This window comes from Molossus molossus, unplaced genomic scaffold (assembly GCF_014108415.1).
Source record: "Molossus molossus isolate mMolMol1 unplaced genomic scaffold, mMolMol1.p scaffold_m16_p_4, whole genome shotgun sequence".
Taxonomy (NCBI): Eukaryota; Metazoa; Chordata; class Mammalia; order Chiroptera; family Molossidae; genus Molossus; species Molossus molossus.
The window spans coordinates 19,555,892-19,844,249 of NW_023425377.1; the positions used below are offsets into that span (position 1 = coordinate 19,555,892).

General features: G+C 47.6%; 1 protein-coding gene across 1 annotated transcript; it reads right to left on the reverse strand.

Moving 5' to 3' along the window:
• Positions 1 to 7,133: 7,133 nt before the first annotated feature.
• On the reverse strand, positions 7,134 to 201,709 carry GALNT10 (polypeptide N-acetylgalactosaminyltransferase 10). The gene is made up of 12 exons (XM_036240790.1): positions 201,485 to 201,709; positions 116,573 to 116,675; positions 113,462 to 113,600; positions 92,209 to 92,375; positions 46,338 to 46,523; positions 42,676 to 42,859; positions 37,380 to 37,497; positions 18,243 to 18,350; positions 12,770 to 12,991; positions 10,908 to 11,024; positions 9,677 to 9,826; positions 7,134 to 9,195 (listed from the first exon to the last, which is right to left on the reverse strand). Exons 1-12 carry the CDS (start codon positions 201,590 to 201,592, stop codon positions 9,037 to 9,039), a joined length of 1,761 nt encoding a protein of 586 aa, XP_036096683.1. The 5' UTR covers positions 201,593 to 201,709; the 3' UTR covers positions 7,134 to 9,036.
• Between the last annotated feature and the right edge of the window lie 86,649 nt (positions 201,710 to 288,358).

Below are 288,358 nucleotides of genomic sequence, written 5' to 3' on the forward strand. Positions count from 1 at the left end.
ACAGAATGGGAGGAAATGTTTGCAAATCATATCTGATAAGGGACTTATATTCAGAATATATAATGAACTGTTATAATTCAATAATAAAAATAAGCCAACTAAAAAACAGGCAAAGGGCTTGATGGACATTTCCCCAAAGAAGATACACAAACGGCCAATATGCACACGAGAAGATACTCAACATCACTAATCATTAGGGAAATGTTAAATCAAAACCACAATGAGATATTACTTCATACCTGCGAGGACAGCTATATTTAATAAGATAGAGAATAGCAAGTATGGGTGAGGATGTGTAGAAAAAAATGAAACCTGCATAGCACTGGTAGGAATGCAAACATGGCAGTATCAGTCTTTGGAAAACAGTTTAGCAGTTCCTCAGAATGTGAAACATAGAGTTGCCATATGACCTAGCAATTCTACTCTTAGGTGTCTACCCAAGAGAAATGAAAACATACATCCACACAAAAACTTGTATATGAATGCTCATAGTAGCAGCATTATTCAAAATAGCTAAAAGGTTGTTATAACCCAAATGCCCATCAGCTGATGAGTGGATAAGCACAATGTGGTATATTTAGACAATGGAATGGTATTCTGCAATAGAAGGGAATGAAGTACGGATACATGCAACAATATGGATGAATCTTGAAAATACTTAGGCTAAGTGAAAACCAGACACAAAGACCACATATTGTGATTCCATTTATGTGAAATGTCCAGAAAAGGCAAATCCATAGAGAACAGATTAGCAGTTACCAGTGGCTGAGGGACTGGGTGGGGGGCAGGTTGGGGTAGGGAGTGACTGCTTATGGGTAGTGTTTCTTTTGGTGGCAACAAGAATGTTCTGGAATTAGGAGTAGCGATGGTTGTACAACCTTGTGAATATACTAAGAACACTATACACTTTACTTTTTTTTTTTTTTATCCTCACCCGAGGACATTTTTTTTCCATTCTTTGTTCAGGTAGAGTGGGAGGGAGAGAGAGGAACAGAGAGAGAGGAGAGAAACATCGATGTGAAGGGACACATCGAGTGGCTGCCACCCGCACGACCAACCAGGGCCGGGGACGAACTGCAACCGAGGTACGTGCCCTTAGCGGGAACCGAACCCGGGTCTCTCCGGACCGCAGGCCGACGCTCTAACCGCTGAGCCAAACCGGCCAGGGCGAACACTATACACTTTAAATGAGTGAATTATATCTCAATAAAGGAAGTATGTATATCATTAACTTTTAATATTTGATATAAAGAAAAATCATTAGATTTGCTAAAAGGGATGAATCTTTAGCCTCCACTGGATGTTCTCAAGCCGGTTTTTTGATGAGTGAAGTAAAATAAAGTTACGATATAGTAGAAAAGGCAGGAAATATGTCATCAAAGATTATGTCCAAAAATGCAGCTGTAATTGGAAATGTTATACCATTTCTTATTCCTTAGGAATAGATGTGCCCTATCGACAGAATAACTTTGTTGTTTGACTCTTGTAATTTAGACATTAGTCACATTTTCAGAAACCAGTTATGTATGGAAGTAGGGGCATGTGTAAACTCTGTCATGGGAAGGCAAAAATCAAATCAAATAAAATCCCTTAGCTCTCTCCACTTCTTTAATGCCAGATCACCAACCAAACTTCTAAGTCATACTTCAACTGATACTAGGATACTGCACATAATTATTTGGGTCACTGGACAATTCTACTGCCCATGAAAAAATGAACAACTTTTCATTTATACATCAGTCTTTTGTGAGTTTGGTTAGGAAAAGTCACTCCTGGAAAGATGTTTGATTTTGGCCTGAAGTAAATAGGTAGCTAATGGTAACACAAATAATAAGGATTGTTAATAATTTTTGCAAAACTAAAATTCCAGAGGTAGGTGGTTGGTTCATCAGAAGCTAAACAATTTCTGAGGTCCAAACCAGTTCTGCCAAGAGCTGGGGATAAGATGGCAAACAGTATAGAAAGAGCCCTGCCCTCCAGAAGTTAAGTGGAGAAGACATTGAATAAACAAACGAATGAATAAAATAACAAAAGATTTTCATTATCCACTGATTTTGTATCTGTGACTGTGCCTACTCACTAAAATGTGTTTGTAACCTCGAAGTGAATGCTGGTGCCACCTTGGAGGTCACATAGACACGAGCATGTGCAGAGTGGCAAAACATTCAAGTCACCTAACACACGTGTTCCCAGTGGAGATCGGTTCAGCTCTCACGCTGTAAACAAGTGTCCTTTCTGTGGTCTATTTGGTGCCACGTTTTTCCTATTTTTGTACCTTCTGTTGGTGATTTTGGTTTAAAACACCCCTCAAGCATGGTGCCGAGGTGCTGTCTAGTGTTTGCAGGCACCAAGATGTGCCTTACAGAGAGCATTTACGGGTTATGTAAGTTTCATCGAATCATTAGTTATAGGGTTGTTGGCCCCGAGTTCAATGTTAATGAATTAATGATCTATAGTAAATATAGAGCAATGGTGGGGGAGCTGGGCTCTCAGCTCCAGCAAAGGCAGACCCGCCGTCCCCTTCTCCCCATCCCCAGGCAGGAGCTGGCAGATCAGACGCTACTTCAATTCAGACGAGATCGGGCGCGTTCAGGGTGGTATGGTCGTAGACTGCTACTTCAATTCAAAGTAGCTCCTGAATAAAAGCTGTAAAGTTGCTAAGAAACCTGCTTTTTCTAAGGATTCACGAGTGGTCTTTTGTTTCTCTAGCATAGCGAGTGTTAGTGTGTGAGTGCACCCAGGGCCATCACCCGCTAGCCCTGAATCAAGTCCCACTCGAGGGTAAGAACGGTAGGCTGCCCTGGGCACCATCATGGAGCCCAGGTATTGCCAAGCCAGGCAGTCCAGGCCTTGAGGGTGAACAAAGGAGGCAGCTGCCTGGGGCCAGAGGTTGGCAGAGCTGTGAGCAGCTGCAGGAAGGACGCTTTGGATACTGAATCCTGGACCCGCTTCAGCAAAAACCCAGAAGCCTTTTGGGGTGGAAGACACCAGCAGAAACAGAAGTGGGTCCCACTTCCATCTCGTTGCTGAGCTTGGAAAATCCTTAAGCAAGGCCAGGGCCATTGCAAAATACTAGATGCAAGATTTATAGAACTGAGTCCAGGCTGGCCATTATCTAATTTGTTCCCCTTCTCTATTGTCATATGGAGAATCGGAGGCCTAGGGACAGGAGAGGACATTCTCAGGGGCGCATAGAAAATAACCAATGCGGGAGCGCTAACAGGTCTGTGGGCTGTGAGGAGGGGGGGAAAAGGACTAAAGTGTAACGAAACTACTCAAACTGCATTCGTCCATCAAATACTGTTTGGGCTCTTACTAGGGACCTCAAAGTCCCCATTTCAAAGAGAGAAAAAGAGAATTCAAAATTTTGAGCAAATTGCCAAGTTCTCTAAATCTGCTTCTGAATAAGTGTGTCAGGCCCAGAGCTCCTACTCTGTGCAGCCGAGCATTGTTACCTGGCTTCTACTCTCACCTGTGGGTGTGGGAGGATGAGAGATGTCATCTTTCTCTGCCCCCGCCTGCTCCCGGAGGATGGAGCTTTCCTTCCAGCAGTCGGTGACTTTGAGGAGGCACCAAGGGCCAGCTGCCCCTGGATTCCTTTCTCTCTGTAGGCCCTGGGTGCCTACTATGTACCCAGCTCCTTGAGCAAGTCACCCCTGACCCTAGCATCAGCCAAGGGCGCATCTGATGCTCCCATGTCACCCAATTTAAAACCCTCTAATGGTTCCTACTGCTTTTAAGTTAAAGACCAGCGACTCCTTAACATGGCCCGGCAGGGTCTAGTTTCTGCCTACTTCCTGCTTCTTGTCTCTGCTCTCTCTCCAACTCTGCTCCAGCCTCACTGACTTCATATCCGTCCTCTCCCTTCACAGCTTCTTTCTTTGCACATGCTGCCCCCCAACACCTGCAATGTTCTTCCCTCTCCTTTTTTTTTTCTTTTCCAAGTAGGAATTTAAGCTTTTGAAAGAAACTATTAAAGTTTTTAGAAGAAAATTATCTTGTTTATGGGAGGTAAAAGACTCAAAAAAAAAAAATCGAAGTAGCTTAAAGGACCAGGAGAGAGTAACAGGAAACTTAAAATTGTTCTGTGATTACTTTTTAACCTAAATCTTCTTGACTGAAACTTTGTGACCAAAGACAGCTTGACTACCAGGCTCCTTAGATGGATTATTCCTATGGGAAAGTGTCAAATCATGCTGCTAGATGAAATCTCTGGGTATGGGACACCCTTCCATTCTTTTGTTCAGGTAGAGTGGGAGGGAGAGAGAGGAACAGAGAGAGAGAGAGAAACATCGATGCGAAAGGAACACATCAAGTGGCTGCCACCCGCACAACCGACCAGGGCCGGGGACAAACTGCAACCGAAGCACGCGCCCCCAGCGGGAACCGAACCCGGGTCTCTCAGGACCACAGGCTGACACTCCAACCGCTGAGCCAAACCGGCCAGGGCTCCAAAAAAAAAAATTGAAGCTACAAAGGGAAACAGCGACTCTCTCAAAGATTAAACCTGCCACAGTGGCCAGTGAACACTCCCCCTTTCTGTTCATCAGCCTTCTCCAAGCTGTGGTCCACAGCGCCCTCTGGCGGGCTCTGCGTGACAGCACAGCGGGCAGCTTCTGCTCACGGTCTCCTGCAGCCCCACACCAAGATGCAACCACAGGAATGTAGGAGGAGCTGGAATCATCATCCAAAAACTCATTTTTACTGAGGAAAACTGAGGCCAGAAAGGGGGCAGGATTCACACAAGATCTCACTGAGCCTGTTGCAGAGCAGGGCCAGCCAGTGTTCTTTCCACTACATAGCATTACACAAATGGAATACTCAAAAGCATCAGTTTTGGTGAGCTGAGACTTGTGGCTGATGGGCGAGCATCAGAAATGAGGCAAGCTTATTTCACATCGTCACTGTCCTCCTGAAATCCTGCACTACTGGGTGTAGTCTGTAAGACCCTTTGTGGGCCACCCTGCCTAACTCTCTGAGTTCACCTCTTGTGCCTCCAACATGGGAATGCCTTCCTGCCTCAGGACCTTTGCACCGGCTGTTCCCTTTGCCTAGAGCTCTCTCCCTCCTCTTGCTTCTTGGCTCACATTCCCTCATGTCTTCCAGCATTTGCAGAGAGGCATTCCCCAACCATCCTACCTAATGTTGAGCAAATTGCCAAGTTCTCTAAGTGTATTTCTGAATAAGTATGCTACCCCAGTCTCGAAAATATCTTGTTTTATATCCTTTATAGTCCTATTCACATCTGAAATCATCTTGGTTAGTTGTTTTAGGCCTTACTCAGCAGAGGGCCTGGTACTGAGTAGGTGTCCAATGAGCGTGTGGGGAATGCCGGGATGGAGAATGGCGCATGACCCGGAATAAACGAGAGACGACGTTACAGAAAGAAAGGAGGTTTACTCAATCACAGTCACAATTGTACATGTAAGTCAGTTCTTCACAAAGGCTCACTTTTCCAGGCAGGAGAAGAGAGGCCAACGGTCTTGAGTTTTCTCTTTGGAACCCCAGTCTGACTTCTCAAACAGTCCCTGCCTCTAATGCCCTTGGGACCCCCGTCTTCAAGCCCAGACAGAACAGGAGCCTGACGCCACTGTCTGGCATGGCTGAGTCAAGCCACTGGGGGAGCGAATGGGAACAGGACCTTGTCACTTGGAATGTAGGTCCAATACCCACCCCAGAGGTGGCCGTGGGCCTTGGCTCAAGATCAAGTTTGAACTAAAATATCACTTGGATTTTCACAGAGTATCAGTTGAAAGCAGAGAAGAGTTCCAGAACCACGCCCCTTGCCCCTCTCCCACACTTAGAAATCATTCAATATTAAAATCAGAAAACATTAAAATGCACGGTCTCCCAGGAATGGTAAGAGATCACCGATCTGTTCGAACTAGGGGCAGTCAGCAAGGGCTCGAGATTTCATCAGGCCCGTGGAGTGCGCGGCCCTCTATGAGGCTCCGGAGACAACAAACGGGACGCGGAGCCATGCTCAAGGATGCCACCGCTTTCTTAGGGAGAAAAGGAAATTCAACAGGTAGGAGGTTTGAAAAGTAAATACATGTGGACTTCGGGGATCCGTATGCTCTGTCTTCAACTGCGCTCTCCCCTGGACCTAATGTCACTCCCCTCCCCCCGCTCCACAGCAGATTTCTTCCTGAAGGGGAGAATCACAGTTTCCGGTGTTTCAGAGTTGAACCGGGCTCAGGCTGGAGGCCCAAGGTGCACTGGTGTTCACACGGCCACCCCCAAAGCCCTTGTACGCCGGCCCAGATGCTCTTTGGACTCCGAAATGTTTCTGGAGTCCCGTTTGGAAGGGCTGCTGGCGGGCCACATGGTCATACTTTCTAGCCACTCGTGTTCCGTGACCTCATGCTCAGAATACAGGCTTCAGAGGACAGGGCCCAGTCCCACCACTTTCTTGGCTGAGAGCCCCTCCAGAGGCTCCCGGCTGTTTTCTCTGGGCATCAGCTGGGGGCGTGAGCGGGGATCTGAAATCCTTAAGACAGCGAGTTTAAAAAGAGAATGAGGCCAAAACAATGAGTGGCCAGTATTTGCCACCAGCCAGCTGGTCAGCTCGGCAGTGAGCTTGTCTCCTGCCATCCCTGTCACGCACTTTTGTCACCTGCCAGCGATGTGGGCTCAGCGATGACAAAGGCCAGAATGCTCAGACACCCTGCCCATCCCTGGCCGAGAGTGCAAAAGCAGACCCAAAGGACGGGAGAGAGGCGGGCTGAGGGCTGCTCCTGCTCTCCACACGAGGCCTGGTCGTGCCCAGAACGCTGTCATCCACTTGGAGTGCGACCATTTGGAGATCCAGCCCGTGCTCTGCACTCTGTCTGGGGCTCGGATGGGGGCTGCAGGCATGGCCTCAAACAGGGCCCCTCCCAGGGGCTGTGGAGGCTCTTCTCGGCCACAAACTGCACAAGCTGTCCAGCTGCCCTTTTGATCTGGAGTGTCACTCACATTAACTGGGACAACTTCTGGCCCCTGCCCGGGGGCACGTCCATCTCCGATCCTGTTCTAGGCCCAACATCTCCTGCTTGAAATTAGACATTAAGAAACACACACTCATCCAACAGAAACGGCACCCCCACACACACAAAAAACAACCCCCCCCAACCCTGCCCCTTTATGTTTGTCTAGCAAGGCACTAGGAAATGGTTCAAGTTTAGGGATCTGCTGTACATTTGCATTTTTTTTTCTTTTAAAAAGGCACAGTTTTTATTTTAATGATGCTGCATTGCTCTTGGATGATGAATCCTAACTCCACTCTCCAAATTACAACACTCATTATCCTAGATTCTGGAAGGGGCCTCATCTTTACTCCTTCCCACCGAGAGCCACTTCTAAAGACAGCCGCTGGGGCCCCACAAGCGAGCGCCAGCACGGGCAGCCTCTGCCGCGGAGAGTGGCCAGAGCAGGGCTGCGCGGGGCGAGGAGTGATACTCTGCCAGCCGCACGCTTCACCGGGGTGGTCGTGACCGGGAATGTTTATCCCCCTCCCCCCGATCACAGAAGGCCTTGAGATCAGCCAGCATCTCAAAGGCAGATCTGTGGCTCTGTTCCCAGATTTATGTCTCAGTTATTTAATTGGCAAATGATAAAATCGAGAGACCCAACTCTAATTGGAATACCGATTTCAAGTGTTTCTGGGCTAGCTGATGGAAGCCATAGGCTGTAGAATGCGATTTCCATTTCTGAATCAGTGGGAGGCAGGCTGGTTACAGAAATGCTTCCTATTAGTTGGGGAGCCCTGGGGGAGTCTGACATGTAATTAACAAAGTAAAAGGTAAACAGGAAGGACTGGCATGGAGCTGGGTGTGCATCTGTCCCGGGAACACGGGGTTCTCTTCTCCACTGGCTCCCCTGACGCAGACGGGAGGCTGCAGGGCTTCAGGTCTGCGGAGGACCCTGTCCTAACAAGGCCTCTGGAAGGGAGATGGACAGCCCCGCCTCCCCCAGCACCACCAACCCGGGTTTCACTGACTGTCCTAGGCTGAGGGCTGCCTCCACTGTACTGTGGCTGGCTGGCTCCTTTAACCACAACATGCTAGAACCCACACTGGATGCCAGAGTCCTGCGCAGCATTCTAGTCTGGGATCAAATGACAGAGTTCTTTAAAGATTCTCCAGTTCAGTGTGAGAACTAGAACGGTGATGAGGTCAGAGACTAGGCCTCTTGGCTGTGGTCTGCCCTGAAGGCCTCCAGACTTTGTGAGGTGAGCACCCGCACTCTGTTCCCCTCCTGAGGCGAGTGGCTGCGAGAGGGAGAGGGGAGGGAGGGAAGAGGAGAGACATGGAGGCCAGGGCCAGGGACCTTCGGCCGAGCGTGGAGTTTGGAGATCTTACTAGGCCTCTTCCACGCGCCCTCGGCCGTCTGAATCAGTCTGGAAAAGCAGCGGCTGGGCTGCCCTGGTGCCGGGAGGGCGCCAAGGGGGGCATTTCAGGTAACCAGAGAGCAACGGCTGCAGAGGAGCGTCTGAGGGTCCGGCGGCTGACCCCAGGCCTGGCAGCTGGCCAGGGCTCAGGACTGAGCACTCCGAGGGCCCAGGTATGGCCTGCGGCTGCATGACCTGGGCTGTGACCGAGAACAGACCCCACGACAGGCAAGCTCTCGAAGGCTGACCCCAGCGGCCCGAGGCACGCCCTCTTCTGCTGCAGACGGGGGCAGCGTGCTCACAGCTGCCCAACAGGCACTTCGCCTCTTCCGAAAGGACTGTCACAGACGAGCCTCAGTTAGCCCAGGGCTGCCCTGGCAGAGTGCTCGAGGGAACATAGTGACAGAGTGGAGAAGGTTCAAGCAGGCTTTGCTTCTCGTGGGACCACGTATGGGGTCTGCTCTCCACACTGCCTGCACCGCTCAGAGCCTCCAGGACCAGGCAGATGCCTGGCCCCAGTTCACGAGCCCGCTTTGCCCTGGACTGACTGGCCAGCACCTTTGCGTCACGGTGTCCGCGGAAGCCCTGCCCCCTCCCCCTCCGGAGAGGAGGCTGCGGTGAGTGGCAGGGACAGCCCCACCAGCCTGCCGCGGAGACGCGTGAGCTCAGTTTCTATTGAATTTTTCCAGGACTGTTGAGTTGGTGTGTTCAAACAGCCACTGCTGGGTGGGAGAGGAGGGGTTGCAGGTGTTCATGAAGATCCTGTGGTCACTCTCACTGCAATCCATGCAACTGCCGCTGACGGGGTGGTACAGGGTCCGGTCCTGCAAAACACAGAGGTCATCAGCCAGGCAGCGCTGGGGACACAGGCAAACAGCAGCAGCAGAACAGCAAGGAGGCAGGAGGCAGCGACTGGCCGGGGCTCCCAGACCTGTGTGCTTGCCTCCTGAGCACACAGTGAGACCCTGCCATGTGCCTGAGATTGCCCACGGGAATGTGGGTATAAACTGAAGCATGCCCGTCCTGGGCCCTAATCACTGCCCGTCTGCAGTCAGATTCATTGGTCCTCAGTGTGTGTGTGTGTGTGTGTGTGTGTGTGTGTGTGTGTGTTGAATGGGCTCAGCTGCCAACATTTCAGATTCTAGAGATGCCACATAAAACTCTGGATCTCTGGCTTCTCTCGTTGTCTGGGAAGTCGGGCAGGAGTGAGCGCGTTGTGCTGGGGGGAGAGAGGTGCTACATCGCTTTCTTTCTTGCTTTTTACACCGAGCAGGTCGCCCTGTTCCCCCACCCAGGCTGCCTTACCTTCCGGTACTTCCACAGCTGGTTGCCCTTCATGCTGTGGCAGTCGTACAGGGTGACCGGGCTGGTGTGGGAGACGGCGTCAAAGCAGAACTTCTTGGTGTGCTGGGGGTCTCCGGGCCGGATGTCTTCTCTCCAGGTGAAGGTGAATACCTGGACGCACAGGGGCATCATGATGAAACGGCAGAGCCAGGGGACTTTCTTTCTTTTATAATTATGGAAAAACTTACATAGAGAGGCCCAGAAAAAGGGTACACTGGCCACTTCTGTTCCCATCACCTTGTGGTGACCCTTGTTACAACTTGACCCTCACCCCCCACCGTATTTTGAAACAAATTCCCCAAATCGTAGCCTTGGAGAATTCAGAAGAGTTAGTCAAGGAGCGCCACTAGCTAAGGAGAACTGTTACCGGGAAAGGATGGGGAGGGCATGGGGGGGGGCTGGGCGCTGTGGCGGTGCCTGCTGTTCTCAGCGCGGGTCCTCTGACTTCGGCGTCTGCGCAGGACCCGCCTATCGGCTTGCATTAGGGGACACCCAGAAGGCCAGCAGACCCGCAGGAAGGAGACCTAACAACACCCTGAGCCAGAGTCAGAGGGTGCGCTTGGAGCACAGACGCACACGACGCTAGCTGCGGCTTCCCGAGCGGGCCGCTTGCCCGGAGGCTGGCTTGCACTCCCTTCTTCTGAGAACACCCCTCGGGAGTGATCCCTGGGGGACCCAATCCCGTCTCTCTTCTCCTTCTCCGCAGGGGAGGCTGGCCATGGCCCAGGCTGCAGAAGTGAGCTTGTGGCCGGATCGCACCGTCACTGGCCTCACTGGCCGGGGAAGCCAGCACCGAGAGCCCAGGCTTTTCCAGGCCTCTCGAGGTCATGAGCCTTCTCCCCGGGGCTGGAAGCCTCCCTGCTGGTGTGGCAGCTGCCACCACACGGGGAGCCGACAGGGAAACAGAACTGGGACCCTGGAGAGACCCCGATGACATCATCTAGACTTTCCAGTGACCGGAGCCAGCCACTCCCTCTGTCAGCGAAGGCCATTCTCACTGTGTTTGTACCAGCAGCCCCACTGCTGGCTTAATCACAGTGTGAAGGACTCCTCTTTCCGAGGAGTTCAGGAAGCTTTCATGACTTGTCCCCTGGGCTGACTCCTGTCACTCAGCACTGACCGCGGCCCGTCCCTCCCAGTCCTGAGCACGTGAGCACAGAGAGCCGGCTGCCAGTCCCGGGAAAGGCCTCACCTGCATGTTGTTCCAGGCGGCCTCCCCACGGCCCCGGACGCAGCTCTCCAGCCTCAGCAGGGAGCCCAGGGCCCCGTGCTTGGTGTCCGCACACAGTCCTGTGCCCACACTGCGAATCTGGACGAGGAGGAAAGGAGTAACCAGTGAGGCACCTCCAGATGCCCCCCGGGCCCCTGCGGGGCTGGAGCAGGGACGGGAAGCAGAGACCTGGCATGGGCTGAGCTCTGAGCTGTCCTGGTGAAGCCTGCCCGGGGCTGGGCAGTGCCTGGAGCCCCTCAGTAAAGCAATATTCAGCCCACAGAGAGGAACTCCTCTAATCCCTGCTAGTCTTTTTTATTTTTTTTTAATCCTCACCTGAGGATATTTTTCGATATTTTATTCAGATAGAGTGGGAGAGAGACAGAGAGAGAGAAACATCGACGTGAAAGGGACACATCAAGTGGTTGCCACCCACACGACCCAACCAGGGCCGGGGACAAACTGCAACCTAAGTTACGTGCCCTTAGTGGGAACCGAACCCGGGTCTCTCCAGACCACAGGCCAACGCTCTAACCGCTGAGCCAAACCGGCCAGGGCCCTGCTTGCTAGTCTTTTTTTAAAATATGTTTTTATTGATTTTTTTTAGAGAGAGGAAGGGAGAGATAGAAACATTGATGTGAGAGAGTAACATCGATTGGCTGCCTCCTGTACGCCTCTTATCGGGGATGGAGCCTGCAACCGGGGCGTGTGTCCTGACCCAGAATCAGCCGGGCCCTCTCAGTCCACGGGATGCCGCTCAGTCCGCTGAGCCACACCGCGGGCGCCCCTGCTGTCTTAGAGCAGGTGGTCTCAGGGCAGGGTGGGCCTGGAGCTGGGGCGTGGGAAAGGAGGACTCCCCAGCCCCTCTCAGAGAATCTGCTCTCCCCCCAAGCCCCACTACGTCCACGTACAAATGAGAGGGTCCTCTGAGCGCTCCCCCTGCTAAGACTGCCTGCCTCCTGCAGCTGGGCTGGCTTCATGGCCACCGCCCAGGACCCCACTCAGAGGGGCCTGTGCTGGACTAAAGCTCTGTGTCTCTGCCTTAACACCTGCAGTACTGTATCTTTGAACCTGGGAGTGAAATCTGATGGGACCAAGGAGCAGACTGAGCAGAGGTGACACGTGCTCTGTGAGTGTCCACGTTCCTTTCTGCTGCGTCTGTTCATCTGTAAGGGAAGCACAATCAGCTTAGTTCATTTGGTGCGGTGTGTTTCCACCGTTTCGGTAAGATATACACGTGTGCACAAGGTTGAAATACACATGGTGAAATCTCACCAACTCCGCACATGCGTTAAATCCTACTACGTGCATTTAAAACCTAAAACCAGTCCTGCCGGTGTGGCTCAGTAGTTGAGTGTCCACCCATGTACCAAGAGGTTGCCAGTTCCATTCCCGGTCAGGACACATGCCCAGGTTGTGGGCCGGATCCCCAGTGGGGGGCACGCAGGAGGCGCCAATCGATGGTCTCTCTCATCCACGTTTCTATCTCTCACTTCCTCTCTCTCTGAAATCAATAAAGGAAAAGAAAATAAAAAAAACAAACACCTCCCCCCAAACCAGCAGTGCATAATATAAAGATGAATGGTAAAATTTATGCTAATCATTTAAAGTTTTAATTTTTCTCTACTTAGATCATTAAACAGAAACAAACAAACAAACAAACAAAAACCCCCTCAAAACAACAAGAATAAAAACAACAAGACTAGAGAGAAACTGGGAAAAACAAGAAAGAGTTTTCATTTTATGCTTTTATCGGCACTTTTCCCTGTCTTGAGAATAGGGGTCCACGTCTGCATTTTGCACCGGGCCCCAATAATGTAGGTGGTCCTACCCTCCAGACTCACCTCCCCCCAGGCTGCGGCGGGGGGCTCCACAGGCGGGTAGAACTTGGGCAGGTCCCAGGCGATCTCGGTCATGAACCACTTGAAACTCTTGCAGCCGAGGGAGCTGCGGAGCTTCTTCTGCGCGGCCACGTCGCCCGCGGAGAGGTGGCGGTACTCGGGCCTGCGCTGGTAGATGTGCTCCGCGTACTCGTCCATCCACACTTCGGCCACGCGCTTCAGGTTCTGCAGGGGCGACAGGCAGGTGCAAGGGTCAGGCACTCCGGGGGGCTGAGGCCTGGGTGTAGGGTGCAAAGGGCTCTGGAGGTTGAGGTCAAGGACCCTAGCTCCACCATCTTTGTAAGCCCTCTATGTCTATTAGTTATGTGTTTCTGTTTTGTTTTTAAAGAGAGAGAGGAAGGGAGAGAGAGAAAAGCATTGAAATGAGAGAGAAACATCGATTGGTTGCCTCCCATACGCACGTCCCTACTAGGGATTGAACTTGCAACCCAGGCATGAGCCCTGACCCGGAATCGAACCTGCCACCTTCTGGTGCACAGGATGACACTCCAATCAGCTGAGCCATGCCCGCCAGGGCTATTTATGTTTTAAGGACTCTACAGCGTATGACTGAGGAACAGGCTGCTGCTGTTTTGCCTGCCCATTTCCATGCCCTCTTTTTCTCTAGTGACAGGCTTCCACTCGTTTTCCTTCCGGGACCCACCTTTGCCGCACTGTTACCTCCTGTGGCACAGGACTCAGCCTGGCTAATGGGAATACAGACTGCCCTGGACACAGGGATTGGTCAGCAGTGAGCACGTGACCTAAGCCAAGCCAATCAGAACCAGCAGGCATTGACTAGCCCAGGAATTTTGCTGGAACCTGAAAAAGAACTGCTGTGTTTCTGTTTGGATTGCTCTCATGGGTACAGTGCCAACCAGAGCAGCTGGGCTGTATGGGAAGCCTGTCTACGGCTGATGTCAACCCAGAATGAAACAGAGCTGAGGGCTGGAGCGAGGAACACACTCCTCTTTTAGTACCTGAATCCAGCCATGCCTGAAGCCTGAACCACCTCAGGACTTTCCATTTACACCAGTCAGTCAGCTCCCTTTCTGCTTAAGCCAATTTAAGTTGGGTTTCTTTCATTTTCTTTTTTTTTAATCCTCACCCGAGGACATTTTTCCTTTTTTTTTTTTTTGTACAGATAGAGTGGGAGGGAGAGAGAGGAAGAGAGGGAAACATCGATGTGAAGGGACACATCGAGTGGCTGCCACCCGCACGACCAACCAGGGCCGGGGACAAACTGCAACCGAGGTACATGCCCTTAGCGGGAACCGAACCCGGGTCTCTCTGGACCGCAGGCGGACGCTCTAACCGCTGAGCCAAACCGGCCAGGGCGGTTTCTTTCATTTTCAACTAAAAGTGCCGACCAAGTTGCATGGTAAAAACAAATGATATTTTGCAACCAAAAGGTAGAATTCCATCAGCAGCTGGAATTTGAAATAACTTTTTAAGGTGGGACAGTTGCTGCTACTTTTATTTTGAAGGATAATCCATATAAAATGTAACCACGTTGTTGGTGAGTAGAAGCGGCAGGTGAGGAAATCCCTGCTTGCGAGCAGATGCAGGAGAGCAAACTGTGTGACTGAGATGAACGTTCCTGTCCCATCTGCAGTGGAGACACCACCTGCTGGCGCTGCGAGGGCACCGCTCAGGGTTTAGGGGGAGTCCCTGCTCAAAAAAGATCACCCTGTAACCCCTGGCTGTGGCCAGCAATCCCCCCATCCTCCACACACACACATTTAGGTCTCCAGGCTTTATCTCCATCATAAAAAAATTTTTTTTCCCTACTGCGATCCAAATGTTCTTCTGAAGGCTAAAAGGGAGTCAGCACTTAGGCTGTTATCAGTCATTCACACCTCAGTGTAAATGACTGCCCTAGAAGCAGACGTAAGGCAGGGAGGGGAGGGTCGGTTGGTCGGCAAATGTTTTCTGTAAAGGGCCAGATAATAAATATTTTAGGCTTTGCAAACCATATGATCTCAACTCTGATGATGTAGCTATAAAGCAGCCCTAGACACGATGTAAACCAATGCGTGTGGCTGCGTGCCAATAAAACTTTATGGACATTGAAATTTCATTTTCATGTTTCGCAAAATAATCTTCTTTTGATCCCCCCCCCACCAACTATTTTAAAATATAAAAACCATTCTTAGCTCACGGGCTCCAGGAAAACAGTTTGGCCTGAGTGAGGAGGAAGGAAACCAACAGGAGGGAGGCCCTGGTACCAAAGACAAAACTCACCAACTCCTCGATTGTGTGGCTCTGAGTTTGGAACTAAGAAACTAAGGACTTCTCTCGCCACTGCCTCCCTCCTGAGTGCTGAAGAGGTCAGCAGTCACCCAGAAAGAGAGGTCCCCAGCAGGCCCCTGCAGGCAAAGTCCGGGTTTAATTGCAAGCTGTGCCCAGAGGAAGCCGGAGGCCAAGAGCTGGAGCTCTCCTTGCTGCGGGCTGCCCGCTCCCCAGGTCCTGTGGCCCATTGTCCAGTTTGCTCCAGCCACAGGCAAGGGCGGCCACTCTGACCAAGGAAAGGTGCCGAGATTCACCAGTGTCATTCTCAAAGGATCAAATCCCACATATTTTAATTTTAGTTGATATTTAAATTACTATTTTTTTTTTTTTGCCAGAGGGAAAGGAAGGTTGGGGGGTAGATGAAGGTGAGCAAAGGGGTAGAAAAGGGGGACGGAAAGGGACTTTGCTTGGGGCGATGGACACACAATGCAGTGAGCAGATGATATTTTGTTCAGTTATACACTTGAAACCTGTACGGTTTTGTGAACCAATATCACTCCAAGAAATTAAAAAAAAAAAAAAAAGGAAAATAAAATAAATAAATTGCTATTTCAATGAACACTGCATTTTCCAGACTCAGTGTAATAAGTCATGTCTTCCAGATCTTGAACTTTTGTACAGGTGACTGGACTAATGTAAAGGACTTTATTTCTGTTACATCTATTTCTATTACAATCATGAAGGGACCCTAGGACTCCAGTGGGCTGCACGGTCCTCTTATTCCTCCTCCTAACGCCTTCCTAGTTCTGGGCCCCAGTCTGCGCTTCTTGTGCCTGGATGACAGAGATTTGCCCGATTCTTGGAGTAAGCCTCCAGTTTGGTTTCGCCAAGTTTGAATGGGTTTCTGTCACTGCCTTCCCTGAGACCCCTTTCCCAGAGAGAGAGAGGATTCTAGCACATCAGTGAACCAGTGAAGGCTGGCTGCTTGCTCTGGAGGCCGCACGCCGGTGGTCAGCCCTCCTCCCGCAGTGCGACTCACTGCTGTCTGGCTGCCTGTCCTCCCGGGTTTGGCACAAGTTCAGCACGACGCTGGCTGCCCTCTGTACCGGGCCCTCTCAGGGCTTTGAGACAACCTCTCCTCAAATCTATCAAAATGATGTTCCCGGAGAGAATGCTCTAGAAGGAACTGGTTGTTCATACACGGAGCAAACATTTAGAAGCTGATCTGCAACCAGACGAGGGTAGTTAGACACTGAGATCGGACGTCAGGGGACCAGCCAGCTCTGTGGTGCTGCACATTTCCATGGGCGCCACTCTAATGGTTAACGGGTTTCAGGGCACAGGAAGCTGATTCAGGACAAACAGAAGTTCAGATGTATAAACACGGAATTCAGATAAGACATCGAAATAAACTTCCCGTCTTGCTAATGTTGATGCTGACCTGAATATTGGTATTAACACCAGCAGTGACTATTTAAGGGACAAATGCTCTGTCCCAGGCACCGGTCAGACCTAAAGTGGGTTTGAGTTCTGGCTCTGGGTACTTAATGTCCCTATGTTTCACTTTCCTCATGTCTAAAATGGGGATTAAAAACAAGTGAGATTTAAGTCGGATAAGTACGAAGGATGCTTCGAGAGATGCCCACCTCACAGAAGTTTTTGTGTTACTATAGTTAGCTGTTACCCCTGAATCCATCTGGGTTCCATAAACAGGAAGGGGTAGTGCCTCTTTACAAGGCGGATCTTATAAATGACAGCTCTGGACAGGGAGAGGATGTTTGGGAACAGTTCAGGGGTCATAGGTCTGCCCATGGTCCCACCGTCCTTAAGAGCTGGAAGAGTCGGTCTTGGCTTACTGAAGATGTTGTGCTGTTTTCCTGCCTGACACCTTCTCTGAGATTGCAAATGGTATTTCAGATGAATCATGATTCTTGCTTCTCCTGCTGAACCTAGAACCCGTCCCCAGTTGGATGGAGCTGTCCAAAGAGCAAAAGGCTGGGCCGCTGTTGTTGCAACCTTCGACCACTAGAGGGCACTGTCGACCCTCCTTTCCCTCAAGGCCGGCCGCATAGCCTGGTAGCAAGCCGCCTCAAAAGACAGCTTCCCATCCTCGGATGGAGCCGGGGAGACCGCTGCCTCTTAGAACCTCGAAGTCTTCTTGTAAATTGCAGGGCAGAGGCTCTTCCAGGACCCAGGGCTGCAATCCGGCACGTCGTCGGCTGATGCCAAACAGTCTTACAGGATGGAGGCACTGTTGGGGTGGTGGGGGAGGGGAGGGGTGTCTCCACAAGCAAAGCTGAGCAGGTGACCTTTCAAGCGTCCCCAAGCCTCCCTGCGACCCTCTTTACCCTCTGGGGACACGCCCTTCTCTTCCATTTTCTTTTGTGGTCACCTTGATTTTCTTTTTCTCAAGACACTTCATATTTTAGGATTTACTATTAAAGTTTAGTGAGAGATCATTCATACCCGCCTCCCCCCCAAAACACCAAACCTCTGGTTAACAGATTTCCATTTGTAGCCAGTGGCCAATTTAGTTCAAGCCATGATCAATATAAACCATCTGAAGGCCTGAAATAGTCTGACACACAGAATTTTTGGCAATAAAAGTGGGGAGTGAGGAAAACAGAAAGACACTGACATTTACTAAGGGCCCCTGTGCCAGAAACTTTTAAGTGTCGTGTGTCAGGATTTCCCAAACACACCACTCAGCCTGCATTAATATTTATCTACTGAAAGTTTCTTTCCATCTCCCCGGGGCAAACTTAGCTTTATCCTAAGTAATGAGGTCTGTGAAATCGCAAGTTTGCTGCACTAATACATGTTAATTTCGAATCCACATTAATTTAAACACACGTGAATAAAAATGTTCTTATGTCTACCACCTCAAGTCATCTTGCCCGCCACGTGCTGGGACACTGCCATCTCCTTCATTCTCCTGGCAATGCTAAAAGTTGGGAAAAAATTAGCTTCCTTTAAACAAAGGCAGAAACACAGGCTCAGAGGCGTTAAACAACCTTCTCAAGGTCACACAGGTAATAAGTTCTTTTACGTTAAGTGCTTTTACACTGGGTTGCACTTGGAGAGTGGTGGGGGGCACACCTAGGGATCACCTGGCCTGGGGTGCCGGGTGCTCAGAGGGTCTCTGCTCTGCTAACGAGCCTAGGCCAACCCTCCCCCAACCCTTCCAGGGAAGCCGCCAGCTTACCCGGGCCAGGCTGACTCCAGCGGGGACTTTGTAGGGCACATACTTCCTGTAGATATGGCCCACCCTGGAGCAGGGGATGTCCTCCATGCGGCCCCCACACATCCACACCTGCAGAGTGAGACGGAGAGAGATGATATTTCTGCCTCCAGTCCATCGTCCCCTCCTTCACGCATTCATGGGAAGCATCAGCTTGGATCGTCGACTAAAGCCCGGTTCCCAGAACTGGAGACGGAGAGAACACAGCACCGTGTGCCTACTCATTGCCAGACACGACGTACGTGCTTCAGCTTCGTCAGAACACCTGTATCGTAGGTGGTGACAGCTCCATTTCACAGATGAAGAAACCGAGGCTCAGAGAAGCTTAGAGGCTTCTCTAAAGCCACAGGGTGAGTAAGTGGTGGAGCCAGAATTCACACTCAGCTTTAGCTGACTCCAGGGTCTGCACTCCAAACAACGGGATGAGGTGTGCTGCCGAGACGGGTTCCAAGGTGGCACGGGGGCTGAGTGGGAAAGACTGGGTGATCGCTCAGCGAGGTCTGCCGCAGGTATGAGAAGGGACAGGGTAGCACACAGACTGTCTATTTACTGACTGTGGCATTAGATTCTGGAGGCCACTGCCCTGTCCCTGCAGCCCGGTACGCTCGGGATCGATGCAGTGAGGGGCCCGCTGTTCCTCCTTGTGTCTCCCTCTCTACTTGGCATCACAGAGCTGCTGAGTTTGACTGCACGTCAGTCTGACAGCAATTTGAAAATTCTTAATAAGTACAATCAACACTGACTCACACCCACTGAGGGGCCCAGCTTAAACAGACCCTCCTCGGCAGTCCTGGGTTCAAATCCTACCTCCGCCACTTAGCAGCTTTGTGACTGTGATGGAGGTACCCACTCCTCTGAGACTCAGTGTTCTCATCTGACAGGATTAAATGGGGGGGACACAGTGCATGTAAAGTGTTCACCACAAGACCTGGCACAGACACAGCCGTGTTATACGCCATAATTCATTCATACATTTGACTAATATTTATGGAGTATCTGCTACATGCCAAACCCTGTGCTGGGCACACGCAGCGGTGAACAAGCCAGCCGGGCTCCTGCTTTCACAGGGGGAGTGTGGTACAGGCTCGAAGATGGCCCTTCCAATGAGCCCCGCCTCCTCGTGTTTGCACCCTATGCAGTTCCCTTCCAAATGGGTTCCTTCCACATGAGGACTGAACTGTGTGACCAATAGGATACTGCAGAGGTGATAAGGCTTCCACCTTACCCCTGGGGTCACTTGCTTTAGGGGCACTCAAGTGACCCTGTGGAGAGGTCCAGGTGGTGAGATGAGGCCTCCTGCTGCCAGTGCCAACTGCCAGCCGCAGGGATGAGCCGTCTCAGAAGCTGATCCCAGCCCCGTCAAGCCTGCGGTGCTGGCTGACGGACCCAGGCAGGACTGTCCAGCCAAGCCACTCCCTAGGCCCTGCCCCACACCAGCTTCCAGTGATAACTCTTTATTACTGTTTTCAGATGCTATGCTTTGGGCATAATTTCTTCCCTGTGGCAGTAGGTAACTAACACAGGGAGACTGTTCCAGATGGTGATGTGTGCTGTAAGGAAGCCGAAGTGAGGTCCCTGGACAGACTCATTGTATGGATGCTACACCTCCCACACCTGCCAGGGAAAGCCTCATCCAGCAGGGAACATCTGAGGCAAGCCTGACATGATGAGAAGGTAAACACAACATAAAGATCTGAGTGGTGAGAGAACAGGTGGTGAGAAGAGCAAGTGCAAAGGCCCTGAGGTCGGGCCAGGCTTGGCATACTCACTGAACAAAGCAACCAGAGGCCGGGAGCAGAGGAAGAAGTGATGGGAAGGAAGGTCAGAGAGGTGAGTGGGGACAATCGTAAGGGTCTGAAAAGGCAGAATAAGGTGTCTGCACTGAAAGTCTTCAGTGAGGGAGACAACATAATCCGTTTCTATCTCACAAAGATGACTGCCTATGGTGCTGAATGGCCAGCAGGTGCCAGCTTGGGGGAGGGAAGGCCTGGGAGGCTCCTGCAGGTATGAGCAGCTGTGGCTTTGGTTTGTGGTTCATGGTTTTGGTTGTGGTTTGGGGGCTGTGGCGATGGTGGGACATAGTTAAATTCGGGACATTATTATTATTCTGTTACCAAAAGTCTTCATGTGTAGAATGGAGTGGGAGTGGGTACATCCCCAATGCCGATTCTGCGCAAAGGAGCCTTCGTCAGCTTGACCTGCTCAGTGAGATACTGGAGATTTGTTGAACGTCTTGATTAACTCAGGGGCTCTAGAAAGGCCCCTCTTCTTTCCGCCTCACGCACCTGAGGGCTCTCAGTCCCCTGACCCCGCCAGCTCTGCGCTCCAGCCACCCCCAGCTGCACTCTGTCGGGGCTCCGCAAGGGGATGTGTATGCACGGGGCTGCAATTAGTGGAAGTGCTGCCTGGAGAAAGGCAATTATATTCTGATCTAAGGGGAGAAAAAAAATCGAGCAAGTCAATAGAACAGAACATTGGTCTTGAGATAATGGGCTCCTGATGGTAGACTAATGTCAAGGCCAAGCCAAGAAGTTTATTTTCAAAGCAGGAGATATTGATCAGGCGCCAGGATCCCATAACAATAACTCTTCTTTTTATACAAAGTGATTGATGTCGAGGTGATGCTTTTGTCTGGAGGATATTGCCCAGGACGCTGCTGGGCTGCCCCTGCCTTTCGGGAGGTGGAGTGTGCTGGGCAGGTGGGGGACACCTTACTCCGCTCTATTTTTGAACGTCTCCTGGGCAGTTGGCTAGGCTGGCGTCCAGCTCTCTCAACTCCGTATTAAACTCGCATTAGCTAACGAGGCTGTGTCTCCAGCTCTGCCTGGCAAGGAACCTTCCTTAATGCAGACAGATGATCAACTTCCAAATCCTTTTCTGTGCTGTGACCTCGGCTGTCTTTGGCCCTGACCACACTGGCCACCAACCTGAAGGTTCCTTAGGGACCAAGGTGACCTTGATCTGCTGAGAGGAATGTCCAGAGCCCAGAGGAGTCCTGGCTTTGGAGGATGGGTTTAGTCCACGGCTCCCCGGCCCTGGCCCTGCTTCACTGACGGCTGGCTCGGAAACGAACTGCCTTACAGGCACAGGACACCTGTTCAGCTAGAGCTGTTGCAAACTCCCGAGTCCTCTGGGAGCAGCGGCGCAGCCTGGGAAGGGCGCAGTGCGAGGCATGCCCAACCCTTCAGGACTCCCTCTGCTACCCAGAACGCCTCTACACAGCAGTCAACAGCCCACGGTGTTCGCCGGTTATACGGCAGGGTCCTAGAGGGGGTTCTCCTTCCAAGGATAAAAGCTGGAGGCAAAATAGAGTGTGGTGACTCGCCCTGGGCTGGGGAGCTGGTCAGAGCTGGTTCTGGATGCCAGGTCCTGTGGTCTGCTCAGGGCCCAGGTCACCTACCTGTGTACCTGTAGGGCCCTCCCCCTTCCTTCACAACCGAGGCAGCAGCCATTCAAGACCCACAAAACCACGGCACGGGGGTGATGGGCACAAACCACTCCCAGTCCCAACGCCACCCCGGGCAGCTGTGCGACCTCACTGAAGGCATTCACCTGAGAGCCACCCTCTCCTCACCTGGCGTTTGCCCTTTGGCCCAATTTCCCCAGTGGAGAAACTGAGGCTCAGAGAGAGGAAGTGGTTTTTCTGAGTTGGTGGCAGAACCTGCAACCGACCAGGAGAATGCCAGGGCCGGGGGGCGGGGGGGGCTCAGTCATAGGGCACCACTGGGGGCCAGGTGCCCAGAGTGTTCTCCTCTGCCCAGGTAACACACCGGCACGAGTCCAGCTGGTGGCCGAGCAGGGGGTTGGCAGTGCCGGCTGGGACCTGTCGCATGTGGACGGTGACAAATACAGGCAGCTGTCAGCTTTCTTGCCTGCCTCCCCGTCCAGCCCCGTCCCAGCCCCCACGCCACCCCTGCCTGCCGGGCCTTGTCCCCGGAAGGCGTGTCCACAGCCTGCAGCTCGGTGCTGGGCCCCTCGTCCACAAGCCTCGCTGGAAGCACCAAGCCCCTGGACGAGCACAAGTCTCCCTGTAGAAGCTTGCTCCATTCCTTTTCATTGCTGCTTTGATTTATTTTATTAGCAAGCTTCTTTTGTGTGATGACAGGCTTCATTACAGTGTCTATAAAAGACAATTACTTGCTCTTATCTCCTAAACCGGGGAGGAACGAGACGCGTGGCGATGCGCGCCAGGGAGGCACAAGGGGACGAGAGAGCGGGCGGAAGGGCCGGTCCAGAGGGGGCAACCGCGAGCGGGCGGGGGAGGGGAGACACCGCTCTCCCTCAGGGGACCGGCTGCCTGGCCACCAGTCAGGAGCTGGACAGCATCCCACTGGGAGAAGACAGCCATCAGCTCCGTCTGCTGTTGGCATCTTGGCTGAGGACCCCAATGGAGTTCAAACCCTACTCAGTTGCACTTTGGGGAAATGTGATAATCGCCACTGATTATTCTGCATTATCTGTGTGCCCAGGAGGAACATAGGGTAGCTGTTATGAGCTCCGTTCCTGAGTTAGGACTGAGGTCTAATCCAAGCTCCTAGGCAAGTGTAGTGAGTCTGAAAGTTTCGGTTTCCTCATCTGCAAAACAGGATGAATTGTTGTGCCCACCTCGCAGGGCAGTGGAGGCTGGAAGGAGGTGATTCTAAAGCACAGAGAGCTGGGCAATCTGGTGTTACCGGGACACGGCCGTGCACGCTCGCCACGCAGAAAAGGAGGGGCGCCAGACCCACGTCTCCCAGAAACTCCTGTTATTTCGAATATATTAGTTTGTTCTGAACAACAAGATACTGTTTCCAGAAGACTTAACAGGGGACAGGACTCACTCCTGCTAGTTTGTGCTGTTTGTAATGGTTACTGAGTGCTGTTGGTAAAAAGAGTAGGAAAAAACAATTTTACTGTATTAGCCCTGGCCGGTTTGGCTCAGCGGTAGAGCACTGGCCTGTGGACCAATGAGTCCTGGGTTCGATTCCAGTCAAGGGCACGTACCTCAGTTGTGGTTCATCCCCGTAACTGGTTGGGGTCATGCGGGAGGCAACCAGTCCACGTGTCCCTCTCATTTCGATGTTTTTCTCTCTCCCTTTCTCTCCATCTCTCTCTACCTGAAGAGAAATAGAAAAATACCCTCAGGCAAGGGTTAAAAACAACAAAAAAACCCCAATTTTACTATATTTAAAAACCATTTGAATTTACTTCTAAATTAATATATTCTTTTATATAATATGGTTTTAAGCACATGTGTATCTAAATTAATAAATTAAATATTTGACTATTTCAATAATATCCTTAGGTGTTCAGTCAACTTGACCAAAAAATGGGGGGAGTGTGCCTTATACTAGGGTTTTTTTAAAAAAAAAATCAACAAATTCAGTCCAGTTGTGGGATCCTTTAGGTTTCGACTTGTATTTGGAAACACAGTGCACCCAGCCACCCAGGGGGGAGCTACCATCACACCATTGCAGGTGAGGAGACCAAGGCCCGCAAGGGCCTGAGCTCACACACGGCAGAGCCCAGGGGGAATCAGGGTTGGGTTCCCAGAACCGGGCCGGTCTGAGGCCTCTGGGAGACTGCACCTTCCCGGTTTAATCTTCCTAAAGCCTGGTCCTGACCCTATGGCGGTCTTCCACTCGCGGGGCCTGCAGAACAAAGGGCTCACCCTCAGCTTGCAGTCAAGGTTGTCTGTCACCTGTTCTGGTCACCACCTGCCCTCTCCACACCCCTGGGCTCCACGTGTGGTTGCTGCTGGGAACCAGCTGCAGTCACTCACGCGGGCATGTGCTTGTCTTTCCATGAACAACGCAGCCCATTCACTTACTCACTCACACACTCACACTCACACACATGCTCACACACTCAACACATGTGCACTCACACTCAACACACACTCACACACACACACACACGCTCACACACTCAACACACGCACACTCACACTCAACACACACTCATACATTCATACACTCACACACTCACTCACACACACACTCACACATGGCCTAGTCCTTGGTCGGCCTTGCTCTAAAACTCTGCTGGAAGAAATGAAATGGAAACTGGCTGCCAAGTGTGGACCCGATGACTCCATGACACAGAGCCTAGAAAGCTGGGTGAAGGTGCTGGGACCTGCTGGCCAACCTACTGACCCACCTCCCCATTTTATTGGCCCTTCCACACACAAACCTAAGCGTCCTCTCTGTACAGGACCCCGCCTATTCATAACAGCCACAACTTTCAACCTTGGGTGAGCATCAGAATCACCGGGAGAATTTGTTCAAATGAAACCACTGACCCCTCCCCTGGAGAGTCTGACCCAGCAGGTCTGTGGGGGCCTGAGAATGTGCATTTCCAACACGTTCCCAGGTGCTGCTGGTCCTGCTGATCTGCGGCTGCACCTCAACGACCAGTGCACAGTCCTCTCAACACAGGTGCCTGAGTTTGGGGTTATCGGTGCCCTTTGCAGATGAGGAGGTGGAGGTTCAGCAGGGGGCAGGTGAGCTGTCCACGGTCTCCCTGAGAGCTCGTTCCAGGGCTGGACCTGGTGCCAAGGCCTGTTGGCCTCTGTCTTGCCATCCTCAAATTCTTTCCACTCCTGCCTCCCTGCAACCGCAGCCCGATCACATCAACCACTGACCTCGACAGCGACCACTCAGTGATCTTTTATGTGTCAAGCACTGAGCTGAGGCTTTAACACAGTTCGACCAATATGCTCACACTCACACTATGAAGTAAGGGCTATTCTGTGCCCATTTTGCAGATGAAGAAATTAAGTCCAGAGAGTTAGGTCACTGTCCCAAGGTCACAGAGCAACTAGCTGATGAACCTGCGCAATCACCCAGGTGATTTGATTATGAAGCCCAGGTACCTGACCCTGTGATGTTCTAGCTAACACGAGGGCTGATCAGAACAGCTGCCACTTACTAAATGCCTCCGCTGTGCCTGGCTCCAGACCACATACATGTTTTACCCTGTTTCGTTCTTACAGCAACCCCCTGAAGAAGTAATTATTGTCATTTTTAGTGATGAAGGCCAGGCAGGACGAGACAGGTGCAGTTAGGGAGTGATGCGGCACGGGCGACCCTCGGGCCTTTAAGCCATCTTCCTGGAGGCACAGTGGGAGGGCAGACTCCCACAGGGACACTCATGGACTGTCAGACGGCTTGATGAGCCCGAGCAGAATGCCTTCCCTGTTCCCGGCAGATGGCTCTTGGAAAGTCTGGGCACACGTGGCTGGGGGGAAAACGCTGCGCGCAGCGGAGACCCTCGGACGGCCCAGCGAAGGAGGTACACCAGGTCCCGGCAGCGGTGCTGCAGCTGGGCTGGAGGAGAAGTGAACAGGAGGGGAAGGCCTGTCCATGCAAGTGTGTGGATGATGGCCCGGGACGCTCTCCGCCCCTCCGGCTGGCCTGTGGAAATCATTTCCTCCTCACGTGTGGCCACTCAGCCCCTCGGGCCGGCCCCGACTCTGGGCCCTACTTGTAGCAATGGCCTCTCTAGGCTGGGCCCACCTTCCCTCCGCTCCTCCCACCAGGGGAAGCCCTGGGCTCAGAGTCAGGACAGCTGGGACTTAGCTCCGGCTCTGCCCCCTGCTAGCTAAGGGACCCTGGCCTGGCCACCTAACCACTCGGGGCATCAGCTCTCAGTGTCACCTTTGACCAGATTCTGACGTGCATTTCCCCTCTTTCATGCACCTGATTTTCACTTCATCCTCCTGAGGATGCTGTGAGTTTTATAGAAAAAAAAATCTGAGTATTTTTTATTTATTTATTTTTTAATTCTTACCTGAGGATCTTTTTCTATTTATCTCCAGACAGAGTGGGAGGGAGAGAGAGGGAGAGAAAGAGAAACATCGACGTGACAGGGATACATCGACTGACTGCCTCCCGCACGACCCTACCCCGACCGGGGCGGGGGGCAAACTGCAACCGCGATACATGCCCTTGACTGGAACCGAACCCAAGACTTATTGGGCCACGGGCCAATGCTCTACCGCTGAGCCAGACCAGCCAGGGCAAGCATCTCTGTTCTCAACCTGCCCAGGGTGGGAGTGGTAAGGCCTGTATGCAAACAGTGCAAACCCCACTCACTCGCACGAGGCCTGTGAAGCTACTCAGAGCTGATGGGTTTCCCTCCGGGGGAACATGGCTCTCCCACGTCCCCGCATGTGGCTTTTCTCCCGAGCCTGCCCAGGGGACCCTCAGACCATCTCCATGTCTCCAGGGTGCTGGCCCACACCTCTGCCTCCCAGGGCGGACCCTGCAGAGATGCACGCAGGGGCTCAGCCTCTCCCTGGACTCCCTTCTCCCCAGGCCTGCCTTGCGGGGAATCTTAGCCCTGAACTTGCCCATGGTCCCAAGGATTGGAATATATATACACGGAGAGGGGATGGGCCCAGAGAGCTGAAACACCTACATTTTTTCCCTTCTTAGTTAAAAAAAAATGTAATTTTTAAAAATTATAGAAGTGATATGTACTTATGAATGCATTCAACGTTACAGAAACTGATATGCCACACATCACAGCATAGCGTGGCCTACCTTAAACGTGCTCAGAACACTGGCATTAGCCTATAGCTGGGCAGAATCACCTAAGGCGGTGAACGCCCTGTGGAGGGTCCTTGTGAGCGTGTGTGTGGCTGGCGGGAGCCGTGCTCGCCGCTGCCCAGCCCCACGGGAGAGTCTCGGACAGCCGGCCGCCAGCCCGAGGACAGACCGCATTCTAGCATCTGCAGAGCCTCTCTCCTGAAGCTTACTGCTTCGCACCATCCTGAAGTACACGTTGAACCAGCGTCATGGTCTGTACAATATTCCATCGCTGGGATGTGCTCCCCCTTCTTTATCCCCCAAGGACGTCCATTTGGGTCATCTGCAGTCTTCCCCTATTGTAAGCAGCACTTCCATACACAGCTTCCGCCCACGTCTTTGCTCTTCTGTGCGCTGTCTCTTAGATAAACGCCTGGGCACGGAATTTTGGGTCAAAGAATGTGCTTGCTGTGAAATGTTACAGATTTTGCCTGACTGCTATCAACAAAAGAGATCTTCACTTATACCACCCCAAAGCCCACATCTTTCTTTTCTTTTTAATCTTCACCTGAGGATATTTTTCCATTTATCTTCCAACAGAGTGGGAGGGAGGAAGAGAGAGAGAGAAACATCGATGTGAGAGACACATCAGTTGGCTGCCTCCTGCATGACCCCAACCAGGGCCGGGGACCAAACCGCAACCGAGGTATGTACCCTTGACTGGAACGAACCTGCGACTCTTTGGTCCCCGGGCCGATGCTCTAACCACTGAGCCAAACTGGCCAGGGTGAGCCCAGATCTTTCTTACACCAGCTTGGCCATGTTGTCCTGTGGACACTTCTCTTCTGGATCTCAGAGCTGAAGATACCCTAACCTGGCCTCCTGGGGACACTGTGCTGTCCCCTTTCTGCCCCCTGCCGCCGCCACCTCTAACCCACTCTACTCTCACCCCTGTGCAAGTCAAAGGGCTTTCCCCAGAGGCCTTATTTAAGCCTGTCTTGTGGGGTAGGAAGGAAAAATATATCAGCACCATGTGGGATGTGAGGGCCTGAGAGGTAAAGCGATCGTGCCCAGGTGGAGGGAGAGCAGAGCAGAGAAGCCGGTGCCTTTCCTACACACGCCGCCTTTACCCAAAGAGGGCGCTGTAAGTCTGGGAAGGGCAGGGTGAAAGTAGTTTTATCAGATAGGAGTTAAAGCCACTAACAGTTATTTAAAACTCCTATTATGGGCAAGACATTGGGTACAGAGATGGGGCAGACCCACTTCCTGCCTCCTGGGAGCTCAGAGCCCAGTGGGGAAGCCAGGCCCATCCTTGGGTCATGTCAGCACGAGGCACTTGAAGCCACGCTGGGAGTGGCGTTGGGCGGCCCCTGATCGCCCGGGGAGCTCGGGCACGGCTGGGAGGAGGCCGTCCACATGAGCTGAGCCTGGAGGCTGGGTGAGGGTTGGCCAGACTAAGGAAAGGCATTTCAGGAAGAGCGAGCAGTGTGTGCTCCGAAGACGGGCCTGGGGCTTGTGAGCAGTTCTGCTTGGCTGGGGGAGGTGGACATCTATGTTCGCCTCGCCTCACATCCATCCCCATCTTCCTGGTTCAAGGATGGACATGTGACTGTAGCTGACCAATGAGAACATTGCTCAGGGATAGGAAAAACCGGCAGGCCAATGAGACACAATTTGGGGACTTGTGCAGCAACAGTGGGAGAGGGAAACTCCCTCTCCATGGGGCTGCTGAGAGTTTCCACAGAGAGAAAGCCTGCTGGGGCAGGCGGCCAACACCTGAGCGCCGGGCCAGGGGCTGAGAGACAGAGACCGAGTGAGACGAGCTGGTCCCTGGACCCAGCCCGGCCTGGAGTTCTACCACGGAATTCCAGCTGTGGGGGCCAATCAATCTGATTTTTTGCTTAAATCAGATTGACTAGGATTTTTCCCTGTAATCAAGAGTCCAGACTAACAATAGGATATGCGGACAAGGGGGAAGATGGAGAATTAAGCAGGGGCCAGGCTCATGGACTTAGGTGTAGGCCAGGCTATAGAATTAAAATTTATCTAACCACCATGCAGAACTGTGGTAGTGTGTGCCTTTTGGAAAGAAAAATCTCTGCTGGCTGAGAGAGAGAGAGAGAGAGAATGAGAAAGAGGGGAAAAAAAGGATCAGTGACTCATCTAGAAATTTAAAGCCTTTAGCGCATTTTTTTCTGGGGTTTTCCCATCAGGATAGATGGTCTAGTCTAGAATTGGAGCCAAATTATTAATCCATTGGTGCTGATGGCACGTATCAATTTATCTTAATTTCTGAAAATACACTCAGTATTTCAGACCAGACTGTTTTCACCAAGAAGGAGAGGGATCCTAGCAGACATAAATCACTGGGAATTTGGCCCTTCGCAAATGCCCCGCTCTGGCTGAAACAGGAGGCGTCGGCAGCGATGAATGAGCTCCCCTGACCCTCAGCGCCGTGGCAGGCTGTCCACGGGGGCTCGGAGACGATGCGCTGGCAGACGGGCTGTTCCGGGCTCCGGGAACTCACGCTCTCAAAGCCGGGAGAGAGAAAGCCGAAGGAGGAAAGTCCCTTCCGGACGGGGAGCCTCCCATTACACCGTCTTCTTTCCCCTTGGGGCTGAAGGACACAACTGGATCCCGTGAAGCAGAAGCCAGCCCCCTCCCCCTCCCAGATGAGAGACTCCCAAAATGGTTCCATTACCGAGTCTTTTGTAAATAAACTGTGTGGAGAAAAATGCCATTTGTAGTGCTGCAATCGCCTGATGAGCATCATTAGATGGGCCTTTAAAAAATATCCAGAATGAAATCATTTTGGGTTTAGGAATTCCTTTGGGCAAATCTTTCTCCCTAGTCTCCAAAGTGAGTTTCTGAAGGAGGACTTCTTGTCCAAGGAGGCTGGTTCTCGCCAGCGCCAACTTGCTCTGAGTATTCAACCAACAAATATTTACTAAGAGTTTTCTCTGGGTCAGACAGTCCTTCTGGTCACTGGGATACAGCAGTAAGTGAAACACACAAAGGTCCCTACCCTGATGAAGTTCACATTCTGGTGAGAACTCAGAACACCGATGTGCCCATTTCTGGGAACAAACTTGGCAGCAAACTTCATAAATCAATTTGTTTAAGTGACAATCGAGGAACTGTGAAGTTACAACTCCTCTGATTCCTTGTGTGTGATCTCACTGTACCCATAAGGATGCATCATTTGGAAAACTAGATTGCATGGGCTAGGGATACTAAACACGACACCACTCTCCAGACCTGCACCCACGGCAGACATCACTAATCAATCACCACTCTTTTTCTGAGAAGCTCGGATGCAGTCTCAGAATACATGTTAACACATGACTGGGGCAGCCCCCAGCAAAGGATCAGTTACCTGGGAGAGAAAACCTATTTGCTCTTTCTGCCTTAGACAGCTATTAATTCACTGAGGGGCTGCAGAAACTCCAGTAAATTAAGAATAACACTAGGAGGAGGCAGAAACTGAGAAGATAAAGTGAGAGACTGCGGTCAATTTCTCAGGCTGGTTGTTCTCTCAAGTGCCCTTCCCTCAGGTCCCATGAAACATGGCAGGTCAGAGCCTGGGCTTTGCAGTCAGGCAGTCCTGGCCCTGCTACTTCTAACCGTACGGGGCCTTGGCTGGAGCCCCACCGGCCTCCCTGTGCCATGGGTGTAATAATGATACCACCCTACTAGGGCTGGTGTGAGGATCAAATATGCCAACACGTGGGAAGGGCTGGCACAGGGTCCTGCTGGCTGTGACCAGGGCCAAAACCCAGCTGTGGCACACCAGAGTGGACGCACAGCTGTTTATAGCCAGTACCTGCTCCCACTTGCTGGTGCTTGTGTCATTGGTTGTTAAATATTTTGAATATCGGGGAGACTGAAAATGGCGGCAGAGTGAATGGAGCTACACAGACCGTCTCCCAGGACCAAACTGGAATTACAACAAAAATAAAGACAAATCGTCAGGAAAAGGCAAATGAAAAGCAGCTTGGAGGACCACATAACCAGGGACACTGACTCAATCCTGGTAGGCTTGCGAAGCCGCAAGAGGGAGCCGGGAGCTGCGGCCGCCTAGGCTGGGACTGCGCCCTCGGCTGGGAGCTGTGCCCTCGGCTAGGTGCTGCGGCCTTGGCTGGGAGCTGCTGCAGCCTCGGCCGGGAGCTACGGCCTTAGCTGTGAGTGGCGCCCTCAGGTTAAGTCCCAAGCGGCTCCACAGCACACAGCTGGGACAGAGGCTAAATTAGCAGCAGCCACTCAACTTGGGCTCCAGCAGAGGGAGGGCAGGCTGGACTGGAACTGTGTGGGGACACTCGGGATTTGGAGGGTGCTCAGAACTTTTGCTGAGTTGCAGCCACACAGGACTATGGTCATTTTACTCCTTCCCAGGGTCTTGGGGAGAGGCTGCGGCCCCTCCCTTGGAGACTCAACCCCACCCGGTGGCCATTGAAATGCTATTTGAGGCCCATTATCAACCAGCATCTGCCCCACCCTTGGGAAATCCTCTTACACTGAGCACCTGAGGAAGTTTTTCATTAAACTCAAAAACCAAGGTTCTTCAGGTGACCGCTACTAATAGCCTCCAGGCAAAAATGCTAGAGGACAAGTACCATTCCCTGGGCTAGCAACTCTAACCAGGAAAGTAAGACTTGACAGTGGTGTTTAATGTGGGTCCTCCCTGCGTCATCTAAACCCAGGAGAGGGAGCCACAAACAGCAGAACACCAACAACCACAGGGAAAATTTGGCAGGCTCCAAAGCCCACTGTGATAGCCAAAATGGTGAAACACAGAAATAAAAGCCAAATGAAAGAACAAGAGACCTCTACCGAAGATGAGATAAATGAGGTGCAGTTAAGGAAGTTCACAGAACTAGAATTCAGAGCCATGATCTTAAGGAAGCTCAACAGCATGTGTAAGGACATGAGCACCATGAGTAAAGACATCAAAATGTTGGAAATCAACCAGTTGGAAATTAAAAACCACCAAGAAGAAATGAAGAATGACATATCAGAAATAAAAAACACATTGGAAAGTCTAAATAGCAGAGTAGAGGAAGCTGAGGACCGGATCAGTGAATTAGAAGATAGGGTAGGAAAAAAATCAACCAATCAGAAAACCAAAAGAAAAAAATAATTAAAAAACAGGAAGACAGCTTAAGAGAACTGTGGGACAACTCTAAACGTAATAACATTCGCATCATAGGAGTCCCCGAAGAAGAAAATGAGCAAGGGTTAGAGAATATATTTGAAGAAATAGTGACAGAAAACTTCCCTAATTTGGTGAAGAAAGAAGACATTCAAGTTCAAGCAGCACAGAGAGCCCCAAGTAAGAAGAACCCAAACAGGCCCACACCAAGACACATAGTAATCAAACTGCCAAAAATTAAAGACAAAGAGAGAATCCTAAAAACAGCAAGAGAAAAGCAACAGGTTACCTACAAAGGAAACCCCATAAGGCTTTCAGCTGACTTCTCAACAGAAACACTACAGGCCAGAAGGGAATGGCATGAGGTAATCAAGGATCTGAATCCAAGACTACTCTTACCCAGCAAGGCTATCATTCAAAATAGAAGGTCAAATAAAGAACTTCCCAGACAAAAAATGCTAAGGGAATACATTAGCACCAAACCAACACTGCAAGAAATGTTAAAAGGACTGCTGTAATTAGCAGGAAAAATAGGAAGAAAAATATAACCACACTAAACAAAAATGGCAATAAATAAGTACATATCAATAATCACCTTAAATGTAAATGGATTGAATGCTCCCATAAAAAGACACAGAGTAGCTGATTGGATAAGAAAGCATGACTCATCTATATGTTGTTTACAAGAGACCCACCTCACAACAAAAGACTCACATAGGTTGAAAGTGAAGGGATGGAAAAAAATCTTCCAAGCAAACGGAAAGGAAAAAAAAAGCGGGGGTAGCAATACTCATAGCTGATAAAATAGATTTCAAAATGAAGGCCATAACTAAAGACAAAGAAGGCCACTACATAATATTGAAAGGATCTATCCAACAGGAAGATATAACCCTGATAAACACATATGCACCCAATATAGGAGCACCAAAATATATTAAAAATCTTCTGGAGGACTTCAAAGGAGAAATCAATAGCAATACAATCATAGCAGGGGACTTCAACACCTTGCTGACATCACTGGATAGATCCTCTAGACAAAAAATTAGCAAGGAAACAGAGACTCTAAATGAAGCACTAGACCAAATGGAGTTAATAGATATCTACAGAGAATTACACTCCAAAACTACAGAATTCACATTCTTCTCAAGTGCACATGGAACATTCTCAAAGATAGACCACATGTTAGGACACAAACTAAGTCTCTACAAGTTCAAGAAGACTGAAATCATATCAAGCATCTTCTCAGATCACAATGGCATGAAACTAGAAATCAATTGCAACAAGAACATGTAAAGACATTTGAACACATGGAAGCTAAATAGCATGTTATTAAACAATGAATGGATTACCGAGGAGATCAAGAAAGAAATTTAAAACTTCCTGGAAACCAATGAAAATGAAGACACAACAACACAAAATCTATGGGATGCAGCGAAAGCAGTCCTGAGAGGGAAGTTCAAAGCACTACAGGCCTACCTCAAAAAACAAGAAAAATCTCTAATAGACTATCTAACCTCACAACTTAAAGAAATAGAGAGCAAACAAACAAAAAACAAACAAAAAAAACCTAGAGCAAGTAGAAGGAAGGAAATAGTAAAGATCAGAGCAAAAATAAACGACATAGAGTCTAAAAAAACAATTCAAAGGATCAATGAAACAAAGAGCTGGTTTTTAAAAAAGATAAACAAGATTGATGGACCCTTAGCTAGACTCACCAAGAAACAAAGAGAGAGAACCCAAATACACAAAATCAGAAATGAAAGAGGAGAAGTAACAACTAACACCACAGAAATACTACCATGAACAATTATATGGCAACAAATTCGACAATCTAAGCAAAATGGACAAATTTCTCGAAACACATAGTCTACCAAAACTGGACCAGGAAGAGATAGAAAATGGAACAGACCAATAACAACAGAAGAAATTGAAGATGTAATCAAGACTCTCCCAGCAAACAGAAGCCCAGGCCCGGATGGCTTCACGGGGGAGTTTTACCGAACATTCAAAGAACACCCATTCTCCTTAAACTATTTCAAAAAATTCAAGAAGAAGGAAGACTTCCAAATTCGTTTTATGAGGCCAGCATAATTCTAATTCCAAAACCAGAAAAAGACACTACAAAGAAAGAAAACTACAGGCCATTATTCCTGATGAACATAGATGCCAAAATCCTAAACAAAATACTAGCAAATCGGATCCAGCAATACACCAAAAAAATTATCCACCATGACCAAGTGGGATTCATCCCAGGGATGCAAAGCTGGTACAATATTTGCAAATCAATAAATGTGATACACTACAGAAATAAAATGAAGAATAAGAACCACATGATCATATCAATAGATGCCAAAAAAGCATTCAACAAAATCCAGCATCCACTTCTGATAAAAATGCTCAGCAATGTGGAAATAGAGGGATTATATCTCGACATAATAAAGGCCATATATGGAAGACCTACAGCCAATATCATACTCAATGGGCAAAACTAAAAGCATTTCCCTTAAGAATAGGAACAAGGCAAGGATGCCCACTTTTGCCACTCTTATTTAACATAGTACTGGAAGAAAACTACAGGCCAATATCCCTGATGAACATAAATGCCAAAATCCTGAACAAAACACTAGCAAAGTATTTGTGAGCAATGAGACAGAAAGAAAAAATAAAAGGGATCCAAATTGGAAAGGAGGAAGTGAAACTGTCATTATTTGCAGATGACATGATACTATATGTAGAAAACCCAAAGACTCCATAAAAAATTTACTAGATTTAATAAATGAATTTGGAAAAGTAGCAGGATACAAAATTAACGTCAAGAAATCGATGGCATTCTTATACACCAATGATGAACTCACAGAAAGAGAAACTAAGAAAACAATTCCATTTACCACTGCGGCAAAAAAATTAAGATACCTAGGAATAAACTTAACCAAAGAAATAAAGGACCTATTTGCAGAAAACTACAGGTCATTGAAAAAAGAAATAGAGGAAGATATAAAAAAGTGGAAGCACAAACCCTGTTCATGGACTGGAAGAATTAACATCATTAAATTGTCCATACTACCCAAAGCAATCTATAGATTCAATGCAATCCCCATCAAAATGCCAACGGCATACTTCACAGAATTAGAACAAATACTTCAAAAGTTCATATGGAACCAAAAAAGACCTCGAATAGCCACAGCAATCTTGAAAAAGAAGAACAAATTTGGCGGGATCACATTACCAGATTTCAGGTTATACTACAAAGCCACCGTAATCAAAACAGCCTGGTACTGGCACAAGAACAGGCATATAGACCAGTGGAACAGAACAGAGAACCCAGAAATGGACCCAAGGCAATATGCTCAATTAATATTTGACGAAGGTGGCAAGAGCATACAGTGGAGTAAGGACAGCCTCTTTAATAAATGGTGTTGGGAAAGTTGGACACTACATGCAAAAAAATGAAACTAGACCATCAACTTACACCCTACACAAGAATAAACTCAAAATGGATAAAAGACTTAAATGTGACTCATGAATCCATAAAAATCCTAGAGGAAACTGTAGGCAACAAAATTTCAGACATCAAACGCAGCAGAATTTTCACTGGTACATCACCTAAGGCAATAGAAACAAAGGAGAAAATGAACACATGGGACTACATCAAACTCAAAAGCTTCTGCACAGTGAAAGATACAATCATCAAAACGGAAAGGCTACCCACCGTATGGGAGAGCATAATTGCCAATGATATATCAGATAAGGGGTTAATTTCCAATATATATAGAGTGCTCATACAACTCAACCAAAGGAAGACAAAGAACCCAATTAAAAAATGGGCAGGGAACTAAATAGACACCTCTCCAAACAGGACATACAAATGGCTAAGAGACATATGAAGAAATGCTCAACATCACTAATCATCAGAGAGATGCAAATTAAAACAACAATGAGGTATCACCTCACACCTGTCAGAATGGCCACCATCAACAAATCATCAAACAACAAGTGTTGGCGAGGGTGTGGAGAAAAGGGGACTCTAGTACACTGCTGGTGGGAATGCAGACTGGTGCAGCCACTGTGGAAAACACTATGGTGTGACCTCAAAAAATTAAAAATTGAACTTCCATTTGACCCAGTGATCCCACTTCTAGGAATATACCCCAAGAAGCCTGAAACACCAATCACAAAGAATATACGTATCCCCATATTTGTAGCAGCACTATTTACAATAGCTAAGATCTGGAAACAGTCCAAGTGTCCATCAGTAGACGAATGGATAAAAAAGCAGTGGTACATATACACAATGGAGCTATGCAGCTGTAAGAAAGAAAGATCTCTTACTTTTGCGACTACATGGAGGGACCTGGAAAGTATTATCCTAAGCGAAACAAGCCAAACAGAGAAAGACAAGTATCATATGATCTCACTCATTTGTGGAATATAATGAACATAACAGTCTGAGGAATGGGGTAGTCCCAGAGACGTGGAAGTGGGGTACAGACTGACAATCCCCAGAAGAGGTGGTGGTGGGGGAGAGATAAACCACAGAACTTATATGCATGTATGCATGAGCAATGGACATGGACAACAGAGCTGAGGACAGGGCAGGGAGGGAGGGGGAGAGGGGAATCAGTGGGGGAAAAGGAGAAACATCTGTAACAAAAATAAATTAAGTAATTAAAAAAATATTTTGAGTATCACCCCTGTTTATTACTTTGCTTTATTGAGGGGGCTGGTCCCCTTTTGGGAGAGAACTGCAGAACTCTGGAGGTGAAACAAACATAATGTTTCAATGGACTTCTCAGTTGTTCTCTTGCTAATGAAGAGTTTATGTTCCCCAGTTCCGCCCACCTCAGCCGGGGCTGTACAGACCGAGAGTGATGACGAAGGTAATGAAAACAATCTTTGAAGATATTTGTTGAGAAGCATCTAACAAGCATGGGCTCATTTAGTCCTCTCGACAACCCTGTGAGGATTAAAGTATCACTAAACCCTGGATCATCACACCCTTGGCCAGGCTCACACAGCTGGCAGGACGTGGTGGCGCTGGGACCTCACCTGGGCAACCTGACGGCAGCACCGAGCTTAACCGCTGTGTGTGACAATGGTCCTTTGCATAAGTTGGTGCTTGACTCAGAGCTGTATACTCACAGGGCTTGGCCCAGGCCAGTGCCACGGCCATCCCTCGGGAGCTGGGGACACGCCTCACTAGGGGTTTTGGGGATGTGAGAAGCAAGTCCTGGCTGACCACAGGGGCACAGGACCGGCTAACCTTCCCCTCAGACGGACATGTTGTTCACCTGAGATCAACACAGAGCCCCACAAATAAAGGGAGAACGTGACCCCTTCACCTTGGGAGCTCTGAGGCCTCCAGCCCTCGGGACCCAGAGAGACACTAGGCAGGCAGCCTGCCAGGACGGGTGCCAGGGAGAAGGGGCTTCCGGGGTGGCTCACCTTGAATGAGATTTCATACTGCTCCCCTCCCCAGATCTCCAGGCCTGGGTCGTACCCGCCCAGCACCCAGAACCACTTCCGATCCACGGCGAACAGCCCGCCGGCCATCACTGGAGACCTGTCAGGGAAGAAGAGTGTGGTGTAAAGGCGTGGCCCCCACACTGCTGTCCTCGGACAGTGCTCCTCGCTGTCCCTGAGCAGAGCCACCTGTCGAGCCGGTGAATCCAAGGCCCTCCCGAGCCGGGGCCCGGGCTTTTTTCTTCCTTGCCTACACTTCCCTTCATAAATGCTACACTTTAACCAAGTGGAACCAAAGTTCCTTTACCTGCTTAACACCAAAGAATACTTGTGAAATGAAATCACAGTACTTTCTCCCCTGGGCATTGCACTGCATCATCTCTCTCCAGCCCTCCCACTGGCTGAGTGGTCTGCATCAGGTCTTTCCAAGCCTGTCTAGGCTGTGGAATGACTTAGAGATGAAAAAGCACACAGCTCCCTGGGTCCTACCCCAGACTGCAAAACACCCTGGGGGATGGAGCCTAGGAACCCGTGTTTTCAGACACTCGTTCGAGGACTGTCGGCACAGACACTTGTCTGCTGGCGGCTCACAGAAGCCAGTCTGATCTCTCAGTGACGCGGGCTACGACGCGCCCCACTCGCTCGTTCTGTCTTCGGCTGCTCGCCGAGTGCCAGCTGGGAAGCAGAGGCTGGAGGCACCTGGAGGTAAACCAGCTGGACGGGGACGAGGGGTGCCAGTGTGGCGGACAGCTACCTCCGGACAGAAGATCCAGAGGACAGGTGGGTGCAATAAGGGCCTCTGGAAGGTGCAGACAGCACTACAGGACCACGAAAGGAGGGGGTGTCTGCCTCCAGGTTTTGGAGTAAACGGGGGAGGCTGGGGCAAGAGTCAAGGAAGGATGCTCAGAGGAGTGGCATTTGAGGTGGGTTTGGATAAGTGGGAACTTGGGGGAGGGGAAGGCCCTCAGGAGAAAACAGGAGAAAAAAACACAGATGATAAATTTTGGGGGGCCACGGGGAGCAGTAAGTCAGTATGGCATCGTGCCAAGCCCATGGGGTAACCTGCAGAGACCTGCCCCAGTCTCCATGGTGCCTCACCTGGGCCAGCAACGGCAGGGGGTCACCAGTTTGCCGTGTAAACTCTCTCAGCGCGGCCTTGTCTGGCTCCACTGGAGAACCCCCTTCAAACTGAAAACGCATCCCAGCAGCAACCGCCACGGCCCTCTCGGCCTCGGGGACTGCAAGGGTCCAGGGAGCGAACCGGTTTAAAAAGAACTCGGTTAACCCACACACATCCAAGCTCCCCATAGCAGACGGGCCCTGACAGCACAGGAGGGGTTCCTTTCAAAGGGGGTCCCCTTGACTCTGTACTGAGGGCTTGACTATCCCAGGTGTTGCGCTGGATTAACTGATCAGTACAATGACGTCACTCCTCACGGCGACCACGTGAGGTAGGCCTCATCATTACGATCCCATTTCACACACGTAGAAATCAGGATACAGACAGGCAGCTTGCTCAAGGCCTCACCGCCACTGAGCAGGACTGGAAGCTGTGATCTGCCACACCCCGTGCCACGCACGGCCACAGCGTGCTGCCTCCTGTCAGGGGGGAGCAGTCGAGAGGCAGGTGAGGAGTGAAAAGGACAGGGAGTCAGAAATGGGAAAACCCTCACGGCAAGCTCAGCTCTCCGTAACCAGCGTGGGCCCTTCGGTGAAGGACGGACCCGCTGGGTCCTGCGTGGCCGGCTACGGCAGCCACGGCCACATGTGGTGGCTGAGCGCTTGAAATGTGGCTGGTCTGGGCTGAGGTGTGCTGGACGTGTAGGACACAGCGGATTTCTCAGAAAAGGACATAAAAGATCTCGTTAACGATTTCAAAGTGTTGGTTACATGCTAAAATGAGAACCCTTTAGGCATACAAAATATATGAACAAAATAAATTCTACCTGCTTCTCTTTACCATTTTTATGTGGCTACTAGGAAATTTAAAAGCACATAGGCAGAGCCCGGCCGGGGTGGCTCAGTGGTTGAGCGTCGACCCATGCACCAAGAGGTCACCTGTTTGATTCCCAGTCAGGGCACATGCCCAGGTTGTGGGCCCACTTCCCAGTGGGGGGCGTGCAGGAGGCGGCCAATTGATGTTCTCTCTCATCGATGTTTCTATCTCTCTCCCTCTCCCTCTCTCTCTAAAATCAATAAAGAAAAATAAATTAAAAAAAAAAAAAGCACACAGGCAGCTTGCATTGTATTTCTGCTGGGCGGCGCTCACCGCCTCTGGCTACTTCCCGTCTACACCGCGCCCCTCTGGCGACACTTCCTGGCTCACCTTGCTACTGCATTTCTGAAAATATCCAGGACTAGAAGAAAATAAGGTGTCAATGGTATCAACTCTCCTGTGTCTTCTGAAGGTTGTGGGGTTTGGGTTTTCTGGCTGGAGCCTTAAATACACTGCATGGAGGGGCAGAGTGTTACAGGCCCCGTGTGTCATGAGAAATCAAACCCAAGACTCTGCACATGAAAATCAGCCCAGGTGGAAGCTGGGGCAGGGGCTGAGGAGCTGCTGAATTAGGAGCCACCTCACAACTGGCAGGCTATGGGCCTTAAGGCGTTTGGGACGCTTGCGGCTTTGGCTCCGGAAGGCCTCTCCTGCGGCCCGGTCCACGTTCTGCAATAACGACGATTCTGAGTGTCTAGTGGGCGCCTCTCACTTCACCAGCGTTATCGCCAGCTGTCACGAAGCCCTGCTACTAGCCCCCTTTTCAGATGGAGGAATCTGAACTTCAGAAACGCTACATACTTCGCTCAAGGGCACACAGGGAGTGGGCGAGCTGCGAACCATGCCAGGCAGCCCGGAGTTTTCCAACAGCATCACACCGCGTGTGCCTACGGACTGCCTGTCGTGCACCGTGAGGAGGTGTGCAGAAAAGGACCAGGATTTCTCCTGCGGCCTCTGCCCTGGCTCTGTCCAGGTGTGACACAGGAGACTTCTGGAGGCATCGGAGGATAAAGAGGAGGAACCCTTCCCCAGGAAACCTCCAGGCCAGTGCGCTTGACCTTGGCCACACCTCAGGATCACCTGGTGGCGTCAAATGTCCAGATCTCACTCCCAGACCCTGATGCAGTGGGTCTGGGAGGGCCTAAGTGGGTTTTTTGTTTTGTTTTTTAGTCCCTTCCCCACGTGGTGCCAGTGGACACCAGGGTTGACAGCCACTGCGCTGGGGCTGGGCCACCCTTCAGCAGCCAGGCGAGGGGACTGAGGCCCCGGAGGAAACTGGCTGGGCCTCTGCTGTGCCGCAGGCCCTGCAGGCACCTCTCCGCATCCTGCAAGGAGGACGGAGGGGCCGAGACCCAGCCTTAGGCACCTTTCAAATCTTAGGATCTAGGAATCGGCTCACGGCAAAGGGTCGAACCGTGAAGGGGGTTTTGGTTACCTTGGAAACTCCATTTCCCGGGGCAGCCCACTCTGACCTCAGCCTCTGCGATGTGTCATCTTGGGCAAGTGTCATTTACTCTCTGCCTTGGACTAGGAAGGGCTCTCATACTAGTGTCTGACCATGTTGAGGACACAGGGGGTCAGGAGGACAAAAGCCTGACCCCCTAGAGAGGCGCAGGGGCTCTGCTCATGCCCTCCCCCCCGGCTCATGCTGCTCCGTCACCCCAGCCACCTTCCACCGCCTCAGGGAGGCCCACCTCTGCCCACCCCTGACCCTTCGCGGGGCCCACCGCATTAGGGGCTCCCTCCAGGACCCCCGGGTGCGCGCCGTGCCCAGGAAGACGGCTGCGCTGCCAACAGCCCCTTTCTCAGGTGGGGACGGCGGGGCACAGAGAAGCCGGTGTCCACTGTGGGGTGTGGCACAGAATAATGCTGCCCCCGAGAAGTCAACGCCCTATTCCTGGCACCTGTTACCCTACACAGCAAAGGGACTTTCCAAATGTGATTAAGGTCTTGAGATGGGAGGTTATCCTGGGGCCCGATGGGATCACAGGGTCCTTATGAGTGAAAGCAGGAGGCAGTCAGAGGAGATGTGATGCCGGAAGAAGAGAGGGAGAGAGATGGGGGAGGGGCTGAGAAGGGCGAGACACAGAGATAGGGATGGGGAAGGAGAGATGTGGGGAGAGGGGGAAGGGCTGTGGGGACATGGGAGGGGAAATTGGGGGACTGGAAGCTGCTATGATGCCTGCTGACTCTGAAGGTGAAAGAGGGGCCCTGAGCTGAAGAGTGGGAGCAGCCTGCGGAGCGGAAAACGCGCCCTCCTCCGGAGTGTCCGCAGGCAAGGCAGCCTGGCCGACACTGACTTTAGCCCAGAAGGGCTCACTTCAGATTTCTGACCTCCGGCACCTTCAGAGAATTGACTTGTGGGTTTTTGGAAGCCAGTAAGTTTGCGGTAACTTATTACTGCAGCAGTTGGGAAACGAACCCAGCAGGGGAGCCTGGACTTTGGCCTCGTAGCCAAAGATCTCCACGTCTCCGGCAGGAGAGCCAGAGTGGCCCACATGGCAGCTGCAGAGCCCACGGTGTGAGAAAAGACCCTTCCCAGAGCGTGGGCACCAGAGAGGGCCTGGGCTCTGTTTCTGGCTCAGCCACTCACTCACTGTGTACCCCGGGGGGCCTCAGCCTCCACCTCCGTAAGGGGCTGGAGTCCATGGCCTATGGGTTCCTTCTCGCTTTCACATTCTTGGATGCTATGAGTCCAGTCCACTCCCCCCAACTTCCACCGTGGACAAGCTGTTGTTTCCCTAACACGTCCAAAGGGCGTAACAGAATGATGGGACACCTGGCTCCGGGGCAAACAGACCTGCGAGTGTATCCAGCCTTTGTCACCTCCTGGCTGTGTGACCCAGGCAAGTTGCTAGACTGCCTGCAACCTTGATGTCCACATCAGAAAACGTGCATAATTTAAATAACAGTCGAGAGAGTTAAAGATGATCAGGCTGTAACGTGCTCAGCATGCAGTTATCGGCACTTAGAAAGTGTTCAATGAGTGGTGGCGATAATGACGATGATGATTACACCTGGTGCCGGGCCTGAGGGAGGGACCACGAGCAACTCTGCTCAGCCCCGCGGGCAACGTTGGCAACTGCGTAGAGGTGGGCAGGGAAGAGAGGACCAGCTTGGTGGTCCATGAGCTGAGGCTCTGTGACAAGCTGGGATGGGCTGTGCTTCTGGTTGGGGACATCTGCCCCGGACCCTCTGCCTGGACTGTTGGGGAGGTGGTAGTTGTGTGTGTTGGGGGATCACTGGGTCAGCCACTGAGACCAGCTGGTCGCTCATACTTACTCAAATGGGTCACTGGGGTCAGCCTTCTGCAGTTCTGGAGGGATCGGGATCCGCTTATAATACATCTCCCAGTCAAAGGCGCCCCGCATGGCATCCCCTGCCTGGGTCTCGTACCGGAAGTCGTCGTGGTCAATCACGTCGATCATCGGGCACACGATGGTCTTGCGGTTCCGAGCAATGCGGTCTGAAGGAGCCAAAAGATGCCCGTTAGGGAGGCAGGCTGGGGGAGCAGCTAAGTGCATGACCCTGTTCTGCAGCTTATTTGCATTTTTAATGTGTTCCCTGGGTGATTTCTCTGAACACTTGAGCTTGAGAATCCTGGAGAGATAGGGAGGGTGCAGGCTTGAAGCAAGACGAACCAGGGCTCCCATCCCAGTCCTGAAGCCTAGGACAGGGCCGTGGGCCAGCTACACAACTAACGCCTCCAAGCCCCAGCATTCGCCTCCGGGGGTGCCTGTGAGCTGTTGGGGCAGATGATCTGCCACAAGGGACGAGTGGACTGTGCTGGGGTGCCAGGTGGCTCTGGGCAAGGAGTCAAGTTCAAGACTTGGAATGGGGAGCCTGGTAGGGTCAGAGCAGGTCGGCAGCTGCCACGTGGGGCGTGTTTACTCCTCCCCAACCCAGACCCAGTGAACTGGAATCTCTGAGGGTGGAGGCACATCAGCCTTGTGACAGGCTCCCTGCAGATTCTTCTTAAAAAAAAATTTCTTTTTTCTTTACTGATTTTAGAAAGAGAGAGGGGAAGGGAGCGGGAGAGACAGAAACATCGATGAGAGAGAACATCGAATGGCTGCCTACTGCATGCCCCCCACTGGGGATTTGGTCTACAACCTGGGCATGTGTCCTCACCGGGAATTGAACCAGCAACCTCTTGGTGCATGGGTGACGCTCAACCACTCAGCCACACCGGCTGGGCCCCCTGGGAATTCTTAACGAAGCAGAACCTTCTCCAGGGAAAGAGGTAGAGAAGGGCCTTCCCTCCTAATTGTTGATGGCCTTTCAGGGGCTCTCACTTCCAGGGAGGGTTTGGGCTGAGGGCAGAGTGATCTCCTGGGTGCCAGCTGACCGCGAGAGGTACGGGGTCAAGGGCTGCACCAGGGAGGCTGTGCTCACCTGGGGACAGAATGCCCAGGTTCGAATCCTGGTTCTGTCACCTAGTAGCAGCACAACCTTGGGAAAGGTTATCTGATGCCTCCTTTCAATCTCTGCTTCCTTGCCAACAAAATGAAGGAAGACAGCACCTATCTCATGGGGTCTCTGAAGACTGAGTGGGACAATGGGGCCACGACACTGGGGCCACGCTGCCTAGCGGGCGATCAGCACTCCCGACACTGTCTTCGACCAGCGTTGCTGTAAGGAGCCCAGAAGCAGGCGCTGGAAGGCTGAGCATCTCCCTCATTCTCTGTGCCCATCAGTTTTCTCATTTGCAAGATGTGGATCGATAATGATGCCTTGTCTGCCTGTTCTATCACGTAACCATCAAATTCAAATGGGGATGTGGCCTAAAAAGCTAGGAGACTAGCAGAGCCATGATGATGATGATGATGATGATGATGATGATGATGGAGGAAATGATGATCAACAGTGGTTTTCCTCTGGTGTGCTGAATCCTCACTCAGAGATGCTTGCTCTCCGAAGAAGGCAGAATGAGCTGTGCACAGAGGTGTTAATGGTTTCAGACACAAAAGCCATAATGTGCTCTGTCTGCTGATCATATTAGCAGGGCAGACTTTTAAATCTACACCACTGGTTCACATTTCTATTGCAAAAAGAAAAAAAGAGAGAGAGAGAGAGAGAGAGAGAGAGAGAGAGAGAGAGAGGGGAATGCTTCTTCCATGTCTGTCTGCAGATTATGAAAATTACCCTCATATATTTCCATAGAAACAGAGTTAAGGGCTATTTAGACGACCGGCTCGGCTTCCTGCCCCACCACTCCATTCTCTTTATGAGTCACCGAATGACCCAACAAATGGTTGTTCCTTCAGGACTATCAATTGGGCGATTTATGGTGAGTCTTTTTTACTTTTTGTTCTCTTTCAGTAATGAGAGGCAGATGCAGCCCTCGTGGTTTAATTAAATCAACAGTTTACCAGCAAATCTGGGTTATATCCTTTTCCTGACCCAGTGGGGTCCTGGACCCTTGGAGTCAGAAGCACCTAATCTGACACTGAAGTTCCATGCTGATCTGTGTGAGAACACACCTTGCTGGGCTGGCCCATTTAACTGTGGATTTTACTTTCCGTCCTCACCTCTGAATAGTGGCCTAAGCAGCGCTCCTCAAAGTGTGGATCTTGGACCAGCAGCACTGGCATCACAGGGGAGCTGGTTAGAAATGCAGCTTCCGCCCTGGCTGGTTTGGCTCAGCGGTTAGAGCATCAGCCCGCAGACCGGAGAGTCCCGGGTTCGGTTCCCACTAGGGGCATGTACCTCGGTTGTAGTTTGTCCCCAGCCCCAGTTGGGGTTGTGTGGGTGGCGACCCCTTGATGTGTCTCTCTCACACTGATGTTTCTCTCTCTCTTTCTTCCTCTCTCTCTCCCTCCCACTCTAGCAGAAGATAAATACAAAAATGTCCTCAGGTGAGGATTGAAAAAAGAAAAAATGCAGCTTCTCAGGCCTCACCCTGTACCTTCTGAACTGGAAACTTGGAGGTGGGGCCCAGCACTCTGTGTTTTAACAAGTCTTCCAGGTGATTCTGATGCATGCTCAAGTTTGCCCTGAACCTCAGTCCTCTTTGCTCCCTAAGCTGTCTGTTATGGGGGGCATACCCATCCACTTCTGAGGGGTTCACCTCTCTCTCTGGTTGATAACTCTTCCCCAGTCGGCCTCCATCGCCATCCCTGGCCTGACGCCCCATCTCAAAGGCAGCCCAGCTCCCTGCCTTTATCAAAGCTGAACTCCTCAGGGTTCAGGCATGGTTCTCCAATCAGCCATGAGACGCCAGCAACCCTGTGTCTCCCTCTGTCCGCAAGGCTACGGTGGACAGCGCCCGGATCACACTGCCCTCCATCTATGGCCCATCCCTGACAGTTGTCAAAAACCCGCCAAAGAAAAAATCAATTTAGGGAGGCAATGTGGAATCATGAAAAACAGACTCTGGAGCCAGACAGATGGTGACTTTGACACTTGCAGCCCAAGGGAATAAGTGAGTCATTCAGTATCTCTGAACTTCAGTTTTTCTACTATAAAATGGGGACACTTTCGGCCTGGCATAGTTTTGTGAGACTTCGAGATAATGCTTGCAACCTTCCTGGCTCATAGCAGCAGTGCAGTGAATGGTAACCGTTCCAAGTTGATAGGGCGATGTCCCTTCACAGTCTGCCTCTTAGCGGGAGACAGCCTTGGCTTGCGTTCTAAGAACACCTGAAGTAATCTGGGGAGTGGTCATGTCACTAGCGATGCATGTGCTGCGTGACTCTGGGCAAGTCACTTCCCCTCTGAGTCTCAGCCTCCTCTGTGAGATGAAGGGGCAGGACTGAATGGGTTCCTAAGGTCTCTTTGAGCGGTCCTGAACTTCTGAACCCCTTGGCCCCTGGCACGGTGCTGGGCGCATCTCAAACAGGCGAGGGAACCTTTGTGGATGACCCCACGCAGAAGGCTGGGCCCGTGGCGGCTGGGCGGGTGGCATTCCAGGTCGCCTGCCTTGTCTTGGGAGGGTCTCTTACCGAGCAAGGGGGGGAGCCAATTGACGTTGGCTTCACAGTGTGAGTCCAAGAATGTGATGACATCCCCGATTGCTGCCGAGGCCCCCAGCATCCGGGTCCTTATCAGCCCTTCCCGTTTCTTTGTTCGGAGAATCCTCACGCTGGGGAAGTGGGCCATGTAGTCTTCAAGTGGCTTCTTCAGGTGCTCTGTGAGGGAGACAGAAGAGGACAGAGGGATGCCGGGTAAGAGCTGCTTAGTGATCGTTCTTGTGACCTCTCCCTTGCAGGCGGCACTGCACTTGACCGTTTAGACACAGCGTTCTTGTGCGCTGCCTCATTGCACCTTTCAGAGAGGGCCAAGGAGGCAGGGATCACTGCCTGCATCTACAAATGGGGACACTGAGGCTCAAAGAGGCCCAGTGACAGCGCCAGACCTGGAACACAGAGATCTTCTGTGAGCAGCTGTGGTTTATGCCTGGAAAAGGCCCAGTCCCTCATTTTCTGGTAACAATATTCTGACTTTTCTTTGGGAAACTCCCCCTCTCCTCAGCCCATCGGAGCTGGCTGGGGCTGGCTCCATCTCCTGGTTCCAAGGCGGAGGAGCATGCAGCTTGGGCCTGACCCATCAGGGCACCCCAGGCCCTTGGCCTCAGTCATTGGTCCAGGGGATGGCCATGTGACCGGATTTGTCCAAATAATGAATCCTGAGGGTTTTTCAGAACTACTGATAAAACAGGGCCCCTTCTTTTTGCTAGAGTTAGTTATGTTGTTGGCCATAAGTCTGGAGCTGCTGGGGACATCTTTGGCAAAACGAGGTGGTAAGAGGTGGTGGGGGGATCTGCTGGGCCTGAAGCTAATGTGTAAAAAGAGAGGCAAGAAAAGGAGAGACATTATGCTGATGACATTTTGATTCCTCAGTGCCCTGTGCCTGACGCAGATAGATTTCTCCATGTTCTTTTGCACGTGAGAACACATTCCTTTTTATGCCTATTCTAATGTCAGCTGTATTTCCTTCCCACGTGTGAAAAAATTGTTTTGAATAAATCTGAAAAATAGTTTCTTTCTACTAAATGTTGGTGTTTCTTAATTTCAGGGTTTGGGCCCTTTATGAAAACTGCAGTGTAACTACAAAAAAAAAACACAACAAAACTCTATAGTTTATATCATATATGTATATATTTTTTAACATTTTTTCTCCTATTTATCTTCAGATAGTGTGAGGGGGAGAACGAGAGAGAAACACTGATGTGAGAGAGACACATCAATTAATTGCCTCCCCTACCATCCTGACCAGGGCCAGGGATTGAACCACAACTGAAGTATGTGCCCTTGACCGGAATGGAACCTGAGACTCTTTGGTCCTTGGGCCGATGCTCTAATCGCTGAGCAAAACCGGCCAGGACAGTTTACATCACATTTAATGATGTATGCTTTCTCATCACTTCTATTCAGTATTGTACTAGAATTCCTGGCTAGTGCAATTGGTAAGACAAAGAAATAAGGCACAAAGATTGGAAAGAAAAAGGTAGTAATGTCTTTAACCAGAGATGACATGATTGTTTACATAGGAAATCCTAAGAAATCTACAAAGAAAGTAGAACAGGTAAACTTAACATGGTTTCAGGATATAGGTCAACATTTTCAAATCAATCATATTTCTATTTACTAGCAAATAAAAAACAATTGTAAAATGCAATTAAAAATGGTAAAAATACCATTTACAATTTTAAAAAAAGAAGTACAAATTGTAAAATACAAAACATTGTTGAAAGGAATTAAAAACCAAAATAAATGGACAGATAGTTCATGTTCTTAGATTGGATGACTTAATATAGTTAAGATGGTAATAATACCCCCCATATTGATCTACAGATTCAACAGGATTCAAATCACAGCTGATTTCTTTGCAGAAATTGACAATTGACAGTCAATCCTAAAATTTATGATAGTGCAAGGGATGAAGGGATCCAGAATAGCTAAAACAATAATTTGATTATTTATACATGAATGTTTATAGCAACACTATTCACAATATCTAGGTGGTGGAAATAACCCAAGTTTCCAATGCCTTATGAATATATCAACACATATAGAGTATATGCATACAATGGACTAATACTCAGCCATAAAATAAAATAAAGAACTGATACATGCTACATCATGGGTGAATCTCAAAAACATTATACTAAGTAAAAGAAGCCGGACACAAAAGGTTACCTATTGTATGATTCCATTTGTATGAAATTCCAGAATAGGTAATCCATAGAGATGGAAAGCAGATTAGTGATTACCAGGGGCTGGGGTCAGGGGAACTGGGAGTGACCTCTTAATGGGTATGGGATTTCCTTTTGGGATAAACAATATTTTGAAACTAGATAGAGGCGATGGTTGCACAACACTGTGAGTGCATTAAGTACCAATTGATTGTATATGTAAACATGGTTAATTTTATATGAATTTTACCTCAATTAAAAAAAACGGATAAAGGATATAAATAGGTACTTTTCCAAAGAAGATATACAATGGCCCATAAGCATGTGAGAAGATGCTTACTATCAGTCATCGGGGAAATACGAATCGAAGCCACAATGAAATACCGTACTACTTTACATCCCCTAGAGCTGATGTACTCAGAAAGTCAGATAATAACAACAGTTAACAAGGATGTGCAGAAATAAGCATCTTCACGTACTGTTGGTGGGAATGCAAAATGGTGCAGCCACTTTGGCAAACAGCCTGGCAGCTCCTCAAGCAGTTAAACACAGTTGTAACCCAGCAATTCCACTCCAAGGTGTACACCCAAGAGAAATGAAAACGTATGTCCACACAAAAACCTGTACACTCATGTTCATAGCAGCAATCTTTACAATAGCCCCAAACTGAAAACCATCCAAATGTCCATCAAATGATGAGTGGAAAACAAAATGTGGAATAGTGTACCATAGAACACTGTTCAGCAATAAAAAAAAAAAGGAGCAGGCTATTGCAACACTACGGACAGGCCTTAAAAATATTATGCTAGGTTAAAAAAGTCAGACACATAAGCCTAGATATTATATGATTTTATTTATGCAAAATTTCTAGAAAGGTAAAAACCACAGAGACAGAAAGAAAGTTGTGGTTGCCTAAAGCTGGGTTGGGAGTGGGGACTGATTGCAAACAGGCACTAGAGAACTTTTTGGAGTGATGGAAATATTCTAAAAATAAATTACGGTGATAGTTTCACAACTGTATAAATTCACTTTAAAACACATTGAACTACAGACTTAAAAGGGTGATTTTTATGGTATGTAAATTATATCTCCATAAGGCTGTTACATTCTAAAAAAAAAATCAATTGTATTTTTATATACTGGCAAAACACAATAGGAAAGTACAACAAAAATAGCATTTGTAACAGTCTTATATATAAAGACCCAAATAAGTGGAGAGATAAATAATATTTATAGATTGGCAGACTTTATATTAAGAGCCAGTTCTGAGCCCAGAAATAAACCCATACATTTAAGGTCAATTAATATTTGACAAAGGAGGCAAAAACATACAATGGGGTAAAGATAGTCCATTCAATAAATGGTGTTGGGAAAATTGGAAAGATACACACACAAAAATGAAACTAGACCACCTTCTTATACCACACACAAGAATAAACTCAAAATGGGTTATGAACTCAAATATTATACTTGAGACCATAAAAAACCTAGAAGAAAACACACGCAGTAAAATCTCGAACTTTTCTCGTAGCAGTATTTTTTCTGATATACTGACTCAGGCAAGGGAAACAAAAGAAAAAGAAACAAAAATAAACACCAAAAGGTTGTGGGTTTGATTCCTAGTCAGGGCACATACCCAGGCTGCAGGTTTGATCCCTTGTCGGGGTCAAACCGATCGATGTTTCTCTCACACATCAATGTTTTTTTTCTCTCTCTCAAATAAATAAACATATCCTTGGGTGAGGATTAAAAATAAAAAAAGGAGGGAGCATGAGGGACCTTTCTGGGGTGAGGCAATTTCTATATCTTGACTGGGGTGCTGCTTTCCCAACTGTATACATTTGTTAAACCTCATGGAATTGTATACTTAAGATATCTGTACATTTTCCCCACTGTTTATAACTTTTAGCTCAATTACAAAAAATACTGGTCAGGACCCTCACTGTGTTAGCTGGGGAGCTGGAGTGCAGTGGCAGGGTCACTGGCTGGGCGGGGGGACTGGGCTGTGCTCCCTGCCCGTCTCTGTTTGCTCCGGGTCTCAGCGCATTTCTGAAACCAGAGTTTGGACCACAAGGTCTTCAATGGCCCCGAGCCCAGGCCTTGCAGAGCTCTTGCCAGCCCCTGGGGTGATCACCTTCCCTAAACAGAGCCCAAATCCTGCTCTGAATTCGCTCCATTGGGGCTAGACTGGAAGGGCCCTCCTAAAGCAGGGGTATGTCCAAATCACCCGGAGAGCTGACTAAACGAAGCTGCTGGGGCTTCACCCCAGGTGATGGTACTCTGGTAGACCAAGGGGAGCACCCGGCAGCTTTAGTTTCACTTGACCACAGTCAGGGGACTGCAATGCACAGCCAGGCCTGGAACCCACTGGGGTATTTCAGTTTCTTCATTTTATAGACAGAAAGCTGAAGTCCAAAAGGAAGGGACCACCTACAGCACAGTGAACAGAAGAGCTGTGTTTCATGCCAGGATCCCAGGCTCCAGAAACTACTAAAGCTTTTATTTTTATAACCCTGTAAAGAAATTGCCCTGCACGATTTTGCTTAGTGGTTGGAGCATTGGACTGTGGACCAAGAAGTCACAGGTTCGATTCAAAGGGCACATACCTCAGTTGCAGTTCGGTCCCCAGCCCTAATCGGGTTGTGTGGGAGGCAACCAATTGATGTGTTTCTCTCACATCGATGTTTCTCTCTCTCTCTCTCTTCCTCCCTCCCACTCAGTCTCAAGATAAATGGAAAAGAATATCCTCAGATGAGGCTTAAAAACAAAGAAATGAATCACTTTCACTGGTAAGGAAGGTTATGATTGGCAAAGCAGCTGACAGATTTTATCTTCCTTGGTTCATAAAATTATACTCTTCATTTGACGGATGAGAAAACTGATGCTCAGAGAAGCCAAGATACTTGTCCGAAGTGATACAGCCAGGAAGTTGCTGGGCTCCTGCAGAATCATAATGCTTTCCCCTTCCAGTCATGGTTTCCAACGCCGGCAACCATGCACTACTGCATGATTTCTGCCTCATCTACCTACCCTACTACGATTCACGCAGACTTTTAAAATCAACTCACCTTTTTTAAATTAAAATTTTTTATTTAATTAAATTTATTTTAAAAAAGAACGTTAAACACCATAAATGGAAAACTGATACCACATGTGACAAAGAGCTAATAAAAAAAAATCCAAACACATGGAAATCAAACAATGTTACTAGACTTTCAGCCACATCCTTCTGCCTCCCCATGAATGGGAGCTTAAGGTCTGCTCTGTCAAGGAGGGAGAGCCCTCTCCACCTGAGGTCAGGGGAATCCAAACAAAACATTCTGTGCACAGGGGTCCCTGTTACCTCACGCGAAGTCTCCGGGCCACCTGAGGTCATCTTCTGCATCGGCACACTTAGGGAACCACAGCCCATCTCTTGAGGTAAGTCTGCAGGAACTTCTGTGAGTCTGCAGGAACTTCTGTGAGATGGAGTGTGTTTCATGTGGGGTTGCCTAGCATCTTGTAGGTGGGAGTGATGGGAAGATAAACAGAAGACACACACACACAGCGAGGCTGGAAAGTGACACCCCCGCTCGCCTTCTTACTCGCTCGCAAAGATTAATAAGGCTTCTCCCGCCTTTCCCCACTTATCCTCGGAACAGTGACTCTCTAGAAAACAGAAATCATTTTTCCCTAATTGAGGGACTAAATCTTTCCAAAAGAGACTTTCTTGGGCATTGAGACAAGACAGAAAAAGGCATGACCACAATCCAGACAGGCTGCTGTTCGTGTAGGAACACCACTTGAAAAAAAAAGAAAAAGCCCTAGTCATTGTGACAAGTGCTTCTTCTTGGCTGGGTTCAACTGGTAGGTCATTAACTCAAGGATGAGATAATCTCCTATACTACACACCACTACTTCCATCAGAATTAGAAATATCATCCGGCCCAGCTCTAATCATCGAGAGCCCACTCGGGCAGAGTCCCCTCGCTGAATCACCCTGAGCGCAGACGGCGGCATCATTATGATCAAGCAATTAAAGGCTTTGACAGCTTGTGGTAAAGTCGGAGCCATTATTTAAGGACAGTTATGCTCCCCCTGTTCTTACCAGAAAGTGCACTTGCACAGAATTAGGATTGTTGCCTTGTTTTGCCACTTGGGTGAGGACATTCCATAAAGCCACAGAATTTGGGAGCTGCAAGGGACTTCAGATGAAGATGATGATGGTTATGACCATGACAAGGACCGTGCTCACACGCAGAGCACCATGCTTCATTTACATCGTCTCTGACACCTACAGAAGGGGTATTATGGTCCCATTTTACTTTATTTATTTTTTATTAAATCCTCACCTGAGGATATTTTTCGATTTATCTTTAGATAGAGTGGGAGGGAGAGAGATACTGACTGGTTGCCTGCACGACACTGACCAGGGTCGGGGAGGAACCACAACCGAGGTACGTGCCCTTGGCTGGAATTGAACTCGAGACTCTTCAGTCCATGGGCCGATGCTCTAACTGATGAGCCAAACTGGCCAGGGCTCCTTTTTTTTTCTTTTAAACTCCTCAACCGAGGACATTTTTGCATTTATCTTCAGATAGAGTGGGAGGGAGAGAGGGAGGAAGAGAGAGAGAGGAACATCGATGTGAGAGAGACACATCGAGTGGCTGCCACCCACACGACCCCAACCGGGGCTGGGGCCGAACCGCAACTGAGGTACATGCCCTTAGCGGGAACTGAACCCGGGTGTCTGGTCCGCTGGCTGACGCTCTAACCGCTGAGCCAAACCGGCTAGGACAGGGCTCCCATTTTATAGAAGAAGATGCCATGAGGCTTTAGAGTGGGGAATGAATCCTGCCCAAAGAACACAGTTTATAAACGACGAAGCCAAGGTGTAAAACCCAACCTGCTTGGCTGCAGAGGGGCAGGCTCCCCCTAGAGCACCAAAGTCTGTCTCTTCAGTCAGTCCTTCCATCCCACCCAGAGGGGCCGGGAGGGCCAGGGAAGGTAACTCACATGCAGTGAGTCGGTGACACCGTTGTCCGCTCTGGGAACCCCTGCCATCTTCATGAACACAACGGCAGGGACAAAACAGCCTTCATCAAAGCGCCTATACTCATGGGTCTATAACGGGGACCTACAGCTGTGTTAAGGTCCTGAGGCTACATCTTGGGGCTCCGCACAGGAGCGCCAGGGCTGAGAACAGATGTCTGCCCCGAAGCAGCAGGGAGGCAGATGCCCTAATGTCAAGTAAGTACATTCCTATTCCAAGGGCTGCTCTGCTTGTAAAAACACGACAGATTGCTTTGCCCTTACTGCCCCCTCTACTTTAATGATGAGCCAGAGCCAGGTGACAAGGGCGGGCTGGTTGTGAGGGTGAGCCCCCATCACGACCCCTACAGGCTTTCCGTAGGGTTAGAGCACTACTCAGAGCTCACGGGCAGGTTCTGGGGGCCCCACCCTCCCGGGGACCCCACCCACCCGGGGGCCCCACCCACCCTCCTCAGCACTGTTCTCTGCCCGACTTCACCCGCCAGCACCTGCCTCTGCCCGGGGCTCTCTGTGCCCACGAGGTGACCTTCAATCAAGCACTGTGGTGTTGCTGGATAATCACCCCAGTGCCCTTGCCCTCTGGTGGGCTAACCCCTGATACATGCTCAGGGCTGGTGGGACCACGTGAGGTTGCTGCCGTGGTGTCTGTCTGTCAGGGCACCCCTCTCTGGCTGCCTGTCTGTCAGGGCACCCCCCCTCCCGGCGGCCTGTCTGTCAGGGCACCCACCCTCCTGGCTGCCTGTCTGTCAGGGCACCCCCCTCCCGGCTGCCTGTCTGTCACGGGCACCCCCCCTCCCGGCAGCCTGTCATTTAGGGCACCCCCCTCCCGGCAGCCTGTCATTCAGGGCAACCCCCTCCCGGCTGCCTGTCATTCAGGGCACCCCCCTCCCGGCCACCTGTCATTCAGGGCACCCCCCTCCCGGCCGCCTGTCTGTCAGGGCACCTCCCTCCTGGCCGCCTGTCTGTCAGGGCAACCCCCTCCCGGCTGTCTGTCAGTCAGGGCACCCCCCCTCCCAGCTGCCTGTCTTTCAGGGCACCCCCCCCTCCCGGCTGCCTGTCTGTCAGGGCACCCCCCCTCCCGGCTGCCTGTCTGTCAGGGCACCCCCCCTCCCGGCTGCCTGTCTTTCAGGGCACCCCCCCTCCCGGCTGCCTGTCTGTCAGGGCACCCCCCCACCGGCTGCCTGTCTGTCAGGGCACCCCCCTCCCGGCTGCCTGTCTGTCAGGGCACCCCCCTTCCGGCTGCCTGTCTGTCAGGGCACCCCCCCTCCCGGCTGCCTGTCTGCAGGGCACCCCCCCACCGGCTGCCTGTCTGTCAGGGCACCCCCCCACCGGCTGCCTGTCTGTCAGGGCACACCCCTCCCGGCTGCCTGTCTGTCAGGGCACCCCCCTTCGGCTGCCTGTCTGCAGGGCACCCCCCCTCCCGGCTGCCTGTCTGGCAGGGCACCCCCCCTCCGGCTGCCTGTCTATCAGGGCACCCCCCCTCCCGGCTGCCTGTCTGTCAGGGCACCCCCCCTCCCGGCTGCCTGTCTGTCAGGGCACCCCCCTTCCGGCTGCCTGTCTGTCAGGGCACTCCCCCTCCCGGCTGCCTGTCTGTCAGGGCACACCCCTCCCGGCTGCCTGTCTGTCAGGGCAACCCCCCCCACCCCGGCTGCCTGTCTATCAGGGCACCCCCCCTCCCGGCGGCCTGTCTGTCAGGGCACCCACCCTCCCGGCTGCCTGTCTGTCAGGGCACCCCCCTCCCGGCTGCCTGTCTGTCACGGGCACACCCCCTCCCGGCAGCCTGTCATTTAGGGCACCCCCCTCCCGGCAGCCTGTCATTCAGGGCAACCCCCTCCCGGCTGCCTGTCATTCAGGGCACCCCCCTCCCGGCCGCCTGTCATTCAGGGCACCCCCCTCCCGGCCGCCTGTCTGTCAGGGCACCCCCCTCCCGGCCGCCTGTCTGTCAGGGCAACCCCCTCCCGGCTGTCTGTCAGTCAGGGCACCCCCCCTCCCGGCTGCCTGTCTTTCAGGGCACCCCCCCTCCCGGCTGCCTGTCTGTCAGGGCACCCCCCCTCCCGGCTGCCTGTCTGTCAGGGCACCCCCCCTCCCGGCTGCCTGTCTGCAGGGCACCCCCCCACCGGCTGCCTGTCTGTCAGGGCACCCCCCTCCCGGCTGCCTGTCTTTCAGGGCACCCCCCCTCCCGGCTGCCTGTCTGTCAGGGCACCCCCCCTCCCGGCTGCCTGTCTGTCAGGGCACCCCCCCTCCCGGCTGCCTGTCTGCAGGGCACCCCCCCCCCGGCTGCCTGTCTGTCAGGGCACCCCCCCTCCCGGCGGCCTGTCTGTCAGGGCACACCCCTCCCGGCTGCCTGTCTGTCAGGGCACACCCCTCCCGGCTGCCTGTCTGCAGGGCACCCCCCCTCCCGGCTGCCTGTCTGTCAGGGCACCCCCCCTCCGGCTGCCTGTCTGTCAGGGCACCCCCCCTCCGGCTGCCTGTCTGTCAGGGCACCCCCCTCCGGCTGCCTGTCTGTCAGGGCACCCCCCTCCCGGCTGCCTGTCTGTCAGGGCACCCCCCTTCGGCTGCCTGTCTGTCAGGGGCACCCCCCCTCCCGGCTGCCTGTCTGTCAGGGCACCCCCCCTCCCGGCTGCCTGTCTGTCAGGGCACCCCCCTTCGGCTGCCTGTCTGTCAGGGCACCCCCCTTCGGCTGCCTGTCTGTCAGGGCACCCCCCCTCCCGGCTGCCTGTCTGTCAGGGCACCCCCCCTCCCGGCTGCCTGTCTGTCAGGGCACCCCCCTTCGGCTGCCTGTCTGTCAGGGCACCCCCCCTCCCGGCTGCCTGTCTGTCAGGGCACCCCCCCTCCCGGCTGCCTGTCTGTCAGGGCACCCCCCTTCGGCTGCCTGTCTGTCAGGGCACCCCCCTCCGGCTGCCTGTCTGTCAGGGCACCCCCCTCCCGGCTGCCTGTCTGTCAGGGCACCCCCCTTCGGCTGCCTGTCTGTCAGGGCACCCCCCTTCGGCTGCCTGTCTGTCAGGGCACCCCCCTTCGGCTGCCTGTCTGTCAGGGCACCCCCCTTCGGCTGCCTGTCTGTCAGGGCACCCCCCCTCCCGGCTGCCTGTCTGTCAGGGCACCCTCCTGGCTGCCCCTTCTTCCTGTTCTCATGTCCACACTTTCACTGGTGTTTCCCCAAATCTCCCTCCAGAATAACTACTTGCACTCAAATCCTGTCTCAGGATCTGCTTTAGGAAACCCAAACTAAGACAAATTCCAAGCAGTAGGTATGACTTCGAGGATTTGCAGGCTGTCTCATTTCATAATTTCTCTCAGTAACACTGTTCTTTGTTTTAAATACTCACCTAAGCATTTTCCTATTTATCATCAGATAGAGTGGGAGGGAAGAGAGGTGGGGGAGAGGGGGAGAGTGAGAGAGAGAGAAACATCCATGTGAGAGAGACACATCAAGTGGTTGCCTCTTGCACGACCTGACCATCGGAATTGAACCCGTGACTCATTGGTCTACGGGCTGACGCTCTAACCGCTGAACCAAACCGCCCAGGGCACCAACACTGTTCTTTGGTGTCCCGTTTCCATAAACAATGGTGGTCGCATGTTCAGTGTCCACCCACACCAGGCACCGACCCGAGGACTTGACACACAGTTACTCATCCAGTCTTCACAAACACTCCACGGGGCAGCTCATGATTAGTGTCCCTGTTTTACTGATGAACAAACAGGGCCCAGAGAGGTTCAGTAACCTCCCCAGGTCCACACAGTTAATAAGTGGCAGGTCTTAGATTTAAACCCAGTCAGTCTGACTCTGCAGTCTGTAGTTCTCTTTGCTAAACTTTTTTAAAAATTAAGAATTATTTCATGCCCGGCTGGTGTGGCTCAGTGGTTGAGCGTTGACCCATGCACCAAGAGGTCACTAGTTCAATTCCTGGTCAGGGCACATGCCCAGGTTGTGGGCCAAATCTCATGGGGGGCATGCAGGAGGTGGCCAATCAATGTTCCTCTCTCTCTTTCCCTCTCCTTTCCTTTCTCTCTAAAATCAATAAAGAAAAAAGAAATTTAAAAATTAAGAATTATTACAAACATATTTTTAAAAGTAGGATAGAAATAATGAGCCCCACATGGACCCATTACTCAACTTTGGAAGCTGTTAACTGCTAGTCACTCCTGTTTTATCCCCACCCCTGCCCGCTGGGTGACACTGGAGCGATGGAGCCTGTGCCCCCAGCCACTGTGCTGGTAGAGGACAGCCAGGGTAGGGTGAGGCGTTCGGATGCTACATTCCCCTGGACTAGCATTGTCCTCCTCCCCAGAACATTCCTGGTGAGTCACCTCGATGTGGGACAGAGTATCTTAGGAAATACTTGTTGATCATCTCAGTAGACCCCGACAGTCACCAGAAGAAAGATGGGGCAAGGGCCATCAATTCTGGTGTTACCAGAGAGGAAACTGAGGCCCGAGGAGAGAAGGCCTTGCCCACATCTCTCAGCTGGTGAGGTCTATGTGAGGACCAGGACTCGGACCCCGTGCCTTCCCGGTCCTCCTTGTATATTCCACCTGAACACACACACACACACACACGCACACACATGACCAGGACTCGGACCCCGTGCCTCCCCGGTCCTCCTTGTATATTCCACCTGAACACACACACACACACACACACACGACCAGGACTCAGACCCCGTGCCTTCCCAGTCCTCCTTGTATATTCCACCTGAACACACACACACACACACACACACGACCAGGACTCAGACCCCGTGCCTTCCCGGTCCTCCTTGTATATTCCACCTGAACACACACACACACACACACACACGACCAGGACTCGGACCCCGTGCCTCCCCGGTCCTCCTTGTATATTCCACCTGAACACACACACACGCACACACACGACCAGGACTCAGACCCCGTGCCTTCCCGGTCCTCCTTGTATATTCCACCTGAACACACACACACACACACACACACGACCAGGACTCAGACCCCGTGCCTTCCCGGTCCTCCTTGTATATTCCACCTGAACACACACACACACACACACACACACGACCAGGACTCGGACCCCGTGCCTCCCCGGCCCTCCTTGTATATTCCACCTGAACACACACACACACACACACACACGACCAGGACTCGGACCCCGTGCCTCCCCGGTCCTCCTTGATTATTCCACCTGAACACACACACGCACAGCACAGAGGTTTCCCCAGGCAGGGACTGAGATGCAGCCTCTCCCTCCTGTCCGGTCTGAGGGCACTTAGGACTCCGAGGACGGTCCTACCTTGCAGGACGTGGCATTCCAAGGAGCTGTAGAGTTGACTCGTGTCCCCTAAAAGGTGTGTTGCAGTCCTAACCCCTAGGACCTGTGAGTGTGATTTTATTTGAAATAGGGTCTATGCAGATGTAATCAGCTTAGGATGAGGTCATACTGGTTTAGGGTGGGACCGAATGCGATGACTGGTGTCCTTAAAAGGAGAGGGAAATTTGGACACACAGGAGAATGCCACATGACGATAGAGGCAGAGATTGGGGGGATGTGTTTACAAGCCAAGAAACGCCAAGGATTGCTGGTAACACCAAAACTAGGGAGCGGCCAGGAAGGCTCCCCCCTAGAGCCTTCAGAGAGAGCACGGCCCAGCCAACGCCTTGATTGCTGACCTCAAGCCTCCAGAACCGCGCATCAACTTTTGCCGTTTCAGGCCACCTAATTTAAGTGCTTAATGGCAGCCCGAGGGCACTGAGACAGAGGGGGAGGGGCTCACCCACTGGCACTGTAACAGCCACACAGCAAGAACGGGCCCTGGTCCAGGCCACTGCTGTCCCTGTCTGGACCACTGTCGTCTACGGCCAACTGCAGCAGCTATGACTGCTGTCCCTGCGTCCACTCTGTTCCTCTTTGGCCTCGTCTGCACAGAGCAGTTCAGGTGGTCTCTAAAGAAGTAAACTGCAGCTTATCATCGCCCACTAACTTGCTTAAAATGCTTCCATGGCTTTCCATGGTTCTTAGGAAGTCCAGAGTCCTTGCAGGAATGATAGGCATGGTTGGTCTCTACCCCCTCCAGCCTCACCCTTCCCTTCCGTATGACCCCCCCCCCCCGCCATCTTCTTTCAGGGGCAAAGGCCCATGGCTCCTCTGTCACTGCTGGTCCCTCTGCCTGCATTTCCGAGATCCCAAGCCCCCCACAACCCCCCCTCCCCGGTTAACTCCTGCTCATCCCTCAGATCTTGGCTCAAACTTCAACTCATCACTAAAGCCTTTCCTGACCTCCCAGAGCACAGCAGTGTCCAGGGTAGATCGTCACAGAGCCCTGGAACTTGTCCTTCACGTCACTCAGCTCAGGCCCCCTTCCGTATTCATGGCATTGCTGCCTGTCTCCCTCCAGCGCTGAGCTCCAGGAGGGTGAGTCCTGGGAGCACTCTGCTGGCCAGCGCGTCCCCTGTGTCTACCGCAGAGCCAGAGGCGCCCAGGGGACCCTGCCAAATCCACATGCCTTCCTCCTCCATCGTTTCATTCGAGTTGACTTCCTGTGAGGGAAGCAGGTCATGGTTCATTATCCTCACTTCAGGAAGAAGGAAGTCAAGTTCACAAGACGTTCTGGTCCAAGGCTTCACAGCCAGAAAGTTAAGTGCTGAGGATAGGACTCAAGTTCAGTTTGGTTTGTTCGGAAATCTTTGCTGTACTGCTGTGTGCAATCAAATTAACTTCCAAGTACAACACCGGAGTTTCAAGCTCTGCTGCCGCTGAACCTGGCGGAGACCTGCTCGGGAAGCGCAGAAACAAAGGAGCCCTGCATGTCCCACGCTCTGGCAGGACCCCGGATGTGGGAGAGGGCCCATGGACAGGCCGGCGAGCGAGGAGGAGGACAAGGGGAGCAGGAGGAAGTCACAAAGCGGACAAATCAGCATCGTCCCAGTGTCAGTGTTGGTGCAGCGGCCCCCAGGATGCCGTTAATAACGCAGAGGCTGCGGCGGGAGAGGCTGCCCTCTGCACCCTCGGGTCGGCTCTGGGAGCTGCAGATGTTCTGGGTCTTGTCATGTCTCAGCTCTGCTGGGCTTCTGGCTATTAAAGTGTCATAGCTCATCTGTTTCCAGACTGATTTATTTACTTGCCAGTCTTGGGCAGTGTATTCTAAAGCACTGCCAATCCATTTGCAGGAGGGAGGGCACATAGCAGTCAAAGTGTCACCCAGTGTCGCCCCGGCCGCTGTGGCTCAGTTGTTGAGCATTGTCCCATGCACCAGAAGGTTGCTGGTTCGATTCCCGGTCAGGGCACATACTTAGGTTTCGGGTCCGATCCCCAGTTGGGGTGCATGCAGGAGGCACCCGATCGATGTTTCTCTCTCTCTCTCTCTCCCTTCTTCCCTCTCTAAAATCAATAAAAGATATTTTTTAAAAAGTGACACACACACACATCACCCTGTGTCCTGCTTTGATACCCAGGTGTTTCCAGCCCAAAGAACATTGTGACAGTGAAGTGGACCCTCACCCTTATTATCACTGCCATTGTCAGGGTTTCTGTCCAGTGCTTACTGTGTGCCTGGGCCCTGTGTTAAATGCTGTTATTTCTCCACATTGTCTCATTTCATTACCATGACAACTCTATTAGGGGAAACTGAGGCACGGAAAAGTTCTGTGCTAACTTGTGTTCAGACAGCTGGAAGGTGACAGCCAGGAATCATAGCAGGTGTTTTTGATCCCCAAACTGGTAATATTAACCATGAAACTACGCCATCCCTCCATGCCCTGGTCTCTCCATGCTGCCTGCTGGGCGTCGATTTGTAGTCTCACAATCTCAACCTATTCCCCACCCCCTGGGATGTCCAGGGCGGGCTTTCACTTGCTTGAAAAAACTGACAGATAGGTAAATATAAAGAGCAGGGAACTTAGAGAGTGAGGTCGGGAAGGAAGCTATGATCGCACCCAGATGGTGTGGCAGGTGACGCGCACCGGCATCGAAGCGTCATTTACTGCTGGGAAAAGGAAAACACACCAGCCCTCAGGAGCGACACACTTCTTCTGGCCCTGAGTCCCAGGAAGGAACTGCAGAGAGTGGCAGAGCTGAGGGGCCTCAGAGTTCAGCTAGACGACCACTGTCCTTCTTTGACATGGGTTCTCTCTATAAGACAGTCTAAGGAGTCACAGATACTTTTGAGGTGTGGTTTTGAAAAACCAGCCATTTCTTTCCCCCTTCCCAATTCTCCTTCCTCCTCTCCACCCTCCTCTTGATAGCAGCTTTATTGAGATAACATTCACAGACCATACCACCTACCCATTTAAAGCAAACAATTCAATGTCAGCCAGCCACTTCCCGCACGGCTGAAAGTAGGGGACCAACCGCACCTTAGCGAAGGCGTTTCTGCTGGGGAGACCCAGCCCAGGTGAATCAAGACAGCCGTGCTCCTGCTGTGTGTCAGGAACGATGCTGGCACAGTCCTTCCTGTTGCTCTAACACGGTGGTTTTCAAAGTGTGGTCCCCAGGCTAGTGGCACCAGCATCATCTGGGACCTTGCTAGAAATGCCAGTTCTTAGGCCTCACCCCAGACCTACCGCATCAGATGGGTGAGGCCTCTGAGCTGGACTTTACCGAGCTCTCCAACTGATTGTGGTACGAGCTCACAGACAGAACACTGATCTGATTTAGTGTGGAAGGGAGCTCAGAGGAATAACCCTAGGCCGCAGTGACCATACCAGAATCTCTAAACGATTAGAAATAGAAACTCACATTTTCTGCTAGAATAGTAGAAAAACTGAAGTTCTTCAAGGATTCCAAGCTGATTTGCTGGCCCCCAGCGAACCCATGAAGGGGATGGGTGCCGGCTTGGTGCCCTCCCCCTCCTGACTCACAGTGGTCCCCACCTGGCCTGGCCTTCACCTCCCTCCCAGCGCTCCTCTCTCGGTCACGGGAGAAGAGACCGGCAGACGACCGCACCGCCCGATGGGCTCACAGCAAGAGCTCTCAAACCTGCGCCGAACATCCCCGGGAACTGGTTTGCACACATGCCCCGAATCTCAGCTCTACACACTGGGGAGCAGCGGCTTCCAAATCTTTCAGCTGTGACCCATGAAAAGGAATACCTTTTACGTCCTGACCTGGCCCACCCATATATGACAGAAATGTAAGGTGCGATGTGCTCAGATGCGTTTTCTGTTCCATCCTCTTGTATTTCACGTTTGTTAAAAAGCCTGTCATGACCCCAGAAACTGATCTCATAACTCTCTAATGGGCCTACTACAATCAGAAAAATCCTGGCCGAGGTATGGTCTGGAACTTACAGGGTTAAAAAATGCTCCACTTGATCCAGAGGTCCTGAGGATGGCTCTCCTTCCGCCCTACCCCATTGTTGCGACTGCTGTTATTATCAGTCTGAGGATGCACACAAACGGACCCAGGCCCGGTTCTGTAAGCAGGACCGTGGCTGCGTGGTGGACCTCGGCCATCAGTTCTAGAACTCCTGTGTGTTGCTGTGAGACCTCTGGGATACCACAGGGGTGGAGAAAGTCATTACTCCCAATGGCCAGCCCTTCGGCCAGAATCCAGAAAGCATATTTCAGGCGTCTCCTCTCACCATGAGCTGCCAGGGAAATGTGTGTGCCGGGGCTTCTGCACCCATGGGCCGACGTCTCAGCACCCGGAAAACATCGAGGGCACTGAGCCCAAGTTCGAAGGCCAGCAGAGCTCCGTCATCCCTGATTCGGGGTTTCCACCCCATCCTACTCGATGTCTCTTTATGTAACAGTTATTTGGTATGACTCCCTTTACTATTCTAAAATCGAATTTGTAAACAATAAAATCTGATTAATACCCAAATTGAAAAAAATTCTATATAATGCCCCAACTGTGATACAAAGGAGAAATGATAGAATAACACGTGTCAATATGTAAATGCTTGGGTGACCCACAAAGACGGAAAAGTAGCCCGAGGCACGTACCTACACGTCATACACTGGAGTACATGTCAGTCCAACTCACAGACTGGTACAGGCATGTGGATTGGCAACTCAGGTACCATGAGCAGAGTGCTGTTGATGCAATTTCCCAGGGCAGTGGGCTGGTGGCGTTCCAAGCCCAACAAGTACAATCCTCCCGGTGCACCTGCATTCCTGGAGAGGGCCGCAGACTCACGCAGGAAAGACCGTGCTGTCTGCCAGCTGTTCTGAGTGGTGTTTGGCAACGGGGGAGATGAGAAAGGAGGAGCCTGGGTGAAATGCTCACGGGCATGCTCCAGTAACAAAATACTTTTCTGGAGAGAACCGCAGGGAGGAGGAGCGGAGATCCAGTAAGGCTGGGCACGGTGCTGTTGCCTGGTGGCCAGGGAGAGCAGGAATGTCCAGAGAGAGCTGTCAGGGGGTTGCTATGGAGCATGTGATGTGAAACCCTCCTTGGCCTCTTCCATCAGGTGTTCAGTAAAGTGTGAAGTCCTCCCTGATACTTGGGCACACGTAGATCCTTGCAAGGGGCTCTCTAAGGGTGAGCCCTGGGGCAGAAGCCAGGGAGGCAGCTGACTCCGGCGTACCCCCGCTGGGTGCCAGGCACTGTCCGAGGCTCTTTGCTGACTCCACCCCACACACAACCTTCGCCACCCCCAAGGGGGTTAACCCTACTTTACAGAGGCAGAAACAGACTCAGCAGGGTCCATCACCGCCCATGGCTACACAGCCAGTGGTGTTTCTCCAGAATTCCAGCCCATGTCTGTCTCTTTTCATCACCTCTTACAATCAGCGGCCTCAGATTAACATGTGAAGTTTATTTCTCTGGCACTTTTCTGGGAACGAATGGGAACTGGCCTCCAGACTAAAGACAAATTGCACACCTTCCGCAAACATTTGCTTTGCAGCCACAAGCCCCTCTGTTCTCTGGCATCGCGTTATAAATGACCCCTCTCCTCGGAGAGCAGGTATTGGCCTGAACGTGCCTTGGGTGATTTTGAGAATGAGTTACACTCCTTCCGCAGGCGATCACATCCACCAGCCAGCTCCCAGAATAGAAAGCACTTCATCACACAAATTAACTCCTCTCCCTTATTTCGCAGAAGATGAGTAATCTATTTAAAAATATGCTATTATCTAAACAGGCGGTCTTATCTGCACTTTTAATTTCAACTAAATGTCCGGACTCTCTTTTCAGCGGGTGGGCAGGACCATAAATCTGTTTAATAATCAGACGACAAATAAAAACACCCCAGAAACCAACAGTCTTGAGTTAATTATAGCTGTCCCTGCTTTCTGAACGCGACGCCCCACGAATCAGCTACAAGTAGGAGACGCCCTGGCCCCTTGGACGGTCCACTCCATTTTTTCCCCCAGTTGGAGCCCATCCAGGGGAGCAGATTCGTGGGCAATTCCAGTTGTGGGCTCCGTGCAGCTGCTCTTAAATCATGTCAGGTTGTCAGGTGTTCGAGAGTAACATGTGTTTCATTTAGGAGGCCGGCTTCCATGAAGGTGTTGTTAAAAAAGAAAAAAAAGTCTTCTGCTTCAGCAACAATGTCAACCTGTCAGTTTCATATTTGTTAAAGGGCAAAGGTATTCTCCTGGGGGAGATTCTCCTGCTCCGTGGACAGGAGCAGAAAGCTGGACATATGTCAGCTTTCCTTACCAACCCCTTTGACTACTGCCTACCCCGCCCCAACCCACCTTGACTCTCCGGACAGCCCTGCCTTGGGTCCTGCAGACTTCTCACCTGGGCCTCCTCCCTCCCTGCTTCCTCACTGGTTAGTGCCAGGGCAGGAACTGCGGGATCTCTGCCTATTTGCAGAAACTTCCACATCAGGAATTAATGTGGGTACACAGACAGGTCTTCTGGCCTCTGATCCCTCACCTCATCCTCTCCACACTGCTGCCACAGCACAGGTCTACTGATGTCATGTGGTGACGTGTCAAGCCTCTCAGCAATGTCAAACCCACCTCCCATCTCAGCCTTCACCCGATCCTCTCTCTGCAGACACCAACTGACTGCTTTTCCTGCCTTTGCTCCTCTACTCTGCAAGTCCTCGGCTCAGAGCATCCTCCTCCGCTTCTCTGGCCCAGAGACTAATTCTTCCATCCAGGCTCAGCTCAAGGTGCTCCCGAGTCGCCCTCTGCACGACCGGTGTTCTCCTCAGATGCCCGCTAAGTGTGGCACAGGCTCCGACCACAGCTCTCGTTGCATTCCCTGCACGTTCTAGTTCGGGACGAGTGTCTGTGCACCCGGTGGCAAGCTTCCTGAGGGCAGGACTGACGGATTCACTCCCATCTCTCACAGTGTCTGGTATGTGGCAGATGCTCACAGATGTCTGGCGAACGATCCTGACTGGATAAAGTTTGCTTGTCATTTGCTGCTTGTATTTTTGATTTTGAAATCATGTTTTCGTTTTATTAATTAAAGTTTTTTTACAGATATCCCTCCTTTTGCCCCCACTTACAACCTCCATCCCACTCCCATTCCACCCCTACCCCAACGGACAACAGTGCTTTTATTTTTTAAAGTCTATATACACAATGTTCTTTCAAAGGACTCAGTGTGTCACCCCAGGGAAGATGTCAAGTATATTGGGGTGGGGGGGGCTGTCATCCAAGTATTTACTTGTGAGTCTCTAAACACAGGGGGCAGCATTGGGAAGGAAGCAAAAGTCACCTTCACAGAGGGATATCTATCAATGAACTGGCCACTCATGAAATTTTCACTCACACATCACTCCCCACTTAACAGAAGGTGTATCTCTATCACATACACGTCTGTTTGTGAAATGGCTGTGTTTCAGATGTGACTATCCTGCAATATCACACAGACTGATTATAAGTTGCTGCAGAGGAAGGAGCAAGTGCAAAGGCCCTGAGGCAGATGGGGCAGGACCTAACACAGTTACTGTTGTTTTGGTTAGATGTTAAAATCATTTCTTGTAGGTGGACACTTGCACAAAATCTTGCTTGGACATGCTTCAAAGACTCAGGTACCTTGCAGAGAAAGAAACCATACTGATATAGGTGGACTCCATTTTTAGATCTAAAGTGTTCTAGATATTTCCTATTTTTTCTTTCTATAATGGAAAAGTCTTTACTATTTTTTATAATTCTCAATGTGATGCATTTGTTAAAACTTTTTTTTAACCACCATGGACGAATGTAACATCTGAATGGAAACAGCCACTCTGGTCTCATCCACCAGCAGTGGCTACTGTTAGTTGGGTGCATTTCTTGTCCAACATTCCAACTGATTCCAAGTTTCTGGGCTTAATTATTTCTTCTGAAATCTGCTTTTCCCCGTCTAACAATATGTCACAGCCATCTTTCTGTATCAGTACATGTAGATCTCGCATGTGCTTTTCTTCACGATCTCACTCAATCTTCCAATTAACCCAGCTGAGGGAAGTAGTCCCATCTTGCCCAGAGTCAGTAACTGGCAGACCAGAAGAGCAGGCTCTGACTCTGCAGTGCACACCCTGTCCCTGACACCGTGCTGTCTGCTATCAGAAGCAGAACCAGAAGACAAGTGCGCAGTAAGTTATAGTTCAGCTCAACGTAAGGAAGGAACTTCCTAATGATAAGAGCTGCCCAGCAAAGACATGGGATATCTCATAAGACAGTGAGTTGTCAATCACTGGAAGAGTTCAATTAGAGGCTGAACTTAATACGCAAACCACACAGAAAGACTCAAACATTGGAGAAATGGTTAGACTACGTGGCCTTGAAGGGCCCCGTCTAGCCCTGAGATTGTGTGATTCTACGGCTCCAAGATGATCTGCCTGTCTGTGCAACCAGCCCTGAGCATGGTGAAAATGCAGCTCTGAGGACCTAATTCATTAGCCCCAGAGCTCCTTCTGAGATGTATTTAATAATGAGCACACAGAAAATGTGTGTTTTTTTTCCCATAAGCTCTAGGGTATTTTATCTACCCCTGTCATTTCTCCCAGCCCCAGCTGTAAGCATCTTTTACTTTTCAACATTGTGTTTGTTTTATTTGTCAAGGGCCAGAAAACTTGAAATGCTGCCTGCGAGGGAACTCCACACGGTGGGTATGTGTGAGGCACCGTGGGCTGGGAGTTTTGTGCATCAAACCCAGAGCAGTGTGGGGCAGATTTTTCCAAGCCTCTGGTTGCACATGGATCATTTGATGCCCATGTAGTCAGATTAGTAAACTCATGCTCAAACACACACACACACGCACGCACACACATGCACACCCCTCTGCTGCCCACTGTCAGGACACCCTGTGAGAACAGAAGGAGCTGCTCATAGCTGGGGCATCATAAGCTTAAAACCAAACAAAAGCCCTGGCTCAGGCCTGCTGTGATGAGGGGGTCTCAGGCCTGGAGAGGCATCTTGTTCCCATGCAGGAGCCCAGATGGCTGAGTTGTGGAGCCATAAGCTACTGGCATCACCCAGAGATCAGGTGGCACTCTGAGGCCGGCCGGCAATGTCCCCTAGCTCCTCAGTACCTTATCTATTCAGGTCTGTCATTGGCGACCCCGTTCCTGTGAATTACCACTGCCTCCCTCTGAGGGGAGGGACATTTAAAAATTTCCCAAGTAATACATGCTTCTTTTGGAAATTCTTGAAAGTCAGACATGTAAAAGTAAATAAGTTATCACCAATTAACCCACTTTATGGTCTGTTGGGGCTTTCATGTCCCTTTAGTAGACAACTATCATGGTCCTGAAGGTCATCCTTCCATATTCCTCATGGCACAGCTCAGCACAGAATAACACTGAACCGACCCTCCACCATCTGCCAGGTATGGCGTCAGCTGGTTAGAAACCAAGATAACCAAGTGCAGGTTCCAGGTCAACTGAGGAAGGTATTTCTGCTAGAAGAACAACATGAGAGCTGACACGTAGTAAGAGTGATTCTGTACCAAACATGGTGCTAAGCATCCTATAAGTATCATCTCATTCAGTGTCCACAACGATCCTATAAGGTGAGACTATCATCTCCATTCTAGAGAGGAGAAAACAGGCTGGGAGAGTTGCAGGATCTTATATACGGTATTGCTAGTAAGTAGCAGAGCAGGGACTTGAATCCAGGTTGCTTTGTGCTCCTAACCACTACGCTTTCCTTTAACAGGGGAAGTATATGCAAATATCAGCAGCATACTTTGGAGACAGGACCAAGGAGAGTAGAGGTCTCTCAAGGAGAGTTTCAATAGCTTGGGGTGATACACAAAAGGAAGGCTTTTAAAGAGCAGGCCAGGACTTACCTCTGGGTAGGAAAAATACAGAACTTGTATCTTTTTAAAAGGGGAGTAAATACTTAAAAAATAAAATAAAAGGAAAAGGAATAAACAGAGCCCTGGTAGGATCTGGGTGAGAGTCACGGAATGGGGCGGGGCAGGGGGACTCCGCTCCTTTCCCTCCAGGCTGCTCCTGGCCTCCAGGGCCACCTGTGTTTTAGGAGGCAAATCTGGTCACCATGAAAACCACAGCACTGGACATGAATTTCCTGGGGCCAGAGGCAGGGCTGCTCCACTGACCTCCTAACTCTCTCCTAGGGGCAAACACTCTTACCCAGCTGGTCTGAGTATAGAGGCTTATCTAACCTGGATGGCCTGGAATTTCAGGGGCAGACGCCTCTGCGGACAGCGGTGGTTCGGAAGGCGTGTTTCCCGTGCCTTTTAACACATCAGTGGTATAGGAAGGAGGAGACAACCCTTCAAAACGCAGCCCTGCTCTGCTCCAAAGTGTGCCCCAATTAAGATGATTACTGGTTTCCTTACAACACAAATACTAATGGCCTGTCACACTCTGGCATATTTTTCTTGGTAACCTTCAACTCCGAATGATTAATAGGGCTCCTGTGGCAAGGCTCATACACACGCAGGCGGAAAACGGGAAAAACCCAACGCTGACGACGGCACATCTAGTGAGGCGGAGGTTTGTGCAAACACATTCTGAAGGACTGTGAATGGGAGCGCACGCCGCCATCAACGGGGCAGAATGTCCTGGGGACACTCTGAGGCCTTAAGGTTACATAGCTCTGTGACCCCACCAAAGTCACCTTCCCCCTCTGGGCCTTAGTTTCTTTTTTTCTTGCTAAATGGGGATAATAATCCCTTTCCTGCTTAAGGGTGTTTGAAGATGCAAAGAAGGGGAACACCACGATAATTGTCCGTGGTAAAAATGAGTGGGGAGTAGGGGCAGCGGATATGGCTCAGTGGTTGAGCGTTGGCCCATGCACCAAGAGGTCACCAGTTTGATTCCCGGTCAGGGCACATGCCCAGGTTGGGGGCCTGATCCCCAGGGGGGGCCATGCAGGAGGCAGCCAATCGATATCCTCTCTCATCGATGTTTCCATCTCTCTCTTCCTCTCCCTTCCTCTCTCTCTAAAATCAATAAAGAAAAGTAAAAAACAAAACAAAAACAAAACGAAAGGGGGGCAGAGACAGGAAAGAAAGTGCAGCACAGCGGTAGGGGAAAGGCTCCACAATCAGGCAGGCTTAGGTCGGATGTCTTGCTTTCCTACGGACCAGCTCTGCCAGGTTACTTGAACTTCTCTGAGCCTCGGTTTCCTCATCTGAAAGATGGGTGCTGGGATGAAGTGAGATGGCGAGTGCAGAGTGCTCAGCAAGCCCGTGCGTGAGGCCGACTGAGCATCAGAACTGCGAGCGGTGGTTATTGTTATTATTGTATTATTGCTACAGCATGCCAGGAACAATGACATCAGTCTTGAGGTCCCCAGGAAAAGCCCGCCTTCCCAATTTATATTTTCTCAAGACACTTCACCCAAACAGAACATTTCAAATTCCATTTTTCCTACTTAATCAAGGCCAGAGAGGGCCCCTGACTGTCCTAGACAGAACCCCTTCCCAGTGTTTCGCGAGCATCATCCAGTGTTTCGCGAGCATCATTTAGGGAGAAACAGGGTAAAGACAGTTTTCCATTTGGCCTCTTTAGAAATATGAACTGCTAGGTAGAGGTACCAACACTTCACTGATGCTAATTTTGGTTGAATAGTCAGTAATTAATGAGGATGTAGTCAAAGGAGGCTCCCCCAACCACTCTGCCCCCCCCATTTATCTCATATAAAGTGCTGGGCAAAAAGGGTCTCGATGCATTCTCCTCCAACCCAATTGTTACCCCTAAACCCTAAATTTTGGAATGGGCCTCATGTAAGTCTCCACCTCAGCTCACTGGAGGAGCAGACCCTACGGGATGCTTAAAGGAAACCCGCAATGGAAGCAAAGAGGGGAACACATGTTCTTTAGACCATGCAGCTGAGGGCTGTATGAAATAGGCCAGACAGAAACTCGCAAACCCAATGGGGGTCACATGGGAATGTGGGCCCAGAGATATCAGGAGAACCAGAGTACCAGGTTTTTACGAGAATTCTCTCAACTTCAAATATTGGCAATTCAATCAGATTTTAAAAATCGGTTTGAGGGCCAAATAAGCAGATCTAGGGGCTATATCCAGTACGTTGAAAGGAACATAAACTCTTCAAAGCCAGAAGTTTATGACCTAGAGCAAAGGGGGAGTCATTTACCAAACGGAGTTCGTGAAGACCAAAGGAGTTTAACGGATCAGAAAAAAGATGGCAATAAAAACCCATGTGTAATTCCACTGCCCCACTATTAACACTGTGCTCCATACCCTTCCAAGCATTTGAAAAATATATATGTGGCTACAGATGTTTTGCTCGGTGTTTATATTTAGTAGGATTGGGCCCAGATGCGCACACCAGTGCACAGCCTTTGTGTTCCTGCATTGACCCCTCCGCTGCGGTCGCCTGTACACTGCGGTCCTCAGGCAGCTCTCCGAACACTGCGCCCTCTTTGCCAAGATGCGCTCCTCTGGCAGCTTTTCGGGGCCAGACTGAGCCAATGTTGCTCGAATGTAAGTAATGAACAGTCCCCTTGAAAGGAAGAAGTTACTGTGGCCTCTGCCATACGCACCCCGGGGGTTTATCTGAGAAATACACACCAAGGCAACCCAGGACGCTTCCGACTTCTGAGGGGGAATTTTTCAAGGCAAAGAGAAATCTTCTGGGTAGAGAAAACAGCTTTTTTTTAAAGATTAAAAATCAAAAGATAAATTAAAAAATGCCTGGCTAACTCTTGGATCTTGGACCCACTTGAGAAAAACGGGTCTAAGGCACAATGGCAGGTGCCCGGGAACCCAGGTGCACCCAAGTTCAGCCTCTGAAGTTCCTTCCCACAGGCCGGGGCACAGAAACCACGGGGGGCACGGTCCAGCCATGCGCCCTGCAGCCGTGGAGCTGAACCCGGCTCCTCTTCCCACCTCCGGGGAGAAGCAGCCTTTGAATTATTTTCTACACCAGGCTCTTGGGTAAGATTTCTTTGGAACAAAGTTTTCACTATTGAAAAAAAAGAAAAACGTTGGAAAATCACAAATGGAGGCCATTTTCCTCATTTTACAGATGGTGAAACTGTAGTCAGAGAGGGGAGGGCTTGCTGGGAGGCCAGTGACTCCCTCCCTCAGACCCACACCTCGGACCCCTCCCTCTTCCTCCACCCCTCATCTGAGCCCTGCCTGGAAACAGTCCCGGGGTCTGGGTGCGGGTGCTGGGTGCAGAGTCAGTCCACGAACGGCCGATGTCCGAAGTTCAGGTATCGGGGGAAAAGATACACAGCAGGTGTTTTATAATGTTCTCGGAATGAATCAAGGGGCTTCGGAATCCCAGGACGGCCTGGGTGTCCTTGTACACGGCGCTTAGCCTCTCTGAGTCCCACTTTCTTCTCTGAGAAGGTGATGATATCTTCCTTTCAGGGTTGTTGTGAAGTTAGTGCAGTCCTGTAAGTAAAATACCTGGCATAAAGTAAGTGTTCAATAAATGGTACCTTCTGAATTACACAGTGGATGAGGAGAAGGAGCTGGAAAATAAATGCGTTGTAACTCAAGGGAAAACCATTCTATTTAGGCGTGGGACCTCGATGAGCCTCAGCTGCCTCATCTATAACATGCAGCTGTGAGATGACCTACCCCTTGGGGTTGCTGTGAGGGTCAGGCAAGTTCCCCAAAGTGGGAACGCGGAACTCGCCAGTGGTAAACAAATGCTGCTGGCCAGGCAGAGCCCTGCTGGACTGTGGGTGACAGAAATATGGAAGCATCTCACCCAAAGGCTGTCGAGGACAGGTGTGTGCACAGTGAACCAAAGGTACAATGGTCTTTCTTATTTCTGTTTACCATGTCGCATAGTTTTTGAAAATTTTTTTTCTTTATTAATTTTTTAGGGGGAGAGGAAGGGAGAGAGAGAGAGATATAGAAACATTGATGAGAGAGAACATAGTCTGGCCGCCTCCTGCATGCCCCCACTGGGGATCAGGCCCACAACCTGGGCATGTGCCCTGACCGAGAATCGAACTGGTGACCTCTTGGTGCGTGGGTTGACACTCGACCACTGAGCCACACCGGCTGGGCATAGTTTTTCTGATTACAAAAATATTACACTGTAGAGAATTTGGAAAACACATAAAAGCACATAGAAAACCATAAATCTCCTATGACCGCATCATCTAGAAATAGCCACAGGTACTGGGTCGGGTTCAATGTTGTTCAGGTCACAGGTGAGGCACAGGTGAGGCACAGGTGAGTGTACGTGAGGCAGCGCGTGGGAGTGGTCCCAGTCCAACTCCAGTCCCACCTCCCACCACATGGGTGACCCCAAGGAACACACCTCACTTCTCTAAGTCTCAGTTTCGTCCGAAAACCGGGGACAATATTAACATTACCTTCTTCATAGAAGAGTTGTGAGGATTAAGTTAAGATAATGCATGTTAAATGCTCAGCATGGTGTTTATCACATTATAAGGACTCAATACACACAGCTACTGTTACAATTCTTCTTCTTCTTACTATACATACATACAACTCACACCATTTTTATCTACAAGATGGATCATTTTGGTAACAACAATATCATCAAATTTTCTCCTACAACATAGTCCCAGTGTGGTCCCAGGGCAAGCAGGGTCAGTGCTCCTTGGGAACTTGCTAGCAATGCAGATTCTCTGTCAGACCTTGACCTAGTGGATCAGAGACTCCACGGGTGGGGCCCAAGCCCTCCTGGTGATTCTCATGTACACTCGACTCGGAGAACCACTGGCTTCCATGGCTTCACAGCATCGTCTCCCACGATGGTAGATGTCTCCTCTTTCTGACATTCAGGCCATCGGTGTGCTGGAGGCTTGGACCGGCTCAGGAGAGGCCACTGTAGCCTCTCTCCTCAAGTCCATGTTACACTGGGAGCTACAAGCCACCCATGGAGGGAGTTTTAACACCTCAGGGGCCCCCTCACCCAGCTCGCTGTTGGCGTCACAGCACGCTACCGGCTATGTCCCTGGTTTTCGCTATTATAAACAACACCACAGCAAATATCCACGCACGTACCTCTACTTGTTCATCTTTGTTTCCTTAGAACAATCTCTAGAGGTGGAATTGCTAGATGGAAGGATATTTTTAAAGAGTTTTGATAATGCTCGACTTACACTCCCACCAGTAGAGTGGGGATATGTTTATTTCCCTGCATGGCTGACAGTGCAATTTTGAGCTGTGGACTGTGGGCCCAGGACCCTGCACCAGCCCCAGCCCCAGCCATGCTGAAGAACAGGGTAAACGCTGACATGTTATAGCAAGTGCCACCTCCCAGGCCCTCTACCCCACCCCCAGCTCCATGGGGACTGAATGTCAGCAGCTGCTCCACAGGGTCCACTGGCCCTCTTGAGCCACGCTGTCCCCCAGCATTTTCTGTGCCACCCCACATGGTAGCCACTAGTTACGTGAGGCTATTGAACACATGACACGTATCTGGGGCGCCCAAGGCACTATATTTGTGATTGTATTGCATTTTAATTCATTTAGGTTTAAATAGTCACACGTGGGTAGTGCTACTGCATTAGCCAGCACAGCTCTAGGGATTCAGGAGGGACTGTGATTTATGGTGCTTCTATAATTGACAATCATGGTGATCAGAGACCCTGCATTTTCTGCATCAGCTTGGATTTCAAATATTCTGTTCCCCCTGACCCATACACAATGACATACTATAATTTTTTAAATTTCTAGAAATTCTGATATTGCAGAATTTAAACTACATTCTCTCAGACTGTATTTCCTACCTGAAATCATTTGTCAGATTATGTTCCCCCAGGGACTAGGAAATATTAAGCTCCCAGCTCAGTAGAGAAGCACGGAGGTCAGTCACTCAAGGGGTACTGTCTCCCCAAAACCACTACTATCAATCTATCTCTGATAAACCACACTGCCTCTGTGCTTTTGCCTAGGCTGTCCCCTTCGCCCAGGGAACGTCCTTTATTAGGCAATGACCCTCCTCTAGAAGGTCCTAGATTATTCATTTGAATAACTTTAATACTGGATTCCTTATTCCAAAGCTGATCTGAAGGAGCAAAAGAAGGGGGAAAGGCTCTTAGGGACAGACACAATGGAGGTGGCAAGACGTAAAAAAAAAATCTAAGAATAATGCAATAAAAAAGAGGATTGAGAAAAATAAGTATAAAAGGCAAACCTGGGCTGAAGCAGAGCCAATAGGTCAATCTGTGCACGGGCAATACTTTTCCAGACCCAGTAGTTCTGGAGAGCAGTGCCAGACTGAATGGCTGATATTCACCAGGAGAACTATTATGCATCGTATTCTAACTCGAAGCTCTGGGGAAGAGGTGAGGAAAGCCATCCCAGAATTCTAGGACTCAAAGCTTGATGGGATTTCAGAAGTCATCCATGCTTTACAGATGCAGACACTGGAGCCCACAGAGATGATGTAATTTGCTCAAGGACACAGAGCTATTTCCTGGCAGGGCTGAAAGCAAAGCTGGCCGACTTGTTCTCATCTCAGTACCTGGACGAAGTTACTCGAACTTTCTACTCCACAGTACCATTGAATTGACGAGGCATTTATGGAGGAAAAGAGAATGTACCTTCCCCGGGCCCCTTCAGGAAGATATTTTCTCTTGTCACTGAAGATAAACACTGGGAAAGGATCCCTCTCTATTTCGAGACAGGTGTCAAAAGGAAGAAGAAAACAAGGGTTGGCATTTATATCTTTATGACAAACATGGTGAGACTAGCATGACGTGGGGGTGAGATAACATTTGAAAGGATATTCTCTAATTGGGGTGATTAATATCCAAGTCAGTATTGCACACAGACAATGGGATCAAAGGCTGTAAGGAAAATGAGATCCCCCAAACACACGGCTGTCCATCATGATGCAAATGACAGAAGAGGAATGAACGACTGCAGATACACAAATGATCTCTATGCTCCGTGCATCACCAGACATTTATTTTGGGGCCTGGGCCGTGGAGGAAGAATAATAGGATTGATCTAAGGCAGTTATAAACCACCACCGAAAGATAAATATACATCTCCTCGCTCTACGCAGGAGCAGGTATTCAGAACAAGGTGGTTCACACAGACAGACAGCTCTTTAAATGACACCTTGCAATTACATTACAGCCTTCCAGCAGATAATAAACCTTCAATGTCTTGAATAATTTAAAATTTTCCAGCGGCATGAAGGTTGAAGGCAAAGAAAATCACACTCTGCTTTAGAGGGAGAAAAAAAAAATCCTCAGCAAATCAGCTGTGGGAGTTCTGGCAGAAAAATACCCACTTTTTCATTCATTGTTCTGATAAGTGGATATTTCATCCCAGCCCAACCTACCCCTGATTTTCAAAGCTAAAGAGCCAACAGTAAATAGATCTATGAGAAATAACTGAGGAAAATAAAAGGCATTAAATCCTCACACATTATTCCTACCATCACAGAGGAGGTCATACATAGTAGTATATTACTCTGGAGCCAAATAAACTTGAGTTTGGATCCTGACTCTGCCACTCGCTTGCTGTGTGAATTGGATCTGACTAATTCTGTTTCATCATCTGTAAAATCAAGACAGTAATGTCCATCTCATAGGGTTCAGTGAGATTGATGTATAGTTCCTGGCATATACTACGTGTTAATAAATAGTGGCATTTATTATCGTTTTCATAAATTATTAATAAAGATAGTTTAAGTTTTGGGGTCTTCAAGGTATAGCTCAAAGGGGGTAGAAGAAGAAACAAAGAAAAGGGGACTGAGAAACAGAGAGTTTCATATCAAGGAAAGTTATAAGCTAGGGTGGTGCTTTTGGTGTGGTTAAGCTTCGGTTACGCTGAGCCAGCCACTGTTCTAAACTCTCTCCAAGCAGTTTCTCATGTACTCTGCACAGCTCTTGAAGGCAGTAGCTAAATTTTCCCCACGGAGGCAAGGAGAGGTCACGTACTAGTTCAGTGTCACTCACTGTCTGAATCTAAAGCTAGGGTCTTTGGGAGCCAAGGCTTCAAAGCCCAGACAACTTAAGGTTTAAGTCTCGCATTTAGGTTTAAAAAACAGTAATTTGTATATGCATAATTTTATGCTGTTGTAAAAATGGCAGGATCTACAGAGGAATTGGTGATCATAAAGTTTGGTTCCTAGTACTGCCAAGGTGGGCCCTTGTAATTAAGTTGGCTGTAGACATTGGCCAACATCCAAAGAAACTGTCAAGAGAGAAAATGCCTTTGTTAGATGACTAAAAATGTTGCTGCATCCTGTTGCATAGTTTGTGTCTGTGATTCGCTACAATGTCACAATGGAGTGGATATTTGTTGGCACTAGGTGGGGCATGTATTCAAGGATGAGCTTTGGCCCGATAAATCAGCCAAGATTTTTTTTTTTTAAAAAAGAGGCCCGGCTGGTGTGGCTCAGTGGTTAAGTGTCAACCCATGCACAAGAGGTCGCCAGTTCGATTCCCGGTCAGGGCACATGCCCAGCAGGTGGTGGGCCCAATCCCCAGTGGGGGGCACGCAGGAGGTGGCCAATCGATGTTTTCTCTCATCGATATTTCTATCTCTCCCTCTCTGAAATCAAGAGAGAGAGAGAGAGAGAAAGAGAAAGAAAGAGGACATAACTACCTGCTGCTGCAGCCTTGCCGTTCGAGCATATACCCACCCACTGGGGACAGCCTGGGTGGAGGATATGTCTGTGTACCTGACTTCTGGAGGGGCCTGACAGCTTGAGGGACTGTGACTGGCCGGGGGCACAGGTGCTCCCAGGGCTTTGTCATCAACCAGTCATATGACTAAAGTGCCTGATGGGTCTCCCCATTTCCCATCTCTAAAATGTGCAGGCTGGGTGAAGATTCTTGAAAACAGTGCAGAAATCCCCTGATCTCTGAAGCCGTGCTGCCCGGGAACACAAGGCTTCCTGCCATCAGTGGAAAGCCCTGATTTCGTCCAGATTTAAAAATAGACTTTGCGTGTGGGTAACTTGCAAATGCCTGAACCTGAGCTTTTTTGGCATGTGGAGAGCTTGCTCAGGGATGGGATCCGTGGGAGTGTGGAAGAAATATTTAAAAATAAAAGTTGAAATGTGACTAGAACTGGAGTGTCGGTTCTTGAACTTACTCTACTGCATTTTTAAAAATTTTTTATTTTTTTATCCTCACCTGAGGACATTTTTTTGATATTTTGTTCAGATAGAGTGGGAGGGAGAGAGAGAGAGAGAAACATCAACGTGAAAGGGACACATCGAGTGGCTGCCACCCACACGACCCAACCAGGGCCGGGGACAAACTGCAACCGAGGTACGTGCCCTTAGCGGGAACCGAACCCGGGTCTCTCTGGACCACGGGCCGACGCTCTAACCGCTGAGCCAAACTGGCCAGGGCTCTACCGCGTTTTTTAGAAATTTATTTTGCAGTGGAAGGAACTCGGGGGTGGAGGATACAAACAGGGTCCTCCAAAACCTAGAGGGAGTCATGGGAAGATCAGGGCGGAGAGAGACCCCGCTGATGGACGTGGCCAACGTCAGGAAACGCTCTCCTGTGCTGTCCGTTTGATGGTGACACAGGCAAGAGGGGCTGCGATCAGAGCTGCCGATCCGCCTCGTGGGGGACTTGCAGTGAATGTAAGCAGGGGAGTACGCTGCGCTGGACGAACCAACACCCAGGGTGCCTTGATAGAAGCTTCTCTATTTCCGAAGCCATGAAAGTGGTTAGAAGTGGGCTCATATGGAGGACGCAGTTGGGGGCAACAATGTTCACAGGTGAATTCTAAATGTCCCCAGACAGGCCAGAAGTCTGTGTGCTGAGGAGCAAGGCTTTGAATTAGGTACCCCCAGACTGGAGGAGATATTGGTCTACCCCAGACTAGATGGGATCAGTAAAAGCAAAGGCAGGGAGCTGCTGACTGAAGAACAGGCAGGGACCCAAGTACATTCTCACATCAAAAAAAAAATTTTTTTTTATTGGATATTTCATGAGAAATTTATTCCATGCCAGGTGAATTTAGAGTTATGGGCTTGGTTAGGGCCTCAAACAGGTGATTATGGTAATTTAGAGAGAAAGTACCAGGCCATTTCTGTCACAAGGACATTCTGGCTTGAAAATAATAGCGCCTCCTCATATTTATAGTGCTGAATCCGTTCCAAAGTGCTCTCTCATCTATTATCTCATTTGATCCTTACAACCGGACAGAGATGTAGGTTGTGGCTCAGCGGCGGGGCTCTGACCGAGAGCTTCCCCCTCTCTGGCCTTCAGCTTCCCCATGGGGCGCCCAGGAGCACGTGTATCAGATTCCCAGGGAACAGGTCATCGTGTGGATCCCCGGGCTCCACGCTGACCGAAAACCTGGACTGTTGCTGAAACAGGGCCTGGGAGCCTGCATGTTAAACATACTTTCCAGGTGGTTCTTACGCACAGCAAATCTGAGAACCCCTGTTGTAGTATTTTCTAACTCCTCAGCTCTGAGATCTCATCACACAGAACACACACACTCAGCAACTAAACAAAGTCCTGAAAAAGGACACGATGCTGATGAGCAAGGGGAGAACAGTGCGGTGGTTCGGTGCATGTGATCATCCAGATAACAACACCCTCTCAAGGATATAATTAGAGCCCTCAAAATCGGAATATGACTGTTTAATAATTTAAGTGAGAGCATCAGGATTAATGAACAGCAGTTGAAATTAAACGTGGGACCATAAATCCACACAGGCCTGTTACAGTGCGGCTAGCATTTATGACAAGGCCTCCTGGAAACGGGTCAGGCTGAGGCGGAGGGCTTCTTACCTCGTGGGCTCCCACAGGGGCCTGTGCTTTTGCACTCAGGTAACGCAGAGCGTATACGTTTAAAGAAATCACCATCCGACTATATTACAAAACACAGATTTGTGACGCGCGACTTGCTGATCCTATAGGTCGCTGTTTGCCAAGTCTGCACATCACGTCAACACTATCAGAATAATCCGAGATGCCTGTCAAGAAGGCAGATTACTGGGGCCTGCCCCGACCACGGAATCAGAATGTCTGTGGGTGAGCCCTGGCCTGCAGTTTAGCAAGCCCCTCAGGAGATGTTGATATGGGTAAGAGTTCAGAACCACTGCATGAACCCAACTGGAACTGGAGACTGTGGGGGACACGCACCGGGTGTGGGCTGTCTGCCTTTCAGGTCTCTTCCTCCTTGGCCACCACACTGGGGGGTCCTTCTCAGGGTTCTTTCCTTCTGTGGAAATCAGCACCCTCTACTATGTCCCATTGCACTTCTTAGCTTACTGATTTCATGTAATCCCCATAACAAGACTTCGAGGTAGATGGTAGCTCATTGTTATTACTGCTGACTGCAACATCATCCCGTGTTGGAATTAGTAGTAATACCAACTGCCACCATCACAGCATCATTAACGAGGACCGTTTACTGAACTTGGACCGTGTGCCGGAGTGACGCAAACCCAACCCCAACTAGTTTACACAAGAGGGAAGGTACTGGCTCACGGGATGGGGAGACGGGTGGAACTGTCCTGAAGTACATCTGGATTTAGGTCAGGCTCGGAGGGCACCACTGGTCACCCCCTGGATGGATGACCATGGCCATGAGGATGAGATACCACTGGCCAGACGGCTGGAGCCACCCTCATGGCTGGGTGGTATCACTGAGCGGCTGTTCCCCCAGGATCACAAGGAACGGGTGACAGGCGAGGAGCCGTTCACCGAACTGACTACATCCCATTTTTCCTCAGCCAGAAAAGGGGAAGGAGACAGTTTGTGTCTTCTACAAAGAATATTTAGAGTGACCTCTGTTTAGGAGGAGGGTCTATTTATAGGCCGTTTTCATCCACTCGTGAGTTAAAGTGTTGCTTCTGTCATATGGTGGCAGGGACCCATGTTCTCTGGGACAGGTCAGAGCTGGTTTTTCCTCCCGCCTGGTTGAAACAATTCTGAGGGCTGTTGTGGAGGTTCTCGGAGGGTAGTTGTTAGTCTGTGTTTTCCATTAACAGAGCCTGGAGTGCAGTTATTTAGAATATTCTAGACCATATATTTTGACAGCATACAGAACCCCTCCCTCCCCCCCAGGAAACAACTAACAGGTTCTGAGAAGACTGGGCAGAAAAAACAGCCTTATAAGTCCACCTGTTTCACCCTCACTGCAGATTATTAGCAATGCCCAATAAGCCCCATTCATTACCAGGCACAGGAGCAGAGGACAAACAGTAGATGGGGGGAGACACTGGTTATCTGAGGTCCCTGGGTGATCATAAATAACGTGGGCATCTCTGAAGAGTTCTGCATTTATAAGGCAAACAAAATTAAATTATTTTTTTTTATTATTCTGGGAAGAATGAGTATTTTGTTTTCTCAGGAGAAGGAAATGAGTATACACAAGAACCTCAAAGGTTGGAAAGGGCAGTGTGTATCTGTTAATACTTGATAGGAACCAATGTCCCTACATCACACAAGAGGAAGGAGGTTACTACGGTCTTCACACGTGTCTGTTTCTTTGTTCTATATGGTGCCAAAATGACATTTTCATGAGATTTTTCTATTTGAGATAGTCAAGTAGGAAAATGAAAAGAGAAGAGAGAAATTCAACTTTCAGTGCCCATGAACACCATATCATCTGAATGCTACCATTTCCTCCTTTTGATTTCTGGAATCAGTAAGTGATGTAGAAATGTGTGGACTGGGCCTCCTTGATCTTCAGCTCTGTCAAGCATTGCCTATTTTGGCTAGGAAAACTGGTCACATTTGAAGCCTCCGCTGTTTACAGATCTGAAGGTGTCTCTGGATGCAAATCAAACCAAGACTGGCTCTGAAATTTGGTTGCCTGATAAAGACGTGACTGAATCCAGGGGCGGGAAGTTCTGAGAGATCTGGGAGGAATCCCTGAAGTTTCTCTGTGCAACGGGTCCATTTGGCAGCTGCCCGTGGGCTGGGGGCTGGGCAGCAGGTTAGAGGTCATGCCTACTTCTGGGGCAATGTGCTGCATCAACCTTCTAGAAGCTAGTTTTGAGAGGATCTGGCTAAGATTTACAGGAAATGAAATGCAGAACACACCTGGATGTGTAGCAAGGGTCAGGGCTGAGCGTTTTGTATCTTTACCTAAAAGTTTTGTTGTTTTGACCTAAAAGTTGTTTTATTTAGGTAGTGGGGTATAGGTATGAGGTACCCTTCTTGTATTTTTGTTTGGTTTGAACTTTCTACTAAATGTGAATTTTTCTTTTAGGTGAATGTCGGCTACAAGAGGCTTCTCATAAAATTAGATATATGTTTAAAGTGCTTACAACAGTGTCTGGCACCTGTAAGTGCTATATAGGCGTTAGGTGGCATTATTATTATCGCTGCTATTTCTATTCCCCTCATGATGCAGAGAGAATCAGCCGCTCAGCTCCCCACTTATCGAGCTAAATGTGAATGACGGGAAAGGGCCTTGGTTGGTCTGTACTTTTACTTCAGCCTCAAATCTCATCTCCCTCCAGACCCCGAGTAAAGAACAATTCACATCAGACCTTAGCTGGCCGAAAGGCCCAGGAGCTTTCGACGACGACAGGAGGGGACAGCTCTGTGACCCTCGCCCTGGGGGCCTTATTCCAAGGGTCCCTCAAAACCTGCACCACTGGGTTTTTGCTCCCTCCCATTATGTTATTAAGGAAATAATAACACAGTCGAAAAGGTTAGACTGTAATCTTCACAAGAAAAACAGGAGAATATCAGCAATTTGGCACAGTTTTGCTAAGCCAAGGTTTTAGAATGTAGAGGGCTCACCTGCCTCAGTAGAAGCATCACCTTTCTGAAAATAGAATGCAGCTATTTTCCACTACAGAAACGATTCTTTCCCAAATTTCAGGGCTTTTGGTGCTTCAGTTGCAATCTGAGCGATTTGATTTTTTTTTTTTTTTTGCTATCCTAGTAAATCATTTATACAGTGCATGATTCATAAAATCCTGAGTTTTTTGTTTTTTTTTTTTTAAAGAAATGCACAAAATATCCTATAAACATATTGACTCCTGCATCCTGTGTTCCTGCCAGATATCCACCAAAGGGTTTATAGATTTCCCTCATTATGAACTAATTGATATTCTGTAACAGTCTAAATCTTCTTAGCAGTTCTCTCCTTTGGAGTCTGAGAGGGAAGAAAGAGGATGTCACAGATATTAAAGGAGAAGGGACTCAAGAGGCCTGTGAATTTTCTTGGTGGGAAGACAGCCTAGGGACTGGTCCTGAAGATGTGGGATTCTTTTCTTTAATCCTCACCAGAGGGTATTTTTTCATTGATTTTTAGAGAGAATGAAAGGGAGGGAGGGAGTGGGGTGGGGTGGGGGAAGTAAAACATCAATGTGAAAGAGATACATTGATTGGTTGCTTCCTGCACATGTCCTGACCAGGGCCGGGGATGGAACCTGCAACCCTTTGGTCCGCAGGCTGACACTCTAATCACTGAGCCATCCCAGGGCAAGATGTGGGATTCTTAAAATTACAGAACCCATGGTGGGCAGCTCAATTCCTCCTATCAAATGGCATTACTAACCAGAGGAGACTAATGACAGAGAGGCAGTTTAGGCTACCTACCATCAACCTCTCTGAGCCTCAGTTTTGTCCTCAGTAAGATGGACCAGCTTCCCCCGCCCTCATATTTTCGTAGAGGGAACAATATTTCACTTCCGGGGTGGCCAGGGGGAGGGGATGCCCTGCAGGAGAAGTATGAACTGTCATTCTACTTACACAGCCTTTTTTTACCCTTTCCTGCCCATGATGCGCTCATTGTGTAGGCTCTGCCCTGCCAGGGGGGCCCACAGACCCTCAGCTGTACCGTCTCCCTGGGTCCGTTTATTCAGGATGGAAGCAGTGGGAAAAAAAATCCACATTGTGTTCTCTGGATCAGCCTAACAATACAGCTAATATTCTGGGTCATCTGACTCCTATTTCTATTTTACAACTGACTCAGAGGGCGCAAAACATGATAATCACTGTAAATGACAAGGGAAAATGATTGTGCAAAGGTAAATGACACCAGGGCATAAAGTTACATATGACTGGACGTCTACGCACAAAAGTGCAATGTAAGGGGCTGAATGTAGATTCGCATTATGAAATATTATCTATTAAACAGATGAGTTAGCTCTCTGCCTATTGACCCAAGAGATATCTGTGATACATTGGCAGGAAAAAATAAAAGAGTAATGTGTGCAGTATGATCCCATTAAAAGGGGAAAACACCATGTAAAAATTAGCAGTTAAAGTTCTAGAATCAGAATGCATGGTTTTAAATCAGGGCTCTGCCTCTGTGAGCCAAGTACACATTGGCCACTTAGTAAACTTCTCTGTACCTCAGTTTTCTCATCTGTAAATTGGGATGAAGAGAGTATTACCTTTTTGAAGAAGAAAAAAGAGGTCTGAGATCATGGAGTCGGTGGTTTTCACACGGGAATGATAGAACTCGCCATCAGGTGGCGCCAGTGAACGAGTGAGTGCATTAGCATGCAGAAAATGCCTAGTAAGTATTAGTTCTGGTTACATGCTGTTACATGTTAGCATTATGATGCAGATGGTCTAGAATGATACATACCAACCTGTTAACATCAGTCACCTCAGCTGGGTTGAAATGAGAGGGAATTGGGAGGGTATAAAAGAAAAATGGAAATAAAAAGACATTGGGAACCAAAGAAGATATACACAAGGCAGATAAGAATATGAAAAAATGTTCAACAGCAAATGTCATTAGGGAATTGCAAATGAAAACAATGATAAGCTACCACTATACACCTATTAGAATGGCAAAAACCCAAAATACTGACACCACCAAATGCTGGCGAGGTTGTGGAGCAACAAGAACTCTTGTTCGTTGCTGATGAGAATGCAAAATGGTACAGTCACTTTGGGAGACAGTGTGACAGTGTCTTACACAACTAAACATACTCTTATCCAGCAATTGTACTTCTTGGTATTTATCTAAGTGACCTGAAGACTTATGTCCACGCATAAACCTGTACACAGATATATACAGCAGCTTTATTCATAACTGCCAAAACTTGGAAGCAACCAAGATGTTCTTCAGTAGAAAAGTGGATAGGTAAGCTGTGGTACCATCTAGACCAGCGGTTCTCAACCTGTGGGTCACGACCCCTTTGGGGGTCGAATGACCCTTTCACAGGGGTCACCTAAGACCATTGGAAAACACATATTTCCAATGGTCTTAGGAACCGAGACACCGCTCCTCTATCCGTGTGCAGGTGGGTCCGCCCACATGCAGATACGCCCACATACAACATGAGGAACTGTATTAAAGGGTCGTGGCATCAGGAAGGTTGAGAACCACAGATCTAGACCATGGAATATGATTCAGTGCTAAAAAGAAATGAACTACAAGTCATAAAAGAACACGAGGGAACCTTCAATGAATATTCCTAAGTGAAAGAAGCCAATCTGAAAAGGCTGCATACTGTATAATGCCAATTATATTAGGCATTCTGGAAAAGACAATACTATGGAGACAGTAAAAAGGTGTATGGTTGCCAGGGGTTATGAGGGAGGGAGGGTGGGAGGGATGAATAAGCAGAGCACAGAGGATTTTTAAGGTAGTGAAACTATTTTGTATGATACTATAATGGTGGCTATATGTCAGTATACATTTGTCCAAACCCATAGAATGTACAACACTAAGAGTAAATCCTAATATAAACTATGGATTTTTTGTCAACATAGGTTCATCGGTTGTAACAAATGTACTGCTCCAGCGCATGGGGGGAGGGCAGTGTGGGAGAGGCTACGTGTGGGCGAGTGTGGAGGGGTGAAACTGCTCTCAAAAACAGTCTATAAAACAAACAAACCCACCCTGGGGAGGGGACGGGGCTAAATGTTAACAGTAATTGCTCAGGTGATGAGATTCTAAGCTTTCTGCCGTCCCTCTGCCTGAAACATTCTTCCCCTTCCCCCTCCCGCACCCCAAGGAGTAGTATCTACTTATCCCTTAGGATTGAGTTGAGCTGGAATTTTCTCTGGGAAGTCTCCCTGACCCTCTCTGTGCTCCGCAGCACCTGGTCCTCCACCAAGTGGCACGTATACCATGCTCTTAGGATTGCCCCTTACCACGCCTGTCTGCCCTGCTGGGCGTGAGCCTTGGAAGGGAAGTCTATTTTATTCCTGCTGCTCCCGCTGCACCTAGTACAGTGTCCAGCAGAGCCATTTCATGAGTTTTGTTGAATACATGGATATGACTTAAATCAGGACAAATGTGGAGAAAAATAAGGAACCTTAAGTTGAAAGAACCCAAGCAATACAATAAGTCTGGGGAATGGCCACCCAATAGTCGTGGTGCTATAGAAACAAACTAAGGCTGGGACAGCTATGACAAGGACTGAGGAATGGATGCTTATGGAGCAGGGTCAAGAGTGGTATGTTGAAATGCAAATCGGGTAAGGACGGAGAGAGGTCTGTGAGTCGTCCCACGACTGGCATGGTGTGACCATGTGGGTCAGAGTTACTAAGCCCATTATGGACAGAGGACCTCTGACCCTCATGCATTGGTGAGGGTCTCTACCACGTGAGCCAATGGGCCCTGCCCTGTCCATCCTCCTTCTAGCATCACTCACCCCACTGCCAACACTCTATCAAGAGCTCTGCAGGTACTTGCTTAAGAAGTTATTTTAGCCCAGCCGGTATGGCTCAGTGGTTGAGCGTCAACCCGCGAACTAATAGGTCACCAGTTCGAATCCTAGTAGGGCACATACCCGGGTTGTGCTCAGTGCGGGGTGTGCGGGAGGTGGCCAATCGATGCTCTCTCTCATCAATGTTTCTATCTCTCTCTAAAAAATCAATAAAACATGTTTTTTTTTTTAAAGAAGTTCTTTTAGGGAGCCCATCCCTAGGTACCTTCTTGTCTGTTTATGTGTTGACAGAAAGTTGAGATGGGGAAACTACTATCAGTGAGCGCGTACCAAAGCCTTTCACTTCTGTGTCCCATCACTACAGGCAGCCTGCACTGCGTCCGAAGACAACAACCCTTCCCAGACGACATATCCCGTTTCTCTAGAAAACCAATACTGTTAGAGAGTGGGGAGGGGACGGAGAAGAGGAATAGAAAGAAAGAAATGAACAAAAACCTTTCTTGTGTTTTCTAATGAAAATCTCCCCTCCGGGCAGTGCAACCCGGAGGCCGGTCTGCCGCCCTACACCCTCACCTCTCTCTCCCAAGTCCAGAAACATCCCACATCCCCCTAATCCTCAAGCAAAGCTCACACAATCGCAGGGCTTCTGGAGACCCCTGGGTCTGCAGTGCCCGATTTGTAGGCACGGCCAGGATCCCTCCGGTGTCAAGAGCCTGCACTCCGGTCCCCAGCGCTGCCTGCAGAGCTCTGGATCGGATTTCAAGAATTCAGCTGCTCCAATTTTGTCTCCTACCCAAGGTCTCGACCCTTAGCTGAATTTCAATGAGTTGCCCCGAGGATCCTGGAGGAGACTCATTTCAGAGGAAAATGCCTTCTGCAAGGCAGCGCCAACCCAGCCTGTAGTTAGTGTCTATGGTTTTCAACTCAGAACTGCCCCTGCTCATGTGGTTCAGAGAAATGTCTTTTGCGGTGGCCCGTATCTGCCGTGCTTGAGACAAGCCTCTCCATAACTCTGAAATTGTTTCTCCCAAATCTCATTTTTAAGACAATCACTGCTGAGTAAGTTCTCTCCCAAAGCTGCCTTGAGAATTGCTTCTTCAAACAAGAATAATGATTGCTTTTCTGAAAAACGGCAGGTCGCACACTGCCGGCTGGTGAGAAGGATGGAGGGGCGGGAGGCCAGAGTCCTCTGGGTTCTGCGCATGAGTCATCAAGAAAACGGGGTGACATGCAGGGATGGTCTTCATGGTCATCTGTGAAATGGGACGGTGTCTGGTCTCCTCTCTCTCATCGGGGTGTGGGGATGGCACCACGCTGGATTCATATTTTTGCTCTCTGGGGAAATAGATGCACTTGCAGAACGTCACTCTTGTAAAATTTACCTAGTCTTTCTCAAGATTGGCACTTTTTTTTTTTATGGGGGCGGGGGGAGGTGTCCATGTTATTTTTATCCTGAGTATAACATTAAGGAAACTGGGAGATTAGAGGTGCGAACCATCATAGCCCAGGACTGGCTGTACTTGATAATGAGCTATTGTCTAGCAGGAAGTTTGCTCTTTAATACAATGAAAAAGTAATTTATTGAGAAATGTCCTTGGGGACAGAAAGGACTAATGCATTTCTGCAGATGTTCCACGGAATCCGCCGAGGCGAGGAGGGACGAGACTGTTCTAGGAGCCTGGAAACGGCAGCCTCGTCCCCTCTGCGACCGGCTGGCTGTGTGCTCTGAGCTAAGCCTGCCCACTGCTCGGGCCTTGGGTCTCCCACTTGTAAAACGAACAGGCTGAGTGACAGCGGTGATCTCCACACATTTTTAAGCAGTGGCCCTCCTCATAGTGAACGATTTTTCAGAAATCAAATGCAGACCAAGCCAGGAGAGGCACCTGAGCCCCACCTGCTCCCGTGAGGTTCTCCATACCCCTCACAGGGTTCCCCAAGGCATTCCTGGGCCCTCAACTGCTCTGAGGCCCAGGGTGATAGCTAGTAGCTTAGATGATCTCGAAATTCTTTTGTCATCAAACAAGGAGAAATGCTGGTTTCCAATCTAGCTGATGCTTGGTTTCTTCTACCTCTGCAGGGCTAACACCTTGGGCTGCTCAGAGAGGGACCTGTCAAGTATTGTGGGTCCATCCCCAGGACAGCGGATGCTTCAAAAAACAGGTGACAGGGACCTGCGCCAGTAACACAAAGATGTGGCCAGCAGCAGTCGCAGAAGAAATGGCTGTGTCTTCCACAGCCACGTCTATCTCACTGGCTGAAGACGGCCCTGTTGCTAGGATGGTTTTCTGTGTGTGTGGATGTAGCTGCCATACAGTTCCTCCCTCCCTCCTTCCCTCCTTATTCATTCATTCATTCATTCATTCATTCATTCATTCATTCACTAATTCACAAACATTTATGAATCGCCTGCTTCTAGACCAGAAATGGTCTAGTGAGGAAGACTGACACGAACAGGTCGACAACCAGCCACGCAATCACACGTGGAGAACAGCGACTAGTGTAGTGACGGGGGACCTAACTGAAGATGGTGTGAGAGGAGGCAGCCGTGGGAAGAGCTGGGCAGAGGATGTCCAGGTGGAGAGCAGCACGGGAGTCCCCGGGCAGGAGGGAGCTTGGCGTGCTCTAGTGCAGAGAGCCCTGCCCGGTCTGGTGCACAGAGAGCGACAGTCAGTGAGTGCAACCCTCGCTGCTGTGACCCTCAAGAACGACCCTGGCGGTGAGCCTGCCCGGGGCAGGCAGCCCATACTGAGAGAAGGCTTGGTGCTCGCCCCAAGGTGCAGAGGCTGCTTATGCTGCAGCACAGGACACGGAACCATGTCATCACACAAGCAATGCGCTCACCTGTCCGACTGCGAGTCCCTGGCCTGTGGTTTTGGGGAGCCCAAACTGGGAGAAGGCTGGGGTTGGGAGAGGAGACTGGGAAAGGGAAGCAGAAGAGAGGGAGAAAGAGGCAGTGGTGGAGGTCACTCACAACCTGTATTCCCAATGACTATGTACAGACGTGAAAATTGAACAGTGAGGAAGGCAGACAGGAAAAAAATGGATTCATTTGGAACATGGTGTTGGAGAGAGCTTTACGGCAGCCTGGCCCACCAGAAAGATGAACAAGTGGATCCCAGAGTAAATTAAGCCTGAATCATCACTGGAGGTAGAAATGAGGAAACTGAAGCTGTCCTACTTTGGGCACGTCAGGAGAAGGCAGGGTGCTCTGGAAAAGACAATAATGCTGGGAAAAACAGAAGGTGGCTGGGAAGGGGAAGGACCACATACGAGCCAGATTTACTCCATAAAGGAAGCCACGGGAAAGAGCCTGCAGGAGCTGAGTAGAGCTGTTGAAGACAGGACATGGTGGACATCACTCATTCACAGGATCACCAGGAGTCGGAGCCAATTCAAAGGCACTTAATAACAAGAGCAGGGGTCCTGGGCTTTGAGTCCACAGGCCTGGGTGTTCACTCACTGTCTGTGTGTCTCTGGGCAAGTCACTTAACCCCAGCTCCTCACCACAGACCCAAGGATCCCAAGGTTTCCCTCAGAGGTTGTTGTCAAGAATAATCAGGATAGCCCAGCCGGTGTGGCTCAGTGGTTGAGCACTGACCCATGCATTAAGAGGTCACGGTTCTATTCCCGGTCAGGGTACATGCCCAGATTGTGGGCCCAATCCCCAGTGGGGAGCATGCAGGAGGGGGCCCATCGATGTTCTCTCTCATTGATGTTTCTATCTCTCTCTCTTTCTCCCTTCCTCTCTCTCTAAAATCAATAAAGAATAAACGGGATAATGTACGGGCCTGGCGCATTGAAATGCTTTCTGAATGGTGAATGGGCAGGAGACAGTTTAGGTAGGAGGTGAGACAAGGGGACATTTGTTTAGTATTTTATAATTTGAAGAGCCCTTTCACCCACAGAAAGGGGAAGACTGTACCTGCACCTCCATGTCTGCACATTTATCCCCGACTCCCCCTCTCAGAACCAGTCATAGATGATATCAATAATGATACCAAGCTTCAGTGTTTACTTCTAGTGTTCACTATGTGCACGGTGCCATCCTAAACACTTTACATACAGTAACTTTACATATCATTCACTTTCTAGCCATAGCCACCTTGGGGTAAGTACTGTTGTGGTCCCACTTTACAGATGAGGGAATTCAAGCACAGAGGTCAGGTGACTGGGTCAACGTCACAGATCTTGGTAAATGACAGGGCAGGATCACAGATGTAACTGTTGCTAGGACGGCCCTGTTGCTAGGATGGTTTTCTGTGTGTGTGGATGTAGCTGCCATACAGTTCCTCCCTCCTTCCCCTCCTTATCCATTCATTCATTCACTAATTCACAAACATTTATGAATCGCCTACTTCTAGACCAGAAATGGTCTAGTGACCACCAGACTCTCTGCTAAAGAATGGGGCTATGGAGACCAGGAGCCACACCCCTGGCTTCAGTGGGCTCACGGACCTCGTTTCAGGGACACAGATAAATCTCATATTAGGTGCTGGACGTTCTGAAACCATGGTGGCCAAGTATTAGGGAACAGAGAGAGAGCTCTGATCATTCATTCATCAAGCATATATGTTTGATGAGTGAACGAGACCAATGTGGTAGCCCCCGCTCTTAGAAGGTACAGTCTAGCAGGGGTGACATGCAACCAGGCAATGTTTAACACACACAATGTTTACACGTTATACTTATTTGTAATTTAATTTTGCCTGCGATAAATGCTAAGAAGGAAAAGTAAAGGGTCCCATGAGAATGAGCGTAGGCCAAGAGTTAGAAAGACTTTTAGAGGTGGTAGGAACTGAGTGTAAGGTGTGTGTGTGGCCTCTGTACTAAAGGCATGTAATTAAGAGTGCAGGATTACAAATGGGTTGGCCGGGAGGTCAGCCTCGATTATTCTGGAGTGCACTTAGGCTCCCCCCTTCACTATTTCTTAGAGCCTCCACAAGAAGGTGAGCAGAGGAAAATATTTCTCCTGATTTTGCAACGAAGACCTTTGATACAAAGAATAAGCTCGAGGCTACTGGCTGCAGGGCAGTGTGGTCTAATGGTTAAGACCACATTCTTGGGGCCAGACAGACATGGTCTGATCACCACATTACCACTTAAGAACTGCATGACCAAGGGTAAGTCCCTTAACCTCTGAGCCTCAGTTTTCTCATCTGTTAAATGGTGTGGCATATACTGTGGGGGTTCATTTAACACCTTCTCTAATTCACTTCTCTCTTTCCTTCCTCTACTAAAGAGGCCCCAAAGTAAACACTCCCCTGGCCCACCCTTGCAGACAGGGGTGGCCAGATGTTAGGGTTGTGGTCAAAAGTCTTTCCTGAATAAGAAGGCAAAGTCTTGTAAGGAGGAAGCTTGGTTCTCTTTGCCCTTCCTCCTCCTTCCTGAGGTACAGCAGCTATTTTGTGACCATGAGGATGAGGAAGCAGAAAGACAGAAGACTGGTTGGTTCTTTGACGATAGCCTTAAGCGTCTGTACCAATCCTGAATCTTATCGTAAAATGAATGATTGAATAAATAAATAAAGAAACCCCTTACTTATTTGAGCTAATGTTTATCAAGTTTTCTGTTGTTTTCAATTTGATACATTTCTCCAGTGATATCAATGGGATAAAAATAGAACCTACATCATGGGTTGCTGTGAGGACTAAATAAGATAATGTGTGTACGGTGCCAGGTTCACAGCCTGGCTCACAGCAAGCATCTGTGGGTGGTGCCCATATATTGGTGCTGCTGAAGAAGGGAAAACCTGTCACCCCTGTGACAAGTAAGTCACAGGATGAACACAGGGGGCAGGAACTGGGTGGGATGGGCCCTACCTCGATCACTGAAGTCATCAACCAGCACAATCTCGGCGATCAGCTCCGGGGGTGAGCGGTTCAGCACGCTGTGGACGGTGCGGAGGAGGGAGGACCAGCCCTCATTGTGGAAAGGGATGATGATGCTGGTGTTGGGGAGCGTCTCCAGGTAGCGTTTGCTGTTGCAGCTAGAGGGAGACACAGGGGACAGGGAGAGGACAGGTTCAGCTCTCATCTTGTCAAGAGAACTCAGGCACATGGTTTGGCTAACTGCAAATCCCACTTCCTCTCCAGCCTTCAGGGAACAAGTGAAAGTCAGAGACTCTGTCACTTCAGAACCATCTTGTACTTGGCATCCTGAAGTCCTGCCTCCAATCCCTGCACACAGTACAGGGATAAGTATACAAGACCCAAAACGATGACAGCCAGTGCTGATGGAGCAGCGCTGGGGTTCTGTGCTGCACATGGATGAACTTGTTTTAGTCTTAGAGTAGAATTGCTGGATCATAAAGTAACTCCATGATTACTCTTAAAGTAACTACCAAGCTATCTTTTAAGTGGAAGCACCATTTTACATTCCCTCCAGCAATTATGAGGGTTCCAATTTCTCCACATGCTCGCCAACTCTTGAGTGTGTGGAGACATCCTAGTGGGTGTGAAGTGGTATCTCATTATTGCATTTTTCTAGACTAATGATGTTAACTATAGTTTCATGTGCTATTGGCCAATGGTACATCTTCTTTGGAGAAATGTCTAATAAATATGCATTTCATTTTTAAATTGTTCCTTGCTGTATAGAAATACAATTGATTTTTGTATATTGAACTTGTGCCCTGCAATCTTGCTGAACTCATTTATTAGTTCTAATTTTTTGTGTATGGATTCTATAGGATTTTCCATATACAAGAGAATGTTATTTGCAAATAGAGATAGTTTTACTTCTTTCTTTCCAATCTAGATGGCTTTTTTTTTTCTTGTCTAATTGCTGTGGCTAGAAACTCCAGTACAATGTTGAACAGAAGTGGCAAGAACAGACATCCTTATTTTGTTGCTAATCTTAGGAGGAAAAGCTTTCAGTCTTTCACTATTAAATATAATGTTAGTATAGATGTTTCACAGATGCTCTTTATTGGGTTGAGGAAGTTCCCTTCTATTCCTAGTTTGTCGAATGTTTTTATCATGAAGTGCTGGGTTTTGCCCAATGCTTTTTCTGTGTCAATTGAGATGATTATATGGGTTTTGGCTTTTATTCTATTAATCTAGTATATTACATCGAACCAACCTTGCATTCCTAAGATAAAGTCTATTTGATCATGGTGTATAATCTTTCATATCTGTTGCTATTTTGTTTGCTAGTACTTTGTTGATGATTTTTCCATCTATATTCATCACAGATATTGGTCTGTATTTTTCTTTTCTTGTAATATCAGTCTGGTTTTATCTCTTTTGCTAAAAATCTAGGTTGTTAACATTAACATAGTTACTTTTTCCTATAATATATAATAGTTTCAGGAAAACAATACCAATATTTCTGCTAACAATATGATTACAGAAAACATAAGATTCCTTTTGCCCTTCATTTCTCTTTATCTATGAAATGTATTTCATTAGGGATATTAGAAATTTTCCCAGGGTCCAGAAGAGGGAACCTGAGACCAGGCAGGCTCAAAGGGAATAAAAAACTGTTTATCTTGTGTCTCTAGCCAGAAATCAGTTGTAGTAGGCAGAGTAGCAGTCCCTGAATATGTCCAAGCCTTAATCCCAAGGAGCTGTGAACGTGTTACTTTACATGGCAAAAGGTAACCTGCAGATGTGATTAAGGTTAAGAACCATGAGATGAATTTGAGAAAACTGAATTAGCCAGGTGGGCCCAGTGTAATCACAGGGGTCCCTAAGAGCAGACAACATTTCTGGCTTGGTAAGGGAGACGAGAAGGAAGGAATACAGATTTTAAGTGTGAGAGAGACTCCACCACTGCTGGCTTTGAAGATGGAGAAAGGGGGTCATGAGTCAAGGAAGGTGGGTGGCCTTTAGAAGCTGGAAATGGTTCCTCAGCTGATAGTCTGCAAGAAAATGGGAGTCTCGCTCCTCATAACTAAATTCTGCCAACAATGCAGATAAGCATCATTTCCCTAGTAAGGGCTCCCAGAAAGAAATGTCTGGCCAACACCTTGATTTAGCCCAATAAGACCCATGTCAGAATTCTGACTTACAGAACTGTTAAGAATAAATTTGTGTTGATAACTGGTAATTTGTTATAGCAGTTAGAATACTCATACACGAGGAGTCATCCTTGATACTCTTTGCCCAGTAAGTAAGCATTATTTACAAACATTTAAAATGTGAAAGATTTCACATAAAAGCCCTAATGAGTCTCTCATGGCAGCCATGGGCTGGAGTTGACAATGGACGCCTGCCTGTCTCCATGGGGCAGGTGCTCTCCAGGCCCTCAGCTCTCCCCACTCCCCACAGCCTTATACCAGGGCTGCTTCACTCCCTCGCATCACCTCCCTGGCCCCTGGAGACATCTGAAGTTGAGAGCCCAGAAGTAAACGGCATCATGGGAGGAAGCTCCACAAGGCTGGTAAGTTGTTTTGGGGTGAAATCTGTGACATCTGGGGCAATGAACGTAACAGCAAAATCTCTCCTTTGGTATGCCACCGCAATCCACTGTTTAGCTGTCAGAATGTGCCAGGGTCTCTTGGCAACTTACTTTGAAATGTATCAAAAAATAAAATGGATTGATGGATGGAGAGAGGGATGGATAGACATGTGATCAAGTCAGACGAGGAATGTTAATCGCAGAATCTGAATGGTGAGAACTTGAGCTTTCGGTGTACAATTCTGTCAACTTTTCTGTATGTTTGATAATTTTTAGAAAGAAATGTTGGGGGGAAGACTGGGTCAGGGTTCATGGTCTCCTGAGTTTCGAATTCTCTCTGCTAGAGGCACCAAGGGAAGCGGGGGCAGAGGATTAAGCTCTTGGATTCCGGCGGTGAGCTCAGTTCCAGCTGTGCGAGCCGGACTCCTCTAATTCTGGCAGTCCAGTTCTGATGGACACGGCAGCCTCTCTCTCCCCCCGGGACCTCTGGAATTCTTGCATTCCCTTCTTATTCTTCCACCTGGCTTCATACAGCCCTTCTCCTCCCCTTTCCTCACCCCTTTAATCATTCCAGCCAGCCTTCTCCAACTTCATTGTATCAGCCTTCACAAATAAACAAAAGCAACTCTTCTTTTTTTTTTTTTTTTTTTCCAAATCTTTATTGTTGGATGTAAAATGTATTACAGATGTTCCACATTTTTCCCCCATTGACCCCCTCCTCCCCACTCCCGCCCCCCTCCCACCTTTTCCCACACTATTGTCTGTGTCCATTTGTTATGCATATAAGTTCTTTGGCTTATTTCTTCCCACCCCCCCAACCCCTTTCCCTTTGAGGTTTGTCAGCCTAGCAATGAGTTTGTGCTTCTTAATCCCTTCACCTTTTTCACCCATTCCCCCAACCCCCTTCCCAACTGGCAACCAATAAAATGTTCTCTGTATCTATGAGAATGTTTCAGTTCTTCCTGTTCATTTTGTTTGTAGATTCCATTGTTGATAGATATGTATTCATTGCCATTTTGTTTGTTCATACATTTTATCTTTTTCTTCAAAAAGACCCTTCATCATTTCATATAATAACGGTTTGGTGGTGATGAACTCCTTTAACTTTTTCTTGTCTGGGAAAGTTTTTGTATGTCCATCGATTCTAAATGACAGCTTTGCAGGATAGAGTAATTTTGGTTGTAGGTTCTTGGTTTTCATCACTCTGAATATTTCTTGCCACTCCCTTCTGGCCTGCAAAGTTTCTTTTGAGAAATCAGCTGACAGCCTAATGGGTACTCCCTTGTAGGTAACTAGCTGCCTTTCTCTGGCTGCTTTTAAGATTCTCTCTTTGTCTTGAACCTTTTGCATTTTGATGATGATGTGTCTTGGTGTGGGCCTCTTGGGGTTCATCTTGTTTGGGACTCTCTGTGCTTCCTGGACTTGTATGTCTGTTTCCTTCACCAAGTTAGGAAAGTTTTCTGCCATTATTGTTTCAAACAGGTTTTCGATTTCTTGCTCTCTCTCTTCTCCTTCGGGCACCCCCAAGATGCGAATGTTGGCACGCTTGAAGTTATCCCAGAGGCTCCTTACTCTATCCTCATTTTTTTGGATTCTTTTTTCTTTTTGCTCTTCTGATTGGGGATTTTTTGCTTCCTTATATTCCAAATCGATGGTTTGCTCCTTGGATCTACATACTCTATTATTGAAGCTGTGTAAATTATTCTTTATTTCAGTTAATGCCTCCTTTAATTCTAACTGTGTATCCATGATTTCTAACTGGTACTTTTTTATGCTCTTGATGCCCTCCCTAAGTTCACTGAGGTTCTCACTAAGTTCATTGAGCATCCTTATAAGCAGTATTTTGAACTCAGTATCTGTTAGGTTGCTTATCTCCCTTTCGCTTAGTTCTTTTATTGGGGTTTTGTTCTGTTCTTTCATTTGGGACCTGTTTCTTTGTCTCCTCATTTTGGCTGCCTCCCTGTGTTTGTTTCTGTGTGTTACTTAATGAGAGGTATGGGGCTCGCTGAGACCCGGTGCTGCTCGTTTGAAAGAATTTAGGAAAAACCTGAAGCAGGATCCAAGACCGGCCAATCCTATGGTTAAGCAACTGGCAACAGCTTGGGTGGGCTTGAAAGTTGGGTGGGGCGGGGCCTCAGGGAGTCAGCAGGGCGGGGCTACCAGTGTGAGCCAGGTTACTGGAGTCCCAGATATGGCTTCTGTCTGCCGCCCCCGGGAAGGGCTCACCAAAGGAACAAAGGCCTCTGACAGCACGTTTGTCCCCGAGGAAGCCCCCTCTCCAGCTCTCGCTCCAGTGCCAAACAGCTCAGTTCTTCCCTGTGTGTCTCTGGTGCCCCTCGAGCTGCCTCCCCTCCGAGCTCAGAGGGAGAGAGTCCGATAAGTCCGTGCGCGGGCCCTTTAAGGAGCTGCCTGGGGCTCCAGCCGCTTCAGCTTCCCTGAGCCTCAGTTTCCGCTGGTTTTTCCAGCCAGAAGTTATGGGGACTTCTCTTCCTGGCACTGGAACCCTGAACGGGACACCTGGTGTGGGACGGGGACCCCTCAGTCCTCAGGAAGGACCTTCCAAGCCGCGGGATCCTCCTGATTTTTATCCACCACGCTTGGGTGTGGGACCAGCCCGTCTTGCCGCTGCGCGCTCCGCTGCCGCCCCCCCTCGCGCCGCCGCCCCTCCTACCGGTCTGGATGTAGCTGCTTTTTTTTTTTCCTTAGTTCCGTAGTTGTACGACTTCCATTCAGCTTGATTTCAGGCGGTTTTGAATGATGGTTGTTATGTAGTTTAGTTGTAACTTTGATGTGGTTGTGGGAGGACGCGATACCGCGTTTACCTACGCCACCATCTTGACCGGAAGTCAAAAGCAACTCTTCTTAAAAATCTCTTTCCTTTAAGTCAACTGAGTCCTCTGTGGCCAAGAAAAACAGATGACAACTCGTCTTCTACAAAAGGTCCTGCCTTCCATTCAGTTTCACGGGAGGCTTACTTGATTGACACAGCATGTAAGGGGTGGGGGTGAGGGTGAGGGGCGGGGGTTAGCTGTAATAAATTGCCTGGAGTCCAAGGGGTGAAATACAATAGAGCTATTTCCCAGCAGAGCCCTGGCTCTCTGAAACCCCAGAGCTGGGCCCCACAGCCTGCCAGGAGATAACATATGAACACCACCATATAGTAAGAGAAGTAGACACTGCCACAATAGACTAAATTCACTTCTACTTTAATCCAATCGTGGAACTGAAGACTACGCAGAACTCAAATAAAAGGCTCAGCTTGAATGATAATGTGCCTGTTTTCCTTCTTTTGGTCTCCTCTCTTTTGCTTCCTCTCCTATCCATCCATCCATCCATCCATTTATTTCCTAAATAAGCCCAAAATGGCATTTTGACTTTTGCCACGGGCACTAGTCAGTAGTTTGGTCCCAGTTTAGTAGAGACTCTTTGTTTAAATTAAAAAAAAAAAAAAAGTTGTGTGACATGCTGAAACATCCCTCCAGCATCCAGCAGGAAACTTGGTTCTGCAGACCTGCCCACGGGCCACCTTCCGGTTGGGAGCTTCTGCCAAAAGCCCCGTTTCTCCTCCTTTTATTAGGCCTCAGATCCCAGCAGACAGAGGAGGGCTGGGGATGGCGATGAAAGGCCACCAGCCACCGCAGGGACACCCCCATCTTAGCAGTCCCCTTTAAGACCTGCCTGCATGTTGGGTCCTGAGGTGTCAACACTGGGTGGTGGCATACGCCCAGTTCCTTTGTGTGCGGCAAACAAAGAGCGGCCCCCTGCCGTCGCCTTCAGATAGCAGCCGAGGGAGCGTGGTCTCCAGGAAGAGGAAACTAGGGCGCTGCTCCCGGTGAAAGGGTTTGGCTAGGATCAGACAATAACAACATCTGCCTCCCCACGGTTCACTGTGCCTGATGGTTCACAAAACACTCTTCCTTATCTCTCCTTATCTGCACCAGCCCCTGGGTGGGAGACCAACCAGGGAGTGTTCACCCCGTTTTCCACTTTCCAGGGAAGAAAAACAGCCCAGAAAGGCAAGTGACTTGGATCCAGGACTCAAATCTAGATAGTATCTATTTAAAATAACAAAGGTGGTAACTGCTCAGTCTGGAAACCACAGAAAAGCTAAAGGACAACTGATAACGACAGCAGCACCCTGCCTGACGCTGACACCTGTGGCCGACCTCTACGCTCTTCTCTGAACGTGTCTGTTTCTACAACACGGCATCCAAATCTTTGTGGGCTCCCAGATGCAGCATGGCCCCAGAGACACCTGGAAGAGCCACTCGTGGGCAGGGTCAGACAGCGATGCCCTGGCAGAGGGTCAAAGCAGTGACACGGTGAAACTTCCAGCTCGCACACTCTCCATGCCCTCTTGGCTCAATGTTTCTGGCCCCAGATGGCATCATAAAAGAAGAGGCACCTGTGGAGTTTCCAGCCTTACAACTAAGACCTGAGTGAAAAACATGCTGCTCTCTGCACAAGCATCCCCGTCGTCTGGGTCACAGTCTGATGAGGACCCCACCCCAACAGGGCCAAGCTAGCGGTGCACGGCACGAGGCCAAGGAGGTGCGATCGGAGGTGCTCCCTGGCACATACTGAAACAGCAAAAGGAGTACAAACCAAGTGAATGTCTGTCACCAGGGAAAGAGCCAATAAATGTGAAAATGCAAACTACAGACTACTGATAAGCAGTTAAAAATAATGTGGAAGATAATATTGATAAGGCAATGCTAACAGAAATTATCTGTTAAGGATGTCCATTGTGCCAGGCAATGTTCCTAGTACTTCAGATGGATTAATGTCATTCCACTGTCATAATGCTCAAGGAGGTAGGGGCTATCATTGTCTCTATTACCAAGAGGGAAGAAGGCAGAGAGAAGTGACTTGTTAAGGTCAAATAGCTGGCAAGGGCTGGAGCCTGGGTTTAAATCCATCTGCCCTTTATACATATTATATTTTTATAGGAATAATGTGTCAATGCTATTAACTATAGAAGCAAAAAGAAGACGAAATAGGTCAAAACCAAAAGTTGAGGTGACTAAGCAGGAGCCTGAAGTCCTGGCTTCCAGAGTCTGCCCTGCCATGCAACAATGCAAGTCCCTCTTCTCCCTGGACCTGTGTCAATCAGGGGCGGGACTGACGCAATGGGAAGTTGTGCGTGCCTGCTCTGTATTCCTTCTCCTGTTCCTGTATTCCTGTTCTTTTGGTAATAGCATCCCGATTTTCCTGGGGGAATCTATCACCCCTCATTTCTATAAGGCTTAGGGGGAGGTCCTTGCTTTCCTTGAGGGTGGGCAAGAGAGCCTGGCTCAGCCAATCAGAGCATTGTATTTCCTCTGCCACAGTGATGGGTTCAGGGATGGGCACCTGCAAATCAGAGTAAATCTTTGCTGAGACAGCTGGGAGCGAGGTAAGCTCAGGAATGTATCAGTCTGGTCTGCCTGGGCCACCATGTGGACCATTCCCTGTCCTGAAATGGTTAACAGAATAGAAAACAGAGCCAAGAGTTGGAGAGAGAGGTTCCTGCTGGCATCATTTAGGGACCATGGCTGACGTCAAGGTCTACTCCTGGCCTTTTCAGTTACATGTTTTAAGTCCGTTTGAGTTAGGTGTCTGTCACTTGTAACTAAAAGAATCCCCGATGATATAACGGGATGATCTCTTAGCCCTTTTGGTTGAATGAATCTATTTTGGACCTAATGATGGTTTCCGAAGGCCAGGCAGAAACTACTACTACCTAGGAGTCATTTCTGACCTGACAGGCCGCAGACCCCTTTCCTGCTGCAGGAAGAGAGCTTTGCTCATTCCCGGACGTGGAGAAGGTGGCCTGGGCTCAGGGCTGCCGTTGGGAACAGGAGACAGCTGGAGGACTGGGAGCTAACTTAGCTTGTTGGTGACTGAGCAGCCCCCAACTTAACATTTCCCAAAGGAGCCTGAGCTCTTGGGACACAAAGATGAATCCAATATACTGGCCCTTAACATGTGCCCTCAGGGTTCACCGCTGGAACACCAGAATATAAAAGAAATCAAAGGGAAGCATTGCAGAAATCTCTCTGAGCCAACTGTGACACAGAACAGCCCAACCCCATTTTGAAGGGAATTATAAAACACCTTTAATTCCCCAGGATTCTCTGAGGACATTATCCTCAGACCAAATTAAAATGCAAGTCAGCTTAACAAATCTGACACTGTATGTGCCTAAGGAATTAGGAGTGCTCTGGACCTGCCACTCTGTAGCCGTGAGACCCGGGGATGGGTTCCATCCCTTGCTGAGCCTCAGCTTCCTCATCTGTGAACGGGGGATGGTGACACCATGAGAATGCCATGAGAACTAGGTGAGACTGTACATTTAAAACAGCCCTGTGGAGGGAGAAGTAGTTAGCTCTGTCCACAGAGAAGGGTCGATGTGTAGAGCTCAGCGCACAGATTGCTCCTGACTGCAGTTCTCACGGGGTCTGGGATGGCCATTGCAGAAATGGGCACGAGGCTTCGGTGGGGCTTCAGCAAGAGTTCTGCTCTTGTAGACATGTAGTCCCTCTTGGTACCCCAGGCTGCAGCCAGCTCATGGCTCAAAACATTCTCATCTGTTTACTCCTTCAATCATTTGTGTATTCAAGAAAGTTCGCTGAGCACCTACTCTGTGATGCACACTATGCTATGCCCTGGGATTATAATGGTGAGGAACATGTTGTTGGCCCTGTTCCATGGGCTACAGAGTCAAACTGGGGAGCAGACATATAATATAAGCTGTAATAAATTATGGTAACTTTTTCCTCCTTGAATCTGAGTGTGAGGTGAAGAATGAATTTAAAAAGCCTGGAAAGAGTGAAGGCATTATGAGTGGTGCATCCACACGTCTAGCCCTGCGCCCTGTATGAGTAGGCGATGAATGGTTGCTGGGCTGAACTGGAGTTAGGAGGGCCTAGTCCACCCCTTCTGTCTTCCAAGTAAGGGGGTGGGGCTTCGATAAGGGACAAGACAGGTGCTGGCTTCCTCTTTCACACAGCGTGGAGCTGGAAGATGACTATGACAACATGCGTCAGGACGACATCTTTATGAAGGTCCTTTTCATTCGGGGGAGGTACTGCTGAGAGCCGGCTGCGCTCACCTGCTCTGCCCTCTTCCAAACAGACAGGCGAGGGAACCTCACAGATTCACTGCTATTGATTAGGCACTAGTTTCACACCCCTTAGCCGCACCAGGGACGTCAGATCAAGCAGTAAAGGGTCTTGGGTGTGTTGTCTTTTCCTCCCCTTTGAACTCACATTTTATTTATTTATTTATTTATTTATTTATTTATTTATTTATTTATTTTTATCCTCACCCGAGGACATTTTTCGATATTTTGTTCAGACAGAGTGAGAGGGAGAGAGAGAGAGAGAGAAACATCGACGTGAAAGCGACACATCGAGTGGTTGCCACCCACATGACCCAACCAGGGCTGGGGACAAACTGCAACCAAGGTACGTGCCCTTAGTGGGAACCGAACCCGGGTCTCTCCGGACCACAGGCCGATGCTCTAACCGCTGAGCCAAACCGGCCAGGGCTGAACTCACATTTTAGAAACACTTTGTTCAGATCACATCTGGTTGTAAGACAGTTGTACAAACAATAATTCTTTTAAAAAGCCCAGAGCAAAATCCTAGTTTCTTCACCCAGCCGTTCCACATGATAAAACTGGTCCTCCTACAGATAGATACAAGAAGCGGTGTATTCCACATGCAGGCTGACACTCCGGCCACCGACCTGGTCTGCAAAGTCAAGGTGCCGGAACGACCAGCATGAAATGACAACCAGAATGACCACACCGCACATCTCAGTTAGATGCCAGCTCCAGGCAAACGTCATTAGGAAGAAATGGGCTTTACTATCAAGATTCTTAATGAGTCGTGAAAGAGGAAAGAAGAAGAAACAAAAATGTAAAGATACGTGTTCAAGGATGTTTTTGCCCCTGTTTCCAGAAGCAAAGACCTGGAAACAACCTTTCTGCCTGTACCTGTTTGCCCGTCAACAGAAGAATGGGTGAATAGATTTTATTCCGTGGAATATTATATAGCTATTAGAAACACCTTAGAAATGTGACCATAATATATTAAGCAAACAAAGCTACTTGTAGAATAAAATACATAATAGTACAACCACATTTTTGTAAAACAAACCAAAACCCCAAACCTCTTCATATATTTACAGAAAGTTAAACTGTTACCATTCATTGCCTGGGCAGATTTTAGGAATGGAGAGGGGTGTGTATATGGTGGGGGGGACTATTGATTTCTCCTCTCAATTAGGAGGGAATTACATTCTGTTCAAAGAAAGAGTGCTCCTAAACTAAACTGCTCTGTGCTTGTCTTACCATGCTGCCCTTGATACCATCTTAATGAAGGAAGAGAACTGATCAACACCTTTATCTTCCAGTCATTATTCTCTTTTCCCTTAAACCCTTTCAAGGCCAATACCACTTAGCAATCAAATTCATCTCTGTAGCCAGTGTTACTGAGTGCTATTTATCTGCTCCTGGACAAGCGTGGTAAAGGAAATGCAACCTGAGTAGTCTGCTGGCTGTGTCCATTTATCTAGCCAATCCTGCTTGCTATGCCTGGTCCAAGAACTTTCACGCACAAAGGATGAGAATTGAAGACTGTCTCCTTCCTTCTCTGTGAAGAACGGGTCTCAGTCTGTGCATGATGTGGTAGAAAGAGCACATGCCTGCACCCAGGTTTGAGTCTTCTTTGCCTTCATACTCGCTGTATGAACTGGATGGAGCAAAGAGCTGAACTATTCCTGGGCTTAGTTTGTACATCTGTAGAATGGAGCTAGTGAATCCCATTAGATATAATTTCAGAGAGACTGGAATCACAGAGGAGCTGTGATAATGTTTTTGTAAAGGAGATAATGTTGAAACAGAGAGGATAAAAAGTATCATCACACAAAACCTTAAAGTGGGAACAAGTAAGACCAGGCTAGTAAAGTGCTCAGCACAATGCCTGGTACATAAGCACTTGATAAACGGGAAATAATATTATTAATGGAGAGCACAGCATCCATTTCTGTTAGACTAAGAAAATGCATCTGTTTGCACAAATGATAAAGAACACAGACCACACACCAGCTTACGTGGCTGTCAGGTGGTTCCCACCTGGCATAAATTGTAGGCACTCATGCCCATTTGATTTTCAGTTGACAGGTGGCCATTTTTGCTTGTAGGCCATTTATCTCTGCAATTTCAACCCAAGGGTTAAATTCATTGAAACCTATTTTTAAAATTACAGAAAAGAACTAGATTTGAGAAATTTTATTGGCTGCCATTTTATTTCAAAGCTTATGAGCACCTTTAAATCCCAATATTAGGTCCTACAGATCAATGACTGTTGTCTTGAAAGAAAGACCATTGTTCAGAAAGGAGTCATTTAATTTCAGAGGAGAGTTGATTTAAGTCTCCTGAAAAGTCAGTGATGCTCCAGAGAAACCTGGATTTTTGTCCTTTCGCAGCTCACAAATCATTCAGGCACCGGCCCCTCTTTCTGCCCCCCTCCCTCTCACCCCACAAATGCGTGGCTAACACTCTGCCAAACTAGGGAGCCGGCATCAATCACAGCCTGGGCATGTCTGGGGCGCTAATCTCATACTAAAGTACTCCATTATAAAAGTGTCGAGCGAGCTTACTCCACCACACAATTTATGATTTAAAAAAAGGGTGAAAACTGCTAACATGTACAAAATATGGCGTCCGAGCCTATCGCTGTTCTGTGGAGGGTCTGAGAAAACTCCGAGCACGGTGGGTGTGCAGTGGGGGAGAGGCGGGCCTGGGTGGAGACCCCAGCCATTCATCTCCTTGCAGAAGGTAAGCACCGCCCTCACCATGACCTGAACATGGCCCACAAACACTCTAGACCACACCACAGACCACAGCTGACCTCGGGACATTTTTGGACTTATTATCTGTCATGCCTCAGGCATTTCTTTCTATTCCAGGAAAGTGAGTTAATTAAAACCACAATAAAAACACAGCAACTCAGCAAAGGATCCTGTCATGATTTTTTTTTGGTTAATCCTTACCCGAGGATATTTCTCCATTGATTTTTAGATAAAGTGGAAGGAAGGAGAAAGAAAGAGAGAAAAACATCGATGTGAGAAAGACATCGATTGGTTGCCTCCCGCATGACCCTGACTGGGGCCAGGGATCAAACCTGCAACCCAGGTGCATGTCCTTGACCAGAGATTGAACCCTCGACCCTTCAGTCCGAGGGCTGATGCTATAACCACTGAGCAAACTGGCCAGGGCTACCATGTATTTTTATATGCTGCCAGATGTGGTCCCAACTCCACTTTCCCAGCACAGGATCTGAAAATTGCAGGCCTGTGTGTCTCTGCAGCTCCCATCATGGTGTAAGTCACTGCCACTCTTTCCTGCCTTGCTGTAACATACTCCCTAACTCTTCCACCCTTGGTCATCTACCGTCTACACCTAACACAGCAACCAAAGTGATTTTTTGAAAATGAAAATCAGATCATGTTGTTCTCGCTCAAAGCCCTCCAGGCCTTCCCATCTTACTCACTTTGGTAAAAGACAAAGCCTGCCATGGCCCTGACCACCCCCAGAGACCTCTCCAGCCTGCTTCTCATCACTCTCCTCCTGGCTTACTGGGATCTGTAAGCCAAGCATGATGACCACAGGGCATCCTCTTTATTTTTCTGGAAGAGTGTACAGAAGTTGTATTGTTTCTTAAATGTTTGGTAGAATTCACCAGTGAGCCCATCTAAGCCAGGAGTTTTCTTTGTGAGAAGGTTCTTAACTACAATATCCATTTCTTTACTAGATAGAGGGCTATTCAAATTAATCATTTTCTCTTGAGTAAGCTTTGTTAGTTTGAGTCTTTCAAGGAATTTGTCATTTCATCTAAGTTGTTGAATTTATAGGCATAAAGTTGTTAAGAATATTCCTTTATTATTCTCTTAATAGCGACAGAATCTGGTTATGTCACCTCTCGTTCTTGTCTTGGTAATTTGTGCCTTCTCTCTTTTTTCTCCAGTTCTTGGTTTTGTTGATTTTCCTCTATTGGTTTTCTAGTTTACTGGTCTCTGTTTTGATCTTTTAAAATTTCCTTTCTTCTATTTATTTTGGATTAATTTACTCTTCTTTTTCTGCTTAAAGTAGAAGCTGGTGTCATCAATTTGAGACCATTCTTTGCTAGTATAGGTCCTTAACACTGCAAATTCCCCCATAAGTACTGCTTTAGTAGCATCCCACAAATTCTGATATTATTCTGATTTCATTATCATTTGGTTCAAAGTATTTTCTAATATTCTTTTTGATTTCTTCTCTGACCCATCTGTTATTCATGAATGACCTACATAGTTTCCAAACATTTAGAAAATTTTAAGAGACTGTCTGTTACTGGTTTCTAAATTTTATTCCACTGTGGTCGGAGAACATATTTCGTATCACTTGAAGTCTTTTAAATTTATGGATACTTATTTTTTTGTCCAGAATATGGCCTATCTTGGTAGTTGTTCCCTCTACACTTGAAAAGAATGTACACTCCGCTGCTAATGGGTTGAGTGTTCTATAAATGTAAATTGGGTCACATTGGTTGACAGTGCTGTTCAAGTCTACTATCTCTTTGCTGATTTTGTCTACTTGTTCTATGAACTTTTGAGAGAGAAGTGTTGAAACTTCATAATTGTGTCTATGTCTGTAACTCCTTGCAGTTCTATGAGTTTTTGCTTTATGTAATTTGAAGCTCTCTTATTAGGTGCCTAAACGTTTAGGATTGCTATGTCCTCTTGATGAATGACCCATTTATTATTATGAAATAAACTTCTTTACCCTTGGTAATAGTCTTTGTTCTGAAATCTATTTTGACTGATATTTATAATCAGCCACTAGAGCTTTCTTGTGACTAGTGTTAGCATGATAGACAGACCTTTTCTATCCTTTTACTTTTAATTTATTTGTATATTTATATTTAAAATGTGTTTCTTGTAGGCAGCATGTAGCTGGATCTTGCTTTCTTATCTAATCTGACAATCTCTGCCTTTTAACAGAAATGATGAGAGCATTTACATTTAATGTTATTATCAGTGTGGTTAAATTCCATCCTTGGTACTTGTTTCCGGTTTCTCCTTTCTGACCTATGGTCCTTTTCCCCTCTTTTTCTGCCTTCTTTTGGATTAACTGAATATTTTTCATGATTCCATTTTATCTCCTTCACTGGCTTATTAACTATAACTCTTTGTTTTGTTATTTTAGGATTTATAGCATACATTTTTCACATATAAAGTCTACCTTCACCACTTCACAAGTAGTATAAGAATCTTATAATAGTATATTATCGTCTCTCCCCTCTAATCTTTATGTTGAGATACACTTTACTTTTATCTTTGTTTTAAGTCCAACAATATGCTGTTATTTTTGGTTACACTTTCAGATATCTTTTTAAAAGATTTAAACAATAAGAAAAATAGTATATATTTACCCACATAGTTACTATTTCCAGTGATCTCCATTCTTTGTGAATCAAGATCCCTATTCCCATCTGGTATTGCCCCCGCCAAGGACTTCCTTTAACATTTCTTATAGTACATGACAGGTGGGATGAATTCTTTCAGCTTTTTTTGTGTGTGTGTCTTAAAAGTATTTATTTTGCCTTTACTTTTGAAAGCTATTTTCATGGGGTACAGAATTGTAGGTTGGCAGAGCTTTTACTTTTAGTACTTTAAAGCTGTTGCTACACTGTGTTCCTGGCTTGCATTGTTTCCAGTGAAAATTCTGTCATCCTTATCTTTGGTCCTCCATTAATAAAATGCTTTATTTCTCTGTCTGCTTTAAAATTTTTTCCCCTTCTTCACTGGTTTTCAGTAGTTTGATTATGATGTGCCTTGGTGTTGTTTTATTTATATTTCTTGAGATTGGGTTTCACTGAGCTTCTTGGATCTGTGGTTTTATAATTTCATTCAGTTTGAAAAACTTTTGGCCATTACTTTCCTTGCTCCTTATGAACTCCAATTACATGAATATTCAACTACTTAGTCATGTAATGTATTAATACTCATTTTTTAAAAATTATTTTTTCTCCCTGTTTTGAGTAGTTTCTTTTCTTATAACTTCCGGTTCACTAACCTTTATTTTTCTGCAATATCTTTTCTACCATTGATCCCATTTACTGTATTTTTCATCTTAGACATGTTGGTTTCATTTTTATAAGTTCATTTTGGGTCGTTTCCTATCTTCCATGTCTCTAACCTTTTCAATACATGGAACGTAGTTATAGTATCCTCTACTAATCATAACATCTGTGTCAACTCTGCGTTGGTTTTGAGTATTTTCTGCATTATGAGCCATGTTTCTCTATTTTATTTTGCAGGCCTCATCATCTTTGGTTGGATTTATCCTGGTTAGTACTGAATATTTTTGTTTTGTATAAGTATTTTTGAGGTTTGACCTGGGATGCAGTTAAGTTACTCAGAAACAGTTTGATCCTGCTGGGTCATAACTTATGTTTTTTCAGTCTGGTCCAGTCTAGGCCTAATTAGTCCCCAGTGAGGCAGCACTCCACTAAGCACTCAACCCAGTTCTGCACGAGTCACAGAGGACAAGGTGGTCCAGTCTGCGAGGTGGGAAGAGCACTCCTCTTGGCTATGCACGAGAGCTGGGCACTGTCCCCTCTAACCCTTTTGGAGGATCCCTTTCCCAGGCTTCGGGAGCTTCCTTACAGGAAGGAGCTCATCAGTAACTTGCTGAATGCTCAAGGGGACCTTCTGGAGATCTCTGCAGCTTGGTGTCCATGCAGCTCTCTCCTCTTCAGCACGCTGTCCTGTGAACTGTTTGCCTCTTTGGTCTCCCTGGACTCTCAGGTCCACAACTCAACTCAGGAAGTCCCTGGGCTCTACCTGGGTTTCCCCTCCCTGCATCAGGCTTGAAAACTCTCTCAAGGCCATAGCGCAGACAATTTATCGCTCTCCTCATTTGTTTCCCCTCTCTTCAGGATTACTGCCCTTCACTTCCTGGTGTCCAGTGTCTTTTTATTTTTTATTTTTCAGTTGTTTCAGACAGGAGAATAAATCTGGTCCCTGTTACTCCATCTTGGCCCCTAAAGAGTATTTTTAATGTCTGTGTGTACATTCATATTGGGGCACTAATATTATTATTACTACTACTAAAAATGTGGTTGGCTTTAACACTGCCTTTTTTTTTTTTTTCAGAGTATATATTTAATACATGTTTGTCAAAAGTAATAGGCTATGACTCCCTCCATTGTTGCTTTTGTAAACTGTTGGGGGTGTAAAGGTGCTCAACAGAATACTGGCCTATTATAGTAATATAGGTTTATAAGTTCTTTTCAGGAAATTCAGCACATTCCATAAATTAACCATGTTAATTTAACAAAAAGCGAAAAAGGGACATGGAACCCGGAATCTGGTAGACTTGGGCCTTTTATTGCAACAAAGATTCCATTCAGGTTCATTCATTTCTGGAAGCTAAACCCATGGACTGGAGAAAGCAGTCGGGATTGTAGACTTTTCACTCCCACCGGGGACGATCTTTACATGAGAGAAACTGATCACACAACGAAGCTTTGCACAGGAACCTTCAGCCCTGGGTCACTTCAGCAGCTGGGGCTCCACTGCCATCAGCTCTGTGCCTGAGGGGCCCCCCTGTGTGGTTGTCAAGCAGCCCACAGAACCCCCCTCTCCCCGGGAACAGGGACAGTGGGCCAGCCCACCAGCCAGCCTCTGTTTTGCTCCCTTGGCAGGAGGTGCAGAGGGCAGGTCTGCTCAGAGCCAGCTGGCTGCCTCCCACAGGCAAGCCGGGCAAGACAGGCAGAACTTTTTAGTTTCCATTCTCTGCGGCTGCATGTTCCCCAGTGCAGCTTCTGGGGAAAGCAAATGCAGCTGCACAAACAGACAACCCCTCGACCCTGCTCCTGCCATGCTGCTGCCAACATTCAGCTCGAAGGAATGAAAAGCAAACCTAAACCCCGGCTCCTGCCAGGAAAGTTGTTTAAGCTAAAAAGAAACCGGAGGGAATGAGCTGCTCAGTGGCTCTAATTTATTCACACATTTCTGCTGTCAAACTGCAGGAAAGCGCCCCCTCCCCAGACAAAAAGAAAAGCTCTTTAAGACATCTGTCAACTCAGATCTGAGAAGTCAGCTTCCACAACTAGGGATTCTAAAACAGGAGGGTGTCAGGAACACTGGTTTAGCGACATCCTGTGCCATAACCTGGATGCTGGGTGGGTGGGCCAGCACCAGAGGAGCTGTACCGTGCTTCCGCTCAATTCCCATCCATCCAGGACAGGGGCTCCTTGCCCTATAGATGTCCTGGACCCCTCTTGCCAAGCTGGTAAAATATATAGACACTTCTGAAAGCAGTGCTTATCATTCATAAAATAAAATATACAAGGTTGTAAAGGAAACCAATTAGATTAAAATAGTTACCTAAATAATAAAAAATTTAAAATATAGTAATAAATGTGCTTCTTTATGAACACATGAAACAAGATCTAGGGGTAGTTCTCAAAACTACCTTCATTTCAAAGTAGTGATAGGTGTCCACAACATTTCAAGATTTTCTGTAAAGTAGTAAGAAAGTACATGGTTTCTTTAAAAAAAATTTGTTTTTCTTTATTGGTTTTAGAGAGAGAAGAAGGGAGAGGGGGGGAGAGAGAGAGAGAGAGAAACACTGATGAGAGAGAACATCAACTGGCTGCCTCCTGCATGGCCCCCACTGGGGATTTGGCCCACAACCTGGCATGTGTCTGACTGGGAATCAAACCGGCAACCTCTTGGTGCATGGGTCGATGCTCAACCACTGAGCCACACTGGCTGGGCCATGATTTCTTCTTGTGACTAAATCAAGGGGCTTTGCTGCCTACAGTCATAACTGAAGGAAACACCAAATTCCAGTTAGAGGTCAATGGGGAAAAAAAAGCAATGTTGTTCTCCTCCAGGTTTACACACCCTCCTGAGTTTTCCCCTGGGACCGCAGAACTCCCAGGAAAAGCCCTTTCTTTTTCTCGCTGTCAGGAAAGAGCACGCACTGGCTCCACTTCTAACCAGCTGAAAGACTCGGCCTTGCAATACGTAAGCTGAAGAATGTGTACTGTCTTGCCTTCATTGTTTCAGACACTCTCTGCTTACCACTATTATGGGTCTTCTCGAGCACGGCGTAACGACCTCCTAATGCCTTCTCTGTCCCGCCCCCAGCACAGAGCTGTATGAACGGCTCATGTAGCACCATGTTCTTGGAGTCAAGCAAAGGGCTCGGCACACAGAAGACCATCATGCACACACAGGGTGGGGCAAAAGTAGGTTTACAGTTGTGAGTACGGAAACACAGAATTAGTTCTTGTATTATTTATTATTTACTGTATTCTTTCCCATATAAACAACTGTAAACCTACTTTTGCCCCACCTTGTATTTACTGAACGAACAGGTGAATGGACGGATGCAGGCTGTGACCACACTCAGCTTCCCCTCATTGTAAAAATACTCCTGCTTCACACCAGCAGTTCTTAACCCTGCTTACACGTGAGAATTGCTTTGAAAGATTTTAGAAAATAGAGACGCAGGCTGCACTGCAGAGACTGAGAGTCCAGTGGCTTGGGGTTGGTGTCTTGGCCGTTGTATGTTTTTAAAATCACCCCAGGCACAGCCAGGGTTGAGAGCCCTCAGTACCACTGAACAGCTGAGGTGAGGGTCTAAAGTTCCCAGATGAAGCTCCTTCCCAGACCCAGAAAGATGACATTAGTGCGGAATTCTGAACTCTGCAAGGGGCTAAACTCATAAATTGAGTTTCTGACCCTCAGAATCAGGTCATAGTTCCGAATCCAGAAATATCTAGTAATATCTGAACGACATTCTCAGATTTGGATGAGAAAATTCTCAGGCTTGACAGTGAAGACCATGCAACAAACTGCAAACCACACGGGCAAGCAGATGGAGGCCAGCCTCTGTTGCCTCCCTCTCTGCAAGAAATCCTCATGACAGGGCCCAGCCCTGGGCAAGCAGCGCACCCTGCAGCTGTGTGGTGTCCTCACCTGTTGGGTGGCGATGATGACAGTACGGCGACTCAAAGCATTGTAGCAGGAACTGACAGAGTTAATGGGGCTGAAAGCACTTTCTAAGTAGCCAAACACGCGGCTGAGATTAACTCTTGATTACTGCAGTCTAGCAGTTGAGCTCTCACAGGTGGAGAGACCTTATGGTTCAGTGATTAGGAACACAGATTCTAGTGTCAGAATTTCTGCACACACCCCTTACCAGCTGTGTCATTTTATGCAAATTATTTAACCTTTTTGTGCCTCAAGTCCCCATCTCTAAAATGGTGGTAATAAAGGTACCTACACCTCATTGGGTTTTTGGAAAGTCTGGCTGAGTTAATGCACGTAAAGTGCCCAGAACATTAGTTCTAACGTTAGTTGTAACAGGTGTGCGTCAGAATCACCTGGAGGGCTTGCTAAAACAGAGCTTTTGATTCAGTAGATCTGGGCTGGAATTCGAGAATCTGCATGCCCACAAGCTCTGAGGTGATGCTGGTGGGACTGGTTGGGAACCACACTTTGCGAACCACTGGCTTAGAATGATGCCTGGCATGCAGTCAGCACCTAATGAGTGTTAGCTGTTCTTCCCTTCCTGGGCTCTACTCTTTAGTCCCTGAACAGAACACTTTGTGCTCCAGTGCTCCTCAGTACTGTCTTCGTGTAGAAACCACTGTGAAATCTACTTGCAGTGGTTCCCGAAGTGAGGACCCAGACAAGCTGCACGGGCACCCCTGGGCGCTTATTTGTAATGCCAGCTCTTCAGCCTCAACCCAGATCTACTGAATCAGGAATTCTGGGGGTGAAGCTCAATACCCTGTCTTCCAACAGCCCTCCAGATGATTCTAATGCAGACCAACTTTAAGAACTACACCTCTACTAGAAAATCACATGACCACCACAGTAACCCTTCTGCAAATGCCCAGGAGGCAGAGGGCTTCAGGTCCAGAGTACAGTTTTTGGTTGAACTGGAGCGTAATACCTCGCCCAGATCCTAATGAATACTGCAGCCTTGTGTGAATTATTACATTAACTCTCAGTTTCCTCATCTGTAAAATGGGCATCATTTAGGACCCACCTCACAGAAACATGAGATGATGCAAGCAAAGTGTGAGGCACATGCTACCTGTTCAAAGGGTGTTCGCTGTCACAGTTATCTTTATAGTTGCTACGATATGTCCTCTCTCAAATGATTTGAGCTAGCTTATAACAAGGACATACATATACACAGGATAGCTAAAATAAAGATTAAAAAAGTAGCCCTGGCCGGTTTGGCTCAGCGGTTAGAGCGTTGGCCCACGGACTGGGGAGGCCTTGGTTCGGTTCCCGCTAAGGACACGTAACTCGGTCTCTGTATTGAGATTTGAACTTCCCCAGGGGCCAGAGCAGAAAGAAAACACAGGGTTCCATGTTCTCACTGTCTGAACACAGAAAGGTGACTGGCTCTTTTGGGAAGACATCATTGTCCCTCTGCCACACCGGCCCTATATTCTAGAAGCACCTGATCTCAGGAACCTTTGCACAAAGGTCTCGTGTAACAGGAGGGACTCTCCTGCAGGAGCACTTCATGTACCTGTTTCTTAAATTCTCAACAAGAGCCAAGGGCAAGCTCCTTACATCCCAGAGGATGAGAGATATTACACTTACTTTGGGTGCCGAATATCAGGGAGAGAGCGATTCAGGGAGATCTTATCACTGACGTAGATGTTAAATCCATTTTCTCGGTACGCCTGATCCACTCTCTCAGCATCGGTCATGGGATAAGGTCTCCCTTGTTCTCCATTTCCTAGGGGCAAAGAGCAAAGTCAATGTTGCTAATTGAATGGAGTTGAGGAAGACAGATGAAAAATAGGATTCAACCACAAAGATAAAACTATGCTTGATACACAGTGTATGTCCAGATTTTGCAGAAGGAAGGGGACAGAGGGGCGGGGCATGAGCATTCAGCCACGGCCAAGTCACACACTTTATAGACCCTGTCCTCATGTAATCTCCACAGCAAGCATGCGGATGGACCTGAGAGCCCTCGACCTATAGATGGACAAAGGAGGACCCAGAAAGGTTATGAAACCAGGTCTTGGGTTCCAAAGCCCATGCTCCCTCCTCTCTGCCAGGAGCCCCAAACACCCCTGACTGGGAATTCTAATCACCTGGAAGGGAGACCATTTCTACCAAATATAAGCTGATCAACCCTGGGCTAGTCACATCACCGTTCTGAACTATAGCTGGCTCCCCTCTGGTACCCACAGCATGTTGAGAGAGTCAAATGAGATGCTGTGTAGAAAAAAGCTTTTTGTCAACTATAAGACACTATAGAAATGTGAAGAAGTGTTATGATGACTCCCCAGCAGGGTAAACTTTATATGTAAATCAAAACTGCCACAAATGATAAAAGATGCTTTGATTTTTTTGTTTTTTTATCCACACCCGAGGACATTTCTCCATCTTTTGTTCAGATAGAGTGGGAGGGAGAGAGAGGAAGAGAGAGAGAAAGAGAGAAACATCGACATGAAAGGAACACATCGAGTGGCTGCCACCCGCACGACCAACCAGGGCCAGGGACAAACTGCAACCCACGAGGCACGTGCCCTTAGCGGGAACCGAACCCAGGTCTCTCTGGACCGCAGGCCAACGCTCTAACCACTGAGCCAAACCGGCCAGGGCGATGCTTTGATTTTTTTAAAGCCAGCAAACAAATGAAGGTCTGCCTGGACTCAGCCAGGACTGCCCAGAGACTGCTGCTTCGAGTCAGTGTTGGTTAGATGAAGTCCTGTTCTTCCTTTTCTCTGCACAGTCCAGCTGGGGAATTTCCCGATGCTCCAGGGAATTATTCTCTGGGTCTCCAGGCTGCAGATGGGGAGTGGGAACGTCCACACCAAGCCCTGCAATAACATCCCAAGAATCTGCCACCGGCGAGGGTCCCGGAGAAATGGCAATGAAATCGATTGGTCCGGAATTACCTCATCTCCTGGAGCCTGTGCTCTGAGCATCACCCTATTCAGTTTGTGAAGTGAATTCTCACAGCACTGGCTTGACGGGAACGTGCAAGCCGAGAGGTGGAGCCCAAGAAGGGCTGTGGCTGCTCCAGTCCAGCCAGATGCGGGAGAGGCTTCTACTGTGTGTACAGCGTCCCATGTAAAACACTGCTGGCTGGCGCCCAGGGCAGAGTCCACAAGGGCACAGCGCAGCAGAAGCCTCTCTCCAGGAGGGGAGCCTCGGGGAGCGATTCTGATTCAGGCCCTGGAGCCTGGCAGAGTAGAATTCATCGTCCAGCCCTGCTCCTCCCCGGCTCTGTCATCTTGGACATGCCTTGAGCCTGCCTATGTCTTGGTGTTTTTCTTTGTATTAACTGGGATAAGAATGCTCAGCGTGGTGATGAGGGAGGTGATGCAGGGCAAGGTGCCTGGCATACAGTTAGCACTGGTTGTTATCATTCTGGAAGATTTCTCCACTGCTTACTCTTTTTTTGCTAGTTAGGCCAATGTTCTAATGAATCTGGTGTAATTGTCTGGCAAATCAGCTCTTTTTAAATGTTTCCTTTTTTAATTTAAGCAGCCCCCTGTCCCCCCCACACCTTCATTTTAAATTCCTGGCATACAGAAAAATGCATGCCATGTCTCTAGATTTCCCTGAACTTCAGTTATCATTTCAGCTCTATTCAAAGCCTTGTTGTAATCGGGTTTTATCATAACGTAATTAAAAAAAAAATCAATAGTGGATGCCTTTAACTGAGATGAAAATGAATAAGATACCAATCCCTTATATTTCTACAGGGCTTTCCAGTGAAAAGATACTTCATACCAACACCCTGAGGTTGTCAAAGCAGGAAGCATAAACCCCACTGACATATGGGGAAACTGAGGCTTGAGGATTATAGAATTTCCCTGATGGTCACATGGCTGATAAAGGGTGTCAGAGCTGCCCTTCTGACTCTTATCCTGGCTCCCTACAAATGGCCCTCCGTATCATTTCCCTTCCCAGCACCCCAGTCGTAACAGAAACTGCTCCAAAGACTAATTAGGTAAAGAAAACGTTAGTTGAAGCCCACTAAATTCACTCATCCTCTTGGCTGTAAAGCTGGATAGGGAATCAACTCTACCCTCCAGACCTGGGTTCAAATTCCAAGCCTGTCTCTTTCTCACTGTGTGACTGTGAGCAGATTACCCCACCTCTCTGAACTACAGGTCCCTTCTTTTTAAATTTTTTTCAATTTTTATTAATTTATTTTTGTTACAGATGTTTCTCTTTTGTCCCCCCTAGACACGGTCTTCCCCATCCTGTCCCCCACCCCCCTGCATTGCTGTCTATGTCCACTGGTTATGCGTACATGCATATAAGTTCTTGGTTCATCGCCTCCATCGCCCGCCCCCCTTACAGATAGATCCCTTCTCATCAAAGGGCCATAAGGTTGACTCGGCGATTCTCGGAGAAAAGACGCAGCGTGGCGCACGAGCCTTGCTCATCCCAGGAATTCACAAATGTTGGCTCTTATTACTCTTGTCATTTTAGTGGTAGAATATTTCATAAAGGGAGACACTTTCCATCGCCCGGTGAAGGTGGCAGGGCAAGCTCCCGAGGACAGTGGAGAAAGGAAGGGGTGAGCTCTCGGGTGAACAGGGGGATCCAAAATCAGGGGAAGGGAGGGTGGCAGATGGAGAAGAGTCAAGAGGAGGTCCAGACACCCCGTTAAGCGCACACGCACGCACACATACATGCGCTCTCCACAGGACCTGCCTGCGGAGATACTGCTCTCCGTACCTACACGCTGAGCATCCCTTCTGATGGCTTCTTTGTCATGCCAGTCCTTCAGCTTGTGCCCATCTCCCAAGAAAAAGATCTTCTTTTGCTGACTGGGTGATCCCTTAAAAAAATAAAAAAAAAGACAAAGACTGTGACAAAGAAAAGGGAAAATAAGTTTAATAACAGAGATCCAGAAATTATACTGCCTAAGGGAGCTTTTGGTATTGATTGAATATCTGTCATTCGTTCATTTTAATTCCCTTGCTACACACCACTGTTATGCCTGCCATGTGCCATCCAGGTATATGACGGTCGGGATGATGAGAGGCACAGTGTCCACCCTCCAGAACGCAAAAAGCAGCGAGAGACAAAAAAACAGATGGATAAACATCCCTTTCCCTCGAGAGAAAAAGCAGTCAGAGCGGTGCCGCCAACAGAAATATAACAATGTGAGCCTCGTTGGTAACTTTAAATTCTCTACTATTCACAGTGGGAAGAAGAAGAAACCGGTGAAGTTGGCCTTGACAGTATATTTTATTTAGCCCAACATACTCTATGTAAAATATTTCACCACGCAATGTAAAAATTCACTGAGATACTTTTTTTTTTCTGCACTAGGTCTTCAAAACCCAGTGTGCACTTTACACGTGTGCTGAGCTCATGCAGACTCCTTTCCTGTGCTCGGCCGCTCCCTGGACGGGCAGGGGCAGCGGCCCTCAGATGAAAGCCCGCAGAAAGTGCTCCAGGCGTTCACTTCCTCCTGGGAGAACTGGAGAAGGTTCCTGGATAGCGGGCGTTTGGGCTGAGCTTCAGACAGCAGAAATGAGAGGCAGGCAGGCCAAACGGCCTGGGCACGGACTTTCAGGACTGCTGGACTGGCAGACCTGGGCTTGGCCTTGCTCATCTCTACAGTCCCACAGAGGGGAGCACTCGGCAGTTGTGTGTGGAATGTATGAACAAGCAACTGGACGGCTGAGAGGAAGCAGGACTATACAGCAGCCCCCAGGGGCCTGGCTCTGCCGGTGTTGACTGTTGTCTGGGGAGGTGTGCCCATCCTAGGGGTCCATTAGGAATCCGCTCCCCTAATTAAACGAGGCTGCGTTCCAGTGTCTGGGGTCATCAAAGGGGCCACATGCTTTCCCACCCCACAGTCAAGTCTAAAGACGCAGTGAGAACCTTCCCAAGGTGACACTGTTTAGGTATCTTCCGTGTTCCCGTGGATGAGAATGGCTTTCCACGTCACCTGTCCCGTTAAAACCCCGCAAGACTGTTCTTGCCGCTGTGGAAGCAGAATCCACTAGGCCTAGTTCCTGTGTAACTAACCACAAAGGCCAGGAATGTGCGGGGTGCTGGAGCATCAGCAGAAAGAAGCTGCCAGGACAGAATCATCCACACGCCTGTTTATTACGTTTCTGGCTGATTCTCGAGTTAGCAGATTTCCCACCACAGCTCGATATCTTACAACAGCTCTCATGATAATAACAATCCTCTAGTCTCTCTCCTGCAGACCTCTGAGTGGCAAGAAGGAAATTCTGGAAGTTGGCGTGCCGGATGTCCTGGTCGGGAGGGAAAGAAACCTGAAAACAAAGGCCACGTGCCCGCAAACAGTTCCTGGGGTTCACGGAGACCACGGAAGTGAGCTGGAAGTTCCTGTGGTGGAATCAGCTGTGCTGAGCTACATTTCTACGGGAGATTCCTCGGTGCCACCTGGGGGAGGGGGTGTGTGTGGGGGGGCTGAGAATAGGAGTTTGATCCCCCCCCCCTTCAATCAGACCAGCAATGAATGCATCTCTGTTTTCTGTACTGGGGTTCCAGCTGGGATTTCATTTTTAAAAAGGTCCTCTGCTTACACCAAATTGACAACCAAATCTCCAAACAAGTGAACACGTAAATAGACTTGGAAACTGAGCTAGGGCCACCTCCCTATGTCACGGACAGGGAAGCTGAGCCTTGGGGTGGGCCAGGGACTTGCCCAGGTAAATAGATCTCGATGTCAGGATTGATCGATCATGAGCTATTTAGCGATCTTTTCTCCAGCCCTCCCTCCCGAGGCCTTTTCCCTCTTCTTCTACCCAAAGACTGGGAACTCCTTCTGTTGGTTACTTTAGGTCACTGGCTGGAAGAAACAGGCTCAGTGGGAGGTACCAATCTTCTCCAGGTGTGGTCCCTGAAACAGCAGCATCCACACCTGGACACTTGTTAAAAATGCGAACTCCTGAGCCCATCCCAGGCCTCCTGAAGCTGACACTCTGGGAACGGGGCCCTGTGATCAATGTTTTTTTTTTTTTTCTTTATTGATTTTAGAGAGAAAAGAAGGGAGAGGGAGAAAGAGATAGAAACACTGATGGGAGAGAACATCGATTGGCCACCTCCTGCAGGCCCCACTGGGGATCGGGCCCACAACCTCAGCATGTGTCCTGACTGGGAATCGAACTGGAAACCTCTTGGTGCCTGGGCCGATGCTCAACCACTGAGCCACACCGACTGGGCTGATTGATGTTTTAATAAGTTTCCAAGACATTCTGACGCACACTCAAGTTTGAGAATGCTGGTCGAGAATGAAGGAGGCCATATTCCTGCCTGCTCTGTGCTGCTCAGATCAAACCTGGGCAATTCTGCCCAAGGTGAGCAGGTACATATCAGCACAGGTTACAGAAACCTTAGGCCTGGCCACTGGCAAACACACGGTGGCCTTTCAAGCTTGATTTTTCATTGCCAGCATGAAAAAATGAGAGGAGATTTTCTGCCGTTTTATCAAGATTTTTGGATTCCCTTGAAAATACAAAAAGACATGGCAGTGCTGCGACTTGAGTTCCCTCAGCCCCTCAGCTGGGCTGAGCATAGCTGCCCTGCTTAGACAGGGCCTGTCCCCAGTTTGCCACAGTCCCCACCATTCCTTACTGCACTTCGCCTGGCTCGCATCTCTCATCCGTGTTACCTGCCTGGCCCCAGTGACTCCGCAATGTGCTATAATGCACAGGATGAGGGAGCTGGATGAGGAAGATGAGAAACTGTTCTGAGGACCAGGAGATGAGAAGCCCTCAGGGACATGGGAGCAGTGATCTTGTTCTATCAGGTCCCGAGGCTTCAGTGACAGCTCACAGCAGAAGTTATGAAATGACTGAGGGGCCAGCTTAAGATAGAGAAGAAATTCCAACTCTTGGATTGGTGCCAGGACGAAACAGGACCACTTGGAAGAGGCCAGGAACAGGCTGTTCATCAGGGTGTGAAGGGGGAAGTTGAGCACTGGGCTAGGGCTGGTGCTTCTCACATTTTAGGTGCTGTAGAATCACGTGGGGACCTTCTTAAATGCAGATTCGGACTCAGGAGGTCTGCGTGGGGCCTGAGAGTCTGCATTCCAACAAGCTCCCCAGTGATGCCGATGCTGTGGTCCATGCAGGACCCTTAGGTGCCCTTGAAAGGACATTTCAAGAGTCTAAGACTCCATGAAGGGCGCTGTTCCCTCCATGGCCTTGTCTTCCCACCTCCTGGGAACGGGGCACGGGACTGAATGTCACAGTTGTGACCTCCAGAAGCAAACTCCTTAAATCCTGTCCTCAGGATGGGTACTGAATTGCTGAACTGACAGGGCAGAGAATGAAGGTTCCAAAATTCTGGAAGTTTCACACCCACGCCTTCCACCATCTCCACTGTCTTTGCCTTCATGACGTACGTCCCTCTGGAGCGATCAGCAGAGATGACCCATGCTGTTTTAAGTGTCCTCACCTTACAGATGGGGAAACCGAGGCCCCAGGAAGCCAAGCTACTCAACCAAGGCCACACAAGCAGGCAAGAAGGTAAGAACCATGCTGACTCCCAGGCTAGTTTTTCGTGGAGAGAGCCCTTCTGCAGTATGACCTTGGACAGGAGTCACGGGCACCTCAATTGTCCTACCTGCAGAAGCGGAGATGGCACTCCCCACCCAAAGTTTCCTTTCAGATGAACTGAGAAAAGTCACAAACCATATACCCTGAGCACTTTCAGATTTACACACAGAATGTGGATAGTAACCCCATTAGCGGTTTAGGAGTCTCCTGTAAATTGATCTTCTCACCAAAGCACCTTGATATAGGACTCCAACTTGACTATATAGGCTTAGAAGATTCCAATAATAGGTCTGAGCTGTTGGGAGGAGGAAAAGCTGGTTTCAATCCTGAAATCACAAAGCATTCAGAGCCCAAAGGCCCTTAGAATCCTATCCACAAACCTTAACACAATCGGCGGTCAATTTCAGGGGGTTCAAGAATCTCTGAGGTCCATCTGTGGAAAGCCCATAGACAGATCATTCAAACCATCACCAATGTTGACTGAGATCCACTCAGTGCCAGGCACTGTGCCAGGCACTGGGGGTACAGCTGTGACAACATAGATGCCATCGAGGCACTAATGGAATTGAGAGCCAGATCAGTTTCTCTCAAAGGGTGGCTCTTGGGAACCTCATTATAGATATAAATTCCCGTATCTGGAGATAGGAGGCCAGAATAACACGTTTTTCAACCTACTCCCCACATGCTTCTGATTCACAGTAAAGGTAGGAAAACACTTGTTGAAATCCAGCTGCCTCATTTTACAGATACAAAATCTCAGACCAAGAGTAGAACAGACTTGCCCTCTATCCCATAGCTTGTCAGCCCCCCAAACCAGGACAGACCTGGCTGGTCTTTCCCTGGGATAGACTGTGAGCTTCCTGTGGGCAGGGGCATGTCTGTTCTGGCCATCACCACGCCTTCCCACGCTAATCCTTGGCTCACCTGAGGCCCTCAGTAAATGTCAGTGGAATGAGTGACTGCTCATCAGTGTGACCGGTGGTCTAGTTTAACGACTCAGAACATTCTGGTTCCAGAGTTGGACAAGCCTAGGTTTCACTTCCTGGGCAGGAGGACCCCAGTTTCCTTGACTGATAAATAGGGAAAACTAATGGAATAACCTGTGGGTTGTTGGGAGGATGAACTGAGCACAATCTACCCTAAGCATCTAGCTTGGTGTCTGGCCCAAAGTCAGGCCCTCTCAATGCAAGAATTCTACTAGGAATCAATTCATTTTAGAGAAAGGCTATGATATGATGTTGGCGATGGTCACGTTAGGGAGACTAGGAAAGGGACGGGGATCTCGTAATAAAACTGGGAGCCCTGCAGAGGCACCTATTTAACACCTGAGCCAATTCAACTGGCTATTGCTGATACAGGATTTAGGGCCAATGCCCATGGGGAAATCCAGTGTTCCTCAGGAAAGGAACATGTCCTTAATTACGAGTGGCATTCTATAATAGAAACAAATGCCACGAGACCTCTAGTGACAAGAAAGACTCGGACAATGCTTCCCCAAAGACAGCAGTTCTTATGCAACAGCAGTCATCTAATATCATGCAGAAAAGCACGTCTGGAATGTCAGTTCAGAGGTAATTTTAAGTTTCTTTCATTCTACACGCTCAAAGAGCTGTCTAGAAAAGTGGTCATTAGTTCCCTTCAGCAACCATCTTTTGCTTGCCTTCTTCCCTCTGTCTCCGATGTCCTTTTGCTACAGGAAGCAACGGGGCTGGGACGGAGCATGGCAAGGGAGGCGAGGGAGTGGGTGGAGGAGGCTGGCAGAACTAATGTGGAAATCACAGTACATAATAAATGGGAAATGTATTCTGACTGGCTCCTCCAAATAACTGCTCCTGGTATCTGCGTGCTTTTTCTTGAGGTTCTCCTGGAAGAACTGATTAGTGTTCAAACAGCCACACACTCACACACGCAAATGGAATTTTAATCTTTTGTTTAATCACTATTTAGCGTGCCTGGCACCCCTTGGAGGGAGGGAAGAAAGGTGGGGAAGCAAGCCAGCCGTATCCTGCTCAAGAAGAAAGACCTGTTCACGTGCCTACTTTAATCCCAACGCTGCAGACTCGGCAACTCATGCTCAGAGGCCACTTGGTCTCTGGCCCGGCTGGCTAGCATCTTCGGGACCATGGGTGCTGAGTGCTCCAAACTGGCACCACTGAAAGGAAAACTGAGGAGGTCGTCTGCTTCGTTCAGGGGCTGAGGACGTATTACGGACCAGATGCTGCTGCAAATTTTAGGATGGCTCCCCCCAGACCCTCCTCTCTAACCCTCCAAAGGCACTGGAATGATTCTATTTTGAGGTCTAAATGATTCTCTATAATTCCAAACATTTGTTTATCTGCTAAGTAGATTATTTTAATAACCTTCTCTCACACACACACATGTGCTCACAACACTCACAACAAAGCATTCTCTTTAAGGGTGCCCTCAAGGTTATACTTCAAAGAGGGCCAAGTAGCACTTAAGCTAGCCAAAGGTGTAAAGTTACTTTAGGCAAAGGAGTTTGGACAGTTGGATAAATGTACTTCCTTCGTGAATTTTGAGGACATAGCTAGATTGTTTGGATTTATTTATTCGTTCATTCCACAAATGAGGATGACTTCATTGATGACTTGAGGACCTACTGAATTGTAGGGAGACAAAGATAAATAAGATAGTCCCTGTCGCCGACAAAGATCACCCACAGAAGACAAGTAGATAAGAAAGGCAAAATACACACACAACACTGTGCCATAAGTGCCTTGAAATTTCTACAAATAAATTCTACAGGTATTTACAAGAGCCGAAGATTAGATTCTCCCTGAAATGATCAGGGAAGAATTCTTGTAACAGCAGAGTCTTTGAAAGTTACATAGAAGGATGGGTAGGATTTTGACTGTTAGCAAAGGGGCGGAGTCCAGCTGGAGAGAAAGCAAGGGCAAGGAAGTGGAGGTTAGAAAGTAGGGGACATGTTTTCTTAATGGCAAGGAGGCTGATTTGGCTGGAATGCATGGGGCAAAAAAGAATCACGAACAAAGAGGACAGGAAATCTGGACCTGAATCCACGGGTCTTCCATTTGAGCTGTTTGGCAGGTGGGAACCACAGGTGTTTTTCAGCAAGAAACAGGCTGGAGGAGAGCTCCAAAAATAAAATGTTATTACCTATCTGCTTGCGATTAATCTGAGAATTCTCTTTTTCTTGGGAGAGATGCAGGGAGAAAGATGATTCTGTTCTCATTCAGAAGAAATGTTCCCTCTTTGTAAGCTGAGGGCCTCTCTCCTTCTGGCATCCCACAAGTCAGACTAAATGGGGTGGGTCTAACCCCAGCCCCTATCCAGTGGGCTGCCGTTCTGCGGAAAACTACCTTTCACTACAACCAGGACCAAGCTATATGAGAAAACCATCAAACCCGAAGGACAATGTATGTGAGTGAACAGAGACACTGTAACCCAGTAACCACGAGAAGGCCTAAGTCTACTGGGCCTGTGTTGGGCAAGTCCTTCTGTTTCACCTGGCAACCGGGCGTGTCAATTTCCCTCGATCTAATACCTCTGTCATCTCAACAGGAGGATGCTGGATCCGAAATTTGGACAGGGCTTCATTCCCTAAGAGGTCAATGTCATTCATGGATAAGAACCATTGTTTAAAAAGGCTGGTCCTATATAGCAAGTCTTCATTTAACATCATTGTAGGTTCTCAGAAACTAGGACTTTCAGTGAAATGCAACCAATGTTACCACAGGCTAATTGGTAGAAACAAGAGTTAAGTTCCATCTCCATTTACCCTCCGTTTCCTCCTCCGCCTTGACTAGGGGTGGTGAACGCACAATACAGTGTATGGATGACGTGTTGTAGAATCATGTACCTGTAGCCTGTATGATTTCGTTGACCAAGTGTCACTGCCAATAAATTCAATAAAAAGGGGGAAAAAAGAAGTACAAATCGGTAGGGATGTGGGAGGAAACTGGAGGAAGTGGACAAAACCCATGCAGACGTGGGGAGAGCGTGCAAATGCCGCAGAGTCAATTTTTCTTTCTCATCAACGTTACAACAAAACAGTATCGAACGAAATGACATTATTTGAGGACCTGCTGTACTTCCAAGGGCAGAACCATACCACCTATCCAATTCACCCTCTGTTTTGTACAGATGGTTTTAGAAAAGGTCATTTGCTGCTTAAGGTGTAAATGCTCATTAAAGTACTTTTTTAAGCAGCAGAGGAAAAAAAAGCCAAGACATTTTGTAATGTCTGTTATCTAAAGGGCAAATGAAACCTATAATAACTTTTCCATTTTAAAAGACAATTGTAACTTGAACCATTTTCTTTAGGAAGTTTCCAAATGTTTTATCACCGGGGGGTAAAAAAACAACAATACTCTGATCAATCATTTGATAATGTTCGTTTGAGTCACCCACTTATCCATCCATCCATCCATCCATCCATCCATCCATCCATCCATCCGTCAGTCCATCCATCCACTTAAATGTTTAATGAGTACAAACACATGCCGAACTCTGTGCAAAGTGTCCGGGATACACTGGAGAGCAAGAGACACAAGGGCCTTGCTCTCATGGAGCTTCCAGTACTATGTGTGGCAGGGGTAATGCAGACTTTAATCCAGAATCACAAATAAATTAAAATATTTATAGTGGCATGTACCTACAAGAAAGGTACATGACGTAAAAAAAAAAAGTCCCTTTCTTTCAGATCTAATCATGGTAATCTTATCTATTCAGGGAGGTCAGTTAAGGCTTCCCTGAGAAAATGGATAGAGTATGATTAGGAGTTAACTCATCAGAGAGAGAACAGAGCATTCCAGTTAGAAGGAAAAGTGTGGCTGTGCAAAGGCCCTGTGGCTGGGCAAATAGGAAATACAGGAGGGACTGAAAGAAGAGCAGAGTGTGTGGGGAGCAGAGGAGGGGAAGCCTGGTGGGGATGAGAGGTGGGCAGGATGAAGATTTTGTCTTTTTCCCAGAAGCATCTGGAAATTCAAGTATTTATATAAGGAGGTGGCAAGAACAAGTTGCATTTGGACAGTTCTCTAATGGCCAAGTGGAGAAGGGATTATGAAGCCAAAAGGAAGCGTAAACCCAGGGAGAAAGCTATCGTAGTGGTTTAGGCAGAAATGATACCAATTTGGGTGAGGAAGACAGAGTGGGGATGGATATACACCGAGTTTTTCTTTTTCAAAACAGTCACAAGGGCCGTGTAGATCTGCAGTCAAGAAATTCAGCCTGAGAACTTACACCCTTGGGGGATAATGTCCTCTTTAAAGTCCCTAAGTTCAAGGTCCCATGGATGCAGGCTTGGTTGACCTGAGGCCTGAGCCCAGTTCTCCCTTCATCTAGCCTGGTGTTTGTTTCATCCATGTTACTTTTTAAAACCTAACTAACTAATTAATTAATTAATTTTGTTACAGATGTTTCTCCTTTTTTCCCCCATTGACACCCTCCTACCCACTCCCATTCCCCACCCCTTCACAGTACTGTCTGTGTCCACTGGTGTGCATATATACATATAAGTTCTTTGGTTTATCTCTTCCCTCCCTCCCCCCCTTTCCTCGGAGGTGTGTCAGTCTGATCCCTACTTCTATGTCTCTTCTGGGTCTATTTTGTTCATCAGCTTACTTTGTTCATTATATTCCACAAGTAAGTGAGATCCACATCACATGTTACTTTTAAGTTTTAATCCTGTTCACAGAGGGCGAGTCAGACCAAATAGAACTGTATTATACACACATGTAACCTTCAGGAATTAAATGACACATGGACAAAGAAAAAAGAAAAAGTCAGAAATGGGGGGCTGGCGATCCTCCTGTCCCCATGTTCAGTGAGCTGTGCCCTGGATGGTGTTCCCGGAGGCCTCGTTCTCTCTGGCCTCTGGAAATGTGGGCATTTCGGTGCTGAGTGAGCCTATTCTTAGAAGCTAAGTATTTTCATTACCTAAGAGGCATTGTGAGGACTTCAACCAAAAAAAGTCATCCATTTATTTATTTATTTATTTAGAGAAGAAGGAGGAGGGGGAGGGAGGGAAGGAGAAAAAGAGAGAGAGAGAGAGAGACAGAGAGACATCGATTGGCCACCTCCTGCACACCTCCTACTGGGGACTGAGCCCACAACCTGGGCATGTGCCCTGACCAGGAATTGAACCAGCAACCCTTTGGCACATGGGACAATGCTCAACCAACTGAATCACCCCGGCCAGGGCGCAAGTCATCCATTTTAACGGTGGAGGGAAAACTGCCTACACTGGACTTTGGAGAGGTGGTCTATTTTTATATTCCATGGGCCAATTCTGATTTTACATTATTTTCCCCTAAAGTGCTGTGTTTATTATAACCCAACCCTTTCATAAGATAAAACTTTATCATATCATATCATATCATATCATATCATATCATATCATATCCACTTCATAGATAACCAAACTGAGGCTTGGGGAGAAAAGTGACATGAAAAATATTTTGCAGACTGCCAACCACCACCGAGTGCAGTCATCACAGCCGATAGCTCCTACCACGCACACCCGCCAGCTCCTCCCCCATCTCAGTGCTAGGATGACGCAGGCACGCAGTCCGTTTCAGGAGAGAAAACTCCCCGAAGTGAACATTCCTCTGCACCTTGTTCACGGGGGTCTTGAGAGTCTCGGTGGATCAGATGTGTGATCAATCACAGGAAACCCTCTGACAAGTGTTCTTTCCAGAGGCTCGGCAAACCGAACACAACAGAGGGCCGTTGTATTCTCTGCAGAGCAGACACGGAGGGTGAAGAGAGAGGCCGGCGGAATTGGCAAGCTAAGTAGAAGGCAAGTTCTAAGTCTTTCAAAAATCAAAAAATGACTACAACACATCCAATTAGTCTTCTGATTGGGGAATTAGAACTGGGCCACCAAGCAATATAGTTGCTCTCTTAATAGCAATAACTGCAATCGTCACCCCCTACATCCTGAAGATGGCAAAACAGAGTGTGTAATAGCACTTGTTTTGGTGTCACGGTTCTGCTGCTTACCAGCTGTGCAACCTGAGACAAGTTACACCATTTTCCCAAGCCTGGGTTCCCCAACAGTAAAACGGGGATGCTAATAGTATCTGTCATAAAGGTTATTGTGAGGATTAAATGAGATACAGCAAGTAGAAGTTCTTAGCAGCGTTTGGTATTTAAGAAGCACTAAAAACCATAGCTACAATTATTAGCTATTATTTGGATGGTACTTTGCAATTTACAAAGCATTTGCACATATTTTAGCCCATTTCCTCTCTATAGTCACACTAAGACGAAGGCAGGCATCGCCGACCTAGCCTACTATTCCTCCTGTAGGATCCCAGACTGAGAATTCTCAACACTGTGCTCCTGGCGGCCCTTACCGGTCGGTCAGTGTTGGCCAGAGGACAGGACCCATTTGCTACGCCTGCCTGAGCTGGAAGAGTGAACTCCCAAGGACACCTGGCAGGTGGTGATCCACTGGTTGATTTCTACAACCTGAGATCTTCGAGCTGGCAGGCTGTTACTGGTTACCCCCAAGGGGGGGTGAGGTGGGGTGGGAAAGCAGAATGTGACGGATGGCATTCCCTATCTGCCCCCCGCCCCCAGGTACCTTAGGCCCACCCTGGCATTCTTAATCTTACATAATGATCTCTCAGACATACAGTGCCGCAGGCAGGATATATGAGGTGTGACCACAACAGCACAAAGGATGGTTTCTCAGAACACCACTCTGCTATGAAATTAGACACTCCTGCAGGAATGACTCCAAACTCTCAGGCAAGCCTTCCTTGACCTCCCTGACTAGATAATGTCTCCGAGTGGGCCCTTACAGCATCCTTACTGCTCCTTTGCGATTTCACATTCATCTGGGTGATGATTTCATTATTGTCTGTTTCTCCCCAAACTGTGAGCTCCACCAGGGTAGGAGATGGCAATTTTTGTTGAATGAATGAATGAGCACAGACATCTTTTGCTTTATCTTTTCTTGATGAAAGGAAGTCATCCATGATTAGACATAGCTAATATAGTCACAAGGATTTAATACCATAAAGGGGTTCTGAGGATTAACTTTATTCTCTGACTAAATGGCTTCAGGTCAACTTAATGAGCTACAAAACTCTAAAGAGAGCTGGTTCGCTTGATCCTGAAACGATTTCTAAAAGATGCAACACATTTTGAATTCTTCCACCTTCTTCCTTCCTTCCTTTTCAGACGGTTTCCTTTCTGCATTCCTATCCTTAAGGCTTGCGCAGAAATTGCTGTATGTCCCCCAGGAGCTATTCTCTTTTTCTTCCACGGTAAGAGACATTTTAGCTGGGACTATGACTGCTCAGAAGAAAGATGCCATTTCCCAGACAGTCTTGCGGCTAGATATGGTCAGACTAGGCTCTAGCCAATGAACTGTGAGTACAAGTGTGAAGGCAGTCCATGGGACCTACCTGAAGAAATCACAGGTGTGCACCTTTGTCCCTCTTCTTTATCCGTCTGTCTTGCTGCCTACAATGCAAATGCTACCATGTTGGATTATGAGGTGGGGGTCCATGCTGTTGGGATGGTGAAGCTATTAAGTGGGAAGGAGCCGAAGTTCCTGAGGACTTTATGGAGCAGGACTGTCATATTGGCCCTGGACTGCTGACCTCCAGACTTTTGTGGGAGAGAAAAATAAACTTCCGCTGTGTTTAAGCCATTCAAATCTAATCTGAGCTTCTCTCTTGAAGTCTGAAAGCCCGAGAAGCAACTGGCGTGGTGGAGAGGACCCTGAAGGCGGATCCAGAAGGCCCACGTTTCGGACTCCTGGCTCTGCACTTAGGGAGGACGAGGCAAGTCCCTTGTTGTTCTGGATCTCCACTCTCCAGCAGTGCAGAGCAGGTCAAAATAGTATCTGTGCATGACACGTCTATTTATACCAAAAAAGTGCTAAGAACTCTACCAAAAAACTAGTATAATCAGTGAGTTTAGCAATGGCACAGAATACAATGTGGACATGAAAATCAATTGTATTTCTAATGAAACACTGAAAATTGAAATAAAACATACCATTTACAATGGCATCAAAAACGTTAAGTGTTCAATGGATAAATTTAACAAAAATGTACAGAACACTGCTGAGACAAATCAAAGATTTAAATAAACAGAGAGATATATCATGTTTATAAATCAGAAGATTTGATATTGTTAAGATATTCCTCACCCTCCAGGAAGCGAATCCTCCCAGTTTTCAACCCTTACACATTCTCATGCTCTCTTGGAGGTTCACAAAGTATATTAACATATTTATGGTGTGTGAAGTCTCACAGAAAAGGAAGCTGCCTAACTTTGTTTGATCCAGCATTTCACAAATTTATTTGAAGAGAAGTTCCCACCCACCCAACCCCACTTGCTAGAGAATGATTAATGTCCTAGGGAAATCATGGACCATGTTTTGAAAGGTTATACTAATCATGACAGGGTTGATAAGGGACCACACAACACGGTTCCTCTCCTCTGCAATGTGCAAGTGCTTTTTTGTTTTGCTTTAAAGCACATGACACAAAGATTACAAGCTGACATACTGACATGGAAGGAGAGAAATAAAGTTTATGATACTATAAGATGGTTCTAAAGAAAGGCTTTGGTCAACTGCTGGAGCAAATGTCATCTGCCTGTCTACACAAGCATCCATTCAGCCATCTATCCATTCATCTGGTATTTATTGTGCAGCTACTGTTTGCTGACCTTGGGGTAGGTGCTTCAGAGAATATCATAAACGACACAGAGTCTGTCTACCATACAGACCAGATGGGAGATCACTGCATTCGAAAAATTGCTATTGGGACCTGGGAGAAGAGCCATGAATTATTCCCTAGAATAGTTGTTCTGGGAGCAGTTCTGCAGAGGGCACTGGGGCTGGGCATAAACGGATGAGGATAATGTGGGTTGGTGAAGGCACCACACGAGCAAAGGTGATAGGCTGCCTGGAAATATTCCTCTTTTGTCTTCTCCTCACACAGACGTCTACAGACTGTTTTATGAGCCTTGCTTCTTATTGGTTGACAGGTGATCACCATATTTTTTGAATGGTTTCTCATATGTAAATTTCTCCCCAAAACCCTTGCTTAGCTAGAGAAACAGTGCTTTGATGTTGGAAGGGACTCTTTTTTTTAGCCTAAAGAATTTAGGAAGATTTCTCTGGATGGCTGTAGCAGGTTGACTACAAGCGGCTCCAGTCCTCCACCCTCGTGTGTGCAAGTCCTTTGCCATGGACTCATGGGCTCCTCCCATCAACAGGTCCGTTTCCCCACATTCTGAACCTGGGCAGGCTGGGACGCGCTGTGGCCAAAAGAACGAGGCAGAAGTGACAGTGTGTCCATTTTGGGCCTAGGACTCGAGAGACTCAGACTCTTTCACCCTGTGTTTTGTTCGTCTGCCTCCTCTAAGGGGACAAGCTAGAGGGGCATGAGGGGAAGTGGAAGATGAGATGCGCGGGAACTGAGGGTATCCTGGACCAGCTGACAGGTCTGAGAGAGCCCAGCCCAGGCCAGCAGAGTCACCCCCACCCTGGCTGACCAGAGACGCAGGAGAGAGCCCAGCCAGACCAGAGGAGCCAGCCACCTGATCTGCAGCCCATATGATCACTGTTTGAAGTCGCTGAGTGTTGGGGTAGTCTGTCATGCAGCAATGCTTGTGGTGATGAGAAGTAACAAAATGACCTTGGAGAGGATTCAGAGAACTCAGTTCAGTTCTGTCTGCACGCTAAGGTATCGAAACAGGAACAGACTTGGAATCCTGTCCTCCTGCTTCATTGTTTAAATACCCAGCTCACACCTGTCTTTCAATGCTTTGTTCAAATACCACAGCCTCCAGGACCCTAATTCTAGTCCCCTCCACTTAAATAATAAGCTCTCCTCCCGCCGACCTCTCACTCCCCTTCTCCGGTTGGAAGTCAGCACTTCAGGTCTCAAATTATAGCTGTTTGTATCTGTCATTCCTGCCTACTGGATTCTAAACCAGTGCCTGCCAACTCTCTGTGACGAAGACCCACTATGCTTTCATTTCCCGTTCACTGCAAACAAACCACCTGTGGTAGGCAGGGTTCTAAGAACGAGTCCCGTGACCCTCATCCTTCCTCCCCTCCCCCTCCAGGGGGGTGGAACCTGCGAATACGATGAGCCAGTCTTAGGAATACTAGGTGCCAGTTTTCCCCTCTGTATGGATTCAGCAAGAGACTCGAAGAAGCAAAGGAACTTGCCAAGACCACAGTGCTGACAGGCAGTGGGCCTGTGTTCATAACCACACTTTCACAAGGTGAATGGACCTTCTCCCATCTCACACCATTCTCCTGTCCCGTCAGCATCCTGCCATCAAAGACCCAGGTTCCATTTTGCCTGAAATGGCAGCAAAACCCACCTTGAAACATGTCCCTATCATTTCAACCCAGGAGCAGCCATCCCAGGGTGACCTGGCTCCTGTCCCCCGGAGTCTGTGCACAGCTCATCCTTCCCAGCTGCGGACTCCACGGAAGGGCAGGCCAGGTCTGCAGCGATCACAGTGAGAGCAGCAGTCTGGGCCCTAGCACTCGGCCGCTCCGGCCTCCGCTGCTAAGTGGAAGGCAAGCATGGGACTGGAGAGGTGGGAGGGGCCTGAGAGAAGTCGGTTAATGTTGTTATGTTTAAACTATGTTCAATGGATCCCTTCCAGATGCTGCAACTGGGAACTGGGGACAGGGGAGTCCTGGCAGGAGGGGCTCCGATTTCTTCTTTGTCATCCATTCATTAGGTTTTCGAGTAAGATTATGTGACAAGTGTTTCAATGCTAGAGAAAAAAAATTGAAAACCAATGATTTAAGCCAATCCCTTCCTTGCATTTTTAAAAGACAAACCGATAATTTGATTTGCAATTTTAAAAATAAGAAAGGCACATGGTGAAAGATTTAAAAAGTCAAAAGGGTATACGATGAAAAAGAAATCTGTCCCTACTCCCAAGCCCGAGTCCCACTCCTTGGAGATAATCACTAGTAACAGTTTCTTGAGTGTTCCTTCCAGAATTTTTAAGAAGGAAACTGAGCCCCTGAGGTTGGTCTGTCTGAGATTATTCAGCCAGGGCTATTTACGGATGTTACGCTCCAGACACTTCTCCCTTCCTTTATAACTTCCAAGTCTTAAATGTTTCCACAGATTGCACACTCCCTCCCCAATCCACCTGCAGCTTCAAAAACCACACATTATGCAACTTCTGGCCTCACTCACTGAACAGGAAAATGTCAAGTCTTTTCCGTGTGACCATATTTCCCCATGGCCTTTGTATCATATGGTGGAGACACAGCCAGAATCACGTTCGCAACTGGCCAGTATTCAAGTCAGGAGCAGCAGCTGTGAAGGTGCCCCCTCGGCCGGTGGTCTGGGCCAGTGGACGGGACTCAGGCAGGGAAACAAAGTCCTGGGAGGGGCAACACCTTTGTATCCTTGGCCTCAGAGACCCACCAGCAGCTTCAGGTCCTCTCTGGGTGCACTGCCCACCGCTCCTCTGGTCTCCTGGCCCTCAGGCTGCTGCCCCCGTTCCCACTCTCTGCCTGCTTGCCGCACCCATCGTTCTCCTGGCATTTCCCGTCTGCCTGCCTTCCGTTCTGCACCTGTCTCAGGCTGAGTCGATTTCCTGCCTGGCAGCAGACAGTACACAGGAGGACAGGGCACCCAGGGCCTCTGTCTCTCCCAGAGAAGACCTAGCAGGCCAACATTTATTGGGCTTCCTGTGTGCCAGGCTATGCCAGGCCATTTACAGGTCTTAGCCTCACGGGCCTAGAAGGTGGCACTATTAGTACTGTTCCATTTTACAGATGAGGAAATTGACTAGGAAGTGGTGGCCGGCATAGGAATATGAAGCTAACCCGAGGCTCGGGAGGAAATTCTTCAAGGCATTACAGCTGAGGAGTTGCTCTTGACGCTGCGGCCTCTGTCATGTCTGCCATTACACTGCCCGCATCACGTTCCTGGGGAGGACAAAACACCTACAGAAAGCCTGGCAGACATTAGCAATTCCACTCCCCCGTTACCCAATGGCCCAGCTCCTTCTCGAGGTTCTGGAAGTGGACTCTGAGCAGAAGAGAAGGCCCTGGATCTGTGAAGAAATGAATCCCACATTACTTGTCAGCAGAGGTGTACTCTCCGCCGTTGCCTAGGTTACCTGCCTGGAGCTTAAGCCACTGCCGACCACTTCCCTATTTACCTTAATTAATCAGATTGGCAGGCGTCCCTGGAGGCCAGTGTGGTCAGGAAGACGGCCACAGAGGGGCCACCTGGAACCAGGGTGTAAAAAGAGAGGATCGCTGTCAATGGCGTTCACTTGCCAAGAAATTTCAGCTATCACTCAGTAGGCAGAAACGCTGCCAGGCAGGGCATAATTGTAAGTTGTGTTACGCGGGCTATTCCAGAGGAAGGCGTGAGACCTGAGAAAACAGCTGTCTCCAATGTGAAGGCCCCAATCCATTTTTCATGCTTTTAAATATTACTCAAGAAGCAGGCAGAGGAGGGTGGAAGCTGTCTTCACAGCGCAGAGGGCTCAGTTTCTCAGAAACACGCTGTCAGCTGACCCGAGTGAGCGTGGAGGCTGCACGCATTCCTGGCTGTCAACTCCTTCCTCTCTGGGTGTGCATGTTAGTTCCCTGAAGGAGTCACAGATGACTGGACGCATGGCACTTACTGGGTCATTGTCTGAAATATGTCAGGGCTCAAAGAGCACAAAATTTATTAACTTCAGCATATCTGGTGAAAAGCATATTAACTTCAGCTTTTCACCAGATAGAAATGGCCACATAGGACAGGCAGACACACCCACACACACCCTTGGCCTTGGAAGGCTTAAATGCGGCAAAAATCATCTAAAGACGCCTATGGCTCTGTTAAACCCCCCACTAAGCCCCGCCTTCTCTACATAGAGCCCCACCCTCATTTACAGGAATTTAATATTTGTCCAGGCTATTGTTTCTTCAATCACTGTCACTAGTCCAAGTTATTTCTCTCTTTTTTTAAAGGCAGAGTGAGCAACATAAGTTGTTCCCAGCAGGTTATTCCCCACTGGCCACTTAATGTCCCAGGAGCTGTGACTTCACATGTGACTCTGAGCAGGCTGGGCCTCAGTTTCTTCATCTGAAGAAGGGGGAGAATAATGGTTGCCCAGTCTACTTCATCAGCTGTACAGAAGCTCAAAAAAGACCATGAACAGGAAAGCATTTTGTGATGATGAAGGGCCAGACACATGGAAGCGGTCATCACTCTTTTTTGAGCTGGGTCACCCAGGAAACCAGAAATCTCATGTTGTTCAGCTGAGAATGTGAAATCACTCTGCCCATCTTGTCTGTAACAAGCCTGTTGAATCTGCGGATCCAGGCCATCTCCAGCCTGGCCTGACCCTTGTTCCTAGGCAAAATGATGCTAAGTTCAGTTAAGTCTATAAAGGAGTATCCAGTCACACAACTAGACTAAGAACTACATAAAAGTCTGTCGTGTTCGGTGGGCTGCAGTGCCAGTTAACAGTGCTGCTTCCAACCTCTGAAATGACCCCATGAGCAAACTCCTCAGGGGGAGAGACCTATTCCTTCACAAGGTGCTTGGCTAACTTTGCGTTGGTGATGGACTCTGCCAGTTGCATTATTGCAAATGTGCCATCTGACCCTGCTAATAACTGCTCAGGCTGCAAACTTTCTACTAAAGTCACCATGTTATAAGCAATTATTTGGCTCTGTGCAAAAATGTTAATTTCATGCTTTGTAAACACATCTCTTGTAAAAGACCAACCTGCCTATAAAAATTGCTTTTGACATCTCCAAGATAATCTATAGAAGAAAGAAAAAGAAAAAGGGAGGGGGTTATCCTCCCCCCCTTTTTTAAATGTATCTTTATTGTTGAAAGTATTACAGATATCCCTTTTTTCTCCATTGACAACCTCCTCCCTGCTCCCCTCCCACCTTCACCGCACTGTGTCCATTGGTTATGCATATATGCATATAAGTTATTTGGCTTATCTCTTCCCGCCTCCTCACCCCCCTTCCCTCAGAGGTTTGTCAGTCTGTTCCTTACATATACACAATGGAATACTATGCAGCTGTAAGAAAGAAAGATCTCTTACCCTTTGAGACAGCATGGAGGGACCTGCAGAGTATTATGCTAAGCAAAATAAGCCAGTCAGAGAAAGACAAGTATCACATGATCTCACTTATTTATGGAATATAATGAACAAAATAAGCTGAGAGGGGTATCTTCTTAATCCATTTCTACAACCTTCTTTCTCTTGAGCCTTTTTTTTTTTTTAATTGATGAAAGAGAGGTGTTGGCAGGAAGGTTCACCAAGGAGGCAGAAAAATACCCAAATCAATGAAGACTAACTTCCAAGGATGCTCAAGTTCTTGCAAGTTCATTGTGCACTTTGAATTAAGTATGAGGAGTTTGGGAAGCCCGTGAATGTCACATGCTGCAAGCTGACTGACCTTCCTTAGTACCTTAGAGTTAGAGAGCCCTTCGTGATGACATTGGTCTGAACAGCTCATGGCGCTGCGAGGAAAGAGACGGAGAGATGAGAAGTCCTGCTACGCTCCCACAGAGGTCCATACTGGGTCCAAGATTCCAACCCAGAGACCCTGACTGTCTGGTAGTGTGCACTCAGGCAAGATACGGCCCTGAGGCAGAGAGAAAAATCTAAATAGTGTTTTAAAAAGTTAAGGAGAGTGCCTCCAGTCCTCCTCTTCCCCAGCGATTCCCTACAGTGTGTGTGTTCCCTGACACCGCCCCTGGCCCGAGAAGCCAGCTGAAGAAGCAGACGGCGTAATTCAATTCAAGGAGCATTTCTTTGACATCTCCTAACACCGCTTCTCAAGCAGCACTTTGCTGTATCTCAGACATCCATCTCGTATCTCAAATCCTACTTTCCACTGCATCATACGGATGTCTTATTTTAACTTTATTTTAATGTAAAACTGTTTCTTTGCTGTCTCTGTATGAAAGGCCACACATGGGCAAAGATCCAATTAACTACAATATTAGCAGGTGTTAAGCTGAACAGTGGACCAAAAAAAGGGCCAGGAATGGGGGTACAGGGAAAGGGGAGATCAACTATAATCTGTAGCAAGGTTCTCCAGAAAAATGGGTAAGGTTTTGTTTTGATTTTTGTTTGTTTGCTTTTGAAAATGACAGTCCTTATTGTTATTTTCCTTGGCTATAGATTATTTGGAAAAGAGAAAAGCACAGAGGTGAAAATTTAAACACCCTACAGGAAGCTGGGCAAAGGTTACACAGGATCTCTTTGTAATATTTTTACAACTGCATGTAAAATCTGCAATTATCTTCACAAAAAAATAATTTAAAAAATCCTCCATGATCCCACCACCCAATCATAGCCACTGTTAGTAATTATGTGGTGACCCTTTTTATCTTGTTTCGATGGGTATGTCTGAAGTCTGAAGACCTAATTGAAGCTCTGGAACTGGCTTTCTTCACCTCTCATTGTGTCGAGAGAAATTTCCCCTTATTAAAAGTTCTTTGAACGTATTTTCAAAGGGTGTATTATATTCTGCTACATGGATGAATCATATCCCCTAATGCTGGACGTTTAATTGCTTCCAATTTTCCACTATTAAACTTTTTCATATTATACATATTTCAATATGATAAAAACTTTCTTTTCAAGTTTCAATGAACATCCCGTACACCTCACCTTTCTGATTACCTCCTCAGGCTGGACTCTTACAAAGAAAACCCCTGGATCATTTCTTTGAGGCTCTCATTGCACCTTAAAATTCTTTCCTGATGGGAAATAGAGGTGGGCAACATTTGTTGCTGCTGTTGTTAAACGAGGTTGAAAAATGACTCAAAAGAAAAACTCCAGGAGACTGCAAAGTGCCTAATTGGTGATTTTCAGATCCAGGACCATCTGGGAGTCAGGCGAGAGGGTCTAGGAACCCCAGAAACCCACCTGCCGGTGAACTGGGGTGGGCGCCTCACCCAGCTGCCAGGCCTTCCTCACATCTTGGCGCAAAGTTATCTTTGAAGAGAGATGCACTAAACCAGGACATATGGGACTGTCTTTTGTAAAGGAGGTTGTTCACTCTTATCCTAGGAGGGTAATAACTGGGGAAATATGCATAAACCATTGCTGCTCGGATATAAACAGCATGAAATTATCCAAACTTGGAGCCATTAAAGATGCACATTGTGAATTTAGAATCAAAACACTCTATAAATTCACAGCAAATCTGCACATTGAAAAAGCAGCCCGCAGACTGTAAAAGCAGTTGGTTTGAAGGCTTTGCCAATGCTCCTGACTCTATCTCCTCGGGGGCACGAGGCGTCAGAGCCGTGGGTTTCGCTGGTGGAAGGGCTCGTGATATCAGGAAAACGAGGCAGTCCCGAGGTCCCTTCCAGGTCTGACATTCTTGACTGGTTTTCCCATTTGTTCTGGAAGGCATGTGGTCAGGTCCTCCTTCATGTCTCAAGACTGCCTGAGACGTGGCTGATTATTCTTCGGGGAGCAGGACAAGAAACCAGGAACTTGACACGTTACCACAAGGCTCTGTAAATCCCCACCTCTAATGTAAATACTGCCAACAAGGGAAGAACGTGGCAGGTTTAGAAAATTAACTGAGAACTCTTTCTCCTCAGAAATTACGCATGCTGGCTACTGCAGTGATTCCCTCGGAGAAGAGTTAACGACGTTTTCCCCGGCAACACCTCTTCCCCCCCAGGAGTGAGGTCGGGAGGGAGCAGTGACTGGTGGCCCTCTAGGTGTTGTCTCAGGCTCCCCGGAGGTCAGAAGAAACCCTCCTTTGACAGTCGGCATGTGGGCCCGCAGTGTTTGGCTGTGGGTTTCAGGCGCTGTCTAAGAGCAGCTGAGTGGGTTCTGTTCTGCCCAGACATGGAATTTCTTCCCTCCGAGGAAGGCTGAAACAGTGTTTGCCGAGTCTCATCCTGAACCGAGACTGAAGGGTCGGGGTGGAAAGCCAAAATGCCTTTTGACTTGTCTCTGTCCCCTAGTATTCTAACATTTCCACCTGCAGTGGAAGACATATATATACTTGGTCATTCAGGTGACCGAAGTAGATGTCTTAGATATATTTGGTCGTTGTCCACAGTCCCTGGCTCACAGCTCCCAAACCCCTTGGAATGTCCTAAGTGATGAGAGTGACAAAGGTGTCGCTTGCTTTGTTAATGAGATGGCTTTTGGACCTCACCCGAGGAAGGGGGCTGATTGACAGTGGAGCCAACTATGGACTTGCCTGTTCTGGACATTTCATACAAATGGAATCATATAACATGTGGTCTTTTGTATCTGGCTTTTTTCAGGTAGCATAATGTTCCAAGGTTCATCCACGCTATAGCACAAATCAGCACTTCGTCCCTTTTTTATAGGTGAATATCATTCCATGGTTTGGAGATACCACATTTCGTACATTCATTCATAATCTGATAAACATTTGGGTTGTTTCTACCTTTTGTCTACTATGAATAATGCTGCTACTATGAACATTCATGTATACGTTTTTGGGTGTATACCTGGGAGAGAAACTGCTGGGACATATGGGGACTCTGTTTAACCTTTTGAGCAACTGCAGACTGTTTCTCACAGCAGCTGAACCATTTCACAGGCTCATCAGCAATGTATGAGAGGTCTGACTTCTCCTCATCCTCACTGACGCTTGTTAGTGTCTGTCTCCTAATGGCCTGTATAGCTGCCCCGAACCCCAAACCAGAATCCAATCAGGGATTCTGTATTATATTTTACCTGTCATGTCTCTTTCATTTTCTTTAATCTGGATCAGCTCCCCAACCTTCTTTTGCCTTTTCTGATGTTAACATTAAAAGGACAAAAAGAATCTAGTCCAGAGAAGGGCTTTATCCCTGATTCGGGTGGACCCTACAGCACCGCTCTCCTGTCCACTGCACTGACAGCTCGTGAGTAGGAGGGTGTGGCCCCCAGGGAGATGACCAGCCTAGCCTTGTCAGAGTTCTGCTTGGAGCCCAGCTTAGTGCCAAGCAGAATGATGCCGTGCCTTTTAACTGGGAAATGTTCCCCAACATCTTAGGCTTCTGTGTGGCACCAATAGGGAGTTCGGGAAGGACAGCAGGTCAGGCTGAGGTGGAGGAGAGCATGTGAGGGCGTCGGAGAATCTGGGCGCCTGCCTCAAAGTGGCCCTTGGTGACACCTGCCTACTAGGCTGTCTTGAGTGTTCGAGTTAATTGGGGTCGCTGAACTACAACAAGGAATAGCACTGGAGACTAAAGCCCACCAGCCCACCACAGTAATGAGCTCTGACATGTATCACATTTCAGACTGGAGCTAATTAAATACTCCACAGCTTCCCTAACAGGAATGAAGACTTAAAGTACAGGCTGGCAAACTTCAGAAGAGGAGGGGTGGGGGAGGGTGAGATAAATCAAAGAACTTATATGCGTATATGCATAACCAATGGACATACACAACAATGCTGGGGGGGGGGAGCGGGAGGAGGGTGTCAATGGGGGAAAAAGGAGAAACATCTGTAACAACAACAAATTAATAAAATAAAAATTAAAAAAAAAAAAAAAGCACTGTATTGAACTGAGGGGACAAAGGCAGGGAACCTGGGACCTAGTCCTGGCTTAGCCACGTATTCCCTAAAGGGTGCTGGGCAGGCAAATCAATGTCTCCGGGCCCCTCCCTTTAAAGTGGGGGGAGAGGAACACATGTGAGGTTTCTTTAAACACCAGGAGTCTCTCATTCTAGGCAGGATACTGTCAGTTCCTGTTACTGAACAACTCAGATGCATTCTCATCAAGGGAAATCATAGGAAGAAGAGCTAAATGCAACGTCGCTACATCCTCTGAGGTCACCATACTACCAGTAACTCCCATGAATTCTCTTCACATTTATGTAACACCTCATGGCTCTTCTGCATTGTTATCTTACTTGGCCCCATATGGGGTAGAAGGGGTCAAGTGATCATTCTATTCTGCAGATGAAGGTTTGTAGATCTGAGGTTAACTCATTCATTCTTGAGCAATAATCATGAAGCATCTGCCCTGTGCCAGATGCTGTGCTAGGCCCTGGGGGCACGACATGGAGCTAGACAGGTAGAAATTTTCCTCTGGAGCTTTCACTGGGGTAGGAAAGGCAATTAAATAAGCAACAAAAGGCAGGCCGCGCTAAGCCCAGAGAACCGCAGGGAGTCCATGCAGGCCCCTAACCTGGGCTAGGGTTTTGCCTCAGGTGTCATTCCCAGAGGGCAGGACTCCCCGTCCAGGGCCATCTACCAGGGCTGTGGGAGATACATGCCTCAGGCAGAAAGAATAAAACTTTCCTGGGGCCTACTCGGCTGCTGGAGGAGGGCAATGGGAGACTTTGTCCCTGGGTGCTGAATCAGAGCTATAGAATAAAGGAACTCCAGTGCCCGAGGCCGTCAGCTCCTAAAGACACAAGAAATCAGGGCAAGCTTCCCAAGGGATTTTAGGCTTTGAGTGACCCACCCCGAGCTGACTTCACCAGCAGCATGTGATAGTGCCGGACAGTGCCAAGGGTCTCTCTCCTCTGGGCCTCAGTTTCCTGGCCCCCTCCCCAAGGTGAATAGGTTGAACTAATGCTAGCTCTTCAGCTCAGATCTACTTGTAAACCTTCAAAATGTTCTGACTTTCTCCGTGAGGAGCCAAAGACAAACCATGAGTTGATGCATTTCAATGGTGTCTCGTAAAATGAAATTCACAGTGTCAGGAAGCTTTATTGACCTCTGACGTCAAATTCTTCAAGGCCGATTGGCTGGGCACAGCTGTTTAATAATGCCCCTGCTTGCACCCCACCTCACACTCCTTTGCAGTTAACAGGGCCGTCCCATAACTCATCCCAGGAGAGAGAGCGGCTGGTGTCTACACTTTCTGCAGAGGCCGGTTCATAAAACAATATTTATACATTCCCTTTAACCTGACATTGGATGAGATCTATTACCAGTTAATTAAATTGTAACCGTTTTATACATTGACTTCTGGTTGTGATCAGCATCTGAATTTACAGATCCACGAGGCCTCATTGACTTGAGTGAAGAAGCTAAATAATATTCACTTAAAAGAGCATTAAATTGTGCAGAACCATCATGAGCAGTCAATAAAGGCTTCACGTTAAACAGAATTTAAAGAGATGGTATTTGCTACTTTACTCCCTTGAGAAACATTTGCCTTGAAAAGTTATTTCCTACCCCTGAATTCCCTGCAACTACAGTAGTTTTGAAAATGTTCTGATCTGTTTAAAATGAACACTTAAAAAACTTCATTAGAGGTATCTGCATTCATCTAAACGGGGGTGCGTCCTGGATCCTGCCACGGTCGGGAAGGGAAAAGAGACAGGAGACTAATTAAGTAACAAAGGATCGACCAGAAAATTCCGTTCGGGGGCATAATCTCCTTTGCCAGGAGTGGGGCAAGTGACTGGCTGAGCCAGCTCCAGTCTTTTCGGCCTAATCCTCCCTCCTCAGCAAGAAGTGCAGAGACAGTGTCTGGAATAATAATGTAATTATGGACAGCTAAAACACCTCATCCATGAAGGACGAGAATTTGGAGTCTTCAACTACGGGAAGGACAATCAAAGGCACCAAAGGGTGGCTCTTTCTTTCTTAGGGCGGGGTGGTTACAACAGTCTCTGTCTCTGTTTTTTCCTCTAAAGCAGGGTGGGGAACCTTTTTTCTGCCAAGGGCCATTTGGATATTTATAACATCATTCGAGGGCCATACAAAACGATCAACTTAAAAATTAGCCTGCTCTATTTGGTCAGGCTAATTTGGCGAGGCGTGTGACTATGTTAGTTGGCATTGATTTTGAGGGCCTTATACAGCCCTCGGGCCAGATGTTCCCCACCCCTGCTAAAGTGCACATGCTTCTCAGGGGACAAGAAACTGCTTTCGACTGACATGTGATGGCTATTAGGTCCAAGTGACCACTGCACTCAGTCAAAACACAAACCAAACATCCTCAAATATCTTTTCCACCAAAAGTCAGTTCTGGGGGTTTATTCTTGTTTATTCCTTGGGTCTAGATCAGAGATTCTAAACTGGTATGCCACAACAATTTTTAACACATGCAGTTCCTGACTATTTAGTCAGGGGCACTGACCACTTTTCCTTTAGACTGTCAAATAAAAAAATGACAACCGCTAATACAACAATAGCTGTCCGGTGTGAATGAATCAAAATTAAACCTATTTTTTTTTTTGTCAGAGTGGCAAAAAAATATATTTTTTGGTGTGCCACAGAATTTTAGTAATTAGTTTATGTGTGCCATGAGATAAAAAAGGTTGAAAATTGCTGGTCTAGATTATAAAGTCCTCTTTGTTCAAAAGAAAAAATGCAGGGTTCATGGGTAGGGATTGTGTTTTATATTCCCTAGTTTTAGCACAGTGACTGGTACACAGAGGGTACTAAATAAATGTCTGCTGACTGCCATCAATTATACTTCGTGTTGTTGACGTTAAATTCAACTTTGCTAGTTTCAATTGGAAAGAATATCATCTTGCAGAATATCTTGAGTGCAGAGACTTATAGCACATGTAAGTATCATAAAAACCAAAAGTTTAAAAACCACAGTCCAGAGCCATGATTTTCAGACAGCATTCCACAGAGGCATAGGGGTCAAAAGACACAACTCAGGTAGTGCTAGGGAGGGAGGGGTAAGAGGCTGCTGAGATGCTGCCCCCATCTGATGTCCATCTCAGTAAAAACAATTTACTTCTGCCTATTTTCTACGCTAGGGTTTCACATTAAACATCCTTTGAAGAGAAATGTCCTACAACTAGATATTCATATAGTTTCAAAGTATCTCCCTACAAGGTACTTATTAATTGCAAAGTAAAAAATAGTAACTTCACACTGGAGAAACCTGGCCCATTATCACCTTAATATCACTGGTAATAAGACATCAGGTACCTCCAATCTGATGCACTAAGAAGGGCAATGTCATTTCTGTGGTATTCTTACCCAAATGTGTCAAACCGATCACGAAAAAACATCAAACAAATCCAAATGGGGGACATTCTACAAAATAATTGGCTATTTTTTCCAAAAGTGTCAAGGTCATGAAAAACAAAGAAAAAGCTGAGGAAACGTCACAGACTGGAGGAGACTAAGGAGATGTGACAACGGAATGTACTGTGGGGTCCTGGGACAGAAAAAAGAACATTAATGGAAAATTTTCACATGGTTCATATAAGGCCTCTAGATTGGTTAATTATATTGTTTCATGGTTTAGATAATTGTACTATGATTATGTAAGATGTTAACAATAGGAGAAGCTAGGTAAAGAGTACAAAGGATTATTTTTGCAACTTTCTTAGTAAATATATTTTTTTGGCACGTGCCCTTAGCGGGAACCGAACCCGGGACTCTCTGGTCCACAGGCCGACGCTCCAACCACTGAGCCAAACCAGCCAGGGCAGTAAATTTAAAATTATGTCAAAATAAAAAGTAAAAAAAAAAAAAAAAAAAAAAAAAAGTTTAAAAATATCACCATCCAAGAGAAATACAATTGAACTTTTGCTTGATCTTCACATAGGACAGAGGCAAGCTGGGGGCCAACACCACCTGAACCTCATGATCAAAGCTGTAAGCTGTGAACGGTCATGAATAGCCAGGCCATACTGCCCTGCTCCTGCCAGGAAGAAAGGTTCCAAAGAACAGGAAATGCAGATCATTCCCAGAGATGAGCAGGATGGCCATTCTGCACAAGGGCCAAAAAGCACAGAAAACCCTCGTCCTCCTAAGTGACAGGATCATAGCTGGAATCAGTGAGCCGGCCAATAAATGTCCCATTTACCTGGTGGTCAGTCCCAAAGACTTCATCAGTTCCTTCCCAGTGCGAGTCCACAGTCTACTAAGTTAGGTATAAGTGTGAATTTTAATATAATTTATTTTAAAAAGCTTGACTCTCTGGTTTCTCCTGGCAATGCTTAATTATTCCCTGGAATAAAGTAAAGACCATATAGTGATGGAGAACAGCTCAAGACAATATGCACTAAAGGAGAAAAAAGCTCTGTGGCTTCGAGACACTGGTGAAGAGGTGAAGAGCCTAAGGAGTCTCTGAACACATCTGGGGTCTACTTCTCCCTAAAGGCACAAGGACATGAACGGGAGAAAGGGCTGGGAGAGGAGGGAAGGGTGGAATCTGCTCCTACTGGAATCAATTCAGGTTTCATCTGAAAAAGTCCTAAGACTCTTGTATTCTACTCCATAACATACTCACCTTTACTTTCTTTTATTTTTAATTTTTTTCTTTATTGATTTTGGAGAGAGGAAGGGAGGGGGAGAGAGAGAGAGAGAGAGAAACATAGATGAGAAAGAACATTGATTGGCTGCCTCCTGCACACCCCACTGGGGATCGGGCCCACAACCTGGGCATGTGCCCTGACCAGGAATTGAATCGGCGACCTCTTGGTGCATGGGGTCGATGCTCAACCACTGAGCCATACCAGCCGGGTCTCATGTTTATTTTCATATAAATATTATTAAATTTTATATAAATATAATATAAAATGGTCACCCCCCCACAACCAAGTCATGTTTAAAAAAGAAGGGTCATGTTTATTCTGTGGATTCTCATACCTATTGGTACCTATCCTAACTCCTAGAAGCATGGAGCAAAATAGTTTTAAAAATGTTTATTTATGTTTATAATATCATTGTATTCTGTTAGTACAAACAAGTGCTTTAAGAAAGATTTTTTTTTTACATATTTAAATCTTAAAAGCACAAACATATCTGCAAAATCCACTCACCCGGAAAACCTCACTGCCTAATGATGTCAGATAAATGAGGCACTGCTCTAGTAGGAAGTCAGGTTAAGACCCCAGGAAATTTATATTGTACATATATTAGTTATGCATGGGAAAATAAAGCTTGCCCTTTCTTTTTCTATTAGGAGAAGTGTGGGTTTGGCAAATGTCCCAGCAGTCCTTTTATTTTTTAAAGAAAATATCTGAACTGCTGATAAGGGATTACCTATTTTTGAAGTGGTATTAAAATTCTACAGTTAGTCCTTTTTTCTTGGAGAGCCAGGATCCTGGTTAAGGGTGTTTATTCGGTCCTGGAGACACTTAATGAACATTAAGGTATCTGTCGTTATAATATAAAAGCAGGCAACTGCCTGCCCAGCCTTCATTCCTTTGCTTTCCCAGAACTCTCACCCTGATCTTGGGGAACCGGACTTCTCCCACTCTCAGTGAATGAGGTTTAGGGGGTCCGGCTTCCCCCTCAGTTTCATGAATAGAAATCTGACCCATATACCAAGAGTATGGCAGCCTCCTGACCACAATGAAAGGCTTCAGAGGCAAGTACTTGGCTCAAAGCGGACACAGAAGATGGGTGCAGTGACCCTGACTACAAGGATCAGGAAAGAGCCTTTCTCTTCCTATCGGGGTTGTAAAGCTGCAGGCAGGCTCCCGGGGCTGCTGGAGACCACTGGTGCCATGAGGGGAAAGCTGGTCTGAGGGGAGGCAACATCTCAGCCCCAGGACCCGGGGGCAGTGTGTGCCCAGTCTTTTCAGTTTCAGAATCCAATACATTTCCTTTTTTGCTTAAGCCAATTTGAGAAGTTTGAAAGCATCCTAAGACAAACGTCTTTAAAAAAAAAAGAAAGAAAAAAAATATTAGAAAGCAGAGATGAAATGGGGTTTTGTAACCTCTAAAATTCAACTTTAAGATCCACTCAGGTAAAAATATAGTGATAGGGCAAGAAAGCATAAAGAACTCAATGGAAAGATTCCAAAATGGTGGCGGAATGAATGAAAGCTACACAGACCATCTCCCAGGACCAAACTGGAATTACAACTAAAATAAAGACAAATCGTTGGGAAAAAGCAACAGAAAAGCAACTTGCGAGGACCATATAACCAGGGACACTGATCAATCCTGGTAGGATTGCAGAGGTGCGGGAGGGGGGCTTGGAGCCCACGGACAGCAGCAGCCTTAGCTGTGAGCAGCACCTTTGGGTTCCACTCCCAAGCACCTCCACAGCGCAGAGCCAGGACAGACGCTGAAACAGCCACAGCCACTTACCTTGGGCTCCTTCAGAGGGAGGGAAAACTGGACTGGAACTGTGTGGGGACACTTGGGATTTGGAGGGCGCTAAGAGCTTTTGCTGAGTTGTGGCCATGCAGGACGAAGACCATCTTATTCCTTCCCAGGGCTCTGGGGAGAGGGGCGGCCCCTCCCTTGGAGATTAAACCCCACCCTGTGGGCTGTTGAAATGCAAACTGAGGCTCATTAACAACCAGCATCTGCCCCACCTTCTGGAAATCCCCTTACTCTGAACACCTGAGAGAGTTTTTCCATCAACTGAGAACCCAAGGCTCTTCAAGTAACTGGACTAACAGCCTCCAGGCAAAAAGCTAGAGGATAACTGAACCTTTCCTTGGCCTGCAACTCTACCCAGGAAAGTAAGATTTAACAGGGGTGTTTAATGTGGGTCCTCCCTTGCTCATCCAAACCCAGTAGAGGGAGCCACAAACAGCAGAACACCAACACCCACAGGGAAAATTTAGCAGGCTCCCAAACCCACTGAGATAGCCCAAATGGTGAAACAAAGAAACAAACCCCAAATGAAAGAACAACGGACCTCTACTGAAGATGAGATGAATGAAACCCAATTAAGCAAGTTAACAGAGCTAGAACTCAGAGCCATGATCTTGAGGAAGCTCAACAGCATGAGTAAGGACATCAACATCATGAGTAAAGACATAGAAAAGTTGAACATCAACCAACTGGAAATTAAAAACCACCAAGAAGAAATAAAGAATGACATAGCAGAAATAAAGAACACATTGGAAGGTCTAACAGCAGAACAGAGGAAGCTGAGAACCAGATCAGTGAATTAGAAGACAGGGTAGAAAAAAAATCAACCAATCAGAAAACAAAAAGGAAAAAACAATTAAAAAACAGGAAGGCAGGTTAAGAAAATGGTGGGACAACCGAAAACGTAGTAATATTCGCGTCATAGGAGTCCCCAAAGAAGAAGAAAATGAGCTAGGGTTAGAGAATATATTTGAAGAAATAGTGACAGAAAACTTCCCTAATTTGGTGAAGGAAGAAGGCATTCAAGTCCAAGAAGCATAGAGAGCCCCAAGTAAGAAGAACCCAAACAGGCCCACGTCAAGACACATAGTAATTAAAATGCCCAAAATTAAAGTCAAAGAGAGAATCCTAAAAGCAGCAAAAAATAAGCAACAGGTTACCTATAAAAGAACCCCCATAAGGCTATTAGCTGACTTCTCAACAGAAACGCTACAGGCCAGAAGGGAATGGCATGAAGTAATCAAGGTCATGAAAAACAAGGATCTGAATCCAAGACTACTCTACCCAGCAAGGCTATCATTCAAAATAGAAAGTTAAATAAAGAGCTTCCCAGATGGAAAAAAAAAAAAAGGCTAAGGGAATACCTTAGCAGCAAACCAGCACTGCAAGAAATGTTAAAAGGACTGTTATAATTAGTAGAAGAAATAGGAAGAAAAATATACCCACACTAAACAAAAATGGCAATAAGTAAGTACATATCAATAATCACCTTAAATGTAAATGGATTGAACGCTCGGATAAAAAGACACAGAGTACCTGATTGGATAAGAAAGCATGACTCATATATATGTTGTTTACAAGAGACCCACCTCACAACAAAAGACTCACATAGATTTAAAGTGAGGGGATGGAGCCCCGGCCGGTTTGGCTCAGCGGTTAGAGCGTCGGCCTGCGGTCCTGAGAGACCCGGGTTCGGTTCCCGCTAAGGGCGCGTACCTCGGTTGCAGTTTGTCCCCGGCCCTGGTCGATTGTGTGGGTGGCAGCCACTCGATGTGTCCCTTTCACATCGATGTTTCTCTCTCTCTCTCTGTTCCTCTCTCTCCCTCCCACTCTACCTGAGCAAAAAATGGAAAAATGTCCTCGGGTGAGGATAAAAAAAATAAAATAAATAAAGTGAGGGGATGGAAAAATATCTTCCAAGCAAACAGAAAGGAAAAAAAATTGGAGTAGCAATACTCATATCTGATAAAATAGATTTCAAAATGAAGGCCATAACTAGAGTCAAAGAAGGCCACTACATAATATTGAAAGGATCTATCCAACAGGAAGATATAACCAGGAAGATATAACCTTGATAAACATATATGCACCTAATGTACATCACTGGATAGATCCTCTAGACAAAAAATTAGCAAGGAAACAGAGACTCTAATTGAAGCACTAGACCGAATGAATTTAATAGATATCTACAGAGAATTACACCCCAAAATTACAGAATTCACATTCTTCTCAAGTGCACATTGGACATTCTCAAAGATAGACCACATGTTAGGACACAAACTAAGTCTCTATAAGTTCAAGAAGACTGAAATCATATCAAGCATTTTCTCAGATCACAATGGCATGAAACTAGAAATCAATTGCAACAAGAACATGCAAAGACCTTTGTACACATGGAGGTGAAATAGCATGTTATTAAACAATGAATGGGTTACTGAGGAGATCAAGGAAGAAATTAAAAACTTCCTGGAAACCAATGAAAATGAAGACACAACAACACAAAATGTATGGGATGCAGCGAAAGCAGTCCTGAGAGGGAAATTCATAGCACTACAGGGCTACCTCAAGAAACAAGAACAATCTCTAATAAACTATCTAACCTCAAAACTTAAAGAACTAGAAAGCAAACAAAAAGAAAAACCCAGAGCAAGTAGAAGGAATAAAATAGTAAAGATCAGAGCAGAAATCAATGACATGGAGACCAAAAAAACAATTCAAAGGATCAATGAAACAAAGAGCTGGTTTTTCAAAAAGATAAACAAGATAGATGGACCCTTAGCTAAACTCGCCAAGAAACAAAGAGAGAGAATCCAAATATACAAAATCAGAAATGAAAGAGAAGTAACAATAGACACCACAGAAATACAAAAGATCTTTAACAACTACTATGAACAATTATATGGCAACAAATTCGACAATCTAAGTGAAATGAACAAATTTCTAGAAACACATAGTCTCCCAAAACTGGACAGGGAAGAGATAGATAACTTGAACAGACCAATAACAACTAAGGAAATTGAAGACGTAATCAAGACTCTCCCAGCAAACAAAAGCACAGGCCCAGATGGCTTCACGGGGGAGTTTTACTGAACATTCAAAGAACTAATACCCATTCTCCTCAAACAATTTCAAAAAATTCAAAAAGAAGGAAGACTTCCAAACTCGTTTTATGAGGCCAGCATAGTTCTAATTCAAAAACCAGAAAGACACTACAAAGAAAGAAAACTACAGGCCATTATCCCTGATGAACACAGATGCCAAAATCCTGAACAAAATACTAGCAAATCGGATCCAGCAATACATCAAAAAAATTATTCACCATGACCAAGTGGGATTCATCCCAGGGATGCAAGGCTGGTACAATATTCGCAAATCAAATAAATGTGATACACCGCATAAATAAAATGAATAAGAACCACATGATCATATCAATAGATGCTAAAAAAGCATTCGACAAAATCCAGCATCCATTTCTGATAAAAACACTCAGCAATGGGGAAATACAGGGATCATATCTCGACATAATAAAGGCGATATATGAAAGACCTATAGCCAACATCATACTCAATGGGCAGAATCTAAAAGCATTTCCCTTAAGAACAGGAACAAGACAGGGATGCCCACTTTTGCCATTCTTATTTAACACAGTACTGGAAGTCTTAGCCACAGCAATCAGACAGGAAGTAAAAATAAAAGGGATCCAAATTGGAAAAAAGGAAGTGAAACTCTCATTATTTGTAGATGACATGATATTATACATAGAAAACCCTAAAGACTCCATCAGAAATCTACTATACTTAATAAATGAATTTGGCAAAGTAGCAGGATACAAAATTAATGTCAAGAAATCGACAGCATTCTTATACACCAATGATGAACTCACAGAAAGAGAAACTGAAAAAACAATCCCATTTACCATCGCAGCAAAAAAATTAAGATACCTAGGAATAAACTTAACCAAAGAAATAAAGGATCTATTTGCAGAAAACTACAGGACATTGGAAAAAGTAAAAAGTAGAGGAAGATATAAAAACGTGGAAGCGCATACCTTGCTCATGGATTGGAAGAATTAACATCATTAAAATGTCCATATTACCCATCAATCTATAGATTCAATGCAATCCCCATCAAAATACCAATGACATACTTCACAGAACTAGAATAAATACTTCAAAAGTTCATATGGAACCCAAAAAGATCCCGATTAGCCACAGCAATCTTGAAAAAGAAGGATAAATTAGGTGGGATCACAATACCAGATATCAGGTTATACTACAAAGCAACTGTAATCAAAACAGCCTGGTACTGGCACAAGAACAGGCATATAGACCAGTGAAACACAACAGAGAACCCAGAAATGGACCCAAGGCAATATGCTCAATTAATATTTGACAAAGGTGGCAAGAGCATACAATGGAGTAAAGACAGCCTCTTTGATAAATGGTGTTGGGAAAATTGGATAGCTACATGCAAAAAAATAAAACTAGACCATCAACTTACACCATACACAAGAATAAACTCAAAATGGATAAAAGACTTAAATGTGTCCTGTGAATCCATAAAAGTCCTAGAAGAAAATGTAAGCAACAAAATTTCGGACATCATACGCAGCAGAATTTTCACTGATATATCACCTAAGGCAACAGAAACAAAGGAAAAAATGAACACATGGAACTACATCAAACTAAAAAGGTTCTGCACAGAAAAAACAAACAAAAACAACACAAAACATCAAAATGGAAAGGCAACCCACTGTATGGGAGACCATCACTGCCAATGATACATCAGATAAGTGGTTAATTTCCAAAATATAGAGTACTCATACAACTCAACAAAAGGAAGACAAAGAACCCAATTAAAAAATGGGCAGAGGAGCTAAATATACACCTCTCCAAACAGGACATACAAATGGCTAAGAGACATATGAAGAAGTGCTCACTATCACTAATCATCAGAGAGATGCAAATTAAAACAACAATGAGGTATCACCTCACACCTGTCAGAATGGCCGCCATCAACAAATCATCAAACAAGAAGTGTTGGCAAGGGTGTGGAGAAAAGGGGACTCTAGTACACTGCTGGTGGCAATGCAGACTGGTGCAGCCACTGTGGAAAACAATATGGTGTTACCGCAAAAAATTAAAAATTGAATTGCCATTTGACCCAGTGATCCCACTTCTAGGAATATACCCTAAGAAGCCTGAAACGCCAATCAGAAAGAGTATATATACCCCCATTTTTATAGCAGCACTATTTATATTAGCTAAGATCTGGAAACAGCCCAAGTGTCCATCAGTAGATGAATGGATAAAAAAGCTGTGGTACATATACACAATGGAGTACTACGCAGCTGTAAGAAAGATCTCTTATCCTTTGAGACGACATGGAGGGACCTGGAAAGTATTATCCTAAGTAAGACAAGCCAAGCAGGAAAAGATAAATATCACATGATCTCACCTATTTGTAGAATATAATGAACATAACAGTCTGAGGAATAGGGTAGACCTAAAGACGTGGAAGTAGGATACAGACTGACAACCTTCAGAGGAGGGGGTGGTGGGTGGAGGGAAGAGATAAACCACAGAACTTATATGCACGTTCGAATAACCAATGGACATGGACAACAAAGCCGGGGACGGGGTTGGGGGGTGGGGAGGAGGGTGTCAATGGGGAAGAAAAGGAGAAACATCTGTAACAAAAGTAAAATAAAAAATAAAAATAAAAAAAGAAGTAGTGAATGGAACACTGGGTTTGACGTCTGCAAATGGGACTCAAAGTTGACTGTGCAAGTGGCCAGATAAGGGGCTCCAGGCAATGGCTGAACTTCTCTGAGCTGTTTCCAGGTATCTAAAACAGGAGTGGTAACTTCATATGCTTCATGTAAAACCAAAGAGATAATGGATGACACAGTGAAACACTGCCCAACCAAATAGGGCCATTTCTTTCCTTTGCTGGGGTACAAGGTAAGAGGGGAGGGGATGATGTGAGCTGCTGGCTTTGGGGAGACAGCTGTTGAGGCCCATGTGGAAGTGCTCACATCAGCTGTGGCTGACTATGAAACCAGGGGGCACCCAACAGTGTGCCTGTGTGGGAGGACAAATATATGGACCAGATCTCCCATTGTTAACCTCATCACAAACCCTCTCTCTTTCAAGGAACTGTTTACCCCTATTATTTAAGAACACAGCCCTGGCCGGTTTGGCTCAGCAGTTAGAGCATCGGCCTGCGGTCCGGAGAGACCCGGGTTCGGTTCCCGCTAAGGGCATGTACCTCGGTTGCAGTTTGTCCCCGGCCCTGGTTGGTTGTGCGGGTGGCGACCACTCGATATGTCCCTTTCACATCGATGTTTCTCTCTCTCTCTGTTCCTCTCTCTCCCTCCCACTCTATCTGAACAAAGAATGGAAAAATGTCCTCGAGTGAGGATGATTAAAAAAAAAAAAAAGAACACAATTACATTTAACTAATGGAACTTCTAGGGGCTTATCGGGTACTAGGTTTTTTTTAAAAGCTGACTCCTGCAACCTACCAGGAAAACCTTGGTGATGTGAAATAATAAATAAATGAAAGATATGAATGAAAAAAAGAAAGGCAAATAGATTAAATAAAATGAGATAAGTCAAATCAATGAAAAGAGGTCTCAAACTAGAGGGCTAAGGCCATCTTCAATCTATAAGGGACCACTCACACAGTGCTGTGTAAAAATGCAACAAAAATACTGCTAACAACTAAAAATCCAGAAACTTCTCTTAAAGAGCCAAATGTCCAGCCTCTCATGAGTAACCAGAAGTCCTGGCCACCTGGCCCTGCGTTCCCACATGGCAACAGATAAGTTGCCAATAGATGCCCCTCTTGACGGGGGGAGGTGTGATCTCCAACTTGCCTCCCCCTTTCACCCCATTCTCTCACACAGGCAGGCATCACTCATGCAGGTGGCCTCCCAGCCCCTTTAGGATTCTGCAGTTGTTATCCACGAGCAGGGAGTAAGTAGATCTGGAACCTCAGCGAGCTATCACCAGGCTCTCTGTCAACCACCACGTTCCAGTTGGCTACTTAATGGCTCCATCCAGAGAATAATGGGAACTAAAACTAGGAAATGTAAGTTGAGGGCCTACTGTGGAAGTCTCATTATGCCTGGACAAGATGTTTGTACTTAATGTCTTGGGCAGAAGGGAAAGAGAAAATGTTTATTAACAAGAATTGACAACTGATTGAGCCACCCAATGGTCATGTCTCACTCCAACCCCTTCCTCCTTAACAGAACTCTGATGTTGTTCAGTTATCCATCATGCAGGTTCCTGTGTCTACATGCAATGTCTGGAGTTGTGCAACCATTTTGTGACAATGAGGAACTTTAACCAAGGGAGAACATGCTGAGTATGGCAAAAAGATGGCAGGAATACAAATCTCAGGTGACGCTGCTGAGCCACTGAATTAATTAATCCCACAATTGCTCTTCTGCTAGGGTTTTTGTTATATGAGATAATAAATCTCCAACTGATTTAAATGAATTGTGTCTTCTATTACTTGCAGCTCAAAGGAGCCAAAATTATAAATGGGTTTTAAGGGAAAATAATTACCTCCCCCCAACACACACCCAGACCCTGACAGGTAAGACTCCAAGAAATGCCTTTAAACAGACCTCATGCCCTCAGTGATCCAGAAGACTCATGACCCACTAGTTGCCCTGAACAATTTCCCAGTTCCGTAGAAACACACAGAAGGTTCCAGCAGTCAGCTTAAGTTTACCACTTAATCACACAAGTCTAGCTGGTATCAAACTCTTACAGGAGTTGATCTCAGAGAACAGGGAGAAAAATGAAAAGGAAATAAAACTGAACAGTTGCCTGCAGAGAACACCAGCTGTGTGTGATTGATTTCCATGTAATCTCCATTTATCTCCCTAGAATTTCTTCTCCAGATCTCCGGCACAGGGTCACAGAGAGGCGTGATGCTGATCATGCATGCCTGGAGTGTGGTCAGGTAAACAACATTCCCTTGTATGTCCCTGAAAGCCAAGGAGGCCAACACAGGTGAACTGGGGGACAGCAAGACAGAGATGTGTTTCCCCTCCTCACCCCATGGCAATACTCAAGCTATAGGCTTCTGCAACCAAGGTGAGAGGTTAGGCTATTAGAAGTTGCATTTCTCAAGCTGAGTTCCTGAGCTCTGGGGAGTTTGTGTCTGTCCTGGGTGTCTTCAATACATCAACTGCTCAGGGCAAGAGCTGGTATATAGGGTTCTTCCACAGACCTACCCATCCTGAAAACCAGACAGGGAAACAAGTTATTTGGGGGAAGGGTCTGGACTTGGGGTCACTGGTGATGGGGAAAGGATAAAAATAAAAAAGAACAGAAGAGGATGGAGAGGCAGGGTGACTGTACCTTGTTATCATTTCAAAGTGCCACACCTTTCGTTTGCTGAACGCTTTATGGACTGCATGCTCTCTGGTGTTAATGACTGAGTAAATTTGCCCAGTGTGTCCCTGCCGCAGAAATGGAGCCCTGAACTCAACGGGAACAGAGAGCGTGCCGGGGGCAGTGGTGCTTAAAGCACAGTTCTCAGTCCAACAGCATCGTTTCCCAGAAACTGGGAAGAAGTACAAATTCTTAGACCCCGCCCCAGGCCAACTCCAAAGCTGGGTTCCGGAAATCTGTGTTTGAAAAAGTCTTCCAGTTGATTTTCCTGCACAGGAAGCCTAGACAGCAACCTCGCTGTGCAGGGGAAAAGGGCGGCCCAGGGACTTCAGGGGACGTACTCAGGATCAGGTGGCTGGAGAGTAGCGGAGGCTAAACTGGAATCGGGCCTGACTCCCAGCCTAGTGCCTTTCCCATTGCATCAGAAAAGGAAGCAGAGCTGCTGCAGACTATTTCAAAACCATTCGTAACCATCTGTGATATTTCTGTATACCTCCCAGCACTGGATCTAGAACCCTGAACCCAAAACACCTGCACTCCTGATATGAGACAATAAGACCAGGGCACACTCCCCTTCTGACTCCTCTATGTGGCTGGCATTAGAGGAGAGTGCTCACATCCACCCCGTGACTGAAGCCAGAAGCCCCAGCACTATGGAGCAGCAGAGCAGCCTAAAGCAAAGCTTAGAAGCCTCAGCTCAACCCCAGCTTCCTGCCTAGCTCCGTGTCACCGTGGGCCAGCTTTAACCTTTCTGTGTGCTCCTAAGCTGAAACTTAAAGGCAGCAGGTTTACAGAGATAGCACCTGTTGTGAAACTGAAATGAGGTGACCAGGTGCTCAGCACTGTGCCTGGCATACAGCCGAGTGCTCTCTAGTGTCAACATCACCTTTCCTCTCTCCTCCCCACATCCAACTGGTGACCAAGTTGTGTGGACTGTGCTTCTTGGACTGTTCCCACACCTGGCCTCTTACCCTTGTCTTTGCAGATTCACCCCCATCACCAAAGCGGTGGTTCTGGTTCTCCCCTCATCCCCCTGCACCGGCACAAGTCTTCACAGAGGTCTGGCCTCCAGTCTGCTCTCCAGGCTTACAGCCCATGGAGCTTTCTTAAGTGCACAAATGAGATGCTCATTCTGCTGTGTGAGCTTCCTGAATGCCAGCAGTGGCTCCCCATGGTCTTCATTGTCGAGTGCCAGCTCCTGGCACTGGTGGTCGGCACCCCATCTTTATTGCATACCTGGATGTCCCTTCACCTGACTCCCTGCTCTACACCTAATAACTTTTGGAGCCACTAAAACTCTGGCCGTTGCCCTGTGTCAGGAATTCCCGACCCCATCCACCTGGCAAATCCACATTCATTTCCCAGACGCAGCCCGGAGTTGGCGCCTCCTTGTCCGCAGATAGAAGTGACTGCCCCTGCTTCTCCTGGCACCCATTCCTCTTGCCTGGGCCCACATGCTCCACGTCTGCCGCCCTTTCTGTCTGCTGGATCGCCACCCGCGCTGGCACAGAGAAGGCATTCTGAACTTCTTTACTAAACAGATGAACACAGAACTGCCCCATCCCAGCGCTGCCCCAGGCTCACAGAACAAACCTGCCCCGGCGCTCTCCAGGAAAGCCTGTTGGGGTTGGAATCTCATCTTCTCTTGAAGCAGGTTGGAATGATTCTCATAAAAGTGTGGCTGTGACAATGCAGGGAGTAAAGCAGGCCATATGACTGATCTCTAACGATGCAACCCATCCATCACCAGGCGGTCATTCAGCTCCCGGGCTGGGCAAAGCCCCCAGTTTGGGAGAAAATGAGTCTTCTCATCTCCGACTGCTGTGAAATATGGCCATGAAAACTAAGAGCCTGCTGTCGGCCCCAGCACTGCGCTGGAGATTTGGCTTCTAGTTCCTGGCGCTGCCACGTACTCTCAGAGTGACCTGGGCCTTCCCGCTTGGGCCTCTGATCTGCTTCTGTAAAACGAGAGCTATGAACTAGAAGTTCTCTGGGTACCCTGTAGAGCTCAGAGCTCGAACATTTCAGAAATCTACATGCCACTTATAAAAAGAGAACAGGGATGATTCTCTTCCTTTTACCCCCACTCCCTCTGAGTACTTCGTGGTGCACATCGGAGGCAGATGAGAAGTGAGTTGAACAAATGACGTGACTCTTCTTGTTTTTACCCAAGTGCTCCTAGAGCTAGGACTGTTTAACCGAAGGAGGCAATACGGCACGGTGGTTAATAACGCACGGATCAGAATCAGCCTGGGCTCGGCTACTGGTTCTTTCATTTAGTCGCTGTGTGACCTTGAGGAAACTGTTTAATCACTCTGTGTGTTTTCTCATCTGTAAACTAGATGACCTTCTGGGGTCATCATGAGGATTAAAATACTACAGTTACTTCCTTCAGTGGTGACTGCCACAGAATGAGCACTCAACAAAAATTATTAAACATAATTATAAAACACAGACTCTAGGAAACACAACAGTGTTTTCGGGAGAAGAGTATTGCTGTGCAAAGGCATTTCAACTGGGCACTTACCCATTCAAGGGAGCTCCAACCTCATGACCCAACTGTCTCCCTAAGGCCCCACCTCCAAACACCATGACACTGGCTCTGTTTCTGTGTGAGGACACAACGAGAAGTCGGCAGTCTGCGGCATGGAAGAGGGTCCTCACCAGAACCCGACCACGCTGGCCCGGATCTCGGCTTCCAGCTTCCAATACTGTGCGCGATCAATTTCTGTTGTTTGTCAGCACCCAGACGGTGGTACTCTGTTACAGCAGCCAGAACTAAGACACATCACAACAGTAACAAATGTGAACGGACAGGTACGAAAATGTAACTGTGGTTATCTCTGGAGCCACAATCACTGGGAATTATCTTTTTGTGTTTGTGCTTATCTGTATTTTGTAAGCTTTCTACTTCAGCCTCACTCTGCCCCCAAAGTCTCTCCGCATGCCAGGGACTCTGGGCGGGCTAATCCGGCAGCTCTGCTCCCCGGCTGGGGCCCAGCATTCCAAGGAATTGCCAAACACCAAACTCCTACTCCTCGGGAAATGGGCAGGGGTGGGAGGTGGGAGTGGGATTGGGAGGGGGCTCTCTAGAGGGGCCTCATTCACTGGCAAGGGCACATTATTTCCACGGGCATTTCTGGAAAGAATCTCAGTGAAAAGCGAGAATGACAGGGGTCTGAAATAGAACATCCATCAGGCTGAACTCCTTGGGGCTCAGAATATTGCACTGGCAAGGAGCCCCCTCAGAGTAACACGTCCAGTCATTTACTGAGCATTTAAGCTCCGCTTTGCTCTGGAGAGCTGCACTAAATGCATTCTGAGCATTATTTTCTTTGATCTCCAGAGCCTGGTTCCAAGGCAGGTATTTTTCTCCCACATTAAGGATGACACGTGAGGTTCTGCCACATGGTGCCCTGCTCACACGAGCAGGACTCAACCTCAGGGCTAACTCCGCTCCGCACCATGGGGAAACAGCATCTTCTTGCTGATTTTGTAGACCTCAGGGTACCCGGCCTTGGAGTTCCCTCTCCTCATCCAAGGGGCTGGGATCCAAAACAGTGTCAAGCTGAGCCTCATTGAGTACTCTGCCTGTGACTAGGGTTGCACTAACATTTCCACGCTAAATGCTGCCATTTATTGGACCCGACATATGCCAAGTGTTCTATGTATTCTCTCTTCTAATCCTTATGATGACCCTGCGAGATATTCCTTACTGCTTACAGGCAAGAAAATGGGGGCTGAGAGAAGTTAGCAGACTTGCCCAAGGTCCCCTGGAACCAGGAATTGCCTGTAGCCTCCAGTATCTTTGGTTGTTATTTGAGAGCTATTTTGCGTCTGTGAGTCATCCCATTAGCCTGCGGGCCCATAAGGACAGAGATGGCATCCTGTTCAGGATTGTGTCCCTCAATGACTGAGTCCTGAAACTGACATATGGTAAGTGTAAGCTTGCATATGCACCTGTACGTGCACACACACACACACACACACACACACAGGCAATACTCTAAGGGAAGCAGTCAAGGGAACTCAGAAGGGAGCCTCTGGATGCAGACAGAGCCCTGCCACGTCCTCAGTGTCTGTCCTGTAGGCAATGCAGTCTTCTCTAAGCTCCAGCTTCTTCCCCCGTTATGTGGGGATTCCTACAAACTCACCTCCTAGAGAGCGTGAGAAGTGAGTAAGAGCCAGGGATAGCAATCTCTGAGCGGAAGGCCTGGCACATAAGAATTGCTTAAGAAAGGATAGACATCTATTACTACAAGGCCAGAAACAGAAGTCCCCAATTAATGGGATACCTAGAACTCAAGGTCCTTGGGGATAAGATTGGAATGTTTACATCTGTGACTCCAGCACTAGGCAATAAATGGTGTTCAACAAACAGCTGACGATGGAGGCGACCTTTCCTGCCCAGAATGGTGACCCTGAGCTGTGCAGCAGAGGGCTCCTGAGCTAGCGTCACCTTGAAAATGGGCACGAAGGCAGTACCTACCCTGCAGAAATGAGGCAGAAATAAAACACCTTGGAGACTGATGAGAGGAGGGAGGTTGTGATGATAGAGGGGAAGAGAGAGCAGCGAGGCTGGGAAGGCCCTGAATGGTGGGCCAAAGGCGGGCATTAAGAGGGAGGGCTTTGGAGCCATACAGCTAAGGGTTCAAATCCCAGCTCTGACATCTACCCCGAGATGCCATCTCACCGAGCCTCAGCTGCCTCATCTCACCAGGAGGAAAACAACAGAGCCTCCCCCAGGAAGCCGCTGAGAATCAAATGCAAGGTATGCTGAGCACACACTGTTTTCTGAAGGTGGAAGCCAACCTCTTCAGACAGTAACAGAGCCAGAAAGGCATTCTGCTTAATGCAACTAAAATAAAAACAGGAGTCGAAAACTGTTTCCTGAGGATGACTATTTATGAGGCCAATTTCAGTTTCCGAGGGCTAACGAGCCCCCCACTGCAGCCTCTGTGCAGCTCCGAGTCCAGAGCGCAGGGACGCAGCCTCCCTTGAGTTCTTGGAAGCACCACAGCCACTCGTGGTGCTCAATCAGCGTTTAATAATCACGGCGACATCCCCAATAATGATGCGGACAAAGTGTGGGGGTGGGGGGGGTGGAGAAGATGCAGGTGGGCAGGAATGACACTTAAGCTATTTTGTTTCCTCAAGACCAACTTCTGCCTGAAATAGATTAATTCAATCTGCATATTAATGTGGGTTACTAATGACTGAAAAAAATGCTTTCAACATGGAAAGTGCTTTGCAAATGTTTAAAAAAATAATAACATCCAGGAGTCACAGGGTAAGTGTGGAAAGGAAATAAGCTAGCCTTGTTGTGTTTTTTTTTAAACATTAAAATTTTTATGGTTGAAAGAAATGAAGGGCATTTGGAAAATTCACTTAAAGCACAAAAACATAAAAGAGGAGAGCCTAGTGTGAGGGGCCTTCCTCTGTCATTGCATTTTCCACAGGCCACGGCTCTGGCCCACCTAGGTCCGTACGCCTGGTCCTCAGCACTGCCAGGCACGTCGGGAGTCGTCAATAAAGTGTGATGAAAAAAATAAACGACATAGTGACTTTTCTCCAGAGAGTGCAGAGTGAAAAATAAACGACATAGTGACTTTCCTCCAGAGAGTGCAGAGTGAAAAGGGGGAAAAAAGGAGTAACTTCTCAGTAGAAAAATCTGACAGATGCTAGCTCAGCCAGCTAATCAAGGTCAACATCAACAGTGGTAAGTCATGTTAACAGTGTGTACCCTTGATATCATGTGATGAAAATGGCACTTCAGGTCTGTGGTCTTCTCCCAAATGTATAACCTCTGTCTAAACATCAGGAAAACATCAAGAGATTCTACCAAATACCCAACCAGGACTCCTCAAAACTGTCAAGGGCACCAGAAACAAGGAAAGTCTCAGAAACTGTTCCCAAGAGGCCTAGGAAGACATGGCGAGGTAATGTAAGTGGTGTCCTGGAGGGGTTTCACAGAGGGAGAAATGGGTCTAGGAAGAGAAGAGCCCCGTCCAAGGTCTCGCAGGGTCTCCTAGTGGATAGACTCCCGAGCAAGCTGATGCTACTCCTTTTCATACATAGTATCTTGCGACTTGGATACAGTTTCCCCCCCTCCTCTGAAAACCCTCAACTTCGGTTGGCCAAAAAATCCTGTATAATTTGGCAGCCACGAACCTCACGGGAATCAAGAGATTCAGTGGGCTGGGAGAATGTCCTCAGAGCTGACCAAGACCAAATCCTCCACTGAGGAGAGGAAAAACTGAGGCACAAAGTAGAAGACGGTGCCATGCCTAATGCCAGTTTAGGAGGTTGGTGCCACACTTAATTCACGCTTCTTCACTTGCAATATCCCAAACTCTCTCGCCACCTGGGACACACAGAACCGGTTTAGGACCGCGGCAGAATTCCTACCAAATCCTAGCTCTGTCGCTGCCAACCTTGTGGCTGTAAAGGGCGCCCGTGTGGAAAACAGTCTGGTATTTAGCGACACACCTTTCGCTCCAGCCCCAAGGCCACTGCCAAGCAGAAAGCACAGGCCTGCAGGCTGAGGCCTGAGACACCAAGACAGTTGGGGTGCAAGGAAAGGGCACATCTCAGCCTGGAGGGGGCCACACACTTCCCTGTGTGGCCCCCTCCATCAGCCACCCTGGGGGATCTCATTTTCCAGCTCAGCGTAGGGCACGCTTTCTAAATGTGACCCTGCTTCTGTTATGAGAATCAAAGTGCTCTGACCGCAGAGATCATAAATACTCAAAAGCGACGGCTAATGGCAGTGGCAGTTTGCAAAATGCCAAATGGCAGCATGAAGTGGACACCGTAAATCACGGCCCGACTTCCATTCTCACTGAGGTGTTTTGTGGGTTTTCAGGGATGAGATCTGCATTCAGGTGGATTTACAGGGGCTCCCCGTGAATTCCAGTAGAGCTTTTAAAAAATACTTCTAAAGATGCTAAAAAGAAAACCACAAGGGCCTACAATTTCAATCCTAAAACCAGTTTATTAAAAACGTATAATGGCCAAAATATGGAAAGTGGCCCATTTGAAGATGGATACATTTAGTGTGAAAGTGCTAATAATTATAATGATGGTAATGATGACAGTGAAGCTGTGGGTCAGGACTCGGGCTAAGCATTTTACATGGATCATCTCAATGAATTCTTGCGATAGTGTCATGTAGTAGGTGCTACGACTGTCCTTGTTTTACATGAGATGATTCAGGTTCCCAGAGGTTAGGTCATTTGTTCTAGGTCACAAAGCTGGGGAGTGACCGACTGGAGCTGCACGGGAGGGGTCTAGCTTCAGAGCTCAGGATCTGGATGTCCCTGCTGGTTTCCCTCCCAGTCAATGAAAATCTAAGGTGGAGAACAGCAGGGGCTCCCCAAACCGCAGTAAAATGTCCTTGTGCACTCAGAGAGGTCTGGGGACCACGGGAGCACAGACCATGACCAAGACTGATGACAGACCTAGTGGGACTCAGTACAAGATGAAAACGCAGGGACACTTGTTCAAAAATTGTGGAAACCTCTCATTAGCACAATAAGCCAAAGGACAGACTTTTAGAAAATACAAAGGATCCCTATTATTATGAAATTCTGTACTTCTAAGGCCTGACTTGTTAGCCTCGGCTTCTTTATCCGTAAAATGAGGGTGATACGACCTTCTGGCTGTTAGACAACTTGGTGGTATCACACATGTGAAAAGTTCCTTGCAAATCCCAAGGCACTGTACAATTGTGTTATTAATAAAAATTAAAAAAAAAATAGCCCTGGCCAGTTTGGCTCAGCAGCTAGAGCGTCAGGCTGCAGACTAGGATCCCGGGTTCGGTTCCTGTGGGGGCATGTACCTCGGTTGCAGTTTGTCCTGGGCCCTGGTTGGGATCGTGTGGGTGGCAACCGGTCAATGCATCTCTCTCTCTCTCTTCCCCCCTCTCTCCCTCTCGCTGTGTCAAAAAAAAAAAAAAAAGCTAGATAAAATGTATCAAATTGAGGGTTAACATGCATTCTCTCATGCCCCCTTTACAGACGCAGAGGCAGAGGCCGAGGCAGATTAAATATATCAAGGTCACAAAACTAAAAGTCAGTGCCACAGCCACAGCGAGGGTCTGAAGGGCCATCGCTTCCTCCTGTCCTCACCCTACCCTCAGTCTCCAACACACACACACACAAACCAGGGTTCCAGAGAACACATTTGAGAACTCCTGGGGAATCATCAAAGGTCCCTTCCTAGTGCTGGAGCTCAAGTCAGTGTTCCCGTCTCCAGGTGGCAGGGAAAGACTTTGAAGAGCATGGCTTCAGGGGCCAGGGGCCCCACAGGTGCAGAGAGAGCCCTGTGTGGGGTGTCCCAGGCTCAGTGCTCACAGCAGCAGCTGTGGCTGGTGACCCAGGGGTGGAAACTGCAGGCTCACCAAGATCAATAGGCCCCTGTGTAACACTCATTGGATTTATCTGCAGCTGGTCAGGGACATTTTTGATGAGAGTGGAGGGAAAGCAGGCTTGTGCTGGGCTATGAAGGGACCGCAGTCCAGTGCCATGGCCAGCTGTCTAAGGAAATGGCTCCAGGTTCTGTGTCTTTCCACGAATTTCTGTCCTTTGGGAACTGTCCCAGTTTTTCACAAAATTCTATGCATTGGACTATTTCCCTCCAGCCCTGGTTCCTCTGTTTTCTGACTTTTGTAAAGCTGGTGAAGGGCAAGTTACAAAATCACAGACTCTCAGGGCTCAGAGGATCTCAGATGTTAAACGTCGTCTACTCCACCCCCTCCCACCCTTCCTCCCATCTGGCACTTAAGTATTCCTGCCAAAGGAGTCATCCAGCCTCTGTATGAATATCTCCAAGGATGGGGAACTCACTACCTTCTGAGGCAGCTAGTTCAATATGCTGCCTATTGTCAGAATAATATAGTGAGAGGTTAGGAGCACAGACCCTGACTAGGGCTGATGACAGACCTTGTGGGACTCAGTACAAAATGAAAACACAAGGACACTTGTTCAAAATCATTACAAATTTAAAGATGGCAACAGCAGAGCAACACACCAACTGCAGGGTCCCTCCAAGCTCGGGGCCTGTGTGCCTGCACCGCTCGTGGCCTGTGCGCCTGCGCCGCTCGTGGCCTGTGCGGCCCGACTCTGACGGCAGACCCCATGTGTCTGGATCCCACTTACTAACCAACCAATACCAGCCTCGTGTGTAAGAGGGAGGAATACACTCTGTTTCATTGGCTTGCTTCTGAGAATTAAATGAGTCGCTACGTGAAGTGCTCAGAACAGTGTCTGGCACGGAGTAAACACTATCACGTTTGGGCCCAAGTAGCACACTTTGGATAGAAAAGAAGTACACGCAGCAATCTCATGCCAGTGCTTTGGATATCCGCTGTCCGAGCCTCGTGAGCCTTCTCTTCACCTGGAGCAAAGTTGCTGCCTTCTGTCACCACCGCCAGCCGCTAAGGCCACAGGTAGGAGAGATCACAGCCACCATACCATCATGGGCATGTCCAGTTTGGTGGGATCTGCAGTTTATGTATCGGGGCATGGTGGGTAGGAGTAGGGGTGAGGAGAGGCTCTCTATGGAAAGGAATGTGGATGAAGGTAAGGAGTGCATGCAATGGATTTCATATGCTGCTAGATGTCTCAAATCCACTTTCCCAGCACAGGACCTGAGAAATGCATGCCTGTGGCCATCCCAACACCACCGGACAAGAGGGGAAGTCAGAATCGAGAGACAGCAGTCCTACCTGGGAGTGATTAAATCATCTCGTTTTTGCAAATTTTAAGAGAATACAGGGCCCCTCTCAGGGCCTTCGAAGAGAGGAGCTTGGAAGCTTCATGGCAAGTCTGACACTGGCCAGCACCCCAGTACATGATGTTTGATGACTGGATAAAACAGTAAATAGGAAAGTAACACAGCCCAAGAGTCTGGTCACGTTGCAAGTCCTGTTGAGACCAATCCTTGAATGTCACTTGAGTGTGTCTGCTTCTCTCCAAAGCCCCTGCCTGGGCCTCGTGGCCTCCAGAGAGCTGGCCCACCGGCACCCCTGCCCCTCTTGGCCAGTCTCTACAGAGCAGCTGCAGCGACCCTTGCAGAATGCAAACCTGACCATGTGAACCCTTCCCACTGCCACTGGGATGAAATCTAAACTCCTTCCCACAGAGCACATCTTCCTTCCGGGACACCCCCCGCCCCCATCCCAAATCTTACTGTTTGGCTCTTTAAGACCAAGCCCCAGTCGGATAAGCCACACCTCTGTAGGAGGCTCTGCCTAGAACCCTCCCGTCATCCTATCCTCCACCATCCTTTGGATGTTAGCTTACATAGCACTTCTCCCACGAAGCTTTCCCTGGACCCTTCAAATGAAAACAAATCTCTGTTTGGTACCTGCTATGTGCTCCCACTGCACCCCCTACTTGCTCCGTGAAAACACCTGTCACCTTGACATCACAGCTCCCAGTGCGGCTGTGCGTGCCACGGGGGCAGCCCTGACGGCCCTGCCTCCCCCGGGCGAGCACAACATCAGAAGCAACACCGTGTATTGTTGCATGACTAAGTGTTTCAGGATGCCAAGGCCGAGGCTGGGGTACGAGCACTGGGGTGGCACTTGGAAGAGCCACAGACTCATCCCAGCACCGCCGCTAACCCACTGGGCAATCCAGGACGAGGCCTCAACCCCGTGCAGCCACGCGGTTCTCGGGGACCAGAGCCTCGGTCCGCTGGCGCCGCTGCAGAGAGCTCACCTCCCTGGCAGGCAGCACAGCGAGGCCATCTCCTTGCGGCTGCGTCTCCAGTGCACAGACATCTGGCAGGAACAGCCTGACTTCGGAGCCTTTCATTTATTATTCATTTATTTCCTTGTAATACTATTGCTGCTGCACGTGAAGGACATGGCCCTGGAACAGGCTTCCCACCTGCGAGCTAACACTGATTGAACCCACGCGGCAAATCTTGTCTGACAGTATCCAATTATCGACAGCCAAACAAGCCCAGGATGCACAGAGCCAGCCTGGAGTCAAGACATCCTCCTTCCCGTTAACAATGCTCTTTACACTCTCCGAGCATTTCCACATTTATCATTTCCTTAAAAAAAATCTGATTTTCTTAACAGTCCTCTGAGGGATGGAGTTCAGGGTTTATTATCTTCATTTTACAGATGAGGAAACTGAGGCTCAAAAAGGCTGAGTAACTTGTCCAAGGTCAGTGAGCTCATAAGTGGCAGAGCTAATGAGATGGGGAGAGACAGAAAGACACACAGACACACACACAGACACACACACAGACACACACACACACACGACTGACTCCTCAGCCCACAACTCTATCCACAGTATTCTCGCTTCTACATTTTAAAGTTATTTTTAAGAATGATTTTAATATCTAGATATATCTGCAAATTAACTTTTGTTCCCCAAGACAAAAAAGCTTGAAAAATAGGAAGAAAAGCATGAAAAGAAGTTGAAGCTACTTCAGACCTTTTGAAATTAACCACATGTTTGGCATAAACCATAGTCCTTTTAAGCCACACTGCACTAATCCCAGCAAGCCAGCTTCTGTGGCCTCAGGGCTGTGCACCTGCTGTTCCTTCTGCCTGGACACTCTTCTCCTGGCTTCTTCCCAACCTCAGATCACAGCTTGACCACCGTTTCTTCACTTCCTCTAACCCCTCTTACAGCAGCCTGTGTATTTCATTACAGCACCCATCATCACTGTCTTATTCATGTGTTTGTTTGCTTGCTTGTCTGCTTCTTTCACCAGAATGTAAGCTTTCAGAAGGCAGGGTCCGGTTTCCACACCAGGCTACCCCATCTCCACAGAACCAGGCCTTGCCCATAGTGGCCACTTACTAGTAAGTGCACTGAATAAGAAAATAAATCCTATTTGCATTTGACCATTGTCCAAGCCCACAGTATTCATTTATAATAACCAAATTATGCACAGTAGTCAAATAACCTTACAATAATCAAATAAAAGTAGAAGGACAGATAACAGTCTTCTATTTTTATTAAGGATAAAATTAATAAAGACAAATTAAGTGGCTTGCCTGAAGCTACATAGCAGTGAGAGATGGGGCTGGACCTTGAACCCATCCGTGACTTGGCTTTCTAATACTGTCGAGTTTTATAAAAATCTGCTTAAAATATTTTTCCTTCCGTTTCTTCCCACTGCCTTAAAGGTTCTCACAGGCCACTGTGTGTTTGCTGAGCCCTCCGGCTCTCCCTCTCAACCGGCCAAGCCTGCAGCGGTTCTTTGAGCTGCCGTACTGCAAGGGAATATGAATTAGCAGGCTCTCCAGGGTGAAGCTAATCTACACCCGATGTACCCAGAATCCTCCACACATACACTTTTTGTGCAGAAAAGTAGATGGCACAAAAAGCTGGGTTCTAAGACTCAGCAACGGCAAGCATGCAAGGTCAAAGGGCTTATCTGTCTCCCCGAAAGCTAACAGGTGTACAGGCAGAGACATGTCAGCAGCAAGGCTCCTACCAAACCCACGACCTAGAGACAAGCACATGGCCTTGAAAAGACGGCCCACCATGCTGCCCTGCGATGGCCTCATTCTTCCCAAGGAGCAGGCTTCGTTCTCATTCTAACATGCCCGTGGTAAAAAATAAACCCAAAAGTTAAATTAATCAAAACCCAAATTTTACCGCTAGTGAAAAGAAAAGGGGAAAGTCATCTCCACCCCCCCACCCTTAACACACACATTAGAAAAGCTGAGGTTATCAATTTTAATCTAATTTGGGAGATTCCCTGACTTCAGAATTCAATAAACTTGAAAAGAACCCCCTCCCCCCGCAGAAAAAAAAAAAATGTTAGTAAGAAACACAGTGCCATCAGCTTTGTGTTCTGCTCATAAGTACACTCACAGCAACCAAGAGACAGACAACCCACCGTCTGCTATAATTTCATAAAATAAAGAACATATACAAACATATTTCATAAACTAAAGGGTGTATTATATCAAGTGGGAAAGACATCCACTCGGGATCAGAAACTCAATGAGCTGTCTTCATTTTCTCTTTCATTTTACCTTGGACTGCAGACAATTTTAACAACTGGACCGAGTCTGTGGGCCAGGGACTGGGAATCACAGATCCAGCCCGTGCTTCTTTGTACAAATAAGGAAAAGACAACCCTAAGGTCCAAAGCTGGTGAGTGGCCCGAAGGAGCCACGAGGCCTGCTTTGCCTGGCGTGGGCCTGGAAGACAGGTGCATCAAAGAAATGCCAAATGAGCTCGACTTTCCTTTACTAACTAAAGGTTGCATCTTATCTTCCTGGGCTAAGCCAGACCCCCAGGGCTGGACTGGGTTCCAGAAAGAGTGGGAATTAACTTGGATTAAATTCAGAGTCATTAACTCTGGTTTAGCCCAGAAGCCGCCAGAAAGCAGTGCAGAGGAGGCACACGGGAGAAAAGGAGGCAGTGGTCACACACATGCCCACTACCTGGTGTTTTCTCAGAGGCACATTCAGGGCCCGGGGATCTAGGCGACCTCATGCAAGAAACAGTCGCAGGTCTGAGAAGCAGAGAACTTGAACCTAGCCTCTTCGCGCCTGGAAAACAACCTCGAAGACCACAGACCTGCACCTCAGCCAGCCAGACACACAGGCCTCAGGTGCAGATGTGGGAAAGTCTCACTGTGCACCAAGGGCAGGGTTGTGTCCTGTGTCAAAGGGCCTAAGAATTTTCTGTTTATGTCCAGTTAGGGCTCCAATAAGCAGGACCAGTAGTTGCTGCCCATGATCTCCACCCTCCCAAACAAATAAACTCCTTTAGGACAGGAATCAATGTATTATTCTAAACTTATAATTCCCTAAACTGTTTGATACAGTCTCGGGTACGGAGAAGCACTCAATAATTAACTGAACTAAAACGAGGGCTGAGACAGGTGTCTGGCCATCTCAGCACAAGGTGTCCATCTGGGGCTGTTTTGGGGCTACAAAGCTGTTTGTATACAGGAATGCAGCATTTAGCCCCTGGGTAGTTAATCAACAGCGAGGTTATACCCCAACATGGTCTACTCAAAGATGAGGAATTTAGCATTTGGATTTGGAAGTTCCCATCATGGAAACACTGCCTTTTCTGCACTGGACTGTGGGTTCTTGGAGGGTGAGACTCAGGTTTCGCTCACCTCTGCACGCTCCGGATATGCCCGGCACAGAGAACGACATTGTACGGGGGCTCCAGAAGGGGCTGTGGAACGAACCTGAGTTACGGCAAATTTCTGCTTCCTCAATGTAGTCTGACAAAACCCGTCACTGACGCATTCATTCTGTCTAGCAAACGCTCGTTACGTGCCAGGCACTGTGCTAGAAAACGGGGATGCTATGGGAGGTAAGACTGTCCTGGTCCCCAATCTCATGGAACTTACGTTCTTAGCAGTGGAGATGGATTGTATGCCCAATAGTCATACAAAGAATCCTGTTGCTTTACCTGTAATACATAATCTAAAGGGTAGATAGAGAACTGTGTAAGAATATACAATAAGCAACAGGCCCCAGATATGGCGGAGCGCAGGCATTTTAATCACACTGAAACAGAACCTCTGCTGTGCTGCAAAGATGATTCAGTCAAGGAAAGGATGGAAAGCGCAGGGATGCATTAGCTGGTTATAATACCACAGCGAACACATCACCAATACAGGAAAACTAAATTCCTTTCTCCCCTGGTTCTCTAGTGCTTACCAGAAAACATGGGAACAGAAACTGACATAAATGCAATTAACCCCACAGAAGAAACAAATTCTAACAACCCCACCATAAAGCCTGAAGCCCGACTTCTATTTCCATCAGTGTGGTGGACGGGATGCCTTGACCAAATCAGTAGCTGAAAACAACTAAAAAGGCAAAATAAAAAGCAACAGAAAAAAAAAAAAATCACACATTTTTTTAATGCATCAATAAGCTTTCAAAAGTAAAAAATAATCAGAGACCACAACCAAATGAAACTGGAGCCCAGAGAACTGACGCTGGCTTTTGTCCGTGGCGTTTACTGACCCAGGTTAACACAAGGGCAGACCTGCACGTCCTCTGAGCACACAGGACACGGGGGACAGAGCCAGAGCGCAGGCGGGAGTGGGACAGGAGTTCATACCACCACTCACATGAAGCTGGAACTCCCTACACCCTCCGTGTAACAAACTAGAAATAAACCTACCCCATCAGAGTCCTGGCTCGAATTTTGGCAAAGAGTAAACGAGATGGGAGGGGATCTCTCTTGAGAATTGGTTACCGCAAGCCAGCTCTCTGTACAGATTTATAGTCGTAATCAGAGTACCTGGGAGATCTGAAAAACTCCAGGCTGAGAATTTAGCGTAAAGTGATCCCACTAAGAATGTGGCAGAACAAACAGATCAAAGAAACAGGACAGAGGATACAAATATAGACCCACGCATATACAGGCAACTAATTTTTGACAAATGTGCAAAGGCAAGTAGGTAGAGAAACGACAGCCTACTCATCTAATGATATTAGAACACCTGGCCATTAACACACAGACAAGAACTTTGAGCCATACTTGACACTACACATAAAAATGAACTCAAAATGGGTCCTAGATCTAAATGTAAAACCTAAAATTATAAAACTTCTGGAAGGTAACATGAAAAAAAATTTTTGTGACTCTGGGTGAGGCAAAGATTTCTTAGCTATGACACCAAAAGCATGGTCCATAAAAGAAATAATTGATAAATCAACCCAAAATTTATTTTATTTTATTTTACTTTACTTTATTTTATTTTATAGAGAGAGGAAGGGAGAGAGTGATAGAAACATCGATGTGAGAGAGAAACATTGATCAGCTGCCTCCTGCACACCCCCGACTGGGGACCGAGCCTGCAACTGGGGCATGTGCCCTGACCAGGAATCGAACTGGGACCTCTCAGTCCATGGGACGCTGCTCAATCCACTAAGCCACACTGGCTGGGCAAACCAAAATTTAAAACAACTGCTTTTCAAAAGACACAGTTAAGAGAATAAAAAGACAAGCCACAGACTGGGAGTAAATACTGAAAGCATATGTCTATTAAAAGACTTGTATCCAGAATATAAAAAAACCCTCAAAATTCAATAATGTGAAACAACACAACCCAATTTTTAAAGAATGGGCAAAAGATCTGCACAGACACATCACACAGAAGATGCACTGTGCTGGCAGAGATGATTTAGTGAAAGGGAAAGATGGAAAGCCAGGGATTCATTAGTAGGTAAGTACATGAACAGATGCTCACCATCACTAATCACCAGACAAATACAAATTAGAATGGCTAAAATTAAAAATGTCGATTATACCAAGTGTTGATGAAGATCTAGAGAAGCTGAAACTCTCATCCACTGCTTCTGATAACATAAAATGGTACTGCTACCATTTTTATTTTTTATTTATTTATTTTTTTAATCCTCACCCGAGGATATTTTTCCACTTTTTTGTACAGATAGAGTGGGAGGGAGAGAGAGGGAGAGAAACATCGACGTGAAGGGACACATCGAGTGGCTGCCACCCGCACGACCAACCAGGGCCGGGGACAAACTGCAACCGAGGTACATGCCCTTAGCGGGAACCGAACCCGGGTCTCTCCGGACCGCAGGCCGACGCTCCAACCGCTGAGCCAAACCGGCCAGGGCGGTACCGCTACCATTTTTAAAATGTTACACATATACCTAACATATCTAGCCATTCCACTTCTTGGTATTTACCCAAGAGAAATAAAAACATATGTTCATACAAAGACTTGTACATGAATGTTCACAAAAACTTTGTACTAGCCCCCAAACTGGAGATAATCCAAATATCCATCAATAGGTAAGAGCAATCCATTCAAAAGAATACTATGGACCAGTAAAAAAGGAATGAAGTATTAATATCTGCTACAACAAGGATGAAACTCAAAAAATTCATAGTTAGCAAAAGAAACCAGATTTTAAAAAGAGCACATATTGTGTGATTCCATTTGTACAAAATTCTAGAAAATACAAACTAATCTATCTTGATAGAAAGCAGATCAGTGGGTGCCTGGGGAATGGAGGAGGATGGAAGGGACAGGAGGGAGAGGTCACAAATACAAAGGGACACAAGAAAATCTGGGTGGGGGGATGATGGATATGTTCATTATCTGATGTGGTGATGGTTTCACGGGTATATACACATCGAATCTACCGAAATTATATACTTTAAACGTGCAATTTATTGCACACCAATTATACCTCAATAAAGCTGTTTTTATAAATCTACAGCAAGTGAAACTGCAGAACATCAAAAACAGAGATAAAATCTTAAAAGTAGCCAGAGAAAAGACAGATTTAATTTAAAGAAATAATCATTATAGGAGCCCTGACTTCACAACAGCTCTAACAGAATCCAGAGGCAGTAGAATAACACATTGAACGTACTGAGGGTAAACAACTGTCAAACTAGAATTGTATACCCAGCAAGAACAGGAGCAAAACAAAGATATTCTCAAGCAAAACCTGAGAGTTCGCTATCAAGAGACGCCCAGTCAAAGAAGTTTTAAAGGCTATGCTTTAGGCAGAAAAAACGGGCTTCCATTTGGAAGGCCTGCATAAAAGAATGAGTGCAGTCTTATGGGAGTAAAAATGACGAAAATACGTGACAACCGCAGCATGTGGGTCAGGCGAGGGGGTGATCAAAGATACGGGGTTCACTAGGTTCCTAGTAAAATATTAATACTAGATTCGAGAATACCTGTTAAAATGTCTTGGTTATCTATTCAAAGTGTCGAAGCAGAGTAATGAGCTTAGTAGAAGAGGAGGAAAAAAGTAAAATGAGGGGGAAAAAAATCCACAAGGCGGCAAGAAAAAAGAGGAAAAGTAACATAAAAAGGTGAGACAAAAAGAAAAGCCAGAAGGCGGCAGAAATAATCCTCCGCTACAATGTGAACTTCTTGTGGGCGGAGGCTGTGTTATGTCCTGCGCTACCATGGTGTCTGGCACATATTAGATATGGATAAATATCAAATAAATAAATGTTTGGATGAAAGGATGGTATGATAAGAAATATATTTAGTCTTTGTTCTGGGTTCCTGGCATAAAGCTCCTAAAACCCTTGGACTATCCAGAGTGATAGGAGCATCTTTAGCCACTTCAAAGGACAAATCATAAGGAGCCCCTTTTGTGCATACTCAACTTTATGCTAATGAGGTGACTTAACGTGGGTCCTTCAGATAGCCTTAGGATGGGGCTGGTCACCAGAAAAGCCATCTACCAACCTCTAGGAATGGGACGGGGATGCTTCAGATTAAGGTCTACAAAAACTCTTGAATAAGAAGACTGGATGAACTTTTGGGTTGGTAAACAAGAGGGCAGGGTGGTGCACCCCAGTTCCATGGAGACCGAAGCTCCTGTGTTAGGGACCCTTCTGAACATTGCCCTGTGTGCCTCCTCATCTGGTTGTTCATTTGTAACCTTTACAATATTCTATATAATCAACTGGTGAAACATAAGTAAATGTTGCTCTGAGTTCTGTGAGCCACTCTAGCAAGTTGACGGAACCCGAGGAGGGGGTCATGGGAACCTCTGATTTATAGCTGGTCACTCAGAAGTACAGGTGACAACCTGAACTTATGACAGGCATCTGAAGTAGGGGCAGTCTTATAGGACTGAGCCCTTAACCTGTGGGATCTGACACTAATTCCAGGTAGGTAAGTGTCAGAACTGGGCTAAATCTGTGGGATACCCAGTGTTCGCTGAGAACCGAGAATTGCTTGGTGGTGTTGGAAAAAACACATTGGAATAATAAATGGATGGACTTGGTTAACTGAATAAGTGAATGTATGAATAATATAAAGCTTTATTGTGGCCAAAAGTTCCAGCCTTCTCCAGGCACCACTTCATTTATCAGAATCAGCCAACAAATAACAGGCAGGACGAACCGAGTTCCTCTCTTCTCCCTGGACGCTGCAAGCAATGGCGTATGCAAAATACAGATGGACAATGGAGGAGGAGGCAGCAGGGACTGACTGGTCAGATTAGTCCCAGATACAGAAAAGTTCATAGAATAAAAATTGTATATGGGAGGTAGCTCCTACTTTTGAATTAGATATCAGTCCTTTTCCTGCCATTCCTATGGCCCTCAAGAGGTGCAGTCAGGGCCACGAGACCTTTGACTGGCCTCCGCCCAGCCTCTACTTCCTTGTCCTTCTGGATCTCATCCCATCACGATACACGGCCCTTGTTATCTAACCGCACCCCTGCTCAAATGCTTCAAGGGATGCCTTCTGGAATCAAATGTGATCTTAGCCTGATTTTCAAGGCCCTTTGGGAGTTGATTTCAATCACCTTCTCACCATTCCCCCTGAAAAACATTGGGCTTTTAGTTGGTAGGTGCTATGACTGTTCTCACCCCTGCATCCTTGCCCATACTGTTCCCTTCAGTGGTCATTCCCCTCTGCCACCCTTGTTACTGAGGTTGTATACACCCTTCAAGGCCCGACTCAAATGTTGACTCAAATGGTGCTTTTGGGCACAGAGACAAAAATGAATTTTTCACTTCTTGTTCCATAACACTCTGTTTCTAACTCTCTCAGAATCCTCAATACATCCTTTCTTTATGATATACGTGGGAGGCAATTTAGCTCAAAGGTGAAGTACGTGGACTTTGGAGTCAAACAGACGTGGGATCGAATCCAGGTCTGCCATGTGCTAGTCGTATGAGCTGGGGAAGTTCCCTAACTTCGCTAAGCCTGTTTCTTCATCTGCAAGATGGGAAAATCTACCTCAGAAGGTTGTTCTGGAGATCCAATGAGGTCATGCCAATAAAGCACATAGCTTGTCCAGGCATTATGCTCAGAATGCATGCCTTCTGCCCCCTTTTCCTTGGATGTGAGCCCTCTGAGAGCACTGTCCATGTCTGATGATGCTTCCTTTCCTTCGATCTCTTCTAGTGCCTGGCGTGTTGCTCCACGCGGTGTTTCTTCTCAAAATATACGGAAGAGTCTCCAAGTCAAGAGCTCATGTGATATCAATATGCTCTCATTCAAGTTGGTACCACATTCGGGATCTACAGAATTCTTTCAGTTCACTACATTTGTTAAACATTCAATGTCCTTCTTACCAGTAGAAACCCCAAATTCTCCCGGTTTTACTAGATGATACTGACACCATATTAGGAGAACAAAACGGCACAGCCGGGGACTGGAGAATATCTTTGCATAACATAGATAAAAGATTTGTTACTAGAGAATACGTTTTTTTAAAACTCTCAAAACTCAGTAATAATAAGATAAACAATCAAATTAAAAATTGCTAACAAATTTTAACAAACATTTCACAAAAGATACAAAATGGCCAATAAACACGTGAAGAAATGCTCATGAGCACATGTAAATTGCATGTGAGAAACGTAAATTTCATTTCTTCAGACTCATTCGAATAGCTAAAATTAAAGATCGATCATTGGAAGCATGGCCAAGGATGCTGAGCAACTGGAACTCTCACCACTTAGAAAATAATTTGGCATTTAAAAAAAAATTTAAATATATACCTACCGTACCACCCAGACACTCCATTGTTTTTATAGGTATTTACCCAAGAGAAACAAAAACACATATCCACACATAGACTTGTACATACATATTCACAGCAGCTTTATTTGGAATAGCCAAAAGCTAGAAACGACTCAAATGTCTGTGAACAGCTAAATGCATAAACAAACTACAATACAGTCGTGTAGTGGAATACTACTCAGCAATAAAAAGAAACAAGCTATTGATACTCCACAGAACACGGGCTAAATCGCAGTATCATCATGCTTAGTAAAAAAGGTAGCCAAAAGGAACACAGACTGTATGAATCCTTCTATAAAAATTTCTAGACAGTGAAAACTCATCTAGGGAGACAGAAGGAGGGTCAGTGGTTTCGTGGAAACAGAGGGAGGAACGGGTTACAAAGAGGCACAAAGAACCTTGGAGGGATAAAGGAAATGTTTATTATTTTGACTCTGGTAATAGTTTCATAGATTTATACATATGTTAAAAGTGATCGAGTTATATACTTTTTAAATGTGCAGTTTATTATGCTTCCAATAGGCCTCAACAAAGTTGTATGAAAAAAACTACCAATACATTTTTTTGAAGACTTTACTTTAAAACAAATTAAAACGAAGCAAGCAAGCCATTCACCGGCGAAGCAAGCAAAGTTGGTCTAAGAGCTGGTCTCAAAAGAAAGCGCGGTCTCAGCATAAAGAGTGACAGGAAGGCCGAGAGGCAGGAAGCTAGGCAGACAGGCCTCAAATCAAAGCAGGGAGTGCCATAAATGTGGTTTGGACACGACCGGCTCCTTGAGGTTGGCTTCGTGGCAAAGCTCATTTATTCAGTGCCCAAATCCCTGGCAGTCCAATACTTCGAACCTGAGACAGATGTCAGGGTGCATTCCTAACGCCTTTTTTCTTTTCCTGCATTGCATTTCGAGAGAGATTCCTGGGTGCCATGAAGCCTTCACCCCAAAGCAGAGTGACCACGGGTGATTTCAGGCATGGCTGGAGGTCTAAGGACACGGATCCTGGGGAGGAAGGAGAGGCAGAGCTTTGGCATGGCTCCAGACATGAATGTGCAGACTGAGCACAGCACAACCCCAGGGGGCGCCATTCAGTCACCCTGAGGCATGTGGTGCCCCTGGCACAGTGCAGGGAAGGGAAAGGAAAGCACTCTTCCTCCCACTGTGCCTGGGAGGCCAATTTCCTACTCCAGCCTTTGGTGCTCCCTTCACCAAACCTTATTTTAAGAGAAAAGCTTAAAGGTGATGTCAGTGGAACTGGCCAGGAAGGAAACAGCGTTCTTTACCTCACCCATCCATCCTGCTTACCGAAATGCTAGCCTTCATCTGCTGTGACCTTGCAGTGGCCTTTCTGGAACCCCTTCCCTCCGTGTCCTGGTCTCCCTGTTTGTTAGAGAGATAATCCCTGTCCTGCCCATTTCACTCATTCCACCCTCTGCCTGAAGGACTGAGCTCACAACGTCCTGAGGTTCTAGGAACAGAGGGGTTGAGCTGGCAGGCCATGGCCAAGACTTTGGGCACAGACGGTTTTACTTGGCTCCCACAGTACTTAAAACTCAGAAGAGTCTATATAAAAAAACCAGAAGTCTGGCTTTTCTTGAAAAATCCAAAGATCTGGCCTCATGGACCCACATTTGTAAGCAACCAGTGGGCGCCCCCGTCTCACTTGCCCCAGCCCCAGCCCCCACCAGAGAATCCTTCACTCACTGAGGTCACTGGCTTGGGGCTTGGGGGTCTGGCTCTGCTCTTAAGGCAGTGAGGAGGATACCGGGACTTCATCTAGTCCAGACTTTCCCTCACCCCAGACATTCTGTGCCAGGCCCATAACATGGCCCCAGCCTTGAACATTTCTCTTGACGTGGGAATTCGTGACCTTTGAGAACACTCGCTGGCAGGATTCCATTTGCTGGAAAGTCCTTCCTTTTAGTCCAGTGGAAGGTGTTCACACCCTCAGATGCAGGTCCTGCGTTACATGGATCCCCCCACCCCCGATCTAGAATGTCAGGCATGTACAGCAGCTGGTTCTTCCATGGAAACCCACCCAGCTTCCTTCCCCACTCCCGTCAGACCCAATGTCCTCAGACTTTCCTCTGAACACGCTCCACTTTGTCTCTGCCACGGGTGGAGCTGGTGGGCTCTTCCTTCCCATTTTGTCCTCGTAAGTCAAATTGTTCACAAACACACGTTCCTGCAGGCTCCTCTCTGACAGGCAGAGCCATCCAGTGCTGTAAGCAACGTGAATGCGTTCCGTCGGCTGTAGTCTCAACATCCTCACGCTGATCAAAACAGACCTCGTGGCATCAGGCAGGAGAATTCGTATTCTCCACAAAGCACTTCTGAAGCAGAAAGACGAAACCTCAGGGATTTCCCACGTTTTAAAAAATGATGTTAAGTCTTGTAGTGGAAGTCATTGTTTCAGATTTTAAAAATAAGTAGTGCATATTTTAAGGTTAAGTACTTTTTTATGGAAAGGAAATAAACACTATTCCCAGATTTCCCAGTTCAGACCTAAGGTTAAAACAAGGACAAAAATCCTCTTTCTTGTGCTTCTGTGGCTTTCCTGAGGATCAACATTTCGGGAGTGGAAGAAGCACTGGGCCTTTATTTAATCTCATACAAGCACACGTGTGTGTGTGTGTGTGTGTGAGAGAGAGGGGGGGGGAGAGATATTGCAGAAGTCTCTTACTGACTCTGGATCTCACTTTCCTGTTTTTATTCTTTTATTTTCCTTTATTAATTTTAGAGAGAGAAGAAGGGAGAGGGAGAGAGAGATAGAAACATCGATGAGAGAACATCAATTGGCTGCCTCCTGCATGCCCCCCACTGGGGATTTGGCCCACAACCTGGGCATGTGCCCTGGCTGGGAATCAAACCGGCGACCTCTTGGTCCATGGGTTGATGCTCAATCACTGAGCCACACTGGCTGGGCTCACTGTCCTGTTTTATAAAGTGCAAGGCTTGGACTAGATCACTGAGAAGTCCACCTGGGTGTGCACACTGTTAAACACACAGATTCCCTGGCACACCCACAGAAACTCTGCTTCTGGAGGGCTGCGGTAGGGCCAGGAAGCTGGTTTCAGGTGCCCAGGAGGGTCTGCTAACCCCCGCTTCTCATCTAGTGCTAACCTTCCGAGTCCGTTCCTCCACGCCATTACTTGGCAGGCACTCTGTGGCAGGAGGTATGCTAGGGGCCCAGGGCTATGACAATAAGCACATCACACAGACACAGCTCTCAAGGAGTTCACACATCCTAGAAGGGGGCAGGCAGGTGAGGGGAGGTGGCCAAGGATGTGGTCAGGGTCACGAACCCATCCAAACGGAGGAGGGCCAGGTAGTCAGGGAAGGTTTGCCAGGGAAGGTGATGCCTCAGCAAAGACAAGAGGCCTGCCAAGGGCCTGGTGAGAGGAAGCCCAACCTGGAAGCATGTCCAAAGCCTGGGGACCCTGATAACATGAATCTGGGGAGTGGGTGGGCTATGGCTGGAGCCAAAGGACCTGGAGGGAGACCAGAAGATGGTGACTGGAGAAGCTGGCAGGGATCAGGTCATACAAGGCCTGGGCAGCTACACCAAAGACTCTGGATTTTATCTTAAAGGTAAGGGCTATGAGCACGGTAGGGACACGACCAGACTTGTATTTTCAGAAAGATAACTCTTGTGTAAGGAATACATTACAGGAAGCAGGAAGAAGAGGCTGGAATAAACTGGGCTTCTGCTCTTGGCTGTGAAGCTCAGTGCTAAAGGTGGTCAGCACAGTGAATGTTGGAATGATTGGGGGCCCAGCTTGTGGCTTCTAATCCCAGGTCTCACTAGTCGGATCACATATTCTTGCTGGAGAAACTTGGGGCTGGGAGAGCAGAAACCTGTCCTCACCTACACACGCACCTGTTTAATTTGGGCTGCTAGCTTCTCTCTGTCTTAGAAAGGGAGACGGAGGCTGCCAGCTGGTCTTAAGGTAGCAAGAAGATTCCAGAAATGGCTCAGAAGAGAAACAGCCCTCATGCTTGCCCTTTGGAAATATAACTGCGATCTTAACAGTAATTTACTTGTGGACAGCACTCCACACAGTTTACAACAGTTTCGATCACCAAATCTTTTCGGAAGCTCCCAACACTCCTGGGAAATAGGCCCTCCCATTTCAGAGAGAAGGAAACTGAGGCCCAGAGGGCTCCAGCACCTGATGCCAGGTCCCTGAGAGAGCTGGAAACAGCATAAGTGAGGGATTCATTCCATAACTCTTTACTGCTATTGATCCTCGAGCCCACGGGGACCGTAATTAATTAAAACGTCTCTCCTCAGCGCTGGAGACAGTGGACTGGAGAATTCGATGGAAACGATCTGCCCAGCGTGGAAGTGTTTCTCTGGAAGTCCTGGGAGGGCTTCTGAAATGAGACAGGGACCTGCCAGGCGGGGAGGGAGAAGATGCCGCAGCCTGGCAGGAAATGTCATCCACTCCAAGGAGGCTGAGACTGGGCAGGCTCTCTGCATTTGGGAGGTGGGATAATCCTACTCCCAGAGGAAGAGGAGAGTCCAGGCTGGGGTGGGGACAGGCGCTGGCGGGAGTAGAGGGGACGAATCATGTGGAATGTTTCCCTTTCTTCTGTCCCCACCCACAACATTTCAACCCAGGGCCAGTCAGGTGAGTTACACTGTAGTTTATTTGCAGAAAGAAAAATAGTCTCCAAACACCACTCTCACAAACAAATAGCTCCTTTTGAGCCCTCACGAAGTGCCAGGCACAAGCCCGGCCTGTACAGTGTCACAGTGCATCATTAGCATACGTCTGTGAAGTGGGGAACTATGATCTCCATTTCACAGGTGGGAAACCGAAGCTCAAAAAGGTTAAACACCTTCCTTAAGGCTCACACTCCTATGACAAATGAGAGTCCAGATTCAAATCCAGGCCTTTTTGACAGCTGGGCCTGGGCGCTGCTTGACAGACAGACCCCCTCACCAAGTGTGTTTGGACGACGGGGGAAGGAGGAATGTTAACTGGGTATGTGGGGACTTGCATTAATTTTATTTCACTTAGAAGGTAAGCTGGAACTCTCTCCATCTCCTCTCCTACCTGCTTTCTTGGGATGAAAAAGGAAGAAACAGATATACCAGCAGACAGGGCCGGGGCACTGAGGGGTTAAAGAGCACAGACAAGGCCTCCACAGGAAAGAGGCAGCAGAACCTCCAATTCTCAAAGCACAAAGGTACCTCCCACCAACCACCACTGCCTGCCGCTGAGCACAGAGCATGGTGATTATCTCTCTTTCCACAAGGGGCGCCTGACCTGCCAGAGGTCACAGAACATGTTAATCCTTCATCAGAGGGGGATGGGGAGGAGGGCAGGCCCCAACAGCATCGCTGGATGGAGAACAGGGCTTTAGGCTGAAGTCATTGTAGTTCACAAGGTTGGGAAAGGCAGGAGTAGAGTCAGTGAGGTCTGCCAGACCTACTGAGAGGGGGGGAAAGATATCCAGTAAGAGGAAGAGGAAGACAGTGGAGGCCTAGGGGTGATCTATGTATCATCCTAGGGGCTCCATAGCTGCTGGAGTTAATTTTATGGGCCAACTGCCCAACAGGCCTCTGAGTACATGGGAAAGAAACTGAACAGCAAGGAAAAGGTATGGTGTTATAATTAAAGCATGGCTACGTGTAGTTGGGCAGAGGAAAGAATTTCTCACTCATGATAGGAGAAGGACATTTTTGTCTTCCATAGGTTAACAAAATCTAGCAGGGTCCACTCAGAAGTAAAAAGCGGTTGCTTGGACATGAACATGAAAATATAAATGTAGTTGCCAGTAGGTAAGCCTTCTAATGCAAATGCCACATTGTCATCCAATCTACCTGGAACATGGTTTAAAGTAAGCAATGATGGACTAGAAAAGGGTTCAAAACTGTTCTAAGGGATGCCATCTTTATGCTGTTTGAAAGGCTGGTAGGTTTTCAGTGAGTAAAGTCTAAACCCAGGAAGTTGCATTTTATTATTATAAATTTTAAACTTTCAAATTAATAACATTCTTTACTGTAAGTTAACCAATGAAGACAGTAAGGTTGTTTTGATCAACATAAATAATTTGACCTCAGGAATCAAAGACAACAGAGCTTACAGCTCCCATCTGCCTCAAAGCAGCATTTCCCTATTCGGCTTCAGTTGTCCAGTGTTGAGAAAACCTTTCTGATGCAATGGATAGTATTTATATTGGATGAATAAGTAGATGCATTTCTTTTTAACACAGCCTGCCCTCCAACCTCAGGATTCTCTCCAATTAAACAGATCTGGAAGAATAGGCGGGTGACCTTCAGCATGTAAAAACTGTGGTATATAACACATAGAAGTGGTTTTATAAAAAATGTTTTTCTTACTATTACAGCTTTAAGACGAGTTAACAGCATTTGAAACAATGTTTACAGGGTTCCTGAAGCACCCACTTGGCCCTCCACAGACCGTTTGTGCAGCACTTGCTGAGATGGTATCTGAGGCCTCCCAGCGCTGCCCCCTCCCAACCCTCACCCCCTGCATCTTGAACCCAAAGGAACAAAAACTCCTGTGGCAGAAGCAGACCTGAAGCAAACAGGCTTTCCACCTGTTCCCCACCTCCCAGAGGAGAAAGTGAGAAAAGAAAGAAGGTAATAATTACTGCCCCAGACATCACCTTCTCAGATAAACGCAAATATACCTATAGCTAGAAAAACCACCAGCCAAAAAAGAGAAAGGTATTCAGATGCTCAGAGCTGAGAGGGCCCTGCCTGGTCCTCCTGCTCCAGAGCCACAGCCTGGGTCCTGTAACTCAGAAGTGGCTGGTACAGAGAATGCCAGATCCCCTCGAACAAGCAACTGAAATGCTTTGGAGAGCGGCTAACATACCTCCAGCACTAACGTGTTCAGACAGCAGGTCTTCACAATGCATGCCCGGGCATGCTTATTCATTTTCAACCATGACATTCTTCTTTTGCTGTCTATCTTAGGGGGATAAATCACCGGTCTATCCTATATCTAGAAGAACTGAAGGGCTGGGATGATTAGGAGAAAGAAGAAAAGGGAGAGGTGGTGACCTCCTCATCCCTGGAGCTATTCAAGGCAAGACTAGATGACTACCTTTGAAGGCTGCTGCAGAGAGGATTCCTCCCCAGGGTGAGACGTTGTACTGAATGATTCCTACTGTTCCCTTCCAACTCAAACTCTGTCTCTAAAAATAAAGCAATCCTTTTACATTTTTTTTTTTTTAAAACCACACAAGTTACATACTTACACAATCGTATCTCAGTACCAACGGAGGTTTAAGGGCATTTAAAAAGCATTTTTCCCCACACGTATTTTCTCAGGTAATCAGCCCTGCAACAGAGCTTATTACTGTCATTATTCCCATTTTAGAGGTGGGACAGGGGCTCCGAGTTTAAGTAATTGTTCTGAGGTCAGACAGCTGGAGAGGAGAAATCATAGACAGCTCCAGGCTTGTCTCTGACATCTCTCCTCCTCCTCCTCTGCCCATCCTCTCACCTTTATGTCTTCTGGTAACCACAGTTTAACAATGGAAAAATGGAGGAAAGACACGCAGGAGGAGCGTCCTAGACAGGCAACTGACTGACTCCCTTCCCCTCACTCTGTGCCACCAAATGACTCAGGGAGGACTTACTCATAAACCTCGGTGGGAAATGAATATACTGAGATGTGCAATCATTTTTTTTTTTAAAGATAAGTTCAGGCATATCCACATTTTAAAAAGAAAAAATTAGTCCCTTTTTTTAAGTTTAAAAAGGGAAGCGCTTTAAAGTGAGGAAATGAAAGGAATAAGATGTCCCCTGCTTTTTGCAAAGTAGGTTCTGTTATTCCCATGGGTGGTGACTGAGTGCATGCGGCTTCTGAGAGCAGAGTGAATGAAACATTCGGATGGATTCCATAATGAAAAGGCACAGAAGACAAATGTCAATTCATTAAACAAGATTAATTCTAAAAGATATGTCGTCCGAGTTGGTTATAAGCTTTGAATTTTTAAAAACAGAACCACCTGGTTCTCAATTTTGTTTGGAAGCTGTTTTGATCCTCAGAATTCAGATCAAAACTGATTTTTTTCCTCCAAATGTTTTAGCAAAGAAGATGTGGGCAGCAGTGGGTAGGGAGGAGAGACGCCCATCAAACAGCCTTTCTGTATTCCAATTGCTTAAGAAGCCACAATTTCTCAAATTGGAAGGGAATGAAGAATCCCAAAGCCTTGTGCCAGAGTTTTATGGTCTTCAAAACACACCCTCTCCATCCTCTTTCTTCTTTCTAATGGAGAACCCTGGAGGGGAGGTGCCTCCGTGGCTTTTGTAAAAGAGGTCCTTGGAGCACAGAAAGGTTTAATAGCCGGCTCAAGGGCACACAGCACAGATTTACTCCATGACTGATAATCAGTCTAGTGTTCCTTGTTTCTCAAAAGGGAAATCACTCCCAGAGACAGTTGCCAACTCAAGTTTCGCTTCCTAAACCCCAGCTTGGCTACCATCTGGGCTTCTCTCATCTCAAACTTTTATAACAAACTAGGGCAAAGTACTGAGGACAGCAGAGCTGTGTTTGACTCTGAGCTGATAAGAACAGCAGTATTAGCTAATGCCTACCACATGCGGGCACTGCGCAGAGAACAGTGAGCAGTTTTACGTGCATTTTACAGATGAGGAAACAGAAGCACAGAGCAGTTAAAGTTGCTTGCTCGAGGTTCTAAAGTAGAGAAGCTGGAATTTAAACCTATAGGGGCCCATGGTTTTAACCCCTCTGCCTCCACTTACTGGCTGTGTGATCTTGTTTAAGTTACTTAATTTCTATGAACCTTACTTTTGTGATCTGTAAAATGGGGATAATAATAATAGCAATCCCATAAGGCAGTTCAACGCAAAAAATGAGATAACATAAATGAAGGACCTGGCATCAGGTCTGCCCGTTGCACAATGCCCGGGGATGCTATCCACAAATGGAGGTGTGCTATAAGGCAGCCCAGCTTTGCACAATACCTGTCATGGTGAAAATGCTCAAATGCTGCCATCAGGATTCACAGTCGTGTAGGACGGTGCCAATGACCAGGGTCAGTGACCTGCTCTGAAGAGCTCTCCTCTGTTGTCCATTCTGACTGTTTTCCATGGACATCTTGGTTCTTATGACCAATGTCGGAGCATGTGTTACTTCCCGAAGCAGATGTAAACTTCTGGAGGGCAGACAGTGATCCATGCCTTGGAGCTCTTGAACCACCTGCAGTGCCAAGGCCCTCGGGAAGTGTGGTGATTTTTAAAAGTCCACAAGTTCTTTTGCACTCCTGTCTTCTAGAGGTGTCCATGCAGCTTCGGAGACTAGGCTAGTTAAGGACTTGTGGCTCCCGTTTGCTCTCATTCGCAGAGCACTTGCCCCGGGAAGAACTAACCGCTGTGCAACAGGGATACGCGAGCTTCCTGTGGGAAGGTCCAGGACTTGAGGAAATGAGGCCTCCGTTAACAGCCATGTGAGTGAACCATCTTGGAAGCAGGTCCCGGCCCCAGGCAAGACCTCAAATGACTGTAGCCCTGGCCAACATCTTGACTGCAGTCCCGTGGGAGACCATGAGCCAGAACCACCCAGCTCAGCCCGAATTCCAGACCCACAGAAACTGTGAGAGAATGAGTGTGCGTTGTGATAAGTTTCCGAATTTCGAGATAATCATTGTACGGCAATATATAACCAAAGCAGGGGCCACGTGGGATTTTCACAGCAAGCAGACAGGAAAGTCGTCATTTTAGGGTAGAAGGAGCAATCCTCCTTGGGTGACAGCTTCCCTATTATTAAACTGAAAGAGAAACCAGATGACAGTCTAGAGATGGGCAGGCTTCATGCATTCAGGCGCTGGCTCAGAAGTCACCACAGGGAAAAAGAGAAGGAAGCAGAGAGGACGCTCAGCTAAGCAAGGTTGGCTGAACAGCTCAGTACTCCACTCCCTCAAAAGCGTGGGCCCAGACATCAGACTCAGCCGGACGAGGCCTCCAGCCCCATCCCCGCTGTTCCCTCCCCAGCCGCAGGGCCCCACCCCAGCTCCACAGCGCCCCGCAGAGTTCCCCACAGGGACCATGCCCCTTCCTGCACTCTTGCCTTTGCACTTGGGGGTGAGGGGTCCTCCTCCTCCTGGCATCCCTTTCCCCTTTCATTCATTTACTTGACTGAATTTTTAAAAACTTTTATAGTGAAATAATTTCAAACTTAACAGAAAAGATGCAAGAACAGCACAATGAATTCCTATATATCTTTCCTCCATGTTCAATGTTACATTTTCCACATTTGTTTTATTCTCTCATTTCTCCTCCATCTATCTATATCTATGTTGTTGTTGTTTTTTTCTGAAACATCTGAGAGAATGCTGCAGACACGATAACCTTTTATTCCTAAATTCTTCGGTGTGTAGTCCTAAGAATAAGGACATCACAATCAGGAAACTTCACGCTGATACAATAGTATTACATAATCTATGGTCCATATCCAAATTTTGCCAGTTGTTACTATAATATCCTTTATGAGTATTTTTTTTTCTTCTGGTTCTGAATGCAATCCAAGGTTGTTCATTCAGTTTTTCCATTGATCAGCTATGTCACGTGCCAGGCACTGTGTGAAACACTGGGGATAAAATAATGAGGGGAAAAAACACAACCACTCTCCCCATGGCGCTTATAGATACGCTAGGAGACATATTAATCAAACAATCACACTAACTATAAGTGCATGTAACCATAAACTGAGAAGTGCTTTAAAGAACACCCCCCCACACTGAAGTGAGGACTGGGGGTGGGGGTGGGGGTGGGGGATGGGGAAGGGGGTCAGAAAGCTTCCCTGAAGTTGAGACACCGGAGCTGGGAAGTGAAGGGCGAGGCAGTGTTAGCCAAGCTAAGGGGGAAGGGTGTACTTGTGTGTCTGGTGAGTATGTGAGTGCGCGCGCGCACGCGTGCACACAGTGGGAAAACTAGCAGAGCGCTCCACGCAGTGAGACTGTCCTGTGCAAAGGCTCTGAGCAGGAGACCACAGGGCTGTCCAAGGTCAGTGTGAGTGGACAGCCAGGAGTGGAGTTGAGTCTTGATCCTAGAACAAGGGGGAAGCCCTCAGAGAGCCGGCAGCATAATTTACATTTCCAAGAGCCCACTCTGACTGCTGAGTGAAAAAAGGTAAAAGACAATATGGGTTAACAACCCCTTAGCCTCGATTCCAGAATCCAAAAGGCTTTTTTGAAATAACTTTTTAAAAATGACTCATTTGGTGACAAAACCTAACCTGAATGGACACGGCGCTATTTATAGTCTTTATCCATTTAGTGTGAATATTCTTACATTTTGGCTGCAGGAAAAAATTGTTTGATTATGGAGAGCTACTGTAGACCCCCCCCCCCCCCCGGGGATTTACATAACACAGTATATGCACCATATATCAACATTCCTAAATCAGAAAGATTCTTACTCCAGTTATCAATTTACTGCTTCTCAACTTCAAGTCCACCTTCGTTGCCGGCTGTGCGAAGACAGCTCTGGGCCCTTTAAACAATATTCCCTTGCCAGCTAACAATGTCAACGGTGATCAGTGGGAGGAAGGGTTGTTTTCCTCCTGGACCTGCTGTAGCAGCCAGGTGGGCAGCATGGTGGCTTCTCTGGCATCAGACTCCTGCATCCCGCACAGCTTCCCCATCATCCAGCTGCAGTGACCAGCAGCACCCAGCGGCCAGCTGCTTCCCCCAGCACCCACTCCCTTGGGCGGGTTAGCTGAACACCTTCCATGACACCTCGCATGGACGGTGTCCCCAGCGCGGTTCAGTGGTGTGGCACCAGAGTCCTTCTCTGCCACTCAGTAGGCACAGCTGTGCCCTCCCCATGTCCTCGGCCGGGGTCCTCCTCCTTGAGTACCCTAATGCAGTGGGGATGCTCCCTGCTGCTCCCTCTCAGCCCGAGGGCAGCTGCTCCCATATCTGCTATTCCCACATTCTTTAGAACATATTTAAAGTCCCCTTTACTTCATAATAGCCAATCCTTCATTACTCCAATCTCCTGTCATAGTTAATAATTCTTTACATCAAATGTTCCATGTTCACGGGTGGCTTCTCTCTCCTGCCTGAACCCCCACCAACATAATTCTGAGTCCTAAAATGTGCCTCATACTGAGGGCTGAGGCTGAGGGATTCTGGACCTGAAATAATAACAGCGTCTATGAACCATTTCTTACGTACCAGGCACTCTATCCCAGGTGCTTTGTGTGGACGAGCTGATTTAATCCTGATAACTATCCTAAGGTACTAGCATCATGCCCGTTTTATCTGACTGATTGATTTCTGAAATTGTATAAGAGTTTATTTCAGCCAAACTGAAGGCATGCCAGGGAGCAAGATCTCAAATGCTCCTGTCACGGCCATTTTTAAGTTAGAGGAGAAGGGGAAACAAAGAGATTCAGGAACTTTCCCAACAGCTAGGCAAGGGCAGAGCTGGGATTCAAACTCAGGCAAACCTGTGGCTGTATAAGCCTGGGGTGGGAAGGGGAGAGGAAGGGGCTGGCAGCAGGACATGGCTCCAAGGCTGCTTCCTGTGCATGCTCTGCCCTGCTCTGGGGCCCAGTGCCCACTCCACTGACTGCTCACGTCCCCCTGCCCTGGGACTATCTGCCTAGGGGTCCAGTTGGTCCTCAAGGGCAGAGACCATGTCCTGCCTTCTGGAATGTCAAGTGCTCGGCAGAGAGCCAGGCTGGCACATTCAGTATTCAGGCAAAATCTGCTGGCTAGATGACCTATTGAGTGAAACAGAACTTCAGACACAAACGCCAACTGAACAACAGGCTGAGCCTTCTAGTCACATCCCTGTGCTTGGAGTGCCCTCAAGTCCTGTCCTGGGAGCTCCCCTGTCTCACCTGGCCTCACACGCAGACATCTGACAATGGCTGACAAAATGACCTGCTGGGTCTCTTTCAACTCTCAACTCTAGGACCCACCAGTAAGCAAACCATCCCATGATTTCTCTGCCCAGCACGTCTCTGGGAACCACAGGGTGAAGTTCAGCCCACGGACCTGGCCCCACCAGCGTTCCTGCCTCTCCCAGGCTCCTTCCTGGCTTTACTTTTTAGAAGCCAGCAACACCGAACTTCGGGAGACCTACCAAGCTGTTTTTCCCACTCTGGACTCAGGGCTGTTCCCACTCTGCCCCAGCCCTTTCTCTGCCTGGCTAAACAGGCCCACTCACCTTCAAAGCCTCAGGTCAGGAGGCCTCCCTCAGAAAGCCCTTCCCCCTCCACCAGCCATGCCCATCTGGTTAACTGACTCTCCTGTGTGCTCACATGGTGGGATCCCTGCAGCTACCAGAGAGGGACCCCACTGCATTCGGCCTGACCTGCTTGGTGGGTGAACCAAGGGCAGAGGTAAATGCACAGAACTGCAGGGCCGTCACAGCTCCATCAGCGACCAGCTGTGTGACCCTGGATGTGACATTTCCTCTCCCTGGTGCTGAGTGCCGTCGTGTATAAAATGGGGATATTTATAGTGTGCAAGCCACTGGGGTGCTGTGAAAATTAAGAACAATGATGTATGTAAGGCACTTAACATTGTGACTGGCCAAAGCAACCCGCATGGTAGTCACTATTAATGAGGGTCTGAACTCAGAGGCTGCAAGCTACATATTTGGGTGGCCTCACTACCTGACAAGGTGTCTGGACCACAGCAGGCATGGCGGATGAATGAATGGATTCATCCTCTCTCTCTACTCCCATAGCCTTGTTGTCAAGGCCTCCAGTGGAGGAGTCCTGATTGCCATATCCACTTTTCTGAGACGTACGTCCCTCTGACCAGGTCCTTCTCTGCGCCACAACTATCCATGGCTTCCCTGTGTCCTGAAGTCCGGCCTCCCGCAGCACCTGTGCTTTGGCCCCCACCTCCTGCAGTTATTCTCTAACAGACACCTAAAGTTTCAGTGACTCTGGCGTACTCCTTGCTCTGGGAACAGGTTCCCTCCTTTCTGCCACCGGAGAGGCCCCAGTCCTAGTACACACACTCTGCTAAATTCCTAACCTTTCTCAGGACCACCTTAAAAGTCACCGCCTTTCAGAAGTCCATCCCGACCTCAACCAGTGCACTCTCCTCCTCCTCACACCCACAGGGCCTGGCTGGCTCCTCCTACAGTAATAGAATGTTCTGCCTTGTGCGCTACATCACCGTGAACTTGTCCATGTCCCCTGTAGACAAGGAGCTCTCTAAAGGCAGGGGCTGTTTCAGTACCGATCACATCACAGACTCCCAAATCAATCACATTGGGACTCAGGATAAAAATAAATTGTTGAAATCACTGTGGTTGGAACTCAGGAAAAGAAAGATAATAGTTAAGTAAAAGGCAGTATGTACCATGTATCTGCTCCCTGGTACTCCAGGCTGAGTTTGAAAAGAAAAGAGGCTGATCTCTTAACCAGGACAGTGGCTGTAAAGAACACATATATGCAGGGTAATATGCTAATCCTCCACAGGAAGACAGGATTTTCTCCAGGAATTAAAAGGGAATCAAAGTCCCTAGAAGAGATTAAGACAATTATCCTGCTTTTGTGAAATATTTTATCCACTCCGCCCAAACACAACACAGAAAACACATGCATGCACACACACACACACAAAACAATCTGATGAGAAAATGGATGATGGTCTATGTATTGGTTTCCTAGGGCTGCCTAAAAACGTACCACAAATTCGGGAACTTAAAACAACAGAAATATACGGTCTCACAGTTCTGGAAGCTGCGAGGTGGAAATCAAGGTGTTGGCAGGGCCACGTTCCAGCAGCTCAGGCATTCCGGGGTTTATGGCAGCATAACTCCAATCTCTGCCTAAGTCTTCACATGACCATCTTCCCTCTCTGTGTCTCTCCTCTTACAAGGACATTAGTCAGTCATATAGTCCAAATGACCTCATCTTAACTAAATATATCTGCAATGACCCTATTTCCAAATGAGGTCACATTCTGAGGTACTGGGGAATAGGACTTCAACATATCTTTTTGGGGACATGATTCCACCCATAACAGTCCATCCATGGATTGAATGGGAGATGTGGTCCTGGGAAAGGGACCCGCCCCAAGGTTACATAGCAACTCAAGGTGGTTCCTCCACCAGGAAGAGATGACAACACGGGCTTGCTAAATCTAGTTTGCTGCCTGTTTTTGCAAATAAAGTTTTATAGGAACACAGCACATTCAGGAATTGCCTCTGGCTGCTTTCACACTATAATGACAGAGCTGAGTAGTCAGGGCAGAACCCACCTAAAACATTCCCTGCACTAAAAGAATGGATAAGATACACTGGCCATGTTTGGAAATGGACCTTCTAGAAAAGAGAGGTAGCCTAGGCCCATGCAGCAGTTCTCTGGGCGTCCCCTCTCTCCGGCTGAAACCTCACCCAAGGGGCTGTCCTGCTGAGAAGGCTCCTTCAACATTCCTCCCTCTGCCTAGAGAAATGGCACAATGTGGCACTGTAACATCCATGCCACTAATGTTGTACAAATTACATTCTATAAGTATTTCCAAGAGACAGAAATTAATTCCAACTGGAAAGATCCGAGAAGACTTTCTGGGAAAGGATAGATTTGAGAGGAGTCTAAAAGATATGTAGTGGGCACTCAAGAAATCCTCTAAGTCACCCTGAGCCACAGTACATTACCTAGGACTCTGCTGAACTAAAGGGAGTGAGTTCCCCATCACTGGAGGTGTTCAAGCCAAAGATGGCTACCATTTGGATTCCACAGTGGTCATCTTTGACTTCTTCAGTCTCATCTCTCATAGTATTTGCTGAGAGACAACATGCAGCACAGAGGCCATGGTTGTAGAGGGAGACAGAGAGACACACGGAGAGGGAGAGAAAAGGGCTGCGAAGAGGAGAGGTGTGAAGGAGGCATACTCACACCCAAAGTCAGAGCCCACACAAGCCACAGGAGGAGGAAATCCACATCAGTCTCTACCCTGCTTAAATGCTGCCAAGAAGAAAAAAAAAGAGCAAACAGCAAAAGCCTGAGAATTTGGGTTAAAATTAATCAAACATTCCTTTAATGCCTCTGGTTGGCACCTTGCAGCTTTCTTAATGTGCCCCATTGTTCCCTGGCAGGGCCCTTGGCTGCCTCACAGCAGCAATGTCTGACAATGGCCCAAAGTGAGGGGGTCAGGAAGTTATCTGTGCTCTCCTCGAGTGCCAGGAAGGTACTATTCCCACTTTACAGGAGAGGAAGCAGAGGCCAGGGGAGGTTGAAATGGCTTGCCGCGGGCATCAATAAAGCCTGGTGGTGAAGAGCACAAGTTTGAGAGTCAGAAATCTGAGTGTCCATCCCAGGGCTCATTTCCTCTGCGCACCTGGATGTGAGTTAAGCTTCCGGAGCCTCACTTTTTCCATATGCAAAAATGAGCACTTACCTCCTGGGTGGTAACCTGGATGACGCGAAATGGGCACAGAGCCTGGCATGCAGCGACCACTCCATCGGGTAACGGTCACCACTGCTGCTGCTGTGGAGCCAGGGCTCAAAGGGAGAGCCTCGCTCTCGGCCGGGGACGGGCTGCCACGCAGACTGTGCCCCTCGCCCCACTGCGCACCAGCAGCACCTGGAACCCGAAGGGAAGGCTCCTGCAGGGCGGGGGAGGGGAGCCGCGGCCACTCCTGCCCTGGCAAAGGGCCGCTACTCAGACACTCGGTGGCTCTGTTCAGCGGAACTGCCTCCCCAGGTTAGCTCTGGGGGCCCCAAACTGTTCTCACACAGGCTCTCTTTTTTCCAGAAGTGCCCCAGATGCCCGTAGGGGCCCCTCGCATGGGGAATTCAGAAAGTGCCATTTCTGCCCGGAAAGCCATCTTTCCTCCAGTAACAGGAATGCGTCTCCTCGGCTTTCCTGACATGCCAAGAGGCACCAGGCAGAAAACAAAGTGGCCCCTGTGCTCACTCCCTTTCCAACAGACCCACAGCCGCCCCCAGCACAGCTGGACCGAGCTTCTCAGACAGGGCGGCCCTCAACTCCAGATGCCTACAGACACGGAGAAGCCAGGCAAGGGATTCTGGGGCTCCGCTGGAGCACAAACATCGGACATAAACGTAAGGAGGTTTGTTAAGAGCCTAAGGTTTATGTATTTATATTTCCAAGTAACCGTCTTTTTCTTTTTCTTTTTTTCCTGATAAGTACACTAGACTGACAGGCAACAGGATTGGCCTCAACTTACTGGCTCTGTGACTAGTCGTATTACTTGTGCTCTTTGAACCCTGTTTTTCTCATCGCTAAAGTGGGGGCCATAAGCCCCATCCTGCCTCCGCTGTGATGTAAAGAGAATAAACTGGACAAAGGTTACCAAGCAGGGCTCCCAAATGCAAATGTCTCAGAGGCCAGGCTGGCTGCCTGAAGGGTGCAGAAGACAGGTTTGAAACACAAGTATGGCAGGGACCAGGGCCACCGGACAGCGGAGCCTGTCTAGAGGGGTGCTGCTACCTGGATCCAGCTTTTTGTGATACTGGAACCTGGGCCCTGGTGCCAGACTTTTCCCTTTTTCCCCCAAAGCCAGAAATGATAATTTTTTAAAAAAATGTGTAATATTCCAATGTTTAGGTACCGATAACTTACTAACATTTAAAAATAAAGACACCCAACCATCTGTGGGCCAGCACTTGGGGAGCCACACGAAACATCGCTGGGCTACACCTGGCCCACAGGCTACCAGTTTACAGCCTCCATTAAAGTACACATAAGGGTTTTAAAAAATTAATATAAAGGTCAAGTGATAAAAGGAGTTCTCTGAAGGAGATAGCCATTAAGGTTTATTATCAATAAAATAACCAGGAATCCAAACCACAGATCCTGGTGCCCCAACAACAGTCACTCACCTTTCACTCAAGTTAGGTGCCAAATTTAGAAACAGGTGATTTCACAAATAGATGTGCACACACATACCTACACATTTTGACTGTCAGCAGCTGACTCCGATCAATACTCAGGAGGAAACATGCAAAAATAACAGTTTTCAGTTGAGCACATACAACGTGCTCTAGCAGCAGGAAGTAGCTTTCACACACACACCACCAGACGTTTCCAACCTGCTCGTTAAGAAACCAGCTTCCTCCAGCCCAGCCAGCGCCCTGGGCTCAGCAGCCCGCCTCTTCAAGGAGGCTCACCTTTGGGACCCTGGGGGAAACCCTGGCAAACACAACCCCGTCACCGGGGCACGTGGGCCTGCTGTAATCTGCCCTGGCACTGCTGCCTAGCCATACGACTAAGGGCAGAGCTCTCCAGAGCCAAGGCTCATGGGGCCCTCTTGATAATGTCTCACTGTGGCCTCATGTCCAGGGGGGTGGTGAACTCACCAAGGTCACAGGGCCAGTGGGTTAGCAGAAGGAAGCCTCGGGCTGTGTGCTCCACTGCATGAGACACTGGGGTAGGAATCTTGTCGCCATCACTTTCTAGCTGTGGTATGTCACTGCACCTCTCTGCACCCCCGTTTTCTCATCTTTAGTGTAATTTAATCACCTCCACGGTACTATGAAGTAGTGATCATTGTGCTCATTTTAGGAGAAGGCGGCTGTAGCTCCAGAGGTTGGACAGAGCTGGGCCTGGTTCCTAATCCCAAACTCTCTCCAGCTCAAGGGAGAGGCCCCGAGTTCAGTAACACTGCCCCCCCCCCACCACCACCACAGGCACCTCATTCTTGTCCCCACAGAAGGATGGCAGAGCACCCATCCTGGAAGGACAACAGACCACGGACTCGGAGGAAAATGAAGCTGTCAGGCCTGGAGTCCTTGCAGCCCACAGCAGAGGGGTTTTCCTAGCACACTGCCCACCCCGGATCTGGGATCTTGTGCCACCACTAACTGGCTCCAGGGCTCCCTGGAAGTGCTGGCTGGCAACTCCCGGAACACAAGTTCAAAGGCAGGTCCTCAAGCACTCCTGGGGAGAGTGGAGTGGCCCCCAGGGGGAGAGGGGTTGCCTCTCGGGGGTGCTGGCAAGTTGGGGATGTGGGCAGAGAGAAGAGAGTTCCCTGATGACTCTCAATAGCATTCGTGTGTGTGTGTTTTTAAATATCCTCACCAGAAGATATTTTTTCATTTATCTTCAGATAGAGTGGGGGAGGGAGGGAGAGAAACATCAGTGTGAAAGAGATACATTGATTGGTTGCCTCCTGCTGGACCCTGACAAGGGCCAGGAACTGAACCGCAACTGAGGTATGTACCCTTGACCAGAATCGAACCCGCGACTCTTTGGTCCATGGGCCGATGCTCTAACCGCTGAGCCAAACTAGCCAAGGCATCAATAGCATTTGCTAAATACAAAGTTCCTTGGCCCATCCGCAATGGCCTGCTCCTGCTCCTTGGGCATGGGCCCTGGAGTCTCCGAGTTAACAGGCTCCCCGGGGACTCTGGAGAACCATGCTGTTTGAGAAGCATCACCCCTCAAGGCTAAGCTTCCTGCACTAGGCCAGCAGTTACTGAGACCAACCATATCATTCACTTGCTTGTCTCTTCAGTAACCACCAAATATTTTGGGCAAACAAGAGTGACTGACTGAGATACGGGTTAGCTCTTGCCTTCAGGAACAGCCAGTCTGGGCAGTAAAAACAATTACTACACGGCAAGATACATTTATATACGGGGTTCTGAGATCCCTAACTCATCCCTGCTACTCCAGGCTGTCACAGCAGGGCTGAGCCCGGTTTAGGAGGGAGGTAGCAGGGAAGAAGGGGTGTCAGAGGCAAGGAGCAATGTGTGTGGAGTCCCAGAGGCATGTGGAACAGACTGGCAGGTGCAGGAAGAGAGATGCAGAAAGAAATACCAGGCTGTGCCTTCCTGGAAGGGCCTGTGATCTAAGTAGGCAGATGAGAAAATCAAAGCTTGGGGGATCTAAGACCTGCGAGAAACCCCTGAGTGCTGGAGAAAGCAAAGAATGCTTCCTGGAGGCAGCAAAGACTACTTCCCAGAAGGAAGCAGAGAATCTGGGTTCTCTCCCAGGGTAAGAAGCAGCAAGGTCCCTCCCCACCCCAATAATTGCTTCAGATTTCAGAGTCGGGGGGTGGGGCACAAAGAGCAGCCTGTGCATGTACAACCTCTGCCCACACCCAATCAGGAGACTGACTGGCCCTGCTCCACTTCTGAGTCCTGTGCTATCAGGCCAACCACCTATGCTCGGATTGCTGCCTTTCCAAACAATAATATAGGCACCCCTCCCTCCTTGCATCCCTACCTCCCTACCACAGGCCCTGCATACCGCCCCACAGTGTCTTCATCTAGGAGGACCAGCTCCCTCATTTGTTCCTAACTATGAACTATTGCAACTATCTGACAAGCTGCATAGGTAAAGGGCCTGTTAATCCACTTGCCTAGCAGAGTAAGTGCTAAATAAATGGTAGCTGCTATTATTATTAGCAGTATCATGCTCAGCATCATCATTCTCAGCATCATTTTATGATGTGATTTTTATCACCAAACTGAAAAAAATTCAGCATTTGAAAGTCAGAATTCTCGTGAAATCAAAGGGAAGGAAACAAATGGGCCCGTTCTTTTCCCATCCTTCTCCTATCTATACTCAGCAGAGGGCAGCACACAGGAACCGTAAAGATAAGAGAGAGGAGAGACACATGGAGAGAAAGCTACACACTCATAAATACACACCCACCTACCCCGGCAAGTGGAATTGTTTAGCTTCCTCTAGCTTCCAAAGTATGAACACTCTGCCTCCTCCAGCTAAGAGGGCCAGGCAGAAAAAAAGTCAAAGCTGAAGAGACAGAAGTTCTTTTTTCAGCTTGAGAGGAATTTTCAATGGACTGACTTTTAATGTGCGTGTGCGTACGAAGGGGTTGGGGGTGGGAAGCAGCTCTCAGGGCATCTGTGAAAGAGAAGGAAGGTGGGAGCAGAACTCATTAGAAGAAAAAAAGGCAGCTTTCAACTGCTCCTGGTCTCAACCCTCTAGTCCAGGCTGGCAAGCATCTGCACCCAAGTTGTCCTCAGGAGGAAACTGAGGCCCACAGAGTTAATCATCTCAGCCAAGGGTAGGGCAGAGCTGAGATGAGACTCAGACCTCCAGACTGCAGGGCGAGTGATTACAACCGAGTCCAGGATGGCCCCGGGGCTTTATCTCGAGGACCAAGTCTGATCCCTCAGTAGTAACAGCCTGGGATCCTGTGTCGGCAGGGATCTGAATTGGGTATTTGTTGACTTTCTTCCCAGATTTCATTTCCCCTCCTCCCACAGAGCACCCAGATTTTTCTTTGGGGAACTGCTCTTTCTAATATTTGAGTGGCCTGACCCGACTCCGAGCTCGAGAGTCAGTCAGGTCCATCAGCGTAAACTGCAAATGGTTCAGAGAGCACATTAGATCCAAATTGGGCCAATGATACCTAAGGAGATCTTGCCAGGGCTTATAAGAAAAAAGTTTCCTTTCTCTTCTACAGAAGCTATCAGAGGAGACAGACTCTTTCCTCTAGGATCTGGGTGTGGATATAAGGTCGGAAAGAGCTGCAACCTTTTTTGCTACCAGGGGCTCAGTCTAGGACATTAACCTCTGGATCACACCATACCTGAAGTCAGTTGCAATAAGAGGAGCTAATCAATAAATTTCCTTACTCATGTCAGCCCACATGGCTTCATGCACTGTTACCTGCAACTAAGAGAGAATTTGAGGTGGTTCTTAAAGCTGAGATTCGCTCTGTCTACCATGGACGGCACTGACGGTGCCAAGTACGATGCCACATGGGATACATCCTTTTAACTCCTCTAATTCTCATGCTGGATCCTTTTGCCACCTTAAAATTTAGTCCATTTTACTTGCTTTAAAACTATAAACATTTTGGGGCGGGGGGAATTTTAAAGCCAGGTAAGTTCCAGCAGAGAGTTGGTCTCAATAAATACTAGCCTTCGGAACTGGAGTGGTAATCTTGGCTTATGAGGGAAATGATGGTATAGAAGGATCAAATATTAGGATGTGGAGTGGAAAATATTCACAGTCAAACAGAGTAGAACTTGGAAAAGAACTGGGTTCTGGTCTGCATGCCTCTCTCTGTGAACTGATTTCTCCTCTCCTGGGTCTTGGTTTCTATACCTACAAAACAGGGGGGGTGGGACTAGATGACTTCTGGGGCCCCCTTCCTGCTCTGATACATATCATCACTCAGCAAACACACTCTGACTGTCTTACAAGTGCCAAGCCTTATGCTGTGTGCTAGGGGAGGATATAGTTCCTACCCGAAGGCATTTCTGGGAGGGAAGGCCACAGGAACGCAGGCACACACAGGCTATCTCCTTGCCTCACTCCACTGAGGACAGTGGTTTTGGGGGAAGTTTGACTCTTATTTCTGTCTTCCTGGGGGCAGAGCTTTTTCCATCGGCTCTTCTTTTACTGGTTCTGACACATATGGAACACAGGGTCAGGTATACGCAAAAAAAAAACCCACTGCAAATACCATCATGAGCTTTTAGCTGTCACGGGACATACTTCTGGCTGCCAAGGTTGCCTCCAGAAGTTTTTAAGTGATGAGAGCCTGATGCCATCTCTGTGTAAGAGCTGACTGCGGACAAGGTACAATTAGCAAGTTAGATGGTTAACTTTCAAATAGGCCTTTGCTTTTTCGTTCCTGATTCTATTTTTTTATAGTGTCACTGGAGCCAACAGATTAAAGGCTGAACATCCTTACACTACAGCCTGAGAGAAGGTATTAGAGTTTGAATACATCTCTAAGTAGTGGCCTCATCACAAGTTAGATATGGAAGCCTGTTTAAACATACTGCTACTACCCAGGCCTTTCCAATACATGTTTCCAAACAAACTCACAGAACTCCAGGATGTTAGAGTTAGAAAGTCCTAATGGTATCCATCCCGTACATTGCAAATGAGTTTCAACATGCCAATGACAGTCACTTGAGTAGCAGTGTTGAGAAAACAATCTGAGGCCAAGTCTGGCCTTAATGGGAAAGAGATTGCTTAGCAATGTCTGCCCTGGCCAGGGGAGCGGCAGCACCATGATAACACACAGTTACTTTTCCCCGTCTGAATCTAAGCCCTCACTTCACAGATGAGAATCCAAGGCCCAGAGAGGTTAAACCACTTTCCTAAGGCCACGTAGTAAGTTTAGGAAAGAAGAGAACTAGAACCCAGGCCTCTGTTCCCAGGTCTTCCTCAGATGAGCTCCCTGGGAGACTGCAAACCCAGAATCAGAGAAAACATGCAGGGAGCCAGATTTGCTCAGGTAAATCAACAACCCTTCCCCTGTGGCATCAGATTTCAGCTGGGCATGCAGGCAGAGAAGTGGTTAGCCATCTGAAGGATCCCAGCCCCTCTGTGCAAAATTAAGGAAATCATTCCAAGGCTACATTTCTATGGTACTTAACTTTCTGATTGGTGAGCCTCTGCCACCAGGAAGAAAAAGTATTGATTTCTGGATGTTCTAAGAATAAAGTTCACAATGAAAACTAAAGACACACTGAAAAACACTCTTGATTCTTGAAACCGTAAGTTATTTGTATTCCATTATCCCACCAATTTCTATTCCATAAGTCACTATTATCCAATGAAGTCATTTCTCACAAGAGATTACGGCTCAAAAATGGGGAGGAACTGAATGGTATTTCCTAGTATGGGTTTTTAATGGCCAGTTCCCAAGTCTGGAATATGAAACAGACTGTAGAATCAAACCAAAATGTTAAGCAGATGGGGGCTAGGAATGGGAGGGAACCCCAAATTAAAATGAAGATGGCTTCAAGACTGGCTTTTCTTGCTTGGTTTTGCAGCTTTCAAAGCAGCCAGCTGAGCTGTCTGACCAGATGAATGCTGAAATCCTAAAGGCATTATGTGTCCTTTATAAATCAGCTGTCCTACCCAGCTCCAGAGGTGCACCCAGAATGAGCCAGTGTGACAGTTATGTAGACTTAAGTTCTAGCAGATGATAAATGCTCTTAATTTAAAACTCTGTATTCTTCAATCCTGCGGAGAAATCAAGGAGTTAAAAGACCACTCAAACAGTGCATTTGTTACCCTCAAAGAAACTTCTCTCAGACCCACAAGGAATATATATTTCATTTGGATAAAGTCCTGTCAGACTTCCCTCCAGAGCCTCTGCAGTTATTTCTACCCAGAAAGATCAACAAGGTGCTCTGGGATAATTCTCACCAATTACAAGAGTGACAGGCTGTACTCAGAACTGGTCAGCCCTGTCGAAAGAAGATGTATGTGCTCGAGATGCCAGATTTCCCAGACAGCTGCCTGGCGTGTTCTGTGCACATTCCAGTACACTGGGATGAGGGATGGATCACCATCGCTGTGAGAAGTCAGCCTCTTCCCTCAAGGCCAGATGACATTCAAACACAGGACCGGGGGCCGAGCCCAGTGCTGTGCATCTGCAGGAGAGTGGAACAAATAGGGGACTGTGTAGAAATTTGGCAGAGTGTTCCTGAAAGGCAGCAGATGAATGCAGAAGCCTATAGCACCTAGAAGAGCTGATCAATGGGGAAATAGTTCCATTCTGATGCTCCCAGGAAGCAAAGAGATTTTCTTTAAAGCAAGGATAATCAGTTGGCACCTCCCACCACCACCAAACCCCATTCACCACATCTTCCTCCTCCTCTTCATGATATTGCAGAGCAAAAGAAATGAACAAGAACTAGACCTTCCCAGATGTGCTTGTCTGTCCATTTCAGTTAAGGGCTCTGAGCAGCGCCCAGCTGTTGCTTCCCATTCTCTCTGCCCAAAAGGCTGCCTTGCTCCATCAATTCCCTCCTGTACAAGTGAGTAATTTACTTTGAAAGCTCAGGCCAAACTGGCAGTTAAACTTGACCTTCTCTCTACACATCTGGGTCTATAGAAAATGAAAATCAGAATGTCTGGCATCCACAGCAAATGAAATACGAGGGCTTTCTCCAGGTAGACGCAGAATGATATGAGCTATTTTAGAACTGACTAGAGCTATTCCAAAGGAGAGTTTGCACTTGAGCAGGACACTCTCCCCCTTGACCTGTGGCTGTGTCCAGTATGGTGCCCCCAGAGCTAGGGATGCTACATGGGGCTCCTAACCCAGAAAAAAGTGGTCAATGTGCTCTGCATTGATTTACTGATGGTATTACAGAATGGTAGAACTAGACCAATAACCACATTTTACATAAGGAGAAAGGGAGGTTCCGAGATAGACCTGAGAGATGATTAAGAACATACAGAGCAAGTTCATGATAAGGCAGAGGATAGAACCCTGACCTCATAACCCTCATGCAAACACAGGATGGGAACAGAAGATAGAATTCATGAAGCAAAAACCCATATGAACACAGAATTTAAGGGAGAGGGGTCTAAGTTGGCTGTCAGGGTTTGAACCAGGGAGTTAGGAAAGGAGTTAGGGCTCTTGGTGTCCAAACAGTAAGCTCTACCAGAAAGATCAACCAGACCTTCCAGGGTGGTTTGCAACAATTACCAAGTGACAGGCTACACTCAAAATTGGTCAGCCATCGCAAAGAGCCCTCTATGCTCAAGACGCCACACTGTCCAGACGGCAGCCTGATACTGGGAAGAGAGGAGAACAATCAGCTTCAATAGTGAGCCTCTTCACGCATCCTGCCAACAATCAGTCAAATTTGACCCTGATGCACAAATTATCCACTTCCCATGGAACAAGGAAATCCCACAACAAACTCTTTCCACTGCGTGAAAGAGTTCAAGCAGGGATACATACGCTCACTGTCACCTACTGAGCCAAGGACTGAAAGGTTAGGAGTGATCCCACAGAACTTCTGCTCTCAGTCTATATGTACGGTGACATACAGCACATGCACACACATGCAGCCACGGGTGAGTTCGGAGGAAGCAGAAAAAACAACTGAGATACTAGTCCTTGCTGCAAGAAAAACCACACCTAATTAGACTGAACAAGTTCAGAGGGGTCACAGTACTCTGAGAAGGGACAAGGAAGGCATATAATATTCCATCTTCAGGGCACTGGGCACAAACAGTCTCTGGGAAATCTGGGAGATCCCTCCACCAGAACCCCCATTTCTAAACCCCCACAAAGTCAAAGGCAGCAGGCCCCTCAAGGACCAGGAACTCACACCCTTCCCCACCCCTAGGGCCTGAAGGTCTAAAGGGAACGTGATCTTTGCATCCTCCAAGGAACCCACAGGATATAGGAAAGAAATAAGGCTAGAAAGGAGGGAGGATGAACAAATGGGGAGAGAAGGGAGACCCAGATGTCTCTTTGGACAAATGGGAAAACAAAAAGGGACTTACCTGAGTAGGGAACACCAGGATCAGCAGGTAGGAGGAAAAGCAGAAAAGACCTGGACACCAAACAGAAGTCCCAGGATCTCCAGAAGGAATTATCCTGGGATACGGCATGCAGGCAGGATCCTCCGAAAGAGAGATGCTGGGAGGGGTGAAGGGATACCGACACACGGACAGAAAGGAGGATGGTAACCCACGGTAACTAACAGATCTCCAGGCTGGGCATCAGGAGTCCTGGTTTCTAGTTCTGGTTTTGTCTCTGATGCGCGTGGGGCCCCGGACAAGTCCCTGTCCTTCTCTAAGCCTCAATTTCCCATCCAAAAAAATGGCAAGAACAGAAGAGTCTCTGGCGCTGACTCTGAGAAGGCAGGGGAAGGTGAAGGAAGGAACCAAAAGCTGGAAGTAAATTTTGGGAGACAGTGTTCCCAACCCCATGACAACTGGGGAACTCACCTGTCCGGCCGCCGGGACCACCGCAGCCCCAGATCCCCCGGGGGTGCCGTCGGGCTGCCGTTCGCGGTACAGCGCCCAGAGCCCCACGTTGGGCAGAAGAACCAGGGCCGCCAGCACCAGCGCCACCGCCTGCAGAAGCCGCTTCTCCTTCCGCCTCATCGGGGCCAGTCAGCCCCGCCGCGTCCCGCCGGTCCCGCCACGCGGCCCCCAGCGCCGCCCGTCCCTCCGTCCGCCCGTCCGCCCGGCGGCGGCAGCAGCCCGGCGAGGAGATGCGGCCGCGGCGCCGGCCCCACTCCAACTCCGCGGCACTTCCGCCGCTCGCCAGCCGGGGAGCCGGGCTCGGCCACCGCGCCGCCGCCGCGGGGGAGTCGCCGCCGCCCCCGCCGCCCCGAGCTCCGGCAAGCCGCTCGCCGCGTGCGGCCTTCCCGCTGATCGTCGGCGGAGCGCTGTGTGCCGCCGGCCCCGGCCTCCCCGCGGGTCTTCCCGGGCCGCCTGGGCGCGGCGGGGTCCGAGTGCGGACCGCCTCCCCCTCTCGGGCCGCGATGGTGCGGCCCGCTCCTCCGCGGCTCTCCCACCCGCGGGAGCTTTGCGAAAGTCCCGGAGTTGGCGAGTTGGGCGCTAACCGGTGCGGGGTGGACACCGGCGCGTCCTCGCGCGCTGGGACGTGCCCGGGGCTCTCAGAGCCCCGCCGGGCAACCTCTGCTGCGGATTCCAGTGGACAGTCTGCCAGCTCCCCGGGGACATGCGGGTAGTGTTGGAGCCGGGCCGGACGCTCCGCGCCTGCAGTCCCGGAGCTGTGGCTTCCCACCCACCGCGGCTCGGCTCGAGGACCTGCGGACTTAACTGTGACTCCGGGGACTCTGTGTTCCCAGGCCACACCTGTGAAATGGGGCCACAGCCGTGTCCCACGCGCACTGTCCTGCCGGCGGACCCTCGTTTTCTTCCTGTCGGAGTTCCTGGCGTTAGGTGTGAACGCCTTGTGCAAACTGTGGAGTGCCGTGTCCGCCTGCCACTTGTCTGTTGCCCCTGCAAACAGCCGGGGAGGTGACCGGGCCTCTCTGCAGGACCTTTTCTCACGCAAGTCCAACCCCCTTGGAGTTGGAGTGCCCTCCAGTCTCACGTGCACTTGTAGGTCCTCAGCTCACGGAGCCCTTTCTTGAAACCTCTTGTCGGTCTGTGTCTCGTGCTGGCTCTTCAGCAAACCTTTAGCAAACGCCTATTGTGTAGCAGACACTGTGCCAGACACAGGGATGAAATGAGAACAGGCTCGAGCCCTGACGTCTCCGGGCTGAAACATTAAGTACATAATCGCATTAGATGGTGGAATGTGTCTGTAACCGGTGGGGAGGCCTCTGAGGAAGCCTGGCCCTCGGGCACTGAGAAGGGCCGAGGAGCTGGATGATGATGCCTGTGGTTCCTCAGTGCTCTTCACAGAATTGCTTCCTCTCTGATGCCCCGGGACCGCACGCCCGCTTGGTTGCCTTCCTCTTTTCCATCCCCAGTGCATCTTCTCAATTCTCTCCATCTCCAGCCCAGCCCGCTGCCTAGCAGCCCCCACCCTTGGACCAGCGCCCTGATGACTTCTGCTTCCCAGTTCTTCCAGCTCCAGGCTGAGGGATGGGGATTCTGTTTCCCGAAATCAAAGAGCATAGATCTTGACATCTGCTACAAACTTTCCAAGCTCCCATCACCTAGGCTCTAGAGACCACACTCCTCACTGTGACCTGCTTAGGGCTGATCAAACATTCTTTCCTCTGCCCTGACCAGCTGTTTTCCTTGACCAATGAAAGAAAGCCCTTTCCACTCAGAAAGCCCTCCTCTTCCCCATCTATGTCCATAGATATCTTGTACATCTTTCTATGCCTAGTTGAGTTGCCATCTCGCCATGAAGTCTTCCACAACTCCTCAGGAGGCTGCTCTCTTCCTTTGGATGTCTGTTACAGTAATGCTTACCTTTTATTGAATGCTGTGTCAGGCACCATGTTCAACTCTTGACATGCATTACCCCTTTTAATCTTCACAGTTTCCCTGTGAGATAAATGCTTTTCTTATCATCATTTGCAAATGAGATTCAGTGAAGAAAGCAGAAGCCAATATGATCCTGTTTTAACAAAGGTCAGATAATATCACACCTCTGCTCAAATCTCTTCAGTGGCTTCCCACCTCCCACTAGATTTCTATAAAGAACGACAAGATCCTACAAGACTATATATTAATAGCCCTCACCTTTTACTCTCTTCATTATGCCCCAATCCATTGGCCTTGCCATTCATCAGAGAACACCAGGCACATTCCCACCTCTGGGCCTTTGCACTTGCCATTACCTCTGCTTAGACTGCCCACTCTTCAATCTCTAGATCCTTACCCTATGCCTTTTAAAACTATTTGTTTTATTTTGGTAACATATACATAATATAAACTTTACCATTTTAACAATTCAGTGGCATTAAGTACATTCACATTGTTGTGCAACCATCACTACTATCCATCTCCAGAAGTTTTCATCTTCCTAAACTGAATCTCTGAACCCATTAAACACTAACTCCCCATTCCCCCTCCTCTCAAACCCTGGTAACCATCATTCTACTTTCTGTCTTTATGAATTTGACCATTCTAGGTACTTCATATAAGTGGAATCATATTTATCCTTTTCTGTTTGAATTATTTCACTTAGCATAATGGTTTCAAAAATCATCCATGTTGTAGCGTGTATCAGAATTATTTTCATCCCTTTTTTTTTTTTTTTTTATCCTCACCCGAGGACATTTTTCCATTTTTTTTTTTTTTTTTTACTCAGATAGAGCAGGAAGGAGAGAGAGGAAGAGAGAGAAACATCGATGTGAAAGGGACACATCGAGTGGCCACCACCCACACGACCCAACCAGGGCCGGGGACAAACTGCAGCCAAGGTACATGCCCTTAGCGGGAACCGAACCCGGGTCTCTGTGGACCGCAGGCTGACGCTCTAACCGCTGAGCCAAACCGGCCAGGGCTATTTTCATCCCTTTTTAAGACTGAATAATATTCCATTGTAAGTATATACCAAATGAATGTTGACTGTTCATCCATCCATAGATATTTGGATTATTTACACCTTTTGGCTATTGTGAATAATGCTGCTATTAATAGTGCCCCCCCTTTTAAATACTACAGTTGATATACAGTATTTATGTAATTGAATTAATATCCTCTCTCTTTGACAAAAGTGGAAGTTCCTGGAGGGAAATATAATGTTGCAGGAGCACAATGCTAGACTCAGAGTATCTAGGGTGATCCTTTCACAAACATGAGGCTCGCTCTGCTCCTGGGAAATCACCTGTGACTTCCCTTCATGTTACAATGATCTGTGAGAATCCTTGCCACGGCTCATGAGGTCCTACATGAGCTGGCCTGACTTCCACATTTTGCTTTCTCTTCTTCCCTTTTACTTACATTGGTCTTCTTGCTATATTCCTCAGATGAACCAAGTTGAAGATGATCTCCAGGGCCTTCACAGATTTGCTGTGCCATTGTCTAGAAATCTCTTCCTAAACCTTTGCCTGCTTCTCTCCCTCCCATTTCTCAGGGACCAAATCAAATGTCCTGCTTCGGAGAGTTCTGCCCTGAACAAGTGATCTAAAATGTCAAAGAGCACACCCATCACCACCATTTGCTTGACTTTCCTTCAGAACAGGTGTCATTTGGGGTTGTCTCTTATAGATTGTGAGGTCCAAGCAAGGAGAAACTTTGGTTTTGTTTGTTTGTTTTTGTCCTGTACAGTATTGTCCTGCCTCTATCACAGACTTCCTCCCCCCCCCCCCCCCCCAAATCAGAAAACCCATGTTCCTTCCAGGCAGAGGAAATTGCAAACTGGGTGATCCTTCTCCCTGGGCCAAAGCAGCAGGAGCTAAGCCAGGGCATACAGATTTCAGCTCATACTCCTGCTCGTCTACAAGAACCTGTGCTGTGGCCCCTCCCAGGCCTGGAACACAATAGTTGCTCAATAATTAATGGTCGAGTGAAGTACAGCAGCTGAGATCATGTATACAAAAACCTTCAATGTCTGTCCTCTCCATCTCCCGAGAGGATTCAAAATTGGATTTGAGCTTTTTATTGTGTCTTACTGAGTGACTTGTTAATCAAAGCTACATACCGGCCTAGTGAGCCCTCAATGGAAACCCATTAACCCAGCTTTAATCCTGCACTCTGATCTCCTACAATGTGAAATGCAAGGGAGAGGAAACTCCTGGGACTTTATTCCACTCACTGAGACAATACCATTTGAGACTTGTGGGCAACCCATTAGCTCTGGCTGTTTTCCTGGGAAAACTGATCTGGTCATTGACTGAATTAAACAAGAAATGTTACTTTCAGACTGAGCTGTCCTAGGTCTATTGTGGGCATTAAATGAGATAATGCACATATAGGGCATACTGTAGATGCTGGCCTAGTGAAACCAGTAACTGTGGACGAAATAAAAGTCAAGCACCGATAGGAATGCTGAGGAGAGGTAAGTAGGGTTTCAGCTGCATGGAAAAAACCTCTGGCTGTGGCCTGGGCCTCTCCAACCTCATCTCCTATCACCCTCCTGTCACTAGCTCCAAACCAGCAACTGGCACTTCCTGGTCCTTGAAGGCATTGTGCGCTGTCCAGCCTCAAGGCCCTTGAATGAACCCTTATCTCAGCCGGGAATGTTGCTTCTCAAGATCTCCCCCTATTGTTGCTCCCTCTTAGCCTTCAAATATCAGTTTAAATGTCACCTCCTCACAGAGACCCTCCCTGACCATCCACCTGAAGGGTTCTCTCCATAGGTTTTTTTTGTTCTTTTGATTTTATTTTGTATTGGTTTCAGGTGTGTACCTTAGTGGTTAGACAATCATACTTTACATAGTATTTTCCTCGATATTTCCAGCAGCCCAACTAACACCATACATAATCACCACGATATTATTGACAATATTTCCTATGCTTTACTTACGTTCTGTCCCCATGACTATTTTGTAACTACCAATTTGCGCTTTTTTTCTTTATTGATTTTAGAAAGAGAGGAAAAGAGAGGAAGAGAGAGAGAAATAATGATGAGAGAGAACATTGATTGGCCGCCTCCTGCATGCCCCCCACTGGGGATCGGGCCCACAACCTGGGCATGTGCCCTGACCCTGCACCTCTTTCACCCAGTCACCCAACCCCCTTCCTTCTGGCAATCACCAGTTTGCTCTCAGTGACTATGAGTCTGTTTCAATTTTGTTTGTTTGTTTATTTTGTTCTTTAAATCTAAAGAGATAAGTGAAATTACATGGTGTTTTATGTTTGCTATGTATTCTTCATAGTGCATATTCCTCTTGGCCAAAATTTTACATATTTGCTTATTTACTTCTTTTTCTGTACACAGAAAGGGTTTAATACATAAATTTGATGAATGGTGAGTATCCCCTGTCTTCCCATCTTTACTTTCTCATCTTTATTTTCTTTCTTTCTGTTTCTGTCTTATTGGGGGGGGGGGTGTTCATTCTCTCACTCTTCAGTTGTCTTTCTTGTCATAAGTAACAGGCATGTCTTTCAGTCCTCTGAGACATACTTCAGCAAGAAGGGCCAGCTAGGAAGCAGGCGACAGGGGACAGGTGCAGGCCTTTAGCTTTCCTGGTGAGGATATGAAAACCTTTCCTACTGGATGTCCTCACCCTGGCTTTCACAGGGTCCTTTTTTTTTTTTTTAATTATTTTTCTTTTTATTTATTTATGTATTTATTTATGTATTTATTTATTTATTTATTTATTTTATTTTTATTTTTTATCCTCTCCCGAGGACATTTTTCCATTTTTTGTTCAGATAGAGCGGGAGAGAGAGAGAAACATCGATGTGAAGGGACACATCGAGTGGCTGCCACCCACACGACCAACCAGGGCCGGGGACAAACTGCAACCGAGGTACATGCCCTTAGCAGGAACCGAACCTGGGTCTCTCTGTACCGCAGGCCGATGCTCTAACCGCTGAGCCAAACTGGCCAGGGCTTTTTTTTTTTGACCCCATGTGACAAGGGCTATACCCCAGGCTGGTTTGGCCTAGCCCAAAGCTGAGGGGAGTGGAATAGATCAGCAAGTCAGGAGGTGCTGGTCTGTGTGCCAGTCTACCTTTAACACTCTAAACTTGGCCAAGTCCCTTGGCTGCTCTGACTCTCAGTTTCCTCATCTGTGAAATGGGGATGATTGTGACTCTGTAATGACATAATTTCCAGAGTGGTGGGAGAGAGGTCTGCTTGACCCTAAGCAAAGCCTGAGAAGTTAGTGGTGTTGGACGTCTGTGTTTGCTGCCAGCTTCGAGCCCCTTGCGTCGCCTCTCCTTGGAGATCATCAAGATCATCACACATTTTCAGAGAAGCCTGCCAAATCTCCCAGAACAGACTAAGCTTCCTGGTCATGTGACCTCTTAGCAATGCCTTTCCTTAACAGTCACAATGTTTATGGTTACTAGATCATGTTTGGTATCTGTTTCCTCCACTGGACAGAGACCATTCCCCACCCCCAACATATTCTCAATGCCTATTACCTGGCCCAAAATAAGTTCTCAGGAAACATTTGAGATCTAAATCAATGAGTCAACTAATCAATCAAGCACTCACCTCTTTAAAACCTGCACTCAGGAAACTTATTAACCCTGGTGACAATGGCCCAAATTATGATCTCTGCAAGGTTTGTCATTTAACAAGGCTCAAACTTCCAATATAGAGGAAGAGAAAAAAGCCCTGGAGCTGAAATTTTCCCCACCCTGGATCTGATCAGACTTTCCTCCTAATTTCCCATGTGGCTTCAGACAGGTTGCTTCGATTCTCTGAGTGTCAGGCGTATCATGTGTGGATCCATGAATGTAGGTGGCAATATGAACTGGAGATGTCTAAATAGATACAGAATGGGGCTGCATTAAAAAAAACCAGTTGAACCAGATGCTCTTTGTGGTCTTTTTAGTTCTAAAATTTTGAGACTCAATCTTGCAAGGTAGGATGGGAGAAGGGCAGCCAGACATAAAACACCTCTCAGGTAATTCAGGCCAGTGTACGCATTTAGTGGCATTTCAGCTCCTAGGTTGAATAGAAAGGGTTCGCAGGATGCCTATTTGAAATGGCCTCTAGACAGAAAATTGCCTGTCTTTCTCTTGGTGTCTACTTTGTCATTTCCACAGTGAGATGCCAATTAAAACCAATCCTGCCAGCTATAAGACAATGCTATTGAATCAAGACAGTGGATGAGGAAGGCGCCTTGAGAAGGATGCAGTTTGAAAGAGCAAACACAGAAGGCCATACATTTCAAAGAGTAAATATATGACGTCATTGGGTGTGTACATCTCAAACAGAATATTAGTCAGAAGGGTCAGATGCAAATATCAGGTGTGTAGGGAGCCCTTCTCCTCCTAGTCTGCCACTAAAATAAATATCTCAGGGCTTGGGGACCGAGAGTGCTTCCCGTTTGATTACCTTTCATTTTTGCACAAAGGAGAAAAGTTATACAAAGACACAAATAAAGAAGTGGTGGGGTGCAGGGGAAAGGGGACTTCCCGGGAGTCTGAGACTCTTAGAGAAGTGACTCCCATCTGTGAGCACCTCTGTAAAACAAAGGGCTGGGAGCTCTACAGCCCAGTGGTCTCATCTTTGCTCATAGAATACCTGGGGACCTTTTAAAACTGTGGATGCCCACCCTACACTCCAGACCAATGAAGTCAGGACGTCTGGGGGGGGTAGGACTTGGCCAACCTCAGGTGATTCCAATCTTCAGTCAGGTGTGAGAACTATTGCTCAATGGCTTTGGGGTGTGAAAACCCTGTTTTATTTTTTATTTTATTTATTTATTTTTTTCTTCTTCCTTTTTTTCTTTGTCTAAGAGGCAGGTCATCTGATGTTCCACTAGGTGGCGCCTTCCAGCAAACTTCAGGGGGTGCAGAAAAGTCTCTCCCAGGTCTAACCGCTAGGAATGGATTTAGAAAACAAGGCCTGATGGTCTTTGCTGGCATTGAGGGGTCTTCCCTCTTGATGAGAAGACTGAACTTGGTTAGGAAGTTGCCGGTGAGCACTGAAGCCACGGAATGTTAAGATTCATCCCTGCTTAGTGGAGGGGACTGCTCCATCCCTTGATCCCTTGTGGCTGGGCTCACTCATTCACCAGTTGCACTCTGGTTTCTTCCTCCCAACCAATCCGGCAAGAACTACAAACCTCCACTTAAAAGTCTTTGAAGAGTACTGTGTGGGCAGTAGTGGACATCTGCTCTTTTTATCTGGTCAGGTAACGACACCCTGATTTTTCTTGGGGATTTACCTCCCCCCATCTCAGCTGGGAGGTTGGATCAGAGCTGACTCCACCTGCAGCTCCTGGCTTAGCCAATCAGAGCACACTCTCCCCTTCTGCCACAGTGATTCATCCAAGGATGGACCCTTGACCTATCCAAGCAAATTAGAACAATGGTTTTTAGGTTGAGGCTATCAGGAAGTGTGGCCCCTTCCCGCTTGAACTGCTGAGAGGGATTGCTACAAACCCTGCCATGAGGAGTGTATGGACGTCTTAGCTTTTCTCCTCCAGAGCTTCTTCCCACCCCAGGGAGGCTGTATGGAATAAATACATCAGTGGGCTTCCTTACTCACTGTCTTCTGTTGGGGTTAGTGCTTGCGGAGCCAGGGCGGGTGTCGCTTTCCCCAGCTTCCTGTTGCCACAGGCTGGCTGTGGCAGGCAGGCCTCCCTCTCTGGATTCTGAGAACGGTCCCCTCCTCACCCTTTGCTGACCTAATGCTGGACAGCGCTCTGCTGTTTCTAGCCCCAAGGTACTGCGCTATCCCGTGTGGTTATCCTATGCCTTGTCCTGTTGTCCTCTTATTAAACTCTCCTTAAACTTCCCGTGTGAGACAGCCACCCGTTTTCTGCCGAGACCCAGGCTGAATTAAGTGGAGCAGCTTCCTAGAACCTGAGAACAGTACCAACATAGAGGAAAGTGGATCTGAGAGATCACCGTTACCCAAGCCAACCCCTGACGTCATCTCCACTCCAATTCACCTCCCACATTCAAACGATTACCTAATAATGCTGATTTTATTGCTTAATAAATTTAAAAGTTGTCCCTTCCACTCTGGGCCTGCTATCAGAGATGTATTTCAGGTGCCTGCAAGAAGATTACCTAATCAGAACCCTGCAACCTCAAATAGCCAAATTCTCTACCTTGTAGACTGGCCCCCACCCTCATCTATGGGCTGGCCCTTGGCCTATGATTTGCCTGACCTGGATCAAAAAAAAATAAGCGGAGCCACTCAGATCCTGTCTCAAACTGCAATCAAGTGGCCCAGAGGCAATACGGCAGCTAGTGGTATTCCCTAAATTTAGGCAGCATCTGGGTGAAGATTACTCTTGGGCCACCTGCAGAGAAAAGTCAGGGAAAAGCATAAACTGTGAGTAACACAGGAAGTGCATCAGTCAAAAGACAATGGAGCAGAGATGCTGAGACAGAAAACTGAAAGATACCGACTTGGCTCCTGGTTTTCCTGTTCCAGTCCTGGCGTCTGGGACACCACGCTGGGTTTCTGTGAGGTTGCCTTTTCTGGAGTTATGAGTGCGTCTCTGTCCCTTAACAATCAAAGGAGCCCTGGCCTTGATACCTTAATCTCAAAGTCCAAGTTAAAGCCTTAATCGTCTCTCACTTGAATGGTTGCAATGGGCTCCCAACTCCTCTATCATCCCTTCATCTCTTAAAATTCATTTCTGCCCCATTGTGCTTATTCTGGTATGCACCCCATTGTCTTCACGATAAAGTCCAAGTTGCTGGCTTTGTCCTTTGTGCAAAATGCCTAGGGTCCTTACCTTAAGCAGGCTGTCTCTTACCCCATACCTTTGCTCATGCTGTTTCCCTTTCAGGGCTACTTTTCCCATCCTTCTGTGGGGACGAATTCTCACCCGGCTTAGATGTCATCTCCCCTTCCCTCCCTTCTTCACTGACTCCTTCCTGCTCCCACCCTGTGGGGCTAAGAGCCCCTTCCTCTTTTTCCTATACTACTTGTATAATGTCCATCTCAGCATCTACATATTAATGAAGATGATGGTGATGATGTTAGCTAACATTTGTGGGGTTCTCATTAGATACCAATCTCTAAACTAGCACTTTTCAAACATTTTTTTTTCATCCTCACCAAAACCCTCTGAGGTAGGTCTATCATTATTCCTATATTGCAGAAGAAGAAAATGAAGCAGAGAGGCCAAGTGACTTGCCCAAAGTCACACAGGTAGGAAGTGGTTGTCACAGGTCTATTTTCCTTCCTTCCTTCCTTCCTTCCTTCCTTCCTTCCTTCCTTCCTTCCTTCCTTCCTTCCTTCTTTCTTTCTTTCTTTCTTTCTTTCTTTCTCTTTCTTTTACAATAGCAACGTTACTGAGATATAATTTACAGGGCATACAATTCATTCCCACCCTCAAAGTATACGAGTCCATGGTTTTTAGTATATTCATAGAGTTGTGTGCAACCACCACACATTTTCAGAACATTTTTGTCATCCCCAAAAGAAGCTCTCACTTATTAGTTGCTCATTTGTTGATGCTCCTCTTGGTATGGTGCCCAGCACATAGTATCTGCTCAACCAGCACCTGGTGGAGAATGATCGGCTACCCTAGACAAGAGGATGGCAGAAGGTGCAAGGCAGAGCCTCCTCATGAGATGCTCTTCGCATTTTAACATCAATCAAGGATTTGCCTGCTTCTTCTCTTTATTATTTATATTATTTCTTCTTTTTTTTTAAATTATTTTTTCTTTATTGATTTTTAGAGAGAGAGAAAGGTAGAGGGACAGAAAGAAACATCGATGAGAGAGAGAACATCGATTGGCCACCTCCTGCACGCCCCCCACTGGGGATTGGGTCCACAACCTGGGCATGTGCCCTGACCGGGAATGAAACCGGCGACCTCTTAGTACATGGGTCATGCTCAACCACTGAGCCACACTGGCCAGGCACACACTATTTGTTTTTAATAATATCCACCACTTATTATGTCTGACATGCCCAAAGCATATCCTGAGTGACTTGCTTATGTTATCTCATTAGTGCTCACAACAGCACCTGGAAATAGGTATTACTGCATTCATAATACAGATGGGGAAATCAAGGCTCATGGATTCTATTAATTTGTCTAAAGTCATACAGCTTGCAATCACCATCACCTTAACATTAAGTAAACTGCTACCAGCTGTAATTGAATGCTTAACCATGCCTAGGTTCTATGTTAAGTTCTTTATATACATTACCCATTTATTCATTTTAGTCCTTCATTCAAGAGCTATTTATTAAGAACTCACCACAAGCCAGGCACTACAAGAAGTGCTAGATTCAGTGGTGGGCAAACAGACCATTCAGTCTCACAGAACTCATGTTCTAGTGGTGGACAAAGCATTATAAGAATGAACATACAACTGCCCTGGATGGTTTGGCTCAGCGGTTAGAGCATCAGCCCGCAGTCCGGAGAGACCCAGGTTCGGTTCCCTCTAAGGGCACGTACCTCGGTTGCAGTTTGTCCCCGGCCCTGGTTGGGGTCATGTCGGTGGCAGCCGGTCAATGTGTCTCTCTCACATCGATGTTTCTCTCTCTCTCTTCCTCCCTCTCTCCCTCCTGCTCTATCTGAAGATGAATGCAAAAATGTCCTCGGTGAGATGTCCTTGGGTGAGGATTAAAAAAAAAATTTTTAAAGAATGAACATACAACTAACAATTGTATTAGGTAGGAGGAAAGAGAAAGGTCTTCGTGACTGTTAGGGGCTGATCTGGTATTAGAACCTAATACTGTTGGAATTCAAGTCCAACACTGCAAAGTTACACTTGTGTGACTCACCTGACCGTTCTAATGAGACACTGGGTTTGCCAATGGCCCTTTGGGCAGTGCTTGTCCCTGTAGGAGGTCTGCAGTAAACCAGTCCCTGCCACTTACTGTAGGAGATCTGAACACACGGGCACACACACGCACACGCACACACACACGGAGCTGTACTCACCCTTACCTCTGGTGCAGAGAGCTAATCAGTGGGCTTTGCAAATTCCCTCTGTCCTCAGCTAGGGGACTTGCGTTTGAAGAGCGCTTTCCTATATACTGTGCCACGCTTTGCTTTGATCAGATGAATGGCCCTAAAGGTCACTCCATGAAAATGCATGGAGATTGTTTATTCTTTTTTCCAGTCACAGACTACTCTACGGTGTAATAAGCCAAGGTTCAAACAGCCCCCTAAGGGTGGACATTTGGAGTTGTCTTCGGTTTGGGGCTAATAAAGCCGCGCCCTAATGAATAACCTTGTGCACATCCTGTTCTGTAATGATTTGGAGGTGCATCTTCAGGGGAAGTTTCTAGAAGTTAGGATTGGCTGGGTCAAAGCGTGACCACTCCTTTAGTTGAAAGAGATATTGCTTGATTCCCTATCATCGGCGTTGGGTCCTTTTGCACTCCTACCAGCAATGTGTGAGAGTACTTGATTCTTCACAGCCTAGGCTCACACAATACTTTTTCAAAGCACGCATCTTATGTAAAAACGACACTTGCAGCTTCTCTTAAAAATGGCAAGCTCTGGCGACACTGGGCCTCTTCTCCTGCATACCAAGCTGCGTGGTCGCTGAGGCCCAGTTGTCACTGTGGCCCTTGTGGGTCTTGGAAGTTTCAACTCCTGGTCTGGTCCAGTCCCTTCATTATGAAGATGAGGAGACTCTACGAATTCCTGGAGGAAACTGAGTGGGCACCAGAACCCAGGTCTCCTCCCTCCCGGCCCGCGGCACCTGTGGCTTCCAGCTAAGCGCGGGAGGGATGAGTGGCAAGGCAGAGCAAGGGTGTAAAAGCAACACCGCATTACATTTGGAATTGTCTTTTATCTACTTCGCTCAGTGAATACATCAGACCACCCCGTAGTTGATTAAACTGACTAATCCACATAAAGTGACAAATTGGTTTCTATTTCTTCTGAGCCACCAAAGAGCTGATGCCACAGCAGAAGGATGTGGGTTACATAGTCATTCATTCTCTCCTTCACTGAACGCGAACTGTGTCAGCCCCTGATCCACGAACGAGGGGTTCAAAGATGAACAAATGTTTAAACGTAGGGATCTGAACAGACAGGCATGCACAAATCTTATATAATACAGTTAAGTGTTTTATTGGAGGAATATACAGGCTGCCATGAGAGCCCAGAGGAGGGAACTTCTAATTCTGCTGAGAGACACATGGAAGAGGCCACAGGCGAGGTGATGTTTGAGTGGATCCTGAAGGATGTGTAGGAGTTTGCTAAGGAAAAGAAGGTACACAGAAAGAATTTCTTGAAGAGAAACAATGTAGGGTCTCCTTATCTTTATAATGAAGGTTCTTTCTAAAAAAGTAAACAATGGGGTAAAAAAGGAGAAACATCTGTAACAAAAATAAAATTTAAAAACTAAATAAAAAAGTAAACAAAACAAAACAAAAAAACAGCTCAAGAGAGATAAGGGCAATCAACAGATAAATAGAGGAAGAAAAAAGAATTTAAAAACTTTACTACCTTATTTAAGTGACAAGTCTAGGGCAGAGCCCGAGGATGAAAACGGGGCGGGCGGGGGGGACTTCAAATGCGGCAGGGATGGAGAAGCACAAGCCAGAAAAGTTTAGTCAGTGTTCAGTTTTCTGTAGTAACCACCCTGAGGGTACCTTTGGGACTTTAACTCATACTCACCAACCTCAATTCCTTGTTCCTACTCTGCAAACATTTGTTGATTTGTTATGTGGCGTCACCTACAAGTTGAGTGACGAAAAGGCCATCCTGAAGTTTCTTCTTATCCATCCCCACTCACCTTGGCGCCGGGCTCGGTGATGGGCACCCAGCAGGTATTTGATAAAGATCTGTGCAATCGAGTAAATGCAGAGATACATCCGCCCAGGGGTGGGAGATGACCAGGGGATCTGAGCCAGGCCAAGGCCCGGTAACTGCAGCCTGCAATGTCAACTTCTTTGGAAACACGGGCTCCTGCTGAGGAGGGCACAAGGAGCTATAAAATGAAAATTGAAGGTCAGTTGCACCAGAGCAGCTGTCAAGAAGCACTTCCTGCTGTGCAGACAGCGGATGACCTCGCAGCAAGGTTGTCTGGGCTCACACACCTGGGCCTGTCTTGCCAGCCTGTGGGAGGTCACCACTAAACACTATACAGAATACTTGGGGTATACTCCTAGCACCAGTTTCAAATGGGCTTTCCATGAAAGGGGTCTCAGGGGCTGCTGTTTGGGGAGGCGTCTCCCACAGACTGGGGAATCTGGGCTTGCATACCCGTGAAAGCCCTATGGGGAACCTGCCCAGGGTCTCTGTGCATGCTGTCATTCTGCCTGTAGCATTCTCCTCCCTTTTAGCCTAGCTAATTCTCACTCATCCTGTGCACCTCTGGTCAGGTGATAGTGCCATAGGGAAGACTTCCAGACCTCCCAGTCTGTGTCAAATCCCCTATTATATGTTTTCAAAGTATTTTCCCTTCATGGCACTTAGCACAATTGCAGTCGTGACTTTGTGTAAAGTTGGCCTCAGTCACTAGATTGGGACCATCTCCAATGTTGCTCACCAGTGCACCCCAGCACCTAGCTCAGCACCCAGCACATTAAGCATTTCTTGAATGAATGAAGAAGTAAATGAGTGAGGCTTAATTCAACCCCTTTAACCAAATGGTTCATTCGTGTGATATTTAGTCCCCTCGAAGCCCAGCATCTTCTCTGCACCTAGAAAGAAGAGGATGAAGCTTTCAGACCCTGGCTGCCCAGTCTAGTCTCATGGTTCGCCTCCTGCAAACACAGCGACTGGCATCTCTGATGACTCACTGGCTCCTGGAGGACACTTTCCTCCAATACACACACATATTCCTTCCTCTCCATCGTTCCTGCCCTCCCCTGTCAATCTGTCACCAAGTTCCATCTCTCCACTTCCTACCTCAGTGATTCTTAGCCTTGGTTATATCTGAATACAGATGCTCGAGTTCCTGATTCTGGGGTTCCGGTGGGTACCCGGGCAAGCGTGTGTTTAACAGATCTCTCGGGGGATTCTGATGCTCAGCCCCCGCTCTACACTGATCTCAAAGAGGTCCCTGCAGTCACCTGCCCTACTCCAGTTCTGTCCACCACCACTTTCCCCTGGGCACAGCAATCTCTTCACTGCTCTCTTGGGGCTCCAGGCTTCAGCCCCCCCTAATCTATTCACCATGAGGCAGCCTGTCAAAGATCTTTCTAGAACACAAACCTACTCATGTCACTCTTCTGCTTAAAACTTCCCCCTACACCCCACTTACTTCAGGACAAACGCCAACTCCTGGAGAACCTCAGCAGCCCCGTTGATGTCACCAGGTCCCCCTCCTTGGTTGATCGTCACTCGTCCTCTGCTCTAGCATGTGAGCCGTACTAAGGGCCTGACCGGACAGGACATGTTCTTTCCTTCCTCGGCCCCTCCGCACAACAGCTCCCTTGTCCAGTGTTGGAGAAAAATTTACTCTGACACTTGTTAAACCAGTAAAGAAGACCTCATTCAGGACTATTATAATAGGAGTGTTGTAATAGGGGAGAGAGATAGGGCTCAGCTCACAATACAATAAGGACAGCTGGGGATTTACAGCCAATGAGCAGAGTCAGGGGGTCAATGGTGGAAAGTTATTAAGAGGAGCTTTAAGGGTAAGGGATTCTTGCTAAACTGGCCTAACAAGATTCTTGATAAAGGCATGCTGAGGGCGTAGACATGTGGTCCAGGGATGAGGCATTTGATCAGATCTAAGGGTGAGGGGATGACGTAGCAAGATTCTTTGCTATGTCTGGGCTGGGTGGACCACAGACAGGACGGAGGCCAAGGCCAAGGCCTAAGTGAAGAAGAGGGCTCAGAGGAGCCTGACTAAACTTGGATCAAGGATAGAGCCATTGCCACGGGGAACACATTGCTGTGCTCCGCTCTGCATCTGACAACACCGGCCTCTCCAAGTTCCCAGGAAGGCAGAGCTGCCTCTGGGGAGTCCTATCTGACACTCCACCACGCAGCGTCCTCCACCTGTCCTGTGTTAGCATTTACCGCATCCTAGTGATCTGTTTGTCTGCCTGCTTCTGAGCTATGAGCAATTCAAGGGCAGAGACCGTATCTTTAATCCCCAGCACAGTGCTTGGCTCTCAATACGTGTTGTTGAATGAGTACACATTGATGAACAGGGCTCTCGTGGAATAGCTACTCTGCAGCAATCAATGACTGCATTGCCGACATCAGTGGCTCTCGACTTCAGCGAGCCCCAGAATCATTAGGAGGGCTTGTTCACCCGAGTCCTGGGACCCCTCCGGAGTTTCTGATTCAGTAGGTCAGACAGGGGCCCGAGAACGTGCATGTCTGACAACAGGTGCAGCTGATGCTGCTGGTTCTGACGCAGGTCGATGATCACGGACCTGTAGGATCTCAGCTGCTATCATCCTCATCGTAGTATTTTTAAACTCCAAAGACAATTACGTTTAACAGACAAATTTCAGGTGAGGTGTGAAGCAGCTATGATCTCATGACCTAGGTGACCTGCTCCCCTTCCTAAAGTATAAGATTCTCTCTCCCCGCCTCTTTCTCTCTCTCATTTGCAGTCTGGAGCAATAACTCAATATTTTGTTTCCTAGCCTGCTGCTTCATTTGCTGGGGGAGGGGCTGCCTCCCAGCCCCCTCTGCCAGGCCTGGTGCCAGGGTGAGAGCTTGGACGGCAGGCCCCGGGCAGTTGAGTGGCATACTAATGCAGGCGGCCTGAGGAGCAGCCGGGCCCTGAGCCCTCTCCCATCCCAGCCCCCATGATTAGCTGCTGCAGCAAATGGGTTCAGGGGGTAGAGACAGCAGGTTAGGGGCCATGACCAGAGCAGGCAGGGCAAGAGAGAGCTCCCCACAATGACTCTGCCCAGCCTGAGGGGCGCCAAGATGCAGCTGTTTGCAGGGCACACGGACAGAGCTGGGCTGTGGGTGTCCGCACACATGCACACGAGGCCTCTGGGGTGTGGGGAGAGTTGGGGGTGGGGAGGAAAAGGGCCACGCCAGGAGGCAGGGCTCTGGGGCCAGCCCTCCCACAGTGCCATATTGTTAGGAGAAGCTCCTTCAATTTCTAAACTTGAGCTTGGCCTTCCAGGCCAGAGTGAAAGACGATTTGTCAAGATAATGATAGAACATGTATCTTTTATAGTTTGTTACCGTAATTTGTAACTTCTAACTATTCAGACATGTGACGTGTGGGCCTCTCATACTCGTGCTCTGGCCCTGCAGAGGTTTGGTGTGGGCCTGACCGCAGGAGTGACCAGGTGAGGGGAGCAGCCTAGAGAAGCCAGACTGCTCCTTGAGGGTCTGTGTGGTTCCCCAGGGCCACAATTGTCACCGGGAAGCCCCAAGTAGCCCTGCCTCCCCCAGGACTCCGCAGAAGTGCCTAGGAGTTAGGGTGAACACTGGTCCCACAGCTCAATGATGGCAACTGTGAGTCTGCTCATTGAGATAAGGAAGACGACTGGACCGCGGGAGGTTTAGATCTGGGGTTCCCATCAAGTTGTCAGGTGTTAATTAGGGGTGTGGAGTCAGGCCAACCTCAGCACTGCCACTTTCCAGATGTTTTTCTTTGGGCAAGTCACCTCTCTCTACTTCTGTTTCTGTGTTCGTGAGCTGGAGGTCATTGCAGAGCCTGCACGTAAAGGGTGAGACAGGACCGCGCCTGCACCGCTGGGTACTTTGTCAGTATCAGCTGTTATCTGTGATTTCCTGCTTAGTTCATCCCCTTCTGATGGGGCTTCCTACACGATCAGCCCTCTTTGTCAAACACTTTGGCAGAGTTGGGAAAGTTGGAGAAGTTTGTCCTCTGGGCTCCTGGCTTTTCCTTTGGATCTTCTTTGCTTGTGGGGAGCCTCCCAATTCATTTCAGGGACCCACACTCTTATCTGACAGATCAGGTGGTCTTATCTATGCAGATTCCTAGGCCCCTGCCTCAGACATTTGATTCACTAAGTTGGGGCTGGGCCCAGGCTTCTTTATTTTAAGGAGTTCCCCCAGATGATCCTCATTCAAGAGGCAACTCTTGGAGAAACACTGTGGTTGGAAAAGTGGACTGAAAGGCTGGGCCAAGTTCAGCCCCTGGGGGGCAGATACCTGCTCATTCTGAAGTATGTTTCTAAGAGTCAAAGCTGCCCAAGAATGGAATAAGTTGCCCTCAGAAGTAGTGAGCTCCCCATCAGTGAAAGTGTGCAAGCAAATGCCAGATCAAAAGCTGGCAAAGATAGGAGAGAAGTCAAACCTTTTGCTCAAGAGTTGGAGCTCGTGGCCATGAACGTCTCTGTGATTCCATCTTCTTTTCCCTCTACCTTTCTTCCTCTTAGGAAATGCTCTCCTTGGTTGGAGTCTCTTGTCCGAGAAAGAAATGAATGCTTTGGCATCCTAGGACGGGAAGCTGGGGGCGAAGAAGACCATCCCAGGCTGCCCCATTCACTTGTGCCCACAGAGGGAAGCCCCACCTCCGCCTCTGGGAAACGGCAGCCTCTCCTCGCTCCAGCCCCACATAGAATTTATGAAAGGAGTTGGGAGCAAAACGGCTGCAGAGTCTGCCTGAGACTGTGCTCAGGAGAGGACTCAGAGCTGCTTTGCAGTCACTGTGCCTAACGTCGCGTGTAATCGCCGCCATGTGTCTCTGTCAAGAACTCAACTATGCTTCAGTGCGGTCCCTGGAAACTCCCCTGTCAGGACCCTTCGAGTGAAGACAAATGGGCAAGTTAGGACAGTGATGAATCCTGCTGTCCTTCTGTTGTCAGAGGGCCCCTGTGGCAAGGCAGCCCAGCAGGGGACGGGGCGGGGGTGGGGTGGGGGAGCACACCTGGAAGCAAAGCTCTGGGGGACTGGGTGTGTGGTTCTCCCCAAGGACATTCTCTCAGAGTGGGGCCTGGCCAGTCATTTGTCTTGAGGGGATGGGCTGACATGCCCATTGTTAAGGGTGTAATGGGGAGAATGATAGGCTTTCTTATCTGTCGTCTTGTCACCATCTCCCCACCTGTCCACCATGGGAGCCCCTCACCCCAGCCTTGTTTAGCCCTATGCTTGCTCCCCCACATGTCTGAACCTGGTTAGAAAAGCCAGCAGAAAGCATCTCTGCTTCCCTCAACCTGAGCCCTACAGCTGTCCTTGGACACTCAATTCTTCTCGGCCAAAGGTGAGCGTTTCCTCCTTGGACAGGACCCCCTCTTCCATGCAAGGGCACTGACTCTGTCTCTACAGGCTCCTGCCGTCCTTACACCTTGGATAACAGTTTTAGGCCTGGTGGCCACATGCTGAGCATCTACCCTGTGCCAGACAGTGCTATCTGTGCCACATGCATAGCCCCAAAAGTTTATAAACATAAAATTCTTAGCTCCATTTTGCAGATGGCAAAAGTATGGCACAGGATAGTTAAGTGACCTGCACAGGTGTGGCTTTAAAATCCATAATCGTTTGGGTTGGCAGGGAGACAGTGAATAAGCATGTGGACTCTGGGTCAGATCCCCTGGGTATGAATCAAGGCTCTGGCTCTTACTAGTTATCAGAGGGTTAACTTGAACCTCTCTAAGTCTTAGTTTTTCTCTCTGTAAAATGGGGATAACAATAATAATACTTCTTTTTATTTGTAATAGGCAGAATATGGTCCTCCGAGGATATCTACATCCTAATTCCCAGAAACTGTGAATATGTTACTCTACGTGGCAAAAGAGATTTTGCAGATGTGATTAAGTTAAGGATCTTGATGTGGGGAGATGATCTTGAATTATCTAGGTGAGTTTAATATAATCACATGGGTTCTTACAAAAGGAGGGTGGGTGATTGAAAGAGAGAGAGAGATTGAAGATGCTAAACATCTGACTCTGAAGATGGAGAAAGAGGCGATGAGCCAGGGAAGGCAGGCAGTCTGCAGAAGCTGGGAAAGGCAAGGCAAGCCCGGCCAGTGTGGCTCGTGGTTGAGCATCGACCCCTGCACCAAAAGGTCGCCAGTTTGATTCTTGGTCAGGGCACATGCCCAGGTTGTGGGCCCGATCCCCAGTGGGGGGCAGGCAGGAGGCGGCCAATCAATGTTCTCTCTCATTGATGTTTCTATCTCTCTCCCTCTCCCTTCCTCTCTCTCTAAAATCAATAAAGAAAAAAAAATTTATAAAAAGGCAAGGAAACAGGGTCTTTCTTCCCTGGGGCTTCCAGAAGGAATGCAGCCCAGCTGACACCTTGATTTTAGCCCAATGAAACCCATTTCAGATTTCGGAGGTCCAGAATGGTAGGGATATAAATTTGTGTTTTTTAAATCACCAAGTGTGCGGTAGTTTGTACTGTTGGAGCCAGGCATTAAAAAGAGTCATCGGGATTTGTTCTCTTCATCTCTCAGCTTTGCTTTACCTCTCTGTTGACTTCATTTTCAGGGAGGCTCTGCCCAGGCAGTGAACCCCAGAAAATCCAGGCTTGCATGTTACCAGCTTAGCAGCATCTTTTTCAACAGTTTTAGTAAAACTTTTGGGATGGATTCTGACTGGTCCAACTTGAATCAGATGCCCATTCCTGAAGCAATTACTGTAGCCGGGGAGCCGGAGCAGCCCATGCTGAGACTTGGGTCATGGGTTGACCATGGAGTTGAGAGTCTCACCAGAGCCACATGACGAAGAGAAGGGAAGGAATGGTCCCCAAGGGGAAATGGAAGAGCTGTTCCAGAGAATGGGAGTTGATGCTGGATAGGCACACACTACAGGATTTCCTTTCCCAGGATCACTTAGAGCATAGGAAGCTGAAGTAGGACTAGAATCCAGATTCTTGAATCTCAACACAATCCAGCTCTTAAATCAACTAGGCTGGAGTGTGAGGGCTGAATTGGCAGATAAAACCCTGAAGCCTCATGGAATTTCCCAGAAAAGTTAAGAGGAGTATGGGGGTGGAGGGCTGACAGAAAGAAACTCTCCCTGTTCATATGGGAAACTTCGACTCTCAGGATTGGAAGGCCACCAAGTCAAACTTCTCCATTCCCTTTATAACATCCTGGCCAGCCCCTGCACCTGTGCCTCCAGAGACAGCGAACAAACACACTCCTGTTCTGAGGCAGTCATTGTCTGATACCTCTGACCTTTAAAAATAAATCTCCCTATTTTGCACCGGAATCTGTCTTCCTGTAGCTTTTACTTCCTTGTCTTGGGAGTCACAGAAAACAAGTCTAATTCCTTCAGAACAGCCCAGGATCAAAGAGCATAGAGATTGGGAGTCAGAAGAACATGGTTCTGGTGAGGGTCCTCTACTAAGTGAGCAAAGAAAATGTGATCACAAGCAAGTGTGAATGTGAAAATGCTTACATGTCACAGATCCTCATCACCATCATCTGTCGGGTACTTATTATATGCCAGACACTGTTCTCAAGGTGTTACCTCATTTTATTCTTATAATAAGCATTTGAGAGAAATGCTATTATTATCCCCTTTACACAGATTGGAAAACTGATGGCACCAGGGCTTAGATCACATGTCCCGGGTCACACAGCTAATTTAAGTGGCAGAGTTGGGACTGGAACCCATTGGCTTGATTCCTGTGTGTGTTCTGTAAGAATGTGGTGACAGTGGGCTTTGCTTTAATGGATTGTTTTAGCCTAAAGGCTCTTGAGTTGGTGGTTACATTTGGTTCTACACTCTTTTCTAAGGTTGCTGAGCAGCTCTTGGCTTCCTTGTCCTCTTCGTGGGACAGAGAAAGCCATCCAATGTTCCAGAATCAGCAAAGAGTCAGCTCCCCCAGCCAAAGGCCCCGTCACAGCCAAATTTCCTGTAGAAGATGTTTTCTCAAACAAGTCCTTTCCTATTCTCTGGTCCAGGGATTAAATAACCCTCAGGCAGCCCTCCAGATTGGGGGGGGGGGGGGTGAAGGAGAAAGCAGTGCATATTATAAGAACATAAAAAGGACCAGGCTCTGTTTACTCAGATTGGGAAACAGATTCCAGGAACAATGTGTCTGCTCCAGTGTAATTATCCTGAAAGTGGCCGGCTCCAAAACTCATAAAGAGGCTTTAAAGGGATGAGGACCCCGGGGACTGCTTTATCAAAAGAGACTTAAGAGGTAAGTTTTCGAAATCAAACTCAGCTCTTAATTGAATCAACAGAAACTGAAAAAAAAAAAAAAAATTAAAAAGGGAGTTTTAAGAAACAGCGGGAAAGCATCTTGGATACGCAGATGAAAAAGAAAGGGTAGAAACTGACCCAGATACCTGGCAGAGTATCTCCATACTATTGGCTGGTGTTAGTCAGAGTAGAAAGAAATGAAGTTTTTGGAACCATAAACCCCTAGCTTGGAAGAAACATGGAGTTTCCATCTGTTCTTTTTTTTTTTTTCTCATTTAATTTACTTAGATTTAATTCAACGTATCCAAGCATTCATTTTCCCATAAATGATGATTAAGAACCAGGCATTGGATTAAGTACTGGAGATTCGACAGAGAACACAACAGGGTCCTTCCTTCAAGGAGTTTATCATCCCCAACTATGTCCCAGGGTAGGAGGCTCAACCTCTACATGCCCATCTGAGCGGGAGGTGTCTAGTTCCCATTTCCCCCACCTCCTCACTTTTTAAAATTTTTTCGTGGAAATCCCACGGGGCTTAGTAGTTTTAATAACAGAGCCAACTTTCACATTCCCGTCCACTTGATTTTAGAACTGGATTCCTTTGGGAATCGAGGGATTACAACCTAGCCCTTCTCCTGCCTCCTAATCTCTGTGTGATCTTGGGAAGGAAAAGTCTGCTCACACATGAGAGAAAACTGAGCCTCAGGGAAGGCTTTTCTCCTCTTGCTCCCCTAAGTCATGGCATGTTTACCTCTTGGTCTTTCCGCCTGGCGGTGTGGCTCAGAGGTTGAGCATCGACCCCATGCATCAAGAGGTCGCCGGTTTGATTCCTGGTCAGGGCACATGCCCAGGTTGTGGGCCTGATCTCAGTGTGGGGCAGCCAGTCGATGTTCTCTCTCATCGATGTTTCTATCTCTCTCTCTCCCTTCCTCTCTTTCTAAAATCAATAAAGCAAAAAGGGAAAAACATAAAATAAATCTTGGCCTTCTCACTCACAAGCTGTGTGCCCACGAGCAAGTTTTCTAACCACTCTATTCCTCAGCTCATCACGTGTAAAGGAGAATGATGGCAGCTTTCGTTAATATCAGTGTATGTGAGACATTAACTATTACTGAAACACTGTGGACCATTTTTTCATAGCATTGATCATTATTATTATTATATATTTATGTGGCTATTAGATTTACATCTGCCTCCCCAGAAGACTGTAAACTCTGTCAGGGTTGTTTTCATATCGCTATATTCCCAGCATCCACCTCGGGACCGACATATAACAGGAGCTCAGTAAATATTTGTTTAATGGGTTAATGAATGAACGCGTTTCTTCCCAAATCCACCTCAGACTGCAGAGGAAAGAAGAATCTAAAGGACTGCTGGAGCATCTGCTCCCAGAGGTTTTCTCAACTAAGTTCCAACTGCTGTTTGTGCTAGAAGCCACCATAAAAAGCATTCTTAAAAGTGAGAGGGAGAGAACAGTAATGCAGAGATCTACGGCCCAGCTGGGAGGCTGGGTCTATGGCTGCAGCTACGCTCGGGACAGGAGGGAGAAGGGCAGGAAGGTGGATGCCGGGCTGAAGAAAGGAAGACAGAGGCATAAATTTGAGTCAGACACACAGGTAAGATACTCAGAAAGACACTCAGGGAGGCAGTCATCCAGAAAGATGCTCTGTGGTTGACAGAGACACCGAGGGGCTGGGAGAAGGAAAGGAGGAAAGACAAGTGTTTGAACTGGCAGCAAGTTCCCCAAATCCTTGAGGGTTTTTGAGATAATGCAAACTGCAGTCCTGGCTGGTTGATTTATGACCAGCGAGAGTTGGGCCACACTGGAGCTAAGCACATTAGGCAGCTGTGTGGCCTGGAACTTCTCAGAGCCATGGCTGGGTCTTCCCAGGAGAACAGGATAGTGAGCAGATCAAAGGATGGAGGGCTGTCTGCTCTAATGGGATGTGAACAATTCTCAGAGTCAGGGAAATCATGGTATGGAGGACTTAGCAGGCTTGTAATTACCCTCACTTTTAATTGGGAGATACACAAAAAGTTTCGACTCAAAAGACTTCCCTTCCTTCCTCCCTCCTTTCCTCCCTCCCTTCCTCTCTCCCTACCTCCCTTCCTTCCTGATTTATTGAGCATTTAGAATGTACAAGGCCACCAGGGATGCTGAGATTAAATAAGACATGATTCTTAACTTTTAAAGAGCCCTCAGTGGTATAGCTTAAAGAGGAGAAAAGCTGAGAGCAGAATAATAGATACGGTATAATATCATTTGTATAAACTCAATTTTAACTTTTATTTGTTCATGAAACACATATTTAACACATACTTATAGATAAAAGTATAAAATGGATTAGGCAGGAATAACCTAAATTGATGACTGAGGTTGCTGGGGGATGAGGTAGGCAGGAAATGGAATCTGGGATGGAGAACCCAGGTCGCTTTCGATGAGTATGTGATACTTTGCATATTTTATTCTTAAGAAATTTTGAGCCCTGGCCGGTTTGGCTCAGCGGTTAGAGCGTCGGCCTGCGGTCCCGAGAGACCCGGGTTCGGTTCCCGCTAGGGGCACGTACCTCGGTTGCAGTTTGTCCCCGGCCCTGGTCGGTTGTGCGGGTGGCAACCACTCGATGTGTCCCTTTCACGTCGATGTTTCTCTCTCTCTCTCTTCCTCTCTCTCCCTCCCACTCTACCTGAACAAAAAAAAAGTGAAAAAATGTCCTCGGGTGAGGATAAAAAAAAAAAAAAAAAAAGAAATTTTGACCAATATTTTTGTATGGTCATTTTTAGATAATGGATACTTGTTACTTGGTATGTGCTGTCCTTTAAAAATTTCTGAGAATTAAAAACAAACTCCAGAAATTGAACAGTTGATTTGCAATTCAGTGAGACAGGTCACTCTCATACTTTTCTTCTTCCACATTGATCCCAGAAGACGGAAGCAGCAGGGATGATCAGAGGTAGAACTTAATCATTAATTCTCTTTTTTCATACTCCCAGTCCATCTTTCCTCCAGTTTATATTTTCAGGAACAAATTCTCCAGGATTGAATCAAATAAGCTACTGCATGCTAATATAATACTTTCTCTCCATATATAACATCTATAACACTCTGTCCATAAATAGAATACTCTTTCCATAACACTTGCACCTTCCAAAGACCTCCAGGAGTCAGGAGCGTAATTCTGGCAGGAAGGGTGTGAGAACTGGGAGCCAAGGTGAGCAGAATCCTCTGAGCATCTGTGGGAAGGAGACACTGGCCATTTATCATCTACCTCTCCTTAGAAACCTCAATCTGTAAGCAGGTCAAAAGGAGAAGGGCACCCTTTTGGAGTCAGACAGGCCTCGGATAGGGGTCCTTTGGTAGCTATGTGACCTTGGGCAAATTACTAAGTCTCTGAAGCTTTAGCTCCCTCATCTGTGAAATGGGGACATTTCCCAAGGTTATTGTAGGGTGTAAATGACCTTGTAAAAGTTAAGTGTCCAGCAAGCTCAGCATGGTAGCCAGCAGCACTATTCTTTGCACATATTAGTCTCTTCTTTCTGAGGGGTAGGATTTCTTCACCCCTGGATGACATCTGGAAAATGACTCCAAGAGCCAACTTAGTAAATGGCCACAGTTGCCGGGATTTCTTCTGTCTTAAAAGTCTTCCTTTACAGCAGCATTTAAATGGCAAAGATGGTGCAGGCACGGGGCCTAAACAAGTCCAGGGCCCAGGAGGAGGCAGGGGTCCCAGGACGAGAGAGCAACAGAGCTGGAAGGGACCCCCATCCTCAGGCCACTGGTCCTCGAAGCTCACCTTGTATCGCACGGGAAGGTTCTAAACCACGCAGATTCCTGCGCCTCAGATCAGAATGGCTGATGTTGGGACCCAAGAGTTTCATTTTCCAGAAAGCTCCCACCAAAATGCAAATGAAAACAATGACATGCCATTTTTCATCCATCAGATGGGGGGGAAAAGTGGATAATAGCCAATGTTGGCGAGGGTACGCAGAAATGTGCGCTCTCAACCATGCTGGGTGGGCAGTAAGGTACGGCTGAAGCACAGAGCCGGGCTTCAACCTGAGTGCTGGTCCCAACGCTGCCACTTTCCAGCTCTGTGACCTTGAAGGATTTTTCAGCTTCTCTGAGCCTCAAGTTCTTCACCTGGAACGTGGGGCTGCTATGACTTGCAAAGAGGCTATGAACTTGAGAGCCGAACCTGCAAGGGCTCTGCAGGCACGCGGGAGATGCACCTGAGATGTGTATGAATGAACCTTCCTATGTTGTGTGTGTGTTTCAGTCTTTGTGTGTGCAGAGATGAATGATGAATGAGCAAAAGTGAGTGTGGCTGTTTATATACATGAGGTTATGTCTGATTGCGGGTAAGTTCTGTGTGAGAGGGAGGGAGGACGGAAGGAAGGAGAAGGAAGGGAAGGCTGGAGGAAGGAAATTAGGAAGAAAGGAGGGAAGAGGGAAGCAAGACAGCACAAGACCAGATCTTATTGTTCTTTCTGGAAGCCTCTGCCAGCTCCAGGGAAGCCGGCTGGAATTGCTTTCAACCTCTGGGACTCTCTCTGGAGCCAGTCCATCTGCTGGCTTCTCTGTCCCAGAATCACCTCTCCGCACTTAGAGACCGTCTCCAGGAGGCTGGGATTGGAGAGGAGCACGGTCACAGTGGCAGGGTGCATTTCCTCAGCTCTCCCCTGGGTCAGGGACCACTCAGTCTCTGGATGCTTTGCCTCATCTGCACCTGACTATCAGGGCCACCCCCAAAGCTGGGCCCACATTTTCTAGCTCCCTACAATTTCCACAGCTGCAGTCTCTTGCCGCCTCCCATCTTCTGGTCCCTCCCTTTCCTCCAGGCCTCCTTGCACCCTGCCACGAGGCTGCCATTCATAAGATGTAGGGTGCCCATCCCCCTCTGTCTGAAGGGCTGTGCGTGGCTCCGGGCATGGCTTGTCCCTCTGGTTATCCAGGGGGGTTCAAATAGCCCCTCCTCAGAGAGGTTTCCTCTGACCTTGCCGTGTACAGCTACACTGTCCTCCTCCCCCAGCTGTCCACTTCACTTTAGTTGTGAAAAATAACACACACACAGCCCTGGCCGGTTTGGCTCAGCGGTTAGAGCGTCGGCCTGCGATCCTAAGAGACCCGGGTTCAGTTCCCGCTAAGGGCACGTACCTCGGTTGCAGTTCGTCCCCGGCCCTGGTCGGTCGTGAGGGTGGCAGCCACTCGATGTGTTCCTTTCACATCGATGTTTCTCTCTCTCTCTCTCTGTTCCTCTCTCTCCCTCCCACTCTACTTGAACAAAAAAAATGGAAAAATGTCCTCGGGTGAGGATAAAAAATAAAAAAAATAACACACACACAGCAAAATACACAGAACATAGGTGTACAGCATGGTGGATGATTCTAAACCAAACACCCAGCGTCCCCACCCCCATTAAGAAATAAAATATTGCCAGCGCCCTAGGAAAAAAGCTCTCCTTGATCCCTAAATGATTCCTCCTGAGAACACCCTCTCCCTCCTTCCTTAAGGGAACCACTGCCTTCACTTTTTGGTAGTCATGTCTGAGCTGATTAATACGCTATTGTCTCCCGGCTTCAAGCCCACCAGTCGAATCTCTGCTTTATGATGCCGCGGCTGGGACCCTGCAAGCCACGCTTCTCCTCCACCAGCTAGCTTCCTCTTAGATGCTGCCAGCAGGGAGATGGCAAGCCTGGAGGAATGAGAAAGGACTGGCTTTGCCCTGTTTGCTTTCTGCACCTGTCATTCACCAGAGCAAGGCAGTTTGTTTCAGTAGCAGAAGTTGATTCCAATCTGCAGTTTTTCCAACATTCGTAGAAACGATCTCATGGTGCCCCTTTAGAGACATGAGCACCTGCCAGCTGGCCAGCACCCCTCCTCACAGGTGCCAGTCCCAGCTCTGAGCTTCTAAGGTTTAATCATTCCACCCTCTATCATTCCCCCAGATAGCTGCTTCCTGCAGTTCCTACCTCTGTGAACTGCTTTTGCCTTTCTGGCTCTTGAATACCTGATGCGTGATTTTTAAAATTCTCTGTTACAGTAACTTGTGTGATAGTGTTTCTGTTTCATGACTAGAACCTGACTGATATTTCTTTGTGTTTTTTAAATACTTTTACTACCTAAGGATGCATCCCTGAATACTAAAATGTGGTTTTATTTGATATTAAATTTTAGCTAAACAGAAGAGTACAGTAGGTGCAGCTTTTTCTCATTCAGCATTGTCTGTTGCATGTGTTGTGTTGTAGTTTACTTATTTCCATTGCCAAGATATTCTCTTGCATGAATGTGTCATGATTTGTTTATTCAGTCTTCTCTCTCTTTTTCAAAAAAATATTTCTGGAACTCTTTTCTTTAATATATATCACAGCCAGTTTATAAAAAAATTATTTTTATTTTTATTGATTTTAGAGAGAGAGGAAGGGAGAGGGAGAGAGGGATGGAAACATTGATGAGAGAGAAGCATCAACATCAATCAGCTGCCTCCTACACTCCCTGCACTGGGAATTGAGCCTGCAACCTGGACCTGTGCCCTGACTGGGAATCAAATCAGTGACCTCTTGGTGCATGGGATGATGCTCAACCTATAAGTCACACTGGCTGGGCACAGCCAGTTTTTTTAAATAAATACTTTTAATTGATTTTTAGAGAGAAAGAAAGGGAGAGGGAGAGAGAGAGAAAAAACACATCACTGTGGGACCAAAACATCTTTTGGGCCACCTCTTGCACCCCCCCATTGGGGATCAAGCCCAAAACCCTAACATATGCTCTGACCAGGAATCACACATGTAGCCTTTCCATGCACCGAATGATGCCCAACCAACTTAACCACACTGGCCGGGGCATTTCTAGTCTTCTTTTGAGACATTTGGATTGTTTACAGTTTCTAGCTATTATTAATAATAAATACTACCATAAACATTCTTATGTATATACTTATCGACACAACTTTGCACACATTTCTATTGGACATATATGTAGAAAAGGACTTGCTAGATCACTGGGAATGTCAATAGAAGTTTTTCAAAGTGGGTGTACCAATTTACACTCTCATCAGCAGTAGAGGAGAGATCACATTCTCATTAACTCTTGGTAGTATAAAACTTTAAAAAAATATTAGTCATTCTGGTGGCTATATAGAGGTATCACATATAGTATATGGTAGTATTGCATCATTGTTTTAATTTGCATTATCTGGTAAATGATGAAGTTGAGAAGCTTTTAAAATATTTCTTGGTCATTCAGATACTTCTTTTGTGAGATCCCTGTTCAAGACTTTTTTCTGCTTTTTTTTTTTTTGTCAAGTTGACTTTTATTTATTGATTTGTAGCAGTTCCTTATATATTCAAAATATGACCCCTTGGTCAGTTACAATTTTTGCATATTTCTTCTCCTCTTTGCAGGGCTTGCCTTTTTACTCTCTTAATAATATCATATGACAAACAGAGGCTTTGAATTTTAATGTAGTCAATTATTTACTTTTTTCTCTCCTTCCTTCCTTCCTTCCTTCCTTCCTTCCTTCCTTCCTTCCTTCCTTCCTTCCTTCCTTCCTCACCCGAGGACATTTTTGCATTTATCTTCAGATAGAGTGGGAGGGAGAGAGGGGGGAAGAGAGAGAGAAAAGGATGTGAGACAGAAACATTGACTGGCTGCCACCCACACGACCCCAACCCGGGCCAGGGACAAACCACAACTGAGGTACGTGCCCTTAGTGGGAACTGAAACCAGGTCTCTCTGGTCAGCGGGCCGATGCTCTAACCGCTGAGCCAAACTGGCTAGGGCTATGATTAGTGCTTTTAAAAATTATTTTTACTTAATTTCTTTCTCAAAGAAAAAAATGTTTGTTATCTTTTTAGAGCACTGTTGTTTGGCCTTTCAGATTTATGTCTATAACCCACCTGATACTGATTTTTATAATTGGTGATTTATGTCAATAGATTCTTATGAATTCTTTTGTAGCAAATGTGAATTATTTAATTTCTTTTTTGTTCTTTCTTTTATTTATTTATTTTTTTCTAGCCCTAGGCCTTTAACTTTTTTTTCTTGTCCTATCACTCTGGCCAAGATTTTCAGTACAATATTGATTAGAAGTGGGGATAGCAGAAATCATTGTCATATGGCACATCTCAAAGGCATGTTCTCAGCATTTCAGAAAGTAAGATGTTTCCACAAAGGTTTTTTTTTTCTAGATATCTTTGATTAACTCGAGTAAATTCCTTTTTATTCTTGGTTTTCTAAAAGTTTTATATCATGACTAAATATTAAATTTTATCATATGCATTTTCTGTACCTACTGAGATTAACATTTGATTTTTCTTCATTATTCAGTTAACATAATGAATAATATAGACGAATTTTTCAATGTTACACTAACCTTGCATTTAGGAACAAACTCAATTTATTTAGCATGTATATCTTAATTATATATTGCCGGAACAATTATCCTAATTTTTTGTTGTTGTTAATCCTCACCAGAGGATATTTTTCCATTGATATTTTTTCCTTCTAGAGGGAGAAGGAAGAGAAAGAGAGAGACAGAGAGAGAGAAATAGTAATGTGAGAGAGACACATCGTTTGGTTGCCTCTTGAATGCACCCCAATCAGAGCCAGGAATCGAACCTGCAACCCAGGTATGTGCCTTTAACTGGAAATTGAACCCGTGACCCTCCAGTGTGCGGACTGATGCTCTAACCACTGAGCCATGGCGGCCAGAGCTCATTTTTCTACTATTTTAATGAAAGTTTTTGTATTTATGTTCATGAGTGAGGTCTGTAATTTTTCTTTCTTATGTTATTCTTGTCAGGGTTTGGTATCAAAACTACATATCATAAAATGAGTTGAGAAGTATTTTATCTCAGAAAATGAGCTGAAAAGTATCTCTTCTTTTTCTATTCTCTGGGAGTTTGTATAATACATTTGATAGAATTTTCCTGTGTAGCCATCTGGGCTGAGAGTTTTCATTATGAATTATGAATAGCCCTATTTAGATTTTCGATTTCTTCTTGTGTCTGTTTGGCAAGTTGTGTTTTACTAAAAAATGTGTTCATTTTACCTAATTTATTTCAAAATTATTGGTGTACAACAGATGATACTATCATTTTCTGACACTTTTTTTTTTTTACAGATTATGCAGTGATATCTCCTTTTTCATTGGTTATTTGTTCCTACTCTCTTTTTTTCTTTGATTAGTCTTTCCAGCTGTTTATCACCTGTCTCAGTTTTTTCAAAGGACCAACTTCTGACTTTTTCCTGTAAAACGGGAATGAGCCATTCTCATGGACTGTCATATGTATTAAGCGAGGTCATGAGACTAGCTAGCACATTGCACGTGGTAAGTGGTCAAAAAATGGGAACGCCTGTCACTGCTGTTATTATTGTTGTGAGTAGGTCCTGTCCCCATCAGAGGACTCCTTTAGGCCCCTTTTTGGGAGGAAGGAGCAAGTCTCTTGGATCCACAGCCTTTGGGCAGTGAGCTTTGGGTGATGGGAGCAATGACCGACCTGAGCCACATCAACCGCAGACGAGAAGATTGAGAATCAGTTAGAGAAAGAGAGACGAAGGAACAGAGAGGGTGAGAAGAGAGGCCCCAACAGCTCTGTCTGCCCTGAGCCTCCGACCACACATTTTCTTCCCAGCGTCAGCCACAAACGCTCTCTAAGAAAGTCCCCCCACCTTTCCCCGGGGGCCTCCGACATGCTTTCAGCGGGCTCCCTGGAGAACTTCAGCAAACTCTCAAGACCTAGTTATATTCAATTTACTTGAGTTTTATCCGAGTGCCAGTCAGCGTTGTTCTTGATAAGCTGCCCTGAAATCAAGCAGTGGCCAGCGAGGTCTGGCTTCGTGATCCTGCCTCACTCTCTGTCTGTGGCTCCCCAAGTGACCTTGGAAAGACCAATAACCTCACAGAGCTGTCCCTGAGCCTGCAGAGTCCTGTCAGAGCCCCGGAGACTGGCCAGAGCAGCATGAGACTGGCAGTTGCCTCAGCAGGCAAGGTGGGTATGCTCCCTGCTTTTGTCCTCTGGGGAATTTCTGCTGCTGTTCAGACCGCCCCCCATCCCCCCCAAAAAAGCAGCAGAAAAGGCCTGGGCAGAACTGTCTTGGCAGTTTGCTTTGAGTGACTGACCTGATCAGGCCTAAAAGCCAGGACTGTGTGGGGGAGTCCAGGTGTGCAGTGTCATCCAGAGGCCAAGTCACTGTGGTCACTGGCATCCTCTGCATCTCTGGAATGACTGTGGATCGATGAAGCCGTGATTGCTCCCCGCCCCGAGCACTGCACTGCGCGTCTCAGGGAGAGGAAATGGTCCATCGATAACAATAACAATTTACCCTCAGCAAACAGTTATTTAACCACATGTTGATTTCATTAAGGCTGGATCACAATCATCATCCTAATAACAGTGTGTGTTTCCCACTTTCCCTCCTAAGAGGAAATGGTTTGAGAGTACAGCCCTTGTTTGATGGGCTGGCATTGAATTGTGAGCTATTAGCTTGTCATTAAGAGGAAGAAAGGAAAAGGTGTTGGGCACATGTTGGATCCGAAGGATTTAATGCCGTTTTTCTGATAAATTAATGAAATCATTTATTGGCCAAATAATTTTGAGTACCCACCTCGTGCAATATACTGATGCCAAGGAGGCAGCAACTGAACGAGATAGGCTCAGTGTATTCATTATCTATTGCCACGTAACAATATTGCCACGCATTTAGCAGCTTAAGTAACAAACATTTGTGATCTCAGAGTTTCCCTGGGTCAGGAGTCCGGGCATAGCTTAGCTGAATCTCTGCAAGATGTCAATCAAAGTCTCAGCCAGAGCTGGGTTCTCATCTGAAGGTTGGGCTGGAGAAGGATCCACTCCTGAGCTCATGGAGCAGTTAGCAGGGCCCAGGTGCTTGCAAGTTAAGCCCAAGAGCCTAAGTTACCAGCTAGCTGTTGGCTGGAGGTTGCTCTCAGTTCCTTGCCATGTGGCCCTTCTCAACACAGCCATTCGCTTCAAGCAAAGCCAGCAAGAGAGGGAGTTTCCTAGTATGGCAGACATTATGATTTCAGTCGAATTGACATCCCGTCACCTCTGCCATATTGTATAGTTAGAAAGTCTTAGGTCCTGCCCACACTCAAGAAGGTGGGGTAGGGATTCGGTCAAGCTTACAAAGCCAGGCTGATGAGTGGAAAGGACACTGAGCTAGGAGGTTCTTGATACCGAGTTCTTGCTACTGATAGGTCTCTGTCCATGTCTCTGACTCGGTTCCCCCATCTGTGAAAGGACATGAGCCAGATGATTTCCAGAGTCCCTTCAAGTGCTGACGATGCTCTGATTCTATCTGGCCAATCTGCCCTCCATATCAGCACCTGATCCGGGACTGGCATCCAGCTGTCTCCACTCTGGGCTTTGTCTTTGGAAGCCCGGACTCAGTGATGTTGGGGACCATAGCCAAGGGCCCTTCTCTGAGTGTGGCTGCCTGGTGGACTGGATGCCCAGACAAGCCCTTTTACTGGAGACAATTTTGTCTTCCGAAGCATGTGAGGAGTTCACCCAGCAGGAAGCTGCTCTGCTGGGTTTAATCTGTGGTGTGTTTATTAAGATTAGAGTTTTAATTAAAATTGACATTTCAAAGACTATCTGTGAGGGAGCTCTGCTTTAATGAAAAGCACATCGCAGTGGCACAGGTGCCCTCCCACGTGATCGAGGAGGTGTTTGTGGAACTGATGGAGGAGCACCCAGTTCTCTCCTCCTCTGGCTGGATTAGCTCACGATGTGCTGATGTCAGTGGCCCACCCTGGCGGAGTCACGGGTGAAGGGGCAGTGCTGGTCAGACCCTCCGGGACGATGACTCCCCCCAGCTCTGTTAACCCTTTGGGGTTCAGTTTCCTCACATGTCAAATGGGCTGCTTGATTATCCACTTTTTCAGAAAACACTTGCTGAACGTTTATTCGGGGTTAAAACTCCTAATCTTTCTCCTAAAGAACTTCACAAGGTAAGGGGAGCTGAGGCAAGAAAATCAATGTAGGCGTTGGCCAGGTGGCTCAGTTGGTTGGAGCATCGTCTCATACACCAAAAGGTTGAGGGTTTGATTCTCAGTCAGGGCACATACCTAGGTTTTGGGTTTGATCTCCGGTCGAGGTGTGTACAGGAGGCAACTGATCAATGTTTCTCTCTCTCTCTCTTTAAAATCAATAAATATATCCCTGGGTGGGGATAAAAGAAAGAAAAGAAAATCAATGTAGGATAAGGCCCTTAGCCCAGTGCCTGGTGCATAAAAAGCTCCTGTGATAATTCATATGTCTGGGTGCTGTGGAGCCCAGAGGAGGACTCTTCAAGTCCCATTGCAGGAAAATAAGCCATGCTTCCAAGAAGATGCATGATCATTATTTGGCACTGCAAATATTTATTGAGCACTGACTATATGCCACGCACTGTCCCTGGTGACAGGGACAGTGGTGAGCAAAGCAGACACTGACCTTGTCTTCCAGAGCTTAGCTTTTCAAGGAGATAACAACAATAATAGCAATGCCTTCTATTTACAGAGCCCTTATCATGTGCTGTTTTATTTACATGTCTCATTTCATTTAATCCTCACCAACAACTGTATCATGTAGGTACTACTATTTTTCCCTTTTATAGTTGAAGAACCTGAAGCTCATAGAGGGTTGGGGACCTGGCCTAAGGTTGCCCAGCTAGGAAACCGCAGAGCTGGGGGTCCTCCCAGGGACGGGGTCACTTAGAGCCTGAATACTTCACCAATATGGAAATTGGGTTCAGGACCGAAATGGTGTACAGCTAGTGAAGGGGCAAACCTGTTGTAAGAACGAATGTGTATAAGTGTGTGTGTGTGTGTGTGTGTGTGTGAGAGAGAGAGAGAGAGAGAGAGAGAGAGAGAGAGAGAGAGAGAGCCAGGCGGGGACGGGGGGCACTGAGTGGTGGTGGGGCTGTTGCTGGCCAAGCATTCCTCCGTGCAGCCCAGGACATGCCCTCTTCTCACTTCCCGTGACACTTGCTGGTGATGGGAGGGGAGCAGTCTCTTGAGAAAAGTGAGGGGAAGTCGCTGCCTTCTCTTAATTGAGGGACTACTTACATCAATGTGAAATCCAAAGACAGAGAGGGATGTCGGGGAACTCATGTCAAAGTCCTTTCTTTCAAAATATTTATCCCTCTGGGCCCAGGGGTGTCTGGCGTGAGGCATGTGTTCCTGGGCCAAGACACCATCCCTGCCCACGCTCGACGAGGGGGTGGAAAGGCTCAGCCTTCAGAGGCCTCCTTCTGAGAGACCCTCTCAGTCTGGGGGGAGGAGACAGGGTTCCATCATCAGACTGGATGAAAGAAACCAGGCCCTGTGTCCCCAACGCTGAGTCAGGAGACGCTACAGAGGCTGGGCCAGCAGCTGGGTGGCCCCAGGTGGGACTCATCAGAGAGCCTGCGGGAGGACTCAGTCTTCATATGGGAGTCTGATTATGCCGGTTCTGATAACCCACACTCACTGTAACCCTGGGATAAGTGCTTGTAACTACCTAGTACCCACCAGGAAACCGAAGCACAGAGATGAGAGGGTCCTGAAGCTAGCGCAGCTGTCATACCCAGATCAATGAGCTGAGGCCACAGAGGTTAAACTTGTCCCCGGTCAGGCAGCTCGTGGTGCTGGCACAGCTCCAGAGACTACGCTCTTTCTGCGGTGCAGGCCCTGTGGAAGTTCTGGAGGTTCTGTTGTGTTGCCGACTGCGAAGGAAGGGAAAGGGCCTAGAGCTCATGAAGAAGCCCAAGGGGCCCGGTGCCCCTTCTCAGCCTTTGGTGGCCTTGCCTGAGAATGACACAGGGCTGAGTTGGGGGATGTGGCTGAAGGAAGCCACAGAACCTGGACTGAGATGGGGGTGTCCCCAGAATCGCAGTTCATGAGTGACAGTCAGAAATGGAACCAAACCCGCTCCCGCCCCCACTCCAGAGTCAGGGCTCTTTCCCATGGTTACAGGCTGCCATGACCCCGTGAAAGGTCATCGCTTATCAGAGATATTAGAGACACCCAGTGAGACATGGGGGCTGGGCCCGATGATCATTGAATGTTTCCCTAAAGTTAATTAATTAATGAATGCACTAAACATTCATTCTTCTTCAGACACCCTGCCAAGCATTTTTTACCCCCGTTGTTGTTGTTTTTTTTGTTTTTCTTTATTAATTTTAGAGAGAGGAAGGGAGAAAGAGACATAGAAACATCGATGAGAAAGAACATCGATTGGCTGCCTCCTGCATGCCCCTCACTGGGGTTTTGGCCCACAACCTGGGCATGTGTCCTGACTGGGAATCGAACCGGTGATCCCTTGGTGCGGGGGTTGATGCTCAACCACTGAACCACACCGGCCAGGCAAGACATTGTTTATTCAGTTTACAAACATGTCCTAGATGCTGGGTGTACAGAGAAAACAAGAGGCGAGGCCCTCACTGTGCAACCACCCCCACAGCTAGCTGTGATTTTCCCCATTTTATAGATGAGGAAACAGTTGCCGAGGGATTGAGGGACTCACTAGAGTCACTCAGTTAGTAAGTGGCAGAGCCGAGATTTGAACCCAGACTGTCTTTACCATTTCAGCATGTGGCCTCCCCTTGAAGCCCTCCCAAATTTATTCACAGAGAGGCTTGGTTTGGCTCTTTATTCCCAAAGCCAGACTCCCCCCCAGTGTCTGCCCATGTTCCCATGACCAGCCTAACGTCACCGTGCTATCAATTCCATCTGAAGGCGAACTTTCCAGAGTCTCGTTTTCTCCTGCCCAGCTATCTCTGCAGTTCACTCAGGGCACTGAGAAAAACCACGCCTTTGTACTCTGCCCTTAGCGCCAGTTGCTTCTGCCCAAGTCCCCTTCCCTTCTCTTTTCCAACCTCAGAGGATCTAGTCATCCTTCAAGACCCAGGTCAACTGCCCCCTCCTCTGGGAAGCCTTCCTTGATTCTCCGAGGCACAGACTGTCCTCTATGCTCCCCAACCCCTACCCCTTCAAACATTTTTCATGGGTGTCTTGGTATATTCACCCACATGCCTGTCTCTCCCACGTGCCTGTGAATTCTTCAGGGTTGGGACCACCCACGTGGCTCTTATTCCTGTTGTATCCATAGTCCCTGGAACATGCTAAGTGCTCAGTAAATGTCTGTGGAATGAATGCACGGGGACGGCATGGCCCCTGTCTCCTCTGATCTGCATCCTAGCTACAGACCTCCCTTCAGTCCAGCTCTGTCCTCACTCTCTGCCCCAGCTGCTGAGTCTGGGTTTAGGCCTTAGATGCTCCATTAACTAATAATAATGAGTCACTGTACTAGCCTCGGGAGCATTGCAAATGCTACAGTGTCAGGGGAAGGCAGTGGGATGTGGAATTTCAATGAAGCTGGCATGGTTCTTGAAACAGAGAAAATGCCACGTGCGGTCTTTTTCTCTGTTATAGCTCATGTGCCAGGCCTCACACACTAACTTAGAATTATTCCACTCCAGCTCTAATCCGAGGCTGGCTGCAGGGGTTGCAAATCAGTGTCACATGTCTGGTATGGCAGGCTGAGTAATGGGCCCCCCAAAGACGTCCACGTCCTAATCCCCAGAGCCTGTGACTGTGTTACTTCACGTGGCAAAAAGAAAACAGATTCTCTCCCAAGGGCTTCCAGAAGGAGCCGCCCTGCCGATTCTTTGACATTAGCCCAGTGAAACTGACTTCAGGCTTCCGACCTCCACAACTGTAAGAAAATACATTTGTGTTGTTTAAGGCCAAATTAAGTAATTTGTTACAGCAGTAATAGGAAACTAATACATGAGGCTACTCCTTCTTCTGGAGACTCTGATAAAATTTTGCAGTATCTTTTCTGGATGTAGTCAGAATCTTCTTAACGCAGTACATCTGGCAGCCACTAATAATGGATCAGAGTTGGAAAGGGGAGCTGAAACCTATTTGATATTTTGTATTTGAACTGGTCCAAATACCCCCTTCAAAGGTTTGGGAAATGGGAGCCCAGACGGATGAGGTCTTTCCCAAGGACATGCAGTCCACTAGCAGCAGGACTGTCTTCTGCATGCCCAGGCTTTGATGTCAGCCCCTTAAAAGCCCATGTTGCCAGCGGAGGCATCGATGGTGATACAACATTCTGGCTTGGACTGAGCTCTCCTGCAGGAACCATGCCTTTCTTTTTTTTCCCCCATGCATTCAGGGCTGGGTAAAGAAATGGTCCTGCGGGGGCTTTGCTGGCTCCTCTCACTGTCCGCTTCTCTGCAGCACAGGTTTTGCCAAGGACTGGCCTCTCAGGGCAGATTCGCTCATCAAAGCTCTCTGTGGAGATCCCAGCCACCCTGCTAATGACTTACCTGGGGAATCTTTCAGCTTTGCTCAAATCTCTCCCTCAGGAAACCTGAGCTTGTGAAATGAAAGTCCTTAGGGGAGATAGCTTTTACCTGAGAGGAAGAGATACTGGGACATTAGCCTCTGCAGCAGGTGGGTAAAGTTACAGCCTCACATGAAATGATCACGTCTCTACCCAGGTTTATTAGCCAGGTATCCCCTGGGGGCGCAGCTGTGGCTGAGCAGGTCATTTCTTCCTCAAAGACTCTTGGAGGCTCCCACTGCTTTTCCAAACAAAGTTCTGCTCATCGGGACATTTCCCAGTTCTCCTTGTTTGGGCTTCAGCTTTTCTTTCCAGCCTCATTTGCCACTCTTCTTCCTCTAATGCTACAGGGAAACTGACTGTTCTTGAAGAACAGCAGGGAAACAGCCTGCCCATTAGTGGCAGCACTAAGTCCTCCATGCTTTTCATCCTGCCTTCCAACATGCAGCAGGGCAGGAGACATGCATTCATGGCGTACAAAACCGTAAATTCACGTTGTAGCCTTGAGTTTTCTGATTGCAAAATCCCGTCTGAACAAGTCTCATTGTTTGGCTTTGTAGGTACTGGGGACTGAATGCAGAGAAATGATTTTGCATGTTGAGTTGGGAGCCCTGGGTTTGGTTCCTGTTCTCGCCCGAAACAGTGCGACTCTGGGCAGTCCCCAAGGACTGGACTGCATTATCTTTAAGTCTCTTTCTGGAAGACATTTCTATTTTTTCCCCAACAGCTGAAAAAATCGTTCTGAACTGGTAAGGAAGAATTGCCCCAGGGTCGGTGGAAACTGGCCTGGGGACAAAGGGCCAGACCCGGGAGTTCGGGAGTTCGGCTCAGAGGTAGGAAGGGATCACAAGCAGGGCTGCAGGACTGCAGACCGGACTGAAAAGAGAAAGCGGAACTGTGGGTCCTGGCATAGGGTAACGTCAGCTAATTGTGCAGACCGTTCACTTACACAGTGTCAGTGCCCTGCCCTGCGCTGGACCCCGAGGGAGGGGCGGGGCTATAGCAGCAAGCAGGCTGGAAAAGGTTCTTAGTCTCAAATAGCAACGTAGACTCAGTAAGGGGGAGTAGGGGAAGACAGGCAGTTAAACAGGCAGTAACAATACGGAGTGATGGGGTGGGGAGGGTGGACAGAGCCACAGGAACAGAAGGAGAGTTCCTGTCATAGTACAGGAGGGGTCAGAGAAGGATTCTTGGAGAATGCCACCCTTAACCTCAGATATCTGGTCATTTCAAGTGAGGAAGACAGGAAGGGTTCTAGGCAAAGGTTCAGTAAAGGCAGAAAATGCTCAAGTCTGAGAGGTCGGTGAATAGCTTGAGTGATGGACAGAGGAGGAGACTACAGAGTGAGGGCTGGAACATAGGCAGCTGCTTTGTAGCCAGTGGGAGAAATAGAGCAGAGGAAATGAGCATTCATGTCTGGCTCCATAGGATTTCTCTGTCTGGTGTACATATAGTCTGCACCCTGCAGCCTAGGCAGAGGGCCCAAGGCCAAGAACCTCAAGGTATAAGACTGAGGCTATAATTGCTGAAGAGCTGAGGGTGGAGCGAGGCAGAGGACAGAGAGAAGTGACAGTGTGTCAGGCATGGGGAAGGAAAGAAACACTTATTGAAAACTTGCTATGAAGCTTGGGGCTTAACCTCAGTTTTTTCATAAGAAAATGGGGTTACCTCTAAGACTAGGGTGAGGTTTAAACAAGATAATACACATTCAATGCTTAGCATGCAGCCTGACGCACAGTGAGTAGTTAATAAATCATAGCTATCTTTGTTACTATTACATGTTCATCCGTTGAGTGCCTACTATGTGCCAGGCACTGTCTAGGTGCTGGGACACATCCATAAACAAAACCAACCGAAATTGTGCTTTTGGAGTGACAATTCACTGCCCACTCCCTTCCTATTTTCAAGCCTGTGAGGAGGGTCTTATCACCCCTATTTTATAGATGAGGACGGGACACTGAGAGGCTGTGTGACTTGTCCAAGGTCTCGAAGCTAGCAAGTGGCAGAGGACATACTTGAACCCAAGTCTGTGTGATGTCATACCCAAGGTTGCCTCCACTACCCCTCCCTACTGCAATATAAAAAACAACATGGAATTAACTATTGCTTGTATGTTATCAGTTCTATTTCAACATGGCTTTTCTGTGATGGTCCAGAGTTTAAACTCTGTCTCGTCATTCCTGTAAAGCATGCATACCCACCAGGCCATGTCTGGGATAAAGGTCTGGACATGATTGCTTTCCTCATTGAACCAACAAGAACTTCTGGGCAAGCAGAGAGGGATTGTAGCCGGAGTAGCGAGGACGGTTTCCTGGAAGAGGCTGGGCCTGCAGGTGCAGGGGAGGGAAAGGAGAGGTGAGGGTGTAGGAATGGTTTAAACAACAATCCAAAGGGAGGGAATGCATGGTGTGTTTCTGTGTGGAGGAATGACGTACGTGCGTGCACGCATTGATTGCTTCAGCAAATACTTGGTGAGCACCTACCATGTCAGGTACTGCCCTAGGCACTGGGAATCACAGCCAAGAAGATGTGCTAGGTTCCTGCCCTCCTGGAGCTTACTGTGTGTATGTGTGTGTGTTGGGGAGGCACTGGGAGAAGGCACATGCAGACAAGAGCATTCACCCCAGCAGAGTCTCCTTGCCCTGATTTTTGCTCCCCCGGCTTTGCTTCTTGATTTGTTCCCAGACCAGAGGGAAAGGTACAGACTCCAGGAAGCTGCCTCTGGGCTCAGAAGTCCCAGATGCAGGTGGGGTGCGGGGGGGGGGGAGGCGCTGCACTGAGGGTGAGGGGCCTTGGCTCATCCTTGCAGGCTGATGTTCCCTTTTGGTGTGGATCTTTTATCTACTAGCTCAGACAATCGATGCTAATTCAGTCTTCTGAGACCAAATGAAACAGCCAGCTTTTAAAGGGCTCGGGCTCTCTTTTCTGATTACCAAACGACCTACACAATCACTCTCACTCCAGCCTGCCCCGGAGGCCCTGTCGTTGACAAAGCCTGACCAGGCACTCTCTCTCTGCTGGGAACTGGCTAGGACTTCTTCCGAGCTTGCCAAATGGAGAGGAGACTGGGGGAGCAGGAGCCTGGCCAGGGATCCCAGAGGCCTGGTTCTTGCCCCTGATCTGCAATTAACTCCCTATGGGACTCTAGGATTTTCTATTCCCACCATCCCCATTCTCTGGGCCTCAGTTTCCCCATTTGTAACATGAGGACCATCTCAGAGGTCCCTCCCCACTCCAACATTCTAAGTCATTTATGATGCCAAATTATACTACTCCAGCCTTAAACTGTCCCCAGGGACTTCTCTGGAACCCACGACTCGTATGAAGCTTGCACAATGGTTAGTAGCTCAGTGATTTGTGTGTGTGTGTGTGTGTGTGTGTGTGTGTAGATATATACTGATTTGAACATTTCCAAGACATAGCAAGTGAAAAAATCAAGCAGCAGAATGGTTTCTATGTGATACCAGATGCACACCTTACACATGCTTATACAAGCCCACACACACATAGAAGATGTGAATATCTCTGGAAGGATCTGTAAGAGCCCTGTAACCTTGGAGGAAGGGATCTGAATGTCTAGGAAGGAGATTTCTATTTCACTGAACCTTTTTGTACTTCTGCTTATTTGAACCATGTGCATCGTGCCTTTGAAAATTAACAATTTCCGAAATAGAGCATGGACTTTGCCATCAATCCGTTTATTCGCTTAACAAATATGTATAAAGCATCAATTATGTGCCAGGTACTGACACAGGAAGTGGTGACTAAGTCCGTCCCTGCCCTCAGGAAGACCACATTCTAGACTGATCATAAAGATCAATAAACATGTACTACGGTGCCAGGCGGGGTAGGGGCATGAAACACACAGCACGGACGTGGATGTGAAGCCTGGCTTTCCATTCACACATCGTTCGACCCTGAGGAGGTTGTTTCACCGCGTTGATCTCAGTTTCCTCATCTATAAAGTGCTAGTAATAATGAGACCTGCTTCATGAAATTTTTGTGAGATTTAAATAAAATGAATAACAGTGCCTAGGATATAATACATGCTTAATAAATGTTGGTTATTGTTGTGGTTAATTTTGCTGGGGGGGGGTCCAGTCAAAGCTTCCATCCCAATCCCTGTGATGGCGCCAGACTTCTTACTATTGGGTGTCACTGTCTGGTGACACTGTCTGAAGCTCCTTGCCAAGAAGGTAGATGCAACCTAGGGACAGAGGAGGGTTTTTCCTCAGGGTTTCCCAAGCAGGCTGGCCTTCAGACTCTCTGGAGTTTCCAAGAAAGACCTGTGGGCCTTAGTCCCTGAGTGCTGGCTCGGTGACACAGGGCAGGGTCTCAGCATCTCTTTGGAGGCCACACTGCCATGACCAATCCAGTGACAGGTGCTTCTAGGGCAAATGGGGCTGGGAGCTTTTCCTTTGCACCCCAGCCAGACTTTACAATAGTCTAGAGCAGTGGTTCTCAACCTTCCTGATGCCGCGACCCTTTAATATAGTTCCTCATGTTGTAGTGACCCCCAAGCATAAAATTATTTTCATTGCGCCCTGGCTGGTTTGGTTCAGTGGTTAGAGTGTCAGCCTGCAGGTAGGAGAGTCCCGGGTTTGGTTCCCGCTGGGGGCATGTACCTTGGTTGCAGTTTGTCCCCGGCCCCAGTTGGGGTTGTGTGGGTGGCAACTAGTTGATGTTTCACTCTCACATTGATGTTTCTCTCTCTGTCTCTTCTCTCCTCTCTCCCTCCTGCTCTATCTGAAGATAAATGCAGAAAATGTCCTCAGGTGAGGATAAAAAAAAAAAATTATTTTTGTTGTTACTTCATAACTGTAATTTTGCTACTGCTATGAATCGCCATCAGAAATATGTGTTTTCCGATGGTCTTAGGCAACCCCTATGAAAGGGTCGTTCGACCCCCCCAAAGGTTCGTGACCCACAGGTTGAGAACCTCTGGTCTAGAGTCAAACCCAGAGATCCATCTGTGCTAAAAAACAACAACAAAAAACAAACACAGTTGCTAATTCATTGACTTAAAGCTTGTTGGGTTCAACCGGTGTGGCTCATTCAGTTAAGCATCATCCCATGCACCAAGAGGTCATGGGTTCGATTCCCAGTGCCTGGATTTTGGGTTTGATCCCCAGTAGGGGGAGTGCAGGAGGCAGCCTATCCTTGTTTCTCTCGTATTGATGTTTCTAGCTCTCTTTTCTTCTCCCTACCTCTCCCTCTGAAATTAATAATTTAAAAAACCCAGCTTGCTGGGTGCATGCATGTGTCTGTGTCCCTGCGTGTGTGTGATATGTAGGAACAGGGAAAGAAAGGGTGTGCAGTCTGGTGCAGGGTGAAACCCAAGAAGGGAAGTGTTTGCTTCTCAAGAGGAAATAAAATTCAAAGACAAAATCAGTGCCCTGGGAGACTCTGCGAATCTCACCTGCATTCAGTGAATCTCATTCAGTGTAGCTTTTTATGCAAATCTACACCAGCAAATTCCAGGCCCTGCTGGGAGTCCTGGGAGGGTGGGCTCATTTCCGAAGCCCTGGAGGAGGAGAATCTAGCAGGAGGCCCCTCCTGAAAGCTAAAGATAAGAGGCTGGCCGTGGCCCACAGAACTCGTTGGACAGTTCCTGGTGATAGCTTCCTAGCCACACACAAAATATGTATCTATGGCTTTTTGACACAAACTCAAAACGTCAAATTTTTTCAAATTATTTTTGAGCAGCAAAGTCCCCTTTTACGTAAAGGAGGTTTTAAATGCAACACTGACATAGAAAAGAGAAAAAAAGCAAGCGGCTCTGGTCCCAGTATGGAAATGGGATGGGGGCCCAGTGCCCCGCCCATTCAGGTTACACCTACCCACCTTTACCAGGCCTTTCTTCAGGCAACAGAGGTCTCAACGCAGATTAAAAACCCTCAAGCTCCCTCACCTTCTCTACTTCACCGGTGGAGAACCTTCCCAGTCCCCTGCAGCTGTGTCTACATCCCCTTCTACTCAACAGGGGCCAGCTGGCCACCACCTGGAGCTCAGTGCTGTCCTCGGCTGGAGGGCCAGTTCGTTCTGGAAGAAGGAATCTTAAATAGGCTGTGGCCAGCAGCTTGGGAAACGATTCGCTGGTTCCTCTTTCTATGACTCTGCCACACTGCCAGGTCATAGATTCTGAGGTCAGAGGTTCAAATCCTGACTCTGCCACTGAAATCTGTGTGATCTTAGGTAAGTCCCCTAACCTCTCTGAGCCTTTATTTTCTATTCCATGGTTTCTGTATCACTGCTTTGTGTGAGAAGTAGAGGAGCTATTAGATGCCAGGTGTAGCAAAGGCATATGCCCACATGAGCCAGGGAAGCAATCGAGATGAGTAATCATTGCATGGTGGCCAGCAGGAGAGCATCGTCCTAAAGGGGAGGTTGCCATTCAGACCCACCTGAGTGCTCCCCCGTGGGAAGGCAGGCCGAGGGAATGGCATCTCATCAGTTTTCCAACAACAAAAAAAATAAAACAGAAATTCAGATCTGTATGTAAAATCTCCCAATTTTTTAGACATTAGCAACTAATTTTGTTTTTAAACACTGCAGGTCAAACAAAACACATCTGGAGGGCCAGAAGCTTGCAACCATAGATGCCTGGTAACAGCAGCTGGTACCTAGGAGGCACTCACTAAGCTCCACGACGAGCATGCCTCCTCTACTTTCTCCCCTTCTTTCCGTCCTGATCCATCCCATTGCCTGAGTTCTTCTGAGAAGATCAAGAGAGCTTTGCAAACCCACCCAGCTGAGCCTGGCTCTAGGGACTGCAGGTGACTTGCCCTCCCCACACTCTGGTTTGTTTGTACTCGACACTTCCCTCTGGTCCATGGATGCCTTAGCAACTCTTTGCAGGAGGTTAAAGGCAGCCTGGCAGCTGCAGAGAGTGTGTATTTGGGGAGGACACCTTCAAAGGCACCATCTGGCCTCTCAAGAAATGAAGGGTCTTTGCTCTGGGAGCCCCAGCCACGTTGTATCAGGATTAATCCACTAATCGTCCGCATGGGACTCTCCAGGGCTCTGACGATGTCCTTGGAGGATACACACCTGGAGTTGGTCCAGCTACTTTCATGTCCCCACGCTGGGGAACGTGTGTGGGTGTGTGGGGGCAGGACGAGGGTTGGTCTTTTATTTTCTTCCTTCTCTCGCTCCCTCTCTTCCTTCCCTAATTCTTTCCTTCCTTCCCCCTTCCTTTACCTCCTCCTTTTTTTTTTTTTAACAAAAGTACTAGATGTTTGTATAAATGATACATACTTACTGAAAAAAAAAATTAACTCAGAAAAGTTCAAAGAACAAAGTAAAAAGGCAAAACAAACAAACAAATTCTTTGCTTCTCAGAAAAAAAATCACTGATAACAACCTAGTTTCTTCCCAAATGTCTCTTTCTAGGTAGGTAAACTGATACAGAAATGAGAATTTAATTTTACATGGCTGGGCTCATAAAATATCTGTACAGTTGTCTCTCAAACAGCATGTCTGGGGATGTGTTTCCCCGGCAATGTATTCAGATCTGCACCACAGCTGTGGCAGCAGGATGCTTCTTGGACGCACCATAAATGATTTATCAGGTCTCCTGTTGAGAAGATGTACAAACTGCCCCCCATCAAGATCCTCAGCTTCTCTGGACCCAGCACACGCCATCCCACCCTCGGACACTGGAACATCTTCTAAGCCGCCTTCCTGCTTCCAGGCTCCCCCTGACCGGCCATCCCCACACAGCAGCTGGAGCTGGCTTGTAACCATGCCCCACAGTTCCTGTCACTCCTCTTCTCAGAATGCTTAACTCTCCTCCCATCACTCTTAGAATAAATTCCAAACCACTTACAATAGCTTAACTAGGTCACATTGTCGTGGACGGCCCTGCCCACCCGGCTTCCTCTGGCCTCCTGTCTTCTAGTCCAAGATCATTCATTCCAGGGCCCTCCCCCTAGACCTTTGCTAACTAGGTTTTCCACCGCTCAGGTCTCAGCTCAGAAAGCTCCTCCCCAATGTACCCACCTGCCCCACCCCTTCTTTGTGGGTCCTCTTGCCCCTGCCTGTCATGATGCCATGACCTGCTTTTTATTTTCTTTACAACACATATCACTATGTGAACTCGTCTTGTTGACTTGTGTCCACGTGTATTATTTGCCCATAAGGGCAGGGACCTTGTGTCCCAGAACCTGGTACCCAATAGTCCTTTGTGGAATAAAGGAGCCAACCACCCAGACTCCACAAACCCCAGCACTCTTAAAATCCTTATTCCCTCTTTGCCTTGTTTTTTAGTTTTTTGTTTTTTTCTGAATTTCTCTCTTAAAATAACTCACTTTGCAAAGGAAGCTTGAGTGTCTCTCTGCTCCCTGCACCCAAGAGTCCGATCCGGGAGCCACTCCAGCCTCTTCTCGGCTTCATCTCCCACACATCTCACCACGGACCCTTCTCTTCAGTCGAACAGGAGTTTTGACCCTCCCTCTGCCAGGAAGACTCCTCAAGCGCTACCCTCTCTCGCTCTTGCCATCTGACTTCACCATCCTCGGTCCCGCTGGAGTGCCACCACCTCGGAGGCTATCCTGTCTTTAGCTGCAAGAACGGTATTTTCTCTCTTCAGGACTCTCCGGGCCCTTTATTTTTCCACCACTGAGACGTCAGCATTTGATGCCTTCCGACATCGCCACTTGTATCCCTGCCTTCGCCTTGCCTGCTAGACGATGAGTTCCTTGCACGCAGAGACTGTGGCTTGTTTACCTTTTTATAAAAGAAAACATGGAGAAAGTGACTTGCATACATTATTAGCTCTTTTAATCCTCACCAGGGCACTCGGAGTTAGAAGATGTAAATACACTTGTTTTCTAGATGAAGAGGCTCCGAGAGTTTAAGAAACGAGCCAAAGGTAACAGTAGGGAACAAGCGGTGGAGCATGATTTGAATCCACAGCCTGAAGCCTTAACCGGTGAATTCATCTCGGTGCCTGTGGCAAACCCCCTCCCGCTGTTTGTCTTCTCTCGGTGCAGCAGCTGCAGGCCCTCGGCTCCCCCGGCTCCCCGACCCTCAGGGGACCTGCAGGGGTACTGTTAGTGTTAACAAAACAAATCAAAGGGCTGAGCTCTCAAATCCAAATCTGAGTGTCTGCCTGTGGGGCTCCCCGTCATTACTCACTGATGAGTCAAGAGTCAGGCTTGGGGTGATTGCTATCACACGTTTGCGCTGAAGTGTTTCTCTAAACTATGCCCATGCCTCCATCTCTCCCTCCGTATCCAGCTGGGAATACACTTGGCAACTTCTCTGTTTGTTTCTGTGACAACACCTGCTCCCCCCCTTCCCCACTTTCTTCACTGTTTCTTTTCTCTTTCTTCAGCCCCTTCCTCTTTCCTGAAGTTTACTGCTCAGTGATCTCTCAATGAAAACCGTTCCTGATCAAATGTGTGACTTTGGCAAAGCCCCTGGACTCCTCAGTAGCTGTATCTGTCCCTTCTGTAACCGAGGAGGTCTGACCACTGATGAAGTGATGTTCCAGGGAGCGGATGGGATCTGCCCAGGGTCACATGGCAAGTGGACTCCTGGCACTGAATCCATGTAAGAGTACAAAAATATTAATGAAGCCTCATGTACGCATCACCCAAACTCAACAATTAGCCTCATGGCCAATCTCATTTCTTCACTCTCTCCCACTTCCTCCTCTTGATTACTTAGAAGGAATGGCTTCCTAGGGTGCCCTTGACTGGGCTCGGCCCTTGAGCAGAGTTATAGAAGAAAAGTTGGCCTCGGTGGCGGTGGGGTCCTTCACAGTGTGGTGTCGCCCTCCTTGTAGTTACCCTTTTCATTCTCTCCTGGCCTCCCTCTGAGTCCTTGTTAAGGGACCAGTCACACAAGGCGCTCTCCTGGGCCACTGAAATCTAGAAGTCTCCAGAAAAGCAAGCCCCAGAGGAAAGCCAAACCTCTTGGGAAAGGTTTTCAGACCTAGATTGCGAATATTTCATCTTCCATAGAAAAAATTTTTAAACCTATACGAAAGTATAATGAGTATTTTATTTTTTTTATCCTCACCTGAGGACTTTTTTTCCCCATTTTTGTTCCGATAGAGTGGGAGGGAGAGAGAGGATGACAGAGAAAGAGAGAGAAACATTGATGTGAAAGGGACACATCGAATGGCTGCCTCCCGCACGACCCCAACCAGGGCCTGGGATGAATCGCAACTGAGGTACGTGTCCTTGGCCGGAATCAAACCCAAGACTCATTAGTCCATGGGCCGAGGCTCTAACCGCTGAGCCAAACTGACCAGGGCAGTATAATGAGTATTAATGAACCTGCATGTACCCACCACCCAGCCTGAACAATTAGCAACTCATGACCAATCTTGTTCAGTCACCCACATCCCCCCTCTCAGGTTACTTTGGGAACTCTCAGAAATCACACATTGATATATCTTGCTATAAATGAGCCAAAGATGGCCTCTGTGTATTGGCTCCTAGATTGTTTATTTCACTGCAGGCTAAACCCATTAGTTTAAAAGCCCACAGAAGCCAAACTCAAATTTTTACACATCCATTTGTTTTAAAAACATCCCAAATAAGCAGATTTTTTAAGCCACTTAGAGCCTGTCTGCTTTGCACACCCCAGAAACCTCCCCCAGCACCTGCTGACCATTGGTGAGATGGAGCCTTGTACTTAAGTGACCCTAAGCTACCCTTCTGAGTTCTCTGACCCAGAGACTTCCCCTTGTATGGATGAGTGACAGACATCATCTAGACACCTAAACCCCCTCTCTGATCCCTCCTCCCCTGTGCATCCCCTCGCCCCCCGCCCTTCCCTGAGTTCTGGGCAGTCTGATGCTGGGATGAATTTCCCCTCTCAAGCAACTTAGTGTCTTCCCAGTAAAGCTTGTTGTACATTAATGCTTCTCATGGTTATGTTTTTCTTGATGAGTCCTCAAATCCTTCGAACTTCTACAATTATTTCATCTATAAAAATTTCAGGATGTATTTCTAAAAATAAAACTTTTAAAAATTACAGTGTGTTACCACATCCCCAAATTAATATTTTCTTATTATTAAGTTTGCAGCCAGTGTTCATACTTTCAATTGTCACATAAAGTCTCCCCCTCCCCCTCATTTATTTGGATTACAATCCAGATAAGGTCCACATATTTGGTTTGGTTGATATAGCACTTAAGCCTCTTTAATCTATAGAGCACCTCTCTTTTTCTCCTTGCATTTTGTTTGTTGAAACCAAGTTGTCCTACAGACTATCCCACAGATAAATGAAGTTGACAAGATTGCAGCCCCACGATGTTGTCTAACATGTCCCTCTGTCCTCTGTAGTTAGAGCTAAGGCTTGATCAGATTCAGTTCCGATTTTTTTCAGCAAGACTTTCATAGGCAGTGCTGTGTTCTTCCACTAGGAGGTTCATAATGTCTGATTGACTTGCTTGGGGTGTTAACAACTGTTGCTGCCCAATACCAGATGCATTCATTCATTGCGGATTGGTGGTAATCTTGTTCATTTATTAGCTAGAATGTTTCTACAAAGAGAAATGCCCCCTCATTTACTATTAGGTTTCCAGTAATATATTTTGAGTAGAGAATTAGGGGAAATGTTTGATGCTTTCCATTTCTTCGCTAATTTTCGATTTTCAAACGTTGATTATCTTCCATTCTCCATGGTATCCAATTAGTTTTATTTATTTATTTTTAATCCTTACCAAAGGTTATACTTTTATTGATTTGAAAGAAGAAGGGAGATAGAAAGAAGGACATCCCTGACTGGGAATCGAACCTGCAACCTTTTGGTGTGTGGAACGACTCCAACCAGCCGAGCCACCCAGCCAGGGCAGTCTTCTTTTGTTTTTATATCATAATGAATTCATGGACTTAAACATAGTCTGTGTGTTTCAATCCATTGCAGTTATTGTCCTTATTGATGCTCAAATTATCCCATATTTGGCCAGTGGACACCTCTTCTTCAAGTTGATTACTGAGTCCTTTTGACATGTCCTTAGTAGTTGTCGATAGTCTTCTTGTTACCAAGAGTAAGATGTTCTAGGTATATCCTGTACATTTAAAAAATAAATCCCTGACCTGATCATACCTATGTGATGAAGACCCCATAAAAATCCCAAAAGTTTGGGGTCCCGAGAGCTTCCAAGTTGGTGAAGTCATCCGTGAGCCAGCAAGGTGGCTCACCCAGCTTCACAGGGACAGAAGCTCCTGCGCTTTCAGACCGCACCCGATGTATCTCTCATCTGAATGTTTATCTCTATACTTTACAATAAACTAGTAAACATAGTGTTTCCCTGAATTCTGTGAGCTGTTCTAGCAAGTTACTGAACCCAAGGATGGGGAGCGTGGGAACTCCATTTATAGCCATTTTGTCAGAAGCCCAGGTGACCGCCTAGGACTTGTGGGACCGAGACCTTAACTTGTGGGATCATCTGATGCTAGCTCCAGGTAGCTAGGGTCAGAAGTGAACTGAATTGTGGGACACTCAGCTGGCGTTGGAGAATTGGCCCGTGTTGGGGAAAACCCACATACCTGCGTCAGAAGTATTGTGAGTGTGAGAGTAAAGGAAAACACAGTGTGTTGTCCCCAGACACCATCTGTAATTACCCTGCTCCCACCTCGAAACACCCACTACTCTGAGATGTTATTCTCTGGATCAGGGGCCTGTGGGGTTTTATATGAATGAATTCATATAGTATGAATTATTTTGTGTTTGGCCCCTTTCACCACTGTTTTTTTTTGGTAAATTATTTATTAGTTTGTTTGTGTTACAGATGTTTCTCATTTTTCCCCCATTGACACCCTCCTCCCCTTCCTCCCCCACCCCATCCCCAGCTTTGTTGTCTGTTCATTGGTCATGCATACATGCATGTAAGTTCTGTGGTTTATCTCTTCCCCCACAAATCCCCCCTCCTCTGAGGCTTGTCAGTCTGTACCCCACCTCTATGTCTCTGGGTTAATTTTGTTGAGCAGTTTGTTTAGTTCATTTTATTTCACAACTAAGTGAGATCATGTGATATTTGTCTTTCTCTGCTTGGCTTGTTTTGCCTAGCATAATACTCTCCAGGTCCTTCCATGCCATCTCAAAGGATAAGAGATCTTTTTTTCTTACAGCTGCATAGTACTCCATTGTGTAAATGTACCACAGCTTTTTAACCTACTCATCTACTGATGGACACTTGGATTGTTTCCAGATCTTAGCTATTGTAAATAGTGCTGCTATAAACATAGGGGTATGTATATTCTTTCTGATTGGTGTTTCAGGCTTCTTAGGGTATATTCCTGGAAGTGAGATCACTGGGTCAAAATTTTTAACTTTTTGAGGTAACACTACAGGTTTTCCACAGTGGCTGCACCAGTCTGCATTCCCATCAATAGTGTACTAGAGTCTCCTTTTCTTCACACCCTTGCCAACACTTGTTTGATGATTTGTTGACGGTGGCCATTATGACAGTTGTGGAGTGATACCTCATAATTGTTTTAATTTGCATCTCTGATGATTAGTGATGTTGAGCATTTCTTCATATGTCTCGTGGCCATATGTATGTCCTTTTTGGTCACCACTGTTTATGAGATTCATTTATGTTGTTGTGCCTATCAGTAGTTTGCTCCTTTGTAGTGCTGAATAGTATTCCATTTATGAGTATTTATCATTTGTTTATCCAGACTCCTATTAATGGACAATTGAAACACTTCCTATTTGGTTATTATAAATCAAGCTTCTTGTATGTAGTCTTTTTGTGAGCATTCTCACATAAATACCTAAGAGTGGAATTGTTGGGTAGGTTTATGCTTACCCTTGTAAGAAATTCCCAGACCATTTTCCCATGTGGCTGACCAATCATACAGGGTTGTCGGCAATACAGGACACTTCTAGTAACTCTACATCCTTGCCAACATTTGAAGTTGTTAATTTTTAAATTTTTACCTATTTGAAGGGTATGTATTTGTAGCTCATTATGGTCTTACTTTTAAATATAATTATATCATATTATATTAATAATATAAAGTACTTTTTAATTTCTTATTGGTCCTTTGTATATCATCTTTTGGAAGGTGTCTGTCCAATTGTTTCATAATTTTTAAAAAATTGAATTGTTTTGGTTATGGAGTTATGAGTGTTTTACACAATCAAGATAAAAATCTTTTGTCAGATATATGCATTGCAAATATTTTTTCCTAGTTGTGTCTTGCTTTTTTATTCTCTTAATGTTGTCTTTTGATGCACAAAAGTGTTTTATTTTGAGGAAGATAAATTTATCGATATTTTATGTTAGAACTTTCTGTGTCCTGCAAAAAGTCTTTGCCTGCCCCAGCCTTCTATGTTTACTATTTGCATGGAATATCTTTTCACATTTATTTACTTTCCATCTTATCTGTGCTTTTCTACTTAAAGAGCATTTCTCAATGATGGCTTATAATTAGGTCTTGCTTTTCTTATCCAGCCTGAAAATTTCTGCCATTGATTGGGAGTGTTCAGAGTATTTAAATTTAATGTAAAGTCGTGTAAAAAATTGATGTGGTTAGCTTTAATTTTACCATCTTACTATTTGCTTTACATTTGTTCAAGTTCTTTCTTCCTTCCTTGTCTCCTTTCCTACATTCTTTTGAATTATTTATTTTTAGTATTCTAGTTTATCTTCTCTGTTGGCTTTTTAGCTAGACCTCTGTTTTATATTTAATAGTTGATTTATGGAAACAATATGCATTCTTAACCTATCACAATCTACTTAGAGTTAATATTGTATCAACGTACATGTAATATAAGAAATTTATAACTGAGTATTTCCATTTACCTCTTACCCATCTTCTTTGTTATTATCATGCAGTTTATATGTTATAAATGCCACAATACATTATTGCTTTAAAGCAGTCATTATATTTTTAGCAATTGAGAACAGGGAGGAACATGCCTTTTATATCTCCCTTCATATTTACTATCTTCAGCCTTCTTCATTTCTTTGGTTTGATCTGTGTTTCATCTGAGGAACGTTAGTATTTCTTGCAGTGCGGAACTACTGATGACAAATCCCTTCAGTGTTTGTTCTTCTAAAAATGTCTTTAGTTTGCTTTCATTTTGGAAGGTTATTTCCCTGGATATAGAATTCTATATTGACAGGGCTGTTTATTCCCTCCTTCTCTCAGTGCTTTGAATATATCATTACATTTCCCCCCTTGGCTTACATTGTTTTTAATAAAAAGTGTGTGGTTTGTCCTGGCCAGTGTGGCTCAGTTGGTTGAGTGTCATCTTGTGCTAAGTAGTCACTGGTTTGATTCCCAGCTGGGCACATACCCAGGTTGAGGGTTCAATCCCCGGTCAGGGTGTGTGGAAGAGGCAGCCAATCGATATTTCTCTCTCTCTCTCTTTCCCTCCCCCTTCCTCACTCTCTAAAAATCAATCACTATACACACACACATACATATATATATATATACATGTATATATGTGTGTGTGTGTGTGTGTATATATATATACATATATACACACACACATATATATAAAATGGGTGGTTTTCCATTTTTTCTCCAGCATATAATATATATTTTGACCTTGGCTACTTTCAAAATGTTCTTGACCCTGGTCAGTGTGTCTCAGCAGTTAGAGCATCAGCCTTTACACCCACGGGCCTTGGGTTTGATTTCTGGTAAAAGGCATGTACCTAGATTGTAGGTTCGATCCTTGGCCCCTGTAAATGCTTCTCTTTTTCTCTCTCTCCCCCTCCCTCTCTCCCTTCTACTCTCTCTTAAAAAAAAAAAAAAATCAAGCCCTGGCTGGTTTGGCTCAGCGGTTAGAACGTTGGCCCGCAGACCAATGAGTCACGGGTTTGATTTCTGGTCAAGGGCACGTACCTTGGTTTCCGTTTGTCCCCGGCCCGGGTCCGGTCATGTGGAAGGCAACCAGTCGATGTAGCTCTATCACATCAATGTTTCTCTCTGTCTGTCTCTCTCTCTCTCCTTCCCTCCTGCTCTGTCTAATGATAAATGGAAAAATGTCCTCAGATGAGAAATTAAAAAAAAAAATCAATGGAAAAAATATCCTTGGGTGAGGATTAACAACAATAACAACAACAAAGATATTCTTTGAATCTATGGTTTAAGCAATGGACCATGTTTTGCTTATATGTTCCCTGTTTTTATCTTACTTGAGGTTCATTGACTTCTTTGAAGAAAATTGATATCTTTCAAAAAATTTGGTGAAAATAAATTGGCCGTTATTTCTTCAAATATTTTTTTCTCTTCTACTCTCTCTCTCCTCTGTTTCTGGAACTCTAATTATACATATGTTAGACTGCTTGGTATTATCCAAACAGTAACTGAGACTATTTTTTAAACCTTTCTCCTCGCTGTGTTTCACTTTGGATTGATTCTACTGTCATATATCCAAGTGCATTGATCTTTTCTCTTGCAGTGCCCAAACTTCTGTTTAGCCTATTTGCTGAATTTTTTGTTTAAAACATTATATTTTTTGGTTCTAGAATTTTAACTTTTTAGTTTCCATTTCTCTTCTTTTTTTTTTTTTTTATCCTCACCCAAGGACATTTTTCAATTTATTCTCAGATAGAGTGGGAGGGAAACATTGATGTGAGAGAGACACATTGACAAGTTGCCACCTACACGACCCCAACCGGGGCCAGGGACGAACTGCAACCAAGGTACATGCCCTTAGCGGGAACCGAACCTGGGTCTCTCTGGTCCACGGGCCAATGCACTAACCACTGAGCCAAACCAGCCAGGGCTCTATTTCTCTTCTGATATCCTCCATAGGTTCATCTATTATACCATATTTTCCTTGAAATATTTAATATATATATTAAGTACTTTGAAGTCCCTGGCTGCTAATTACAATATCTCTGTCATCTCTGGATCTGTTTCTCTTTAGTACTATTGATACTTTATTTTCCCGGGTTATGGTCTCCTTTTCTTGTTTCTTCACATGTTTAATAACTTTTGGTTGTACGATGGATATTGCAGATGCACTGTTGCTGAGTCTGAGACTTTAAAGAGTTTTGAATTTTTTTTTCTGGCAGGCAGTTAATTTACTAGTGGATCAGCTAGATCATTCCGAGGCTTACTTTTAAGCGCTGTCAAGGTATGTCTAGAATAGTACTTAATCTGGAGCTACAACAGCCCTGCATTCTAAGGCTTTTCCAGTGTCTCGGTGGAATGCCTAGAGCGTTCAGCAGGTCACTCCGACCTGGATGGTAAGACCTGCTATGTTTCCCAGAGCTAGGATGTTTAGAATATGCATTCGGTTCATGGTTCCTTTGTAGCTGTTCTCTGCCATCCTTTCCAAAATCTAGTCTTGTGCATTTACTCTTGTATTTGGCTAAAGACTTGAGGCACCACTGTGCAGAAGATTTCATAGCTCTTTCTACGCACAAATCCCTCCTGTCTGGTTCCCAGTCCTGCCATTTCAGCTGCCTCAGCAGCCTTGAGTTCTCATATCTGTCCTCTCATCTCAGCCAAACTGCTGTGTTCTGCTTGGAGTGCACCCTGTGTTGCATGGTGTAGAGCAGTACCTCCAAGCAGAGATCCAGAGCAATTTCTCTAATGGATCACAGTCCTCTACTGCCTGTTGTGCAACATCTAAAAACAGTTACTTCATATGCTTGCCCACAGTGGAAATGTAGGTCCAGTCCTGGTTACTCTGTCATTGCCTGGAGCGGAAATCATCTTTTAGGAGCTGCTTTTTGTCATTTAATTTTGTTTTGTAATTATATAGAATATTTACATGACTTCAAATCCAATCTATAAAACAAGATTTATTCATCAAAGTCTAGCTGGTATTCCTATACTTTCACCCCATTCCTTCAGTTTCCTTATATGTCACAGTTAAAAATAGTATTTATGGTTTATTTTCTATTCTTTCTTTTGTTAACAAAAGCAGGTGTGTGTGTTTCTTATTAATCCCTTATTTAGATAAATAGTAGTATAATCTATATCCTTTCCTCCACTTTGCTTGCTTTCGTGTAACTATGTATTCTGATGATCACTCCATACTAGTGTAAAGAGTTATCGCTCATTCCTTCATTAAAATTGTATAGTCCTCAATGGTAAGAATGACTAACTCATTCCGTTTTCCCAGGACCTTCTTGGTTTCAGTGCTGAAAGTTCCACGTGTCCCAAACCAATTCGCTTGGCTGCCCTGTCATTGTATGAATGTGCTGCTCAATCAGTCTTAATGTGTCTTCAATCGGTCTTCCTTGGATGGACATTTGGGCTGTTTCCAATCTTTACTACTACAAATAGTCCTCAGTGAATAGACTTGTGCATGTATCTCTTCATATTTTTGCCAGTGTATTTTTGAGTTTTATTTTTAGAAATGGGCTTGATGGTTCAGAGGTAAATGTGTATGTAATTTTTCCAGATATTGTCAAATTCTCCTCCATGGGGATTGTACATTCTGTATCTCAACCAGCAAAGCTTGAGCTCCCATTCCCCCAGAGATTCAGCAACAGAAAACTTGTGAACCTTCAATTTTTTCCAATGGAATAGGTGAGAAATTATACCTTGATATCATTTAATTTCCATTTCTCTTATTATTATTATTTTTAATCCTCACCTGAGGATATTCTTCCATTTATCTTCAGATAGAGCAGGAGGAAGAAAGGAAGAGAGGGAGGAAGGGGGGGGGGGAGAGAGAGAGAGAGAGAGAGAGAGAGAGAGAGAGAGAGAGAAACATCGATGTGAGAGAGACACACTGATTGGCTGCTTCCTGCACAACCCCAACTGGGGCCAGGGATGAACCGCAACTGAGGTATGTGCCCCCAGCTGGAATCAAACCCGGGACTCTTTGGTCCGCAGACCAACACTCTAACCGCTGAGCCAGGGCTCACATTTCTCTTATTATGAACAAATCTGAGCATATTTCGAAAAGTTAGGAACCACCTGTACTTCTTTCTGTATGGACTGTTGATATAACTCTCTAGCCTATTTTTCTATAGGCTTATTGGTCTTTTCTTTCTCTAATTTTAGAAGCTCTTTTATATATACTAGATGTATAAACACTTTGTCTGTGATGTAGTTGCAAATATTATTCCCAGTTTGTCATTTATCTTTTCACTTTGTTTGTAATAACTTTTGCCATGTGAAAAATATTTTTTGACTGTAATCAATTTATATTTTTCTATTGCTTATGAATTTTGAGTCATAGTTAGGAGTGAGTTCCCCATTTCCAAGCTATAGAGCAATTCAACAATGTTTTCTTCTAGTGCTTATATGATTTCCTTTTTTACATTTACATTTCTGACCATTTAAGATTTATTCTGATGTATGACATGAGGAATGAATCCAATTTTACTTTTTCCAATATGGCTCTCGAATTATTTGCACGTAATTTAAAAGTCCATTATTTTTCCTCTGATTTGAGCTGTTGTGTTTATTCCATTATAAATCTGCATATGAATGGGTCTTTTCCTGACTATTCTGTTTTATTTCTTTTAATTTTTTTTCTTTTTTGATTTTAGAGAGAGAGGGAGAGGGAGCTAGAAACATCAATGAGAGAGAACATCAATTAGCCGGCTCCTGCATGTCCCCCACTGGGCATCGGGTTCACAACCTGGGCATGTGCCCTGGCTGGGAATAGAACCAGTGACGCAGTACATGGGTCGATGCTCAACCACTGAGCCACACCAGCTGGGCTGTTCTGTTTTATTTTAATTATAGAAGCTTTATAACATGTTTTCGTATCTCATAGGCTTCACCCCTGCTCTTTGTTCTTCTTTTTCAGAATTTTCCTCACTGTTCTTGTGTGTTGTTCTTCCAAAGGAACTTTATCATTAACTTGTTTTGCTGCAGAACAAAAATCTGAAGATATTTTTATTGGGACTACCTAGGTTTTATAATTAACTTAGGAAGAATTGTCATCTTTATGACACCGAGTCTTCCTAAACACAGGATCAGGTGATGTTTTTGCTTACCTTATCAGACTAGGGAGTTGGCGAATGCTGTGCGTGATCATGTGGCTGAGGACCACTGGGTTTCACAAGTCTTCCTGAGCCCAGCCAGTGCCATCTCTTCAAGGAAGTCTGCCTTCTTTTGTAGGGAAATGATCTCTTAATCCCTTACAGATACCTTGTGGTCCACGATAATACTTGAAATATAGGTTATACCTATACATTTGTGAACCCTATTTCCCCTTCTGGGCTAAGAACTTTCTGGGAATTGATTATGTGCTGTAAGTCACAATAATACTGAGACGAGCTGAGCTGACAGGAGACTCGGGGCTGGGTCCTTCACATTCGTTATATCACAGCCTTCCTCGGGCTCACCAGCTAGCCAGATCTAGCCACCATTCGACGTGCATGGACATCATTACAATTTTGAATTCGTTGCCAACATTTAAAAATGCCAATATTTCACATAAAAATACAGATTTTCAGATTCTCTCAAAGTAACAGAAGCTCTGGCCATGCTGAGCCACGTTCCTGCATGACAACAACCAGCTGGCGTATCTGCTGCCCACTTCAACCCGGGCAGGCATGCCCCAGGTTTCCCCCTGCCTCTTCATTTCTGTCACCTGCCTGGGCCCGGGAAGCATTTGAGTCAGTATTTCTTCTCCTTAAAACCACTGGAAAAGGGCAGAATGAAATCCCTGGCACAGAGTGGTTGCTCAGCAAGTTATTTGTGGAATGAATGAATCCCTGTTTGCCAATCAGGTTCTGAGAGCTTAGCTGACTTAGCGAAGGTCACATGACACTGGGTGGCAGAGGAAGGGATGCAGAAGGGGCTTCTGCCTTGCCACACAGCCCGGCGGTGCTTGACAGCGCACTAAGTGCTGGACCGCGTGCTATTTCTCACCTATTAGGTGGCTAATGGCCACAGACTTGGTCTCAAGCCCTTAACCATCTTGATTGTTCTCGGATGGAAAGCTAGTAACTGCCCCATTAACACAGACCCTAGGGAGGAAGGCCTCACACCTTAGGGGGGAAATGGGCCCTGGTGATTTTATAGCTTCATAGAGTTGGCTTTGAGTCTCCTTTCTTTTTTCTCCCTTCTCTTTCCACATAGCTCCCCTAGGCTTTGTCAAATCTGCTGACAGTGAGCACCCCAAGGGAGCCCTGTGGGAAGTCAGACGAGGTTGCCCTAGGCAAGGGGGGCCTGTACCCACTGTTCAGGGGTTGTTTTTTTTTTGCATCTTAGAGGGAAGAGCAGAGGGTTCCATGTTATTCATTCCTTAGGTCTCCCAATCCCCCAGGATGTAGGAGTTTCACCAAAACATTGCCATTCAAAGAAACAGCTATTTGTTTGTTTGTTTTTTCATTCAACAAGCAGGTATTGGGCAGCCCCTCTGGACCAGGCTCTGTGCAGTGGGAATGCCTGGGACAACTCCATAGACATGTTCCTGCATTCTAGCAGAGCAGGAAAATAAACCTGCGAGAAAAACTCACCCCGACAGGAAAGCACAGGGGCCGTGGGAATACCTAGTGGGAGCGCCACCTGACTCCTGCAGGGTGGTCAGCAAGGACTTCCCTGAGGGTGCCACCTTCCGGCTGAGACCTGAATGACAGAGAGGCACTAGCTCGGGGACCAGGGAGTGGAGAAGCAGGCCCCCAGGAGAGGAAGTGGAACATGAGAAGACACAGGGCAGATCTGAGGAGCTGAGAGAAGTTCAGGAGGCTGGAGCATGGCGGGCAAGGGGCGAGGGGCAGGGCAGGAAGGTAATGCAGGGACCGGGCCAAGCAGCTAACAGCTACATTGTGGGGAGCACTTACTATCTGCAGCATTAAACATTTCTCTGCACAAGAGGATGTTGGAGGAACTTATCCTTTGCCCTGGGAGAAGTTTACCTAAGGTCTAGAGCAGAGGATCCCCAAGGGCCCCTTTCACCCTATTGTGAGGAGGACTGCCAGCAGCAATGTCCGGATACCCTCTCCAGGGCCAACTGGACGGCAACAGGATAGTCCTGCCACCCCTGCCAGCCCCCAATTCCCCTTCCGGTTTGTAGTTGAAAACCCAGAAGGAGAGAGACGGAATTGTGGCCTTGTGGGGAGCAACGTTCCTGGTGAAAGTTTCCTTTCCCCCTTTCCCCCTACCACACCCTCCAGCCGCCAGTTAAGGGGTGGGTGTGGGAGGGCTCCAGGGAATTCCTCTTGCGGTTTGGGGGATCCTGCAAGTGGGGAGACTGACAAGTCACTCTCAGCAGGACATTCGCTGAATGGCAGAGCCTGCAGCCCAGTCTGTGCTGCCATGGGAACCCAGGGTGCTGAGCAAGTTGTGGGTGCACTCAGCATGGGTCCCCGGAGTTTGAGGGTGGATGTGAACATGGAGATTTGTGCTGGGGAAAGCAGGGAGCACAGCTGGAGCTGCCTGGGCCAGCTGGGTGATGACAGGGTTCAGGACATGCTACCCCAAAATATCATACCTTGGCAAATCGAATATATTTTTTTAAAAACTTATCTTTATTGTTGAATGTATTTCAATGTCTCCCCTTTTCCCCCCATTGACCCCCTCCTTCCCAATCTCGCTCCCCTCCTGCCTTCCCCATATTATTGTCTGTGTCCATTGTTATACATATATGCATAAAAGTTCTTTGGTTTATCTCATCCCCCCCTCCCTCCCCCCTTCCCTTTGAGGTTCATCAGTCTAACAACCAATTTGTACTTTTTAATTTTTTCATCTCTTTCACCTAGCCCCTCCCATCTGGCAAGCAATAAAAAGTTCTCTGTATCTATGAGTCTGTGTCTGTTCTGCTTGCTCATTTTGTTTGTGGATTCAATTGTTGATAAATATGCATTTATTGCCCTTTTATTGTTCATATTTTTGTTCTTCTTTTTCAAGAAGACCCTTCAACATTTCATATAATACTAGTTTGGTGGTGATGAACTCTTTTAGCTTTTTCTTGTCTGGGAAACTCTATATGTCCATTCATTCTAAATGATAGCTTTACAGGATAGCATAATCTTGGTTGTAGGTCCTTGCTTTTCATCACTTTGAATATTTCATGCCACTCCTTTCTGGCCTGCAAAGTTTCTTTTGAGAAATCTGCTGACAGTCTTATGGGAGCTCCTTTGTAGGTAACAAATTGCTTTTCTCTTGCTGCTTTTAAGATTCCCAGTTTGGCCCTGGTCGGTTTGGCTCAGTGGTTAGAGCATTGGCCTGTGGACCAGAGAGACCCAGGTTCGGTTCCCACTAAGGGCACATACCTTGGTTGCAGTTTGTCCCTGGCCCCGGTTGGGGTTGTGTGGGTGGCAGCCACTAGAAGTGTCTCTCTCACATTGATGTTTCTCTCTGTGTTCCTCCCTGTTTACCGCCCACTCTCTCTGAAGATAAATGCAAAAATGTCCTCAGGTAAGGATAAACAACAACAACAATAAAAAACTTAAAAAAAAAAAAAAAGATTCTCGCCCTGGCCAGTTTGGCTCAGCGGTTAGAGCGTCGGCCTGCGGTCGGGAGAGACCCGGGTTCGGTTCCCGCTAAGGGCATGTACTTCGGTTGCAGTTTGTCCCCGGCCCTGGTTGGTCGTGCGGGTGGCAGCCACTCGATGTGTCCCTTCACATCGATGTTTTTCTCTCTCCCTTCCTCTCTCTCCCTCCCACTCTATCTGTACAAAAAAAAAAATGGAAAAATATCCTCGGGTGAGGATAAAAAAAAAAAAAAAGATTCTCTCTCTGTCTTTAACCTTTGGCATTTTGATGATGATGTGTCTTGGTGTGGACCTCTTTGAGTTCATCTTGTTTGGGACTCTCTGTACTTCCTGGACTTGTATGTCTGTTTCCTTTACCAAGTTAGGGAAGTTTTCTGTCATTATGTTTTCAAATAGATTTTCAACTTATTGTTCTCTCTCTTCTCCTCGGGACCGCAGGCCGACGCTCTAACCGCTGAGCCAAACCGGCCAGGGCGTCTCTTCTCCTTCTGGCACCCCCATGATGCAAATGTTGGCATGCTTGAAGTTGTCCCTGAGGCTCCTCAACTATCCTCACTTTTTTGGATTGTTTTTCTTTTTCCTGTTCTGATTGGGTGTTTTTTGCTTCCTTATATTCCAACTCGATGGTTTGCTTCTTGACTTCACCTATTCTACTATTGATTCCCTATAAATTATTCTTTATGCCCTGGCCGGTTTGGCTCAGCGGTTGGAGCGTCGGCCTGCGGTACAGAGAGACCCGGGTTCGGTTCCCGCTAAGGACACATACCTTGGTTGCAGTTTGTCCCCGGCCCTGGCTGGTCGTGAGGGTGGCAGCCACTTGATGTGTCCCTTCACATCGATGTTTCTCTCTCTCTCTCTTCCTCTCTCTCCCTCCCGCTCTATCTGAACAAAAAATGGAAAAATGTCCTCGGGTGAGGATAAAAAAAATAAATAAATAAAAATAAATTATTCTTTATTTCAGTTAGTGCATCCTTTCATTTCTGATTGGTCCTTTTTTTTATGTTGTTGATGTTCTCCCTAGGTTCCTTGGAGTTCTCCTTAAGTTCTTTGAAGTTCTCACTAAGTTCCTTGAGCATCCTTATTAGCAGTGTTTTGAATTCTGCATCTGATTGATTGCTCATCTCCATTTTGTTCTGTTCTTTTCCTGGAATTTTGTTTTGTTCTTTCATTTGGGACATGTTTCTTTGTCTCCTCATTTTGGCTGCTTTCCTGTGATTGTTTCTATGTATTAGAGGTGCTATGTCTCCTAGGCTTTGTAGAGTGGCCTATTGTTGTAGGTGTCCTGTAGGATTCAGGGACACAGCCTCCCTATCACCCCAGCTGGGCCCTCAAGGTGCACCCCTAGTGTGGATTGTACACCCTTCTGTTTTAATTGAGTCCTGATTGCTGTTGGCACATCAATGGGAGGGTTTTACACAGGCTGATGACCTGCAAGGACTGGCTGTGCCCACTGACCACTGGCCTCTGACTACCATGGAGGATCAGCTGTGTAGGAGCCCACCACACAGAGCAAGACTTACTTCAGCAGGGCTCTGGTACCCCTGAGTCCACTCCTTGAGTGTGTCACTGGTGGAGGTGGTTGGGTGGCGGTGCTTCAACATGGTCTAAAGCTGTCCACTGGGTGTGCTGGCTCTGGGGCAAGGTCAGCCACTGCTGGTGTTCTACTCGGGGCCACCAGGCATAAGCTACAAAGGGACCTGCCAATGGCTGCTTCTTGTGCTGGGCTTGGAGGTGCCCAGGCAAAGCCAAGCTGTGAACCAAGGCTAGCTGCTTCCAGTGTCAGGCCTGAGGACATTTAACAAGAGGTATGGGGCTTGCTGAGACCAGATGCTGTTTGTTTGAGAGATTTTAGGAAAATCTGAAGCAGGAGCCAAGACAGGCCAATCCTATGGTAAAGCCACTGGCAACAGCTTGGGTGGGCCTGAAAGTTGGATGAGGCGGGGCCTCAGGGAATCACCAGGGCGGGGCTAACAGTGTGAGCCAGGTTGCTGGAGTCCCAGATATGGCAGCCGTCTGCTGACCCAGGGAAGGGCTCACCAAAGGAACAACAGCCTCCCACAGCAAGTCTGTCCAGGACGAAGCTACCTCTCCAGCTCCTGCCCCAATGCCAAACAACTTAGTTCTTACCCGTATGTCTCTGGTGCCTTTCAAGCTGCCTCCCCCATGCTGGAGCCTGGAGGGAGCGAGTCTGAGTAAGTCTGTGTGCGGGTCTTTTAAGAGGAGCTGCCTGGGCCTGCAGCTGCCTCAGCCTCCCTCAGCCTCAGTTCCTGCTGGTTTTACAGCCAGAAGCGATGGGGATTCTCTTCCTGGCACTGGAACCCTGAGCTGGGACAGAGACCCCTCACTCCTCAGGAGGACCTTCCCAGCTGAGGTGTCTCTTCTGATTTTTGTCCCCACATGTGGGTGTGGGACCAGCCCCTCCGCCTCCACCCCTCCTACCAGTTGTAGGACTTTCATTCAGGTCAATTTTAGGTGGTTCTGAATGATGGTTTTTCTGTAGTTTGGTTGTAATTTTAATGTGGTTGTGGGAGGAGGTGAGACCGAGTTTACCTACACCACCATCTTGACTGGAGGTCTAAAAATGGCATATTTCAAATGGAAGGAAATCTGAGAAAACAGCAGAAGCATGAAGGTCACTCTGACCTCGATCCCCAGTCCCTTCAGGCAGGTCATGTGAGAGCCCTTCTGTCAGGGTGCACTGAGCCCCCCTCTGCCCCTGCAGCCCCCTTGGAAGTGCTCATTACGATTCACAACTCAAGGTGGTAGGTGCTGGCTATAGTTAGTCGGCGGCCTGGCCTGGCCCTGCTCACCTCCACCTGGAGGACAGCAGATGCTCCACTCTGAATGCAGAGGACACGGAGAAGAGTCCCAGCCTTGCTAAGGTCCTTGCAGTTTGCTCTGTTGTCCTCACACTCCTTGCCCTATCACGTTCTTCCATCACTGTCCACTCTTCATCAGACCTCACACAGGGAGATTCAGGTTTAATCATTTCTTAAAGTCTTCATTACCTCATGAAGGCTCCCATGTCACTTAAAACTTAGATGCATCTGTATGCTTTTCTCCTATTAATCTTTCTCTGGCAGCTGAATTTTCCCACCCAGCCAGGGACCTCGATAGGGTAGGGAGTTGGACTAGCATGTGCCTGAAGGCCCAGAGGACTGGGTGGCCAGGGGTTCCTGCAGCTCTTGGTGAAGGAGCCTGGAGGCTTCCGAAAGGAACAACAGCTGGTGTGGGAGGAGAGGGCCCGTCATGAACTCCTGGCAGGGATGAAGGATGAACAGGCGGTTCTGCTCTGGGTGGTCTTCAGGGCTGCCTTTAAGTGAAGCTAAATGCCACCCCAGGAAAAACAGACATATTACCAGTACAAAGATCACCACATGAGCAGAGACCATCAGCACCTCATGGAAAGTAACTGGCCCCATGGGTTGCCAGGGACACCTCCCCTACCAGCAGCCGGTGATCAGATGGGTAACACATCAACTGCCTGCCTTGGACACTGGACATCAGAGGAGGAAGAGAGACCTAGAATCTGAGAGGGAGGGAGGTGGACATCACTCCGAGGTGCAGGAGAGGACATGAATGAGCAGGCCAAGCCCTGCCCCACGTCTGGTCCTGTTTCTTGAGCCATGGCGCCAACCCACAAAGCAGTGAGACTTAAATGGAACTGGACTTTAAATGACCAGAATGTTTTGGCTGAAGTGATCACTACCAAATTGGTAAGGTGGTGGATTTGACTGGTTACAACTAGAGGCAGAAATAAAAGGAAAACGCCATCAGTTACTCACCCACTATATCACCGAATTCTCCAAACAATCATAAAAGGCAGAAATGGTTATTATTGCAGTTTTAGAGATGAGGCAACCAAAGATCCAGGAGACCGAGGAACTTACTCAGAATCACACCACACAGCTGAGGAGTAGCTGAGCTGGGATCTGAACCTTCACTACCGGGCTCTGAAGCTAAATCTCCGAACAGCACCGCGGCCCCGGAGGGAAGCCTAAGCTGGCACTCCATGCTGGCACTCCTCTCTCAGCTACTCTCTGAATAAACCCAGTGACGGGGAGCTCACCACCTGCCCACACATCTTATTGCATTTTCAGATGGCTCTTGAAATAACAAGAACTTACGTTTTTAAAGGGCCTTGCGGTTCTCACACACGACAGTCGCTCCATAAGTACTCCTGAGGCACCTGCCACCTGCTCTGAGAGGTCTCAGCAGGCAGTTCGTTCATCTGTCTCCTGCACGTGAGGGGAGGGAGACACCGAAAGGCTGCATGACTTGTCTGAGGTCACACAGAGCGAGGGCCAGCACCACCAGGCATTTCCTGAGTGCTCTCGGTATATGCCAGGCGCTGTGCTGAGTGCCACACAGTCTGTGGGAACTCTCCCTGCCCAGGACTCCCATCATTGCCCCCATTGGCTTTCCCACAGTCCCCACTTTCCTGGTTGTCTAGCCAAGAGATCCATTTCCTGGCTTGGGGAAGACCCTGCAGTGAGTGGGGAGCCTGGGAGTCTTGGAGAAAAGCGGAGACTTTGACTTCCTGCCCCGGCGCTGGCTCATTATTCCTGCTGACCTGCTGCTCCAGGAGAAGGTGACAGTTCAAAGGATGGCCCTGATTAATGTCCCGGCCTCCAGAAATAAGTGGATAAAGGCACGCTGCTGCCTCCTTGGCACCCTTTCTTGCTCTCCACGCCTTGTGACTGCACTGGGCCTACCCAGATAACCCAAGGACATCTCCCCATCTGACGGTCCTTTGCTTAATTACAGCTGCAAAGTCCTTTTTGCCATGTGAGGTACGTAGTCACAGGCTCTGGGGATTGGGGCATGGCTATATTTGGAGGGGGTGGCATTATTCTGCCCATCACAATGGACTAGCTACTGTGTAAGGGACTTTGATGCCACGGAAAGAGCCCTGGGGTGGGAATCCGGAATCCGGGCTCTGGTCTGACTCTCTGTGGGACTGTGAGCCAATCCCTTGCCTTCCTGGGCTTCGAGTAGATACGGAATGAAGGCCTAGGCCGGATGATCCGACTCACAGGCACCTCCCAGCCTGCACTTTATATGCTTCTGCACCAGCCTCTCTCCATCTGCATGTGCCCATTTCTTCCCATCCTAGGGGCAGGGATGCAGCGTTTCTTCTGGGAAGACCCCGGAGGCCTGCAACGCCCTCCCCTCCCCCGGCCCCTCCCGTTCTCTTCCTTTCTATCATGTGGTCTCAGAGCCTTAAATCTAGAATGACTTTGAAACCCTGCAATTGATTTTCCTGTCACTTCAGGTCATACCCTCCCAGTTTCCATTTTCCTTTAAGTGGAAGTTTGAAAACCCAATTTGGGGGGGAAAAAAAAATACACTGCCCACCACATGACTTTGGGGGCGGGGCTGATAGAGGAGCTCTTCCAAGAAGCCGACTGTGCAGTGCCTGGGAGGAAGTAATAGTAACATAGCCGTGTCCTTAAATACTCATTTCTGGTATGAGCTGTTTTTGCATTTGCGTTGATAGCTATCCAGCCATGGGTTCCCAGCACTCACTGAAAAGAGAAAGCGGAAAACCTAATCATTTCCTTTTTTTTGCCAAACAGGAAGTCTACTTTGTGCAAAGTGAACCAGCAGCCTGGGGGGCCTTCACATTTTCTGCCAGCCAAGCAGTTGATCTCTCCAAGCTGGTGTCTTGTGGCTGCTTACCTCCTCCATCTATCCTCTCATCAATGCAATTATTTAGGGACATTCGCTTTTTCTATTTTGCATGGTGGTTCGTGCATGTGCTTTGCAGTCAGATGTTCATTCATTTAATAAATACCTACTGGGTGCCTGCTTTATGTCAGGTGCTTGGCCGGGTACTGGAGACAAAAGGACAAGCAAAGCAGATTACAGGGACTGTCCTCAAGGACAGACTCTCTGTCCGTCGGGAAGTCCGCTCTGCTCCAATCTAAGAACTTTGTTAGAGGTGGCTGGGATGTGTACCATCGGGACATCGCTTCTAGAAGCGAGTTTCCCTCTTTGGCAGGAGAAGGAGCAGGGACTGTCCCGCTGGGGAATGATGGCTTATCCCCCTTAGTCCCAACTCTGTGTTCTTTACTGGGGTTTTCATCATTTCTTTCCCCTCAATGGCTTCCTCTCAAAGGTATTTGCATTTAAACAAGAGTTGGCTCCCCCGCTGATGATTTCTCCCGCTTTGATTCCATTGCAAAGGCAGCCAGAGTTGCTGGCCTGCTGGTGTCTGGATGGGCTCCATGGCAACAGCCAGGATTTGAATGGTGTGAACTTCACTTTTTTCCTTTTGCAGATACTGTTCACAGAGTAGGTACATTTAGGAGAAAATTCGAGGAAGTGAAAACGGAACTATTTGTCACCTGTGAGTCTCCTGAGTGGATTGTAATGAATAAAATTTCTCAGACAGGAGAGACTCCCCTGGGTGATGTGTTAAAGCCAAGAGCACGTGATTCTGTCAGGGAGAAGGGCGCAAGGAGGCTGAAGAACAAGGTTCCAGGGGCTCCCCTGACACTGACCTGTGGCCCGACCTTGAGTAGACAGGTGATCGGTTGTTAATTTGAGTGCTCAGCACACTGCTGGGTGGGTGGGGAGCTCCTGAGACTGAACTCCAGGACCTCCTGCCTGTAGGGCTCAGCTCACCCTGCTCTCTCGCAGAGGAGTTCAACGTATTAAACATAAAAGCTTTGGTTTAAAAGCTGGGTACGAAACCCAGCTGCATTCCAGACAAAGCTTGTGACTTCAGACACACAGCTTAACTGAAGACTTGGCTTCCCCGTGGGGTAGAACGAGATGTAGTGGCTGGAACTGTTCTCAGTTCTTCCCGTGCTTCCCCTTCCACGTGACCCCACAGTGCACACACAGGCACCTGAGGGTATTTGCTCCGCCTACAGATGTTGGGCTGGGCCATGTGACTTGCTTGGGACAATGTGACTTGCTTGGGAATGTTAAGGACGTGGTGCGAGCAGAGGCCATACGTATGCTTCCGAGATTTGGTTTGGTTCTTGCATCAAGGATCCACCACGGGAAAAACATGAACTTTATATGTCTGGCCCCAGGAGAATGAGGACACAGGTGGAAGGGACTGGAGGGAAGCATCAGCCTGGAGACAACCTACGCCCCCCATGCCCAAGACGCTTCTGGTGATGGCTGGTATCGACGACTGCCGGGCCTCGGCCAGGGGCTGCACTGCCACCTGGGCAACTTTGCCAAGGCCGCCTTTGATGCCATCTCTAAGGCCTACAGTTATCTCACCCCTGAGCTCTGGAAAGAGACTGTTCACCAAGTCTCCCCATCAGGAATCCACCGGCCATCTTGTAAAGACCCACAGCAGACGTTCTGTACAAAGGACCCAGGCTCCAGCTGTGGCCACCTCCTAATTTTATACCAGAACAATAAAGCGAATTAAGCTTGTTTAAAAAGGAAAAAAGTATTACATAAATAAAACAGGACTATGTCATAGGGAGAAATTGGGGGGCAGTGACTACCGAGAATAGGTACCCAGAAGTTCAGGGGTTTAGCTAGAATATGGAGATGATATATTTCATCTTGGAATCTTGCAATAATCTTGCCAGTACCTATTCTTTCCCTCACCTCCCCCAACATCCCCCCCTTTTTTTTTTCCAATAAGGAAACCATAGCTCAGAAAATCAGAACTTGCCCCATGTCACGGAGGAACTGGGACTTGAAGCCAGTTGTCCAGAGGTTACCCCGACGACACTGAGCAGCAAAAGACCTCAGATGAGGGTGTCAGGAATCCAGATAATTGTCCTGCCCCAACCCAACCCCCAACTCCCATGTTGGGATACGATCAGCTTTAAGCCAAGTGTCATTGATGACTCCCCACCCTCCTGCTCAGTGTTATCAGCCAATACACCCAGCAGGAGAAAGGCAGTCCTCACCAGTCCTTCCCCAACAGAGCCAGCTGGGTGCCTGAAGTGACACATGCTGCCTGGTCTACCATGGCAGCCAACGATGCCAGCTGTCACCTGGCAGACTTTGGGTAATGCAGCAACGCAGGGAAGTGCCATTACTGATTCAATCACACCTCCTGCTGCCTACGGCAGCCACGGAGCCACAGCATGACTATGGAGGGTGGGGCTTTCACATCCAGACACAGTGCCAATGGTGGGCAGGGGGCTGGGCAGCCTGGTTCTTGCACACAGCCTAGCCTGCATGCCTTCCCGATCTTCAGATTCTGAGTTCAGGGTTCCATAGATACAACTTTTCTGGGTTTACCACCACTCAAAACCAACCAGTGGTGCTCATGGTCTAAAATTTTCCTTTATGGGGAAAGAGAAGCACAGACCAGGCAATGACTTGCACATAGTCACTGCAATTATGAGCTCTGGCTAGGACCTAGGGACCGTTGTAAGTCGTGCGCTTTAACCAAAGGTTGAGTATCTGCTGTATACCAGGCACTTCACTAGATGCTGATAAGCTCTCTTCTACCGAGCAAGAGAGAAACAGGAACAGTCATGTGTATTCTCTTAGAAGTGATGTGATAGGAATGGATGTGGGTCATCCCTAGGGGGACCCCAAAGAAGAGAATCAACAATTCTCCAGTGGTGGAGAGGGCAGGCCGGGGCTATGGGGTCTTGAAGGTTTAATGCAAAAGTAACTCTTGAACTTTCTCCTGCCCTTTCCAATAAGATTGATCAGAGTTCTCGATTTGCTTAAAAGAACTGTATTAAAAGTAAAAAATAAATCATTTATTTATTTTTAGTTTCAGTTTTGTTTTAGTTTGAGCATTTAATCATGGAGGAAGCTTTATCATCAAGCTGTGTGAGTTTCAGCAGGTCCCTAAACATCTTTGTGTCTCAATTTCTTCAAAGGATGCTTGGAAAGACTGAAGGAGTTAACGTATATGAAGTGCTTAGAACAAGGCCCTGCCCTGTGCTGTGATTCTTGCCTTCCATCCCAGAGGACACCACTAGGTGGAAATTGGGTAAGAATGAGCGACTGCAGCAATCCAGACACATGCAATTTCCAAATTGCTCCTGGGAGCTGCAAGAGCCAGGTCTGGCCTCAGGGAGCTGGGGTCCATGGATGAAGCCTACACTATGGTTGTCTGCAGTGTTGCTGTCAGGGTTACTGCAGCAGAGCCTTTTGGTATATGAACATGATGCTTATTGTTTCTTAAATGACAACATGTGGCCTGAGGATTTGTCTTTTGTTTGCCAGAGGGCAGCATTTATCTCCTTACTAACACACACACACACACACACACACACACACACACACACACACAAGCAAACAAACAAAAAGTCCACACTGCAAAGCATTTTCATTGAAAGGTGAGATGCATATTTAGGCAAATTGGAGGACAGTAATGCTCCATCTCAGCCATGTTCAAAGCCTACCGAGCCTGTGACTGGGTTTGGCGAGGTTCTGCGCCCACTCCTAAGTGGGTCTTGGGTCTTTGCTATTTGCTAGCCTTGGATGGGAGGGGTTGGCAAAAACCAGGGCAGGTCAGCTGGGAGTGGAATTGGGTTTAAGAACAGAGCAGTCAACAGGAACTTAGAGCTGAAATCTTACTCCCCAAGGGTCTCTACTGCATTCAAGACCCACCAGGAAACATCTGGGGCTGGTAGGACAACAGCCAGCTGGTGCCAGGTATGTGGGGAGAGGTGGGCTGCTGCATACAAGCTGATGAGGAAAACAAGCAGCATACAGAGCACCTCCAAGTTCTCACAGCCTGGGAGAGGCAGGAGGAAGCTCAGCATCTGGAACATGCCAGAGCAAAAAATGAGTTCAAAGCTCAGTTTTGGTGCCCACTGGAGCACAGTAGACTGCAGCTGCTCTGTCCCTGAGCCTTCAAGGATGTCCTTGTCCCATCCCCTACCCCAGGATTTTGTCCTCCAGTGGAGGCCACCTGCCTACAGCTACCCTTCAAAACCCTGCTTGGAACTTGCTAAATGAATCATGTCACTGCTCAAAAACCTTCAACAACTCCCCAGTGCAGACAGAAGTCCAAATCCTAGGCTCAGCAACCATAGTCCCTCCTAATATGACTCTTAAATCCCATCACTCCCTCTGTGCTTTACCCATAGCACACACACTCACCACCAATAAACCCACATGCACTCTCTCTGGGCCTTTGCCAACGCTGTTTCCTCTGCTGAAGAGCTTCCTTGCTCTTCCCCCACCCTTAACTTGTCATTAACTTGACAAGATTGTATTTGACTGCTTTATGAAATGGTGGTAGTGGCAGATTGCAAGAAAGATCACAAATTCCTCCCTTCCTTGAACCCATGGCTCCTTGCCTTGTAACTCTGAACACCCTCCCATTCTGATGTTGGGTTCAATCACATGGTTTGTTTTGGCCAATGGGATGTTAGCAAATGCGATGCAAGTAGAAGCCTAAAAAGTGCTTGAACTCTGTTTCTCTTGGAAACCTGCCACCATGGGCACGCGCTGGGCCAGCCTGCTGGAGGTGGAGAAGCCTTGTGAAACAGAGATGGGCCATCCCATCCCAGGGTGCTAGACCAATCAGCCCCACGTGGACCTGGTGTGGGTTTGCAGACACATGAGTGAACCGAAATGGCAAACCACAGACTTCTGTGCTAAATAAATAGTATTTTGTTTTAAGTTATACTTTATTGGGTTGTTTCTTATGTATAACAGATCCTGAATGCAGCCATCAATTGTTCTTATCAGTCTAGTAGCTCTTACTCTTTCTGTTGATAATAGCAACCTGATTTTATACGGAGAAACATCTTCCCATTCTCCGTCTATGCCCGTGTTTCTGTGGAAGCTATTCAACCTGCTCCTCTGACTCCAGGGACAACCAGTGTACTGCTGGCCATCAAGATGGGCACGTGATTCAAATAATCCAATAAGACTCAGATCTGGGACTTTTGTTGAAATTCTTAGAAAAATGATGCCTCCCTCCCCTCCCCACCCCACCCCAACCCTAGCAAGGTGACTAAGCTAGAGGAATGTCAGCCTCGAGCAACTGGCAGTAATCATACCACCCGGAGGGGAGAGACTGCCCAAGAATGGAGCTCACTCAGAAGAGAGAAGAACTGAGAGAGAAAGAGAGACCTGTAGACATTACTGGTGTCCCAGGACCAGTAAACTATAATCCCTGGGTTTTTCAGTTGCGTAACACAAAAAAAATATCCTGTGTTTCTGTTTAAACCAATATGAATGTGATCTCTGTCATTTATAACCAAACATTTCTGATATACTGGTCAAATGCTTCCTCTTATAAGAAATGTTATTTCATTTCCCAGCAAGAATGGAGGTGCCTATAGATTTCTGTCAAAAACACTAATTTCAAGCCTGGAGACCTGTTCTCAAATCTTGGATTTGTCATTTGCTGGCCGTACGCACTGGCAAGGCACTTACTATCTCTAAGCCGGGACCAAATGGCTGCCTTATATTACATACCTCACAGGGTCGTTGTGAAGAGTAAATGAAACCGTGTGTATAAATCACTCGGTACAAATTTAACATTGCTATTATTAAAAAATTTTTTTAAATTATTTCTTACTCGCTCGATTGCAAGAATAATGGCTTAATTAGTTCTTTAAACCCTATTTATTGTGTCTTACTTTTATTTCTGTTTTCAGTCCATTGCATAAAGCTTTGAACATAGTAGACACCCATATTTTAATGGGTTCCTTGGGCAAGACGATAAGGAATCTGTCCTGTCATTAGAAGAACCCTGATGACTTTCTTCCTGGTCATCCAATCACCCCACATAGGAAAATGGCTGATTTGGGGGAAGATGTCAGGTAGGAGTCTCGATCACCCGCATACTTTTTTGGTCCTTCCCTTTGGAACCCAGCAGGAACATAAAATATTATCACTGCTAGTAATGCCACCTGGCTCCAGGGTGGCAGCCTGATACAGCACAAGGTGTGCAGTGGGTGAGTGATTTACATATATGCTAATGAGAAGAAAATGGCCACTTGTCATTGTGATTATAATGGACATGAGTTTTTGTTGCCTGCTTGTATCCTTTCCTCCCTCTCTTGATGCTGCTGCAAGTCAAATTTTATTAAGGTGTTACTCCTGCTGTGCCTCTGGGTCTGTGTGACTTTTTTAAAATTTATTTATTTTTATTTATTTTTTATCCTCACCCGAGGACATTTTTCCATTTTTTGTTCAGGTAGAGTGGGAGGGAGAGAGAGAGAGAGAGAAACATCAACGTGAAAGGGACACATCGAGTGGCTGCCACCCACATGACCCATCCAGGGCCGGGGACAAACTGCAACCGAGGTCTGTGCCCCTAGCGGGAACCGAACCCCAGGGGGTCTCTCTGGATCACAGGCCGACACTCCACCGCTGAGCCAAACCGGCCAGGGCGTGTGTGATTTTTGAGGAGTGGGTTTCCCTCCAGCTCCAGCTGCGAGCCCTCCAATCAGGCTTGGCACCCAGGGCACTCCGTTACTGACCACAGAGCTTCTTTGGAGATAGGTGCATGACCCATGTCGAGCCAGTGGGTGTCAGTTCCAGGACCTTTGCTGGAACTATTAAGGAAGAGAAGCTCTCTCTCCACTGGGGACGTGGGGCAGGGAGGATGAAGCCAGGAGTTCATAGCCTTCACCTTACAACCACGAGGAAAAGCCTGACGGGGTGATGGCAATGCAGAAGGAAGCCAAGGCAAGCGATGTAGAGTCATGGAGTCCTTTTAGTCAGTCAATATCTTTATTTCTTTCTTTATTTCTTTATGCTCACCCGAGGACATTTTTTTTTTTTTTTTTTTTTTTGCATTTGTCTTCAGATAGAGTGGGCGGGAGAGAGGGAGGAAAAAAGAGAGAGAGAAACATCGACGTGAGAGAGACACATTGAGTGGTTGCCACCCACACAACCCCAACTGGGGCGGGGGACAAACCGCAACCCCGGTACATGCCCTTAGTGGGAACCGAACCCAGGACTCTCAGTTCCACGGGCTGATGCTCTAACTGCTGAGCCAAAGCAGCCAGGGCACTCAGTCAATATCTTGAAGACCAACTTACCCCTAGACTTTTTAGTTACTTGGGCCAATATTTTCCCTGTTTTACTTAAGGCAGTCAGAATTGGGTTTCTGTTGCTGGAAAAGTCTGAAATGATTTCTCTCAGCCTCGGGTCTGTCGTCGGCTAAACGGGGTTTGATGACACCTCTCCCACACACAGAAGGTGCCCAGCACAGGGCCGGCACACTGTGGGAGCTCCTCAGCTGGCAACTGTCCTCTTTCCTCGGCTCTGGGAGTAAGGGGGGCCACCCCCCTTCTCTAGGCAGCAACTCCTCCTCTGTTGGCCACCTGACTGGACATTGCCCAGAAGGCAACCTGAGCGGCCAGCAGCCTTCTTTCCTTGATGCAAATAGGATCATTTTATCCGGGCAGACAGAGGAGCTCAGTGGAATGTATGTCCATCCCCGAGCTTTCTCAATGCCACCTGGGCTGTGCCCAGCAGGCAGCCTGCTGCGTTCTCTGCACCACAGCCAGATGATAAACCTCTGATTTTTGCTCTTTTCTGCTTCTTGGGAATAATGGGTCCATAATAAATTAAATCCCCAAGAATAGCTGTAACTGTAACAGTGCCGCAGAGCAGGAGCTGGCCAATCAGCCAGCCCCGTGAAATGTGCCTGTTTTGTTCCAATCACTCTCTTTGAAATGGGTACCCACTTTATTTGTTTTTTTCTATCCCAAATTTTTAACAAGTGGTGGGCTTTCTGTGGGAAGTGGGGAATAAAAGCCGTACATCTGGAAGGTTTTATTCTTGGTTTACCTGCTTCATTCCCTTGCCCATACAACTTCTCTTAGAATTTGCTCAGGGGCACCTGACTGGTGTGGCTTAGTGGTGGAGCGTCGACCCATGCACCAGGAGGTCACTGGTTCAATTCCTGGTAAGGGCACATGCCTAGGTTGTGAGCCAAATCCCCAGTAGGGGGCATGCAGGAGGCAGCCAATTGATGTTCTCTCTCATCAATATTTCTCTCTCCCTCTTCCTTCCTCTCTGTCTAAAATCAATAAAGAAAAAAATATATATATTTTTATCCTTACCTGAGGACATTTTTCCATTTTTTGTTCAGATAGTATGGGAGGGAGGGAGAGAGAGAGAGAGAGAGAGAGAGAGAGAGAGAGAGAGAGAAACATTGACATGAAAGGGACACATTGAGTGGCTGCCACCTGCACAACCCAACCAGGGCCGGAGACAAACTGCAACCGAGGCACACACCCTTAGTGGGAACTGAACCCGGGTCTCTCTGGACTGCAGGCCGATGCTCTAACCGCTGAGCCAAACCAGCCAGGGCAAGAAAAATATTTTTTTAAAAAGAATTTGCTCAAGGAAAGGGAAGTTCTGCACCCCGTCTTCCCAAATATCACAGATGCCACACATCCGGCATTGTCAAGGAGTTGACACCCCGCTGATATCTGGAATCATTTTTGTGTGCTGTCCATGGTGCTAATAAGTGGTATTCTTACAGAAATCTCAGAGAGGTCTTGGCCCAGCTCAGAGATTGCATTGCATAATCAGAGAGATGGGTGGTTGATAGTCCAGTGCAGGGCTCTGAAGTTTGGTAGAGAGGGAATGTCGCTGGCCACCCTGAATCCTTTTCTGTCAGCATGTCTTTTTGGAAGTTTATAGCTATCTTGGCTCTCTGGGATCCTGGGACACCACAGAAGCAAATAATGAGCAGTCAAGAATTAGGATGGTACATATGATTCTCTAATGTTCAACTGGGCTGTAGGTAAACACTGGAAGAATCAGTATTAATTATATTTAGTAGCTAAAATTATTGTATATTGCTATATGCCAGGCATAGTGCCTAGTACTAGGTATACATTTCCTCATTTAATCCTTACAATAACTCAGTAAGTTAGGTACTATTACTATCCCTATTATTTTAGCCAAGAAAATTGGAACTTAAAAAGAGAAATGACTTGCCCGGCTTGTGTGGCTCAGTGGTTGAGTGTCAACCCATGCACCAGGAGGTCGCCAGTTCGATTTCCACATGTTCAGGTTGTGGGCCAAATCCCCAGAGGGGGGCATGCAGCAGGCAGCCAATCAATGTTCTCTCTCATTGATGTTTCTCTCTCTCTCTCTCTTCCTTCCTCCCTCTCTAAAATCAATACAGAAAAAAACTTTGTATTAAATATTAAAAAAAAAAAAGAAAAGTAAAATGGCTTGATCCAAGGTAAGGGCTGGGTTTTGACCCTAGAACCACTCTTTTAACCACTATGCTATATGCTTAGCGAATGTGCTTAAGACTGGGGTCTAGGAGACCCATGATGATCGGCTCCAGCTTAGCAGGTTACGCAGAGCCAGCCACTTCTCTCACCCGGGCCTTGAAGCCCCAGCTGAATTAGTGGGTTCACTTGAAGGTCTCCAGTTAACTGGGTAGTCTTAGTTTAGTGGTAAGCCCCCTGTCATCGCAAGTAAGCTTGAGTCAGAGCTAGGGAAGTACATGACAGCAAAGTCACCTGAGAAGGGATTCCATCGTGGGATGGCAAGGTGAGCCCATGTGACCTTTACAGTTCTTTCTCCTATGAGAGTCTGAGGCCAGCATGTTTCTTCACCTATTTTCAAGTCTAGAAGGCCAACATTTGTGTTCACTGGGGCTTGGTCCTGCTGATTGCAAGGTAGCTCTATTTGCCTGCTGTGATTTTCTACGGGGGCTCAACAGGAGGCAGGGAGGAGGCACTCATTTGCTCAGCCTTGCTCTTGCAGGCCTGGCTTGGCTGAGCACGGGGACAGTGGGTGGGGGAGCCCCAAGATAACTGCTCAAAATATATGCATTGCCGATGCGCCCTTTGTCTTCTGCAGGCACCAGATTTCTGGCCCCCTAGCAGGGTTCTCATTTCATTGAGCACTGAAGGCCCATTAGGGAAGCTTGTCGCTTTCTTATTTGTGAGACATGTCTGACACAAAAGGGCAGGTACCACTTAAAATGTCAAGTCAGCAGTGCAGCTGGCAGGTGAATTTCTGTGTAAAAATCCACTTTCTGCTTTGGAGCAGGGAAATGATGTAAGATTCTCCGATGGCAATTGGACACGAGGGCTGCCTTCAGCCAGAGGAAAAGGCAAACAATTTCAGTAATCTAGCCAGTTCTTTGAGCAGTTTAATAGCCCAGTGATGGCTCCCTCCACCCTTACATTTCCAGTCTTTATATAAGGCACCTGTTCCCCTCCCAAGGCCCCTCTCCACATTCCCCATTGACAGCACCTCCTCCCTCATCACCTCTCCTCTGTCTCTGCTGCCATATCTTCTTGGAATAATGTCCTATCTTAACTTCCTTCCTCTGGCTTCTCTGTATGACAGTCCACTCTGCAGGTAGCTGCCATTTGAACACGATTGAAGGGTAATTCTGAGCAGCAGCTTCCCAGTATGTAAACGTTCAATGGCCTGTCCTGGTGGGTGTGGCCCCATGCACAGGAGGTTGCAGGTTCGATCCCTGTTCAAGGGCACATGCCTAGGTTTCGGGTTTGAAACCTGGTAGGGGGCGTGCAAGAGGCAGCTGATTGATGTTTCTCTCTCATCAGTGTTTCTCTTTTTCCCTCTCCTTTTCTCTCTTTCTAAAAAATCAATACACTATTCTTTTGAAAAAAATTAAATTTCAGTGGCGTTTTGAGAGTTTAAAGAAAGCAGTTAAACAACACCCCTGTCCCCCAGCCCCAAGCCTAATGCTCATCACATGCTTGCTGCATTATGCCAGAAACACTCGGCACTTCGTGCGTTAAGCTGTTTTTCACAACAGTCCTATGAGGTGGGTATTAACAGCCTCATATTACAGCCGAGTAAACTGAGGCTAAGAGATTAAGTAACCTGCCTAAGACCTCCCAATTTTTGAGTATCTGATTCAGAATTAAACCAGTGATCTATATTTTTTCTCTTTCATTACTACTATGAATAGACTTTAATATTTTTTAAAAAATTTTTTATTTTTAATCTTCACCTGAGGACATTTTCCCATTTTTTGTTCAGATAGAGTGGGAGTGAGAAAGGGAGAGAGAGAAACATCAACGTGAAAGAGACACATCGAGTGGCTGCCACCCGCACAACCCAACCAGGGCCGGGGACAAACTGCAACTGAGGTACATGCCCTTAGCGGGAACCGAACCCAGGTCTCTCTGGACCGCAGTCCAATGATCTAACCGCTGAGCCAAACCGGCCAGGGCTAGACTTTAATTTTTTAAGAGTAGTTTCAGGTTTATAGAAAAACTGAGTGAAGAGTACAGAGAGGTCCCATATAACACCTTGTCTGTGCCCCCTCCTCCAACTGTTTCCCCTATTACTAACATTTTGTATTACTGTGGTACATTAGATGAGATGATAATTGACACATTGTTATTTTTATTTTATTTTATTTTTTCTTTCAATATTTTTAGAGAGAGAGGAAGGGAGAGGGAGAGAGAGAAACATTGATGAGAGAGAACATCGACTGGCTGCCTCTTGCATGCCCTCCACTGGGGATCGGGCCCACAACCTGGGCATGTGCCCTGACCAGGAATCGAACCGGCGACCTCTTGGTGCATGGGTCAATGCTCAACCACTGAGCCACACTGGCTGGGCGACACGTTGTTATTAACTATAGTCCAAAGTTCACTCTTGGTGTTGTACATTCTATAGGTTTTCACAAATGTATAATGACATGTATCCATCATTACAGTATCAAATAGGATAGTTTTACTGCCCTAAAAGTCCCCTGTGCTCCAGCTATTCATTCCTTCCCCCAACTCTCGGCAACCACTGAGCTTTTCATCATCTCCAACTCCAGACACAGCTGCCTAGGGGCCCTCAGTAGTTTCTAGCTTCTACTTCCTGAAGAATAGCACAGCCAGACACGGGCACCACCACCACTGGTGGGAAGGGACTTCTTCCACTGATTAGGCCCGGTTCTCCTTGGGCTTATGGGTGCTTAAAAACTCATCATCTGTTTGCCTGACTACACAGACTTGGCAGGTGGCTGTGGGTGGAGAGGTGGGACTAAGAAGCATCATCAGCAAAGTCAGAGAATTCAACAGAGGGAGCAGGTGATGGGATGTGGCAGCAAAGAGCTGTTGGGTCAGGGGCTCACTTGAGCTGCAAAGGGGGAGCCAATGCTTATGGCACCCACCTGTGGCAAACATACCTGTAGTATCTCCTTCAGAAGAGCACCCCGTCCCCCAGGCCCCACCAACCATACATGCGGCACTTCTGAGACTTTAACATATGCATACGGATTTCTTGGGTGTCTTGTTAAAATGCAGATTCTGATTCAGTAGTCTGGGGCAAAGCCTGGTATTCTGCATTTCTAACATGCTCCTGGATACAAACAAGACATGACTGTATCTTGGGCGCATTGACTGTTTTGTCATTGGGCTTGCTGCCTAACTTCTTTAAAAGTTCTCGTTGTCTCTTACGCTTCAGAGAAATACTTACCCCTGGCTGAGTTCGATTCGAAGTTCCACCATTAAGTTCGATTCTAAGTTCCACATCAACCTTCAATGTGCTCAGACGAGAGCACCTGGATGGATAATGAGGTCAATTATTCAATAGCCAATTTAGTCTTTCAATAAATGTCTGCCAAGCTTCTACAACATGCTGAACACTGTCCTTTTGGGACTTCCAGTCGAGTAGTCAAAGGGCCCAAACTAAGCAAGCAGTCAAAGTAAGTTCAAGTTGTGATAAGTGCATGGATGAATACTAACAAAAGACTAAGTTGGGGACTCATGAGGAGGAAGGAGCATTTTGGAATAGTGGTTGTATTAGTTTCCTACCGCTGACGTAATAAATCAGCACAGACTCAGTGGCTGGAAACAACAGAAACATATTCTCACAGTATGGGAGTCAGAAGTTCAAAATCAGTGTCCCTGAGCTAAGGTCACGGTGTCTCGGGGCTGCTTTCCCCCTAGAGGTTCTAGGGGAGCTGCGGTTCCCTTGCCTTTGCCAGCTTGTAGAGGTCACCCACATTCCTTGGCTTGTGACCCCTTCCTCGAATCATGCCAACCTGTGCCTGTTGTCACATCTCCTCTCTGACTCTGGCCCTCCCACCTCCCTCTTATAAGAACCCCTGTGACTAAAACAGGGCCACCAGGATAATGTCCCCAACTCAGATCCTAATCACACCTGCAAAGTCCCTTTTGTCAGGTACAGTAACATATTCACAGGTTCCGGGATTAGGATGTGTACATCTTTGGGGGGGGAATAGGCATTATTCTGCCAACCCCAGGGGTTCCAAGAAGTCAAGAAGGCCACTCTGAGAAGTACTATTTAAGGTAAAGGCTCAGCACAAGTCAGACATGAGAAGAGAAGAAACAGCTTCCTCAGCGGATGAAATAGCAAGGGCAAAATGCTGAGCAGAGAGCTTTCTAAGCCCGAGCGTTGGGGAGAACCCCAGATGGTGGAGCATGGGGAGCAGACGGGAGGGGGCAGCGGACGGCACGGCCAGGCCTGTGGGCCCTGTGGGATGTGGTGAGGACTTTGGATTTTACTCCAGGTGTGATTAGGAGCCACTGGAAAGCTGAAGCCAGTTGCTAACGTGATCTGATGTTTCCAAAGGGGCAACCGCTGCTCAGCTCCAGCCTGTACTTGCCAGGTGAACCTGGGCACTTGGCCCGGGGTGGCCAGCCAGGTCTTCTGACTCCTCAGGGAAAGCGGGCCATCTGGCTATTTCTCATGTCAAACTCCCACTTTTAAATTACTGACAATATATTGAAAAATTTAAAAGCACACCCATATAAGGTGTGGCCAGGAGCTGCCAGGCCACCATCGCTGAAGAGGTTCTGCTATGGACTCACTTCGTGACCTGCAGGGGATGACAGAATCCTCTGGCCCCCGGATCCTGGTCTGGAGAGGGGAGAGGACACCGGAGGCCGCTGGCAGGGCTGCTGTGAGGACTCTGTTAACGCGAGAGACCCACGTAAAATATTTAGCAAGTGCCCGGAAGCATTCAATATGCACATATCTATGTATATATGTTTCTTAATTTGAGGGGATTCGATGAAGGTTTGAAATAGATGACCTTTAAAATTGCTGCTGGCTCTGAGAGTCCAAGACGATAGGAGATTCCTCATTAATCAGACCAGATATTTAAAAGCAAGAGACCTAAGCTGTCGTCCCTCGCCTGGCTTTAGATTTAACTTCCTTACCCAGTATGCATCGCACAGAAAGCATGTTTGGTAAGATGAAAACGGGCTTGAAGACAACTGGGCTTGATGGCCAAACCACTGTGGCGAGAAACTAGGTCACATGTTGCTGACTACGCTCAACATCAAGGAGTTGGAGCCCTAGCAAGCAAATGGTTAGAGACCCACGGTCTGCTCAATTTGCCCTTTCCCTAAGGTTTCGGGATTGACATCTCCTGTGGTTTCTTCCTTCTGTCTACCCAGGGAAGTAAAATCTGGGGCGGGGATGCGCATGTGTATGCCTCTAGGCCGGTGGGCCTGGAGATTAAGGGCTCCTGCTCGGGAGGGCCTCCTCCCATTGCCACACTAGGTGTCTCCCCGGGTCCAGGACCCTATTCAGACAAGCAGAGAGCAGAGTCAGGGAAAGCCTGAGCCCAGGTCGAGCGCCAGGAAGGAGTGTTGTCACCAGACTCTGCAGGGTGCGGTGGGTTTGAATTTTATCATTAAGAGCAGTGCTTGCAAATGACACTGTGAAATAAATGTCATGGCTTCTTGGAATACTGTCCAGGGACACTTCGGCATACCTACACAGCCATAGTGCACACAGAACCTGAATTTCTTTATCAGGCGTCGGAGGTAGCTTGGAGTTGGGAGGGAAGCTAAAGACCCCATCCTGAACACCAACACGTCTCTAACTGAACATCCCCAACAGGAGACTGAGGTCACAATAGTAGGCTTGGAGCTCCCCAAGTCTCTGAATCTCGAGTGGGTAAAATGCTCCAACTGTGCCGCCCTAGGGGAAGGTGTGAGGGAAGTGCCCAGCACCATACAAATAGAAGGCATGGATCTTGATGTTACTTGTGCCCTGGGCTGGCATTGTTTCCCCTCAGCCTGGTGCTCAAGGCCATCTGTTAAAGCAGCGATTTTCAACCCGTGTGCCACAAGCAATTTTAAAACACGATACCTGAGTATCTAGTCAGGGGCACTGACCTCTTTGCCCGTAGATTGTCAAGTAACAAAATGGAAACAGCCCTGGCTGATGTGGCTCAGTGGGCTGGGCATTATCCCGTACACCGAAAGTTGCTGGTTCGATTCCCAGTCAGGGCACATGCGTGACTTGTAGGCTCTATCCTCAGTAGGGGGCGTGCAGGAGGCAGCTGATCAGTGCTTCATTCTCACATCGGTGTTTCTCTCTGTCCCTCTCCCTTCCTCTCTCTCTAAAAACCAATAAAAACGTTTTGTTTGTTTGTTTGTTGAATGACAACAGCCAACACAATAATAGCTGTTTGGTGCAAATGAATCAAGACTACATCAAATTTTTTTCTTTTTGTCAGATGGGCAAAAAATATATTTTTTGGTGTGCTGCGGAATTTTAGCAATTAGTTTATGTGCGCCATGAGGTGTAAAGGAAAATCGCTGTGTTCTTTGGTTGCAAGCCACCAGACTGACTCAGGCTAACTCAGGCCCAGCGGGGGTTTACTGGAGGGCTGCGGGGCCGCAGGAGCCGGAGGAAGCTGAGGCCTTGGGCGGGGCTGGCAGAGGCCGCCCGAGGATCCGGGTGAAACAGACTCACCCCCTCGGGACCACATCTGATGAGTTGGTGCTGTGGTTTCCTGTCTCTGTGTCATTCTGCTCGGGATTTAAATCCCTGAGAGGGTCGGATGGTGTAGATCCTGCCAGTGTGTGGCCGGGACTGACAGGCCCACCGGACTGCATGCTGTGTGGGGAAGCAGGTTCCCCCAAGAAGTACTGATATACTGCTACCAGAAGGACGGGAGGCAGGCAGGCAGGCAGAACCAGCTGCTTCTACCACAGGCCGGGCATGACGAGTCCAGCCATCCGTGCTGGCCATTTCCCATGACTCAACATACACTGTCCCCACCACATCCCCCAGTTTCTCCCAGTTTATGCCCTGTTCACTCTGGGGTGCCCTTTCTGCCCATTTCTGTATGTCCCCATGCCCATGTCAGTTGGACCCCTTCCTGGTCTCTGCTGGTCATGCATCAGGGTTTGGGTTGAATTGCACAAGCTAAGGAATAGGTTTTACTGGCAGAAGGGAAAGCTTACAAAGCAAGTGCTGCGATACCCCACAAAGAGGAGCCCCTGCAGGGCCCACAGTGAGAGTCTGATTCCCAGCAGGGACCTACTGGCCCTGCCCCATCGAATCTGCAGGGCAAAGAGGTCAAACAGCCTTGACAGGGGAACGCACAGGCTACTTGGTGCTGCGTGTCCAAACTTGGGGTGCCAACCACTTACAGGAATAGTTTGGGGAACACCTGCTGCCCCCCACTTGAAGTTGAGGGTCCATAGAAAGTTAGGGTCCTCCCTACTAGACACAGAAAGCCACGGTCCTGTGGGAAGCTGAGTTTGGGTTTGGTCCCTCTGGTGGGGTGAATGGGGAGGGACCCCCATCCCAGCCAGCCTGTTTCCGGGCAACCCACACACCCAACTCCAAAGCCACTGTTCTGTCACTGTTCCACACTCATTACCGCCGACCCCCACAAACCAAACACCTCTCATTTCTCTGAACTCTTTGATGGGGCTGCCTTGAGAATTTGTCCTCTTTTTCCTGCCTGTATCTTTGATCACCTCTGCCCAGGCTCTGGCCCGTGATTCCAGATGCCCGTAATCCCGCCTCGTCTCCTAAACTGGCATCTCTTCAAGGGCATCTCACACGTCTCTTATCTTTGCATTCCTGCCACTAATCGCAAGCTTGACCCCAATACACCCTCTATACAAATACAGGATCGACAGACGAGTGGTTTCTGCTGCAAGACTGGCATCTGCTCAGGGATGCGGTGAGAACGGATCCTCCAAAGTCGCTCCCGAGGAACCCAAGGAGGTGGCACGAATCCCAGTACTACCAGGAATGAAGTAATGGAGAGAAAGCTTGTATGGCATAGGGGTGGGGTGTAGAGGTGGTGTTAAAACACACCCCGCTTCAACAAACATTCTCGAGCGTCGGCTGCACATCAGGCACTGAGCAGAGCCTGGGAGCACACCAGAGCACAGAGCAAATATGGGTCTCACCTTTATAGAGGCAACTCAATATGTAGCTTCCTCTAAACCTGGGCGTGAAGTTTCTTTGCTTCCCCAAATCCTTAACACTTCAAGATAAACCAGGCCCTTCTCACATCCAGAATTACAGCACTGAATCAGAGGGAAAACTGGACTGAAAGGTCACTGTATTTGCTTTAAAAAAAGAACTCTTTCCTTTAATCTCCACACATTCACACGGTCACATGAATGTCAAGTCAAGATTTGCCCTGCTCAGCCTCTCACTATGCCAGAGACACAGCAGGGCAGGGCATTGTTTTGATGGACTTAAAAGGCTTCAAACCCCAACTGGCTTAAAGGGAACATGCTATCTCTGTGAGCTGTCACTCACAAATTGCTCCAACCATTGATCTGGAGGGAGGGGGGAGAGATCAATGGTTGGGCAGAGAGAGGTTTGGCTTTCAAGTTCATGCTCCTCACACTTGTGAGCTCTGGCCTTGCAGAGGGATGGGGGAGGGAAGGCACTGGGTTATTTGGAAAACCTTGGCTTAATCACAAGGAATGAACCTCAGAGACTAAGAAGCGAAGGACCCTCGTTCTACAGATATGAGTGAGAAGCCTTATTAGTGATTGTCTTAACCACTGCCCTGGTCCAGTTCCCCACTCACCTCCACCTTAGTCCCCCAGTGGGATTAAGGGGCCCCAGGGGGCAGTGTCTTCCCTGCCAGATCACTGACATGTAGAGGGGAAAGGTGATGGTTCCACATCTGTCAACCACTCAGGTAGCTCAGGAATGCTGGTTCCTTCTGACAAATGCACGTCTCAGTCACCGCTGTTTGAATGAAGACCCAGAACGACAGTTGACGAAGTGATTAAAGAATTTAAAAATCTAGACTTTTCCCTCAGTCTCGGGCCCAGCACCTGCTCCTCTAGAACAACTTTCTCGGCCCCACCCCAGCCAGAATTAGGCCCTTCCTGTATACACCCACGCCAAGCACACTTCTGGGAGAGCACATGCTGAAGCAATTGTTTGTTTGAAGCACCGCCCGCTGTTCATCGGTCCATCTCCTCGAGAACAAAGACACCGTCTTATCCTTTTCTGTAGCCTTAGCACCTAGAATGTGTTCAGTGAATGTCTCATAAATAAAGGGAGGCCAAATTGTTGCATGCACCCCATGTTATGGCAGTTATCACAGAAAGACAGGGAAGATTTGGGGGTGGGGATTGAGGGTTCTGAAAGCCAGAAGGAATGGGGAGATAGAAAAGGGGGAAAGAAAAAGAAGAGGTCAACAAAAAAGAGGGCCAGAAGGTAACGCTCCAGGAGGGACACACAAATTTAACAAGGTGAGAGCCAGGCGTCTTTGAGCAGGATCCCAGGGAACGTGGGTCAGACCCTGCAGTTCCCTGGGGCTTATTGCTGAGCATGGACTCCTGTTACCTCTTCTCTCTGAAGTGCGAATTACAAGGTTAGCCACTGTTCTGAGCTCTTAGCCACTCTTTATCTTCCCCAGCTCCACTCTGATGGAGACAACGTCTGGGGAGCTAGTTCTTCTGTACCACAGTCCAGCAGCTAGACACTGAAACCTGGAAGAAACCAAATCTGCTCCTTGCACTGGCTCCCAGGGTCTCATCTCTCTGGTTGGGAAGCAGGTTTTTGCCCTGCCGGTGTGGTTCAGT

Coding starts and splice junctions, on each gene's coding strand:
- GALNT10 (XM_036240790.1), bottom strand. CDS start 201,592: ATGCCGTATCCCAGGATAATTCCTTCTGGAGATCCTGGGACTTCTGTT. Junction 116,676..201,484: donor TCCTGGTGTTCCCTACTCAG/GTAAGTCCCTTT, acceptor TATTTTTTTAAG/GGATCACCCAGTCAGCAAAA. Junction 12,992..18,242: donor CTGGAGTCAGCCTGGCCCGG/GTAAGCTGGCGG, acceptor TCGCCCCTGCAG/AACCTGAAGCGCGTGGCCGA.